The sequence below is a fragment of the Eublepharis macularius genome, chromosome 15, assembly GCF_028583425.1.
Source record: "Eublepharis macularius isolate TG4126 chromosome 15, MPM_Emac_v1.0, whole genome shotgun sequence".
Taxonomy (NCBI): Eukaryota; Metazoa; Chordata; class Lepidosauria; order Squamata; family Eublepharidae; genus Eublepharis; species Eublepharis macularius.
In genome coordinates, this window is record NC_072804.1 from 13,525,632 (window position 1) to 13,813,989 (window position 288,358).

General features: G+C 46.6%; 2 protein-coding genes across 2 annotated transcripts; one reads left to right on the forward strand and one right to left on the reverse strand.

Moving 5' to 3' along the window:
• Positions 1 to 41,963: 41,963 nt before the first annotated feature.
• CCDC149 (coiled-coil domain containing 149) lies at positions 41,964 to 168,232 on the forward strand. Its single transcript, XM_054999569.1, has 12 exons — positions 41,964 to 42,059; positions 62,861 to 63,022; positions 64,975 to 65,013; positions 80,062 to 80,169; positions 119,096 to 119,212; positions 121,357 to 121,529; positions 124,384 to 124,456; positions 126,136 to 126,220; positions 128,033 to 128,174; positions 130,621 to 130,697; positions 154,601 to 154,705; positions 165,838 to 168,232. The coding sequence occupies exons 1-12, from the start codon at positions 42,012 to 42,014 to the stop codon at positions 166,407 to 166,409; spliced, it is 1,701 nt and encodes a 566-aa protein (XP_054855544.1). The 5' UTR covers positions 41,964 to 42,011; the 3' UTR covers positions 166,410 to 168,232.
• A 6,307-nt stretch (positions 168,233 to 174,539) lies between these two features.
• Positions 174,540 to 176,364, reverse strand: SOD3 (superoxide dismutase 3). Its single transcript, XM_054999512.1, has 2 exons — positions 176,185 to 176,364; positions 174,540 to 175,570 (listed from the first exon to the last, which is right to left on the reverse strand). The coding sequence occupies exon 2, from the start codon at positions 175,536 to 175,538 to the stop codon at positions 174,849 to 174,851; it is 690 nt and encodes a 229-aa protein (XP_054855487.1). The 5' UTR covers positions 175,539 to 175,570; positions 176,185 to 176,364; the 3' UTR covers positions 174,540 to 174,848.
• Between the last annotated feature and the right edge of the window lie 111,994 nt (positions 176,365 to 288,358).

Genomic DNA, 288,358 nt, shown 5'->3' on the forward strand with positions numbered 1-288,358 from the left:
CCATGTGCTGATGCTGCCAACTCAACCGCTGGCTATCAGCGCCCAGCAGAAAGGCCTGAATATAATCAGCACAACTGAGGCGGTGCACTGGTATGGCCAGTCAGAGGGAGGGGGGGGCAGAGACTCCTTTGCATTACTTTCTGACAGATCTCTGGCCTGCAACGCCTTTCACTTGCCTAGCCCCCATCATCCCATTCAGACATACTCTTCCACGTTCATTTGTTCGATTGCCAATGCCTAGTTACCTTGTCATTGAGAAGGTTCCCTGGAAAGGCAGCATAGAATTTCCCCAAATAAATAAATCATAAGCCAGCCTCACCCTCCACTTGATGCTGCGCCAGTGCTTGGTAGCTTATCCCACCAGCCATTAGGCCGTCCCCTCTCACACGTGCCCAGTGCTCCCGAAGCAGGGCCATAAGCATCCTGCATTCATCCTCCTCCGCCCTGAAGGGAAACCGCAATGAAGGATCCATTGCTCAGAGCTGCAGACCTGATTCAAATCTCACCCACCTCCGCAGCTGCTGGTAAATGACATTAAATACACTGAGAGGTCACAGGCTCTTTTCGCAAATTGCTCACATTAAAAATATGATTCTACCTAGGCAGCAACAGTGTTGCCTATTGCCATGTGAATGTGGGAGAATGTATAGCTTTTGCTATTCCCCTCTCTCCATCTGCAGACCTGCCTGCCTGTGTGCCAGTGTATGTAAGCAGTGTGTTTGTCCCTATGCCTAGCGGGAGAGAGTCCCCAAACTAGTGACCTTGTAGAGTAAATAATGCTTTGGAAAGACAGGTCTATGTGCAGCTACTGAGTGGGAAACATCCTTGTCAGTTAGATATCTTCATATTTATTTTCCTTTCACTCCCTCACTCTGTCTGGCCTTCTGGAGCACTAAGCTAGCTGACAGGATAATTGTTACATCTGATTATTTCCAAATATTATCTACTGCCATTAAATGTTCAATTTAGATTACTTATAATAGCAATACGATACCGCAATGCAATTGAAAGAAGTGAGCCATCAACTACACCAGAACATCCTTGGCTTCAACAAATATTTGACTGTAGACAAATAAGATTAAACAGAAGTCCAGTATCTCCTTAGAGACATTAAAGATCTAGGATCTGTGGCTTCTCTTTGTGGTAATAGAGCCAAACCACAGAGTATTTAGGCTGGTTTTCAGTAATAAATATATCTATATAGTAATAGCGTAGTATAATATTCCACCCATGGTAATTCTTCAACGAAGGAAAGCTAGACCTGCTGCTGGGACTGTTAAATCTGCTGCCTCGTGTTCTCCTGATCACTCTGAACTGCAACTATCACTTGATCGTGCGAAGCAGCTATTAAAAATTGCCCCTTGCAACCAAGGCTGAATCCACACTTCTCATTCCCTCCGCTTTTTCCCCGCATAAAATCCGCGGGTCCTGTGGCCGTTCACACACTCTTACCACACATCCAGATTTCCTGCGGTTTTTTTCAAACAAATATTTCACGGGTTTCCAGCGCCGTAAGCACCGTGGATGTGAACAAAAGAATCCGTTTCTCCTGGTTTCTGCCCACTCCACACCACTCCCATTGTCCCTTTCCCCCCCTTATCTGTTGCTTTACCCGTGACCCTATAAATGAATCGCTCTTGTGTAAAGCAGCCTTTTTAAAAAAAAATTTAACTGAACTTATATTGCTGTTTCGCAGCCACGGTTCCACAGTCTTCAAAAAATACAACAGAAATATCAGCTTGGAAACCCACCTTCACAGGATGCCCTCTCCAACTTTTACTCTGCCACCCCACCCTTTTTTTTAAACTTTTTTTTTACAAATTTCCGTTATGTCGATAAAGCAAAGTGACTATAAACATATCGATCGAAAAATAAACTGCTCGTTGTTCCATTTGTGGTTAATGTTATGAATGCCTTTGATGTTTAATCTGTGCTTCGGTGAAGAGCAACAATCTCTAGTATCCTGCAATCCTGCCCCTAAGTAGAAAATCAAGCGGCATCAACTCTGCATTTTCACATAATGTCGATACATCGGAAATATTTTTTTAAAAATTTTTTAAAATGCGTGATGATGTCGTCACGGATGCGATGGTAGGACACGCCCCGAGAAGCGCGTTTCTAACGGGGATGTGGACAGACTTCGGCGCACAACATCCGCAATCAGAAAGGGGATGTGAACACCGATAGGGGAAATGCGCGATAGAGAACGGCGGAAGAAAAGCGGAAGAAATGCGAAGGGGAAGGTAGTGTGGATTCGGCCCAAGTCTCTTATCACCTGGGGCGACAGGCAAGCTGGAAGGTGATAAATGTATCATATAACAACAACAACAACAACATCAGATTTATATACCCTTCAGGTCAACTTAACGCCAACTCAGAGCGGTTTATAACGTGTGTTATTATTATCCTCATGACAATCACCCTGTGAGGTGGGTGAGGCTGAGAGAGCTCTGAGAGAGCTGTAATTGACCCAAAGTCACCTAGCTGGCTTCAAGTGGCGGAGTGGGGAATAAAACCTGGTTCTCCAGATTAGAGTTCTGCCACTCTAACCACTACATTAAACTGGCTCTATCACTTAAACATTGAACCCACAGAAGGGTTGGGAGCTTCAAGAGGGTTGCACAGCTCAATCAGCCGGGTTGCAAGCCCTTATAACGCTGCCATTTCCCTCAAAATGCTGCTAACGCCCATGCACAAAGCCAGGCCATCACTTGATTTGCTTTGCCTGCAAGCTGACAGCATTAACAGAACAGCCAAGCAAGGCCACTCAGTGGAGGAAAGGATTCCTCCATGGCTCATTCTTTACTCCACCTTTTTCTGTCATGTGACTGTGATGTCACGTGAAATGATTTAGTGGGACTCATGCTGCCACCTAGGTGGGCTCTTCCAGGGCTGCAAAGGTTGAATTCAACAAATAGTATGCATTTATCCTAGGAGGAAACCTGAAACAGGTTAGACATACTAGGTACTCTTTCTTCTCTTACAGACAGGGCTTTTTTCCAGCTGGAACGCAGTGGAACAGAGTTCCGGAACCTCTTGAAAATGGTCACATGGCTGGTGGCCACGCCCCCTGATCTCTAGACAGAGGGGAGTTTAGATTGCTCTCGGGCAATCTAAGCTCCCCTCTGTCTGGAGATCAGGGGGCGGGGCCACCAGCCATGTGACCATTTTCTCCGAGGGCAACCCACTGAGTTCCACCACCTCTTTTCCCAGAATAAAAGCCCTGCTTACAGAAGCTATCTTGCGGAAGGGTGTGCCCATGCTCTTAACTGATCATGGCCCAGTGCTGAATTCTAGGTTGACCTGATAAACATCTATGTTGAAAACATCCAGGGACTTAAGAGTATAGGCAGCAGGTCTTTATACTGGAGATCATGGTGCTTTTGTGAGCAAACATATGGATTCAGTCTTCAAAACACTCACAGGACAGAAGTCAACTATGCTCATTTGACAGCACACCACTCCCAGTTCAAATGTAATAACAGGACTGTGGCAGTTGAACTTTGATGGAGGAGGAGGAGGAGGGACCTGGTTTTCTTGGAAGATGATGCAGAGAAAAAAGGGTCTTTGGAGCCTACTCTCTGGATAGTTTGACCCTAATAAAAAACCGAGATCCCCAAGACAATGAGCAATGGACTGACCCAGGCAACTCCTCCCCTGTATAGGAAGATTTCTGCCCTCTCCTTAATTTTGTTATTCACCCAACCTTAGGTCTGTGTTTCTCCAAACCTCCTCCAGGAAGCATTTTAAACTTTTATGCCAACCACGAATAGTCCCCTTTTCAGTAGCCCCTTCACCACTTTAAACTTGGGTGATTCTACAGAATTAGGTTTTCTGATAGCCTTAATGCAGGGCAGGATCCAGCAGCCGTATCATAGTCCCATCACCTTTCCAGAGACAGCCATCTGTCACTTGCCATCTTTTGTTCACATGTCATTGCCTCACCTTGCAGCCAGCACATTTCAGGTTATGAACATCTGTACAGTAAATATCTGCAATACTTTGCAGCAGTTTTTCTAGACAGTGCCCCTGTGTGGCACAGGTTCCTTGGAGACATGAGCTGGTCTCTGTCTCTACGCTCCACTTTTCTGCTCTTCACATCAGGACCCTACAGGATTTCCACACTCTACAGGACAGGTCGTTTGCTCTCGTTTGCCCTCCCCCTTTTGTTTTCCCTTATAGACAGGTAAACTGTTAGGGAAAGGTTTTGGTTTGCTGCTTTGCTTTCCTTGGCCATTTCCACACACGCTGAATAATGCACTTTCAATGCACTTTAGCAATCCTTTGGAAGTGGATTTTTTGTTCCACACATGGAAAAGCAGTTCCAAATGTTCACTAAATAGTATTGAAAGTGGATTATCCAACGTGTATGGAAGCAGCCACTGTCTCTCATTTCCTGTAACGGTTGTTTAATTTGATGTATGTTATCTCAATAAAAACCCTTTCGTTTTAAGTGTGCTTATTCCCTCTAATTATTCTGAGTTCTGTGCTGAATCTGGACTTTGGTATACACTGGTTAAAGATCCCAAAATAGTAAACCAATGAACACGTTTGTTCCTTGCCAGTAACAGGACCCCTTTGCTTATTGGGGGTCTTCATGTGCTTAGCAATAGTATTATTTGAGTAAATAATATAGTCAGAAAACCCAAGATACCTCTTGTATCTTATTTTCCCCTTGGGACACTCTAGCACATGCATAGTGAATTTTTGGACCAGGTGTCATAAACAGTATTTATGGGTGGGTGGGGGGTGTCTTGGGCAGGTCCATAAGGTACCCTGACCTTGGCTATGGCATAAAATTATGCATGGACAACATGATATGCTTGTCCATGAGTCAGGACAGGGTTCTGCTATTATTTGGGAGGGGGTTGTATGGGCACTGGATACTGTACATGCAGTCTCACCATGGGCAAAAAGTGACACACACACCCCACCCCCAAGTTGTTTCAGGTAAGGAAAAGGGCATGGGTCCACTGCAGACTGAAGCCCCGTCTTCCTCAATGCCACAGTCCCAGTCCAAATTGGGCCTTTCACCTCTTATGGAAATGGGCTCCCTGTAGCTGCCATTAAGGTGTGAGGAGTGCAAGTTGTGAGGTACTGGACCTGATCTGTGGGCAAACGTCTCCTGTAGTTAGGGCCTAAGGCACACACTCAGCTGCTTCACCTGTGCCTTACTTGTGCCAGTTCTGTGCTGCATCAGATTACAGCCAGAGCTTCACCAGGCATGGGGCTGTTCATGCACTGTATTCACTAGAAGAACGGGATACTTTGGACTTGTCTTGTGGTCATCCTGCCAAAAAGGCTTCCCTAGTTTTCTATGCTCTGTATGACCTTCTGTATCTCAATATGTAAGGTGCTCAGTTGCAAAGACCATTATACATTCATGCCACTCCTTTTGCTGAGTGGGTCCCGCATTTCACTTTCACATATTTGTTGCATTGAGGTTTGGGGTTCTGTCAAGTACTGTATTTTGACACATAAACATATATAAAAATGGCACACATTCAACTCACTGTGAATAAACACAACAAGCTACGCCATGCTATACCTGGTCAGTTCCAAACTGTTTTAGATGGACAGGCAGACAGATCATATATTTTGTTCACAAATAACTTTCCAGTCCACAGCCACATAAAATGACCCTAGTTCTTCTTAAGGATGCAGATATATATAGCTGACCAACAGGCAACAGCTGGTTGCCAGGCCAGAAACTTGGCACAGAAAGGCCTGAACTCAACTGTTACGACCTTTACTTTCTTTAGGGTAGATTTTTCTTTTAATCTGTCCCTTAACCCTCTGGGTAGTCTACTGCCACCAGGAATATTTTATTCCAAGGTATTTTATTTAAATTTTCCCTTTGGTAACGTTCCTAAGCGTCAGGCTCCTTCGTGGTTCTATGTGGCCCTGAGGATAGGAATGGGATATAGCAATGACAGCTACTCTGGGATATAACAAAACAAAATAAACTTTTATTTAGTCAAGAAGCGTATTGGTTTCATAAACGTAGTTCTCAGTTCTTAAAGTTACTTCATTTACTCTCATTCACACAGCTGGCCTCTCTTTCCCTGGCTGAGTGTCCTTTCACAAACATGCTCAGTTCAGGTTCAACACAGGTTATATTTCTCTCATAAACACTTCAATATACTCAGGCAGCACACAGCTAGCCTGCTTTCTTCTGACTGCCACTTTTCTCTCTCTCCCCCAGTCTACTCTGCATTTACTCTGCCCACAATCTCAGTCAACCAATCATATCACTCACTCATTCCTCTCTTTCACCCCCACTCTTCACCTAGCTCAAACCAAGCATTTAAAGATACATGCACACATTTCTTGAAATCATTACAACAACCAAGACAAATCTAGAGTCAAATAGGGGCGCCCAGAACTGTTTAAGGTTGCCAGCCTCCAGGTGAGACCTGGAGATCTCCTGCAATTACAACTGATCTCCAGATGAAAGAGGTCAGTTCCCTGAAGAAAATGGTAGCTTCAGAGGATGGACTCGATGGCTTTATACCCCATTGTGTTCCTTCTCCTCCCCAAACCCTACCCCCCAGGCTCCACCCCCAACACTCCAGGAATTTCCCAGCCCAGACTTGGCAGCCCTAGAACTGTTCCAGCTTCCAAAGATGGCACAGAAGGAAGGCTGAAGGACCTTTGTCCACCTGCGTTGCAGTCCTAATCCATATAGGGTTCTCTCTGAACAGCAGCTGAGGAGAACCCACATTTCATGTCTGACTGCTGCACAGGGTAGGAACCTCAAACCCAAGCTGTGTACTCTATAATCCAAGCACAGTCCTGTATTCGAGAGTAGTCTATGCATTTATCTCTATATTTCAATTCTAAATGCTTTCAGAACCTTTTAAAATCAAGGGTGTGTAAATTTCTTAACCTTAGGGAATTTCTTATTTTGCAACTGCTTATGCTGCTATGTTAAAGAAATCATAAATCAAATCCAAAAAGGTGAGACGAAGCTTATTACCAGAAACACAAACGCAGCAAAAACGAGACGGACTCTTTGGCATTTCTAGCAAGATGGTGTCCTAGGTAAACTAAGCACAAAGTACAGTATCCTTTTCTACTTTATAAAAGGCACTTGGGGGTGATACATGACCATTAACTGAGTAGTGTTTTTATTGAATTGTATAAACAGAGATTGTATGAATTGCATGAAATGTATGAACAGAGATGCAAGTGAAGGGCAACGTGGGTAAATTGCCAGAAGAGCTGCCAGGCCACAGTCAGCAACCACTGGGAGCATTCGAAGAGTGGGGACAGGTGTGTCAGCTTCACGCTGGCACACAAATATCACTCCTGGTGAAAAACAGAAGTGACATCTTGACATCAGGGGCTCTATAGGATATGCAAAAACTCTATGGCTTTTTGAAAGCCAATCCTAGTGTGTCCCCCTGAGGTCATCATGTCACTTTTTGCAGGAAGTGATGTCAGCTTGCTGACATGATGCTGATGCAGTGCTCGCATGCACCCCCATTTTCCTGCTGCTGACGTTTCAGGCACCAACAGGCAATGACCAGTTTGCTGGGAGGTCTGCTGCCATAGTGGGAGACCACACAAACCTACCAGAGACCAAAAAGGCTGAGGAGCCCCATGTAGTGGTTCATATTGCCTAAGGTTAGTGGGAAACAAGATTGTGCCTTTTGACCTTTGTGAGTAAAACAGCATGATTGCCTATCTAAAGGATTGGTATTCACGGTTAAATGGTGGTGGGGAGTGCCCTCACATCGTAACTGACTTATGGGGCTTTCCTGGCAAGAGACTAACACAGGTAGTTTGCCATTGCCTGCCTCTGCAACCCTGGTCTTTATTGGAGCTAAGCAGAACCCTGCTTAGCTTCTGAGATCTGACGAGATCAGGCCCACCTAGACTATCCAGGTCGGGGTTACATACTACATACTAAACTATATCACACATCTATGATGTCAGTATGTAATTAAATACACTATGGTGGCTACAACTGTAAGAGCACTTTCCTGGGAGTAAGCTGTATAATATGAGACTTCGAAATATACCTGCTTAAGTTGGTCTCCATGTTACCTCATGACCGCATTTGGAAGAAGATGCAAAAGAGGGCCTCCAAAACAACCTTTGGTCCTCCTTGTGGCCCTGTGGAGGACGGCTGCCAGTCCAAGCACGTAATAGTATCGGGATAGACGAGAAATGGTGTGGCCCTGTATAAAGTGCTTCCGAACGTGAAGCTCTGGTATTTGTCTGCATTTTGTAGAGGCTCAAGGATTTTCTCTTGAGGAAATGGCCCCATGCCACTACAGGTGTTTGGGGATGGCCTGCCTGTGTCGCCTAGCCAACTCATCAGATTTCCTCTCACCTCTGCTGCTTAGGAAAGGATCACACCCAGTTGCAAGAGGACTAATATCTGCCAGGGGCTGCAGAAAGATAAGGAGGATTGATAGCCCAATAATCTTAACACTAAAAGTTAAATGCAGTTGAGCTCAGCAATGATTGACAGAAATCCATCCTGGGCCACTAGCTTTGTACATTTTCTATTATGTAGGATCCCTCTGCCATCCCCCCCTCCCGCCCCATATTTATAGCTCCTTGCTTTTCTAGCCTTCTTGGCTATTTCTCAGAGTGCCTAATTTACATCCATCAACTTTTCATTTCTTCTCTTGATTACACTATTGACATTGGAATGCCCCTTGATAATATTCAGGTTCTGTTTTGAAAGTGTTTATAACCAGGGCTTTTTTTCTGGGAAAAAGAGGGGGTGGAACTCAGTGGGTTGCCAGCACAGGGGGCAACTCCTGACGGGAGGTGGTGCCCCTGGTACCACAAGCGCGTGTGCAAAGTGCGTGCACACTCCAGGGACCATGCAATGATGTCACTTTGGGTCAGCTGGAACAATGGGGGAGTTTTTAAAAGTTTAAATCGCCCTGGGAGAAAATGGTCACATGGCTGGTGGCCCCGCCCCCTGATCTCCAGACAGAGGGGAGTTTAGATCGCCCTCCGCACAGCAGTGTGGAGGGCGATCTAAACTCCCCTCTGTCTGGAGATCAGGGGGCGGGGCCACTGGCCATGTGACCATTTTCAAGAGGTGCCAGAACTCCATTCCACCGCATTCCTGCTGAAAAAAAGCCTCGCTTATAACACACTCTCATTGATTTCTTTTCCAAGAAAGACCTTGAGATTTACACACCCAGCTAAAACAGTACTTTCGTACACCTTTAAACCTCCAATCAAATTGATTTGGTACCTCCGGTCTTTGTTATATTTTAAGCTGAGTTCATATAATCAGCTGACTGGAGTTAAGCTGCAGCTACATAAAACCCTAAGCAGCACAATAATTTGCCCATGTTGTGGATGGCTGTGCCACCGTCGAATACCAGCAGTAACGAAATCCACTCTCAGTGCATGACACTAGACTTTTAAACAATGATGATGCCTTGTGAGGCTACCCCCCCCTTTCGGGGGGGGTCCTTCCCTTTATACAAAGCACACTTGAGTGTTGTTGGAGAAATACTCCAGGAAGGTCTAGCAAAACATCCAGATTTGTGCTTCACCTTTAATAGCAGAAAAGATAATGGAAATATTTATAAGGGAGAAGACTGCAATTCAGTTAAGGTGATGATTTAGTGAGGAGCTGGTCAGTACGGATCGGTTAAATGAAGATCATGTATGATAAATGCTTTAGGGATATTCCAGCATATTACTGAATGGTTAAAGATGAAACCATCGATATAATTCATCCAGATTTTAGGAAAGCATTTGTTTAAAAAATGATTGCAGCAGGAGATAGATGTACAAGGTCAGGTAGCAGAGGAGAGGGGACACCACTGGAAATGGAATACAAATTGGTTTAGGCACAAGAAGCAGATGGTGTCAGTAAGATGTAACAATTCATGGCGCAGAAAGGTAGGCAGCGCATGAATAAAAACATCCAGCACGGAATGATTCATCTGTTGTGCTGGGGAGGGGGAAGCAGACCGAGTGTCGTGTTCATGGAACCAAGCACTTGGCAAACGTTTTACTGGGTGACTGATTGGAAGGTAGGGGGGCAATGCAAATCTTTCAACCAGAAGTCCCAGGTAGTCAACACACACTTTTCTTCCACGGGCAGGAGGAAATTACCTAAACTTCACAGGTTATTAACCACTTTGTCCTGCTCTTTAGCACCATCTGTGCACCCAATTAAATACCAAATGGAAATAAATGTGTTGTAAATGTGGGTCAGGATTCGACTGTAGAGCTATATCCCACGTGCAGGCAGCAAAACACTTGCCTATAAAGCATACTGATTTTCTATAAGAAATCTGGGCTTAATTCTAACAGTATTGATCTTAAAAAGAACACAACAGGACTTCAAAATGCTTTATGAACACAAACACAGCATTTCTTACAGTAGCCCTGTAAGGCAGGCCAGTATTAGCTCTACAGTGAAGATGAGGGGAGGTTTAGAATCCAGGGCCCCGCATAACACACAGACAAAAGTGCAGTGTGAACCTAAGCACTAAATGTGCAGAAACTGCCCCAAATAGCCAGCATATATTTAGCTCCTCATTTCTTCTACATTCTAACCCTTTTTAGTTGTTATGGTCAAACGGACTGGAAACCTGGTGGCTCCTTGTATGTGGAGAGCACGCCACACGCAATCCTCCCGATATGCAGGGTTGCCATTTTGTCCAAAAGGGGCCACATGCCTATTTTCAGCCTTGGTATGTATCGAGGCTGCAAATACATGGGCTGCCCCTTTCAGACAGTTTCAGGCAGGTAGCTGTGTCTGTCTGCACTAGAACAGCAGGGGAGCATTGACACTTGGAAGCATAGGCCCTGGAAATCTTGTTGCCTTCTAAATTGCCACTGGACTCAAATCCTCCCTTCAGACAGAATGGCCGTTCTGCACATCAAAGGGTCATATGCAGGGCTTTTTTTCAGCTGGAGCACAGTGGAACGGAGTTCTGGCAGCGCTTGAAAATGGTCACATGGCCGGTGGCCCCGCCCCCTGATCTTCAGACAGAGGGGAGTTTAGATTGCCCTCCGCGCCAGGTGCGGAGGGCAATCTAAACTCCTCTCTGTCTGGAGATCAGGGGGCAGGGCCATCAGCCATGTGACCATTTTTGCCGAGGGCGATTTAAACTTTAAAAAACTCCTCCCTTGTTCCAGCTGACCCAAAGTGACGTCATTGTGCAGTCGTTCCACCACTGAGTTCCACCACCTCTTGTCCCAGAAAAAAAGCCCTGGTCACATGTAACATGCTCTTCCTGTACACATGGTAAAATATAATAAAAGAAAAGGGGAAATGTAATACTTGTATCCCAACATCCCAACAACCCATGATTCCCACTCTGCTCCCACTAGCAACGGCCAAGAATGTGGAACCGAGTGAGGAAATGCAGAACCCCATAATATGAGGATGTGGGTAAGTTCCATGAGATATTATGGAGGGGGAGGGCTAAATATATAGCAGAGAAGGGAGGCACTAGTGGGCTAGGGACCGTCAGGCGGGCTCAGGTATTCGCCGCTTCTGCATTTGGATATTAAGGGGGCTTGAGCTGCCATAGAAGAGAGTTGGTCCAATCAAACTTTGTGGAAGTGATGGTTGCTATTGGTAGAACTGAAGCTGCTTCCACACGTTCTCCTCTACTCTGAGCTTCAAACTGGAGCTTCCTGATATATCTATTACAGACAAAGGAGTTTACATGGAGTTGCATATTAATCTGGCCCATAAGCATTTAAGATTTGTAGGTACCAAACTAGTTCCTCTGAAGTCGCCTGAGTGTGAGCGAGAGGGCCTGTATATAGATTCCGGGTGGCATTTGGGAGTTGCTGTTCGCCACACTGTTGCTTGTTTTAGGTCTGAAAATGTTGGCCGATGAATCAACTAAAGCTTTACTGGCTGATCCTAAGCAAGTTTTCTCTTGACAAAATCCCACAGGGTCAAGTAGGACGTCTTTACAAGTAATTGTGCACAGGATTGGAGCTTTTATTGGTTACTCAAGGAGGATATTCTTATGCACTTCTCACATGTACACATGCTCGGGTGTTCTCCAGGAGCCGTGCATTTTTGGACAAAAGAGAACTGGACTTTTATGCTGATTTCATAATAGATCTTTTATTTACTGTCACACAACCAAAGCACATTGAAGCAAATAGGCATCTCTTCAGCAGACTGCAGATCTGTGAAGCTGGTGTTCAGTTCCCACAAACAGCCCCTGTACCAGCCTCCTCACATCTTCAAACCTTCCCTGAATGTACGTCCACACCATTTTCCTGCTCTCGCTCGTGAGTTACTCCAGAGAGATTCCCAGTCAGTCACCACAAGAACATCTCCTGTCAATAGCTGCCATTGACAAAACATCAGCCAATCAGCCCAGGCTATTAACCAGCTAACTGCTTGACAAAGGATACTCTTCCAGTATTTGAAAGACCCCTTTCCTGAAAAAGGCCTGGCTACCATGCCAAGATAGTTTAAATGAGTTGTGAGTCTTGGTTTCCGGAGAGAAAGACAATTAAACAGACTATACAGTTTAACAATGTACGAGACAAGAAATGGTTAGCTGTTTATATATTTTCCTGGAATGAGCAATCAGATTCCCCATCACTGTCATGTCTGTGCCCTATCCATGCCATTATTAGATGCTAATCTGTTGTTCTGAGCCAATGTTTCATGCTATAACTTGATGTCATATTGCCAGTGCCATAACTGCTTTGCTGCAGGGGTCTTATCTAAGGGCTTTGGAAGCTCTCAGTGCTTCTGACCTTGTACACTGCTCGCTTCCATGAATTACTATGTTTCAACTTTGATCTCCTGCTTTCTCAGTGTCTAGACAGTAAAAATATGTAAGATGTTCTCAGGACGGGTTCACACCAAAAGTCCTGTTTTACTGATGGGAGGGGGGAGGAGTAAATTTGTTCGTTAAGAGGAATGATTTTCCCACATGTTGTCATTCCTGTCAACCTGTTCTTTCTGCTTAGTTGCTTACCTTGCTTCTGAGTAATTCTATGGACATATCTGTGGAAATGATCTGATTCCTGAATAAAACCTTCTAACCGAGAGCCTGGATTCTTGCTGTGATGGTACAGGGGTCTGTCTGCCATAGCCTGTTATCCATAGCCTAACAATCACCAATAAATGTTGTTTCCTCTGGACAAAAACTTTTAAACGATCATCTGGGCCACCTAGACCCTTAATTACATGTAAACATACTATGTTTATTGCTAGACGCAAAGCTGTTGCCCGTCGTATGCTTGTCTCCATGAAGACAATGGTTTTTCATCAGTGTCCTTTCCTGCCTGGACCACCTTACTTCATCCCTCCCCCCCCCACCCATTACCTATGGTGCTTCTCACAGGCTGACCAGATGCAAAGGAAGACAGACAGACTTGGCTTCTTTAACTAGTTAAATGAGAATATCCCCAATCTTTTGCACATCGTGCACGCACGCTTGTGCATGCAAATTCTCATTGCGCTGGGCATCTGGAAAGGTGAGACACAGCGGAAGAAAGACTCGTGCTTTCTGGACACCTCAAGCAAAAGATTAATGCTTCTACTTGCAGTTTAATGGGCCCTTGGTCATCTTTTGGGCTTCAGAAAGCAGCTCAGCTTGCTAGTGAGGATCACGAGGGCAGGCTTTCTGCTACTGCCGATAGCTAGGTTGATGTGGGAATTTCAGCAGGTGCTCTTGGAAAGCTGAGTTAAGAAACATGGGCCCCCAGACTTACCTGGAGGGACTTGGTTGCAGGCCTCGCAGGAAGAGATGCTGAGGGCACAGGGTGGCCACCATGTTGTGGGCTGGCTTGGGCAGTGAGGGGCGGGGAAAGGGCTGCAGACCTGGGAGGCATGCTTTTCTCCCAGGCCTGCTGCCGGCACCTGTTGGGAGAGATTGGCACCTGCTCCTCAGCCTGCTCATGGCTGGCATTGGAGCTGGACATGTGAGAGCCAAGTTGCTGACACCCATCGGGCTGCATCTTCCCTAAGCTGCTAGTGAGGATCACAAGGGCAGGCTTCCTGCTATTTTCGATAGTTAGGTTGGCGTGGGAATTTCAGCAGGTGCTCTTCAAAAGTAGAGTTATGAAAAGTTGTTCCTGCTGACATGGCCTCTTCTTCACAACTATTACCACAAGAACCCACTTGACTACAAAATCTGGGCCTACATCTGATGATCAGTGCTATCCTATGAAGAATTATACCTTTCTGAAGCTATTGAAGTCAATGGGCTTAGAAGGCTGCAATTCTGTTTAGGATGGCACTGTCAATGAGTTTGATTTGGAAATGTCTATGCCACCTTAAGACCACTAGGCATGCAGTCTCTGCTCTGGACCTTTCCCTTGCCTATGAAGGATGAATGCAAAGTCTCCCTTTCATTGTATATTGTATGCTGTCATGCCTCAGGTGCGGTGAGCCACCTCCCTTGGGAAGGCCCAGAGTACCCTCCCAACACTTCTGACCTCCGTAGCTTGGCCAATAAACAGGTGTGAGGACTCAGCAGAGTAACAACAACAAAAGAGTTTATTTGCAAGGAGGTCAGTTAATCAAACAACAAGCAAACAAGCAAGCAAGCTGCATTAGCAACAATAGATGGGTGAAACTAAAATAAACAAAAGCATGACTGAGCTCCCTGTCCCTCTGTCTGCCAGGCCTGCCTTCTCACCCTACCTGGATGAGGGCCTCTCTCCCTAGCAGAAAGCTCCTCTGGCCTGCTCCCTGGGAGAAAGAAGAACACTGGCTTTCCCCCTCCCAGGCTTATATAGCACCAGCCCCCTGTGTTCTGACTGGCCAAAAAGGGTGCCAAAACAGCCCGGGGGCTTCTGGGAATTGTATGCAGGCCTACTCCCACTGCTAACAGGCTTCTGAGGTCTTGCTAGGCCTTCCTGGCACAGCCAGATCATGACACCCCCCCACCAGACCAAATCATGAGGTCCAGCCATCCGGATCCCCATTGATGTGGTCTGCAACCAGGGATCTGGGCTGTGCTCTGCCAACCTTTAAAACAACATTAACATTTTACATCAACAGGCAATAACAATTGAACCACATCAGATTACTCATCCTTGCAGGCCCTCCTGGACAAGGCATCTGCAACCTTGTTCCCAGATCCTGCAATGTGCTCCACTCTGAAGTCAAAGTCCTGCATGGCCAGGCTCCACTGCAGGAGTTTTGGATTGGTTAATTTGGCCGTCTGAAGCCACTGTAGGGGAAAGTGATCTGTTTGAAGGAGGAAATGTCAGCCGCATAAGTATGACTTGAATTTCCCCAAGGCATAAACAATAGCATAACACTCTTTCTCAGGGATTCCCCAGCCAGCTTCCCACTCAGTGAGCTTTTTACTCAGGAAAGCAACTGGATGTTTCTCCTGATCCAGCCCTTCCAGTGACAAAATGGCCCCCACCCCACGGTCAGAAGCATCAGTGGTGAGGACAAAGGGTTTGTCAAAGTCTGGAGCCCTCAAAACTGTTCCTGTCACCAGCGAGTTCTTCAGATTGTCAAAGGTGTGTTGGCATGCCTCCGTCCATTGCAGTTTCTTCGGCTTCTTCTTGCCAAGGAGATCAGTCAGAGGCAAGGCCAGCTTGCTGTAGTCAGGGACAAACTTCCGGTAGTAGTCGGCAAACCCCAGGAAAGACCAGACCTGAGCCTTGATCTTGGGAACTGGCCAATCCCAGATAGCTTCAACCTTGGCTTGCCCAGGAGAGATAGTACCTGTCCCTACCTTGTGTCCCAAATAAGTTACTTGGTTCAAACCTATCTGGCACTTTTTTTGCCTTTAAGGTAAATCCGGCTTCCTTGATTCTCTCCAGCACCTGGTGAAGATGCTCCAAATGCTGCTCCCACGTTTGAGAGAACACAGCCATGTCATCCAAATAGGCCGCAGCAAACCCTTCCAGCCCTCTCAAAAGTTTATTAATAGCCATCTGGAAGGTTGCTGGGGCATTTCTGAGCCCAAATGGAAGTACATTAAATTCAGAGCGGGACCACAAGTGATGCCTGACACAGGTTGGACACTTGCCAGCTTCCCTCAAGTTTTGATGGGAAATGTAGGCAGCTTGACGGAATGTTGGACAAGTGACAGTTGAAAAGTCCATTGGACAGCAGTCAGAGAGTCAAGCTGCAAGACCAGGATGCCTACATTTCCCATCAAAACTTGAGGGAAGCTGACTAGTGTCCAACCTGTGTCAGGCGTCACTTGTGATCCCACTCTCATACAGCCCTTTGTGAGTTACAAAGGCAGACCGTTCCTTGGCCTGCTCATCAAGCTTCAGCTGCCAGTCAGGGCCGGATCTAGAGGGGGGGCAGAGGGGTAGTCTGCCCCCAGCGCCGCCAGGGAGGGGGCGCCGGAAGAAGCTCCCAGAGCATGCAGGCGGCAGCATGGGCAGCCGCACTGCCTTTTGCTTGCCTTGTGGGACAGGGGGCGGCTGGCTTGCCGCACACCCCCTGTCCTGCAGGGCAGGAAAAGGGCAGCGCAGCTGCCCACGCCATTCACTTGCCCTGCAGGAGAGGGGGCAGCCGGCCGCCCCCTGTCCCGCGGGGCAGGTGCATGGCGCGGGCAGCCTCACAGGCTCCCGCACTGCCTTTTGCTTGCAGGGCAGGCAAAGGGCAGCGCAGCTGCCCACACCACTCACTTTCCCCGCAGGAGAGGGGGCAGCCAGCCACCCCCTGTCCCACGGGGCAGGCGCATGGCGTGGGCAGCCTCGCAGCCCCCCGCACTGCCTTTTGCTTGCTCCGCAGGACAGAGGGCACGCGGCAAGCCAGTCGCCCCCTGTCCCACGGGGCAGGCGAAAGACAGCATGGGGAGCTGCAAAGCCGACCACGCCATTCGCTTCTGAAGCGAATGGCGCGGGCAGCTTCTCAGCCCCCCCGCACTGCCTCCGGCACACAGTGTGATGACGTCATCAAAATGACATCATCACGCCGTGTCAGGAGCGTGCGTGCGCTGTGCGAGCGCGCGAGGGCCGGCATGCATTGCCCCGGGCGCCGGGAGCACTAGATCCGGCCCTGCTGCCAGTAACCTTGGGTGAGGTCAGAGATGGAGATGTACCTTGCCGAAGCCAACTGGTCAAGCAAGTTGTCGATGCGAGGCATTGTATATTGATCAGGCCTTGTTATCTTTTTTAGTTTCCGGTAGTCAACACAAAACCAGATCTCTCCATTCGGTTTACTCACAAGCACCACTGGCGATGCCCAGGCGCTTTTGGAAGGCCTGATGATTCCTGCTGTCAGCATCTCTTCTAGCTCCCTCTTGATTTTTTGCCACTGGGTTTGGGGAACTCTGCGAGCTCTTTCAGCCACGAGTGGCTCATTTCCTATGAAGATGGAATGTTTTGCAATTGCAGAGTGACCTGGTTGAGAGGAGAATTGATCTGCAAACTCACCACACAGTCGCCTAGTCTCTTCCCGCTGGTCCTTAGAATGAGAAGCCCCATGCACATGTCCTCAGGACTCCCAAATTCCTCTGTCAGTTCTGGGATAAGATGACAAGCAATAACTTCCCGAGAATGATAGGGCTTCAAGGAGTTAGCATGATAAACCCGGGGAGGAAGGTCTATGTCTGGTGACTGGACTACATATTTCACTTCCCCCATGCGGTCCTTGATCTGGCAAGGCCCCTCCCAGGAAGCATCCATCTTATTGCTCTTTACAGGCTTCAGCACCATAACCAAGTCACCAGCTTGGTAAACTCGCTCCCTGGCCTTTTTATCATACCAGGATATCTGTCTACATTGGGTTTCTTGCAGCTGATTATGGGCTAGTGTTAAAGCTTCTGGGAATTGTAGGCAGGCCTACTCCCACTGCTAACAGGCTTCTGAGGCCTTGCTAGGCCTTCCTGGCACAGCCAGATCATGACAAATGCTCAACAAAGATGGCTGTTGGGAATGGAGGATCCATTAAGGAATTTTATGCTAATAGCTTTGCCATTTATCATTTGATGTTTTGGAGAAAAAATAAATCTTGGTGTAATGCTGAGTTCAGCAGTGCCCCTATGCAAATTTCTGGTAATTAATCATGAGGCTTTAAAATAATCAAAATCAATTACATGGAAAACTTTGCCACACAACTATGAGCAGAAAAGTTCTGTTTCAGTTATACTAATGGGTCTCTGCTGGAGATGAGTTCCCTGCTGAAATCAATGGTGCCGAAAATCTGCAGGACTTCAGAATGGTGGGAAAGCTGCAGGCAGCACTCCCATATCTGGGTTCAAGCTGCTATCTGCAAAAGTACACTTGGAGACTTGGGGAATTTGCATGTCACCTCTGTTTATTTCTGTGTCACTGCAACTGTACTAGCCACTGGTTATGAGTCAAGTTCATGACAAGTCCTAAATGGGTCATCTGAGAGTGTGAAGAAACAACAACTCTGGCCACAAGTAGAAACTGAAGGGAGAGCAGCTACACCTGTCAAGAAACTCTTATACCAGAAGGTCAGATTGTTTGTGACTCAGAACTGGGGGCCAAAGTGGCAATATAACCCATCGGTGTATTAAAAGCCTGTACTTGCCTGATCTGAGTCAAAGATGGGGCAGGCAGCACTCCCATTTCTGGGTTCCAGCTGCTATCTGCAGCGGTCCTCAATCTTATTAAGGACTTAAGAATCACCTGGCTGGACCAGTCCAAAGGCCCAGGGCCAGCCCAGCGCTCTGCTCCTAACAGCACCTAGTCAGATGCCCCTGGGAGACCACAAGAGGGACATTTCCACTTTTCAGTCTTTTTCAGCCACAAAAATAATTTAAACTATCCTACAAACTATTTGTTAAAATATAATGCCAATTACATCAATCACAGGTTCTCATAATAAAGCATCCCATTTCTTGGGAAACCTGGAGAAATATGAATGTTTTTACAGATCTCCAAATAATCATTATGGAGTGGGACTCGTGGGTGTCCCTGGGAAGAGAGTCCCACAGTATGCATTTCACTGCAGCAGAAGCCTTTATGTCTAGTACAGAGGTTCCCAATCTGTCAGTGTCAGGTCCAGTATATATCTTAACTATACTGACTCCATTTTCTAATGCTTTTAGTGTTTAAGTGTTTTCTCCTCAGGTGCACCAGTTCCCAGGCAGCATTCCCACCAGAGGACTGTTTTGTCTAACACCGTTCCACCAGGCATTGGCCTTGAAGGAGAGTAGCTTCCCAGGACTGAAAGATGTTGTTTTGAGAACTGTGGGGGGAGGCTGTTCCAGATGGGTATTGTTACTCTGTATCCTATGCTTGCTCTTCATTGGTAACAATGATCATGTACCATCCTGAGTCTCCTATTCAGGACAGTGGACTATAATGGACCTTTTCTGCAATAAAACTTCCTTTGCTAGACATTGGACTTATTCTTGCTTCTAAAGGGAATCTTGCAGAGAGTACCTTATCTAGCCACAGTCTGACATTTTGTTACCAATCATGTCTGCGTCGGGCCCAGCGGAATCCAAGGTTGTCCCGGACAGGGATCCTTTGTTTGATCCGTATGCGTCTCCCGACAATCAACCGGTGCAAACCCAAGACTCCCAGGAGCTGGGAGCAACCGGGAACGGAACCGGAGCCTCCACTTCTACCCTGCCTCTCATCGACTTCAGTACTCGAAACGAGACCGAAAGCAATCTCGGGGCAAGGCCGAAAGCAACCGCTCTCCCCTTGATCTCGGTGCCCACCCCGTCGGAGTGGGGAGCCAGACCCCGAGAAACCAGAGAGCGCCGGGCAGGTGGACTCCATCCACGAGTCTCGATGGACGGGCGCCGAAGCCTAGAAACCGTCCCGGAACTAGATAGCAGCCAACCATGGCGATATTGGAACAGGACGTTTGAGCAGATGGAGGGGGACACGTCTCGCCGAGGCGCCCTGAGTTGGGATTATTCCGAACTTGCCCCGTGGAAGGAGCCAACGGAAGTCCCTGAACCAAGTTGGGAGCAGATACGAGGTCGCACCTATGCGGTAGATACCAGCATCTCGGCCGTGACGGGTATGGCCAAGGGAATTCTAGCCGCGAGGTCGCGAATAGTTCAAGGGGACCCTCCTCCGTGGGGCCCTTTCTCCCCGGTGAGTACAGCGAATGAAGGTTCCCTGAGCGAACAACCAGGGCCAAGTCGTATACAACAATTAGAAGCTAAGCTGATGGATATGGAAGAAAGCTTGGCTCACGCCATTCATTTAATTTCCTCAATGGGGGCAGGGGAAAGACTGTCTCCTGAAGAGATGGCGATACAGATAGCTACCCTTCAAAGTGTCATCTCCTATCCGATGGAGGAAGTTCAGCAGCGGTCATCGCCTACCGGCGGGGGGGGCACCTATCCTGGCGAATCGGGAGAACAACCCAAGGAACTTCCCCCTCAGCGGGAAACTCCACCGAGAAGGGACCACCCGGTTGTGCCATCCGGTGAGACTCCCATCGAACCTCCTATCACGGGAGGGGATGTGCCGCCAGACGAGACCCCCGTTGAGAGGCCTACGGAAGGGGAGGAAAAGCCAAGTGATACACCGGTGATACCCCCCCATACTTCCCCGAAAACGGTCCGGCCGGACCAAGCGGGAGCACCCGTGGCTCCATCGGGGGGGGGAGCCCCTGGTCAACCGCGCGAAACTGTTCCCGTCGGGCAACCTCCGGGAGATGGTCTACCAGCGCCAAAAGGCCAGCCGACGCTTCCCAGAACAACAACGCCCGGAGGGGCAAGCCCGCGCGGCCTTCCACCCATTCGGCCTTCGCCGCTGCGGCCCCTTCCGCTTCGACCACAACTAACCCCGCCGCTGCAGCCGATACGTTTGCCACTGGAACAACCCGTAAGACCGCCTCCGACCCAACCGATGGGACCTACACCACTGCGACCCCACCAACCCACCCCTCAGCGGCCGATTATTACTTCGCCACACCAACCTCAACCGCCAGCACCTCAACCGCTACGGCCAGCACCTCCGGCATTGCCACCAGCCCTGCCGAGAGCACCGCCACCAGCCCTGCCGAGAGCACCACCGCCAGCCCAGCCGAGGCCGGCACCCCCGGCTCAACCGGTGAGGCCACCGCCAGCACAACCGGGTCCCCTCATACCTCAAGTGCCATTGAGGCTTCCGGCGGACTTCTACCCAGCCCCGGCTCCGAGGCAAGACCTCCCAATGGGTTGGGTGAAACTAGACGCCACTTTTGACGGGGATCCCTCCAAACTGGGCTTTTTTCTAGTGCAAGTCGTGCAATTCTTCAACCGGTGGGGACACCTTTTCGGCAGCGAGGCCAGCCAAATTGAACACCTCGGCTCCCGTTTACAAGGGAAAGCAGCGGACTGGTACGTAGGACTATATAATATCGGGGCCCCAGAACTCGATACTCTCCAGGGGTTGGTGGATGCTATTAGAGCACAATATGAAGATCCCTTAGAGGAAACCAGGGCCCGAACAGAATTGCAGGCCATTAAGCAGGGCAGCATGGCAGCGAGAGACTATATCACGAAATTCCGACAATTGGCTGCCAAGTGCCCCAGGTGTGAGGAGTCCACAAAAATTATTCTGTTCAAACAAGGACTTAATCCGAGACTTTTGGACAGAGCCCTCATGCAAGACAATCCCCCTACGCTGTTAGGTTGGATTCAACTTGTTTGCGAAGTGGAAAATCGCATTTTAGAAGTCCGTTTGGTTGAGCAACAACAACAAACGGGACAACGAAGACCATTGACCTTACAGAAGGGAGCTCGGGGAGCTGGCTACGCCACCCGTGGAGCGAGAGATGCTAGATGGCAACAAGGGCTGTGTTTGCAATGCGGACAGGCTGGTCACTTTGCAGCACAATGCCCCTACCGGCCTGTGCAAAGACCTCCGCTCCAATTACGGCGTCCAACCCTTGCTCCGTTCCCTACGCTCCAACGCCCGACTCCAGCTCCACGAGCAAACAGAGGCCGCGGCGCTTCCCAAAGGCCAGCCTCAGAAAGAGGGCTGGAAGCGGAAGAAGTTATGGAATACGATCCCGCTTCCCCATCTGCAGAAGTCAATCCAGAAAGTCCCCAGTCGGGAAACGAGATGGATCTGTCGTAAAAGGGCCCAAACGACAGATCCGCCCCAAGCCCGTCCCTGCACGGAACCGGCCACCTGGGTCCATTTTATTCATGCCAGTGACTTTAATCAACCCAGAGAGAAAAATGCACATTCGGGTGCAAGCTCTTATTGACTCGGGTTGCTCAAGAGACATCATAGCCCCAGCTCTAGTCAATGGACTGGTCTTACCAACTCGGGATTTACAAAATCCAGTAATTTTTGAACAAATGGATGGTACCAACATGAATCCGGTCACGACTGAAACCATCCCGGTGATCACAGGCATGGGACAACATTGGGAAAAGAGGTCCTTTGTCATCAGCTCTACTGCCAAGTACCCGTTAATTCTAGGCAGCAAATGGCTATGTGATCACAATCCCTACATAGACTGGGCTCAAGGATGTATTACCTTCAATCATGCCAACTGTAAAAATCACCGTTGGAATCAAAACTGGGGCGAAGACCCAACTTATAAAGAAAAGGCCCTCCTCACCCAAGAAGAAGTCAACCAAATACCCGAACCGTACTGGCCTTTTCTAAATGCTTTCTCGGAGGAGGAAGCTGATACTCTACCCCCGCACCGACGAACGGACTGTGCGGTGGAAATTTTACCCGGAGCCTCATTGCCTAAAGGACGACTCTATCCCATGAGTCTCCATGAACGTGAAGAGCTCCGGAAATTCATCGACACCAACCTCCAACGAGGGTTCATCCGCCCAGCCTCTAGCTCCCACGCCGCTCCAGTTCTCTTCGTGAAAAAGAAGGATGGGGGGCTCAGACTGTGCACGGATTTCCGAGGACTAAATGCAGTGTCCACCAACAACGCCTATCCTATACCGCTCATCCGAGACCTTCTCAACGTCGTGGCCCAAGGTAAGATCTTTACGAAATTAGATCTAAAAGATGCTTACTTCCACGTTCGTATCAAGGCAGGGGATGAGTGGAGAACCGCGTTTAATACGCCCCTCGGACAATATGAATACTTAGTTATGCCTTTTGGATTGGCGGGAGCCCCGTCTGTATTCATGTCCATGATAAACGAAGTTCTACATGAATTTCTGTACAAAGGGGTGGTGGTGTACCTTGATGATGTTTTAATTTATTCTGACACCGAGGAAGAACATGTTCAAATGGTACAAAAGGTCCTGGCCACCTTGATGAAGAATAAACTGCCCATCAAATTGTCCAAATGTGAATTCCATAAAACCGAACTCACTTACCTTGGGTATTGTATCTCACAAGAGGGGTTGAAAATGGATCCAGCCAAAATACAGGCGATCCAGGATTGGCAAACACCCACCACCCGCAAAGAACTGCAATCCTTCCTGGGTTTTGCCAACTTCTATAGAGACTTCATAGCAAATTTCGCCCAAATCACACTCCCCTTAACAGAATTGCTAAAAACCAAAGAGAAAGGGGACCAAGCCAAAAAACCCTCTGCTAAACTACAATGGACCCCCGATTGCCAAACGGCCTTCGAATGCCTTAAAAAGCAATTTGTAACGGAACCCATCCTCTCCCACCCCAACGAACAGTCCCCCTTCATAGTACAGGTCGACGCCAGCGATACGGCGATAGGGGGGGTTTTGCTGCAGAAGGGGGAGGATGGGAAATTGCGGCCTTGTGCATTCTTGTCTAGAAAGTTCTCAGAGGCAGAAAGGAATTGGAATGTGTGGGAGAAGGAGGCCTTTGCAGTGAAAGCAGCTCTCACTAACTGGAGGCATTGGCTGGAGGGGGCGAGATACCCTTTCGAGGTCTGGACAGATCATAAAAATTTGGAGGCCCTCCGAAGCCCCCGCAGACTGAATGCCAAGCAATTGCGGTGGGCGGAATTCTTTTCCAAATTCAACTTCACCCTCAATTATCTCCCGGGCAAAACTAACTTTTTGGCGGACGCCCTGTCGCGCATGCCCCAACATAAGAGCAAGCGGGCGGAGACTGTCGACACGGTCTTCTCGCCTAAGCAACTTGGGGGCGTGGTGACTACTCGCAGCCGCGCCAAGCAGCCCCTCCCGGCCGACCAAGAATGGAAATCGAAACTTAAAACTGAAGTGGAGAAGGAGGGGAATAAAGCTCCGCGAAACAAACTAACCCAATCCCCACAGGGGGATTGGCTAGCTGGGAGCAAGTTTTATGTCCCGGACAGCCTTAAGTTGGAAATCTTGCAGCGCTGTCATGATGCTCCCACTGCTGGACATTATGGGTATCTGAAAACTTTACACCTAGTTCAAAGACAATTCTGGTGGCCGGGCATGCGCAAAGACATTTCCCAATACGTTAGTTCCTGCCCTGTTTGCCTCAGCGCTAAAACCAGAAAAGGGAAACCTCCGGGTCTCCTGCAACCATTGGAAACACCGAACAGGCCCTGGGAAGTAATCTCCATGGACTTTATCACTGATCTGCCTCTTTCAAAAGGACATAATTGTATTTTAGTTGTGGTAGATCTGTTCTCCAAACAAGCCCATTTTATCCCCTGTACTACTATACCCTCCGCTCGAAAACTAGCGGATCTGTTTCTAAAACACATCGTAAAATTACATTCTTTTCCGTCCAAGGTGATTTCGGATCGCGGCGGACAGTTCGTTGCCAACTTCTGGCGGGAGCTTTTGAAAATGTTGAATATTGAACAAGGTATCAGTTCAAGCCACCACCCACAAACCGACGGGCAATCCGAAAAAACAAACCAAATATTAGAACAGTTCCTTCGTTGCTACATCAATTTTCAACAAGATAACTGGGTGGACCTTCTCCCTCTAGCTGAATTCTCCTATAACAACAGTGTACACGCTTCAACGGGAGAAGCCCCCTTCAAAATTGTATATGGGACTCACTTCAATCCCTTCCCTTTGGACGCACCCCCTCTCCATTCCTCTAAGTTGCCAGATGTATCCTCATGGTGGGGGGAGGCGGTGCAGCAATGGACTATCATTAAGAGACACCTTGAAAAAGCCAAACTGGATTACAAAAAGTACGCAGATCGCCATCGTGTGGCCGAATGGGAATTACAACCAGGAGACCATGTGTATATTTCCACAAAGAACCTAAAGCTAGCTCAGACAAGCCGCAAACTCGCTCTGAAATTCTTAGGACCTTTTCCTGTGCGCAAGGTAATAAATAAAGTGACTGTTGCTGTAACATTGCCCAAGAACCTTCGCCATGTGCATGATACGTTCCATGTCAGCCTTTTGAAGAAAGCTCCCACCGACAACAAATGGCATATCAAAGCTCCACCCATTCCAACTTTAATTGACGACCAAATACACTATGAAGTACAACAAATTTTGGACTCTAAAATCAAGAGAAATCAGCTTTTTTACCTCATTAGGTGGAAGGACTTTGATTCTGGTTACGATGAATGGGTGAACTCTGCACATGTTCATGCTCCTAGATTGACCAAAGCTTTTCATACTCGCTACCCATATAAACCAGGGGGGGATCTATTTTAAGGGGGGCAGAAATGTCAGGTCCAGTATATATCTTAACTATACTGACTCCATTTTCTAATGCTTTTAGTGTTTAAGTGTTTTCTCCTCAGGTGCACCAGTTCCCAGGCAGCATTCCCACCAGAGGACTGTTTTGTCTAACACCGTTCCACCAGGCATTGGCCTTGAAGGAGAGTAGCTTCCCAGGACTGAAAGATGTTGTTTTGAGAACTGTGGGGGGAGGCTGTTCCAGATGGGTATTGTTACTCTGTATCCTATGCTTGCTCTTCATTGGTAACAATGATCATGTACCATCCTGAGTCTCCTATTCAGGACAGTGGACTATAATGGACCTTTTCTGCAATAAAACTTCCTTTGCTAGACATTGGACTTATTCTTGCTTCTAAAGGGAATCTTGCAGAGAGTACCTTATCTAGCCACAGTCTGACAGTCAGCACCTCTGGAATTCTCACACAGGTTGGTAGGCAGAACCACAAAATGGCTGCCACAGGAAGTGATGCTGACCACAAAATGGATGTTGCAGGGGTAGAGCCATGCACACAGATGAAGCCCAAATACTGAGGAGAAGAAGGGAATTTTAAAAAACAAATTGGGAAAGAGGAACAAGAGAAAATAAACCAATACTGTGGTGGCAGCTACTGCTGAAACAACCCTATCTGCACAATCAATCAGAACTCCAGTGACCAATCAGAAGCCTTTCTGGGCAAAAGTCCCACCTGACTCCTCCCACTTTCTAAAAACACTTGGTGAGCAACTAGAAAGGTATCAGCAGGTGCCATGATACCCATGGACACTGTGGCCGTCGTCACACAGGCTTTTATTTAGCGCTAAAATGGCGCTATTTCCCAGCAAACACCCACCTTATTCCAACACTGTAGCGATTTTCTCTCTTCTGCTTTGTGCTTGATAGTTGCGCTATTTTGTGCCTCAGTGTGAATGCCTCACATCGATGTATTTCGCCTCGCAACGTCCTATGCCCTCCCTTCAATCCCAGAATCCATTTCTTCCTGCGACTCCCCTTTTTTTATTTTATTATGTCCTTATAACGCCATAACGACATAACACAATGCAAACTTTCTGCTGAAGTAAAAATGACTCAGTCGCCATGGCAGAGTCTTCAGGGATGGGGATCACGTCAGACAGGGAGTTTTCCGCGGGCAAAGGGCTATTTATATAATTTCAAAGTTGGAAAAACAAAAGGGTCATAATGTTTTGCTCTAACGGAATGTTTATATGCTGTTATTCCGTTATAGCAGAATTAAACGCCAGAATAATAAAAAAAGGGGGGGGGAGCTGCTTCGGCGCGGTTAGAGAGAACAGAACAGAGTGCTTCGGTGTGGACAGCTGGTGGCGTGAAGAGCTGTTAGGTGACCCAAAGAAACGTTACTGTGCCGATAACAGGTAGGACGCTATATGCTGTGAATTTAACGGAAGAGATGCCCGTGTGATGACGGCCTGTGTTGGGGACCCGCTAGTCCAGTATATATGGCAGAACACACTCCTGGAATATTCTAGACCCACTCTGTTGAGGGCTTCAACAATAAAGAACAGCAATTTGAATTTATTTATTTATTTATTTAGTAATGTATTTATGTCATTTATAGTCCACCTTTCTCACTGAGACTCAAGGCAGATTACACAGTGTGAGATTAGTACAGTCGTTATCAGGAACATTTCCATAAACAATGCCATAGGGTAAATAGATACAAGTTTTAAAAGACATAGCATTAGCAGAAATCCAGTACAACATAGTGGTGAAGTCTATCGTTCCTAACTCATTAGCGGATCATCTGAGATCCCCTCCCTACAATATTAGTCCAAAGACCAGCGAAGTTGATGGAAAACAGAGACATTATGCTTTCTTTGTACCAGACAAAAGACATGCTGCTCTATTCTGGACCAGTTGAAGTTTCCCAACAGCCTTCAAGTCCACATATATATAATTGTTGTTACAGTAGTTAAGCTGAGCAGCTAGCAAAGCATGGTGCAGTTGGTGTACAAGCCCAAGGTCACTGAAATGCATTCCTGGCCACAGCTGACACCTGGATATCCAAAAGTAAAGCCAGGTCTGAGCGTACTCCCAAGCCTGAAATCTGATTCTTAAAGGAGCGTGTGACCTCATCCAGAACATGCATATCCACCAGATTAGAGCTGACAGAGTCTTCTACCATCCGCATCTCAGGACTGAGCGTCATTCCCATTCAGTCCATTACTAACCTCAAATTGACATTCACAAGGGGAAATGGCCCTCCTGTCTTCAGCATACAGCATTCGGCTTCTGAACATAACCATTCCATTTAGCTGTCATGACTAATGGCCACTGATAGATCACCCTCTTTTGATCTGGCAAGGGCCTACCTCAGGAAGTGAATTCACCATTCTGTTTTCACAAGATCACTTCACAAAGTCTGCACCACATGCTGGGTTATTTCTTTTCACTTTGCCATTCTGTATCATTCTTACTACAAACAACCTTCTATACTTTCACCTTTAGACAAATGGTTCACAGCTCTTCTTGACAAACATGATCTCACTCTAATCCCAATAAAGATAGTTATCTGTTTACTCATTGAAATATTATTTTATGTCCTATTCACTTATCTCCACTTCAGCTTGTGCTGCTTCCATGTGGAGGATTGTCTCCACCTTGGCTTGCAAAACTTATTTTTGGAGCTTCCACATGATGCCATGCAGACTACACACAAACAAACAAACAAACAAACAAACAAACAAACAAACAAACAAACAAACAAACAAACAAACAAACAAACAAACAAACAAACAAACAAACAAACAAACAAACAAACAAACAAACATTCTCTTTCCAGGTTTTCCTGGCCTTCAATAAGCTTGTTCCAAAACTTGCTTTACTTTAACTGTCTTGAAAGGCTGCTGTCCAAACGTGTTATTGTGCTGTCTGTAACAAATGCTGCACAGTTTCCTGCCCTGCAAAGGTTCGTCCACATCCGTACCATTTTCCGACTGTCAGCTCTGCAGGACTGCCATTTCTCTGCCTCAGAAATATAGGGGTTTTTTTTTAAGAGTCATTGCTATTGCAGAATAGTGCAATAATGTAGTAATCTATTGCCACTTACCTATTTTCACTTCAAATTTTAGTTCCCCTGAATCCCTCATTTTCATTTTTAAAAATGAAGTCTCTAGACATTTTTGTTGTGAAGATATAAGGGGAAAGATGCAGGCAGTTTTTGTCCAGATTGCTGGAGCCTGGACATGAAACTTCCAAGGAATGCAATGTAAAGCTCTCCCCTGCTCTGATGCTGCCGCTGGTTCAGCGGCAGCAGCATCGACTGGACAGGTCCCAACTGGATGACCCAGAGCTCAGGAAAAGAGTGTAGGGTGGGCTAACATCACCCAGGTGTCCCTCACTGCTCTCACAGATAGGCTCTGGTCTCTCTCTGTGTTCTCCTCAAAACTCCTTCCTCTTCACCCTGGCTTGTGTTTGGACTTCCCTTTTACCCCTTCACCATTCCTCGTCTCCACCTCCTAGCCACCGTCCTGGCTGCCTTAGGTAGCTCCATCTGTGGCTGCTCTGCTGCCAGCCTCCCCTGGCTATTCCCAACCTTCTCTAGCCTGCCTGCTGGTTTGCTGCACTGCGGCTCTTCCTCTGCCTGCCTCTGTGTTGGTGTGTGGCCTGGCTCCACCTTCACCAATATGTTGCCTGCATGGATGGAGTGTTTCCCCGATATTTCATTGTGGACAAAAACTCACAGGGCTCATGCCCCATTTTAGACCTCCATTCCCTAAATGAGTTCATGGTTTTCAAGAAGTTCCAAATGATGTTAATAAAAGATGTTTTATCCCTGTTGAAAGTTCACGTTTGGTTTGCTATTTTACATTTAAAAGATATGTCTTTTCACGTTCCAATAAATGTTTACTTCAGAAAGATCCTTCGCTTACGATGTGGCTCCAAAAAATCCCAATACAGGGTTCTCCCTTTCAGTCTTTCATACAGGCACCAAAGTACAAAACAAATACACAACCTGTTGGTTTTTATGGCCTCCCTGACTCCGATAGTTCCATTTTCCTGACTGAGGCTTTGTCCCCTCCAGAACTGGCTTGTCAGAGTGTTCCATCTACGCAGCCAGAATCCGTACAAGTGGTTCTCCACCCCATGTCTCACCCACAGGTCCCTGAAGTGGTGGAACGACAAACAGAAACTCCTAGTGGGTCCCCCGTTTGGTTCCTCCCCAGTCCAAATCTCCATTAATACAGATGCTTCTCTGTCAAGTTGGGGAGCTTGGTCTGGACCAGTCAGGTAAAGGGTTCATGGTTCCCTCAGGAATCATCTCTTCATATTGGCTTTCTCAAGCTCAGGGCGATGATAAGCCCTGAAGTCTTGTGTTTGTCTAGTACAAGGCAAGAATGTACAGATGTGCATGGACAATACCACTCCCTTACGTTACTTAAACAGGCGGGGGGGGGCACAGCCTTCCTAGCTCTCTGCCAGGAATCCTCAGTCATATGGGAGTGGGCTGTCTGACATCAAGTCTCTCTCTCTGCCATTCGCCTAGCAGACAAGGACAGTGTCCTGGAAGATGCCCTGAGCTGGTCCAAAACTCAGAATTATGAATGGCCGATACACAGGCAGTTCTTCTGCCCCATCTTTTCAAGGTGGGGAAATCCAACCATAGACCTCTTTGCCGCACACCTCAACAAGACGTGTGCCCTGTATTGCTTGAGGGCAGGGAAAGGGAAGGTCTCTCTAGGAGATGCTTTTCAGGTTCCCTGGTCAGGCACCCTCCTGCACTCCTTCCCCCCCCCTCCCCCTTATGACTAACCCTCCACAAAATGGTGGGGAAGAGTTCCTCAGAAATCATAATAGTACCATACTGGCCCAGGCAGACCTGATTCACCACTCTTTTTCAGTTGGCCCAAGGCAGAACCCATCAGTTCCCTCTAGCCCCAGACCTCCTTCAGGACGTCATTCTCCACCACAACCCGGGCACTCTAAAACTAACCGTGTGGTTCATCTCTCCCCTGGATTAGTTTTTTCCTCTCCAGTCCCAAAAATCCTTTTAGAAGCCAGAAAACCTACCACGAAGCCCTATCTGGCGAAATGGAAGAGATGTTGCTGTTGCTGTTATTTATATACTGCCTTTCAGGACAACTTAATGCTCACTCACAGCAGTTTACAATGTGTTATTATTATCCCCATAACAATAATCACCCTGTGAGGTTGGTGGGGCCGAGAGAGCTCTGAAAGAAGTGTGACTGAACCAAGGTCACTCAGCTAGCTTCAAGTGAAGGGGTGGGGAATCAAACCCGGCTTTCCAGATTAGAGTCCCATGCTCTTAACCACTACACCAAACTGGCTCTCAGTTTGGCCCTCTGGACCAAAGGTAACAAGCAGAATCCTACCTCTTGTTCCTTGCTTTCAATATTCACTGTTTGGTTCAGTTAAAGGGCCAAAGTCTAGCTAACTCTTCCATTAAGGTCCACCTGGTGGCTATTTCTGCCTATCATGTCACCATAAATGGAAAATCTGCAGCAGATCCTTCCACTGTCACTGCAGCTGAAGCTTCACCGACGCAGCCACTTTCTCCAGAGCAGGTCCCTGGGAGCAGGCAGCCTGCAGGACGCCCTGGGAGAAAGTAGCCGCTGCCCGCCCCCAAACGAAGTCCTCTTGTGGCTCTTCAGGCAGCGATTCTAACAGAGGGGAAGGACTACGGACTTCATTTCCCAGGAAACCTTGCAAGAAAAATCTAGTGTTCTCCACATGGAGAAAGTCACTTGTAGCTTTGCTGTTTGTTTGTGGGGTAGCAGGCACAATCTTGCCCCTGGGTAGGATCCATGATATAAATTAGGCAGCCTCTTAGCCCAAAACTGTGTGCATCCTTTGGATCCAGAATCCGCCCTCAAACTCTGTTCGAGCCCTGTGAGCACTTTGGGGGCAGAGCTTGCCCTGGATAATCCCACCTCCAAGACATGCTGAAGTGCTGGCCGCTCAACGCTCCTCCTCTCTCCTGGATGTCCGGATGGAAAATATCACCTGACCTTTACTCTATGCATAAACCTTTTGAGCCTCTAGCTACCTGCTCAATCAAAATGCTGTCACCTAAAACAGCCTTTCTGGTGGGTGAAATGCAAGTCCTTAGATCCAACCCTCCTTTTATTAAGATGTTCTCAGACAAGGTTGTTTTCTGTCCAAGCCTCCCCTTTCTACCAAAGGTAGTCCCCGCATTTCACATGAATCAGGATATTGTTCTACCAGTCTTCTTTCTGACACCTCAGGACGACAAAGAGAAATTTTTGCACACGTGCCTTGTGTTTCTATCAAGCCAGGACAGGTCCTTCTTGGAAGGCCCCTAATCCCGTTGTGTCATTCAAAGGCAGCAAAAAGGGCCTGAAACTCTCTGCACGGACTCTCTGCACAGGCCCCCGCAGCAACCAAGCTGGCCCTCCCCAAAGAGCTGCCCAGCAAGGAGACCAGGGCAACCAAGGAACATGGATCCTGCTCCTGCGGGACGCGCCCAGGCTGGGAGAGAGGCAGCAAGGGGGCATTGTCCTCATCCACAGCGCTGGTCCAAACACCAAGGAGAAGCAGCTGGTAGGCCATGCAACCCTCCCTCTCAGCTGGCACGGGCAGGGCTGGGGTGAGCAGGTGTGGCCACCCTTAGCTCAGTTGTTAGACCTTACCTTAGGGAATGAGGGGGTGGGAAACAGGGTAAGGTTGGCATTAAGGGGAGGAAATAAAAGGAAGGCTCCAGTTGAGACTGGGGAGGAGAACAGAGGTTTGTCCCTGATGCCACGGGTGAAGCAAGGCTTTCAGGGGCTCATCACCCTGCCCCTGCCCCCGCTCATCGGAGGTCTGTCCCTGATACTAAGGGCAACCTTCCAGGCTGAGCACGGCTTTTCGGGGCTCACTAACCCCATCCAGGGTCAGCCATTTTCAAGGTCTCCCTATAAAGGAGGCCTCGAACCGTGTCACAAAGGTGCAGGTTCCAAGCCCACGGGCCAGCACCATGGCAGACAGGCAGAGCCCTGATGGGCTGACAAAGACCCCTGACATTATTAATTGTGATTGACAACCCACAAAGTGGATGGGTGAGGCTATCAGTTCTTGGAATCGCTTAAGAATAGGGAAGTGGTTAAGGGGAGATCAATAGGGTGTGTTGTATTGATTAATTCAGGAACTCTGGGAAGGCCCTTTTGTATCAGGATCCTTAGCGCGTCTCCAGGGCATGGGAGGGGGTGAGCTGGCCTTGCCTGTCATCCCCGTGTCTGCACATTCCGTCTCCCAGGCAGGGTCTGGCTTCCAAGCATCTACCTGCTTGGGCAGCAGCTTCCGTGTTTTCTGCTTGCTTGGACAGTAGTTTTAGAGCTTGAAGCACATTTAGAGAAGGAGCTTATAGCATAACCATAATCATAAGCCCTCTAATGTTAGGGGGCCATTCTGACCGCTAACAAAGGCCATCTACATTCATCAAATGCTATGCCATTGATGCAGGCTCCAGGTGGGATGCAGCTGCTGGCAAGACAGTCTTAAAGAGTCTTTCTACTAAAGAGCTTCATGCCTTCCTCCTGAATGAGCTTGCTAGTCTCCTATGTGGCGCTGCACAGAAGACACGGTGATGAAAACAGGGTGGCACTTTCCTGTAACTGTTGTTCATTGAGTGGCCTTTTGTGCAGGCACACCCCCCTCCCTGCTTCCCCGCCATGAGCATTTTTCTTATCTTCCGTCTGCACTGGCAGCTTAGAGAACTGAGAGAGGGGGCTGCTTGCCCTGCCTTTTATAGCCACACCTGGGGGGAAAGTGCATGAAAAGGCGCAGCAAGTGTCTCACACTTCTAGGAACTTTAGAATGTCTGTAGCTGGCCTGCACATGCGCAGATCTCATATGTGCCTGCACAGAAGACCACTCGACGAATAACAGTTGCAGGTAAGTGCAACCCCGTTTACTCTGAACTAGAGCATGCTCCCTTTAAGCCCTGATAACTCCTCACAAGTCTTGAACAATAACCACGGCCTGCCCTCAGATTCAGGGTTTTCATTCCACCCTTTTTGGGGGTAAAAGATGTGGAGCTGTGGAGCTGTCCAAGGTATGGTGTATCCAGTTTCTGATGGGAATGGGATACTCTCTTTCCGTCTTCTCCTGTCAGTGTATTCTTCTGCACAATAACGCAGCCAACACATGGCATGGCCTTGGTGAGTTAATAGAGTTGTCTGTTGTGCAATCTGCAGGTGAGAAAAATAGCCTAGCCAAGGGAATAGTTGCATGATTTATTTATTTACTTCATTTATAGTCTGTCTTCTTTGCTGAGACTCAAGGTGGATTATAGCTAAAATAATGACTATATCACACATACAACCCACAAGATTAGAGAACACTGCACTAAAACACAGCAGATAGATAGTGAAGCAGGAATCAGAGGAATCTAGTAGGGCAGTAAAAAGGAAATAAAACAAATTTCGCAGTGCAGAGCCAGTGTGGTATGTTGATTGGACTGGGATCGGGGAGACCCAGGCTGAAACCCCCACTCCGCGATGGAAGCTGGCTGGTTGACCTTGGGCTAGTCACACACTCTCATTCTAATCTACCCCACAGGGTTGTTGTGAGGATAAAATGGAGGAGAGGAGAATGACATAAGTGGCTTTGGGTCTCCACTGGGGAGAAAGGTGGGTTATAAATGAAGTAAATAATAATATTTATTTATTTATTTACTTACTTCACTTATACTCCGCCTTAACAACAAAGCAGGGAACCTGGTTTTCCGGAATATTGGTGGGTTTGAAGGGTTTACCTCCCCCCACAACTTGTATGAGGCAAGTTGAGGTGACACCCACCTGCAATGTCCATTTCACAAACTGAATGCTATGAGATGCCTGATCTTTGGTCTCATTTGTTTGTGCCCTTCTTGTGGGGAGGGTGGAACCTACATAAGACTGCAATGCCCTCCACTCCTTCACCTGGCTGGAATCAGGCGCAGAGAAGGTGGTGTTGCCTGCCACCCACCTTCATCCAGCCGGGATCAGGAGCAGAGCAGGTGGCAATGCCCTCCACCCCTTCACCTGGCTGGGATCAGGCGCGTAGAAGGTGGTGTTGCCTGCCACCCACCTTCACCCAGCTGGGATCAGGAGCAGAGCAGGTGGCAATGCCCTCCACCCCTTCACCTGGCTGGGATCAGGCGCGGAGAAGGTGGTGTTGCCTGCCACCCACCTTCATCCAGCCAGGATCAGGAGCAGAGCAGGTGGCAATGCCCTCCACCCCTTCACCTGGCTGGGATCAGGCGCGGAGAAGGTGGTGTTGCCTGCCACCCACCTTCATCCAGCCAGGATCAGGAGCAGAGCAGGTGGCAATGCCCTCCACCCCTTCACCTGGCTGGGATCAGGTGTGGAGAAGGTGGTGTTGCCTGCCACCCACCTTCACCCAGCCGGGATCAGGAGCAGAGAAGGTGGCAATGCCCTCCACCCCTTCACCTGGCTGGGATCAGGCGCGGAGAAGGTGGCGTTGCCTGCCACCCACCTTCACCCAGCCGGGATCAGGAGCAGAGCAGGTGGCAATGCCCTCCACCCCTTCACCTGGCTGGGATCAGGTGTGGAGCAGGTGGCGTTGCCTGCCACCCACCTTCACACACCTGGAATCAGGAGTGAAGCAGGTGGCAATACCTGCCACACTTCACCCAGATGGGGTCAGGAACAGAGCAAGTGGTAATGCCTACCTCCTGCCTTCACCCAGCTGGGATCAAGAGCGGAACAGGTGGCAATGCCCTCCCCCCTTCACCCAGCTGTGATCAGGAGTGGAGCAGGTGGCAATGCCTGCCCCTCCATCTTAACCTGGACAGGATCAGGCACGGAGCAGGAGGCAATGCCCACTCCCTCCTTCACGCAGCCGACTCTACCCCAGATGTCTTGGAGTGTGCCTTCAAAGCTATGACTGGGTGGTTGAAGCCGAGTTGGATGAAATTAAATCCCACAAAGACGGAGGTCCTGCATGTGGGTCTGGGGGCCATGGGCACAGGACTCCGGCTCCCCACTCTTGATGGAATGCCCAGTATGAAGGATGGTTGCTGATGGTGACTAAATAAACGGTTATTTAACTTTGGAAGAGTCACTTACCTTGATATAATAACTGCCAGGATGAAGAGATGAAACGGGTGGATTTGCTGGCTTCCCGTTGCAGTTATCATTGAAATATCATCATTTTTGTCTATTATTGTGAAGTTGGATTGATATGCAGAAGACCATATATATCTGCACTGTCAAAAAAGATTTCTAAAATTCCTTTGGACTTCCTTTGAACTTACCTTTGGTTACGTTGTAGACAAGTTGTTGTCAATTACAGGCACAAGCACTTTATATTTATATAGAAATTTGTAATATTATTGCTGTTTTGAAATATGCTTTGCCTTATGTATATGTAACCAACTTATATGTATTAATTTTCCTTCTACTTAGTACTATTGAATGGTGTTTAGTAAACTTTAAATTGTATTATAAATCATTCACTAGTTAGTTTTTCACGGCTTTTGTTGCAGTTGACTTGGTTTATTACCGCGATACTCTCTCACTTCTTTAGGATCATGAGCTGAGCATAAGGCAATTCCCACCCCCCTTCACCCAGCTAGAAACAAGTCCAGAGCAGGAGTTAATGCACTCCTGCCTTTCACCCTACCGGGGTCAGGTGCATAGCAGGTGGCAATGTCCGCCCAATGCCTTCACCTGGCTGGGATCAGGAGTGGAGCAGGAGACAATGCCTGCCCCCCCCTTCACCTGGCCGGGATCGGTCATGGAGGAGACGTCAATGCCCCCCTGCAGCCCTCCCCTTTCTAGGGCCCATTGTATTTTTTCCCACAACAGGCTTTGTTACTAGTAAATAATAAAATAAAAACAAAAGTGTAGAAAAGCAAAAAAAACACCCCTGTAGACATGTAAAAACAAACCATTTCCTACACTCATGGTCATCATTTAATATTCCACATGAAATTTCTCAAGGGTTCATGTTCTCTCTCTCTCTCTCTCTCTCTCTCTCTCTCTCTCTCTCTCTCTCTCACACACACACACACACACACACACACACACACACACACACACACACAGTAATTTGCAGCAAGAAAAGAAACATGTAAACAAAAACAAGATATTTTTGTCCATATACAGTTCTGTAAGATTTGAATCCTGTGACATCTTAAAGACCAACAAAAAACCAACAAGATTTTCAGTGTATAAGAGCCAAAGCTCCCCTTTTCAGAGACCAGGGTATCTGAATAAGGGACCTTTGACTCTCGAGAGCTTTTGCCCTGACAAGCTTGTCAGTCTTTAAGGTGTCACAGGACTTGAACTTGCTATTCTACTGCGGAGTTGGTGCTGTTGTGGCCCCTTCCAAACCAGTATAATTTTTCACTATATTACACTATGTTTTACCTGTGCCAATCTCTTGTAACTGAAGATCTAGATTACAATAAACTTTACTTTTATTTAACAATCCAATGTCCTAGCAGTCTTGGACAGACCCTGCATTATACAAGTAAACAAGACAGACCACCTGTCAGGGCTTGTCGCTGCTGCCGCTGGGCAGGGCACCGGCTGGGCCGGCCCTGACATCAGAGGGGCGCCAGGGATGCTGCAGGACCCTGCTCTGTGGAAGGAGGGGCGGTATACCTCACCCAGACTCAGTCCACTCGCTGGCCTGCTCAACCTGGCCTGCTCACCCCCTGCATCCTCCGTCCTCGCCTCCTCCCAGAACTCTCCTCCAAGCCTCCACTCTCGCTCCACTCTGCTCTGACTCCACACCATCACTCCTTACTCACACCCACCACCTCAGAGTACTTCCTAGCCACCTTATATAGGGTTTCCTTTCTCCGCCCCGCCCTCCTTCCAGGCTTGTTCCCTCTCCTGACTTGGCCCAGCTGTGCCTCCCCTCAGGTGTTTCCCTCCTATCACTAATCCCTTCTAGGCTTCCTTGCCTTGCTGGCAGGGTGGGGTTGAATGTGAGCCATCCCCAGCTGAGGTCTCCTTGGCCTTGCTCACGAGGAGCTGCCCCAGCAGGCCTTTGAGCTGCTGAGCTTGCCTGGCCTTGCTCGTGAGGAGCTGCCCCAGCAGGCCTTTGAGCTGCTGAGCTTGCCTGGCCTTTCTCACGAGGAATTGCCCTGGCCAGCTTCTCGGCTGCCTGCTCATTGATGCTGGGCGGGGCTACCCATCTCCTCCCCCAGAATGCTTGTGGCAACTCCTGAGCCAGGATACTGTCCTCTAGCCGGGGTGTGGCTGCTTCTCCTCCTTGGCTGGTAAGGGCTCTTTTTGGGCTGCTGCTGGGTCCCTATTCCCCCTGCCTTGGCCCTTTTCCTCTGGCCTGCTTAGCCCCCTCTCCTCCCCCTGGAGGGTGGGACTAGCTGGTCTCTCCCTGCTCCCTCCGGCCCTCTGAGGCTTTGGCCTTTCGCCCCTTCCCCCTGGAGTAGGCAGGTTCTGGACCTGGTTGCTGGCTGGGGTGGCAGGGCCACTGCCTCCCGGTTGCCTCCCACTGTTCCCTCCTGGGAAGTCTGGGGGCTGGGACTCAGATCCCGGACACCACCTTTTGCTCAACTCTGCACCGATCTACAACCAGCAATTGGTTTAGATGCTGCCAAACTTGTAGTATACAAACTTCCTTCCAATACTATTAGAACTCAGGGGTCCCCAATGAAGTCGATGGGCAACAGATTCAGGAAGGAAAGAATACTCCATGAGGAATTAAATTGCAGAATTCATTGTCAGTGAATATAGTGATGGCCACAGCCATAGATGGCTTTAAGAGGAGGTTAGATCGTTTCTTGGTGGATAGATCCGTCAATGATTGATCACGGAGACTAAAGGGAACCTCTATAGTCTGCGAAAGTAAAACTTTGAATACCAGTGCTAGGAGGTGCATCAGAGAGGGTGGTGCGCTTGCTTTAGCATCTTTTAGAGATGCTAAATACCTTTCAGAAGCTGTGGACTTGGAAAACTTCTAGAACCAGGAGACACACATGCTGACTCTCTGTTTCCTACAATCTGGTCCTGTATTAAAAGAAAGAATTTATTTATTTATTTGATTTATACCCCGCCCTCCCCACAAATGGGCTCAGGGTGGCTAACAACATTCATAAAACACAGTGAATTAATCACAAAACCATAAAATCAATAATAATCTTTAAAAAGTCATTAAAATAGTCCAGGCACAGGCTATTTAAATATATATTTGGGAGTCCATATATGGGCATAGTAGATGGGTACAGTAGATGGCTGAGGGCAGCCCCAGAAAAAGTGGTGGTCTTGGAAGGAGGGGGACACCCGCTGGCACTCATCCAAAGTCCCGGTGGAACATCTCTGTTTTACAGGCCCTGCGGAACTGTAACAGGTCCCGCAGGGCCCAAATCTCCAGCGGGAGATTCAGCTGGAATGAATGTGGAATCGTGGAAATCCATATTTAAATAAACATACACATTTAAACATACATATTTTTCTTTTTTTCTGTGGATCAAGAATATGTGAACACACCAGTGAGAAAAGGTAGGAGCCTGAAATACTTACTGGGTTGACCTAATCCACTTCCATTTTATCACACTTCTATTTTATGGCCTTTCACACTCAAGTTTTTCATTTTTCCTCCTTCTGTGTTTATATAAGCTGCATATTGAGGTTTTACTTCATACATCTGATGAAGTAGGCCCTTGCATATAAACAATGTTAAAATAAATCTGTCTTTGATGGGGTTTCTTTTTGCTCTAACACTGTAACATAGGTATTCTACTGGAGTTTATCACAATAAAAAAAACCGAACTACAACTTTTTGCATGGAAATCTCTCAAGAGCAGCAAAATTCTTGATAGCTTCTAGACATTTTTAGATGGTCCTGTTATGAAATAATAGCTATGTGAGATTTGGAAAGTTGCAGGAATGGTAAAATTCACATGAATAATATACTTAAGACTTTTGTTCTGCATGCATTTACTCCTATCGATATCTGTGGAATTTACTTCCTACTAGTAAACACTCCGTATTGGCCTGCTTGAGAAGGAAGGGGTGGGTGGTAATTTCAAGCAATGTAGGTTACTTTGACTGGTGTTTTTTTTACCACAAATATAAAATATTTGTCACACATTAACCTTCCATACACTAGTTGCTCATTTATTTTCGTACGTACAACCATTTTTTTTTCTACTGAAGGACCTCTTTGTAGACCTCATTGGTGGTTTCCCCCCACTTTGGAGCCAGAGCCCCCACTTTGAGGAGAAGCTTGTGGGCTTGGAAGCCAGGAAGGTTGAACATGTTGAGGATCTCCATGGGGTAGTGGACCGCATCATCCATTTGCACCACCGAGTCCACAGATCTGTACTCCATTTCTGCCCCTTCAAGGGCGTTGTGTTTCATTAATGATGGTAGCCCTGTCTTTCTTGGGGGTCAGAGTGGCACGCTTGCACATGGACTTCTTCGTGATAGTGACGATATCAGGGTATATCATGTCTGTTAGGTGTGCTAGGGTCATCACTAAGGTGCCCAGGCCTGCAGGGATGGCCACCTGCCATACTGACTTTTGTATAAAATACCTTTTCAGGAGTCTTGTACTGTTTTTCTTCAACTGTCTCCGAAGCAGCCATTTTCTCCAGGGGAACTGACCTCTATCACCAGGAGATCAGTTGTAATTTTGGGAGATCTCCAGCCACCACCTGGAGGTTGGCAACCCTAGTGAACTTTTAGGGGAAGACTGAGATGTGCATTTTACCTCAGGACACGGTCACTGACTCCCTCAGCAACTGTTTAGAACGCTGGCCCCATATGCAAATGACCTCGAAAGCTAGCCCAATCAGGGCAGAGTGGCTGAGCTGGCAGTTGGCAGGGGAGGAGCAGCCTGCCAGCCACACAGGGAAGCTGTATCCCTCTGGGAAAACACATTTGACCCCTTTTGACCCCCTTAGGGGGCGAATTTCTTAAAATCCCTTCTTAGTGAGCCCCTACATCGCAAAAGGAACGTCCTGCCCAAATTTCACATTTCTAGGTCCAGGGGGTTGGGCTGGGCGTTGATGCGTCAGTAAGGACACTTGTCTTTATATATATCGATTGTTCTTTAGGCTCATATTTTATAATGTAAAATATTATACAGAAAGCCTGGTTTGGTGGTTAGCAAGCGTGTGTCAGTGGAGAGGGTCTGGGGCTAGGCTTGGGTTCAACCCCCTGCTCTTCGGGGTCTCTCTCCGAATGACTGACCTGACGAGCCACTTGCACTCGTAGCTTCACTTAACTCACAGCGTTGTTATGCTGGAAAATCTCTGAGAGTTACAAATGATCTCCAGATGCCAGAGATCGATTCCTCTGGAGAAAATGGCTGCCCTGCTGAGGTCCCTCTAGGCTCCACCTCCCAACTCCATGAATTCCCCCGCCAAGAACTGGCAAGTGGCAACGTTGGCTCCTTGGAGGGAGGGACGGAGTTAAAATTGTACTGAAATAAAATACTGGGGTTTTGCCGATAGACATATAATTCCCTTGTTTTAACGATGGAGTGAAAATACCTAAAAGATAAAATTGTTGCCAAGCAATCACCTTTCACAGATGGTTCGCTCTTTTATCTGCAATTGTTATTTAGGCTTTATGCAAAACCAAATTATTCAGAAAGGCTTTTTACTCAGGAGGGCTGTATTGTAGGGAGGGGGTCTCAGATACTTCGCTAATGAGTTAGGGACCATAGACTTCACCACTATGTTGCCTTATATACTATCTGTTGTTTTAAATATGTGTTCTTATATGCTACCTGAGCTTCATGTTGTCTAATGTCCGCTCTAGAATTGCTGATGTTCTGTTTCAGTATTTCTTCAATTCTGTATTGGATCCCTGTTTATGGAAATGTCCTTGACACTGTATGGAAATGTCCTTGATACTAATCGTACTAATCTCATACTGTGTGTGTAATCTGCCTTGAGTCTTGGTGAGAGAGGCGTACTATAAATGACATAAATATTTTATAATATAAAATATTCTGCTGCTTTGCTGACTGACATACAGTTAATACTATTTATTTATTTATTTATAGTCCGCCTTTCTCACCAAGACTCAAGGCAGATTACGCAGTATGAGATTATACAGTCAGTATCAAGGACATTTCCATAAACAACGCCATAGGGTAAACAGATACAAGTTTACATTAGCAAGGATCCAATACAGAGTTGAAGAACTGCTGAAACCGAACATAAGCAATTCTAGGGCTGACATTAGACAACTTGAAGCACCGGTTCTAATCACGGAGCTGCGAAGATCTACAAAGCAGGAAGAATACTTTGAAAAGGACGGAAAGCGTTAAAGGGGCGAACCCTCCCGCAATAAGGCGCGTTGCACATGCTCAGAGGCACTCTCCCCGAAGCGAGCGTTTCCTTGGAACGAATGAATGAATGACCGACCGCATTTCTCTAGCCGCAAAGCTGCGCCGGGGTCCAGCCAGGCCTCGCGGCGCTCCGTCCCAGCCGCCTCAGGGCAGGCAGCAGAGGCGACAGGTGGCGGGCGAGGCTGCAGCTGGGGCTCCGCCTCCCCGTCGGCGGCTCTCCTCCGAAGCCCACGTCGCGCAAAGGCCGCCGGAGGAGGAGCCGCCGCCGCCGGAGGAGAGCCCAGCCAAGCGGGAAGCGAGGCCGGCCGGGGCTGCGCGCCATGAACGCCAAGCGCACCGAGAGCGACTGGCAGGGGCTGGTCAGCGAGGTGAGCCCGAGAGGCCGGCGCGGCTGCAGCTTCTCCGCCCCAGGACGCAGCCCGGGTGGAAGGGAGGCCAGTCGGGCTGCGAAGCCGCCGGGCGCCCGGTGCAGCCCCGCAGCAGACGCCTCCCCGCTGGCTTGGCATGGGCAAGGCGGGGCCGGCCTGTCGCGCTCCGGCGGAGAGCCAGGGACCCCCCGCCCCGGCCCGGCCTTCCGTGCATCCCGCGCACAGGGAGGCGGAGGCGCCCCTTTGCCCGCCGGGGTCCGACTCGCGAGCAGGCCCTGCGCTCCCTCCCAGGGGACCTCAGCGCAGCTCTGGGCCGAGCGGCTGCATTGAGTTCCGGCGGCGCTGCCGCAGGGGATCGCATCGTCTCTCGCCTGGCCTGATGCCTTGAGTCGGTTGAGCCTTGACTTCCAAATGAGCGTGTTGAGGATTGCAGGCTGCGGCTCAGCGTCCCTGGCTGCGTGTGTTTTTATTTTATTTATGTCATTTCTAGTCCGCCCGTTCACTGCGACTCAAGGCGGATTAGGCAGTATGAGATTAGTACAGTCAGTAGCAGGAACATTTCCATAAACAATGCCCTAGGGTAAATAGATACACGTTCACAAAGACACAGCATTAGTAGGACTCCAATACAACATAGAGGTGAAGTCTGTGGCTCCATCCTAAACTCATTAGCGAAGCATCTGAGACCCCCTCCCGACAATCCATCCCTCCTATTTGAGTAAAAAGCCTTCTTTTAAAAAATAAAATGTTATTGGTGAGTGGAAAAACAAAAGAAAATTTTCCAAATTTAACACATATAATCCCATTTTTCCCCTTACTCTGTCCCCCACCCTTTTCCTCCCCCCTCCCTATTGACTTCCAACAGCTTTCCAACCCTTAACCCTTCTTATTACTTAAATCTATTTCATTTATATTTTCCTACCAACTTTGAATCATAATATCTCTTACTCTAAGCACATTCTTATTCTTTTACATAAACTCTTATCAATATAGTATATCTCATATCAATATAACATAACAATATAGTATAATATATAGCAGGGATGGCACTATCTCTTACTTTAAACTTATTCTATTTCTTTTCTTTTAGGCATATAATCCATCAAATACACTATCAATATAGTATATATTATAGTAATATATATATATATATATTGTATGCTATGCCACCAATGTAGCACAGCACACAACACCATATAGCATAACCACATAATATGTTATAATGTAAAGTCTGATCCAGTAACCCTTTATTTTATGTTATATATTATATATAGTATATCTCATTGAGATATCTATTTACCCCTTCTCATTATCTCATATATTCAATGTAAAATTCCCTTAAATATTATAATAGCTTAGATTATAATTACATTCCTCCTAAATGGTAAGATCCCTTCTCTCTTCTCATTGCAACATTGTTTTTTTAAAAATTTTCAAACTGCCACAGTTCTCCTTTTACATCCCACTTTTTTTCCAAAAATTGTTTCAATTTCCCCCAATCAACAATATATTGCCCTAGGTCAAGATCTTTAAGTTTCCTTGTCATTTTATCCATTTCTTCCATGTACAGCAATTTATAAATCCAGTCTTCTACAGTTGGTATTTCTTGTGTCTTCCATTTCTGCGCATACAAAAGTCTAGCCGCTGCAGTCATGTAAAATAACAATGTTCTATACTGTGTTGGAACTGCCTCCATTCCGAAGTTCAGTAGCAACAATTCTGGGTTCTTGTTTATTTGTATTTGTAAAATCTCATTTATTGCTTCAATTATTTCTCCCCAGTACTGTTTAGCTACTTCACATGTCCACCACATATGATAAAATGATCCTTCATGCTTTTTACATTTCCAGCATTTGTCTGACATATTAGTATTTCCTAGCGCAATTTTCTTTGGTGTTAAATACCATCTGTAAATCATTTTGTACACATTCTCTTTAATGTTCGTACAAGTTGAAATCTTCACTGTATTTTTCCATAGGTACTCCCATGCCTCCATTGTTATTTCTTTATGAAAGTTTATTGCCCACTTCACCATCTGGACTTTTACTGTTTCGTCCACCGTAAACCATTTTAAAAGTAATTTGTAAATCTTGGATATTTCTTTCTTGCCTTCTTGTAGTATCACTTCCTCTAAGTCCGAATTTTCCAATCTTATTCCTCCTCTCTGGCAGTCCGCATTATAAAGGTCTCTGATCTGTCTGTACTGGAACCATCGAGTAAAAAGCCTTTTTGAATAATTGGGTTTTGCATCGTTTGTGGCAAGCCGGGCCTCCTTCCAAGGCCTGGGGACTCCTGTCCTGATTTCCTTTCCAGTCCTCTTTTCCTGAAAGGGGCAGCCCCTCCTTCGCCCTCCGTATTCTTCCAGGGTTGCACGTGGGAGCTTGGCTTGGTGTTCAGATGTGTAAGCTCCTCAGGACCAAGACCCACCTCCCTGTCCTTTTATTTTATTTGTATTTTCTTTATGCTATTTATAGTCTGCCTTTCTCACAGCAACTCAAGGTGGATTACATAGTGTGAGTCAGTACAATCAATACCAAAGACATTTCAATAAAAATGTCATAGGAAATATAAATGCAAATTTGCAAAGATTTATAACTAGCAAGAATCCAGTACAGAACTGAGGAAATGTTAAAACAGAGCATGACATATTAAGATAACAGAAACTATCCAATAGGATCATACTTAGAACAACAAACAGTAAGTACATAGTAGCAAAGTCTATAGCCCCATCCCTTTACTTACGCATCTCTTTGAGACCACTTCCCTACAGTAAAGATCTTAAAATCTTGTTTGAATGGGTTGTCAGGGCTTGGCCTGAAGTTTCAGGGTTTCATACTCTTTTTAGGATCTCAGGGGAAAGACAAATCTCTTTGAGTACCAAAGGAACAGGCTTGCGTGTGTGTTTCGGGTTTCCCCACACACTTGGGTTCTAACCTGCTGGTGCCCCCTTGCCATGTGGTTCCGACCTCCAGGCCTTTAACCTCTAAGTCTTGGGGGCTTCAGGAGGCCTGCCGAGCAAGTCCCTTGCTGAGCTTCCGTCTGTAGGCTGAAGCCTTCCAAAGACACGATGCTCACCTTGCTGGCTAACCTGAGGGGCTGAAACCAGTGTGTTCTACCTGGTTGTGTATCTCATACAAAATATCCTCTGCATTTCTTGGCCATATTTGGCCACCCTACTTCATCTTTAATAGCACAATCATATACATAGTTATTCCACTCTAAGCTTGTTTTTCTGATTGGGTTTAGGCTGGAGTAACTTTGCATAGGATTATATTGTAACAATAGCATATACTATGAAGCTTTTCTTAGCATGCCAAGCAAGAAAGGGATGGGGGAACCTGCTCAGTTCCTTCATACTAATCTGCTGTCATAGGGACAGGATCAGTTTTTTTAAAAAGGTTGACCACCCTAGCATTTTCCTTCAGAACAAATTGGTATGGTCCTCTACTTCCACAACTAAAAAAATATATTAGAACTTAGTTCTGGAGATCTGTAAAATAGGAGTAAAGAAATATACTTGAAGCATTTGTGGAGTGCATTTCCCTCAGCAAATAAGGTTGGCAAGTCCCCCCTCCCCCCCGCCATGGTTCCCACTCAGAGCGGTTTACAAAGCGTGTTGTTATTATCCTCACAACAATCACCCTGTGAGGTGGGTGGGTCTGAGAGAGCTCTGAGAGAGCTGTAATTGACCCAGCTGGCTTCAAGCAGAGGAGTGGGGAATCAAACCCGGCTCTCCAGATTAGAGTCCTGCCTCTCTTAACCACTATACCAAACCGTCTCTCTTCTAGCATTTTTAGGTGGCACTTCGCCTGTTTCCTTGTTACACATACAAAAATAAAAATGCCCCAGTTTTTAAAAACCTCCTGCAGTATTTGCTGCTTTTGATGAAGATGCCAAAGGAGACTGGCATTTGGAACAAGTAGGGTTGATGTAATACTGTGCACCTTGCTAAAAGTGATTTCAAAATGGCTGCAGGCCTAGATTTTGGTTCTCTGCTGGTGTTCCCTGGAAATGCTTCCCTCCAGGCAAAGGCTCACTAAATGTTTTAGTTCCTACTGCCATTAAATCTGCTGCTGGGTAACAGTAGCTTGCCCCCACACATGTGGGATTAGATGAGTGAGTATCTCGATGAGAGAATAGAGTTTCTGAACAGGCTTGTGGCCTGCCATTGTTGTAGAAAGTGGACGTTAGCCTCCATCCCTTGTATTTATTTCGAACATGTATATTCTGCCTTTCCAAATACCTGCTTTTCATTTTTGAAATCATGTGGTGTCAGATTTCGAATCCTGACACATGCCAGACTCCTTACAACCCTGCCAGCACCCCTTATGCCATCTTCTGTCTGCATGGGTGAAACCATGGTGCTTCTAGGCATAGAAAATAATAACCTTGTGCTTATATACCACTCTTCAGAACAGATTAGTGCCACATTCAAAGCGGTTAACAAGTCAGTATCATTATTATCCCCACAGCAGACAGGTAGGTGGGGCTGAGAGAGCTCTGAGAGAGTGTGACTGACCCGAGGTCCCCCAGATGACTTCAAGTGGAGGAGTGGGGAATCAAACCCGGCTCTCCAGATTAGAGTCCTGCCACTCTTAACCACTACACCAAACTGGCTCCCCAGTTTGCAATTCTCCACTGTGTTGGCAGTGGTGAAAGGGAGTGGGCATGGAGTGACAGCATATGATTGCTGATGGAGTTCAGAGTGTGTTTTGAAAGTTTCAGATGCTTTTTATTTGTTTTGGGCTGTGTTCACAACATGCTTTCACAGGAAGTGAAAGCCAAGGATGGCACCAAGGCTCAAACTTGTATGAGAGGCCCATTATTTGCCAAGTGTGGGGGGTTAGGCTGTATTTGCTTAATGGTGAGGGTAAAAGAACACTCTGTGAATGGTCTTGTTCTCTTGTGTTAGGAAAGGCACTACTTTATTTCTGTATCCGTCATTAATGGTGAAATATTTTAAGGGATGATGCTGATGTACGTGCACGGAGGAGGAGAAAGGGGCCGTGGCTCAGTGGACCCAGGTCCAGTCTGCAGCATCCGCAGCGAAAAGGATCAGATAATAAGTGATGTAAGAGTAGGACTGCCAGCCTCCAAGTGGGATCTGGAAATCTTCTGGGATTACAACTAATCTCCAGACTATTGGGATCACTTCCGTGGGAGAAAATGGCTGCCTGGGAGGGTAGACTCTATGGCATTATGCCCCTGTTGAAGCCCATCCCGAAACTCCCACCTTCCCAGGCTCCACCCCCAAATCTCCAACAATTTCCCAATGTGGAGTTGGCAGCTTCATGTGAAAGACCCTGGAGCTGAGTAGACGATACTGACTGTGATAGAGCAAGGCTCACGTGAAATATAAGGCAGCATTCAGAGTTTGGGTCCATTCGCCCCCCGTGAACCAATGATAACTGGTATCTTGGGTTAACAAAAATGTAGGTAGGTGACTAAAAGAGTTGGAAGAAAGAAACTTTTACATATAAGTGCCAGGACCAAGGTCAACTCCAGCCCCAAATAAGTACCAAAATCTTTCATATAAGTCCAAGAACTAAAACTATATGATGAAAACAATCTCTCTCTTACTCACTCACTCACTCACTCACTCACTCACTCACTCACTCACTCACTCACTCACTCACTCACTCACTCACTCACTCACTCACCTCTTCTAGTGTAAAAATTCTTAAACAATCGCACCCATACACATGGGGTTTTCACACATTTACAGGCATCTTATAAGAGCCCTGTGGTGCAGAGTGGTAAGCTGCAGTACTGCAGCCCAAGCTCTGCTCACAACCTGAGTTTGATCCTGGTGGAAGCCGGGTTCAGGTAAATGGCTCAAGGTTGACTCAGCCTTCCATCCTTCCGAGGTGGGTAAAATGAGTACCCAGGTCCCTGGGGGTAAAGTGTAGATGACTCGGGAAGGCAATGGCCCCGTAAAAAGTCTGCCAAGAAAACGTTGTGATGTGACGTCCCCCCCATGGGTCCGTAATGACTCGGTGCTTGCACCTTCACCTTCTTTACATGCATCTTAAAAATGACCTGGGACTCTTACAATCATCGTTATACACATGTAACCAAATGTGTTTTGTCATGAAACTTCTGGATTCCTTGTGGATATGCACACCAGTTTTGATATGATTTATCCTGACTTGGTTTATAGAGATCTTAGACATGCAGACTACTGAAGAACCATCACCTGCACTTGTGTGTTTGCGTTGAATGGGGAAGTGGGGCCTCCTCACTCCATGGATATCTACTTCTTCTTTGTGTTTATTTTGTGCTTGGTCAGGCATCCTACAATATATGATGTGTATAAAACAAATAAAAACTACTGAGGAAGGTCTCATTGCCCTTTACATGGCAAAACATTACAGGTATATTTGCAGCTTAGAAAACTAGCAGTACCATCCTAAGCAGAGAGACACTCTTATACATGCATTGACTTAAATGAATTTCATTGGATTTATAAGGGTTTAACTCTGTTTAGGATTACACTGCAAAGCATTTGTACTTCTGAATTCCATAAGTATGCCAAGCAGTACTGAGGTAAAAATTAATTTTTTTGCATTTTATGTTGTTAAAAGCAGTAAAAGAAGCTTAGGTTTCAAAAGAAAGTAAGTATTCTATATGCAATATTCCCAACCTTTCCATTTCACCCTCAAATGAAAAGAAATGTGGTTGCTTTCCTTCAGTGATATGGATGTTCTGGGAAGTTTTGGATTACTGTCTTCTCTGGAATTTTTTTTGGAAAAATAATCCAATTCCAATTTAAATAATCTTAGTAAAATGTTAGCAAATGAAGGCAAATAAACCAGGTACAAGCCAGGAGCAGGTACAGGCCCTGGGGTTTGTTCATGGTACATAGCCCACATTTGATTTGGCCCATCTAATACAATCAATTTGGAGCATAATGGCCCTAAAAGCCCTTATGAATAGACTCTGTATTCACATATGGGAGGAGGGAATTTCCACACACAAATGCAGAGGAGTTAGCCGTGTTAGTCTGTGGTAGCAAAATCAAAAAGAGTCCAGTAGCACCTTTAAGACTAACCATGCATCTGACGAAGAGAACTTGATTCTCGAAAGCTTAATCCACACACAAAATATAACATCGGAGATTTTTCTAGAAAAGTTTCTATTTTGGAAAAATTTCCGCCTCACATCACTTTCCAGAAATTATACATGTCTAGTTCTATAGTTTGATTTTGTGCAACAAAACACACCTGTCTGCTCATTTGTTTCTTCTCTGGCTGTTTTTCTTTAGTATGTTGTGTCTGCCAGACAGTGGCTGCGGGGTGAGCGAACAGAGTTTGATTCTGAAGTCTGCGAAGAGCCTTAAGTTTCCGTGTACTTTTACTGGGCTTTTTGTGCCAATCTCAGTCTTTCTTTTTTTAAATTGGTGATGGGAAAGGGTGTGTGTGTGTGTGTGTGTGTGTGTTTGGCAAGCAGAGAGAAAACTACTTCTGTTGGCCTTGCATGCCAACTGGTAGGAGAAGCTTGCGTTTTTTTAATTGTTTTTTTAAATGTTTTTTTAAATCAACATTTAGAGCTACTTCTCCTTATGCTACAATTACAGCCACCGGAACCGTTTGTACTGCATACTCCGCCAAATGATTCCATAACTCTTTGGACCTAGAAGCGGTGCAGATTTTTATCCTGGTACCTGTTTAAGTGGTCCATTTTGTTGTAAGCAATGGGGAAGGAGAGGCAGTGCAGGAATAGAAGGCTTTCACTCTTCCTCCCCACATACAATTTTTATGGGTTCTCGCTTGGAGCTCTGTATATGTGCATTCTCAACATGTGTATAAAGAATGCATAACACCAGCATTAGTAAAAAGCAAGAATGAAAAGACACTTTTGTATGCCACACGATGAGCCAACAGAATTGTGAAGGAAAAACAGCCTGGTTGCAAGTCATAAGTTACTTGAGAAAAGTGTAGATGAGGACCTGGGATGGAAAGCAAGAAGCGTTGGCCTCAGATTCAGTGGGGGCCTAGTTTGCAGGTTGTGGGGTGCGGAGCACAGGGAAGAGGCACCCACCGTGCCATGTTGGGCCCAGCGGCTCTATGTGACCATGCAGGAGACTATCATTACAAACTGCCTGGCTAGGCAATTGGGTGCAGGTTTGCCAGGCCTCAGAGTGAGGCCTGACCGGCAGACCTGGGCTGGGCAGTTCTCTCTCGGGTCCGCCAGGCAGGCTCCTAAGCAGGAGCTGCCTGGGCCTCACAGGCACCACTTGAGCGTAGTTGGCATCGGGTGCACTTTGGTGGCTCCTCCCAGCGGCTGAGATCCCTCTGGTCTGTCATGTTGTGAGACGCTTTCCTATAGATGGCCTCTATGACAGTGCTATTACCTGTCCAACCACTTGGCAAACATGCTCCAGGCCCGGCCCTTTGTGGAGAATAGTGCTGCCATATAATAGAGGGCTTGGATTGGCGTGCAAGGAATGCGTTGGGACTCCTTCACCCCCACTGTGCTTCAACATGCGTTACAGCATGGACCCCCGGCTGCCTTTGTCGTCCAGCTGTATGAACTGCACTGTGTACATGCTCTGTGAAATTGTATTATTTGGTAGATTTCCCCTGATGAAGCTGCACACGAAACACGTAGGGGTTGTACAAATATTAAAGATTCCTTTCCGTTGCACCAGTTGTTTCTTCATCTGTGTTTTGTCTTGGGGCGGCCCCCTTTCCTCTTCAGGAAGTGATGGGGGGGGTAATGCCATTTATTATCCGGACATCTCTTTGCACTTGGCAGCATTGTGCCATCCCGATGGGGTGCACCTGTCCGGCTGGGGACAGGATATTTGGTTGTAGGATGTCTGGGGCAGCCTACAGACTTAGTTGCAGATTTAGGAGCTTTGGCGGAAGCCATGTTGTGGCGATTTGGCATTGGGCACAGATCCTTTTACACGGGCTGAGTGCTACGCTTACTTATAGCCGAGGATCCCCTTAAGGGATCTTGGGGGCAATGCAGGGCAGGGGCAAGACCAGCTCGGGGGCTGTCATGATGTGCTTGCTCCCAGGTGACGGGGAGCCATGCAGAGGCATACATTCGCTGTCATCCCATGGTACCCTCCCTCACATGGCGGACTGAGGGGATGAGAGGTCTCATCGGCTGACAAACAGGTCAGCCAATGCTGGGATCCACACCCCATGCAGTGCCAAGGCTCCTGCAAGCCGCAGCCAATAAAGTTGTGGCCTTTTTAACTCCACCTGTGGCCTCTGTGTCTTTGTGGCCTTCCCCTTGGCCTCATCCCTCAAGCTGTCTTGCAGTCACATGCTTTGTTTTTCTTTGCCCCAGTAGTCGTTTGCAACTAGGATGGTGACCGTAAGCATTCAGACCCTGTCCATATTTTCTTGTTAGTAAGTTTTGTTGCATTCACTGGGGCTTACTCCCAAGTAAGAGTGCCTTAGAGTAAGTAAGCCTTATGGTATGTATTGGGATTTACTTCTGAGTGTACGTGCACAAGTTCTGCTGAAAGATTCTTCCCGTGTTTGCTTTCCTCTGACAGTTCTGCTAGTATAAAGAGCTGGCACTTGATGTCACTGTGATAAAGCAGACTTCAGGAGACCAGATTTCAAACTTGTTTTGTTCTAGATGATTTAACCTGATGGGCTGTTTGAGGAAATGGTTCTTGTTTAAAGGCTTGGATCTGCAGCTGCCTTTTAAGAAAGTGGCATGCAAGGTTCTCTCTGCAGTAAACTTACGACAGGGCTGAAGCCAAAAGTTCAAATTATTAAATATAATAAAAATTACCCCCCCTTCTGTGAACTGCAGAGAAGTGAGTGCTGTTTTGCATAGTATGTAGCATACCCCCCAAGTTTATTATTATTACATTTATGTGTGTGTTACGTGCCATCAAGTTGCCTCCGAACTATGGCGACCCTATAAAAAAAAGACCTCCAGAACATCCTATCATCATTAACAGACTTGCTCAGATCCTGCAAACTGGAGGACATGGCTTCTTTTATTGAGTCAAGCCATCTCATTTTAGGTCTTCCTCTTTTCCTACTGCCTTCCACTTTTCCTAGCATTATTGACTTTTCCAGAGAATCTTGTCTTCTCACAATGCGACCAAAGTATGACAGCCTCAGTTTTGTCATTTTAGCTTCTAGGGAGAATTCAGGCTTAATTTGATCTAGTACCCACTTATTTGTCTTTTTGGCCGTTCATGGTATCTGCAAAACTCTCCTCCAGCACCGCATTTCAAATGAATCAATTTTCTTTCTGTCAGCTTTCTTTGCTGTCCAACTTTCACATCCATACATAGTAATGGGGAATACCATAGTTTGAATGATCTTGATCTTGGTCACCAGAGAGACATCTTTATCTTTGAGGATCTTCTCTAGCTCCCTCACAGCTGCTCTTCCAAGTCTCAAGTCTCAGTCTTCTTCTGATTTACATTTATATACCTAAATAATCTTAGCTGTAGAGAAAACGTGTGAAGAACAGGTTCTTATAGAGCAGTAGTATTTACTTGGTGGCTCAGGATGGAACCACAGGCCACACATGGCTCTTCTGAGAGCAGTTCCCCCAATGTGGCACTTGCCCAGCGTTTCAGGAAAGCGGACAAGGCCCTCGGCCGGCGGGGCTTGTAGTTGGCAGGTGCTGTCGAGCCACTGCTGGAAGAATGGGTAAGATGTGAGCCTCCCTGAGGGCCAGGCCTCCTACAGGGGCGGAAGTAAATGTGTCTCTTTTGGTTGATGGTAATTGGGGAATGTGGCTGTCCATGAGTTGTGGGCTGAGTGCCTCCGTTACGGAGGAGGATCGGAGGAAAGGGGTGGCTTTGCAAAGGGCTACCATTTTATACACATATCAAGCCAGAAATGTGCCTTCAGAATTAATGAATTAAAACCTGAACAGAATATTTCATGTATTTTGAGTATCTTCAATGTAAGTAATACAATGGCTTGAAAATAAGAAATTGATCATCTTCTGGAAAAGTTGGGAATAAACCTTATTATGGGATCTTGCTGTCTACTTTTCAAAGTTGTACAAAGTGAAAGAAATAAGAGGAGAAAATGACTCAACAGATAATCTAGTATCAGCTTCTCCTCAGTTTTATTGGCTTCTGACTGCCAGCAGCGTAGAGCATCACCCCCCACCCCTGTTTATCCTGCTCCAAGAATAAAATTCCAGTCCCTCTATTTCTGCCCTGGGGTCTTAAAAATGTGACATGTTGCAAAGAGGAATCCAGTTTAACATTAAGGATTGGGCTGATGGCACAAAGATCTCGCCGAATGTATGTATGCAGTCTATCAGATCCATATATCATAAATTTGCCTGTTAAAGTGCCTGTGTCTTATCTGGAGTGCTGTCCTCGTGTCCATATTTTTTACTTGGAAGACACTTGATAGGATTGTGTCACTGGGGGAGCAGTAGTGGATTAAAGGTTGAGGGCCACTGGATTGTGTTGGTGGTAGATCATGCCTGCTCAAGTGAGAATGAAGCAATGAAGTATGTTGTTATTATCCCCACAACAATCACCCTGTGAGGTGGGTGGGGCTGAGAGAGCTCTGAGAGAGCTGTGATTGACCCAAGGTCACCCAGCTGGCTTCAAGTGGAGGAGTGGGGAATCAAACCCAGTTCTCCAGATTAGAGTCCTGCCACTCTTAACCACTACACCAAACTGGCTCTCAATCCTGGCAGTCCTGTGTGTCAAGTGGCAGTTGTTGGGTTCAGGTCCAGTTGCAACCCAAGCAAGAGGGACGTTTGTAGGCTCACAGACAATAAAAGAAGGAAGTCTGGGATTAAAGTTGATAATGATGTCCTGGTCCTAGTTCTAAAAGTTTGTGGTGCACATGCATATTAGAGGGGAAAATTTCTAAAACCTTGACAAATGTCCTGGCTTCATGAGATTATGAGGTCATTTCTGCACAGGAGTTAATGAGTTCTAAGCAGATTTGTCCCTAAAAATAGCTATGGGCAAATAGTGACCAGTTGGATGCGGAGAAGAGGGATTTTATCCTTCTGTAAAGTCACTTTCTCATTGTCTCTCGTTTAAAGTGGCTAGCAGGCTGTAAGGCAGTTAAAGCAGCAACAGAATAAATCTGTCTTTACTGGTTATGGCCTTGTAGCAATTACAGACTGCTTATTGTGGAAAATTGGTGGCAGACATGCCTTGAGACAGCTGCGAGAAACCATCGTTTTCACATGGACTGAAAGAAAGCAGGTGGCCCTCCTTTGATACCAGTTTTAAAAAAATAAAAAACTTGAGCTTGAAAGTTGTTTAATGAACATTCAGAGAGTTCACTTTTGCTGTTAGCATGTTTCACAAACAGAATAGGCTGTAGTTACGTGTTTTTTCTGTCCCGTACAAGTAGTTCTCCACATTTAGTTCTTTGTTGAACATTAGAAAGTTTTTTTTAAAAAACGTTCTAAAAAAACAACAAAAACAACCTATCATGGAGTCTCTCTACATGAGACATTTCGCACGGGGATGCTCAAGTATAGGGAGACGCATTGTTAGGCGGGAAGCATAGTTTTAAAAGACAGAGCCAGCGGAGATCGCTCCTCAGAGGGTTTGTTAATTTCATCTTCGCCTCCCCTGCTCTGTCTTTTTAAACAAATTGACAGAGCCTTCTGGGAGATGAAGATAAAATTAACAAATGCTTTGAGGAGCGATCTCTGAGGTTCTGTCTTTTTAAACTATGTTTCTTGGCGAACATTGCATCTCCCTACACTTAAGTGTCCTGTGTAAGATGTCTTGTGTTGAGAGACTCATAATGCCTTGTCGTCTAAGATAGTATCTCATGTGTTTCAGTACTGCATTCTGAAATATTTAGAGGGTCCCTCTTTCCTCTGTTACCTGTTTATAAGCAGTGTTAAGTGTCTGTTTATGGAAACTGAAGATGCAGACTTGGGCATGAGAGGATGATCTCAGTGGTAGAGTCCTTTTACGAGAAACACCTGTGCCTACCCTCCAGTCTGTGTTATGTGAGGACTATTCATACATCTTCAGTTGGCGCCGGGGAATGTCCCTGACAGCAGAAAGCACCAGGCAGCTTTATCACCCGGGGTTTAGGGTTGTGAGGGGAAACTGCATTCTCTTTCCAATCCAAGTGCAACTTCTCCATTTAAGGGGTTTGGTTGGGCTTTGGAGGAAATACATCCTTACTTGCCTTTCTTGAGCAGTTGTTTTAGGGACCCCACTTCCTTTTGCTCCTGTAACAGTAATTGTGGGGAAATTTCTGACTTCCTGGTCTGCATCCTCTGAGCCTGATGGTTCCCACAACAGGTGTTCCAGGGACAAAGGGGAGCTGAGGCAGGGGACATGGTAGAAAGGGGAAAGGCCCTCCTCCGCCTTCCTTTATTGTCACCCTTCCAGACTCCTGTCATTCTTTGCAGGCTTTTGCTTGATTTAAGCCTCGTCCTGAATCTAGCTGCGAATGTCATAGGACCAGTTTGGAGACCTATAAGCAACAGTGGTGGTGAAGAAATTATTCTCTTCAGTCGCCATTGCTTTGGCAAAAATGCATCTAGCTAGCTGTGGCAGGTGTTGAGGGAACCTTTGTGCTGAATGGAGGATACAGCAAAGAGAGCCACCTGCAGCCCGCAGTGATGATTTTTCTCCTCCTCCTCCTCCTCCTTCTTTCTCCTCCTCCTCCTCCTCTTCTTCCTCCTCCTCCTCCTCATCTTATCTTTGCTAGTCAAGTTGTGCTTATGACAAGTATAGCAGAGGCCAGGCTAAGGGTGTGAGAAGCACCTGTTTGTCAGAATTGGTCATTCCATCTTTTTCCCTTCAAGGATTTTGACAGATGTCTTGAGGTTGTTAAGGTGTGTGTGTGGTTTTTAGATCTGTGCTGAGCCCGGCTAGTCAGATAAAGTGGAGTTGAGAAGCGAATACTTGTGGTTATCTGCTTGAAGAAAATATTCTCAGGCACAGGTAATTTAACTAGGTTTCAGCCTGATGGAGATCTTCACTTTGCAGGGCACAAAACTGATAAAGTAGCAAGTGTATCTGGATGAGACCTATCTGTCTGTTCCATACAGTGTGCACTTACTTTTTGTGTCCTGTGGCATTTGCCAAACAGGTTAAGAGCTTGGGGTGCTCACGGACGCAGATTTGCTGTTTGGAAAGCAGATCGGCACAGTGGCCAAGAGTACTTTCTTTCAGCTTCATTTGGTTTGCTGATTCCGCTGAGCTCATCACTCAAACCTTTGCTTTTGTCACATTGTAGTTGGACTACTGTGATGCAGCTTGTGTGGGACTGCCCTTGAAGACTAGCTGGAAACAGCAACTGGTTCAGAATGTAGCAGCACAATTATTGTCAGGGTGCCAGGGGCTGAGCCACCCCAAGCAGAGTAGTCCAAGTCCGTTCCAAGATCAGAGCACAAGTCCCAAGCCAGGAGTGAGTACAAAGTCCAGAATCCAAAAGCCAGGTCAGGAGGTCCGAAGGTCAGTTGCCAGTCAGAGCAAGAGCTAGACAGAGACAAGGTTGAGGCACGGTCTGAGGGTCATATGGTACGGTAAGGCAAGGTTCAGTGCAGTGGTTGCAGCCAGAGCAGGAATCCGACATGTTGCTTCCACGCCTCCTGGTCTTCTGTGGCTGGGTTTTATAGACGAGCTGGGCTTGCAGCCAGCTGCTTGGGAGCTATCCTGTGCTCACTCTCCATCGCTTTCCCTAAGCAGCTGGCGCCTGGCCAGGAGGCATGCACTCTGCTGCCTCTCCTACAGCTCCATATGTTGCTTTCGTCTGCGGCGCTCTCTGGGTGAAGCTGGAGGTCTGGGTGTCCTTGGCTGTGCTTCACCCATGGTGTTAGAGCTGGAGGACATTGGTGCCTCTGGCTCAGCTACTGACTGGGGACTTTGGGCAATTGGTGGCTGGGCTTCACCGGTGGTATTGAAGCTGGAGGGTGTTGGGGCTTCTGGCTCAGCTGCTGGCCATTGACTCTGATCTGCCAGCAGCTGTTCCTCCTGATTACCAGCTTGAGCTGCATCAGGGCTGGCTTGGCTGGTTACACAAGGCTCCTCTTCTCCTGAGGAGTCCTGACCTTCACTGAGCCCCATGACTCAGGGGCTAGCCAACAGGAACACATCTCGCCTATTTTAGAATAGTGACATTGGCTGCCTGTTTGTTTTTAAGAGTTCAATTCAAGGTGCTGATTATCACCTTTAAAGCCCCTCATAGTCTAAAACTCGCATCTCTAAAGGGCAGTCTCCCCCCATGTGTCCATGTGTGCCGGTTGCTGTTTTCTAGCTGCTATCTTCTTGCTGCCTCCCCCCTGGTGCCTGTCTGCCTGGCATCTACCAGAGCCTATTCCTTTTCGGTAGGGCACAGGGCTCTCAAGGAGGTGAAGGGACTACCATCTTTAGAAATTTCAAGAAGGCATTGCAGGGCTTTTTTATTTGGTAGAACTTTGAAAGGGGTTTGAGCCACACGCATTTTCCTGAGGGAGTGGATACACGGGGTTTTATCTCATTACTGATGGTTTTAATTTAGAATGATAAAGTGGCTTGAACCTGAAGGAAATGGAAACATTTCAATAAACAAATGAGGCCATTGAGGGAGGGAGGATTGCTGAACCCGTACGCATTAAAGCCCTTTGCAGGCGGGGGAAGGGGTGAGGAAAAGGGGGAGACCCGGGAGACATTCGCAGCATTTCGACTTTTGAGGTGTGGAACTTGCTCTCTTGCTCAACAGTACTCTTTCTTTGTATCCTTGCAGAAGGGAGTATAACTAGTTTTTTATGTTCTCAGGTTTCAGGGTTCTGAGCATAACTCACTGTTTGCCCAATGAAACACCATTTGAACAGTTGTCCAAGTTCTGGCCAAGTGACTTTAAATATTAGTTTTGCTTGCACAACTCTATATTTATTTAGAGCATTTTTTCCACCCTTCCTTCAAGAAGCCCGGAAATGTTATACAGATTTCCCTAAGGTCACCTAGTAAGTTTCATAGGAAGCAGGTTTCCCCTGGCATAGTTTAACAGCCTAATGCACTCTGCACCAAAAAAGATAATTTTAAAAAATCAACAGGTGTGATACCTACGCTAATTTCAGACATGTTGTTCAAAAAAATGGAATTAACTTTTTAAAAAATAGGCAGCAAACCAGTTCTTCCAGTTTGGAGATGGTTGCAGTTAGGGCGGCTGGCCAGCAGTTTTGTGTTCCTCTGTCTGCTCCAATCACTGCAGGACTTGGAGACTCCACCCTTACTCCTCCTGTCCTTGGTAACAAGGTGCACCATTATGGAAATGAAATGATAAAGCTGCCACCAGCAGAGAGGCGTGCTTGTTCTGGCTCCTGTGCCACTTCCATCATTGCTCTGGCATGACATTATCCAGATACCATTGTGACTCCATGAAAGTGTATCTTCAGGATATGCTGTCTTTGTAGGAATTCTGTAGCTTGGGATGGCACTGCTGCGATGGTGCAGTTTGGTATGTTTATGAAATGTAAAAGTATTCTTTTCATTCATACAATAGTTTCATAATTGTTTCCACCTTCTCCAAGATCAGAAAATTTGAACAAACATCGTCTCGTCCGGGGAGAGGAGTGTGACTTTTGAGGCGATTTTTTTAATGCTTTCCCAGGCCTTCACATCAGAGCCAGCATGGTGTTCTGGTTAGGATGTCAGACTAGGATGTGGGAGACTCCGATCTGAATCCCCGCTCTGTCATGGAGGCTTGGTGGTTGACCTTGGGCCAGCCACACACTCAGCCTAACGTCCCTCACAGGGTGGTTGTGAGGATAAAACGGAGGAGAGGAGAATGATGGGAGCCTCTTTGGATCCCCGTTAGGGAGAAAGGTGGGGTATAAATAAAACAAATAAATGAAGAAATAATCGCTTTACGCAGAGGGGACTCAGAGGCTCGCATTAATGCGAAGTGATATTACCCACCTCCTGTTCAGATGTAAGAGGCAGAAAAACATGGTCTTGTGGCAATTTCTCTGGCTGCCAGTGAGCTTGCCGGCAGTTACCTTTCAAAAACGTTCACACGATCCATGTGCTTCAGAAATGGCCTCTTTTCCCACAGGAGTACAGGCTGTGCCCACAAAGGAGATGTAGGGCAAGAAGCAAGGGGTTTGCTCAGCTTGAGCTGGGTTTATGTAACAGTCTACTCTACAAAGCCCCAAACTTTGATGTTCTGGAGGCCTTCTGGAGCGGACGCAATCTTTCCCTGCAGCTTTCGAAAGGCCTCCAGCTGTTGAGTGAGTGTTTTGTAGTCCTCTATTACCGCGGCTTGGAAGTGCGCTATTTTTAATTAGGGCTGTTTATGAGCCTGATTTATTTTAAAGTACTCTTCATTGTTTTGGGAATCTCATTGTTGGCTTTCTTGGAAGCCGCCTGAAGCCTTGGAGGGAGCAGTGGGGAGAGGTTACACAAATACTTTGAAGAACATTAAATGCACTCACATGTAGACAGTTCTGCCGTTTTGTATAGTCCAGGGAAAAAACTTTGCTGCTTCATTTGGTTGATTGTATGGGTTGTCTAGAATAAGTGTTTAAAGGGATATATTCCATTTATTTGGCATAAATACCTGGAAATGTTAGGCCTTATCTCAGAGGACCTTAAATCAGCATGTTGTTCCAGTTGTAGCTCACAACTTTACATGTTGTTATGGTGGTTATTTCTTGACAATATGCTTGCAAATGGTGTGTTGTCATTATATTTTGCTTTATAAATCTGACTAGAGTGAGAATTAATACAGGACAAATACATGCTTTTATTTCATGTTGTAACTGCACTCTTGAGAGGAGCCTGGCTTGTGTGGTGAAATTTATCATTTAGTTTATTTTTATTGGTTTGAAATGGTTGTGCTTGTAACAACGGAACAGTGATGGCTACAAGGGTTTGGGATATCCCTTTCAAAAGTGTAACAGTGGCTTCTGTAAAGAACGCTGGCCTCATACATGCCACGTACCAGCAGTGTTCCCCATCTAGTCTTACTGACCTGCTCATGTCCTCACGTTGTGTATTATGCAATGTGTGATACACGGTGTTGGTCTTCTGCTGTTTCGAGACCCGGAGCCCAGTGAGCTACAAGCACCTAATAGAACATCAGATGACATCAAAATTACATGCCAAGAAGAGGGAGGAGACAGAGTTGTGACGTCACTGGTTTTGAGGCTAGACGAGATGGACCGCGAGTCTGCTGACCCAGCATGGCTGCTCTTATGTTCCCTGATGGAGGCTGTGAGAAGACAGCTGCTTGAACCTGTGGTCCATTTATTATCCTGTGAACCATAAAGGACAGTCTGAGCTGTTATGTGTTATTCCCCCTTCCCACATTACAGATAAGAGGCCTTAGAGAGCAATGGCTTTACTGTGGCCATTGAGTATGAGGATATGGTGAAATCTGAATTGGGGACATAGTAGTTGCAACTCTTAACTATTTTTGGTGTCTTATCAAGAATCTACTGTATATTCCAAGTTACAATGTCATTTCAATGGAACATAATGTTTCTACTTCTGGGTGCCTTTTTAATCAGAGAGTTGGCCATTTTTAAAGTGTCAATAAGGATTCAAAGACAATAATGTTACTTTCCTGAGTTTAGTGCCAAGGTATTGTAACCCAGAGCATTTATGGCAGGAATTCAACTTTGCTACTGCTGCCAGTAATAAAATTAACTCAAAGTGAAAGTGTCCTCTTGGAAGTTCATTTCCTTAGACTGATCTTTTCCATGCCTTTTATATAGGGTTCTTGCAGCTAGATGTTGGTGACTTTTGGGTCGCGCTTGCATTAATATTTCTTTGTGACCAGTCAGAATAAAGAATGTTCTCTGCAATTTTTTCTAGCATCAAAAATCCACAAATTGGGAGCAAAGCAAAGAGGATCTTCTAATTATACTTAGAAGTGTAGACAGAAATAAATTCTGCAGTGTCAGATTTACTGCAGCACTGAGATATAATATAGGGCTTCTTCACACATTTTGTGTTTTTAGTTATACTATGTTTTTATTAAATCATATATAAAAAACTGAATGCAGGGCTTTATTGTCAGCTGGAACGTGGTGGAACGGAGTTCTGGCACCTTTTGAAAATGGTCACATGGCTGGTGGCCCCGCCCCCTGATCTCCAGGCAGAGGGGATTGCCCTCCACAGCGCGGAGGGCAATCTAAATCCCTCTCTGTCTAGAGATCAGGGGGTGGGGCCACCAGCCATGTGACCATTTTTGCCCAGGGCGATTTAAACTTAAAAAAAACCCTTGTTCCAGATGACCCAAAAGTGACGTCATTGTGTGGTCCTGTGCTGGCAACCCACTGAGTTCCACCACCTCTTTTCCCAGAAAAAAAGCCCTGACTTAATGTGTGAGTGAGATAGTTGCTTTTGAAGCACAGGTTATCATAAACACTGAGTTGGAGCTAGCTGCAGATTTTGATCGTATTATACTTTTGGTTGCAAATCTGGATTTGCTGTCACAAAATGTGTGGCATGCATCTGACAAAGAGAGCTGTGGCTCTCGAAAACTTATGGCACAATAAAGTTGGTTAGTCTTAAAGGTGCTACTGGACTGTACGTGATGGGGATGGAGGTTGGGATTTGATGTGGGGGTTCTGTTCGCATCGGCAGCCCTGTGTCACATACAGTGTGTAGTTCCGCACTTATAAGATGATCGCTACTTTGAACTGCAGCTGGGGGGGGGGTCAGATTTTTGCTCTTGCAGTGGGACATTCCCCCTTTTTCCATTCCATTGCAGCCCCTTGAACCAATGAAAAATCACTTGTGGGTATCAGGGGACTCTTTGGAACAACATGGGATGTGGCGTGAGGAGCTGCAGTAGGAGTGGACGGTCATCAGAAATTGGAGTCCATCTATGTTCGTGTCAAGAGTTTGTTGGATCTCTCCCAGTTCTTTGAGGCGAGAGTATATCCTGTGTGGACGGAATTGATCCTCCTCTCTGCATAGCGTAGCTGTTATTACCAGCATGTTGTATAGCTTCTTCTGAGGTTGTCATCAAGGATGAGGGGGTTGAAAATCAGGAATTTAAACTAAAAATAAATATATCTTCCCTGGCGGCAGAGGACTCCAGGTTTTTTTAATAGACAATGCTCTGTTAAGTGAATGTGCTCAAAGCCCTTGTTCACAACTTACAATGAATGCATGTACAGATTGTGTACAGTGGACACTTGGTTTTTTGTTACATATACGTTGAGTAATTCTCATGTTGCATTGATCACATGCATGGCCGAACATGTGATGTTGCTTGTATATGCATTTGCTGTAATGTGGGCACCGCGGCTGAGGGCTCACAGTGTCATCTCCTTTTCTCTCCTCAATTCTTGAAGTTCTGTCCATTTCTGTGGTTTACAAATACAGTGTTTCATGGGTGGGGGGATTAAGGACTTTACGTTGACTTTTTTTAAGGGCGCTGCCCAAAATGTTCCATCTAAAAGAGACAGGAAGGAGGAGGAGGAGGAGGTAGGAAAAGTCTAAGAAAAGAGTCTTTGGTGGTCCTTGGCTGCTGGTTAAATAAAGGAGTGGACGGAGCCGTCTGAATAGCAAGGGATAGGGAATGCCCCAGGAACAGAACAGAGAGGGTGAAGCGAGAGAATGGAAGAAATCAGACTTAGTGATTAGAAGGATGGAGAGAACGTGGTAGATGGTCCCCCCCCCAACATGTTTATTTTTGAACTGTGAAAGAAAATTTCTTTATCCCTACTAGCTGTATTGAATGTTCTCAGGTCTGAAAAATACTGTTTCTGTTATCCCAGAAGCTGTTTCATTTCATAGTTTTTAAAAAATTTAAATGTGTCCCCTTCCACTACTCAGCTTCTAAAATGACCTTTTTGGTTTGTTTTTGTGTGGTTTAAGTGACATGTACTGTACATCAGTTATGCCTTCTTTTTTACAGTACCTGATCTGTAAAAGGAAACTGGAAAGTAAGAAGGAAGCATTGCTAATCCTTTCCAAGGAACTGGACACATGTCAGCAGGAAAGGGACCAATACAAACTGATGGCGAATCAACTGCGGGAAAAGCACCAATCACTGAAAAAGAAGTACCGGGAACTGATTGTATGTAGCTGATTTGAAAACACTGCATTAATATTTGCCAGTATAAAACACAGGGAGTGTTGTGAAACCTCATAGTCCTGTTGGTTCTGTGTTGACAATACCATTATTGTCCATTGCTATTAAGGATTGTTCTGACCCAGGAGAGCCTGATCTTACCCGATTTCAGAAGCTAAGCTGGGTCAGCCTTGGTTAGTAATTGGATGGGAGACCTCCAAGGAAGACCAGGGGTGCAGAGGCAGGCAATGGCAAACCACCTCTGTTAGTCTCTTGGCATGAAAACCCCACCGGGGTGGGTGGGTGTCACCATAAGTCAGTTATGACTTGAGGGCAGGATTTCATTTCATTAAGGATTACTTATTCTGGCTGAACAAGCTCAGTACCTAGATTGCAATACTGTAAATAGTTGGTAAAACAGATCGTACAACTTGGAAATATTGGTATAAAGGTAACATGTTTATTGAAAAGTAAAGTATCATCACAAGGTAAAGAGATGCAGAAGGGAGATAAGAACTTACTTTTGTTCAAGATAAGGAATAGAAATAGGTTAATATCTCTTATACTGAACGTTATGGCAATCAGTCACATTAAGAAATAAGTAGTGAAAAGGGAAAGATAGTATGGAATAATAATGAAATAATGAGGTTTTTTATTATTAATATTATTAATATTAAATAATAAGCAGGAATAGGTTCAAATTGTGCTTGTGCAGTATAGTTGGAAAATATATACCAGTTAAGCGCAATAATTAATTAATAATTATATTAATTTCTATTTTAATATTGGTAAAGTTTTTGGTTTTTGAACTCTGCATTTTTGTAATCTCTGTAGCACATAGTTAAATATTTGTCTCAATTTTCCCTCCCTTTTCACCCTCTTTCTTCTGTACCCCTTTTGTTAAATTGAAAAATAAATTAAAAAAAATACCTAGACTGCAATACTGTATTACTTTGCTAAATGTAATTCTTAATCCAAAATAGGTTTATAAGGTAGGCTTTAGCTACAGTAATCTATGTGCTAATAACTTTTAGGTTAGATTACCACAGTGCTTTTTATGTGGCAATTTCTTTGAAAACATTTGGGAAGTTTCCACTGGTGCAGAGAACAGCTGCCTGTGAAGGGGCTGGGATCACTTGTCATGAACATAGCACCAAAATTCAAATGGTTGTTATTGACTTGGGCCTGGAAACAAACTGGTATCTGACGAAGGGGGCTCTGCCTCTCAAAAGCTCATGCCTTCGAAGTTTAGTTGGTCTTTAAGGGGCTCTTGGTTCTTGCTCTGGTAACCAGAATGCCGGTTTTGATTGGGACCAGGCCACTTAAAGAACTGCTTCCTCCCATGTTACCCTGCCAGAACACTGACATCTCTGTCATAGATTCTCTGTCATTTCCCACCTCTGAGAGAAATTAGGGGGGTTACAACAAAAGAGTGAGAGAGCCTTTTCTGGTGTTCCTGGAACGCCCTTTCATCGGAAGTCTGCATATCTCCCTCTGGTCTAACCAGTATTGGACTATGACAGGGACTAGTTACAATCCCCCTCTGGTCATGATGACCCTGACTATGTGACCCTGAGCCCGTCTCTCACACACGCGCGCACTCTCTCTGCCCAATTGACATGGCATGGAGATAAAATGGAAGAAGGGGCAGACGCAAGGGAGTGTCCCCTCCCTTCTTCAGTTGCATTCTGATACTCTCTCTGTGTATATATTGATTGCCTCCTTGCCACACCAGTTTGGATAAGTATTCAACTGAGAGTCTTGAGTTTCATTTTGGATTTTTGTGTTCTGTGGTAATGTTTGCTGCTGGCTGGTCTCTTGGTTTATTGATGGTGTTTTACTGCTTAACTGGATTGTAAGACTGGATTGTGGAGGGGCAAGATATCAATATTTTATATGAATAAATACATGAAGTCCTGTTATTCTTCCAGTGACGTGTAACTTATTCCTTCCTGTAGGATGGGGACCCATCTCTTCCTCCTGAAAAAAGGAAACAGGTAGGCTCCCCCCCCCTCTACCCACATCCTTGTAGAAATCATCTGATTTACAGGTATCCCCCCACTTCTCTCAGTGAAGTCTGATGCTTTCCTCCACTCTGAAGAGCCTTCCCTGTCTTCAGTGAAGGCTTCCTCTTGACCAAAGAGCCACTTGATTTGAAGGGAAGGCTCCATAGGCCAGCAGAAGGATTCAGACTTTGCTGAGTGGAGCGGTAGGATACAGGCTCTTGGTTCTTTATCCAAGACAATGTTATATCAGAAGGCAGGTCTGAACCCTTTGAAATAAGTCTTTTCTGTTTGTCTCAAAGTTGTGAGAGCTCTCCTGGGAAGCAGGGGACTCCTGTGGCACAGAGAAGAGCTGCTGGCCCCAGGATCATAGTTCAAGCCCCTGCGGCACCCAGTGCATACCAGTTCAACCTTCCGGTTCTGCCGGGCCAACGGCTGAGGTGGTTCGTCCCTCCTGACTTCCCGTGTTCTGCCATCCCTGCCCTGGATATGAATTTATCTTGCCAGCAGCACTTTACAGCTTTACTCAGCCTTTTAACTGGAATTGACAGTAGACGCCTCTTTGTATGTGTAATTTATTGATATTAATGTGGTTCTATTATTTAATGAACATTATCTTTGTATGTTTTAATAATGTTGTGACCTGCCCTGAGCCTGTTTGTGGGGAGGGCAGGCAATAAATCTAATAAATGGAATGGTAAAGTCTGTACATAGTCAAGGTATTCACAAACATTGATTCCAGAAACTGGATTGCTGCTCATTCCATTTTTGTAGATGGTTCTCATTTTGGAAGCCCCATGGACTGAGTGTGTACATATTTTCTCCTAAGACGAAAAGACTCCTAGATGATAAATTTTAGTGGGGAGCAGCTGTGGCTCAGTGGAAGAGCCTCTGCTTCGCATGCAGAAGACCACAGGTTCAATCCCTGGCATCTCCCGTTAAAAGGACCAGGCTGCAGGTGATGTGAAAGATCTGTACCCGAGACCCTAGAGAGCCGCTGCCTGTCTGAGTAGGTGGCCAGTTCAGTATATGGCAGCTTCATGGGCATCCATGTGTGGAGGTGTATTTGGCCGTTTCCCCGTGTCTTAAAAATAGCGCCCCACTCACCGAACGCTGGCGGCTCCTTTCACGTGGCTTCTGACGTCAGCGTTTCCAAAACAGAGGCAGGCAGTTATGATTCCGGAAGGACCCGCCAGCGTTCTGTGAGTGGGGCGCTATTTTTAAGACACGGGGAAACGGCCTTTGTCCCCGTTTGCATTGAAATTGCATGTTCATATTGTGCAGTCTGTATAGCTATTGGTCTAGTGTCACTTACCTGCCCAATGGGATTTGTGTGGGGTGAGGGAGAGGAAAGGAAACCTTTGGGGAGGGAAGGGGAGCACAACATGACTTGACAGATTAGTAGCGAAAACAAACCCATGATGGAAGACCCGCCAATAGCGAATGGGCCAAGGAAGCAGTGCCATCTGGGACTTTGATGCTGACTGGATGGATTGTTGGGGGCCCATTCTTGGTGGCGATAATGATCCAGAGCAACGGGGGGACGTTGCGTCAAGGGGAGCTAAGGAGAGAGGTGCTCCTGATTGCTGCCGGGGCGTGCTGCTTCCTTTGGAAAGAAAAACCCATTTGGAATCTGCCCTTTTGCTTTCAATCTACTGTTTGTAGATAAAATAACTCCCCCCCCGCCCCCGCCCCCGAGTCTCAAGCACTGTCTTATCCAAAAAAACAAAACCTAAATCACCAGACAGGGAAACCAAGAGCTCATAATGCAGCCCCCCCCCAGCCTTTTTGAGCCTGGAGGCATGTCTGGAATTTTGAAAGAGGTTGGTGAGCACCACCCCCAAAATGGCTGCCTCAGGAGGTGGAGTCAAGCCCCAAATGGCTGCCTCAGGCAGCAGAGCCATGTGCAATACCACCCATGTTTTGTTTTGAAAATGATTCACAGAAGAGGAATAAAAAGAAACGAAGGCAAGCGCAAGGAGGGAGGGAGGAAGAAAGAGATGAGGGCTAAAAAGAAGGAAAGCCTGAAGGGAGAATGGAACCACACACTGGCTAAGGAGATCCCGGGTGTTTACCAGTCCTACTGTTTCTCCAGTAGCTGCTGCCACTGTTGCAGCCATGGAAACTCCTTTCAGTTGTGTGAAAGCGGCCAAAAACAAGCCCTGTCTTGCAGTGGCCTCACCTGCTTACTGAAAAGCTCAGTAGGTGCTAGAGGAAGTACTTCCGGGAGCCACGGTGTATGTCGGGGAACCGTGACATTCTGCTTTGTGTAATCTGCTTTCTTTGATTTGGTTTTGAGTTATAATCTCTAAATGTTCTTGGAGGTGTTCAGAATGGTAAATTTGAACAGACTTTTAACTTTGCAAGACTCATCTTTTCACGAAGCTGGTGTTGGTTCCCCGTTCCCAGTTCCTTATTCACAGAGCAAAACACAAATATTGGGGGAAATTGAAAAGCTCTGCAGCCCAAAGTAAAGATTGTAGGAGCATATATCATACACCTACACATTCAGTGGACTCTGCCCTCTAAGTGGACATATACTGGGTCCTCCTACAAAGCCCAGTTCTTGAGTTAAGAGCTTCAAAAAAGCGTGCCCCCAGAACAAATCAATAAGCAGAAAAGGGGGTAGCTGCATCCGGAAAAAAAAATCTTTGGATCATTGCATATCACATAGTCTGGCTGGCCAGAAAATGTCCCCTACAAGAGGACACATGCTGGTGCTGATCCAGACACTGGAGCTAAGACCTCCTATTTGGCCTGCCTCTCAGGTGCTTGTATTGGGAATCTGTCCCTTGTATCTGCCCCAATTCTGTATTCACAGCAATTGAAAAGCTGCAGAGCTTTTCACTTTCCCCAAGTATTTGTGTTTGGCTTTGCAAATACGCAACTAGGAACTGCGAATAAGGAACTGGGAACCAACTTCAGCTTCGTCATCTTTTCTTCCTTCCAAGCATCACCAGATCCCATTCCCCTGGTGGGGGTGGAAGAACCCCCCACTCCCGGCTTCTGCCCTGCTCTCTCCTCTCACCTGGTCAGCAGGGGGGAAAGGCACTAGGAATGGGCACAAGAGCCCTGCAGTGTGTTTCCACACTCACCAGAGCACTTCCTTATCACGGGGGAATGATGTTATTCCCGGCATGACAAGGAAGTGCTCCAGCGCATGTGCACATTGCCCACGCGCGCAAAGTAAGACTTCCCAATGTGCCCTGGTTTGGTCTCCGGGGGACCTGGCAGTCCTATTATTAAGAATCTCTTGTTAGGGAGCCTTGTCAAACGAATGCTTAATATCTCTTTGGAAGCCAAGTTTCATTTCATCTGAAAATCCGACAATTGCTGTTGTGATTATTTTCCTTTCAGCATATATATATATCAGCTTGATTATGACTTTTGTTGGGAATATCCTTCTGGCCAGAACTTGGAGAAGCGTATTATTTGTGTGACAAGACTGTGGCAGGCTGCTTTCATCACTTGAAAATTAATGCATGAAAGTTTGTTTTGACAACAAAAATGTGGCGCTGGCGGAGATCATCAATTTGTGTGGTTGCCGTTGAGCTGAAGGGACTCTCACCAAGCAAAGCTGATTTTACTATATTAAGTTGGGTGCCACTATCATACAAAACCATTGAAGTAGAAATTGCAATAAAATTGCCATCCATCACACTTCTGAAATATACTTGATGTTTCATCAGATTTTTCTACTTGTTCTCTTTTATTCCAGTTGTCTAACTTGAGAGGTCCGCTGGAAAATAATTTAAGCTTCCATCTGATTTAAACATGATTCAGACACTTCTGTATAAATATGTTTCATGCTGTAATTTTCTCATTCTCCCCGCCCCCCACTTTTGACCTCCCTTTCCCCTCTACCTGAACCCACTTTACAGGATTCCTGTGGGGTAGGGTGTAAGATGACAACTTCTTGTGTGTGCCAGCTAAGATGTATGTGCAGAGGACTAAGGGAAGGGTGTATTAAGTTTGGATTACTATCCATCATGCTCAAAGTAGTCTGAAACAAAATGACTTTTGTGGCTGGAGTTCAGAAAGTGTGTTAAAGGAATCACATCTTCAGGTAGAAATGGTTTAGAGAGAAATGCTACTATGAAGACTGGTCTTCTTTTCTTAGTGGTTAAGGTTCTACTCAGGTTGGTGATGAGAGAATGAATCAGATTACCATGTGGCAGGTGGATTTTGGTTTATATCTGTTTATCTTGAGCTCCCACTGCATCCTCCTCCTACCTTTCTGGCTTCTGAGGGTTGTCTTTACTAAAAGAATTTGTACTTGTTGCATCTTGAGGCCTTTCAAGCCAATAAACAAAATATTTCCCAGGCTAGGCCTGCTCCTGTTTAGTACATAGGGGTTTTTTCAAGGAATAGAAACAGACTGCAGGCTTTGCCTATGGCTCTGTAAACCCTGTCCCATATGTGTTTTTTCCTTGATTAGCTTTTTGTTCTGGTCAGAAAAGAACATGGGGTTTTGTGAGCGTGACAAAGCGAATGGCTGTGCAGTTTTTAGATAGTGCTGGGGAAGATGTACCTGCAAAGACCACAGCCAAGAAAATAAATTAAACTAACACTAGACAAGCTCCAAGGAAGCGCACTTAATGAAATTCTTCACGTTGTAGACCCCCACAACCCATCACAAATTGTCCTAGTTATTTTTCTGAGATTCACTAATGGTTTGTTGAGCAAAATTTGGGAGGGAACAGGGACTAGTGTTTAAAACTTCAGGTTTTGATCTGGCAAGTGGGAGCAGCGCCAGTAGACGGCTCCCAGTTTCCAGTCTTGCTAGGTGATTCAAAAGGATATCGTTGGTTGTGATATTGAAAGGTGCTGAGCAGTCCAAGCGAGTCGGTGGGGTTCTGCTGGTCTTCTGGCATTAGTCGTCTACAAAGGATTCAGTTGCAAAACAGCCAGATGACTAACTTGTAATGTATTTCTTGATTCCCTGTTTACATCTGTTGCTGTAAAAATTATGGAACCCTGACCTGAATGGTAATATTCTATAGGTTGCTTAAGTCTGTTGCGACTTGACAGCATTTAACACACACTTAAATTATGTAAGTGGTTATCAGTTGCTTCTAAGTACAGGATAATGAAGGAATTTCTTACCCTGTTCTGTCAACTTTGATCTTGGTCCCTCACTTGCTTTTTACCTGTCATAATTTATTGTAACTCCTAAAGAGTCTATTAGAGCTTGTCAAATGTGTTTTGATTTTGTAGTCTTCCTTAGTAGTTTATATTGGCTAAAAGGCCCAGTCTTTTTTTTAAATGTCTACTTGTATTATTTATTCAGCTATTTATCCCCTACTTTTTCCCCCATTGGGGAGCTAAAGCGAATTACAACATTCTCCCATCCTCCATTTTATCCTTATGAAAACCAGTGAAATCACTGGTCTGAGGTCACCCAACAAGTTCTATTCCAGAGTGAGGATTTGAACTGGAATTGCCATTCCTAGTAAACACTAGAGATGGGCCCGAACCCTGAAGCTTAATGAAATTGACCCAGTTCACAAATCGTTTCATGGTTCGTGGTTCGTCGGAGCCTAGAACGCCCCGCTTTGGCCACCTCCCTTCTCGGGGGCTGGAGGTTAGGCCACCAGCTGGCATTACCCCCCATGCCCGCCCACATGCCCCGACAGACAGCCACTGTCACATCTGGGAGATGGGTGATGTCAGAGACCGCCCCCTCCTCACGGGCTCAGTGAGGCAGTCGGCCGCCTCCCTTCTTGGGGGCAGGGGGTGTGGCTGCTGGCCGGCAGCATCCCCTGTGCCCGCCCACATGCCCCAGTGGACGGCCACCGTCACGTCTGGGACATAGGTGATGTCGGTGGCCGCCCCTCCTCACGGGCTCGAGGAGGTGGTCAGCCACCTCTTTTCTTGGAGGCTTTTCTTGGCTACCAGTTGGCTGCAGCCCCCCTGTGTCCGCCTGCACGCCCCAACAGGCAGCCACCATCAGGCACAGGTGATGGATGATGTCGGTGGTCGCCCCCTCCTCCCCGTGGTTGGGGAGGGTAAGACTAAGTCCCCCAGATGGATCCCAAGTCCCATGGATAGTGTGCAGCTGGGTACAGGAGGGAACGGGAAAAAGACTGATTGATACCCATCCCTTGTGCTGAGGAGTGGTGAGTGACTGGCTGCCAGCAAAATTCACCTCCTGGACGTGGCAGCACTGACGGACACCTCCCCCTCCTTGGGGGGGAGGCTATTCTAAGTCCCCTTGCATGGATGGAATGGATGCCTCCCCCTCTTTGGGGGGAGGGCATTCTAAGTCCTGCTAGCGGGGTTCAGGGGGGGGCCTATTACCTCCCACAGCTTATGATCTCAACAGCGTGAGGCCCCTCTGCCCTAGAAGACATGGCCGCTGTCCAAACAAAACCCACCCAAACCTCTGCGGCACACAGTTATTGTCCAGGGTCAGCAGCCCAGCCCCCGGACTTGCTGGCAGGCAGCGGCGGGGGGCAGCCGGGAGACAGCAGTTCAACCGTTCTGACTGGCAAACAGAGTGGGAACCTGCCTACTCCAGGGGGAAGGGGCGAAAGGCCAAAGCCTCAGAAGGCTGGAGGGAGCAGGGAGAAGCCAACTAGTCCCACCCTCCAGGGGGAAGAGAGGGGGCTAAATAGGCTAGAGGAAAAGGGCCAAGGCAGGGGGAATAGGGACCCAGCAACAGCCCAAACAGAGCCCTTACCAGCCAAGGAGGAGAAGCAGCCACTACAGCCCAGAGCCACGCCCCGGCAAGAGGACAGTAGCCTGGCTCAGGAGGTGCTAGGAGCCAAGCCCCTCCAGGTGGAGCTGCCACAGGCATTCTGGGGGAGGAGATGGGCAGCCCCGCCCGGCATCAATGAGCAGGCAGCCCAGAAGCTGGCCAGGGCAATTCCTCGCGAGCAAGGCCAAGGAGGCTCAGCAGCACAGCAGCCGGCTGGGGCAGTTCCTCGTGAGCAAGGCCAGGCAAGCTCAGCAGTTCAAACGCCTACTGGGGCAGCTCCTCATGAGCAAGGCCAAGGAGACCTCAGCTGGGGATGGCTCGCATTCAACCCCACCCTGCCAGCAAGGCAAAGAAGCCTAGAAGGGATTAGTGATAGGAGGGAAACACCTGAGGGAAGGCACAGCTGGGCCAAGTCAGGAGAGAGAACAAGCCTAGAAGGAGGGCGGGGCGGGGAAAGGAAACCCTATATAAGGTGGCTAGGAAGAGCTCTGAGGTGGTGGGTGTGAGTAAGGAGAGATGGTGTGGAGTGAGAGCAGTGTGAGAGTGGAGGCTTGGAGGAGAGTTCTGGGAGGAGGAGATGATGGAGGATGCAGAGGGTAAGCAGACCAGGTTGAGCAGGCCAGCGGGTGGATTGAGAGGGAGTTGCCCCTCTGACGTCAGGGCCGGCCCAGCTGGGGCCCCGCCCAGCGGCGGCAGCGACAAGCCCTGACAGTTATTATCACAGTATTGCATATCATTGTTGCATATTTGCACATTATCAAAGTATTTCATATCACATTGTTGCATATTTGCACATTATCACAGTATTTCATATCATATAGTTGCATATACTCATCATAGAATTTCATATCACATTGTTGCAAATTCTCATATTTTGACATATTATTACATTATCTAAGTACATGGATTTGATTCTAGTGGCAAAAGACACCTCTGAGACAAGATGGCCATTCTAAGTCCAAGGGATACGATGTGGCAGCCACAGACATCACCCACCTGCCTGCCATGGTGGCACTGACAGAACCCCTCCCCTCCACAGTGCAGAGGAGACAGCAGGTCCCTAAGGATGTGGCCACAGACCTCACTCACCTGCCGGCCGTGGCAGCAAGAATGGAACCCTGTCCCCCGGCACAGAGGAGACAGCACATCCCATTAGGGAATGTAGAAGGATGTGGCCACAGACGTCACCCACGTGCCGGCTGTGGCGGCAAGGATTGAACCCTCTCCCCCCCCCTGTGCTGAGGAGACAGCAGGTCCCTAAGGATGCGGCCACAGATATCGCTCACCTGCCGGCCATGGTGGCAAGGATGGAACCCCTTCCCCCCAGCACAGAGGAGACAGCAGGTCCCATTAGGGACTGTAGAAGGATGCGGCCACAGACGTCACCCACCTGCTGGCCGTGGCAGAAGGATGGAACCCCTTCCCTCTGCCGCAGAGGAGACTGCAGGTCCCATGGATCGGGGGCCCTCCCACCGTCTTGTACAATTTTATGTGCAAAGCCGTCCCTCATGCTGAGGAGCGGTGGCCACAAACATCACCTACCTGCTGGCCGTGGCAGCAACAATGGAACCCATTTCCCCTAGGTTGGGGGGTGAGAGATACACCAAGTACCGTGATAGGGGACCCTCCCATGGTCCTGCACAGCTACATGTGTAACACTGTCCCTCATGCTGAGGAGCGGTGATGACAGACATCACCCAACTGCCAGCTGTCGCAGATGAGAAGGATGCCTCCCTCTCCTTGGGGGGAGGCTGTTCTAAGTCCCACCGCCCTTCATGGTGTGCATCCCATCATGAGCAGGTGCAGCTTATAGGTAGCAGGCAAACAGGGCCCTCAAGGGATGCCTCTTTCAGGACTGCTGGTTGGGGGAGGGGACGACAACACAGAATGTGCACAAAATTGTTTCTGCCCCCCCTCCCCAGAAGACATCACCTGCCTGCCGGCTATGGTGGCACCAACAGAACTCCTTCCCCCCGCCAGGAGATGAGAGATCAAGTCCCATGGATAGGGGCAAGTTCCACCCAAAAGGGAAATTCCCTGTTGCATGGGAGTCCTACCCCGCCACATGCAGACACCTGACCTGAGCAGGCAGGACAGATGCACAAAATAAAGAGAGAGTTATAAAATCAAAAAGAAGGAACAATGTGAGCCCTCGGCCGAGGTACCCACTTAGCTTGGCCCCAGAGCCAGATGGTGGCCCTGAGACTTTGAGCCTGCAGCAGAGGAGTTTGCCCTAGAACTTAAGACCCTGATAGACTGGGGTGGCTCAGAGCCTAGATAAGTCCAGGTCCAGGGAGGGATAGCCAAGCAGGTGGAGGTTGACCTTAATAAAGAACAACATGTCCACCAGGTCCGGGTGCTTTGGTCTTTGGTCTCCTTGTCAGGAGGGGACCATCAAAATTTAAATTCGGATATTGGCTGTGAGGCTTTTGGGAGCTTTTTTTGCTGATAAAATCTTGTCTCTCCACCGTGATCTCCCAGCCACAGTTGATACAGTGTGCGAACTGGAGGCCCCTTGGCCACCTTCTGGGATAATATTAGATCATTTCAGCCCACTCTCTGGGGATGAGATTGACAGGATCCTGTGAGCAGTTAGGCCTACCACACGCTCCTTGGACCCGTGCCCTTCGTGGCTGGTGGCCAGCGTGGATGGACTACAGGATGCCCTGGCGGCCATTGTCAACATGTTTCTGAGCTCCGGGATTTTTCCTGAAGGAAGCTGTGGTTAGGCCTCTCTTGAAAAAACCATCTTTGGACCCTGCTGACCTGGTCAGTTACTGCCCAGTTTCGAACCCCCTGTTCCTGGGTAAGGTGATTGAGCAGGCGGTGGTAGAGCAGCTGCATGTCTTCCTGAATGATTCCTCATCCCTAGATCCCTTCCAGTCTGGCTTCCGTCCAGGACATGGGATGGAGACTCTACTGGTCGTCCTGATGGATGATCTCCGTAGACAGCTGGATCAAGGCGGGTCAGCACTGCTGATACTGTTAGATCTATCAGCAGCATTCGATATGGTCAATCATGACCTGTTGACCCACCGCCTTGCTGATGTGGGGATATGAAGGACGGCCTTGCAGTGGTTTGTCTCTTTTCTCCACGGTTGGGGACAGAGGGTGGTACTGGGGGAGAAGTTGTCATCCCGCCATCTGCTGGTGTGTGGTGTCCCTCAAGGGGCAATACTCTCTCCCTTGCTATTTAACATATATATGCGCCCCCTCGCCCAGCTGGTACGGAGTTTCGGACTTGGGTGCCATTAATATGCAGATGACACCCAATTGTATCTGATGATGGACGGCCGGCCTGACTCTGCCCCAGATGTCCTGGAACATGCCTTCGAAGCAGTGACTGGATGGTTGAAACAGAGCCAGCTGAGATTGAATCCCATGAAGACAGAGGTCCTGCATGTGGGTCTGGGGTCCATGGGTGCAGCACTCCGGCTCCCTGCTCTTGATGGAGCGCCGCTTACCCCGGTGTCAAGAGTTAGGAGCCTGGGAGTGGTCCTGGATACTTCCTTGTCTGTGGAGGCACAAGTCGCAGCGGTTGTTCGATCCTCATTTTTCTACCTGAGACAGGCTCGACAACTTGTCCCTTACTTGTCAACCCATGACCTTATGACAGTGATCCAGGCAATGGTCACCTCCAGATTAGACTACTGTAACTTGCTTTATGCAGGGCTTCCCTTGGGCTTGATCCGGAAACTGCAGCTGGTTCAGAATGCAGCTGCACGAGTGGTTGCCAGAGCTCCAATTATGGCACATATAACACCCATCCTCCGTCAACTGCACTGGTTACCAGATGAGTAACGGGTCTGGTTCAAGGTTTTGGTGTTGACCTATAAAGCCCTATGTGGACTGGGTACAGCATACCTTCGGGACCACCTCTCCCCATATGTTCCTGGAGGTCACTTCGCTCACCTAATAAGCAGTTGCTGGTGGTCCCTGGCCCCAGGAAGGTCCGTCTGGCCTCTACCAGAGCCAGGGCCTTTTCAGTCCTGGCTCCGACCTGGTGGAACTCTCTGTCTGAGGAGACTAGGGCCTGGCGGGATTTGTTATCTTTCCACCAGGCCTGCAAGACGGAGATGTTCTGCCAGGCATTTGGTGGGGGCTAGGCTGTCCTCTCACCAGCCATACCACTGAAGACCATCCACCACCCATGCAGGAGCTCATAAAGTGTGATGCATACTTATATCCGCCATCTGAGAAATTTTATTGCACATGGATAATGTTTTTAAATGTTTATTTATAATGTTTTTATTGTTGTAAACTGTATGTTATAAATTGTATGTTGTTACACCTCCCGGAGCCCGTCCGATGGGGAGGGCGGTCTAGAAATGTAATAAATAAATAAATAACCCCCCTCCCCCTGCCTCTGGAGCAGCTCACGTGAAGAGCTCACACTGCGGGAGAAGTGGGCAGCCAGACACTGACAGCTGTCCAACAATTGGCACGTGGCCAATGTTCCCTCGTCCCAGGTGTCCCTGGGCTTGCTACCTAGCCCGAGAGCATCCCTCATGACCAGGTGCAGCTTATGCGGCAAGCAGACGAGGCCCGGAAGGGAGGCTTCTTTCAGGGCTGCCAGCATGTTGCTTCCCACATCGGTGATCATGAAGCCACAGACAATCCCCCTGGGTGCCCACTCCCTCAGACATGCCCTGATCGTGTTGGCGATGTTCTTCCCCGTGTGAACCTCATCCACCCCCCGTACCTGGAGCAGAACCACCCTGTAGCCCAGCCCCAAGGGTGACACCTTGTTCGGGGGACCTGGTCTTTGCCTGGGGCAGGGGAGGTCCTCCAGTTGCCACCAGTGGGCAGTGAAGCCGAGGTAGCCATGATGACAGCTGCTCCCCATATCTGCCGTGAAGTGCACAGTCTGGCCTTCGGCACCCAACAGCTCCTTAAGGACCATGTCTCGCACACACTGGTAGAGGGTGGGCACGACTCACCGGCCAATGGTGCACTGCAACGGCATTGTGAACCAGGGGGCGAAATGACACAGCAGTCTGCGAAAGTGGGACAAAGAGAGTGGGACAAAGGGAGTCCTTGCAGGCCATTCGTCTCCACCACTACGCAAACGCCCGCCTCCTGAGCCTTCGACCTTACTGTTTTCAAGGGCACTGTCCCCGACCCCGAGGGAACACCCTCCACAAGGGTGGCCTGCCTGGGTGTTCCGCTCCCACCTGCAGCACCCTCGGGGCAAGGCTTATTGCTCAGGATGGACTCCTGTTCCGCTCCAAGTTCTCCCTGATCAGAACTCGAAGCCCTCTTTGTCTCCCCACCGGATGTTTCGTGGGGCGAGGCCAGAGGCAACAGGCTTGGGTGGTGCCTCTGCAGGTGCTTGCACAGGGCCGTGGATGATAGGTGCTTAGGGTCACAGCCCCTACACACCATGCCATTGCAGGAACGGCGCCATGCCACACAGGTGTAATTGGGAAGGGTCTGAAAGTGCTGCCAGAGTGAGAGATTGAAACGGCGACCGGGAGCTAGGTCATGAGAACTAAGGATTACCGGCTGCGGTGTGGAGCTGGGCTGGGAAGATGGAGTGAGGGGTGAACTGCGAACAGGAGCAGCCCCACGAGTTTGGGATGTGGGGTCTGGAGGCTTCTCCAAACCCCCACCATTCCTCCTGAGATCCCTCCTCCTCCTCAAAAAGTTTTAGGATATCCTCTTCCCCCAACAGTAAGACGTCTTTTGCCTCCTCCACAGCCCCTGCAGGCGGATCTTCTTGAGTAGGAGTCTCCTTATTGTTGGGTGTTGGGCAACCAGGACAACCTTTGCAGTTCCCCACATGACCACCCTTGCCCCCCACTCTAAGCCTCATAGTGCTGCAAAACAAGAATAATTGGGAAACAAAAGAAGAGTGAGTGTGAGCCCTCCTCAAGATGTGCCCAATTAGCTTGGCCCCAGAGCCTAGCAGTGGCCCTGAGATGGAGGGGGGTAGAGCCCTACCCCACCACACAGACACCTGACCTGAGCAGGCAGGACAGGTTCACACAATAGATAATAATTAAACCTAGAAGGAATAAGGAGAAACAAAGAAAATCCAGGTAAAAAATGGTAGGCCGCAGTCAAGCTAGGCCCCAGCCCAGAACCAGGCAGTGGCCCTGGGACTGTGGTGGGGTGGGATGGGGTGGGGGAAAGAAGGCACCCTTCCCAGTAGTGCCAAGACTAAAGCTGAAGAGGCTTTTCAGTCTTTTTTAAACCAGCAGCACCCAAACTTAATTCCACTCTCCCTTTCTCTCATTCAAATCCCAGCAACAGCTTCTCACTCTCCCACTGTCTGCTGAAACTGAAAGCACGAGGCAGAGAGCTGTGCCTTATATAACAAACGCTCTCATAGAGCAGAACAAGAGGTCAGTGGTTGGCAGTGAGACCTGCCTAACAGGGTTTGGAGGGATGAGATTGGTGTTCCCATGGCTACAGAAGGCCCATCTCCCCCCTGCTCTTGACTCCCATATAATAGAATGGGAGCTTCACAGTTGGAAGGGAGACCTGCCTATCAAGGTTAAGTGGGCTAAGATTGGGGTTTCCATGGCAACAAAAGGTCTGTAGACATTCTGGGCCTACATTGCCTAGGGAATCAGTTGATCGGCACCACCCTGTCTGGCTTCAAAAACCGCTCATGACTTACATGAATCGGGCCAAAAAGTCATGGAGTTCATGGAAAACGCGGCCCCATGAACCGCGTTTTCACGAACCATGAATCGGCCCGGTTCATGCCAAATTTTGAGTCTTACTACGATTCATGCCCACCTCTAGTAAACACTTTAACAGATCTAACCACTCCACTCAGTTTACATCTTTTACAACTCTTTGAGATCATAAAGTTGTTACCCAAATCCTTTCTGGTGGTTCTCAGCACATTCAGCACCAGTTACCAATTATGCCTAAGTCATATCAGGCAAACATGTAAAATCTTCCCTACAACAATATATCCCACAAAAAAACACATTTGCATATGATGGGTTAATGTAATGAAATCTATTGCAAAAGATTCCTACCTGGAAGTAAGGGTAGCAGTTCTTCATATAACTCCTGCCAAACCCAAGTAGTTCCTATATCAAACCAGTTCAGGAATTCACACAACTAAGGAAAAACAGCAGCAAATGATAGTAATAGGCTGTTGTTTACACGGAAGAATTAATAATGTAAAAGAGAACTCTAAATATCAGGGAACTGTTGGAAAACTAAACAACTGTTCCACCAGAAGTTCTTTTCAAATAAAGACATATGGCTCCCAAGAACCGTGAGCAGGAGAAAATGGCTGATAACTGTGTGCTCTTGTGTAGGAATGCATGCAGTGTTCTGATTGGTATGTTCTATAGTAGGTGTCACACCTTCCCTTATGGCAGAGGCATTGCTCAAGTAGAGGAATAGCTGTGGTTGTAGTTCCAGCTTTCTTGTGTAGCAGAACGTAAGCGCAGAATGCCTTCCACATCTTTGGCTCCAACTCTCTGAATGGGGATTGTGCAAAAATACATTTCACAATGTTATTCATGCCTGGGTCTCCTAGATTCTGCTGCGAAACCACTACTCTTCACTGGCTTGGGGGAGAGGGGCTGCTGTTGAAAAGTAGCAAGTCATATGGTATCAAGTCACCCAGTGGTTGCTTCTGGGCCTGGCTCCAATTAATACTCCCTCGAAGGCCAAAACAGCCCAGGAAAGAGCCGTGTACCCTCCCTTTGCTTTTTACAGACAGAAACCAACCCTGGAATACTGGCTAAACTGTTATGGTTGCCTAGCAACAGCCACTGAGAGTATCTGGTCAAAGCTCCTTTTATCATTTTGTTTTTTTAAAAAACCCTCAATTTTTTTTCTTTTAGATTTCAGAATTTTCTGCAAACCTGGGACATTTTTCAGGTGTGCTTCCTGCACATCTTTCTTTTCTGTTCATGGCTCCAGTCTCCTGATTCAAGTACCCACAGACCAGGGCCAGTTGGCTGTTAGTATGTAAGATAGCTGAGTGATAAAGTCCACAACAATAATCATTTTCATAAACTTTACATCTTTGTCAGGGCCTTAAGATTTAACTATTGGTATAGTCATTAAAATGTAGCAAGGTTTCCCCACCCCCACCCATGGTACTGAACAATGTTTGTGTTGCCATCTGTCTTTGTTTGTGCACAGCCTTCAAGGTTTATATCACACATGGTTGATTTATTTTTATTTTTGTAAATATTTAGTTATAGGAATGATGCTTTTTGGCCTCATGAAGCATGAGGATACCCTCACCACCAGCAAATGCTAATGCGGTACTGAATTAAGGTTAATGATGTTTCACAAATACTATCTCCTAATCCAGTTTTAGAGTCACTCTTTCTTTGATTAAATTCTGCAATTTTTTCTAGGCCAATCTTGCTCAACTTCTAAGTGAATCTCGGGATCAAAATAAGCGTCTGGCAGAAGAAATCAAAGAACTTCAGCAGAGGCTGGGAGAAGTACAAGGGGACAATAAGGTATTGTATTAATTATGTCCAAAAGAAACCTAGGCATACCTTTTGAATAGACTAGTTTTCTGTTCAGTTTGCCAGACTGTAACAAAGGAAAGATTTGCCCTCAATTTTCTAGATTGTTCTTTATTTAGACTAGAGATAGCTGAAGAAAACTAATAACATGGGTTTCATCTATGCAGTTCTTCCTTACGCATTGTTATGGATGTCTTTATTCTTGGATTTGATTTATGAGGTTTGAAAATACTGTATTAAAGATAGTGCTTGTACAACAATAATAATTTTAAACTCATATTCTTTGGTTTTGAACTTTTAAGGTAGACTGCGCCCCCATTGAAGGGAAGTATTCTCAGTAAGAAAGTCTGAAAACTTCTAAAAAAGTGACGAACTTCCTAGAGTTTTGTTAGTAGACTAATTAAGAACCAATTTTCATTGCTGCCGATCGTGATCAGACAGTCTGTTTTGGCATTCTAATACAGTGTGAAATTCTCACCTCAGTTTCCAGGTATTGCCTGTTATAGATTGCCATTTTGTGACAGGAAAACTCAAACATCACACTTACCTTTCTTTTTAAAAAAACTAATACATTTTAGAGGGTTAAAGAGGAAAACAGATTAAAACATAATTTCCTTCAAATGGAATACCATAGAAATTTCCAATGAGTTCCACTTACTTTTCATTGATTTATTATCTGTGAACCTAAGCAAAATGAAATCGTGTTTTAATGTACATCTTATAATATATTATTCTAAGGAGAGTGACAGTCAGAAAAGCCAAATGTTCTTTCTCTGTTCAGATGTTTGTGAGAGGACTTGGAGATGGGGAGGAAAACTCTCATCAATTTCGGAGCTGGAGGGGCTGAGGACTAATTTGCATATTTATCACTGCAACGGGCACTGGTTTTATTTGAAATATGTGTTTGTTGACAATTAGTTGTCTTCTCGGTTTTTGTCACCTACTATGATGACGTTAGGGAGCTGGTATAACAGCTAAGAGTGTAAGATGTGAGTTTGGAAATTGCTGGCTCAGATGTCCTTTTGGGCAGTTTACTTGCTATTTATGTCATTATGCTTTGTCAACTGTCAACCTCCATTTCCTGTTTTGGTGAGCTGTGGTAAGGATTACTGACCTGGTGTGCCTGAAGCACTCTGTATTTTGAAAGGAACTATAAAATGCTATCATCATGCTAACCACATCAGTTCTATAAATGTTATCATCAGTCAAACACAATGGCTCAGTTTGGATGTGCCATTTCACAATTTGTATACATATATATGTTTTTAATATACCGCCCTTCGGGACAACTTAACACCCACCCAGAGCGGTTTACAAAGTGTGTTATTACTATCCTCACAACCCATACATTACCAGGTCACTGGCACCTTACCTTTTAGTAATCCAGTCTAAAATTAGAAAAATTTTGTGATTGGAGTGAGATTCTTTTATCACTATTATTGGTAACACTAGTACTCGTATTTTGGGTTTTGTTTGTTAATGTGGGATCAGGCTTAAGGCTATGGCCAAAAGAGCTGTACCAGGAAAGGAAAGGATTATCCTCACAACAATCACCCTGTGAGGTGGGTGGGGCTGAGAGAGCTCCAGAGAGCTGTGACTAGCCCAAGGTCACCCAGCTGGCTTCAAGTGGAGGAGTGGGGGAATCAAACCTGGCTCTCCAGATTAGAGTCCTGCTGCTCTTAACCACTACACCAAACTGACAGTGTAAAGTTCAAACCATGATTTGAACTTCCAAATCTGACAAGGTCAAACCACAGCTTAGTACTGTTTGCTGTCATTTTTCTCCCCTCTCAGGACACAGTTTCATTCCAATCTCTGTGGAGAATCAGTTTCTGGAAATGGAGGGATCTCTGCTTTTATGGTTTGTAGATATCACATCGAAGCACAGTGAGCACATACCACAGTTTAAAAGAGCAATTTAGACTGCAGTATCTATTTTTGGTTTGCTGGCTAATCACAAAACCAGGGTTTGTCCAGAGCTAGGCTTCCTGAACCATGGTTTGATATGGTGTCTGGATTAACTCAGAGCCTCTCTATACGAGGTGAATTAACACGAGGACCCTCAAGTGATGGGAGATACAATGTTAGCCAGGAAGCTGAGTTTTAAAAGACAGATTGGAAGCCTCTGTCAGTTTCATCTCTCTAGAGCCCCTTTCCTCAGAGGGTTTGTTTATTTCCTCTTCCTCTCCCTAAGGGGAGGTGAAATTGACAGAGCCTTCAGGCAGGCAAAGCTGAAATAAACAAACCCTCTGAGGAGTGATCTTTGCCAGCTCTAGAGAGATGAAACTGACAGAGCCTTCCGGTCTCTCTTTTTAACTACCCTTCCTGGCTAACATTGTGTCTCCCTTCACTTGAGCGTCCTTGTGTAATTCGTCTTGATTAGAGAGACTCTCACTGTGTCTCATTTGAGAGTTAACCTTTGGCTGTGAACTAACCTGGATGGCAACCCATAATGGGGATTGTTGGGGGTAAAAAGAGTCCAGGGCCTGTGGGGTGACCAGATCTCTGCCCAAATCTACTCTGACCCAGCAGGACTTTTCTCCATTGGTGAGGTAGGAGACAGAGAGAAAGCCAGGCATTAAGGTCTTGAATACAGAAGTGATGTTTATTAAGCTTATTCCAAGGAAAGTCAAGCACACTTCATTTTATTCCTCTCATACATACTTATACCCTGCTGACCTCCATATGTATCTAAGCTGGTTTTCACTGCAGCTGATACAATTCAAATAGGAGAATCTTAACAGGAGGCAAAGGCGACTCTGCAACCCCTCCTTTTACTGGGCTTTATACCCCTTTGTGTCTCAGGACCCTGTGATTTGGGCCCTTTTCCTTCCCAGGAACAGGATGGGAATCAGCCAGAGCCAGGAGGGTGATGCCACAGCTTGCTTGGGGAAAATGACTTCTGTTTGGGGCAGTCATTTCTCCTTTCCCTCTTATCAGAAGCTTGCGGTAGGCTGATTCTGGAGATTTGGTGGGGCCTGATCCAGGAGTGTCTTCCATGTCTTGGCCAGAGATTACCTACGACAACAGCCAAGATGACATTGCCACTGTAGAAAGGGCTGAGATGAGGGAGGCAGTCATGCACACAACGGCCCTTTGAGGTCCCTGCAAACTGGAAAAGGTATCCTCTGCTTTTGTCGTTTGTGTTCACTGCAGACAATGGAACATAGAGATTCTCTACACGTTACTAAGTACCACGGGATGCTCAACTGCAGGACTGGACGTCTAGTCCTCAATTTATGTGCAGGCTGTTCTTAGCGCACATGAATGCTGCTTTCACAGGAGCCCCCTTTGCGTGACTGCATCTGCAACTGATTCTGAAGGGCAAAGCATTTCTCTAAGGTGTGAGAAAGTGTCTTTTTTTATTGTAAATTTTTTATTTAAACAATAAACAGAACGCTTTTTTCTTTTTTCCTTTTTTCCTATTTTTCTAAGTTGTAATTCCTTTTTATTATAATTAGTTGTGCGTCTGGTTTGTTTTTTCATGTTTATATGTATTGTTAGTGTTTTTAGATTGTTTTTTCTTATCTTTTATGCTTACTGTTTATTGTTTAAATTAAAAAAATTACAATCAAATGAAAGTGTCAAGATTGGCATTTCAATGAATGGATGTGGGGGAAACTGGGAAACTTCTAGTAGTTGAGGAAGAACAGATACGAAACGCTTGAATGTGGTCAGTCACAGGGAGCAATTGAAGAGTGACTGCAATCGAGTGCATGGGAAGTTGGAGGGGGGGGCACGTGAAATGAGGGTCACTTGAGTGTCCCTGGGTACTGAGTAACCTGTAGAGAGACTCAGAGCCAAGCTACAAGTGACGCCTGACACAGCTTAGACACTTGTCAGCTTCCCTCAAGTTTTGATGAGAAATGTAGGCCTCCTGGTCTTGCAGCTTGGCTCTTCATTTAATTGAAGTTTACTGAGTGGCAGTCTATGGGAGGGAGAACATGCGGTCAGGAGGGAAGTGCAGGCATTAGACTCTCACCGGGCGCCCCCCTTTCCCCTCCGCTGAGTGTGTGTGTGTGGGGGGGGGGGTTCTGTAAACTTCAATTAAATGGAGAGCCAAGCTGTATTTCCCATCAAAACTTGAGGGAAGCTGACAAGTGTCCAACCTGGGTCAGGTGTCACTTGTAGCTTGGCTCTCAGAGTCTGCTGCTTGTTGTAGTTAGTCTTCACAGAGCCTTCAAGTGGACACAATCACACCCAGCTACCCTCACGCACACATTTAGGCTTTCAGCCTAGCATTCCATAAAACAAAAATCACCTAAGAAACACTAGAAATGCATGTTGATTAAAAGAAAGCTTAATTGACTCAAGCATGAATACTTCAAAAATGCATACATTCATTAAGTCCTCAGTTCAGAAAACTTTCTAGTTCTCACAGGGAGTATTTCAAAGAACTGTTCCTGCCGTGGTGCAATAGCAGAACTGGGGGGGGGGGGAGTTGCCTACCAGAATCCAGTGACATGGTATTTTTCTTGCACCAACTTTCAAAGATTTACCAAAAATAGGTAAACGGAAGAGGAGTTGGACACAAGGGGAGAAAGCAGTAGGTGCAAAGTCCATCTCTTGCTGCTCCTTGACTGTTTTTTGAAGGGAGTCTCTTCTTCCCCATTTGCTTCTTTGGGGTCTGTTTAGAAGTGAGTCCCAATTTATTCCCATGAAATTTTTCTTATGATGCAGTTATAAGAATATAAGAAGAGCCCTGCTGGACCATCCAGTCCAGCATCTAGTTTCACACAGTCACTAACCAGTTGCCCCAGAGGGTCAAAGAAGCAGTACAGAGCCTGAGGCCCTCCCCAGCTGATGGACCAATCCTGGGTCCTTTCCCAAAGCCCAGATTTTGCGTTTAACTGCTTCACAGTAGCATGCCCCCAGGACAAATGCACAGGCAGAAAGGGGGGGGGGAAGCTGCACCCCAGAACAGTCTTTGGGTTACCCCAAATCACACTGCCCTGCACTCCAGAGACTGTTCCCCACAAGAAGACACGCAGTGGTGCTGATTCAAACACTGGTTCTGGCACAAAGAACTTCTGTGTGAGCTGCCTGTAAAAAGCTACATGCCCTCTGCACCTCAGAATAAGGCTTACTTCACCATATATACAGCCCACAGTCAGGGGACTCTGCCCTCCAGGTGGACCTACGCTGGTTCCTACTACAAAGCCCAGTTCTTGTGTTCACTGCTTCGTAGTAGGGTGTCTCCAGGAAAACGTTCCTCTAATTCTGGTTAAATTACTAGAACTATTGATACCAGCTTTTACTTGTAAGCCATCAAGAACTCGGACATTCCGCAGTCCATGGTTTGACAATGAATGTAAGGCGATAAAAAAACTCATTCAAACCGAACACCAAAGGTTCAGAGAATCCCGTAATCCTCTGTTGCTTCGAGAATCTCTTCAGCTAAAAGGGAAGTCCAAAGCCATGATTCACAGAAAGAAACATGAGGCTATTTATAGTGGATGGAATGCTCTAATTAATGCTTCAAGGAACAGTAGGTGCCTCCAGGACCAGTGCACAGGCAGGAAGCGGGGGGGGGGGGAGAGCTGTGCCCCTAAAACAACCTGGATTAGCTGACTCACACAGTCCTGCACTCCAGAGATAGTCCCCTACAAGAAGCCATGGACTAGACCCGATTCCAACACTGGTTCTGGCACAAAGAGATTCTATTTGGGCCGCCTCCAAAAAGGTGGTATTGAGATGAGCTGTGAATAAGGAACTAGAACAGCTACATGCTGCACCCCAAAATACAGCTTACTCCATCACATTATACAGCCCACAGAAAGGGGACTTTGCCATCCCAGTGGGCCTATGCTGGTTGCTCCTCCAAAGACCAGTTCCTCTGCTAACTGCTCCAAAGCAATTAATACAAGAACTGGAGGAGGAGCCAGCACAGGTCCACTTGGAAGGCAGAGTCCCCTGAACATGGAGGTGTATGGTATGCCCTCCTCCTAACTTTGTTTTGGGGTGCAGAGCTTTTCCGGTTTCCTCAATACTTGTGTTTGCATTTGCGAATAGGGAACTAGGAACTGCATATAGAGAACTGCGAACCAACTTCAGCTTCAAGTGTCTCTTGTTAAATTGGTTACTGATAAATTGTTATAAATACATACAAAATTATCTGGGAGGACTGGAGCCAGTGTTAGGGGTTTAAATCTTTGGAATTGATTATAATTCTGTTACACAGCACTTCCTGTAAAGTAAAAATAAATGTATAATATTCAGCAATAAATTTCTGTTAATGAGAAAGGTATATATTGGCAAGATAGGCAAGATCCATGTTTATTTGTGGCTATATTTAAAATTGCTTCAGAAAGCAGCTTCCAGCGTGAGCTAAAACCTGGTTCGTGTTTGTATGCTAGATTTAATCTTCTGGTCAAAACGCAGTGAAACCCCTCTAAGCACTCACATATCCAGTCCTAAGAATTGTAGGCAGTATCTTGCTTTCATTCCGTGAGAACTTCTAGACCCCTGTATTTCAGAAGAGAAAGCAGTGAGCTCTTGCAGTGGGTGAAATTTATTTTTAATTATTTTTTTACTTTGGTTATATCCTACCTTTCTCCCCAGCGGGACCCAAAACGGCTTACATTATTCTCCTGTCCTCCATTTTTTCCTCACAACAAACCCTGCGAAGTAGATTAGGCAGAAAGATTGTGACTGGCCCAAGGTCACCTAGCGAGCTTCTGTAGCAGACGGGGGATTGAACCGGGGTTCTTGCCTCTACTCCACACCGGCTCACTGTATGTTTACCTGATTTTGGATGGGAGAGCAAATAGGTGAGAAGCACTTGTCAGTATGGGCAGTGGCTAGCCTGAGGGCATATCCTTGATGCTCTTAAATCAGCAGTCTCTAAACACACCTTGAATGGTTACCAGCTTGTGTTGAACTTTGTGCTTTGATTTCATGGCTTTTGTTTTCTCTTCTGCTTTAATTCACTGATCTTGCAGACTTTGTAGAATAAATCCTATGCTTAGTGCTCAGATATGGTATCACTAGAGAAAAATCCTAGCAAGAGACTGATTTTGGATGTTACAGTGGCCCTGGTGGGAGCACAGCCAAATGACTTCTTTGGTACTGGCAGCCTTCCAGGACCCCCAGGGGCTTGCCAGTAAGTAGAAGGGCCAGTCTGCCCCTTCATCCTAGGAAGGGATAGGGTTTTTTTTTTAGCAGACCGAGTACCTTTTGCCTTAACTTTGTTTTTAAGAGCTAAGAATAGAGAGAGCAAGAGCTCACAAATCTCCAAAAATAAAAGCAATGAAAAGTGGTTATAAGAAAAACAGTTAACAAAATGGTGGTGCATAGCTGTCAGGGGAGGCAGCCCCTCTTGTTGCTATACGATAGTACGCTTACAATGAACATTAGTACGTCAAATGAAGGATACAAGGTTTATTTTATTAAATCAAATTATCATTTTTTGCCAGAGTTGTTCTGCTTTTAAATTATTTGCAAACTTTATTTTTTTTCTAGGTTGCAGAATGTTCTATTTCTAGAATGCAACTTTTTCTTAATCCTTCATATATGAACAGATTTGTAATCTACAAAGCTTGTTTAGGCACATTGGGGGGATGAGTGTGGGGGGGTGGGGGTGGGGGCTGGTGTTTGTGGGATTTGGGCGTTTAAAGTGGCAGGTCCCTTTTAACTATAAGCTGGCAGGCGGCGAGGGGGGATCCCCCCCTGCCGCCTGCCAGCTGATAGTTTAAAGGGACCTGCCGCTTGGAAGCGGCAGGAAAAGTTTAAATGGCCATTTCCCCAGAGAAATGACCATTTAAACTGCCCTTTAATATGAACCAAACGAACCAGTAGACCAGTTCGTGGAAGTTCGTGGAAACGAGCTTCTACGAACCAATGGTTCGTGAACCACAAACCGAGCTGGTTCGTGGGTTTTTTGGTTCATGCCCATCTCTAGTCCTGGATTGACAAGTGAACACCACACACCAAAAAAAGGACACAGAATTTTATTGTTTGTGTGTATTTCAGAGCACTGTTGCTTTAAAATTTATTTGAGTAGACATTCTAAGTTTGGGACTTTTTCCTGTAGCTGCTATTTTCTAAAATGGCAGATATGGTTATTTTAATATTTACAGTTCTCATATGTTGCTCATCTCAGTGTAGAAATACATATTTTTGAGGTCAAGTAAGCCAAATTATTATATTTGTTGTACAGACGGCCATTTTTTCTGTGACCGTCATTTTTACAAGATGGTAGATCTTTTTTCACATTCCTATAGATGCTCATGTTGGTGTCAAACTATGTGTTTTTGGGGTCCTGTGTGATGCTAAAGAAAGAGGTGGACTGCAGTTGCCGAATATTAGATTATATCATGAAGCAATATGTTTAGTTTGGTTAAAAGAATGGATGTCTCTGAAAGACCGCAAAGTCTTAACATTGGAGGGTTATAAGAAGTTGTTTGGATGGCATGCCTACTTACGGCAGGATAAAATAAAAGCTGATTCTGTTTTTGCACCATTATATCAGAAGGAGCCTCTTCACGATCTGGAAAAAATATAAAAAATATCTGGGTGAAGGTATCCATCCCCTCTTGGGTGGTACCATTTGAAGTGATTGACCCGAGAGCTATTTATAATGAAGAACAATGTCTACCATATAAAGAGATACTGATTATGGAACAAAAAATGATAAGAATCAAAACGGAGGAAGAGTTATCTCCCTGTTATGGATGGTTCCAATACAGACAGATTAGAGATCTTTACAACTAGGATTGTTCAAAAGGAGGAATCAAATGGAAAAACTCAGAGTTGGAAGAGACTATACTACAAGAAAGTAAAAAGAAGATATCCAAAATTTATAAAATACTTTTGAAGTGGTATACAGAGGATGAGACGGTCAAAGTACAGATGGTGAAGTGGGCAATTAACTGTCATAAAGAAATAACAATGGAGTCATGGGAATATTTATGGAAAACTACACTGAAGATTTCAACTTGTACCAGTATTAATGAGAATGTCTATAAGACGATTTATAGATGGTATTTAACGCCTAAGAAAATTGTGCTTGGAAATGCAAATATGTCAGATAAATGCTGGAAATGTAAAAAGCATGAAGGATCATTGTATCATATGTGGTGGACGTGTGAAGTAGCTAGACAGTACTGGGGAGATATTTTAGAAGTAATAAATGAGATTTTGCAGACCCAAATAAAGAAGAACCCAGAACTATTGCTACTGAATTTAAGTATGGAAGATGTCCCTATGCAATACAGAACATTACTATTTTATATGACGACAGCAGCAGAAATGGAAGGTGCAAGAAATGGAAGGTGCAAGAAATACCAACTATTGAAGACTGGATGTATAAACTGCTGCACATGGCGGAAATGGACACAATGACAAGAAAATTGAGGGATCAGAACTTAACAGAGTTTTTTGCTGATTGGGGAAGATTGAAAATATATCTAGAAAAGAAGTGGGACGTGAAAGGAGAATTATGGCAATTTGAAAATTATTAGAATGGTTTTTTTTATTGGAAGAGACAGAATCTTTACCATATGAAGTGAAGTATTAGCTAATTGTGCCTAAATTTAAGTGGACTTGGAGTTAATAGATATTGGTAAAATTAATAAAGTAGATATTTTAGTTAATTGTTAGCTTAAATTTAAATATATTTGAAGTTAACAGATAGTAATAGATAATAGATTTTAAGTTAATTATAACAGATTTGAAGTCAACAGATAGGGCTTAGTTTAATAAAGCAGAATGTAAATATGATATAATGAGTTATAGAAAAAGGGGATAGATTAGGAATAGATTAAGATATAGGGTTGGAAAGCTGTTGGAAGTCCCGAAAAGGTGGGGGAGGGAAAAGGTGGTGGAAAATGATATTGAGATGATATTTGAAAGTTGTATGTACCAATATTCTCACCTAATAAAAATTCTTTAAAAAAAAACAAACAATGTGTTTTTGGGATTGGTATTGTCAGACTATGCTACTCCAGAGTTGATAGTCTGTTTCACTCCCTTCTGCAAGAAGACAAGGTCTTTTTGGTTTCAAAAGGTTTATTGTGAAAGACAGCATTCATCTTCAAGTATGCATAATCCAGGATAGAGATCCTGGCCGACCAAAGGATTGACAAGAATAACTCATGATAAGAAAGTGGTTACATTTCACACTCCTAAGCCCAGCCTCCCCCCCTGAAATCACACAGCAAAGCTTCTCAGAGGCACGATGTGCTGGCCAAGGTCGAGCAGACAGATAAGAGAGTTTCCTTTCCCATGGACTCGGCTCCTTGCAAGTGTTGAGGCCTGGAGGGAAAGAGAGATTAAATACTACAGAATTAAATATGGCTTTACTCAGGTTAAACTGGCTCTGACATTCTGCCACCCTTAAGATCTCCCTCCCCCCGGTTTGTGAGGGTATGCTTGATGAAACCGCTTAAGGAGTCTGGGGGCTTTTACATGGCTAGATTCTACCCATTCCCGATACCCCTCCTCAAAGTCCTTCCAACGAATTAAATAAAAAAGCTTATTACATCTAATTTTAGAGTCCAATATGTCTTCCACTTCGTAGTGAACTTGATCGTTGATCATGGTTGGAAGAGGAGTATTGGGTGTAGGATGCCATTGGTCTGGTGCAGGGGCCTTTTTTAGTAGACTTACATGGAATGATGGGTGGACGTGGCACAGGTTTTTTGGTAGAGTGATTTCTACAGTTACTTTGTTGATTATTCGTTTAACAGGAAACGGTTCCAAATATTTCAAAGCCAATTTTTTGCTGGCTTGGTCCATTCGAAGGTTTTTCGTTGAAATGTAAACTTTGTCCCCGGGTTGCAATTCCCATTCTTTCGCACAGTGGCGATCTGCATATTTCTTATAATCTGCTTTAGCTTTGTTTAAGGCTGTTAGTATAGCCATCCATTGCTGGCTAAGGGAGGTCCACCATTGATGTAAGTCCCCTGAGGGCTGTTTTCCTTGTGGTAGCTCAAAGGGAAAAGCTTTCCCGTCGTATCCGTGCACAATTTTAAAGGGAGTTTCTCCTGTTGAACTATGAACTGCGTTGTTATAAGAATATTCTGCAAAATGAAGAAGTTCTACCCGATTATCTTGTTGGAAATTGATATAACACCGGAGGAATTGTTCTAATATTTGATTAGTTTTTTCTGACTGTCCATCACTTTGAGGGTGGAATGCTGAACTGATACCTTGTTCCATCCCAGTTAATTGAAGTAGCTCTTTCCAGAAATTGGCAATAAATTGTCCGCCGCGGTTGGATATCGCCTTAGAGGGAAAGGAATGTAGTTTAACAATGTGTTTCATAAATATTTCTGCTAGTTTCTTGGCAGTGGGTATGGTTGTGCAAGGTACAAAATGTGCTTGCTTGGAAAACAGATCCACAACCACTAAAATACAGGAGCAGCCCCTGGAGATAGGGAGATCTGTAATAAAGTCCATAGAAATTATCTCCCAGGGTCTACTTGGTGTTTCGAGTGGCTGCAGGAGTCCCGGGGGCTTCCCTTTTCTGGTTTTGGCACTTATGCAAATAGGGCAAGGGGATACATATTGGGAAACATCCTTCCTGATACCCGGCCACCAAAACTGCCTTTGTACTACGTGGAGAGTTTTTAAGTAGCCGAAGTGACCTGCGGTGCGAGCATCATGACAATGCTGTAAAACTTCCTTTCGGAGGCTGGCTGGTATGTATAATCTATCCTCTTTTACTCAGTCTCCCTCCGCCGTTTGAGACATTTTTGCTTCGGGCGCTCCCTCCCCTTCTTTTTCCACCTCGCTTTTTACTTTTGCTTTCCACCCAATTTCAGCTTCTTGCTTCTGCGCAGTTTGGCTGTGAGTGGTAACCACTCCTCCCAGATGGTGGGGGGTGAAAACGGTGTCAATGATTTCCTCTTTTTTACTTTGATGTTGGGGCATGCGCGAAAAAGCGTCCGCTAGGAAATTAGTTTTGCCCGGCAAAAATTTTAGTTGAACTTGGAAAAGAATTCTGCCCAACGAAGTTCTTTAGCGTTAAGGCGTCTAGGATTTCTCAGGGCTTCTAAGTTTTTGTGATCTGTCCACACTTCAAAAGGGTGTCGAGCCCCTTCAAGCCAGTGACGCCACACTGTGAGAGCTACTTTTACGGCAAAGGCTTCCTTTTCTCATACATTCCAATGCCGTTCTGCTTCTGAAAATTTTCTAGATAGATACGCGCATGGTCTGGTTTTCCCGTCCTCCCCTTTCTGCAGAAGCACACCCCAATGGCTGCATCACTGGCATCGACCTGCACTATAAAGGGTCGATTTTCGTCTGGGTGTTGCAGGATGGGCTCCAAGGTAAATTTGAGTTTGAGTTCATCAAAGGCTGCTTGGCAAGTTTGATCCCACTCTAATTTGGTAGTGGGTTTCTTCGCTTGATCCCCCTTTCCTTTAGTTTTTAAGAGTTCAGTTAACGGTATGGCTATTTGAGCAAACCCTTCTATAAAGTCTCTGTAGAAATTGGCAAACCCCAAGAAAGACTGCAACTGTTTACGAGTACGGGGTGTTTGCCATTCTTGTACGGCCTTAATTTTGGCAGGGTCCATCTTTAGTCCTTGCCCGGAAATGCGATAGCCCAAATAATCTAGTTCGGTTTTATGGAATTCACATTTGGAAAGTTTAATAGGGAGTTTGTGGCACATTAACGTAGTCAGTACTTCCCGTACTAATTTGACATGCTGTTCCTTTGTTTTTGAATAAATTAACATGTCATCTAGGTACACGACCACTCCCTTATACAAATATTTATGTAGTACTTCATTGATCATGGACATGTATACTGATGGGGCGCCAGACAAGCCAAAAGGCATGACCAGGTATTCATATTGGCCTAAGGGCGTGTTGAATGCGGTTTTCCATTCATCCCCTTCCTTAATTCTGACATGGAAGTAAGCATCTTTCAAGTCCAATTTAGAGAAGATTTTACCTTGCGCCACGACGTTGAGTAGATCTCTGATGAGTGGGATGGGATAAGCATTGGTTGCTGACACTGCATTGATCCCTCTGAAATCTGTGCAGAGTCTTAATCCCCCATCTTTCTTTTTTACAAATAGCACAGGAGCTGCATGCGGGCTGTTAGCCGGGCGGATGAATCCTCTTTCCAAATTCTTGTCGATGAACTTTCTTAATTCCTCTCTCTCCAAAGGGCTCATGGAATACAGTTTGCCTTTGGGTAGCTCCTCTCCTAGCAGGATTTCAATGGCGCAGTCTGTGGCGCGATGAGGGGGAAGACTGTCAGCCTCCTCTTCACTAAATGCTTGCTGCAGACTTCTATACTCTTTAGGGATACGGTTTAACTCCTCTTTAGTTAGAAGTGCGACATCAATTGCCGGAGGTTTTGTTTTCCCCCATTCTCTTTGCCAATTATGATGTTTGCTATTATCATGGCTAAAGTCTATTATTCCTTTAGCCCAGTCTATATGGGGGTTATGATCCTATAACCACTGACTGCCAAGGATTAAGGGATATTTGGCTGCTTGACTTATCACAAAGCATCTTTTCTCCCAGTGGTTTTTGATACCAGTGGGTACTGGTTCAGTCTCTAAGGTTACTGGAGACATGTTGGAGCCATCCATTTGTTCAAAAATAATGGGATTTTCCAGTTCTTTAGCCCTTAGACCTAATCCATTCACTAAGGCTGGGGCTATAATGTCTCTGGAGCAGCCAGAATCAATTAATGCTTGTATGCATATATGTGTCCCTCTTTTGGGGTTTAGTAAAGTAACTGGTGTGAATAGGATAGACCCTTTTTCTCTCATCTCTCGGGGGGAGTTTTCTTTCCTGATCTGCCGGTCGGGTCTCTTTACGACAGATCCATCTCGTTTCCCGACTGGGGGCTGGGCACTTCTTCCTCCTCTTCAGTGGGCTGCACGTCAAGCTCCATTAAAACTTCTTCTGCTTCTAAGCCCTTTTCTGGTTGGTTGCGCTTCGGCATTCCTCTTCCTTGGCTTGCTCTCGGGGCTGGGACAGGTCGCACCTGAGTGGAAGGCGATTGCACTGGCAAGCGGGTAGGACATTGCGCTGCAAAATGCCCACTTCAACTGCATTGGAGGCACAATCCTTGTCGCCAACATGTATCTCTAGCCCCGTGGGTCGGGGGTCCCCCCCTTCCTCCCTTTTGGATTATCGGGGTTCTTCTTGTCCCCATAGCCTGTTGTTGTTCTACTAGCCGCACTTGTTGTATGTGGTTTTCGACCTCACAGGCTAATTGGATCCAACCGAGGAGGGTTGGTGGGTCGTCCTGCATAAGCACCCGGTCCAGCAATCTGGGATTCATGCCTCCTTTAAACATTACTATTTTTGTCCCTTCTTCACAGTGGGAGCATTTGGCTGCTAATTGTCTGAATTTAGCAGCATATTCTCAGACTGGTTGCATGCCTTGCCACAGTACTTGTAATTCCGTACGAGATCGGTCCTCTTCCAGAGGATCCTCATATTGTGCGCGCAGCGCCGCCATAAAAGTTTGTAAAGTGTCCAGCTCCGGCGCACCAGAGTCATATAAAGTTACATACCATTCGGCCGCTTTGCCTTCCAATCTCGATGCGAAATGATCGATTCAGCTCTCCTCATCTGGAAACAAATGCCCCCATCTATTAAAGAATTGAAGTGCTTGAACTATAAAAAATCTCAATTTTCGTGTATCTCCATCGAAAGTGGCTTCTAATTTAATCCAGCCCCAAGGTAATTCCGGTTCGCTTCGTCTATCTGGCAACACTGGTGGTGGAGGAGGTGGATGCATTGGCCCTTGTAGTACTCCCCATGGTTGCCCTCGCGGAACTCCCATCGACCTAGGTCTTGGTGGGTTCCCAGGCGGCGGGGCTCTCGGAAGTGCTCCTGGGGGTGCTTGTAAGGGCGAGGGCTGTTGAGGTGCCACCTGCCTAGGCGGAGGTGGGGGTAATTGTCTCGGAGGTGGAAGAAGCTGCTGTCGGGGAGGGACAGTTTGGCCCGAAGGTGGCGGCTGTTGAATGCTTTGAGTAGTGAGTGGTGGTTGAGTTGGGGCCGGAGGTGTCGGCAAGGGTGTTTGCGACACTTGTGCAGCCCCTTGCTGGTGTTGCGGGGCGGACATTGCTCTCGGCGTTGGAATGATCGGTTGTTGCTGCGGTACTGGAGATGGGCCTATGCTGGATCCCGGAGTGGATTGTGTAGCTACCGATCTTGGGACATTAGTTGGTGCTTGCCCCTGTGCTACCGATGGTGTTTGTCGAATTTGATCCACCGCCGCTCGCCCTTCTCTCTGCCCTCTCACCAGCTCACCAATAAGGAATACAGCCTGAGCTAATTCGTCTTCCATCGCCTCCATTCGACTTTCCATGCATCAATAATATTCAGCGGCTTCCTGCGCTGCTCTGTCCCCTCCCTGATAACTGGCCTCAGAGGGTTTGGATGGTTCTCGCGACCGGGGAGGAACAAAATCCGAAGGCCATGGCTCTATGGGCCCCTCCGCACCTCCAATCGTCCCCCCTTCCTGGGGACTTATTCCTTGGCTACCATCAGGGGGTATCGGGCTTAATGCGGCATCACCTTGCATCCGTAGTTCTTCTTCGTCGGTCATACCGGCTAATATTCCCTTCGCTAGTCCGGTAATTGCCGAAATCCCAGTATCCACTGCTTGGGTTCGATATTCTAATTGTCGTGTACGACGGCGTTCCCATGCTCTGGCTGAGTTCACATCGGAGTAATCCCAGCTCATAAGTTCATGTCTAGTGGTTTCCCAATCCTAGAGGCTGTCCGCACCTCGGGGATCCCACTCTTCAAGGCGGCCCGCAGCTACATTCCACTTGTACCATGGTTGGGTGCTGGCCCGCGTATCTTCCGGCGTGTGGGTAGCTCTCCATAGATCCCATATGATGCTGGGGCCTTCCTGCTCCGTCGACCCGACGGTGCATTGAATGTCAATCATTGAACGGGAAAACATGGTCCCCGCTCTCCTCTCCCGCGCTTCTCTAGGCCGGGAGCCCCACTGCCTCGGAGTCAGCAGTGAAATTAGCTGACTCTGTCCGTTAGCCTCTCGCACCTTAGGCCGTGCGCTGGCTACCCTCGGATCAGGTTGCTCAGCTCTTCCGTCAGGCACCGTTCCCGCTCCTTCCTCAGGAACTCTCTCTTCAGGGACTTCGTAAGGTGCCTCGATAGGTGCTTCAGTAGGTCCTGGGGTCTCCCCCGACCCATTCGCTGGTACCAGTGGTAAAGAGTCGTCGTCCTCCTGGCCAGGGACGGGTAGATCAAGCAAGGAATCATCGGTATCCATCTGCCCTGGGTGATGGGGTTGTCGACTTTTAAGGAGTGATTCTTGTCAAAATGTCAGACTATGCTACTCCAGAGTTGATAGTCTGTTTCACTCCCTTCTGCAAGAAGACAAGGTCTTTTTGGTTTCAAAAGGTTTATTGTGAAAGACAGCATTCATCTTCAAGTATGCATAATCCAGGATAGAGATCCTGGCCGACCAAAGGATTGACAAGAATAACTCATGATAAGAAAGTGGTTACATTTCACACTCCTAAGCCCAGCCTCCCCCCCTGAAATCACACAGCAAAGCTTCTCAGAGGCACGATGTGCTGGCCAAGGTCGAGCAGACAAATAAGAGAGTTTCCTTTCCCATGGACTCGGCTCCTTGCAGGTGTTGAGGCCTGGAGGGAAAGAGAGACTTACTCAGGTTAAACTGGCTGTGACAGATATAAGTAAATGTACTATTCCTTTTGTAAAAACAAAATAAAGTATTTCTTAAGGTTTAATATTTGGGGGGAATGATAAATCCAGAGAATTTGAAAAAAGATCATACATATTTGACTGAGTTTTGGAAGCAAGCATTCTAGAATTTGTTCCTTGCTCCATTGGGATTAAGCAAGCCAACTTCTGCTGTGACGGCAGCTTGTTAATTTTGTTGAAGTTGAAGCGTTGTAGTAATTTTTTAAAAAAGAATAATTTCTGTGTCCTTTAGTAACGGAGCTCCCGTATTTTCCAAAGTGGAATGACCAGATGCACAGATGGTCTCTGCCAGTGTTACCTCTGGCAAGAGATGAACAAGCAGCTGCTTCGTGCCGCCTGAAAGGACACTGTGGGTGAACTTTTGTCTGGATACGTGTGATTCATGTGGTTGTTTTCCCCCTCAGCAAATGGAGCTAGGGCAAGGCGGACCGAGGGCTGTGATGTACTCTCCAATTAGGACACCTCTGGCAATAAGAACGCCATCCTTGGTTTTAGAGGCTTTCTTTAAAGGAAGAGGCATTATTGCCTTATTCCTGCTCACAACTGTTGGGTACTCAGAAGGGGGAACTGAACCTTGTGTTCTTTGCTAAAAACAACAACAACGTTCGTTCAAGAGTCTATATGCAAAAATGGCTTAATTATATAATGGTCTCTTATGAAAAAATCTAGCTAAATTGGGTCAGTTTATTTAGCTGCTTCTAAAAATGTCACAAAACAAGGAAACTGTTCCTGGTGGTCGGTTTTGAACGATTCACGACTGCACCTAAGAGAGTTCTGGCGAGGGATCCGTCTCATTTTGCACGCAAGGAGAGTTCTAAGACTGTTTATTTTTATGACGGATCACAATCTCTTATCAAATGTGACACATGCCTCCAGAGGTCCCCCTGGATTGCTGTTTGCTTGGAGTTTTAAAGGCGTTTGTTTGTTTCATGCTGCCACTGTGAGAAAGTGCTTGTTGGACGATAAATGAAAATAGCAAAGAAACTGAAGCGCTTGCAGTATTGCCTTTAAAAGGGGGGAATCTGAAATCATCCAGAAGAGCTTCAGGATAACTCTGAGTCACTACCACCCGTGATCCATGTTGTCTAATGTTAGTTCTAGAATTGATTATGTTCTGCTTCAGTATTTTTTCTACTCTGTATTGGATTCTTGCTAATACTATGGCTGATTCCACACACATTGGATAATGCACTTCCAATGCACTTCAGCAATCGTTTTGACGTGGATTTTTTGTTTCACACATGAAAAATTCAGTTCCAAATGATCTCTAAAGAGGATTGGAAGTGCATTATCCAACGTGTGCGGAATCAACATACGTCTTTTAAACATATCTATTTATCCTATAGTATTGTTTATGAAATGTCCTTGGTACTGTATTGAAATGTACTTGATACTGATTGTACTAATCTCATACTGTGTAATCCACCTTGAGTCTCAGTGAGAAAAGCGGACTATGACATAAATAAATAAGATCTGGGGATCGGCTTGATACATTAGTTTAATTGGAAGAGATAAGCAACAACAAGTAACTCAACTAGTTAGGCAGTCCAGGGTTAAAGATTTGAAAGCACATTTTTCATGTTGTTTCCTGATTAAATGGGAGCCCCATTTAGTCCTACCCATGGCAAATGCCTCTCTTAGGTCCTCTTCATTGGGCTCTTTAACCCACTTTGGCTTCTGAAAGTAAAAGATTTTTTTCCTGCATTTCCCCCCGCATTTATCCATTTTATTTATCCATTTATCTTGCCAGAGATAAATGGATCTCAGTATATATTCAGAAGTGAGGACGTGTCTCTAAACAAGAAGTAGTTTCAAAGCTTTTAGCTGATACTGACCCAAGTGTAACTCTTGCGGTGGCAAAATTTTTATCTATGGCTTTTAATGATTTTCCCCTAATGACATTTTATACTTTCTGGTTATTTGCAAAATATTTCTGGTTATTTGCAAAATAGTAAAGAGTCCAGTAGTACCTTTAAGACTAACCAACTTTATTGTAGCATAAGCTTTCGAGAGCCATAGCTCTCTTCCTCAGATGCAACTTTATTGTAGCATAAGCTTTCGAGAGCCACAGCTCTCTTCTTCAGACACAACTTTTTTGATCAGGTTTTCGACAGACTGGTAGTGCTCTTGGTCTTATCCAACAACTCCCCTCTGTTCATTGTGGAATATGCCATAATTTTCACAGTTTCTAGTAATGTATATTTTTTAAAAAGGAGACCCCCCCCCCCAAAGTAGCTCATGCTGCAGCTTCAGTCAGTAGTCCTGTTTCCCTCCACAAACACGATGGCTGGCCATTCACTTCTAGTGAGAGCTCTTCTGAGGCTTGGTGTGCAGCAGCTGAACCTCTAGACCCCTGTTCATCGATGGCTCCCAACAGGAATAGCACTGCAGTCATATGTTGGGAGACCTGGGAAAGAATGAGTGGCAGATACTGGAAAGTTAGGTATGGGAGGGTTTGGAATAGAAGTCAGCAGTGTGTCCATGTTGCCCCAGAGCTGCCCCATATGAGGTGAGGTGGAGGTCAGGTTAGCAGGTTTCAGCAGGGTTTTTCCCTAAAAAAAGAAGTACCAGTACTCGTGATGTTTGCCCCCTTAGGGGGCCAAAGCCTGCTGGCCAAAAAAGGTGCCCGCACTGTGGAAAGTGGGGCTGGTACTGTGTGCCACTAGTGCATAGGGAAAAAAGCCCTGTGTTACAGACCTGCACCAGCTTAACTGCACCCTGCTCTCCAGGCACCCTGCGGAGCACGTTTGGGGCCTTAATGTTCAGCTTTATAAAGAAAAATCTGTAATACAGTGTTTTTGTTGCTGTGGCCTTACATCACTACTTCTTCTACTGAAGATAATTAGTAACCTTCACACTCCATGCAGTTGTGGGTGCCCACATAATGACTTCCAAGAGCAAAGCCAACAAATTGATTGAGTTAACTTTAAAATGTTGGTGCATTTGAATGGTTCCTTTCAGGTTGGGACTTGAGATAATTATCTTTTTGAACACAGAATGGAACCACACGAGACGCATGGGTGCATATCGGATCCCACAAGGATCCTTGGGAAATGTAGTCTTAAAAAAAAAAAGTGCTCAATGTGATTCTTAGCTGTGTGGAGAATCGCAACTGGAGGGACTTTCTCTTTTTCAAAAATCCTCTGGGAGCTTGGGATGGGGGTGGGAGTGGGGAATAACAACAAGAGGCAGGAAAAAAATCCAAGATGTTTTGCAAGCGAAAGAGAAACCCAGTCCCTTCCATTCCTCTTCTCTCGACAGGAAATTACAGCATGGATTTTGCCCCCCCACTTTCACCCCGTCTCTGAGCTCTTGAAGGAAAATCAAAGCTAGTGTATTTTTGAAAGAGAGAATCTCTCCAGTTGAGCGGTTGTTCTTTGTAAGAAAATCTACTTGACTCAGTTTTCCTCCAGGAGTTTGGAGAGGGGGGAGGGTAAGACTACTGCTCCCAGGGAAGCTTGCATGACCCAACTTGTGCTCTTCATGGGTAATTCATCTCGTGTGTTTCAGCTCAGTTATTTGAAATCTCGTTTAGTCTAGAATCAACTAACAATGCACAAAAGGATGTAGTTGCTTTGTTTTATTGAAGTAATGTAGTTGTGTTGAATGCCCTGGATCAGAATGGGAGTGTGTATTATCAAGTACCAAATGAATGAAATCTCAACAAAAGCGGAAATATTAGTATTTCAGTATTAAAAAAATCACAAGTTTATTAGCAGTATTTTAAATAAGGGATCAAATTGGTGCTCCAGCTAGATAGAAAGCATGATGTGGGGGTGGGTGCGGGGTGGGGAGAGCTAGGCTTAACTCTCAAATGTTCCCTCTGTATTTGTGCATAAACCGGATTAGGGAAAATGATCTAAATCTAAGTTGTTTCCATCGGCCTGTACTTTAGGTTGTAGGCGCTGATGAGTCTGTAGTACAGAATTTATCTAAGAGATACCATAAGATTCTGTGTCACTCCCCAGCTGGAGGTAAATGTGGCCAGGCCAGAATGAGCAAGAGGATGCTGACAGGAGGGCAGGAACCGTCAGGCTGGCTTGGGAAGGGGGATGAAAACAGCCACGGAGAGGGCAAAGGGTGAAGGCCATGGCAGCACAGAATGAGGGGTCTGGGGGAGGACCTCCGTGGCCTTGCTCGAGGACATGGGCAGCCTACTTGGAGGTGCAGCAGAGGGAGAAAATGCCAGGTACAGTGGCAGGGACAGCAGTAAGGAGAAAGCAGCCCACCAGAGGAGGAAGCAAGGGCTGGGGCAACTCTGAGAAGGAATGAGGAGGAGGGGGGAAGAGCTGGCCTGGATCCCTGAGGGATTAGCAGCTGCTGCTTAGAGGAGACTGGAGACTCCCCCCCCCCCGTTGAGTGACTGAGCCTCTGGAGTGGCTGCGGCGATGGCGTCAGACAGAACCAGGGCTTTTTCTCAGGGGGAACGTAGGGGAACGGAGTTCCGGAACCTCTTGAAAATGGTCACATGGCTGGTGGCCCCGCCCCCTGATCTCCAGACAGAGGGGAGTTGAGATTGCCCTCCACGCTGCTCAGCGGCGCGGAGGGCAATCTCAACTCCCCTCTGTCTGGAGATCAGGGGGCGGGGCCACCAGCCATGTGACCATTTTCTCCGAGGGCAACCCACTGAGTTCCACCACCTCTTTTCTCAGAAAAAAAGCCCTGGACAGAACCATACAGTAAAAAGAAAGGTAGCAGTGGGGAAGCTGGGGGGCCCACGGTGAGAGGCTGGTGAGGAATCTGCAGGTGGCCTTTTGTGTCTGGTGGGAGCACTCTGTTCTGAGACCACAGTACTCTGTCACACTGTGTAAAACTACTGAATGAGATTTTCCATAAATCTGGAGATGGGTGTTATAGTACACTTCTTTAGGCTAGTGCCTTGATGCTGTGTCTGAGAGAGACCAATATGTTATGGAATCTGAGCCAGATGGAAGTGATGCTGACATTTTGAGGGGCTTCTTACTCTTGATAAGGGTCAGTGCTTCTCTGGCAAATGTCCTAAAGACTCTGGTAGTTTTACCAGATCCTGTTCGTCTGTTGAAAAAGCAGGCTAAGGGAAATGGCTAAAACACATTTTGCCCCAGTTATAGCCCATAGGCTGACTGTCCTTCTGTACACAGCCAGTCTGGTACTGCTGTGCTGATTCATGCTATAGTAACCTTGAGGCTCAAATATTATCAAGCAAATCTCTGTGGGGCTGACTTTGAAAACAAGTGGTACAAAATGTGGCAGCTCGTTCATGGTGGTAATACTGTTGGGTTCATATCACTGCAATGTTCCTATCACCCTTTCTCATAATAGTGTAATTTCCCAAGCTTACTAACATTTATCTTGTCGTTGTCAGGTCCAGTGTATATCTAAACTGTACTGACTCCATTTTCTAATGCTTCTAGTGTTTGAGTGTTTTCTTCCCAGGTGCACCAGTTCCCAGGCAGCATTCCCACCGGAGGAGACTGTTTTGTCTAACACCGTTCCACCAAGCATTGGCCTTGAAGGAGAGCAGCTTCCCAGGACTGAGAGATATTGTTTTGAGAACTGTGGGGGGAGGCTGATCCAGATGGGTATTGTTACTCTGTATCTTATGCTTGCTCTTCATTGGTAACAATGATCATGTACCATCCTGATTCTCCTATTCAGGACAGTGGACTATAATGGACCTTTTCTGCAGTAAAGTTTCCTTTTCCAAACAATGGACTTGTGTTTGCTTCTAAAGGGAACCCTGTAGTGAGTGCCTTATTTAGCCACAGTCTGACATTTTGTTACCAATCTTGTCTGAGTCGGGCCCAGCGGAATCCAAGGTTGTCCCAGACAGGGATCCTTTGTTTGATCCGTATGCGTCTCCCGACAATCAACCTGTGCAACCCGTGCAAGCCCAAGACTCCCAGGAGCTGGGAGCAGCCGGGAACGGAACCGGAGCCTCCACTTCCACCCCGCCTCTCATCGAACTCAGTACTCGGGACGAGACCGAAGCCGACCTCGGGGCAAGGCCGAAAGCGACCGCTCTCCCCTTGATTTCGGTACCCACCCCGTCGGAGTGGGGAGCCAGACCCCGAGAAACCAGAGAGCGTCGGGCAGGTGGACTCCATCCACGAGTTTCGATGGAAGGGCGCCGAAGCCTAGGAACCGTCCCGGAGCTAGACAGCAGCCAACCATGGCGATATTGGAACAGGACGTTCGAGCAGACGGAGGGGGACACGTCTCGCCGCGGCGCCCTGAGTTGGGATTACTCCGAACTTGCTCCGTGGAAAGAGCCAACGGAGGTCCCTGAACAAAGTTGGGAGCAGATACAAGGTCGCACCTATGCGGTGGATACCAGCATCTCGGCCGTGACGGGTATGGCCAAGGGAATTCTAGCCGCGAGATCGAGAGTCGTCCAAGGGGACCCTCCTCCTTGGGGCCCCTTTTCCCCGGTGAGTGCAACGAATGAAGGTTCCATAAACGAGCAACCGGGGCCAAGTCGAATGCAACAGTTAGAAGCTAAACTGATGGATATGGAAGAAAGTTTGGCTCATGCCATCCATTTAATTTCGGCAATGGGAGCAGGGGAAAGACTGTCTCCTGAAGAGATGGCGATACAGATAGCTACCCTCCAAAGTGTCATCTCCTATCCGTTGGAGGATGTCCAGCAGCGGCCGTCACCTACCGGCGAAGGGGGCACCTATCCTGGCGAATCGGGAGAGCAACCCAAGGAACTTCCCGCACAGCAGGAAATTCCACCGAGAAGGGATGACCTGGTTGAGCCACCCGGAGAGACCCCCACCGAACCCCCTAACCAGGGAGGGGATGCGCCGCCAGACGAGACTCCCGTTGAGAGGCCTACGGAAGGGGGAGAAAAGCCAAGTGATACACCGGTGATACCCCCTCTTACTTCGCCTATAACGGTCCGGCCGGACCAAGCGGGAGCACACGCGGCTCCATCCGAGGAGGGAGCCCCTCGTCAACCGCGAGACACTGTCCCCGTCGGGCAACCTACGGGAGACGGTCTAACAGCGCCAAGAGGCCAGCCGCTGCTTCCCAGATTAACAACGCCCGGAGGGGCAAGCCCGCGCGGCCTTCCACCTGTTCAACCCTCGCCGCTGCGGCCCCTCTCACCTCGACCGCAGCTCATACCGTTGCAGCAGCCCCAGGACCAGCCCGTCTTACCACCCCCGAACCAACCGGGACGGCCTGCACCACTACGACACCTCCAACCCCCTCCTCAGCGGCCGATCTCCATTCAACCACACCAACCTCCTCCACCTCGACAGCTACCGCCAACGCCTCCCGTGTTACCAGCCAGACCGAGACTGCCGCCTCCTGCTCGCCCGCCACTGCAGCCTCCGGCCCAACCAAGACCAACCCCGACAGCGCAACCACGGCAACCTCCGCCAGCACCGCCGGTCCAACCTCCGCCCGCACAGCCAGCCCAACCCCAGCCGGCACCGCCGGTTCAACCGCCGCCAGTACAGCCGGCACCGTTGCCCCAACCGAGACTCCAGTTACCTCCTCCTGTGCCTCAGGCGCAACTAAGACTGCCGATGGACTTTTACCCAGCGCCTGCTCCGAGACAAGAACTCCCGATGGGCTGGGTGAAGCTGGAAGCCACCTTCGATGGGGATCCCTCCAAATTGGGATTTTTCTTAGTACAAGTGGTACAGTTTTTCAACCGATGGGGGCACCTTTTCGGCAGTGAGGCCAGTCAAATCGAACATCTTGGATCTCGTTTACAGGGCAAAGCAGCAGATTGGTATGTAGGACTATACAATGTCGGGGCCCCAGAACTCGATACTCTCCAGGGGTTAGTGGATGCTATCCGAGCGCAATATGAAGACCCCTTAGAAGAAACCCGGGCCCGAACAGAATTGCAAGCCATCAAACAAGGCAGCATGTCAGCAAGAGACTATGTCACAAAATTCCGGCAATTAGCAGCCAAGTGCCCTAGGTGTGAGGAGTCCACCAAGATTATTCTGTTCAAACAAGGCCTTAACCCGAGACTTTTGGACAGAGCCCTCATGCAAGACAATCCCCCCACGTTGCTAGGGTGGATCCAACTTGTTTGCGAAGTAGAGAATCGCATTTTGGAAGTCCGTTTGGTTGAACAACAACAACAAACGGGACAAAGAAGACCATTGACCTTACAGAGGGGAACACGGGGAGCTAGCTACGCCACCCGTGGAGCGAGAGATGCTAGATGGCAACAAGGGCTGTGTTTGCAATGTGGACAGGCTGGTCACTTTGCAGCACAATGCCCTTACCGGCCTGTGCAAAGAACTCCGCTCCAATTACGGCGTCCAACCCTTGCTCCGTTTCCTACGCTCCAACGCCCGACTCCAGCACCACGAGCAAATAGAGGCCGCGGCGCTTCCCAAAGGCCAGCCTCGGAGAGAGGGCTGGAAGCGGAAGAAGTCATGGAATACGATCCCGCTTCCCCAACCGCAGAAGCCAATCCAGAAAGTCCCCAGTCGGGAAACGAAATGGATCTGTCGTGAAAGGACCCAAACGACAGATCCGCCCTAAGCCCGTCCCTGCACGGAACCGGCCGCCTGGGTCCATCTTATTCATGCCAGTGACTCTAATCAACCCAGAGAGGAAGATGCACATTCGGGTGCAAGCTCTTATTGACTCGGGCTGCTCAAGAGACATCATCGCCCCTGCTCTAGTCAATGGACTAGTCCTACCAACTCGGGATCTACAAAATCCAGTAATCTTTGAGCAAATGGATGGTACCAACATGAATCCTGTAACAACTGAAACCATCCCAGTGATCACAGGCATGGGACAACATTGGGAAAAGAGGTCCTTTGTCATCAGCTCTACTGCCAAGTACCCGTTAATTCTAGGCAGCAAATGGCTATGTGATCACAATCCCTACATAGACTGGGCACAAGGATGTATTACCTTCAGTCATACCAACTGCAAAAATCACCGTTGGAATCAAAACTGGGGCGAAGATCCAACTCATAAAGAAAAGGCCCTTCTCACCCAAGAAGAAGTCAACCAAATACCCGAACCGTACTGGCCTTTTCTAAATGCTTTCTCTGAGGAGGAAGCAGATACTCTACCCCCGCACCGACGAACGGACTGTGCGGTAGAAATTTTACCCGGAGCCTCACTGCCCAAAGGACGACTTTATCCCATGAGTCTCCATGAACGCGAAGAGCTCCGGAAATTCATTGACACCAACCTCCAACGAGGGTTCATCCGCCCAGCCGCTAGCCCCCACGCCGCTCCAGTCCTCTTCGTGAAAAAGAAGGATGGGGGACTTCGACTGTGCACAGATTTCCGAGGCTTGAATGCAGTGTCCACCAACAACGCCTATCCTATACCGCTCATCCGAGACCTTCTCAACGTCGTGGCCCAAGGTAAGATCTTTACGAAATTAGATCTAAAAGATGCTTACTTCCACGTTCGTATCAAGGCAGGGGATGAGTGGAAAACCGCTTTCAATACGCCCCTCGGACAATATGAATACTTAGTTATGCCTTTTGGTTTGACGGGAGCCCCGTCTGTATTCATGTCCATGATAAACGAAGTTCTACACGAATTTCTGTACAAAGGGGTGGTGGTGTACCTTGATGATGTGTTAATTTACTCGGACACCGAGGAAGAACATATTCAAACGGTACGAAAAGTCTTAGCCACCCTAATGAAGAATAAGCTACCCATCAAACTGTCCAAATGTGAATTCCATAAAACCGAACTCACTTACCTCGGGTATTGTATCTCCCAAGAAGGTCTGAAAATGGATCCAGCCAAAATACAGGCGATCCAGGACTGGCAGACACCCACCACCCGTAAAGAACTACAATCCTTCCTGGGTTTTGCCAACTTCTATAGAGACTTCATAGCAAATTTCGCCCAAATCACGCTCCCTTTAACAGACTTGCTGAAAACCAAAGATAAAGGGGACCAAGCTAAAAAACCCTCTGCCAAACTGCAATGGACCCCCGATTGCCAAACGGCCTTCGATTGTCTAAAAAAGCAATTTGTAACAGAACCCATCCTCTCCCACCCCAACGAACAATCCCCTTTCATAGTACAGGTCGACGCCAGCGATACGGCGATAGGGGGAGTTTTACTGCAGAAGGGGGAGGATGGTAGGCTGCGGCCTTGTGCTTTCTTGTCTAGGAAATTTTCGGAGGCGGAAAGGAATTGGAATGTGTGGGAGAAGGAGGCCTTTGCAGTAAAAGCGGCCCTTACTAACTGGAGACATTGGCTGGAGGGGGCGCGATACCCTTTCGAGGTCTGGACGGATCATAAAAATCTGGAGGCCCTCCGAAGCCCACGCAGACTGAATGCCAAGCAATTGCGATGGGCGGAATTCTTTTCCAAATTCAACTTCACTCTAAATTATCTCCCGGGCAAAACTAACTTTTTGGCAGACGCCCTATCGCGCATGCCCCAACATAAAAGCAAACGGGAGGAGACTGTCGACACTGTCTTCTCGCCTACGCAACTTGGGGGCGTGGTGACTACTCGCAGCCGTGCCAAGCAGCCCCTCCCGGCCAACCAAGAGTGGAAATCGAAACTTAAAACTGAAGTGGAGAAGGAGGGGGATAGGGCTCCGCGAAGCAAACTGACCCAATCCCCACAAGGGGATTGGTTAGCCGGGAGCAAGTTTTATGTCCCAGACAGCCTCAGACTGGAAGTTTTGCAGCGCTGTCATGATGCTCCCACTGCTGGACACTATGGGTATCTGAAAACTTTGCACCTAATCCAAAGACAATTCTGGTGGCCGGGCATGCGCAAAGACATTTCCCAATACGTTAGTTCCTGTCCTGTTTGCCTCAGCGCCAAAACCAGGAAAGGGAAGCCTCCGGGTCTCCTGCAACCATTGGAAACGCCAAACAGACCCTGGGAAGTAATATCCATGGACTTTATCACTGATCTACCTATCTCAAAAGGACATAATTGTATTTTAGTTGTGGTAGATCTGTTCTCCAAACAAGCTCATTTTATCCCCTGTACTACTATACCCTCCGCTCGAAAACTAGCAGATTTGTTTCTAAAACACATCGTAAAATTACATTCTTTTCCGTCCAAGGTGATTTCGGATCGCGGCGGACAGTTCGTTGCCAACTTCTGGCGGGAGCTTTTGAAAATGTTGAATATTGAACAAGGCATCAGTTCAAGCCACCACCCACAAACCGACGGGCAATCCGAAAAAACAAACCAAATATTAGAACAGTTTCTTCGTTGCTACATCAATTTTCAACAAGATAATTGGGTGGACCTTCTCCCTCTGGCCGAGTTCTCATATAACAACAGTGTACACGCTTCAACGGGGGAGGCCCCCTTCAAAATTGTCTACGGAACTCACTTCAATCCCTTCCCGTTGGATGCACCCCCTCTCCATTCCTCTAAATTGCCAGATGTATCTTCGTGGTGGGGGGAGGCGGCGCAGCAATGGACTCTTATTAAGAAACACCTTGAAAAAGCCAAACTGGATTACAAAAAATACGCAGACCGCCATCGTGTGGCCGAATGGAAATTACAACCCGGAGATCATGTGTATATTTCCACAAAAAATCTAAAACTCGCTCAGACAAGCCGCAAACTCGCTCTGAAATTCCTAGGACCTTTTCCTGTGCGCAAGATAATAAATAAAGTGACTGTTGCTGTAACTTTGCCCAAGAACCTGCGCCATGTGCATGATACGTTCCATGTCAGTCTTCTAAAGAGAGCTCCCATCGACAACAAATGGCACGTCAAAGCTCCACCCATTCCAACTTTGATTGACGACCAAATACACTATGAGGTACAACAAATCTTGGACTCTAAACTCAAACGAAATCAGCTTTTTTACCTCATTAGATGGAAGGACTTTGATTCTGGTTACGATGAATGGGTGAACTCTGCACATGTTCATGCTCCTAGATTAACCAAAGCTTTTCATACTCGCTACCCATATAAGCCAGGGGGGGATCTGTTTTAAGGGGGGCAGAATGTCAGGTCCAGTGTATATCTAAACTGTACTGACTCCATTTTCTAATGCTTCTAGTGTTTGAGTGTTTTCTTCCCAGGTGCACCAGTTCCCAGGCAGCATTCCCACCGGAGGAGACTGTTTTGTCTAACACCGTTCCACCAAGCATTGGCCTTGAAGGAGAGCAGCTTCCCAGGACTGAGAGATATTGTTTTGAGAACTGTGGGGGGAGGCTGATCCAGATGGGTATTGTTACTCTGTATCTTATGCTTGCTCTTCATTGGTAACAATGATCATGTACCATCCTGATTCTCCTATTCAGGACAGTGGACTATAATGGACCTTTTCTGCAGTAAAGTTTCCTTTTCCAAACAATGGACTTGTGTTTGCTTCTAAAGGGAACCCTGTAGTGAGTGCCTTATTTAGCCACAGTCTGACAGTCGTAATGCATTGTGCTGGGTTCCGGGAGTGACGTCACTTCCGGGAGTGATGTCATCATGCATTTGTGGGTGCACGTGTGCACGCTTTGCACGTGCACATGTGATAACAGAGAGTTCCACCTCCTCTTTTCCAAGAAAAAAAGCCCTGTCTGTACCTGTTTTGAAACCACAAAACTAAAAACCACACATTTTGAAATACAAAATACAAATGTGTACATAAATAATCTTTCTGGTTAAGCAAAACGTCTGTTTCATCTAGCATAAGGGATCCCTTTTTTTACCTCAGTGCTGATCATTGTCATACTACAATCCATAGCTAAGATTTCTTTTACAATAACTCAACCTTGAAAGAGAACTAAGGCAAAAGTCTTTGGTGGCATTGAAAATCTAAGGGAGCACTAAGGAAATCCGAGAGGCAGCAATATACAGGTCACATAATGGGAGTAAAATACCACAGGGAGCATTTGTATGAACTTGCTCAAGTTTCATCTTGCTATATATGAGATTTGTTTGTTTTAAATACATTGTTTTTAATGTTTGCAATTGCCAAAATGCAGACTGTTTTTTAAATAAATAAAATATAATATGTGGCCCCTATTTATTGCCTCCCTCCCTTAACGTGTGTGCTGATACAGCACTGAACTAGGGTTAAGAACGGGGGGGGGGGGTGCATACAATTACGCTGGCTTCCCTCCATCTCTTGAGTGTGATGAAAAGAACATCAGTATCATTTCTGCGACACCTACTTGTAAAATTTTTCCTATTTGTTTAAAATTAAGGGCTGCACTACTTTCTCCCCCTCACCAGGTGCTTCTTTGTCATTCTGATCATTTTCCTCCCATTATTATTAGCAACCTTATTTTACCAAAAAAAAAAAAGAAAGAAAGAAAATTCTATATTCTAAAACAATTATAACATGAATCCCATCCCTCTTCCTCCCCTGTTGCCATCCGGGTATGCAAAAAGAACCCAATTTGCCAAAACGAAAGCAACATGAGGGAGGGGGGGTGTCCAATGCCTCTCTCAGGGCCACAAGTCAGCCCCCCTGTGGAGTTTGTCAGATGAAGAATAGCCTCCACACCAGCATGGGTTTAATGGGGCTGAGGCAGAGGATTGTGGGTCATTTGCAGCAGCAGTATTTTAATTGGCCCGTAGGTACTACAGTGATTGGCATACTGAAATTGCTTTAGGTAGCCTTAAAACGTGAGGCTCAGTTTCGGAAGCGTGATATCCTAATTCGTGGAGTATAATGATGTGCATTAATTCTGCAGCACAGCTGTAAAATGTTAAGTCTTTTTTCTCCCTTCACTGCAGATTTCTCCTGCCTCTGCGTCAGTCCTACAAATTGGACCACTGAGATGATTTTCTCCCAGCTATTGGGGGGGGGGGAATTAAATACTTGCGTTCACCATAGCTGTTCAATCTATAAGGTACACGCCTCCTGTAAACACCCTAAACAGACAAAACAATCTATTATCTATAGCCAAGCTCCGTGCTCCAACTTCATCTACTCCAAGCCCCCTGACAGAAATTCTCACCTGTGTGAGATTTCTAGAATTACAACACCCACTGGATGTAGTAAAAAAACAGATCCACAAAGCGAGAATGATACTTAGAAATGTCCTGCTACAAGATAAGCCAAAACTAAACAACAACAAAACGTCACTGGTAGTCACATTTAGCTCCCAGCTCAAATGAGTTCAGTGCTTCATTAATGACCTGCAATGTATGCTGGACGATGATACTCCTCTCACAGGCATTGGGAGGCAAACCTTTTTCTTCCCCACAGACAGCCCCCCAACCATAAATAACTCCTCACAATAATACATTTCCCAACATGGACACAGACTCCAGAACCAGGGCTTGCAATAACCCAAGATACCCATTCTCTCATATTCACTCTAACAACACCATTAGTGGACCTAACAACACCAGTTATACCATCTCAGATTCGTTCATTTTTTCTTCTTCTAATGTCATACATGTGATCAAGTGTCAGCAATGCCCTTCCACTCTCTGTATCTTACTATATAATTGAGTATATAATTGAGTAAGCGTGTTTCAGACAACTCACTTTACACCCTGGTGCACCACCAGATGGCGCAGCTGCAGAGGAAAGCCCAGGTAACTCACTATATCGCTCCAGAAAACATTCCGTGGTGGGAAGCCCAGGCAGGGAACAGGAGTGGAGCAGGTGGTAATGCCATCCCCGCACCTTAACCTGGCTGGTATTAGGTGCGGAGCAGGTGGCAATGCCCACCCCCACCTTCAGCGAGCTGGTATTAGGAGTGGAACAGGTGACAATGCCCACCACCACCTTAACCCAGTTGGTATTAGTACCGGAGCAGGTGGCAATGTCAGCCCCCCTGCCTTAAACCAGTGGGTATTAGGAGCAGAGCAGGTAGAAATGCCTGCCCTCTGCATTAACCCAGACAATATTAGGAGCAGAGCAGGTGGCAATACCTACCCCCCTTGAGCCAACTGGGATCAGGAGCGGAGCAGGTGGCTATGCCCACTCTCTTCCTTAACCCAGCAGAGCAGGTGGCAATGCTAGTCCCCCCACCTTAACCCAGCTGATATTAGGAGTGGAGCAGATGACAGTGCCCTCCCCCACTTCACCCAGCTGGGATCAGGAGCAGAGCAGGTAGATATGTCCACTCTCTGCCTTAACCCAGCCGGTATTAGGAGTGGAGCAGGTGGCTATGCCTTCCCCTCCCTTCAGCCAGCTGGTATTAGGAGTGGATAGGTGGCAATGCCCATCCCCCACCTTAACACAGTGGATATTAGGAGTGTAACAGGAGGCAATGCCCACCCTTGCCTTAACCCAGCTGGTATTAGAAGTGGAGGAGGTGGCAATGCCCAGCCCCACATTAACCCAGCTGGTTTTAGGAGCAGAGCAGGTGGCAATGCCCGTCCCCCCTTCAGCCATCTGGGATCAGGAGTGGAGCAGGTGGTAATGCCCACCCCTGCCTTAACCCAGCTGGTATTAGGAGCAGAGCAGGTGGCAATGCCCACCCCACCTTAACCCAGCTGGTATTAGGAGTGAGAGACCTTGTAATTTTGTAACTATGTAAGACTGTTTGGCACATTGGCTATTTCAAATGATGTATTCTCTTGTTTATTTTAGATTTACATGTGGCTTATGACAAAGCACATTGTGTGAAACGGGGCCTAATTTCCAAGCCGGCAAACCCGTCGCCTTACAATTGTGTTCTGAAAGCAAGAAAATTGATTTTGGCTTTTCGTTGTGCCTTATATTTGAGTTTTGATAGCAAGAAAATTAAACTCTTTTGTACGTGGTCCTGTTCTTCGGCTTCGTTTCAGTTTGTTTGGGACCACCCCCTCTTGGATTTACTCTTCAGTATTAGGAGTGAAGCAGGTGGCCATGCCAATCTCCACTTTATCACAACTGGCATTAGGAGCAGAGCAGGTGGCAATGCTCACCCCCCACCTTAACCCAGCTGGAATCAGGAGCGGAGCAGGTGGCAATGCACTCCCCCCTCTTAACTCAGCTGGTATTAGGAGCGAAGCAGGTGGCAATGCCCACCCACCCCCTTCCTGCAGCTGGGATCAGGAGAGGAGCAAATGCCAATGCCCACCCAGCGTCTTCACTTGGGTGGGATCAGGCATAAATCAGGAGGCAATTCCATTCTTCCCTTCACCCAGCTGGGACAAGAAGTGGAGCAGGTGGCAATGTCTGCCTCCTTCAACCTACTGGAATAAGGCACTGAGCAATGGTGGCAATAAGGTGGCAATGCTCACCCCATCTTCATCCTGTTGGAATCAGGCACCAAGCAGGCAGCAATCTCCACCTCCCTTCAACTTGCCAGAATCAGGAGCAGAGAAGGTGGCAATGCCTGATCCCCTTCACTCAGTTGGGATCAGTAGCGGAGCACGTAGCAAAGCCCACTGCCTGTCTTCGCCTGTCGGGATCAGGCGAGGAGCGGGAGGTAGTGCTCACTCCTCCCTTCACCCTGCAGGGAACAGGTGGCAATGCCTACCCCCCTTCACCCAACTGGGATCAGGCTTGGAGCAGGCAGCAGTGCCTGCTTCCCTTCACCCAGCCATAATCAGGTGCAGAGCAGAAGGCAATGCCCGTTTTCCCTTCACCCGGCTGGACTAGATGGAGTGACAAGACGGAGCTGGACTATCTAGACTACCGCATTTCGGGGCAAGGACTAAAAATGGACCCTGCCAAAGTTCTGGCAGTGAAGGACTGGCAAACACCAACCACCCGAAAGCAGTTGCAATCCTTTTTGGGTTTTGCCAACTTCTATAGACAGTTTATTGAGGGTTTTGCCCAAATTGCCCTCCCGTTAACAGACTTGCTGAAAACAAAAGGAAAGGGGGAGCAAGCCAGTAAACCCACTAACAAACTGAATTGGGGGCCCGATTGCCAGGAAGCGTTCGAAAAGTTGAAGGACCAATTTACTTCCGAGCCGGTCCTACAGCACCCAGACGAGAATCGCCCCTTTATAGTACAAGTGGACGCGAGTGATGCGGCCGTTGGTGGAGTGCTCCTTCAGAGAGGGGAGGATGGTAAAGTTAGACCATGTGCGTACTTATCCAGGAAATTTACCGAGGCTGAGCGTAACTGGAAAGTGTGGGAAAAGGAAGTGTTTGCAGTTAAAGTGGCCCTCACTACATGGCGACATTGGTTGGAAGGAGCCCACCACCCGTTTGAAGTGTGGACTGATCATAAGAACTTGGAAGCCCTTTGAACTCCCCGTCGACTTAATGCCAAACAACTCCGATGGGCTGAGTTCTTTTCGAAGTTTGCTTTCACTTTAAACTTCCTACCTGGCAAATCAAACTTCCTAGCAGACGATCTCTCGCGCATGCCCCAACTCCAAAGCAAGAGGGAGGAGACTATCGACACTGTCTTTTCCCCCGTCCAGTTGGGAGGTGTGGTTACGACGCGTAGCCAAACAACCAAGCTGCAGAGAGAGCAAAAGGGGTGGAGAGCTAAAGTGAAAAGCAAGGTGGAAAAAGAGGGGGAGCGAGTGCCCAGAGGAAAAATGTCTCAAACGGCAGCAGGGGACTGGATTAAAGAGGACAAACTATACATTCCAGCTAGCCTCAGAAAAGAAGTGTTACAACAATGTCATGACGCCCGTACCACTGGCCATTTCAGTTACCTGAAGACTTTACATTTAGTTCAAAGACAGTTCTGGTGGCCAGGAATGCGGAAGGATGTATCTCAATATGTGGCTTCTTGCCCTACTTGCATTATTGCCAAACCTAGGAGGGGAAAACCTCCAGGACTTTTGCAACCTCTGGAAACTCCAAATCGCCTCTGGGAAGTAATTTCTATGGACTTTATTACAGAGTTACCCCCTTCAAAAGGCTGCACTTGCATCTTGGTAGTAGTGGACTTATTTTCCAAACAAGCCCATTTTATTCCGTGTACCACCATACCTTCAGCTAAAAAGCTTGCCACTCTATTCATGAAGCACATAGTTAAGCTACACTCTTTTCCCTCCAAGGTGATATCGGATCGGGGCGGATAATTTGTTGTCAACTTCCGGCGGGAGCTATTGCAACTGGCCGGCATCGAACAAGGAATTAGCTCCGCCCACCATCCCGAGAGCAACGGGCAATCTGAAAGAACTAATCAAGTGCTAGAGCAATTTCTCAGATGCTACATTAATTTCCAACAGGATAACTGGACCCGACTGCTCAATTCACAGAATACGCCTATAACAACTCGGTCCACAGTTCCACTGGGGAGACGCCATTTAAGGTTGTGCATGGCTATGAAGGAGTAGCGTTCCCTTTTGATCTGCAACCCGGAAGCAAAGATCCTGGAGACCAAGGAGAGTGGTGGACCTCCCTCTCCAAACAGTGGACTACAATCCAGAAAACTTTGGATAAAACAAAAGCTGACTGCAAAAAGTATGCTGATTGCCATCGTGTGGAGCAATGGGAATTGCACCCCGGAGACAAGGTCTCCACCAAAAACTTCAGAATTGAACAGTCTAGTAAGAAACTGGGACTAAAATACCTGGGTCCTTTCTCAGTCAAGAGGGTAATAAATAAAGTCACTGTGGAACTAGCACTCCCAAAGAATCTACGCCAAGTGCACCCCACGTTTCACGTCAGCTTACTCGAAAAAGCACCTCCACCTGATGTTTGGCACCCAAACACCCCAATACCCCCTCCAACGCTAATTGATGACCAGGTGCACTACGAAGTCGAGGAAATCCTGGACTCTAAACGCAGATACAACAAGCTGTATTACTTGATTAGGTGGAAGGACTTTGAAGAGGGGTTTAGGGAGTGGGTGGAGGCTTCCCATATCAGGGCCCCAAGACTCCTTTCCAAATTTCATGCTAAGTATCCCAACAAAGCAGGCCCAGAGGGGTGAGAGGAGGGGGGGTCTTAAGGGGGGCAGAATGTCAGGATTTCTTTTAAGGCTCGTGTTCTTAACCAGAGTTACACCATATTTAAGTTGCAGTTGTTAAGCTTTTTCTCCCTCCAGGTCCAGATGTTGTTTTGATCGCATTTTCCATGGGAGAGAATACTTCTTATCTGTCTCTTCAGCCAAAGACCTTGGCAGCCCGGACTTTCCCATGTTCACGTTCCCAGCATACAGAAATATGGGGGGAGGCTGGAAACGAGGGGTTTGATGTATTGCTAGTTTCGTTTTGTATCTCATTCTCAACAATGCCTTGGTTCAGTCAAGTCTTCTTTAGGCCTTGAAATATGGACACTTGTATCAGAGCCTAGTCTTTCAATAAACCTTTTGAAATCAAGAAACTTGTGCTTCTTGCAGAAGGGGGAGACGAACTCTAGATAACAGGGATTCCATAGTCTGACACAAAGGACCAACCCCTTTTAAGTGCTAAGTTTCAAGAAGTTCAGTGAATAAGATTGGAGTGGAATAGATCTGGATAATGTTAAGAACCAAATATGTGGAGGGAGGGGCAAGCAGTACAAATGAAAGTGAAAGTTTTTGAGCTGAATACTCCAGAAATCTTGAGTGGAGGTGGGCATGGACCGGGAAAAACCCACAGCTCGTGCTGGCAAGCAGCATTCCCAGTGCCACTTGCCAGCAGCATCGGGAGCACTCTACCCCACCCCCCTGTGGCCCCCAGTCAGCTGGAGCAAAGGGGATTTAAACGTTTTGGCTAGGGGTGTGGTGTGCAGGGATGGAAATATTCTGTTTTCCTGCTTTGGAGTTTCCATCTGGTGTTTAAAAAGTCCTTTCTCTGCTGCTTGTGCAGCTGGGAAAAGGCCCTTCCTGGGCTTCAGCTGGCCTATGGAGGGGAGATCTCCCCCTCAGTGGGACAGCTGGAGGTTAAAGGGCCCTTTGCCTGCCTTTCCCTGGGCCTTTTCCCAGTCAGCTGGCACAAGGGGTTGAAGTGCTCCCGGCATTGCAGGCCCACTGGAGTTTAAAGGGCAAGTGGCAGGGAAAGGGCCCTTTAAACCCAGCTGGCCCACAGTGCTGGGAGCTCTCTAACCCCCCACTTGCTCCAGCTGACTGATGGCCCACCAGTCAGCTGGAGCAAGGGGGGATTTAAATGTTAAAGCGCTCCCGACGCCACTTGCCAGAAACGCTGGAGCACTGTAATCCCCCTTGCTCCAGCTGACTGGCAGCTGCCAGTCAGCTGGAGCAAGGGATATTTAAATGTTAAAGCACTCCCGGCACCACTTACCAGTGGGTCAGGGAGGCTTTAATGGATCATGGAGCATCAGACCAATGAAAAGCCCATGGGATCCATGGAAAATGGGCATCCCATGACCCACCGGTTCACTAACACCGAACTGGCTCGGTTCGTGTTAAATTTTGGTCCTTTTTCCGGTCCATGCCCACCTCTAGTCTTGAGATCTTTCTGATTGTGGCCTGAGATTTATCATATCATTCTCTCCCTTGAAGAGAAAAACTATAATGGCAGCAGGCTGTAAAAGAGACCCAGTTTGGGAATATTTTTGTGTAACCATGTTAATTAACCAATATGAATGTGTAGGCAAATACAAAAATACATATGCTATATAATATTATTGTTTTAGTTAAATAAAACAATTTAAATTGTTATTGATATTATTATTCATTGTGTTTCTCCTTCCAGTAAAGTACAGCAGAAAAGTTGTCCAAAGATGAATTATTAACCTATTAAACTGGAGATAGTTCACCTTGCAATGATTTCATAGTTATCCGTTTCAAATGGTAAATAACCAAACAATCATTAGTTTTCAGATATAACTGTTAAACTAACCTGATAAGTTAGTCTAAAAATGAAACCTTCATCTGGGTTGTAAATATTAAGGTTATAACAACCAACAAGAATGAGTCTTTATATAGAAAATCATGATTTAAATTGAGTTTTACTGACTAGGAGTTGCTCTCACATTACTTCCTTCACAAGTTTGCCGGCTGAACTCACGCAGATACACAGCAGCTCTGGGGAATACCTTGTATTAAAAAAAGGAGAGTCCAAATGGTCTTGGAAAGCTGCCACTGAAGGAGGAAAAGCTCTTGCCTTTCTCCCAACTGTTTTTCCCTGTACAAAAACAATGTGTGTGGGGAGGGAGTTTTCCCATTTCTGCTGCTGCACAAGGAGGTAGCAGAGACCGGGTCAGTTGAGTGACCCTAAATCTCAGCAGATCGCTTTTTCTGAGTCAATGAGTTGGGCATAATGGACATACTTGAAGATGGGCATACTTGAAGATGGAGCTGTTGCAATTGCATTGAACTCAGGCTTCTAGGGAAGGGCAAGTTCCAGTTTCAGTAACTGTTAGGTAGGCGCACATGTGGAGTGTAGATCTTCACCATGAATTTCCTGCAGTCAGAGTTGTGCATGTAGGTAGCGGCATTGTGTGGGCCAGGGGCAGGCTCCGGCCCTGGGTGATGACATCACTTCTGGAAAGTGATGTCATCGCGCAGGAGTGTCCCCATGCTCACCCAGGAGCGTTCCCGCAGTTCAGGACGCTCACTGCCCCTTACCACTTTGCTACAGCTGCCTGCGCCACCACTGCTCATGCCGCTGCTGGCGCCGAGATGATGGCAACGACGCGGGCAGCTGCAGCAAAGAGGTAAGGCTCGCCGCCTGTTATGCCGCCTGCTGTGCCCGGCTCACTGGGCACCAAGGCATGTGGCAGTGAGAGGGCGGGCAGGGAAGCAGGCTGCCTACCGCACTGCCTGCTGCACCATCAGGGTGCCCAGCTTGCTGGGCATCGTAGCTGGCAGCAGCAGCGAAGGGGTGCTTCCGGGGGGGCATGGATGTGGCGCCCCCTCAAAATTTTGCGCCCCGGGGCGGCAGCCCCCCTGGCCCCCCCCCACTATGTCACTGCAGGTAGGTGCTCCAGATGTTGTAAATGATGAAGGTAACAGGAAAGTAGTGTGGGTAGAGTTGCCTTTGTAAAGTAAATATGTAAATGTTGGTGTTTGCTGAAGTTTATTTCTGATTTTTTCTAACAAAGATCCACTTCCAAGATTAATTTTTTATGTATACACTTTAAAAATGTAAAGCAGGAATACAGCAAGAATATGTATGTGTGTGCTGTCAGGTTGCAACCAACTTATGGTAAACCTATCAAAGGGTTTTCAAGGCAAGTGAGGAGCAGAGGTGGTTTGCTTTTGCCTTCCTCTACGGAGTCTTCCTTGGTGGTCTCCAGTCCGAATATTGACACTGTTTAGCTTCCAAGATCTGACAGATTGGGCTATATCATACCAAACCACTATCTGAATGCAGTAATTGTCTACAGACATGTGAATTGTATCGATATACTTGTAAGGAGCCTGTAATTGGCTGCCACTCCTTGCTAGATGTAAACTCAGTGGCAAACTTGAGTTTTTGTCGGTGTAACATGTGAAAGGGTGCGTAAGTGTTCTCCTGTGAGCCTTGCTCAACTGCTATCATTCCAGTGCTAATGAAAAGGTGTGTTGCTTGTTTCAGCTCCTGAGAATGACAATAGCCAAACAACGGCTTGGAGATGAGGAAGTTGGGGCCCGTCATTTTGCACCGCATGAGCGTGAAGATCTCGTCCAGCAGCTAGAGAAAGCGCGGGAACAGGTAATTGAACCGTGGGCCTTCTGAGGGACCAACAGCCCTGTTGCCTCCAGGGAGACTTAATAGCCCTCGAGGGCTTTGTCAGGAAGAAAAAAACGTTTCACGTGTATTTGGAAACTTCCTATGCTGCTACTTCAGGGAACCTCCCTGAGGCAGCTTACAATATGAAACAAAAAAATATAAATCATAACTGTTATTGAAATCTCATCATTCAAAAACACAGCCAGAATATAACACAAAACAGAGAGCAGATTAAAAGGCTTGGGCTAAAAACGCTATAAAACAATGTTTTAAAATAAATAAATAAACCCATTAACAGAAAGTTAACGGTAAAGTATTTATTTATTTATTTTATCGCATTTCTAGACCGCCGTCCCTGTCAGACGGGATGAAAGAGTGTAGAGTGGATTCTACTTTCCAGGGTCAAATAGTCAAATTTGGCAGAAACCAGATCAGCCCTAATAACTGAGCAGAGAGACCATCTTAACATACAGAGCGTACAGGGACCTTTTCTACCATCCCAGTGTGCAGTTGTGTGTCTTTTGAACTGCCACCTCACGGGCAGAATGACAGTTCTAAGTTGCTGGTGCCCCAGGAAACATTCTGCTGCATTGAGGCTCAAAAAAGAGGATGGGGGGTGGGCGGGGTGGCAGTTCCACCAGTGAGAGCTGGCTTTGAGGTTCAGAGCAGGGTTTGACGAGAGAATGTGGGGACAGCTGGAGGGACAGAAATGGGAGGGTGATAGGCACACACCAGCTTGGGGTTAGGAAATCCAATGATTTCCTCCTGATCTACCCATTGGGTGGGACTGGCTGTGGGTGATAGTGCACACTGTATTGTTGATGAAACACCTATGGTCATTTTCAAATGTATTTCCGAATTTCAGCATGCAAAAAGCCCAAAATACACACATTTTTTCATAGCAGAGTGTTTTTGGATTTTAACTTCAAAAAATTACAGCATGCTTTAGGCTGCTTATTCGATCTGGTCAACGTTTATTTCTTAGTATTTATGTTTAAATATACAGGACAAAGAGCTACTTCATACCTTACATGTACAAATTCTTCCATGTGCCTGTAAAATTGTAACATGTGCTTACTGTACATATGTTTACTATCACAGGCATCTGCGTTAGGGAGCCGGACTTTGCCACACATATAAATATGGTGGTAAATGCATGTTTTTGACCTGCATTGTGGAATGGCTCTCAGATCTCACCTCCATGTTACTGATTTATTTACTTAATTACTTATTAACAAGATTTTTACCCTGCCTTTGTGCCCTCATAGGGCGGCTAACACATTAAAACCAGGGAGGCTAACCAATTAAAACATACAAATTAAAATCTCTTCTGAAGAACCATTAAAACCAACACGTTACAAGCATATAATTGTAATGTTTTCTCGTCAGGGGACTGGTAGTGCTGTCTTTTGCGAAGTTACTCCTGTATAAGTCTGTGGAAATCAGTGGAGTAGAGTCATTCTGCATAAGATTGCACTATATATCCCACGGAGAAGCCCCGGTGTTCAAGCTCTGGAATCATACCCAAGTTTTGGCTGGCAGTCATGATGGCTGCAGATTTTGTGTCCTCAGATTGTTGTAGGTTTGTGTCTTTATATTGCTGCAACTGCACAGAAACTAGAGGGTGGAAGAAATCTGTTTCTAACAGGGAGAAAAAGTTGGGGAGTGGCAGCTTACTTCTATACAGCTTCTTCCCCAGGGCTCTTTGTCTCTGTCCTGCCCCCGGTATCAGAAGTGAGCCTGGATGGGAGAAAAGCAGCTGTAGTGGAGGCAGGTGATGAGATCTATGCTTCCTACCCCTCTGCCCAGTTTCCCTCCCTCAGTTTTGACATGATTTCCAGAAGATCCAGGTTCTAACACAATTGACCTGCTACTGCTATGCCGCGTTTTGCCCTAAAGCACATTGAAATTAATGTGGGACGCCTTGGTCTAACTGTAAGCAGGGGCTCAAAGGCCAAGGCCGATAATTTGGTGAGAAGAAATTAACTACTTCATTGCCAGTAGAAACTGGAGAACAAGAAAGTGTGTGTGTGTGTGTGTGTGCGAGTGAGCGAGCGAGTGTGCGTGCGCATAGTGTAATATTGTTCTGAAGTACAGTGATGGTCGAGAGTCTGTCTTTCTCTCAGATTGAGAGTCTGCAACATGACCTTCAAGCAGCCCTGGACGAGCTTCAGGATGTAAAAGAAGAGCGTTCTTTTTATCAAGAGAAATCTGACAGATTAAACCAGGAGCTGAACCATGTTCTAGGGGGACACATCAACCGCATTATTGATGTTGATGCTCTCTGTATGGAGAACAGGTGAGTTTGCTGAGAAATGATCGGTGTATCTCATGAGGCCAAGCTGCAAACTGTTCATAATAGTCACTTCAAGATATTCAACTTGCTGCTAATACTTTGTGTTAATAAATTACATTAAAAAGTAGTGGAGAGGGCCAGGGACTTAAAGGATACAACGTGAAACCAGTTTTAAGCTTTTCCTTGAGTAATCAGACAACTGTAGGTGTCTGAGGGTCAGTTCTTCATTCAGATATTTCTAGCCCCTTCAGAAAACTACAACTCCCAGGGTTCCTAGTTTGGTAACTGCTATGATTAAATAGGTTTGAAAGTGGATACAGTCTGTTGTGGACATGTCGCAACCTGATTTGCTTCTCTCTTCTTCTGGTTCAGGGATAGACGGTCCCTGACACATGCCAAATAGTAGCATGCCAGATCAGTTTGCTTGGCACTCAGGGTTAGTTCTCCATCCAGGGGACTGAGGTGATTCCGTGAGGCACTGGCAGAGCTGCTGGGACTCAGTGTGCTTCCAGTGTGTCTGACCAAGGACAGCCTTTGGCCCCCCCCCCCAGCCCCTCTTGTTTGCCAACTCTCCTTCATCTTCACAAACAGATGATTTGGAATGTCATCTGAAAAGGATGCCTGCCTCTGCTCTGGCTGTTGTTTTGTTACACCTAGCTACTTTGGATGGCAGCAGACCAGCTGTGTGTGCTTCCTCTTCTTCTGCAGTTTTACATCCAAACTACATATTACAGTGGCCACAGGTCCAACTCCTGTTCTCTGACACATTTTAGAGAATTTAGTTGTTTAAAAAGGGCCACAGCAGCACCATATGATCTTTTTTTCACCCCTGTGCCTTTTCAGGTGCCAAACAATTGTGTGGGCCTGTTTCAGTCCTTGAAAGGTGGTGGGCCGACAAGATTGCACGGTGCTGCTGTGTCACGCGCCCGCCACCGGCAGGCATCTCAGGAGCGCGGAAGTGACGTCGTCGTGCCCGCCGCAGGAGCATCCCCATGCTTCATTTGGGGCCAAATTGGCTCCATGCTGAGCGCGAGAGCGCTCCTGTGGCCAGCCCGACAACATCACTTACGGAAGTGGCGTCACCGCGCAGCCGGTGTGATGATGTCACTTACGGAAGTGACGTCATCATGTTGGTGCTGGAGCGTGTGCGCGTGTGCCCGTACACGAGGAATTAAAAAAAAGAAAAGTTAAGTGCCAGGCCCAGCCCTCCCGCTGGGAGGAGCGAGGGAGCTGGCAGCCCCACCCCAGCAGAGGGGGCTCCAGCAGAGTCACACCTTTCTAAGTCCGTTAAAATCAGTGGGCCTAGCAGAGTACGGCTCTGCTTATGATTGCTCCGTTAACTGTTTCAGGATATCTTTTGACTTGTCTTTGCGTAGTAATGGGTGAGCTCGCCTAGATTCGTTTAATAAATAATTTGTTTTTTTCCTGAGACTGGTTTTCTGAGACTTGGAAGTTTGAGTTCTCCAACAAATCTCAGAATGTTGGTGCCGCTTGGGGAGTACATCTCACTTCTTTGCTGCCCCGTTCTCCTAGTAAGTGTTATGGATCCATTAGAAATAGGGTTTCCAGCTCCAGGTTGGACAATTCCTAGAGATTTGGGGGGTGGAGCCTGGAGAGGGTGGAGTTTGGGGAGGGGAGGGACCTCATTAGGCTATAATGCAATAGAATCTGCCCTCCAAATCAGGCACTTTCTCCAGGGGAACTAATCTATATGGCCTGGAGATCAGTTGTAATTTCAGATCTCCAGTCACCACCTGGAGGCTGGCAACCCTATTCTGAAGGGTCACTGGCAATGATGGAGGCTTTACAGACCTCAGACCTTATAGACCTCAGACCTTTACAGACCTTTACAGACCTCAGACCATATGCATGTTCAGGAGTTTTAATTGCTGAAGAGGCTGTGGTGATTGTAGTTTTTAGTGCCTTATGTCACAGTTCTTCAAATCCGGTGGCACTGGAAACTACCAGTCCCTTGCATATTAGATACCAGCAGGACAGCTGTGGGTGGGAATATGGGAGGGCATGATGCCAGCTGCGACATCATGTCACTTCTGTTTTAAAAAAGACCACGAAAGTGACAAAGGGTAGCTCAAGGAATAAGCAGGAACTCTCTTGTTTTACCATAGAGTTTCTGGAGATTCCAAAAACTACTTATGTCACTTCCAGTTTTTTTCTACCATAAGTGACACACTGCTGCCTTTAAAAAAAATTCTCCAACCACCACTCAAGGCAGGAGAACAGGGCAACAGGAGCAGAGAATCCTCCTCCAAGGGAATGGAACCCCTGGTAGAAGCTGCAAAGTAGGGTTGCCAGCCTCCAGGTGGTGGCTGGAGATCCCCCGGATTTACAGGTGACAAAGATCAGTTCTCCTGGAGAAAATGGGTGCTTTGGAGGGTGGATTCTATGGCATTATACCTCATTGAGGCCCCTCTCCTCCCCAAACCTGACCCTTTCCAGACTCGACCCCCCAAAATCTCCAGGCATTTCCCAACCTGGACCTGGCAACCCAACTACAAAGACCTCTGTGTGTTCTGATGTTAACAGTGAGACCTGCAAGGCTGCTTTCATAGTTTTGCCCATTTTTATCTTCCTTCATACAGGGAGGGCTGGCTGGTTATAGAAGGGGCTGCTGGCCCTGAGTTTTAGGAAAGTTGTGGGTCTGGCTTGTAATAGGCTGAAGTGGGAGGACCTCTTAAGTTCACCATTATAAGCCCCCTCCAATCTAAAACTTGGATGCATTACTGCTATCTTTGAATTATTTTCTGTTGCGAAGCTTATACAACATTTTTAGAATGCTTTCCGGAATAATAAAGTCCTATCATAGTAATCTGTTAGGGTTTGTTATCTGACTTGCCAGATACCTTCATGAACGATTAAAGCAAATTCAAGAAGAGGTCAACCTTCTAAAATCAAACATTGTGAAGTATAAGGTAAGTTTGTTTTTGCTCTGCAATATGCTTTCTGCAGACAGTTTTAAAGCAATATATGTTCTGCAAGGATTGAAAACGTTGATTAGAAAGTTATTGTAAACAATCCCTGTACATCTCTTAATCTGCCCAAAGCTTTGAACTGCTTTATCGCTGGAAGGAAAAAAAATCTTATCTGCCATATTTAATTGAGAACAGCCTATAATTGTGATTATTTATTCTTAAAATGGTACCTATATTGTTATATTGTGTATTCTTTATTTTAAGTTTAAATATAAAGTTTCAAAACAATAGGGCACAAGGCACTTTGGTGTTGTGTACAGCCCTCGTTTAAATGACTGGAAGCTGCAGTTTTCTAGTGATCAGATATGGGGTCAACATGTGGTAAAAGGTCAGCTGTATCCACCCTTTGTGATGAGCTGGCAAGCGATAAGGAGAATTTTACTACCTCCTTGCTTTTGTGGATTTTTGATCTATAATAAAATTATCCTCCCCACATGGAAAGACTTTACAGTAGGCCAGCTAAGCCAGAGGTTACATGCTACCATACCTTACTGTACCTGTTTTAATTGGAAGTCCTAACTATTGATTATATTGTATTTTTGCTCTGTGAATGTCCTAGCTATTGATTATTTTGTATTCACTTGCAGTATGGATCTTAATGAGAAAGGTGGACTATAAATAAATGACAACAACAACAACAATAATAATGTACCCCTTAGTAAATGGTAATCTGTATTCTCTCAAATACTAAGGTATTTGAGAGAATATGTAATCAATCAGAATTTCTTTTTTAAGAAGCATTTGATCAGGAAAAAACTGGCCTGATTAATGGGCACCAGACTTTAAAAATTATTATAAATAGCAGTCATTAGAAGAGGTACTGCCACCTATCTCTGTCATAAAGAAAGAAATGCTTCTTCTAAATTATGGCTACAGCACAGCACGAGTGCATCATCTAAAAATGAAACATATGCTTTATGCTTCAATAATATTGTTTTTATATGTATATGTATAATAAAACTAGTATGTTAAATTGATAAGAGCATTTTGCATGTTCAGCCTTATCTGTGTTACCCGCTCATTTTCATGTAGTAAGGGTATTTGTGTCCATGCTTTTTCACACGAGATTATGTAAAAGAAACATAAAATATCCTTAGAGTTCTGTTTTTTCTTCAGGGAGGAATTGAACTCCTATGGGATTTTTTAAAGTATTTTTTCCTACTGGAGTTTCTGTTAAAGTGTATAAGGAATTCTTCCCTCCACCTTACTTTTAAGATGGTGCAGACCTCCTTAAGTTGAAGAGGGAAAGAAAAAAGAGAATGTAAACGGAAGAAACTGTTAAAACCTAAAGAGAATTAAAGGGGGAAGCAGGAACATTCTGTGATTGACAGGTAAAGAAGAGGGAGAAGACCAGTGCGCACTGTGGAGAGAGAGAGAATAGTACACACTGGGGAGCAAAGATGCCTAAATAACCATAAGAGGAACTGATATGTGTGGGGCATGAACCATGATGCAGGGTGAACACGTAACGTGGTTCTTAGATTCTTTAATTGGGTATCAGCTGCAGTTTGTACGGATGATAAGCACTTGTAGGAAGAACAGAGAATGATTTTTCAGCTAATCAAAACTTTAGTCAATTTCCCAAAAGGTGATTTTTAAAAAAAATGTCTTTGTTTTAGAATGCTTTAGAGAGACGGAAAAATTCCAAGACTAATAGTAAGTCAAATAGCAGTGCGCTAACAGGAATCCTTTCTGCAAAGCAAGGTACTGCACAAACTTACCTCTTTCAGTTTTCCCTTTTGAACCGACAAATGCTATGCTTATTCTGAGGGTTGAGTTTTTTTTAAAAAGGAAATATTTTATTCCTAGCGGTAACTCTCTAGTAGTGTAATTTCCTTATTCTTCCCACAAATCAACACAGAATTAGATAATAAAAGAAATGAAGAGCATTAGCTTCTCCTCATCTGTTCTTGGCAACGTCTACCATAAACGGTGTGTGTCCTTACTGTCCTCACACCATGCTTTTCCCTGCTCCCTTTCCGTGTTGACGGCTGACAGTCACTCTCCATGTTGCTTCTTTTCCGCATTCTCCACCCAGTCAACCCGTGCTCCTCGCCTTGGGGGTTAGCTTCCATTTAAAAAAGAGCCTGCAAATGGGCTCAGAAAGCTGGAGGGAGGGAGGGAGGGAGAGCTCCTGCCTTTCCCCCAAGCTTTCCCCCCCCCCATGCAAAAACCTTGCAGAGGGGAGACGTCTCCTTATTTTTGCTGCTCCACATGGAGGTATTGTGTGCATGTGTGGCAACAGAAAGGGGAAAATTCTCCTTCCCCTCACAGTTTTTGCACAGGGAAAAAAGCTTGGGAGAAAGGCAGTTCTCCTCTCCCCCCCAGCAGCAGCTTTCTGAGCCCATTTGCACTCTTGTTTTTTTTAATAGATGCCAGTCTCCAAGCTGACATGTGTCTGCGTGGAGCGCAGGTTGGGTCTGTGGAGAACTCGTAAAAGAAGTAATGTGTAGAATGACTGTAACGGGGACAGGAAAAACTCAGAACGTGGTGATGTCATGTCATATGTTGTATTTATACTAGACGCCTCGTAGCCAGGAAGAGATGAAAGAGAGACGTTGCATTTGGATCCTGTCTAAATTCCGTGCATGGAAGCACAACTCCTCCCTCCCCCCTCCCAAAGCAGCCTCAAATGCCCCCTCAAATGCCGCTTCTGGTGAAGAGGGAACATTCAGAAGCAATATGAGGGCTGCTACAGGAGGAAAGACTTGTACCTCCCTATGCATATGGATCTTCTCAATGGGATCGAGCCCATGGACTTGCTGTTATGGCAGCTCATTCCCTCTTGCAAGGTCTAGTGGTGCCCTTGGATTCCTTAGAGCTATTTGTGGATGGGGGCTGTGTTTGTTGATCACTGGTTCCCTAATTGTCAGTTATGATAGCATTGAAGCTGAATGCTTATCTTACACCCAACAATCTGCATTGAGCTTGGTGTGGCTTAGGAATAATACTTAATAACACACTTACACAGGTGACACCGTGCCAGCACGAAAAAGGAACACCATATGTATGTATGTGTCTATCTGGTTGCCAATCCACTGCCTAGGCTACAAAGATAGCACTGAATGGTGCAGTCTGACATAATCATATGGGCAGAAGTTACATTGCCAGAGCAGCATGGGAACACTCCTGTTGTTGCTGATAGCCAGCCTAAAGAGTACTTACTTATATGCGGGGAATGGGGGGCGGGGAGAGCTGGGGCCAGTGGTAGAGTATTTGCTTTGCATATAGAAGGTCCAAGGTTCAATCCCCTGCATTTCCAGTTAAAAGGATCAGGTAGTAAATGATGTGAAGGACCTATACCTGAAATTCTGAAGAGTCACTGCCATTCAGAGTAAACAATACTGACCTTGTTACATCAAACTGAGTACAACTGTACTCAGTTTCTGACTATGGTGGATCTTCGGGAATCGGCAGAAGTAATGAACAGGTTTGATTATTTTCAAATCTCATTTCCAGCTTCCTCTGAAGTTAAATTTTTATGTCTATGTTTTCTTCTATGCTGAATGCTTCTAGTGCAAGAGCTGTTATCAGATCATGGATGTAGCCTGCCAGCCACACCACAGTCCATTTCTGATCTTAAGTCTTTGGCTACTGCATTGCTGGAGACAATCCACGAGAAGAACATGGTCATTCAGCATCAAAGGCAAACCAACAAGTAAGTACTGTCATCAGCACAGAACGGAAGACCTTGAGAGTTGCTTCTGATTATATTTCATTCTGTTTTTATGGAGGGAAATCCAGTTAACATAAGCACCGGTGCGTGCCTTTATTTAACTCTGATTGGTAAAATATTTTAAGGAAATCCACCCAAAAAACTTAGCTGTATAAATCCTGATACATACATTGTATTCTGTTAGTCTGATGGAGCACTCCACCATAAGAAAGATGGAATTTTTGTTAGCAATACATACAGCTATGTATGTAATTGTATCACTGTTTTAATATTTGTTACTGTGGTTATAAAGGTAGGCTCTGAGGAAAGAAGGAGGGGGGCTGGATGGGTAAGTGGAGTCTGTGCTCTGATTGACAGTAGCTGTGCCCTACGAGGCCGAGTGAACTGCAGTTTTTAGTCAGTGCTGAGGGAAAGTGTTTCCCTTACCTTTTGTGTATCTTAGAGAGAGATTATTCCGGTTCAGTCAGGCAATCTATGTGGAGCTTGAACTGTCTGGTGTGTTTCTGAAAGAATATATTTAGTCTAGTCTAGCCTGAAAAGGATTTTATGCTGGCTAAATTAGACTTGAAACGACTACTGATGAAGGTTAAAGGAGAAAGCACCAAAGCAGGACTACAACTGAACATCAAGAAGATAAAAGTAATGACTACTGAGAAATTACATAATTTTAAAGTTGACAATGAGGAAATTGAAACTGTTCAAGATTGTCTATTCCTTGGCTCAGTCATCATCCGAAAGGGAGACTGCAATGAAGAAATCAGAAGAAGATTGAGACTTGGAAGAGCAGCTGTGAGGGAGCTACAGAAGATCCTTAAAGATAAAGAGGTCTCTCTGGGAACCAAGATCAAGATAATCCAAACTATGGTATTCCCCATTACTATGTATGGATGTGAAAGTTGGACAGTGAAGAAAGCTGACAGGAAGAAAATTGATTCGTTTGAAATGTGGTGCTGGAGAAGAGTTCTGCGGATACCATGGACAGCCAGAAAGACAAATAAGTGGGTGCTAGATCAAATCAAGCCAGAATTCTCCCTAAAAGCTAAAATGACAGAACTGTTCTGAAACCAAGACGTTTATCAGATCTCTGCAACTGTCACACTTACAAATAAATTCTACTTTTGTTTAAGGGGAAAAAGATCCCTTTTTACCTCACAACCACCCTCACATGCTGACCATTCTGTCGAACTACCATCTATAATAAAGCCTTCCTGTAGTACCTGTTAAGCAGAAGAGATCTAAGGTGAAATCCTTTGTTGGCAGTGAAAAACTTTTGGGGAGGCAGCAATATGCAGGTCACACAAACCGAAAAGGGAAGGTATTCTCGAGGTATACGCTTGGGTAAAGGAGAGAACACCTGAAGCTCTGTGTGTGTGTGGAAATAAAAAGAGTATTGGTTGTAACCTGAGCCCTCCTGAGGTATAAGTGTAAGATGATGTAAGGAGGAGCTGAAAAAGCAAAAAGGTTTACAAAGGTTAAAATAAAAAGCAAATTATTACACTGGGGGTTGAAGTTGGGAGTTTCTCCATGAAATCCATGGGCTCCCCTGCTGACTTAAAGTCCCTCCCATTTCTCTCAGTGGATTCATGCACACATCGATGGGATGCAAGGCAGCAAGGGGTCAGTGGATTTAGAATGAACATGAGGGGCAGGGGAAGAATTCCATTTTATTGCAATGCGATACGAGGCCCACAGCTACACTGTGGGTGGATACAAAGAACAGCACTTACATCAGTGGAGAAGGCAAGAATGATTTTTGCCAATTATCCCCACTTTGTCCGCATGTTTTGCCTGAGGGTTTTTTGACCCCACTTCCATTCCAGGAGCAGAATGGGGGAGAATCAGTGGGCTGCAGCAGAAGGGGGGAGATAGGGACATCCTGGCCCGCCCACTTCTCTCTCTTTATGATGCTTTGCATTCAGCCTCCTGTCCGTATATATGAAAGGGAATGCGTTTGAGTCCTACTGTGCAATCCTGTGCAGAGTTAGTCCAGTCTAAGCCATGAACTTAAACTGGAGTAACTTTGCATAGAATTATACTGTGTGACTCATGCACCTTCCTCAAGCATGGGTAAATTGCATGGGCACATATTGGGTTGAATCCTGTTATTCCGTTCTGCTAAGTAAGGATTAGAGGATAAGATTTCTTCTTCTAGAAGAAGACCTGTCACTTAGCGGAACTAAATCATAGGATCTGGCTCATTATCTTTAACAACCTTGTCTAGGAAATTATGAACATATTTTTCACCTGACATAGGAAAAAAAGGATTAAATCCAAATGAAGTTATGCCGTTTGTTAATACGTAAATATGAATACCGTGTTTCCATAGAGGGGCATTAGTAGCCTTTGCAGATAGAACCATAAGTAGGCTGTGATCAAGCCTTTGGGTGTTAATTTCTCTCTCTCATGAAATGCCGTGCCTTCGTTTCAGAATTCTAGGTAATCGTGTAGCAGAATTGGAAAAAAAGCTGAGAACCTTAGAAGTCTCTGGTTTGTGGAGTCTTCCAGGTTAGTAAATATTTATGGTGGTTATTTAATTTTTAGGCGTCAGAGCACAATGAGAATGTTGTACATATCAAAGGAAACTTGAAATTTTGTGTTAAAAATGCGTTGCCTATGTTACAAGACTCTATGAGAACAATGAGACAAATCATAATCTGCTGTATTTGACTAGGTAATTTCTCGTAAGACATTTCTGAAGCTGATCCATTGTAAAGGTGATTTTGGCTATATGATTCAAATCGCAAGTCACTTTTGAAAGCTTCAGCTCTGTGCCAAGCCACGCATTAGAGCCAGTATAGCAGACCTTCTCAAACGACCCCACTTGAAGAAGCTGGAGGGCTGTTGCACAACTGAATACTGCTCATTTTTTTATAAAAACAATCACTCCAGATGAAAGCCTCCCTACACGTAAAAAAGTATCGCAGAGGAGAGGCTCGGCTAGAACCTGCTTATCTAAACTAGCTTTCGAGGGTAGGGAGGTGTTTTATACAGATGCATTCAAACACACCACCCTTCACACCATCTACAGTAATATGGAGGCTGAAGGGTTGTGCCATGTGGTTCTTCTGAAAAGGCAGTCTGGCCTTAAGTTGCAATGCAGAAAAAAACGGGCAATGCAGGTTGGAATGATTCTAAATCTATTATAAAAAAGGCATTCAAGGCTTGAAAGTCTCAGTTGTTTGTTTCAGTGGTTTCTTTCCTGTTCTGTCTACCAGGGGATCCATTCTCTAAAATATGTTTCCTTTTCTGATCAACATATTTGCTCCCCTGATCAAAACTCTTATTTTTAACCCATTGTACCTAATTGTAAATATGCATATTACAACTTAAAAGACCATGGTTTAGTCTTCTGAGTTACACATGTGAGTATGAAGGTCAGTGAAAATGTAATGAGAGAACCAGAATACATACGACTACTTCTCTCACAGGCAGTCATTTATATGGCAAATCTTGCTTTTTTGCTTGAATTCATGAACTTCTCAGATATAGGTAACAGTGTTTGGGTTCTCATTTTAAGTTTTCACACACATTCAGATGTGGGTGAGTCTTTCTACAGTTGATCTTCTGTGAAAACTAAGGGCCAAGCTACAAGTGACAAATGACGCTTGAACGGCAAGTGAACAGACTCGTGTGTATTCCTCCCTGTTCCCTTGCGCTCCACTTGAGCTCCACTCGATCACGTAGGTGTCACGTAGGTGTACAAGTGTCATTCCTCACTTGTAGCTTGGCCCCAAACCTCTGCCAGTTAGGCGTGTCACTTTTTTCTTCTTGGTTCACAGTGATTCCTGTTTCTCCTGAAATACTTCCCAAACACCAGACTGCTCGGCACTTTATATTACGTGCTTTTATTTATTTATTTAAAACATTTCTTTCCTACCACTCTCCCAGAGGACCTGAACAGGTTTACATCCCCCGCAAAGCAAAAAAACAAAAAACCCTTATAGTCAATGTCTAAAACAGGCAAAGCAGAATTTGTACATGCATACAGAGCAGACTCCACAAATGGGATCATTTTGAGGGCAAACTGAATTGGATTATGTTAAAAGTCCTCTGTTAAATAGTTCAGTCTTGCAGTGGCCCCAGAAAGCCATTAAAGTGAGAGCCCCCCCCCCCCCATGCTCAGGAAGGACATTCCAGAGTGCTGTTGCCACTACAGAAAAATGCCCTGGCCTGTGCAATTGAGCCCAAACGCGCCTGAAGGAGGGTATCAAGAGTAGACCTTGACTAGTAGAATATAATTACTGCTGGAGAATGAACAGAGTTGGCTCGCATTTAGCTCTCTTCTTCCAACCCCGTGAATCTTGATTCTCACACTTGCTTTCTTCTCTCCACTGAGGCTCAGTTTACATAGAGGCCTGGTCTAGATGTGCAATGATGACAGAGTGCTAAGGTGGCAGAAGGCACTGTTCCTCAGCATTTAGGATCATGATGCTTCATAGCCTATCAGAGTTGTCTTCCTGGTGATGGCTCTGAGGAAAACCAAAAATAATTCACAGTGAGGACAACACTTCCTTGATAGGTCACATGGGACCAGGTAATAGGATCACCCCCACCCTCTTTGGATCATGGGAGGAGAATACTTTTGCCCCCTGAAAAAAACAGGGTTTCTCACCTGTAACTGTTGATCGTCGAGTCTCTTCTGTGCAGACACACATTGGGACTGCGCAGGCGCAGGCCAGCCGCGGAGAAGATTCTTTTAGCTTCTAGAAATGTGACGGGGACGTTCGGGCCCACCGCGCATGCGCGCCGGTGTTCCCGCCAATTTTGAAGTACAAGTACCCGAACGTCCCCGGCATTCCCTCAGTTCACCTGAGCCGCCTGAGAAACAATGGAGAAACCAAGCACTCACAGCGGGGCAGGTGGGAGGGAATGTGTGTCTGCACAGAAGAGACTCGACGATCAACAGTTACAGGTGAGAAACCCTGTTTATCGTCGTCGTCCTTCTGTGCAGCCCCACATTGGGAGAATAGCTAGCATCTCACCAATGGGGGCGGGTGTGAGTGTCTATGAGAACAGAGAGTGCAGAACAGCCGTGCCAACAGCGGATTCACGGCGTGCATTCACGTCTATGGAATAATGTTTAATGAAAGTGTCAGCGGTAGACCACGTTGCAGCTTGGCAGACGTCTTGGAGTGGCACTCCTCGCAGGAAGGCAGCAGAGGCAGCTTGTGCTCGAGTAGAATGAGCAGTAATCGACAACGGGCACCGAACTCCAGCTTGCTGATAACAAAGTTTAATTGCAGACACAATCCAGCGAGAAATGGACTGGGCAGAAGCTGGCGAGCCCTTGCGAGGGCCAGAGTAACATAAAAACAAGGCAGGAGACTTCCTGAAACACTTGGTGCGATGTAAATAAAACAATAAAGCACGTTTCACATCCAATGTGTGTAGAGTACGTTCCTCTGGGGAAGAGGGTGTAGGAAAAAAGGAAGGAAGGACCACCTTTTGACGCAGGTGAAATTTTGAAACCACCTTGGGCAGGAACTGCATACTAGTGTGGAGCATGACCGTACCGGGGAAAAATTGCAGGAAGGGGGGGTCACACCTCAGAGCAGACAACTCCCCAACCCGCCTGGAGGAAGTGACTGCAACCAAAAAGGCCACCTTCTGTGTGAGCAGAGGCAAGGGACAGGTAGACAGGGGCTCAAAAGGGGAGAGCATCAGACGGGAGAGCACCAGGGTCAGGCTCCACTGAGGAATAGGATGGGCCCTAGGAGGAAAGGACCTTAGTAGGCCCTTCAGGAACTGTTTGGACAGCCAATGTGCAAACACAGTCCTCCCATCAATCTGCTCATGGAAGGCAGAGATAGCAGCCATGTGCACCTTAACACTGGAGAACGCCAGGCCCTGGGAGCACAGGGCCAGGAGGTACTCCAGAATGACAGGCAGCGGGCAAGTGAAAGGGGAAACCCCTTTGGGGGCTAACCACCTAGAGAAACGTGACCACTTCCTCTGGTAGGACAACCTGGTAGACGGTTTTCGGGCATTCAGAATCACATTAAGCACCCTAGTAGAGAGGCCTAGTCTGGGGCGCAGAGGAGCCAGGCAGTCAAATTTAGCACTGCCACATCGTGATGCCACACTCCGTCCCTGAGTAGCAGGTCTGGGGCGTGTGGCAGCGGGAGACACCGCCCCTGTGACAGGGAAAGTAAAAGGGGGAACCAATCCTGGCGAGGCCACCGAGGGGCAATCAGGATACAGTGGGTTCGGAAGGCCCTGATCCTGGAGAGGACCTTGTGAAGGAGCGGGAAGGGCGGGAAGGCGTAAAAGAGCCCTGGAGACCAGGGTATCTGGAAGGCATCCCCCAGTGAACGATGGCCAATCCCGGCCCGGGAGCAAAACAGCGGGGCTTGTCTGTTGTGGGCTGTGGCAAAGAGGTCGACCAAAGGCGTGCCCCATGTGCGAAAAACCTTGTGGAGATAAACCGTGTTGAGGGACCACTCGTGCTGGGGCAAAAACACCCTGCTCAGCGTGTCTGCTGCTGTGTTGTTCTCCCCCGCAATATGAATGGCCCTGGGCAGGACGTTGTTGGCAATGGCCCAAGTCCAGAGTGCAGTCGCCTCCTTGCAGAGCTTGAGCGAGACCGTTCCTCCCTGCTTGTTGAGGTAATAGCAGGCTGTGGTATTGTCCGACAGGACCTGAACCCTCCTGTTCCGAATGACATCTGCAAAAGAAGCAAGGGAGTAACGGATCGCTCTAAGCTCTAACAGGTTAATGTGCATGCCCATTTCAAGGGAGGACCAAACACCTTGAGCAGACAGGTGTCCACAACGCCCTCCCCAGCCTAGATTGGAAGCGTCCGTGAAGACGGTGACCTCCGGCAGGAAGGGACCAAAAGGACAACCCTTGGACAAATTCTCAGGGTCAGTCCACCACACCAATGTCCGCTGTATCACCCTCGGGACGGAAAACCCACGGTGTTGACTCATAGTGAGGGGGTTGAAAACCCGAACAAACCAATTTTGTAGAGGCCTCATGCGCAGGCGTGCAAAACACACCACCCCTGTGGAGGAGGCCATAAGACCTAACAACGTTTGAATCAGGAGGGCAGTTTGGAACCGGTTATGCACGAAGTGGCGGGCCAGGCAGGACAGCCTGCTCAAGCGGTCCGGGGGTAGATAAGCCCGGCCCAGCAGAGAGTCAAAGTGGACCCCAATGAATCTAATGCTCGTACCAGGGGACAGGACCGACTTCCCCAAATTGACCACTAGCCCCAGACCGTCTAGGACGGACAAGGTGAGGGCGATAGAAGCCCGGAGGGAGTCAGAGGAGGGACCCACCAGGAGCCAATCATCCAAATAGGGATAAACAAAACAGCCACTAGACCGTAGATGTGCCACCACGGTGGCCATACATTTAGTGAACACCCTGGGCGCCGAGGCCAGGCCAAAGGGCAAGGCCGTGTACTCATAGACAGCGCCTCCACAGGTAAAACGGAGATATTTCCTGTGGCCCTCAAAGATGGAAATGTGGAAGTAGGCGTCTTTGAGATCCAAAATGGCCATCCAGACGCCTGACTCTAAGAGTTCCAACACCCGGGACAGGGTAAGCATCCTAAACTTCTCCACCTTCAAGTAGGTATTAAGGGCCCGAAGGTCCAAAATGGGACGAGACCCCCCATCTTTCTTATCCACAAGAAAGTATCTTGAGTAAAACCCCCAAGGGGAAGTAGAGACATTGACCACCCGGACAGCACCTTTGGCAACCAACTCCAAAACATTATTTTGTAACACAACATTACAACAAGAAGCACAACGGGGTGGGTGCGAAAGAGGGGGTGCAGTGGTAAACGACAACTTATAACCACGGGCCACAACAGAGAGGACCCAGGTATCCGTAGTAATGAGTTGCCAACGGGGCAAGAAAGGCCGTAGCCTGTCCAAGAACAGGACATTAACAGCGTCCTTGGAGACCAACTGGGAAGCGTCCTGGTCTAGTCAGAAGACCGTGGGCTTCTGCGCTGAAGTCGAGGGCTTGGGCGAAGGAGGCTGCTGTCGTCCCTTGGACCGGCCGGAGCGTCTCGAAGAGTGGCGCTGCTGGCCAGAGTAGGAACGGTGGCCATAGGATTGACCGGAGGGGAACCGTCCTTGGCGCTGGTGGAACTGCTGGTAGGGGGACTGATAGGACCGGAACCTGCCGTACCGATATCTCGGACCCGTCTGCGGAACCGAAGGCGCAACCCCGAGCGACTTGGCCGTCTGCTGGTTCTTCTTCATAAGAGAAAGGGACTCATCCGTTTTCTCTGAGAAGAGCTGAGGACCTTCAAACGGAAAATCCTCGACCTTGGCCTTCTTCTCGGGGGGCAGGGCAGTAGATCGAAGCCAGGCGTGCCGACGCAGGAGCACTGAGGATGCCATCGCACGCGCCGCGGAGTCGGCAGCGTCCTTGCCAGCCGTCATCTGTTGCTTCGACAAACGGAAAGCCTCAGCCTGGAGAGCCTTGACCAAGTGACGGCGATCGTCGGGGAGGTCAGAGAGGTAGGACGACAGACGCTTCCACAAGAAAAGATTGTAAGAGCCCATTATTACTTGGAAATGGGCGATCCGGAACCCCAGGGAAGCCGAAGAATACACCTTCCGACCAATTCCATCCAGCTTTCTCCCCTCCCGATCCGATGGAGCCGAAGAGGAGCCCCGTCGGAACCGAGCCTGACCCTCCTCGGCCACGATGGAAGAGGGCTTCGGATGGGCAAAGAGGTAAGGGCAATCTTCCTGTTTGAGGCGATAATATTTCTCAACCTTCTTGGCCGTAGGCGGTACAGAAGCAGGGGTCTGCCAGAGTGCCAGGGCATTGTCGACGAGATCCTCGACAGGAGGAAACGCCACCGAGGCAGGAGAGCCCGAATACAACGGCTCCAACAGCTTACTCTTGGGCTTGGAGGTCGTGGAGGCGACGTCGAGCTCCAGTGCTGCGGCCATTCGGACCATCTGCTCTGCAAACACCCTGTAATCGTCATTAGGGGACGATGAGCGGAGCTCCCCAACAGCATCATCAGGGGAAGGGTCAGAGGCCGCGTCCGACGAGTACTCAGACGGAGACGCCAAGCCCTCATCATCCTCGGAGTCGGAGAAAGCTGCTGGGGTCTGCGTCGGAACCGACGGGCGGTCAGCCGGAACCGAGGTAGAAGGCTGGGGTGCCGAAAGATGGCGACGCGGCTGAGTGGCAGGCGGAGCTGGAGGCAGAGTGGAGGGCGCCGGAACCGTGGCCAGGGGCACCGAAGGACCAGGCAGAAAGGGAGCGGACTGCTGAATCCAAGCCACAAAATCCTGCCAGGAGGCCACGTTCCCTAGGCCCGGGACAGGCTGCCAAGGAGGCAGAGCAGCAGGCAACGGAACGGACCGGTGAAACGGCGCTGGAACCGAGAAAACTGGCTGCGATGGAACGGAGACCTCCGCCGGAACCGGAGCACACGGCAGAGAGCGCTCAAACTCCTGGAACGCGTCCGAAAATCCACGGATCGACTCACAGTCGTCGGGAATCACCGGAGGAGGTGTGTGAGGAGGCGACGGGGTATGGAGGAGACTCCGGACGTCCTCAGGAGGAGGGGCCGGTCCAGGAGAGGAACCAGCCAACGAGGCCGGGGCCGGCGACAGAGCACGGCGCTTGGCCTTTGACTTGGCCTTTGCCTTTTTCGGCGGGGGCTCCGAAGAAGCCTCGGTGGCCACAGGTTTCGAAGAAGGCTTCGAAGAAGCACGTTTCTTCGCCTTTCGACTGGACGGAGCACTCACGGAACCGGAGGCGATCGAACCGTCCGGAGCGGACGCCTCCGTCGGAGCCGAGACGAGCGGTTCCGACGAGTGATGAGGAGCCGGCGAGGGGGCGACAGAGCTGGGCTTGCTCCCGGACGACCCAGAGGCTTTGGGCGGTAGAAGGTTGGCGTCCCAAAGAAAGGCCCGGAGCCTGGCCTTGCGGTCGTTCCGCGCTTTCGGAGTGAAGGCCATGCAAAACTTACAGCGCTCCACGACGTGCCCCTCGCCCAAACAGATGAGGCAGAGGTCATGACCATCAGAGTGGGTCATTTTAGTGCCACACTGTTGGCATTTTTTAAATAAAGCGGAATGGGACATAGTGGAGGCGTTTCCCAGTCAGAAGGAAACGGCAACTCACAGCTAGAAGAAAGTCGGAAGACACAAGCGACAGCTGAAGAACCTTTTCGAACGGCGGCGAAAAAGGAACTGAGGGAATGCCGGGGACGTTCGGGTACTTGTACTTCAAAATTGGCGGGAACACCGGCGCGCATGCGCGGTGGGCCCGAACGTCCCCGTCACATTTCTAGAAGCTAAAAGAATCTTCTCCGCGGCTGGCCTGCGCCTGCGCAGTCCCAATGTGGGGCTGCACAGAAGGACGACGACGATACTAGGTTTTTTTGTCATGGTCAAAATTTTTCCACAGAAACTGCCCCCTTTCGACTCAGATCTTATTGTACATTTTTGTTAAGAAAGTATTTTTCTATTCCTCACTTGAACTACTCTTTCTGTATCGAGTATTGTCTTGTAAGCTTCTTAAATGTAGATTGTGTAATTTTTAAAGAGCACTATTATGCCACTGCTTATACATTTGTGGCAGTAAGACATTTGAAAAACAGTGAATTGAAGGCCATGTACCCTGTGAGTTGAAGGTCATGTACCCTGAACCCACTGCCAGAGGTTTTTTGTAGGTTTTAAACCACTTGGAGGTACATGCTTCTTGCCAGAGCACAAGCGCAGCTGCTTTCCCACCCAAACAGTCCTCTTCTGTGAGAAGCAACGCTCCTGACCCTCAATTTCCCTTTTGCTGCTGATCAAAGAGGTTTGGTAGCGATTGCTCTTTTGAGGAACACTACGCTGGAATAGGCCTTCCTTCCTGTGATTCTTCTATTACTTCACCTAACCGAAGGAAAGAAAAGAAGTGAGTTTAATATGGCTGAGAAAGCTCTGTTTAAACATTGCACACAGTGTAACATGAAAATGACCAAAACTGATGGCCACACCACTTTGTTTGGTTTGCCTGGGTGAAGGGCATAATGTTAAAGCACTGCCAAAACTTTACACCAAAAGGTCAAGCAGAGAGAGCCACCCAGCTCAAGACTGCACCATGAGAGTGGGCCCTACTGACGTCATCCAGCCCCTCTACCAGGGCTGCGAAGTCCGATTGTTCAGATCCGGTCATGCCACCGTCCCCCACACCCAGAGAATTGAGCCCTTCGGAGTTGATGACATTTCAGACCTGACACCCCTAGCTGACTCTCAAGATTTCAGGTCTCTTGGATCCAGCTCAGAGTTGATGGCACTATTTGGTGTGGCGTTCACCAACGTGCTTGGATCTGACTAGGTCATCTTGGATCCTAGGAATGAAGTTGAGAGAGACATCAGTAGTGCCAGCCAATAACATGCCTTCGGCCTTAACCGCCTGCTTAGATCTGAGCTCTCATGGACCTGAGGAGGAGTTAATTATGGAATCATCTAGAAAGAGGGCACGATCCTAATCTAAACACTCATCCTAATCTAAACACTCAGAGTAAAGAAACTAGGAAGCTATTTGTTTCAGATGTAGAGATAGTGGAACCTCCTCGCACACCTTCAATGTACGCGAGGTCACCTTCTGTTTACTCCTCAGAAGAAGAGGGAGAGCTATTCAGAGAATCTAAACTGACGCATCGGAGCCAGATACAGGTCCCACAGCAAAGACAATGTTGCATGCACAGATGCTCCTCTTGGTTCCACCAGGAGATGCCCATGGAATATGGGGTAGACCTGGAAAAGCCACACTAGATGGAGTTGATTGTATCTACCAGAGAATCCTCTGACAAGCTTCAGTGTCAAAAACACTGTATTCCTAGGTCAGCTATGGCCTTTAATTTGCAGGATATGAACCTGATCCCTATCGTACAGAAGGGAACCCCAATGTTCCATCCGACCCCTCTCAAGGTGAGGCAATGGGTGATGGGGGTTCGATTTCTCCTACCAATGACTTTCAACTCTACACAGAAGGGTTCTACCCTTCAGATTAGCCACAGCCCCGAGGATTTTTACCAAGTGCATAGATGTAGTAAGTGCATATCTGAGAACCCAGGAATGCTCTGTCTATCCCTACCTGGACGGTTGGCTTATTTCAGCTCAGTCTGAGATGCTTTACAAAGCCACATAAATTTAATAATACAGACCTGTTTGAATTTGGGTCTTATATTAAACTTTAAGAAGTATAAACTGATACTTACCAAGAGAGTGCAATTCATAGGGGCCATCCTCGATGCAGACGAGGACAAGGCCTTTTTTATCCTGAGAAAGAGCACAGAAATTAAAGATATTAATAAGATCTTTCACGAGGTGTAGATTCCAATCAGCACTAAAGATTCAAACTTTATTGGGCTTAATGGCAGCCACTACAACTGTGGTTCCTCTGGCAAGGTTACATAGGAAGAAATGACAACTGTGGTTTCTTTTGAGCCATTACCCTGAAATACATTCTCAGAAGAGAAAATATAATGTACCCAGAGCTGTAATTAGATCGTTAATGTGGTGGCCCGTCAACTCCCATCTACTAAAAGGAGTAGATTTTGGCTCAACTTAACATTGAGGCTACTGTTACTACAGATGCATCTACGCTACGTTGGAGAACTCATTGTGGGAGGTACTCCACTCGTGGGGTATGGAGAACAGAGGAGCAGGGATTACATATTAATATGCTGGAACTCAAAGCAATATGTCATACACTTATTTTTTTTCAGATATAGCGAAAGGCAAGAGTGTACAGATTCTTACAGACAACTGCACAAAGATATTTTATTTAAACAAGGAGGCACAGCCTCCAAGTCTCTATGCCTTGGGAATGGGCCAACAGCCAAGGAGGAACCCCTATAGGCAGTGCAAATTTTAGGCATCAAAAATGTTATAGCAGACAGACTAAGCAGAATGGGACCAGACACTCACAAAGGGCTGATAGAAGTCTCATGCATCCTACCTGCTTTTCGGGTGTGGGGATTCCCAGACTGATTCGCCACAAGGGCTAATCAGAAAGCACCTTTATTTTGCTTGGGGAGGGGGGGAGAGTAAACCCAAAGTACTTGGGGGATGCCTTCCAGATGACTTGGTCAGGGCACCAGTTCCATGCTTTCCCTCCCATACCATTAATAGCCCAGGTGGTCAGCAAGATGGCAGCGGAGGACCCAAGAACCCTTGTAGGGACCCCCTTTTGGCCTCGCCAACCGTGCTTTCGTCGACTGTACCAGGTGGCCAGATACAGAACTCACCAGTCACCCAGGGAACCAGACTTGCTCACCTTCCAAGGGGTTCAACATCATGATACAGCCAGACTCAAGTTGACCGCTTGGCTACTGGCACACTAGATAATTTATCGGCAGAGGTAACAAGTCATTTTAAATGCAAAAAGACGTACCAGAAAATCATATGCCCTCAAGTGGGACAAATTTGTGAAATGGGCAAGGAATAAGGATCTCAACCCTTCTGACTGCCCTTTAGCCCAAATCCTGAAGTGTTTCAAATGTTATTGTTATTATTATTGTTAAAACTTAGAAGAGACAGCTTCTCTTACTCATCCAACAGGCTGCTATTTCAGCTTTCCATACTCCAATTGATAAGAGGACAGTATTCCCTTATTACACAGCCAGATTATTCCTCAAGGGTTTGCAGAATATGTTCCTGCCTTCTTCAAAAATTGTCCCACAATGGTCCCTGCTATTGGTATTGGCTAAACTCAACTAAAACCATTTGAACCCTTGGCTACTTGTCATTTAAAAATTTTATCCATGAAGGTAGCATCGTGGTAACTTCTGCCAGGAAAGCCAGTGTGTTAGTAGCATTAAGTATGGATCCACCATTCCTTAAGATTCGTGCTGAAAAGGTGGTCCTGAGACCGAGTTTAGAATTTCTGCCTATGGTGGTGTCAAAATTTCACACTTCCCAGGACATAGCTCTCCCAGTGTTTTTTCCTAATCTGACAAGCGGGGCAGAAAAGATGCTTCACATGTTGGAAGTAGGGAGAGCACTCCTTTTCTACCTATATCGGACAAAGACCTTTAGGTCAGACATTCATCTCTTTGTAGGCTATGCAGGCCCGAACAAAGGAGAAAAGGCTACCTCACAAATTATTGTTAGGTGGGTAGTCCAGGCTGTCAAGCTATGCTACAAGCAATCTAACTTACCTTGTCCACTGGAGATACGTGTTCATTCCACCAGGTCACAAGTATCTTCAGCAGTGCTCTTGAAAGGGGTCCCCCTGCAAGATATATGTAAAGCAGCGATATGGTCATCAGCGGACACATTTGTCAGACACTCCGCATTGGACATACTCAACAGGAGAGATGTGGCCGTGGGCCAAGCAGTGCTACAGCCACTATTCCAATGGAGAGCCAGACCCTCCTCCTTGGGTAAGGGCTTGCTAAACTCCCATGGGGGACTGCACAGAAGACCGACAATGAAAAGAGGGTTGCACTTACCTGTGACTGTTGTTCATTGAGGTCTTCTGTGTAGGCACACATATACCCTCCCTCCTTCCCTGCTGAGTGCTTGTCAATACTTACCTGGAGAGTCTGGTGGTGAAAGAGGAACTGAGGGTAGGGGGCATTGCTCCCCACAGAAGAGGGCTGTTTGGGTGGGAAAGCAGCCGCGCTTGCGCTCTGGCAGGAAGCAGATGCCTCCTAGCAGTTTAAACGCTTCCCAAAATGTCTGCTCAGCAGGCATGCATGTGCGCAGTCCCATGTGTGCCTGCACCGAAGACCTCATTGAACAACAGTTACAAGTAAGTGCAACCCTGTTTTCAACATAAGATTTGAATAACTTTGTTCTTAAACAAAGAAGGATCTTTTCTCCTTTACATGGAGGAGAAGAGTCTGTTTTAAGTCTTTCCACTTACTCTGTTTTTATGTTAACACCCATTACCCAAGCTACTTCCTATCCCCTTGTGAGGAAGTACAGGATTTTTTCTTAAGGTTTTTTTTCCAGAGCAGTAAAAGCTAAGTTTTTGCTGGGGAAACAAAATGTGAAGAAAAGGTTAAATAAAGGTTAAAGGTTCTCCCTCTCTACCGCTTGGACTTCTCCTTTAAATCACAACCATGATGGCTGCAGTCTCGTTTTTTTTTTAAAAAGGAAATAAATAATCCAACATGTGGTTACAACTCTAAGAAATGCTTTTGATAAACTATGAACTCTTTGTTACTCCTCAGTATTTTACCCTAGTTTAACTGCATTATTGCAGTTCTTCGCATACTTACCAGTGAGTAAGTCGCATTAAGCACAGTGGGACATCCTTTTGAAGAAGAATGCTTAGAATTGTACAGCATGCCCCATTCACAAATAAGAATGCTCTGGTGTTTATCTTGTACTTTATTGCATGCCTGGATAAATGTTCTGTTGTTAAGAGTGCCTGTGTTTTGCCTCTGGGCTATTCAGAATCTCTGATACCCATTAATGCCTTCTGCACTTGCTTTCCTATATCCAAAAATGATACACCCCAGTGAACTTATTCCTTTTACTCAACTGAGTAGCGATTTATAAATTTTAAGGATGCTTTTGAACTGTTATCATCTTCAAAGATGTACAGAAGTCGTATGGCCCCTTAGAGACTACCAAATTTTATTCCTGTGTAAGCATCCATGGATTCTAGCACACTTCTTCAGATGCAATAAGTGGATCTTCACTATGCAATCATTTTATATGGCAAAAAAAAGCAGATTCAAGGAGCTATGAAATGCAGGTTGTACATGGTGAAACATAATTCTGTAGAAGTCTACTCTTTGGGGACTGATTTTCAGGGCAAAAATAAAATGATCATTGAGAAGATTTATATGCTGCTTTTTCTTCTGGGACAGGGGGCTCAAAATAGCTTACCAACTTTAAAGTCACAGACAGCCTAAGATAAGAGTATAATCTTATATTTTTATGCACCTTCAGTCCTTTAGACAAAAGAAGGAAGACTGTATCAGACCACGGCAGTCGTCCTAAGCACGTTAAGTACCACTAAACTCAGCTGGACTCAGCTTGCCAATAAGCACCCATTGGCTCAGGCGGTAAATTCATTATCATGAGTTGGCTTCCTTCTGTCAAATTGGTGCTGTGATTCCCTTCTGCCAAGTCTTCTTCCATTGGAGGACCTCCATCAGAAGAAGTATTTCTTTATCACTGGGAGATGCAGTCGAGGGGAACCCTGGGATCCGATCGTGGAAGCAAAATGTAGCATCTAACCTGTTATATAAATAATTTCAGCGTGGAGGTTCTGGGTTATTTATTCCCCATCTCTGCAGTGTTAAACTTTTTTTTAATGAAACCATGGCCTTGAGAATCTGTTCTCTCCCTTTCCTATTTGTTGACACCACTTACAGCCAGGTAATAATAATAACAGTAACAGTATGCTTATATACCACTCTTCTAGACATGTAGTGCTCCACTCAGTATTGTTGTTATCCCCAAATTCCAGCTGGGGCTGAGCAGAGTGGCCTATCCAAGGCCACATGCAGAGTTTATGGCAATAGAGGAAGTCAAACTAGCAGAGTGCTGACTCACAACCCAGCCACTCAACCACGACGCTACAGCAGCAGGTAGCCATATTGATCTGCAGTAGAATAAGAGGATTTGAGTCCATTGGTACCTTAGAGACCAACAAGATTATCAGGGCATAAGCTTTTGGGAGTTAAGCTCTGAAGAAGGGAGCTTTGACTCTTGAAAGCTTATACCTTGAAAATCTTATTGGTGTCTAAGGTGCCACTGGACTCAAATCCTGCTGTTGACTTGGAGCCAGAATGTGATTGGAGAAATCACATGGTGAAGGCTTTCCGGTTCTGTTTTTGGCAATAAATAGGGTACTTTCTGCTTGAGTGATCCCTGCATTTTAAAAAAAAAGTCTTTTCTGTATTTAGTTGTTGTGTATGTGAGAAGAAAGAGTTCTGGTCTAACGTTCTCTCTAAAATTGTAGTATTTTCTTTGCAGGTTTTTAGGGTAAGGCCTGGGAGCCTACAAACACATAGTTTTCTCCAGAAGTCTGAAATTTGGAACTATGTGCAATGTCATATTTTTAAAACATTTTTGTTTTTTCATAGAATGCAACCATTGGGGGGTGCTATTTGAAGGGGAAGACAAGTGTGGCCAGAGAGGATTTTTCCCTGTTGTTTTTTTCCCTAGGGAATCAGAGGCACACCCAACTGTTTTTGTCCCCTCTAGGGGATGAAAAAAATGAAAGTACTGCTGTACATTGTCCAAAAACATTGTATTCTAGGGTTCGATGAAGAGTATTCATCAAATGCTGAAATGCAAAGCTTGGGGTGATGTACAGACGTGTATTATCCTTGTTGATATAAATATTTTTTTAAAAATAGCAGATTGATGTTATTTTTTCTCCACTCGGGCCAAAAGCTACTTAGAGATCCCTGGGTGCAAAATATGTCTCAGTCCTTTTAACCCTCGCATCCAAAAAAGATAAGGAATAAGGGGGGAAAGGGAGGGGGTTAGAGATGAAAAAATTGGGGAAAATTGAATGTAAATGTGGAAATAATGGATTCTAACCCAATAAAAATTTTTCAAAAAAAAAAAAAAAAAAGATAAGGAATAAGTATTTTCCGCTGCTCAAGATTTATGAATCAATCAGCTTCTAAGGGGATAAAAGGAAAGGAAAGAGACGCCTGGGGAAGATGGAGCACACGGTTGGTATGCTAAAGGCCCCATGATCAATCCTTGGGCATTTAGGATAGGAGGTATGTGTGCAGTTGTACTGTGGAGTACTGTGTGCAGTTCTGGAGGCCTCACTTCAAAAAGGATGTGGACAGAATTGAGAGGGTGCAGAAGAGAGCGATGAGGATGATCAGGGGTCTGGAGACTGAGCCCTACGAGGAAAGGCTGAGGGCCTTGGGAATGTTTAGTTTGGAGAAGAGGAGGTTGAGGGGGGACACAATTGCTTTCTATAAACATTTGAAAGGCTGTCATTTGGAGGAGGGCAACGAGCTGCTCCAGTTGGCAGCAGAGGGTAGGACCCGAAGCAATGGGCTTAAATTACATGCAGAAAGGTACCGGCTGAATATTAGGAAAAACTTTTTCTTGGTCAGAGTAGTTCAAAGGTGGAATCAGCTGCCTAGGGAGGTGGTGAGCTCCCCTTCACTGGCAGTTTTCAAGAAGAGGCTGGATGAATATTTGTCAGGGATGTTTTAGGCTCATCCTGCATTGGGCAGGGGGTTGGACTAGAAGGTCTGTATGGCCCCTTCCAACTCTGTGATTCTGTATTAGAATGGAAAGAGCTTTCTTTGACACTTGCTAACTAAGATCTTTAGAAATTGCAATAAATCATGTCGAGCTAAATGGACCGGTGATCTGAGTCCATATAAACTAGACAAGACCAGTGTCCTGAGTTTGTCATGGGAACACGCCACCATTTTGTTGAGCAAGTTCCCACGGAGAACCCCATTTAATGGTTTATTGGGGGCCTGATTCTATCTTTCTCTTTGAAAAAATAAACATACAGACAATACTGGGTGGGGGGAACCCTCTTGATAAGTCTATTTGGTGGTGCCCATAAAGACCACTTCCTCCTGCCCCACGTGTACCCCTTGCTTTCCATGTTCCTCGGTAACCACAGCCTTTCCCCCTCCGTTCCTGCTTTCCTGGTGTACTTTTTAACTCGAACAAAGCAGTTGCAGGTACCCCAGTGGATGAAGAAGTGGTTCCTTTAAAAAGTCTGTCATGTGAACAGAAGGCTTTGAACTTGTTTGTCCCCCCGGCAGCACAGGATCAGGCCCCTGAGGCACAATTGGAAAGAGTTCTCCATTGCAAACTCAGTCTCCAAAATGGCAGTGTGCCCCTGGCACAAACTCAGGGGTGCCTGTCTCATCCAGCTTGGCTCTAAGACACAACTGCGAAAAAACTGGTTGAGAGAAAAGGGTCAAATAGGTCCTCCTGTCCCATGCTGGTCTTCCCCTTTAAATAGGAAAGCTATTTTAAAAGAAAGAATAAATATTGGATAACATAAATATACATAATGTTTAGTTTTGCACAGCAAATGAGTACGTTACTGTTCTTTTCATATATTTTTTGCTCTAGTTCTGTTCCTTCATTTGCCATCTCAATTACTTCACTTTCTCTTCTCCGCTGCAGTCATCCACTGCCTTGTTCAAGCAGCACACTGTATTTGGGCCAGTCTGAGATTTCTTTAACCAGATTGCATGGTGAATAATCTCCCATGGGTAAACCTCTGAATGTCATGTGTGATTAGTTCCATCTGTTTACAAAACACTGTGTCTCCATAGTTATAACTTTTAACATGTGGCCCTTTAACACAAGCCTAATAATGAACTCACAGCCCAGTACTGACAAAGTGCTTAACCAGGGTTAGCATTAGCTGTGCTTTGCAGTTCTAACCCTGGTTCAGGTTCGAAACACGTAGTGAAATCCTGATTTAGCTTTCTGAATTAATCTTTGTCCCCTAGGGGTGAATACTTAGGAAAATGCAAGGGAACAGAAGTCGGAGAGGTAAGGAAACCGACTTAACCATGTGTGATGCAGACATCATGTACCGTCAGGGCACATCTTTCCTTTAGGCCATGGGGATAACTCCAAGGAGTTGCCATGTTAGTCTGTTACAGCAAATAATGAAATCCAGCAGCACTTCAAAAAATGGTTGCATTTATTCTAGCATAAGCTTTTGCCTGTCAGGGCTCACTTCATCAGGTGCTTCCACAATGGGTGAACAACACACCAGTGCATCTAATGAAGTGAGTTCTGATTTATAAATTTATGCTGGAATAAACTTTGTTAGTCCCACTGGACCCCTTTATTATTTTCCTTGAAACCATCTTGGTTTGTTGCCAGTTTTTAATCAAGTTAGGTATTCTAACATAGCAGTTACCCATGTCTACACTGTACCTCTAGGAACTTGTTAAAAGAGCTTAAAATGGTCTTATTTGTTCCGTCTCAGAGAATTTCACCACCTGCTAAACTGAGTTTTGACCATTTAAAACAGAACAGCTGTAAATGAAAGGCAATGACAATTCAAAATATCTTGCTCTATTATTTCTCTGTCTAGACATCAAATTAATATTTATATAATAACTGTTTTCTTTCCTTCCCTTTTTCCCCCCCTTGCTGCCTGAAGGCCTGAGCTACAATGTCTCAGTGGGATTTGGGAGTAGGTTTTTCTTGACGTGTGTATTTTTAATAACTAATCTTAGTGGTGCATTAAATATTTTCACTGCATGTAAATAAATGGAAATGTTATCTGAGTGTTTTTGTATCTGTCAGATTAAAATGTTCAACTGACTAAGTTAGATAGCCACAAGAGAAATAGAGTGCTGTGTAAAATCCTTCTTAATTGGGAAAAATGGTAATAAGGAAGAATGTGAAATAGTCCTTGATTTCATAATTGTAAGTGGTGCACAATATGACTTCATGTTTTAAAAAATCAGATCAGCTGTAAGTCAGAAAATATTGTTCCCTCTAACTTGTCAGTTATAGCGGGGTCAGCTTCCAGGGTTAGTTATACTTTATTTCTAGATTACTCTTAGCTGGTTTATGGCTGCCATATAATCTAGTATGGTCACAGACATTGTCTGGAGACCCCCCAAGTATGGTTGTCATGAGGAGGCAAAGGAGAGGGCTCAGAATTCTGAGAGGATTTTGTGTTGGAAGCCATGACAGTTAAACTGATGTAAAACCAACTTCAGTTTATAATTTAGATCTGCCCTTAACAGCACCAATGATGTCTGCAGGGCACTTCCTTTTCACTCTGTATCCCAGTGGTCCCCAGTCTTGTTGAGCGTTTGGATTTTTGAGAATGAGTAGTGGGTACTAGCACAAAATGGCTGCCATGAGGGGAGGGGGCAAGACCAACCACCAAACGGCTGCGATGTGACCTGGAACCAAATAGGACATGGTAAGAGATTCCAGGCCAACAATCTTCTTGTAATGGAGGCAGCTGTTTCTAAATGGGGAAATACCTCATAAGTTGTTTTGAAGCACCTTCTGTTCCTTTGAGGTGGAGAAAAGCCAAGACTGGCACGCCACCAATACGAACCACCCCGAGTCCTGGGAATGTCCTGGATCCAGGGGTTTAATATTTGAAGTCACTCTATCAAAAATTGGCGGGGGCTGCCAAGTGGGCCTTCTTGTCAGTGCCTTTAGATTGTAAAACTCTCTTCCCAAGGAGGTTTGCCTATCTGTTTCTTCTTTCAGGTCTTCTGTAAATTGTGAAATCTTGTTTATTCTGTAAAATATTCTGTGTTTGTAAAACATTTCCATCCCTTTGTCCTTTGTCCACCCTTGTATAGAAAAGATGACAGAATGAATGTCTTGTTAGTCTTTTGAGCCCTCCACACACACCAAGTATGTTCTGTTCTGGAAAAGAATTTTCATCCTGGTTTGGTTTGAGGTTAGCAAACCATGTGCACTAAAAAACACAAAACCATGACAAAAAAAGGAGCAGTACAACATTTGGCTCTAGTCAAAATCTCCCCCTTCTTCTAGTATTGGGTTTTTCATTTGAGGTGATATTCTCCTCAGAGTCAAGGCAAGCGGTGTCTGTGAAGGCATAGTGTTGGTGTGGGAGCTGCTTTCATGCAGCTGCTTTCTACAGGGCCAGGCACTTGAATGGCAAGGGAACAGACTCACGTGTATTCCTCCCTGTTCACTTGTGCTCCACTTGATCACGTAGGTGTCATTCGTCACTTGTAGCTTGGCTCTACAGTGTCAGGGTAACATGAAGGGCTCCCTTGTGACTCCTCAGTCTGTCATTACTGCTACAGGGAAGAGCTGCGGTATGGGCGCCTTGTATTACCACACTGTGACAAAGAAAGGGGGCAGAAGGAATGCATAATGCTTCATAATACTTAAGAACAACTAGAACAGTGGGACAGCTTTCCTAAGGGTCTAGCTATGTGTTACAAACAAATGCTTGCATCAGAGGGTCAGTCTCCCCGTTCTCCTTCCTCCCTGGCCAGGAAGCCTCAAGCCCCTTTTATCCCTGCCCTCTAGGGGTAGCTCTGCCTCACTCCCCAATTGCCAGCTCCCCAGGTGAGGCCAATTACCTGGGCCAATGCTGGCCCTATCACCTGGCCCCACCAATGCCCTGGGTGAATCCCAGGGGCGTTCTGACACCTGGCCTCCCTTGTCAAGCCCTCCCTTTCACCCCCTGGTTGGCCCTGCCCCGCGGGTGGCTTAGCCAGCAGGCTCACAGGCCTATCTGGCGTGGCATCCCTGTCAGCCCCCACCCCCTTTGTGGCTGGGTAGGTAGCGGCCCAGCGGGCCCAGCCCAGTGGCAGGCCGAGGCCTGGTGGCTGCGGCGCCATTGCTGCTCCTCCCCTGAGGGCCCGCTCTGGGATTGCGGCGTCCTCTGCTGCTGCCCCGGTGGGCGCCTTCAGCTTCAGCTCTCCAGCTCTTCCCCATTGCGGCGTAGCGGTGCCGGTGCGGGTGCCTTGGCCACGGCAGCCATCATGGCGCTGGGCGAGGCGTCTCAGGCGGCATTCCTCCTCTGCCCATCTTCGTTTCGCTGCAGGCACCCCCCGGCCTCTGGGTATGTAGTGGCCCCCACGGGGCCATGCAGGGTGCCCGCTGTGAGGGAGGGGAGGCTCATCTCCGGACAGTTACATACAAATGTTGGTGGCAGCACTGTTTCTTTTCCTCCCGCTGCTCAGAGCAGTGGTGGGCAACACAGCATGCCAGCAGGAGGCCTCCCACCACCGTGGAACAGTATCCACCTCATTAGAACAGGAGGTGCTTCAGATTGACTCAATCATAGGAGGATGTTTGGCTTGAAACTTACCAACTTTTTGCTAATAACTCCATGGCAGCCATTTTGTGATAGGTCTTCGCACCCTTGGCAGCCATTTTGTGGTGGTGCCCACCAGTGCGATTTTTACATGTCTCACCATAGCACTAAACTCAGGGAACAAGGGCGTCTTCATGGCGTGATTTTTTACATCATCGTGCCATGAAAATGGAATCATTTTCAGTGCTATGCTGAGACGTGTGAAAACAGCTCAGGTTTTCTCAAAATTCCAAAACAACCCGTGGGCTCAAGAAGTTAAGGACTTCTGTAACAGATCCTCCGTATCACTTTTTTCCAAAGAAAAAGAAAAAGCAGCTGTGGGGGAGGGGCATTTGGAGAAGGACAGAGAAAAAGAGGTGCAGAGCCCTTTTCTTCCTGGTATATTTGCTCTGTCCCAAATGCCTTCTTTCCTGCTTTTCCTTTTACAAAGTCCCAGTCCTGTGTTTTGAGTTACAAACACCATTGGGGCTCTTTTATGTGTGTCTTTGTTTTGTGTAGTTCATTCCTCACAAATTGAAGCTGCTGCTTATCGATCCATGAAAAGTTATCCTCTTTTGATTAGAAAATTTGCCATCTCCCCACACTGGGGTCGCCAGGTCCCTATACCCGCACAGCACAATGGGGTGTGTGGTTTCGCATGCACATGCTCCAGCACTTGCGTGATGATGTCAGTCCCCAAATCGGCCCCCAAATGAGGCGCGGGAGCACTCCCACAGCCGGCACAATGATGTCACTTTCAGAAGTGATGTCACCATGCTGGCCACGGGACTGTTCCTGCACTATGTGTGGGGCCGATTTGGCACATTTGGGGCAAAAATTGGCCCCAAACGAAGCATGTGCAGGGTGGGTTCAGTCCTTTTGAGGTGCCTGCCAGTAGAGGGTGACCTCCGGGAGCTTGCCACCTCTGGCCGATTGCTGATAGATTGGTGGGCAAGGGGGCAAACCTCCCAGGAGTTTGCCCACCAGTGGCGGGCACCTGGGAACCCTCCCCCCCCCATGCTTCTAACAAAAGTTTTCTGTGCCAAGGGGAATTTTGGTCATTGTTAGTAACAGACCTACAATTTCTATATGTTATGAAATCCACCTGGAATCTTCTCTCTTCCAGTGTGTCGTTTGATTTTGATAGCTGCAACCAGAGGGAGCTGTTAGATCTGGCATAGGGAAATGGTTCAGGGTTTTTTTTATACTGCCACTGGCAAAAAAGCCATTAGCAATGGTATTCTTCTCCTAAGCTAGTGGCTACAGGGCCATTTTGATAAACACTGTATAGACACTTAATTGTTTCTTGACCGGAGGGCTTATTGCTATGTTTTCAAAAGTGACTCGTGATGGTTTTTGAGCTTTCAACATGAGACACATTGAAAGGAGTTGATTTTTTCCCCAGAGGCCAAATGACAATATAGACTGAAAAAAAGGGCGGCTTGAGGGTGTCTCAGGCACAACATTTCTAATCTTATGTCAGAAATCAGACTATTATGTTAACAAAAGATACACAAAAAGTACCATACAAAATGATGGTGATCTATATATATTACTGTAGGTATGCTTATTATTTAGATACTGGATCCAAAGAAAGGGACTGCAGCTTTTCCAGTAGCTCCATTATTGAGAGATCCTTACAACAACCCTAAAAAGTAGACTAGTACTATTATTTTGGTATTGCAGAGGGGGAAAATATGTAGAAAGAAAGTAGCTTGCCTAAAACCAACCATAGGTGTTCATAGGTGTGTGAAGACTTGACCTCATAATTCTTGATTTTTGCTCATATCCTCTATGCTGCACTGATAGCCTCGCTCTGGATTGATGCTATTGACAATTCAGTTGAACATGTTCACTCTCATTTTCTGCGTAAGATCATGGGGTGTGTTCCATATGCTGCCTTATGCTTAGAGTGCGGTCAGAATCTGTTGGCCACCAAGGCATGGCTTCACACTATCAAATATTGGTTGAGACTCCATTTTAATTCTGACCCCCCTAGTTATATGTATCATTTATTATCTGTATTTGCCAACTCTAGTTGGTCAGCCTGTTTTGAAGCTAAAATAAGTTCCTTGAACTTATCTATAGAATCCTTATCCCTGCTATCTGAGTCTGGGGCCTTCTCAAAAATAAAATCCAGTCTTTTGGGATTAGAGTTACAAACTCTCTATAGTTCTGCTAATAGAACTTGTTCTCCCCTAAACTTGGGGATTTTTCCTAATGTAAGTTTCCCAGCAGTATACCTTTACCAACTCCTGGCTCCCAATCTACGTAGAGCCTTTTCTCTGGCCAGATTTAATGTTCTTCCTTCAGCCATTTTATCTGGTAGATTTCATGGGATTCCTTATTATAGCAGGTGTTGTCCTTGTTTGATGGACTGTGTTGAAACTGTTTCCCATGTTCTTCTCCAGTGCCCTTTTTATCTGGCGCCACGCCAGGATCTTCTACATCCTATATTAGCCCAACTTTCAGAGTTTTCTGATGATTTTAAGGTTCAGTTCCTGCTTGACAACCCAGATGGGGAAATAACTGAAATAGTAGCAAAGTTTCTCTACAGTGCCGTGGCTATACGCCCTGACAAGTAATATTCTATACTGATTTTGCTGTACTGCTGACCTGCTGTTATCTGTAATTTTAATCTCATTCTGTATGGACTCATTTCTGTATTTAAAATCTTATATTTTTATATATGCCAATAAAAGCTTGCTTGCACTGATAGCATCAGTTTGCTAATGATATTTGTTTATTGGTCAATCAGGTGATTTTTTAAATTCTTGATGACATCTAGAATCTTATCCTAGTTAGTTATGGGCCGATTCCAGACGGCCCCCGCCTCGCGAAATATCGCGTTTTCTCGTGCGAGTTTTGTGCGATGTCGCGCAAAACTCGCATGAGAAAACGCGATATTTCGCGTTTTCTGCGCGACGACGCGCGACGTTTCGCGAGGCGGGGGGCCGTCTGGAATCGGCCCTGGTCTACTTAGAGCCTCTTTGGATATAGTCAGTTGTACTCACTGGTTTGCTTTTTTTGAGAATGTTCCTATGAGCATCCACATGCATACACAGAAATATTACATTGGAGTTTCTAAATTTTCTGACAAACAAAAGTTTTCTGGAGTTAAAATTAACCTCAAAAGAAATCTGAAATATTTTTCTGTCTCTGAAATCATGTTGTGTGGATAGCATGTTGGGTCCCTTTAAAATGAAGCTCTAATTTAGGTTAGAAGATGATCTGAATTTGAATCCAGACTTGATTCCCCTCACTATTTTGTGGCCTTACGAGGAGGTCTTGGCTATACAGGTAAAATACAAACAGTGAAGCGTCCATTTTCTGTATTTCTCTGGATTTATGGCATTAAAATATTATCTACATTAATGTTACACATTAATATGAAAATGTTTGCCCTTTTTTGGTCCAATTACAACAAGAGTACATCTGGCTCAATAATTTTATTGTGCCAAATGAAGAAGCAAGATATGCTGGTACAAAATGTACTCTTTGGGTTTGATACTGTTCAACTGTTGTACATTTTGGCTTGTCATTTAATTGGGTTGTTGTTGATGTTGTCTCTGATTGCTGTAGATAATAGTCAATGATTTTCAGACCTTGTATTCTTGCTGTTTGAAATATCACCTTAGAGGATATTCCGGGCGTGTGCCCATGAGTTAATTCCTTTTGTATACCCTAAATTGCAGGTGGCAAGGATACTATCACATTCAGTGACCCTGGTCTTCCTGTTATCCAAAGGTCTCTGTCACCGTTATTAACTTTCACCGATAAGCCACAAGAGGAGACAGAAGGTAAACGTTTGGGGTCATGGGGAGTGTGCATCGTGTAGGTCAGTTCGCCCTCTAGTCCATATAGTGAACCAGAGGTCCCCAGCATGGTGCCTGGGGATGCCGTGGGGCCTGCTGGCCCCGTTGCTCTCAGCCACCATGAGTTTTGAGAAAGTGAGCTGGGCCAGGTGGGGCTTTTGCTCAGTGCAGTTTCTGATTGCCCATTTTTAGAAGTTGCTTTAGCAGCAGCTGCCTTCAAAGCATAATGATCTTCACTGAATGGTTGGAGGTTAGCTGTATGTAGGTAAGAAAAATATATGTTCATTTTCAATCTGTTCATTTTCAAAAGCATCCAGTTACACAAAACTTCTGCCTGAAAAGTTGAAGAGTTACTGTTAGTTATGCACAAGTGCAGATCCTCAGGGTCTTGCAGAGGGTGTCTCATTTCTCCTTCCTCCATCATGTCCTCTTTCCCTTCCTTGCCCCCCATAGCCTCTCCCCCTTCTCTTCCTCCCTTCTCTCCTTCCCACCCAACTTTTTATGCCCCCCCCATCTTTACCTTTCCTCCTCCTTCCCCAGCAGCCTCGCCCCTGTGGCCCAGTTGTGTGGGGCTGGCTGAGCCGATCCCAGTTGCATCGTGGGCAACCTGCAAGAACGTGCAGGGGGCATACTTCACTTTTCCCTGTAGCCCCTTCCCCACACAATTTCCTCTTTCCCATCTCCTGGCAGCCTCCATATGCTCACCTTTCCCCTATGTCCTTCTCTCCTTCAAACCCAATAAGCAACTTACTTTTTCTCTGCCCCCCCCCCCTTCAGCTATATTTCTTAATTTACTTCATTTATATGCTGCCTTTCTCCACAAACAGGACTCAGATCATCTTACACCATTCTCCTTGTCTCCATATTATCCTCACAACAACCCTGAAAGATAGGTTAGGCTGAGAGTGTGTGACTGGATCAAAGTCACTGAGCTTCCACAGCACTATACTACAGTCGCTTGGGGCGGAGGGGCTGCTGTTGAACCGCAGCAAGCAGCCAGGCCTGGATGACTCTCGTAAGTTACATGGCATCAAGTTGTCGAGTGGTTGCCTCTGGGCCTGGCTCCAGTAAGTCCTCCCTCAAAGGCCAAAACAGCCCTTAGAAAGGCTCTGTCCTCTGCCCCTGCAACCTAACCTGGAATACTGGCTAAACTATTATAGTTGCCTAGCAGCAGTCACTGAGGGCATCTGATTAAAGTTCTAGGCCCTCTTCTAATCATTTGTGAGGTTTTTTCAAAAAAACAACCTATTTGTTTTTAGCTTTCAGATTTTTCTGCAAACCTGCAGCATTTTTCAGTTGTGTAGGAAGATATGTCTTGTCTGTTTATGGCTCCAGTCCGTTCATGGCTCCAATCTCCAGATTTAAATATCCTCAGGCCTTTGCCACTTGGCCATTAGTATATAAGATGACCTCACACCTTGACATTTTGTGGTTGGCACCAACTCCTGCAGCAGCCATTTTCTGTTTGCATCCACCACCTTGTGTTGGCATTCCAAAAGTGCCCACAGGTTCAAAAAGATTGGTGACCCCTGTTGTAGACTGTTATCATAGAGGCAGTGATTCACTGTTTCAGAAGCTGTCTGCATTAGTTTGTTTCCATGTTATTAAGTTAACACAAGAAGTACTGCTAGTTCTACTGTGCCAGCATGACTCTGCACAGATCCTGGGGCATTGCTTACATGGTTAGGACTATACCACAGGCTCCTTCCAGATGGTTATGTTAACCTAGCAGCATAGGAAAGAGCTAGACTACAGGCTGTCCAATAGATAACATCTTCATGTAGAAAGTGCAGTGAGGAGCATAACACATGCAGTCAGATGGTAAACAAAGGTGGTAGGTTTATAGTTGTACCACTTCAGAGAGGATATGGAGAGTTGATGAACAACACTTCCACAGGCTAGAAAATTCTATCCCTATAGAGACTTGGTAAAGTGTCTTGAAATTCTGCGATGAATAAACTAACTAAGACCTTGGGAAAAGATTCAGGGCCAAACTGTGTTATATCTCCCACACGATCACCATGGGAACTTGCTGCAGGACAGCAGCTATGAGTTCTCATGGGAACTCAATTCAGAAGTGCTGCAGGAGCCCAGTTCAGATCAAGACTGCAGCATGGGGAAAGGAGGGGCTCCTGCCTCCCCCTACTTGCTTTTGTTTCCTAACCCAAAAGAGCCTAGGGGGTGTTATTTGCTTTTACATGCTGCAGCCCACCATGCGACACTTAACACTTTCGTGGGGCTGTTTTGGATCAGAAAATGAGGCAGGGGGGAAAGTAGAAGCCCCTCCTTCCCCCTGCATCGTGGTCCTGATCTGAAACGGGCCCCTGCAGTGCTTCCTAACTGAGTTCCTGCAGGAAACTTGCAGCTCTGGAAGTTCCCATGGTGATCACATGGTAGATGTAATGTGGGGGACTTTGGGCCAGTTGCACACACTCAGCCTAACCTACCTGTCAGGTCCTGGGGCGCCCCCTGGCGGGATTGGTGGCGGCGCGGGGGGGGGCTCCTTCGGCGGGTCCGTCCTGCAAGCGTCGGGGCGCCAAGGCTAGGCCCGGGGCCGGAGGGTCCTTCCCAGGCGGTCTCAGAAATGGGCGGCCCTTGTCTGCTCTGGGGATCCAGGCAGCACGTGGCTCCACCCAGCCGACTGCGCCTTAGCGTCAGGGCAGCCGGCTTCCTTCTCCTCCTCGACCACCCTGAGGAGCCTTCCTAAATACCCTTTCCCCCTCTAGCTCCACCCCCTATCCCAAGCGCCCCCACCCAGGGCCATTCCTACCACCTGGGCCAGGTGTGGCCACGCCCGCCGGCCCCACCCGGCCCCAGCCCATTGGTGGGCTCCGTGAGGGTTTCCCGCCCCCTTCCCTCGGCTGCCCTCTCCCTCCCTGATGGACAGCTGGCGGGGCCTTTCCCGGCCCGGCGTGGCCGAGCCCGCCTCTGTCCCGGCGTTCCGCTGGGCGCTGTCGGCTCCCTCCCTCTCCCCGCTCCATTGGGGTGGGAGCGTGCTCTGGCCGGCCGAGAGCGCCTGCGTCAGCGCTCGCCTGCTCGGCCCGGCCGGGCGCAACCTGCCTCCGGCCTTTTCCCCGTGCCGGCTTGCAGGCCGCCGCCGGAGTCGCCGCGGCGCCGCGGGGGCCGTTGGCGGCCGGCCCGAGGGGCCCGCGAGCAGCGCGCCGGCGGGCGGTGCCTCGGGAGGGTGAGGGCCGCTCCGTTCGACGCCCCGCCGGGCCCCCGAGGCCGGTGGCGCCCGACCCGGAGCTCCGGTCTGCGGCGCGGCGGCGGCGGCGGCAGTCGGCGCCTCGGGTGAGTGCGAACCCCGCCACCCGCCGCCCCCTGGAGTCTCCCCGACTGCCCCCTCCCCGCGCCCTCCCCGACCCCCAGGTAGGTGGCCGGGCGTGGAAGAGGCTGCCACAGGGGGGTGGGGGTCTGTGGAGTCCGAGGCCCCCGAGCCGGGTCTCGGACACACACCCCCCTTTTCGGGACGTCGGGCTGGCCCTCGTCGGTGAACATTCGGGACAGGAAGTCGGCGTTGGCGTGCAGCTTCCCTGGGCGGTGCCGGATCGAAAAGCTGAAAGGGAGGAGGGATAGGTACCATCGTAAGACCCTGGCGTTGTGGTCCTTCAGCCGGGACATCCAGACAAGGGGCGCGTGGTCCGTCACTAGGGTGAAGGGGTTGTTAACAAGGTAATACTGCAAGGCTCCAATGGCCCACTTAACGGCGAGGGCTTCCTTCTCGATGACAGCGTAGTTGCGCTCGGCTGGCTGGAGTTTGCGGCTGATGAACAGGACCGGATGCTCCTGTCCATCCCACTCTTGTGACAGGACCGCCCCCAGTCCGGCGTCCGAGGCATCCGTTTGGAGGACGAAGGGTCTGTCGAAGTCAGGATTGCGGAGCACCGGGGACCCAGATAAGGCTGTCTTGAGATCTGTGAAAGCTTCTTGCCTCTTCGGGGTCCACTGGATCTGGTTGGGCTGGTACTTCCGGAGGCAGTCTGTCAGGGGGCTGGCTCGGCTGGCGTACCCGGCGATGAACTTGCTGTAGTAGCCCACCAGCCCCAGGAACCCCCGCAACTGCTTCTTGGTCCTCGGCGGCGGGCAGGCTTCCAGCGTGGCCACCTTGTCTGGGAGGGGCCGCAGTTGCCCTCGGCCAACCATGAAGCCGAGGTACTTCAGTTCCTGGAAACCCAGGCGGCTCTTGGCGGGGTTGGCCCTTAACCCCGCGTCTCGGAGGGCCTGCAGCACTTGCCGGAGGTGGCGAAGGTGTGACGTCCAGTCGGGGCTGTAGACTAGGATGTCGTCTATGTACGCCGTAGCGAACCCCTGGCACTGCGCGAGGGCCCGGTCGACCAGCCGTTGGAACGTTGCGGCTGCTCCGTGCAGACCAAAGGGCATGACGCGGAACTCAAACAGCCCTTGCGGCGTGGCGAAGGCCGTCTTCTCCTGGTCCCCGGGGGCCATCGGGACTTGCCAGTACCCCTTGGTCAAGTCCAGAGCCGAGAGATAGCGGGCGGCTCCCAGCTGGTCAATGAGCACGTCGGCCCGGGGCATGGGGTACGCGTCAAACTTCGCGACTTTGTTCACCTCCCGATAGTCGACGCAAAAGCGTACGGAGCCGTCCGGCTTTGGGACCAGCACGATGGGGCTTCGCCACTCGCTGTGGGACGGCTGGATCACCCCTAGCCTCAGCATCTCCTTCACCTCTTGGTCCACGACTTCCCACTGTTTCCGGGGCAGGGGCCTCCAAGTTGTCCGCGCTACCTGGCCCGGGGCGGTGGGGATGGCGTGTTCGATCAGCCCCGTGCGTCCCGGCCGGGTGGAGAAGCAGCCGGGCTGACTAGCCAGCAGGTCGCGCAGCTGCTGACGCTGTTGGGGTTCCAGAGCTTCATCGAGCCGAGGCGTGGTCTCTTCAGGCCTACGATCGGTCCAGGGGAGGTCGCCGGCGGGTGGGTCGAAGGGGTCATCGGCCAGCTGGCATTCTCTCTGCGGGCGGTCCCGCCATTCCTTCAGGTCATTGACGTGCAGGCGTTTGACCTGGCGGGGGGTCGGGCCACACTGGACCTCATAGGACTGGGGTCCAAGCGTCCTCTTGATGACGAAGGGGCCTTGCCACGGGTCACCTGGGTGGTGGGGCCCGAACACACGGCGACTGACTAGGACCCGGTCCCCTTCTTGGAAGGTCCTTAACCGGGTGCCCCTGTCGTATCGGGTTTTCTGCGCCACTCGGGCCCTCTCCAGGTTTTGGCCGGCCAGGGTTCGGGCTGTCTCCAGTCGCTCCCGCAAGTCCCGGACGTATTCAGAGGCGGGTTGCCCCGGCCGGGGTGACGGGGTGTCCCTCAGTCCTTCCATCACCCCCAGGATTCCCCGAGGGTTGCGCCCATACAGCAACTCGAAGGGCGTGTAACCCGTAGACGCCTGGGGGGATTCCCGGACGGCGAATAGGAGCGGGTCGACAAAGAGGTCCCATTGGGTCGGGCGGTCGTGAGCTAGTCGTCGCAGCATCTGCTTGAGGGTCTGGTTGAACCGTTCAACCAAGCCGTCGGTCTGGGGGTGGTATATTGACGTTAAGATCTGCCGCACCCCCATCGTGCGGCACAGTTGGCGGGTGACGGAGGCCGTAAACGGGGTGCCGCAGTCGGTGATTAGCTCTCGAGGTATGCCCACCTGGGCAAAGAACCGCACCAGGGTCCGGGCCACCCCGGGCGCTTGCATGGTCCTGAGGGGAACTGCTTCGGGGTACCGGGTGGCGTAGTCGACCAGAACAAGCAGGAACCGGCACCCCCTGGCAGTCCGGGGCAGGGGACCCACGAAGTCCATGGCCACTCTTTCGAAGGGAACGTGGATTACCGGCAAGGGGGACAGCGGGGCCCGTGGTGGAGGACGGCTGGAGGTCCGTTGGCAGACGTCACAGGTCCGGCAATGGTCTTTCACGTCCTGGGCCACCGACGGCCAGAAGAAACGAGTTAGCACCCGGGCCAGGGTGTTGCTGGCTCCCTGATGGCCGGCCCAGCTATGGTCGTGGGCGTGGGCCAGGACCGTCGGCCGATACCTCTGTGGGACCAGGAGCTGCCGGACCTCGCTACCCCTTGTTGTCGTGACGCGGAACCACACGCCCCCGTCCTGGATGATCCGGGGGACTCGCCCCGCCCGTCTCGCATCCCTCACCACCCCTTCACTCACCGCGACCGTATCACGGAGGCCTCCGAGGGAGGGGTCATCCGCCTGGTGGGCGACGAACTCCGGGTCGGTTGCCCAATCCTGCCGCGGAGGGGCTTGTCCCGGTTGAGTGGTGTCGTCCCCGGCCGTAGCTTCCAACGGCAAGGCCTGTTCGGGGCCTCGGGCGGCTTGGAGGTGCAGGTGGAAGCTCGGGGTGTCGCGTCCCAGCAGGATGGGGTAAGGTAGGGCCGGCACCCGGGCCAGCTCTACCTCCCAGGTCTGGCCGCGGCACGTCAGGGGGACCCTCACCACCGGGTACGTCTCTGAGTGGCCGTGGAGGCAGGCGACCGCCGTCGAGCGCAGCACCGGCAGGTTTGGGGGCAGCAGGCGAGTGCGTATCATAGAAACGGAACTGCCGCTATCCAGAAAGGCGGAGAGGCGACGGCCGGCCACCTCGACCATCAGCAGCAGCGGAGGCGGTCGTGGGGGGCGGGACATCGCCGGGTACGATCCTTCCCAGCCGGCGTCGCACTCCATCAGGGGGCAGTCCCGGATAAAATGCCCCCTCTGGCCGCACTTGAAGCAAGGCCCCTTCTCTTCGGGTTCCCGTCCCATGCGGGGCCCTACCTCCGGTCCCGGGGTCAGCGCTGGCCTGTTCCAGCCCCCCTCCCGGCCCACCCCGGGGGGAGGGGGTCGGGGCGGCCCACCCCTCGAGCCCGGCCCCTCTCGGTTCCCCGATCTGGCGCGTCCCGAGCGGGAGGTTTCTTGGGGCCGTGGTGAGGGTCCGCTGGCCCATACGTTCGATCCGGGGTCTCGGGCTGCCTCTCGCGGGTCTGCGGCTGCCGCGAAGTTCTCGAGGAGGGCTGTGGCTTCCTTCAGGCTCCCCGGGCGGCTGCACGCTACCCAATGCCGTGCCTTTGGGGGGAGGATGTTGAGAAGCTGCTCCAGGATAACCTGGTCCACGATCCTCTTCTCCCCTTCCGTGCCCGGTCGCAGCCAGCGGTAGGCGGTGTCACGGAGGGCGTTGACCAGGGCTCGGGGCCGTTCGACTTTCTTATAGGTGATGGCCCGGAATCGCTGCCGGTAGGAGTCCGGAGTCACCTCGTACCGGTCGAGAATGGCGGCTTTCAGGCACGCGTAGTCTGCACTCTCTTCCTTTGGCAGGGCCTTCAAAGCTGCCTGGGCTTCCCCCGTCAGGTAGGGTCCGAGGATAAACGCCCATTGACCTCGGGGCCACTGGGCGGCCTCCGCCGTTCGCTCGAACGCTTCCAGATAGGCGTCGATCTCGTCGTTTTCACCCAGCTTGGTCAGCTGAAAGGGGGCCCCCCGCCCAAGTCCTGGGGCGGGTCCCACCGGTCCAGCCCCAAGGGCCTGGGCGAGGCCGCGGAGGAGGGTGGCCTGCGCCTCTTGTTGCTGTGCGGTCAAGTCACGGAGGAGTCGCACTTGCTGCTCGGCCATCCACTGGCCCAGCTGGCCAAGGTCCGGCGCGGATGGGCCTGTGGGCTGGCCGGCCCCGCCCGTTGCTCCGGCGGCGGCCTGGTCCATCGTCGGGCCGGGCTCTGGTGCTGGGGTGTAGTCGGGCGGCGGGGTGGAGGGACGAAAGGTCGCGGGGCGCAGGTATGCTCGGGTCCCCGGCCAGCCGGGCGGGGTTGGGAGGTGCGGCCGCGGGCGCCTCACGGCAGGATCCGCGATGCCTGCATTCTCCACCACAATGTCAGGTCCTGGGGCGCCCCCTGGCGGGATTGGTGGCGGCGCGGGGGGGGGCTCCTTCGGCGGGTCCGTCCTGCAAGCGTCGGGGCGCCAAGGCTAGGCCCGGGGCCGGAGGGTCCTTCCCAGGCGGTCTCAGAAATGGGCGGCCCTTGTCTGCTCTGGGGATCCAGGCAGCACGTGGCTCCACCCAGCCGACTGCGCCTTAGCGTCAGGGCAGCCGGCTTCCTTCTCCTCCTCGACCACCCTGAGGAGCCTTCCTAAATACCCTTTCCCCCTCTAGCTCCACCCCCTATCCCAAGCGCCCCCACCCAGGGCCATTCCTACCACCTGGGCCAGGTGTGGCCACGCCCGCCGGCCCCACCCGGCCCCAGCCCATTGGTGGGCTCCGTGAGGGTTTCCCGCCCCCTTCCCTCGGCTGCCCTCTCCCTCCCTGATGGACAGCTGGCGGGGCCTTTCCCGGCCCGGCGTGGCCGAGCCCGCCTCTGTCCCGGCGTTCCGCTGGGCGCTGTCGGCTCCCTCCCTCTCCCCGCTCCATTGGGGTGGGAGCGTGCTCTGGCCGGCCGAGAGCGCCTGCGTCAGCGCTCGCCTGCTCGGCCCGGCCGGGCGCAACCTGCCTCCGGCCTTTTCCCCGTGCCGGCTTGCAGGCCGCCGCCGGAGTCGCTGCGGCGCCGCGGGGGCCGTTGGCGGCCGGCCCGAGGGGCCCGCGAGCAGCGCGCCGGCGGGCGGTGCCTCGGGAGGGTGAGGGCCGCTCCGTTCGACGCCCCGCCGGGCCCCCGAGGCCGGTGGCGCCCGACCCGGAGCTCCGGTCTGCGGCGCGGCGGCGGCGGCGGCAGTCGGCGCCTCGGGTGAGTGCGAACCCCGCCACCCGCCGCCCCCTGGAGTCTCCCCGACTGCCCCCTCCCCGCGCCCTCCCCGACCCCCAGGTAGGTGGCCGGGCGTGGAAGAGGCTGCCACAGGGGGGTGGGGGTCTGTGGAGTCCGAGGCCCCCGAGCCGGGTCTCGGACACTACCTAACAGGATTGTTGTGAGGGTAAAATGAAGGCGAGGAGAACAGTGTAAGCTACTTTGGGTCTCCATTGGGGAGAAAGGTGGGGTATAAATAAAGTAGATAAATAAACATTATAACCATGTTTGTCCATTGGGTAATTGTGGGCTAAGGTTGGGGGTAGAATTGCCAATTGATTGGAGGTTTGATTGAGATTTCTGGTGGGGCCGGTACTCCTCCTTCTTCTTTGTGTGTGTGCGTGTGTGCATGCTTGTACACATGTGTGCTAGATGGGCAGTACATTGGCTATAAAATAATTAAATGCATTTAAAAATACTATGAGGTATGGCCGCTAATGCAAACTGTGTACATATTTCATACAGTTTTGGTTCTTATTCAGGCAGTTGTGATGCATCGCAAACTCTTTGTACTAGTTCTTCACAGTGATTAGAGCATGGGTTTTTTTCTGTCTTTTTTTTAAAGCTTTCACAATGTCAGATAAAATCTGACTGCAAGATTGATTTGATTCCATGAACTTGGTCAACTGGTTTTCTTTTCTCCCGTAGTCAAAAACGAAGTTTGAAGAAGTTCATTAAGTGTATACACATATACAGTGCCAAATTTTGTATCAATTCTTTATCTAAAAATATGAAAACTGTTGTTTTTCTGCATATTCAAGCTACTCGTTTTGTATAGTCCGTTCAGAACCCAATAATTGTCAGTATTGTCAGAATAGTGTGGTGGGAGAGATCGTGGATAGAGGAAGGGAAATAGAACACACAGGGTTAGATCCAGCCAGATTTTTCACTTGGTGTCCCCCAGTCCCCCACCTTACTTCACTCACCATCCCACGTGGCTTTTGTCCCTGCAGGTCCCATGAGCCCCAGTGTAACCTTTTGGGAGGTTATAGGGGGTCCCCTCCTCCCTTTCCCGCCAGCAGGAAAGCTGGTTGGATCCAGCCCATGATAAAAGGAAAATGATGGGCCACAGCTCAGTAACTTTACATGCCAGATTCAGCTGCTGGCATCTCCTGTGGGAAGGATCCCTGATAAAAAGACCGGAAAGACCCCTGCCTGAGACCCCGAGAAGAGCCAGTGAGACCAAATAGACTTGATGTATGATATTGTCGCTTAATAAAAGGCACAATCCAGCCAACATTAAGCATCTTTATTTCAGTGGGAAAGTTGAATGTAGATCTTTAAACATTTTTAAGTTCAGCTGGTTCATCCAGAAATAAATGTGTCATGAAAAGTTTGCAGATAGCAATGAATCGTGCAGCAAGACCAACTTTTCTGCACAGTTCTCCCATTAACATAAAAAATGCTCAGTATTGGCTGGATTGTGCTCATTATGAACCTGCCTTCTACTGAGTCAGACCTTTGGTCTGTGGAAGGCAGAGGTGCTTTCTGCCTTTCCATAATCCCCCTAGTAGCTAATTGTGCAGGAAGAGCACACTAATAAGCTCTGGTATGTTGATGCTGCAGCTAAGCAGCAAAGTGTGTGGGGGGGGTCGAGGGGGGAGGAATCACCAAATCCGTTCGCTGGTACAGAATTCAGCTTCCTGGGAATCTCAGCAGCTTCAGGCATTTATACATGTTAGGAGGACAGGAAAGGACCAATTCAGAATGGGAGGGGGCGCTGGGCTCATGAGGACTGTGCCTCTTAACAGTGTAGGTGCAGGGTTAGAATTACTGGCCAGCTCCTCCAACTCAAAATGCCCCCGCAGTGTGGAAAGCTAGAACTTTTCCTCTGTGGTTGGCTGTCTTTTTACATGCAGAGATCAGTAGAGCTGGAGGGTAGCAATCAAAACGCGATGTCCACATCTGAATTCTGAGTTGGTATGGTTTGTGATGACTTTATGATGTGGTGCAGAAGCACAGGTTCCCTTGTGGGAAGATACATGCACTGTTCCTGCGTCTCCCTGATGAGCCTTGAAGGCATAAAAGATGAAGTGTAAGTTACTCGTCCTTTCTCTCCACGTCCTCTGCACATCTGAAATGAAAGGGCTGACTACACATTATGTTTTGTCCAGGTCTACACATATTGTGCATTTTGTGCTGGGAACTTAATCCCAGAAATATGCGGGGCTGATTTGGATCACAGTACACATTTGCAAGGACCTGGGAGGGCAGGGCAAAATGTAATGTATGGTTAGACCCTGAGCCTTCCTGAAAATTAATTCATTATGTGTATGTTTCTTGTCGCTGAGCCAGCTAAGCCAGATCCTTAAACTCTGTATTATATCCACAGATGTGCAATCCTGTCCCATTTCTCTTTTTTAGGCGGACAAGCATGGGAACTGAAGGAAACATATGCTGTTAAGACAGATTTGATGTTGCCAAAGAAAACAGCCACTGTTTCTGATGAACTGCGCACCCACCAAGACAACTGCAACAAATCCAGTCATTTTCATCGGTCATTACCCCAGTTTCCTTCTGACGAAGACAACACAAATAGGATTGGGAATGAAGTCATTAAGCTGACAGAAGTACAGGCAGCTGTGGAGCTGGAAGAGACCAGAACAGAATGCCGGCTGGAGAGCCAGGCAGCAGGTCCGCCAGAGCTCAGTGGCTTCTCTGAAGGAGAGTCCCCCTCATCCAGCCCCCACCTCTCTGACTCCACAGAGCCTGGCAATGCAGATGAAAATCAGTCCCGGGGAGAAGAGGACTGTGATACCTCAGGCAGCGACGCTGAGGACATAAGCCCCGCAAAGGACCAAAATGGGTACAGTTCGGACACTGGGAAGGACAGAGAGTCCGAAGAACTCACTCTTCCGAATCCAAGTCTAAGTTACATCCCAGGTGATTCCCCTGGGGCTGTGGGAGAGACCCCACTTGGCCAGGACTCCTTATGAATTGTGCTGCGGAAGGCATGTATTCCCCTAGTCCTCAAGGGGACCCCTAGTCCACCTAAATCAATATCAAAACGGAGCAGGAACGCAATGATGGCTTTCAAAAATTCCAGCCTCTACTATGTGCCATGATTAACATTACTAGTTGGAGCGATATAATGGAGCATAATGAGATTTGGCACCGCATTCTGTTTTATCATGGCAGTTATATCTCCATCTCTTTAGTATATATATATATATATATATAGCCATGAGGAAGAGGGGGGGAAAGTATTTAGCATTTGGCTAAGATAAGGAATCAGAAAGGATGCCGTTTAAAAGCTCTGATCAGGAAAAGTCTTGTTTCTGTATATTTCCTCAAATTTACATAGAGTAACACAAAACTAAAAGGTGTCTTGATATAAAGGATGATATAAAGGATGCTTCATGCGCATGTTGTCTCGCCACATGTCAAAGTCTAGACTTCCAAAGGCTTGGTTTTGCTCTCGAACAAGTTTTTTTTTTCCAGAATAACTACAGAGGTACAAAAGTCATGTGACAGGGATCTGTGTGTGTGTGCTGATTTTCTCCAGTTGTGGGTAAGGTCTCCCTTATCCGTGTGTCTGTGTGTGCGTGCGTGCGTGTGTCCCTTTTCCTGCCCTGTCCCCAACCAAAACTGTCTTTTCCCTCTGTCGGCTGCATAACTGCTGTCCTGGCAGCTTCATATCTTGGCTTTCCTATGGCTGTTGGTTCCTCAAGCCTTGGCTCACGTTTTGCATGGTATCAAATAGCGGCCATGCATTCTATGAGTGGACTGGCTCCTCCATTGTGAAATAGCCTCTTTAGAACATGAAGAAGGAAGAGTTTGAGGCTTTCGTATACTCTGTTTTCCTTTGGGCAATATTAAGCGTACACTGGTGAAGAGGGAAAATAAACGTCCCTTTTCCTTTTCGGAGCCTTGTTGATAGTAGCTGAAGTGAACCTCTTTGATACGCATTTTCCCCTTTTAAAACCCTTCCCACAGTGGCAATCAATTGCTGTCCATGTGGGAAAGCATCTGGAGGCCTCCTGGGCCGGCCAAGTGAATGATTGTGCAGCCTTTGTGATGCTTTGTGATGCTCAGTCTTCATGATGCTGAAGCGGTGCTTGCTTGTTCCTGGTAGGACAATGGCTGCAGAATATTTGCGGCTGTTATTTTGCAGCTGTTGAACTAAAAGGGAGAGCTGCTTTCTGGGATTTCCCCCCCCCCCAAAACGGGAAACAATCTCAGCAGCTGTGGAGCTGGCCTGGGCCTCCAGCCATAGAGGCAATTTTCCTGCTGGCTTGGGAACCTAATTGCCTGTAAATGTTCATTTCTCACTCCTAGAACTTAAAACCAATTGAAGAGAGGATTAATCCAAATTTAACAATGCCGCTTACAAGAAGTGGGAAATCCTTCTTGTATTGAGCCCTTATTTGACAAAATAAATACCTACCAGCTGCACATTATTATGATCAGCTTGTCAGAAACTCCAAAAGGGCTGGGTTCTCATTGGAAATAGTGGCAGACCCAACTCTGTCAGCCAGCCTGGCTAGATAGCAGGTGTTGCTAAGATCAAAATACTAACTGAACAAGCAAATTGGCTGAGTCTTCTGGTAAGACACTTGTTCTTTAAGGAGGTGTAAAATAGGCTCATCGATGGTCTTCAGTGTAGCCCCTCAGTAGCCCAAAAGCTAAGAAAAACCTGTCCTGAGCAGCCGGCTCGTGCAAGTGCAGTCCCTAGGTGAATAACAGTGGAAAAGAGCAAGAGTCCAGGAGCACCTATAAGACTAACAAAAATAGTGGTAGGGTGTGGGCTTTTGTGAGTCACAGCTCACTTCTTCAGATACCAGTAGAAAAGAGCAAGAGTCCAGGTGCACCTATAAGACTAACAAAATTAGTGGCAAAGTGTGAGCTTTTGGGAGTCACAGCTCTCTTTTTCAGATACCTGGTATCTGAAGAAGTTAGCTGTGGCTCACGAAAGCTCATACCTTACCTCAAATTTTGTTAGTCTTATAGGTGCTCCTGGACTCTTGCTCTTTTCCACTGCTACAGACAGACTAGCACAGCTACCCATCTTGATCTGTCTAGATGAACAACAGTTACAGTTAAGCGCAACCCTGTTTTCCATGTGGTTGGAAGCCTCAGGATGACCACAGCCGTTACTGGTACTGATAGGTGAGAAGATGTTAGAGCATCCCTGTTCTCCAGCATGGGGATTTTTTCTTGCCATACTATAGAAAATCAAGGAAATCCAAGTGGTGATAAGGCTGGAATAAGAAACTCTGGCTGACTGAGAGACCTGTCATAACCAGAAGTTGCTACAGCAAGCCAGGAATTTCTAGCTCAGAAAGTTTCTTTTAGGCCTCTTCTGGGAATCAAGCCAAAGGTTATGGAATGTTATGACCTGAGCATATTATATTCTCAGAACCAGAAAGCTTGCATCTAACTCTTACTTTTTCCATATGCTCCAAACATGAAAAGAATTCTCTCTGAAATGTTCCTTGAATATTCCCATGCTCTTGGGCATTGCACTATTCTCCTGTTTGCATCCTACCCTTTTTGAACAACACTGGTTTGTTTCAAATTAAAGGCTTTTGTCTCCTGCATTAATAAAAAAAAGTTGAATCATTTATTAGCTTCATAATTTCATTTCTCATAGTGCATGGGGGGGAGGGGAGAGATTACGTTATCTTTTGTTTTTTGTGGCACTGTTGCTTTTATTGATAGAGTGGCTGACAATGTTATCGACTCGGCACAGCGTTCATGCGTTTATTGGTAAAATAACAGATAGCCTTATTGTCTCGATTTGTTGTTATAGGAATGACAAAACTGATATAGTAGGAAGAGTAATGAATATGCACTAAACTCATGAATATGAAGTTCAGGAATTTTGCTTATCATAAATAAGGCATTCCACATCCCACTGTTCATTTCAAGATGTATATTTCTTTCTGGTTTTGTCACTGCCTGATAAGGACTGCAGCTAATGCTGATGAAGTTGTGGTGTGGAAAAGTAGTTAAGAAAAGAGCACAGCTTTGTGTAAACGAAGATCACAATATGAATGGCCGTTGTTCTGCAAAGCAATGGAGTTAGAGCGGCCATGTGCATTTTGTTTGTGGACTGGTCCAAAGCCCAGTTGTGTCACTGGAAACATTGACATTTGCGCTCAGGGGTTTCAGTGAGTTGGAAAGATCATGGGTTTGGATCCTACTGCTTCGCTTAACTGTATGGAGTTTCCAGCAGCCCTGTTTCTGTGAAAAACTAAATCTGAGTTTCTATATGTGTAAAAACAAATAGAAGCTAACCCCAAAATGGTACATCTAGCTATTAGCATAATCGTGATGAGCCTGCGCTCCTGTGTTAGAGTCCTTGTAGTTTACACTTCAGTTACCCAGCAAGAGATCGTTTGGTGACCTGCAGCTCTGATACAGCCCCTGCTTTCATTTGTGATTATATCAATGTAAGTGCTCATTTAATTTCCTTGCTGTCATTGAAATCCACCCCAGAAACTGTTCCCTTCTTCCCTTCCCCTACAATAAAGCTATGTATCAGTCAGTATAGCTATGTGGGAATACTGTTCTGGGAGATCTGAACCTGATTTATCCGGATGCTCTGGATTTTCTGCCTAAGATATTCAGAACCACAGCCTGATACTGTAACTGGGTTAGTAGAAACTCTCTTCTGGCTTTACTTTGTCTCTGTTCCTTTGTCTTTCTAATTATTCTTGTGCGTTTATTCTTGGCAGCTACACATTGGCCTGCCTTTCAGTCCGGAGGCTTCCTTAAACATCTAAAGGCCAAAATAGACATTGCCCATTTTCACACTGCTTACCGGCCACAAAACATCGTGCCAAGCTCCTGGAATGACAGCGTCTTCGTGGCGTGATTTCACGCGAGAACGGCTGTTCTGGGAGCTTGGCGCAATGTTCCGTGGCCGGTAAGCAGTGTGAAAATGGCCATTATAAGGGACATTAAGTTCCTGCCAACCTGTCTCTTTTTTTACCTTTCTTCCTTTTAATTTGTCATGTGGAATGACCTGATGGCATTTCCTGCTAATAAACGATGTGAGACAGGTAGATATGGAGTGGCAGCAGCCCCGTGTCTCTTAGACCATTTGGTTTGGCTGTAACTTAAGTATAAATATTGTTGGTGTGTCTATTTAAGAACAATGTTATTGACATTATTTATTGCAGAGGCTCCAATAAGTCTCCAATACCTTGATGCTTCCCTCTTTCTCTTCCTGGAAACTTAGCTTTAATCAGAATCCCAGAGAGTGGTCATATTAATGTTTTTGATTGCCACCTGAACAATTATGAATGATATTACAGCTATATTCATTCAACTCCTGACAGGAACCAATGAAAAGCCCCATAAATAGAATCATTGCTATAATTTTTTTTTTCTTCCAGTGGCCAGAGATAATAAATGGCAGTATCGCTTAAGACCTGAGCTGTGTATATTGCAATCTTTAGTCCCTTTGTCTCTGGTGGCATGAAAGCACTTTGGATTGTGGAACTGCTTTCCCTCGCATCACGGAGGTGATCTGTCAATTTAGATAAGAAAAGTCAGTTTGCAACATTCCAGCACAATTTAGTGTGACCAAAAATAGAAACGGAGATGGTGCTATTCAGAATGAGCTCTGAGCCGGGACAAAACAAACATTTATGACGAGAACCTGCCCTGACCCTAACCCTAACTGTGGTGTTGCCTCAGAGGGACAGTGTCTAACCCCCACATAAATGGCCCCCAAACCCCTTTCTTGATTATGAGGGAAAGGCTGCTGTTAATTCCTCCAGGAAAATAAAAACATGGATTAGTTGAAGACAAAGCCTGCCTCTGTCCTGCTGATGCATGGCCTGGTGTTCATATAGGGAGGGACCTCGTGGAGGGCAGTCTGTCTGTCTCTACACAATTAGCACACAGGGACACATCATACCCTGGGACCTTTGCGGGAGAAGATCATCCCTCCATTTTCCTTTGTGACTGTTAACGACGACTTTGGCACTTGGTCCAGTGAATCCTACTGGCAAAAGTTAATATTGGTGTGTGTGGGTAGGTACACAACCAGTTGTTTAGAAAAGGTATTGCCTTATGTGGGCTAAATATGGAAATAAGTCAGTGTATGGTATGTGCTGTCCTCGGTTGATGTTTCTTGTCCTCTGGCTAAGCATGCTGTAGCAGGCACTCCTAGTTTTGATTTTATCTATTGCACAGGCTGAAAATTTTTCAGAAATTTAGATTCCTTTTGTATTTTCTTTTGCTATCATTCTCTTACTTTGCATCCTTCTGCAAAAGTCAATTAACAGTAGAAAAAACAAATGTTCCCTTTTCAGGATTTTGAGTTGGGTTGCTTTCAAGAAGGGCTTAATAAACCCTTCAGTTCTACATAAGCTTGTCCAAAAGAAGTATCTTTTTTGTAGAAAAGGCTATTTCTTTTGTAATCAAGACAAATTTTTTGCATATGGTAATTTGTATAATGAAAAGTTCTTTAACTCTTGTATTTTCAGGAATGTAAATAGGTAAGGGTAATGTTCAAACATATTCAGTCTTTAAAAGATTTTATTTTTGAAATGCAGCTACCGATTACTACATTACTTTAAATATAGTTTATATTGATCGCTTTTAATGTATTCCTTTTGTCAAGTAATGTCATGTATATTCAGCTGCAATAAAGAAATTTCCTAATATTTATCTATATTTTGTGTTGCCTTCATTGATTAGTAGTTCATAAGACTCTCTGAAAGATGTTATCAGTTTGTGGGTTGGAGACTATCAATTTTCCCTGGTTCCTTTCCAAGAGATTTCTAATACCACAATGACACGAGGAGAAGTGCTGGATATTCAGAGGCAACTAATTTTTCTGTCCACCATGGAGCAGAGTACACAGTTCGATCTGATGTTTGTGTACACAGCTTTATCGGGTTGTAGCCAGAAAGGTTGAAGCCAGAGGTGGGCTTTTAATTTAGAAGCCATCCTCCCGTATATAAGAACAAGGTTCCTTCTGGATCAAACCAGCAGTCTATCCAGTCCATTTGATACAGAGGCCAACCAGTTTCCCTGGAGAGCTAACAGAGGCCAAGTCCTTCATATGATTTTGCCTTCTAGCACTGGTACTCAGCAGATGCGGAGGTTCCCTTTAGTCACCATGGCAAGCAGCCATTGACGGACTCATCCTCCATGAAGCTACTTCCCTACATCCATTTGCAGTGAATTCCACAGTTTAATTGCTCACTGTCTGTCTTGAATCCATTGCCCATCAATGTATCCTCAAGTTCTAGTATTAAGGGAGAGGAAGAAATATGTTCACTTTCTCCACACCCAATGTATAATTTTAGAAATCTCTATAAAGTTGACTTTTTTCTAAACCAAAAATTTCTACACTTTAGCCTTTCCACACAGGAAAGGTTCTCCACCCTCTTAATCTTTTGTTGCCCTCTTCCATTTCCCCATCTCTACAATTTCCTTTTTGATATATGACAAACAGAACTGTGCACAGTATTTATTCCCAAAGAAGCCATATGGGTGGGTATCCAGTATGTGGTCCATGGGCCAAATGATCCTGTGCCTGTGATTTTTAGCAACTTTTTTTTTTTAGCCATTCAGTTTTAATTCCAACACAATTACATCACAGAAACTGTGGCATTATGAAAAAGGACTGGCAAAAGTACAGACAATTGTCACTGAAATTGTAATTATCCTTATATTATGTAATGCAATCTGAACTGATTTTTTTACTTCAGCAACTTGACATATTTCCTGCTTCTTTTCAGGGCTTGTCAATGTACTTGAAGGGTCAGACTTTCAAATAATGTTGATTAGGTTTGAATCTTGCAGGAAAAAAATTGAAAATTAACCTCAAGTATTTGATAGTAGATCTGTTTGAAGATGGATAAATGGCTAAAATGACTGCAATCACCAGTACTGTAAACCATGAGGTTAGAGAAACCTGCTAAGTCTTGAGAATAGTCTTTTAGATACCAGCACTCTCATTGACTTGATAAAGTTCATTAACCTATTTTTGGACTGCTTTTGTTTTACTACCAAAAGTCTGGTTTTTAAAAAAACCCTATTGTAATGAATAAAGAATACATACAGCTAGTGCAGATAAGGATTTCTGCTCATGTGGCCCATTGTTGAAAAAAATCGGATGCGTGTACCACAGAATTATACAGGGGTATTACAATATTGGTTGTTTTTTCTGTTCCACCCCGCCTTACTAATAACCCCCAGCAACGAGTTCGTCTTTTTCACCACCCGTGCCACTCACTGAGCTGGCATTTTAATCAAGCTGTCCTCCACAACACTGTAGGCCTACTTGAACCACAACAAAAGATGGGATAAAAATGTTAACACTGGTTCCAATTCTAGTCCTTGTGGCTGTTCTTAAGCTATTCTGGATGTATTGTTCCTTGCCAACCACAATTTCTTACATTGCAAATTTTACAATACTGATGTACCAAGTTTAAAAAATGGGAGCCTGTTGCTTTCCATTGAATTCAATGGCAAAACTCCCACTGATTTTTAATAATAATTTTTTAACATCTGGATAATGCCAGTGACATGAATAAGTTGATTGTACCCACTATTAATTTTTCATAAACTTTCCCCCCAGAATTGTAAAAGCAAAACAACTTTGAAGTGGAAATCATCTTCCCTCCTCCCCCAGTTTATCAACATCTGAGTTGCCTGGCATAGTTTGTCTAATTTTTCACTCTGGAAAAAAGTTTCCCCCAAGCTCAAACTTATCTATTTTGTGCAAATGGCATTATGCAACCCTGATGTGCATCGAAAGCAAGCACCCACCTCCAAATATTTCTCTACTATGAAGAAAAGGCCAGGAATATTCTTGTAAAGACTTGTTTCAAATGTAAACAGTGTGAAACAGCTACAGGACTGACGATAGCTCAGACCAGTTAAGAAGCTTAAAACTGTAAGGAAGCAAAACCTGCAAATACAGGCATAACAAAATAACAGATCTGAAGTTTTAAAATATAAATAAAGCACAAACTCTTACTTGAGCTCTAAGGGGAAGTCCGTTATCACTGCCTGCCAGCCCGTCCTCAAAACAGTGGACAGGCGGGGGGGATACATCTTTTTTTCATTTCAGGTATATAGAAAAACAGCACACCATCTTAGTTGAAGATTTTTATTTTTACCTTTTTTTGTTCCTCCTGCTTTCTTGATCTTGAGATGGTTTTCAAAAGATAATGACACAAACAGGACCATTCAAGATCTCAGTAGCAAAATATGCATTTCTTCCCGTGAGATGCTAAACTTTGAAGCTGAAAAGAAACCTAGATAAGAACTTTCAAACAAAGGGCTGCTGCTTTCTACTAATCTGCTTACAGAATGGAAATATTTCCTATTATTTAGTAGCCATTGTGGCAAACGTGAAGCTGTTGTTTGATTTTCCCCTAGGCCTGGCTGTTGAATGCTTATTTTTAAATCTGAAGAAGCTCCGCATAGGCCTTTTCCCACAATTCTTTTTTGCAATATCCAATGACACAGCAAGCCAAACGTTTCCCAGAATTCCCACTCTCTAAACTGGCTGCATTGTTCCCTTTCCCCATATCATCTTCATTCTCATGAATCACAACTGATCTTCCTAGAACAGCCTGGGCACCAAAGAGTGTAGCCTGGAGGTTGGTCATTAATGTTCTAATTTGGCCATCTTTAGGGTAAAAGTTTCCGAAGTCCCCAGGGTGGTGAGGGTGATAGACTTGGAAAGGGTTGTAGTGCCCCCCGGTAGAATCACAGCCACGGCTGAGGTCTCCAAACTGATGGATGTGGATAGCTCTGCCATTTAGGTCGGTGCCTGTGGGAAACCCATCCAGGTAGAATATAGCCTCCAGTTTTCCATGTGGGTAAATCTGTTTGAACAGAACACGGCCCGTCACCTGTGGTTTGCCAGCTTCTAGGTGAGCACTGGGCGTCACTTCGCAAGTGGCATACGTCCAGTTACCTTCGTACAGATGCTCATAAATGTGTGGGTACAGGATAGCCATCCACACTAAATTCAATTGTCCCTGAGTCTCCTTAATAGCAAGATCGGAACTTTCTTCTTGTTTTGTTACATCAGACATGCAAAGGGTCAAGCCTGTGAGCAGCAGCAGGAACATGCCAGAATTCATCAGAAGACTTCCAAGAGATGGTGAGGGAAGTGCTATTGAATTTGGAATGAGAAAAGAATTGTAAAAAGTACAGTGCTAATATTCATAAATATTAATCTATAGTACTTATGGAGTGCCTGGAAGTAAATGTACTAGAAACTTGCAAGATAGTTCAATTATTATCTTCTTTGTTGTGAGGCAGAGTGGCTAAATTTGAAATAACAGTGGATTTGAGGAATTTTTCTAGTTTTCACTTCATACTATGCTAATCAGCTAGTTCCAAAACACGTGTTGATTTGCTTTCAAAATCTCTTACAACGGTGATGAAATCTTTGGATTAAATGAAGTACTCGATGTTTTGTGATAAGCATAACAAAAACATGGCTGAGACAATGCCACAACATTGGGTCTGTCCTTTTTCCTCATCCTTTCCCTCAAAATCCATGTCATGTGAATCTTCTCCCCAGAGGTTAGGGGAAAAGAATATTCTGAATTCCACTGTGAAAGTCAGGGTGAAAGATAAACAAATTTTCTGAATGAAGTGAAAGAAATTGGAGCTATATTCAAAGGCATTTATGTTCAGAGCAGACTGTTGAAACTGCCTCCGCTACACTTGGAATGTCTGCCTTTACCGTGTTGGTTCTAATAGTAATTGTTATTTTCTTACCTTTAACAAAGGATTTGTCTTCCAGAAGCACTTTGCAGCTGGTCGCAGTTCTTCATGCAAATGATGGCCTGTAACCCAATCCAGATCCCAGGCTTTCGGTGGAGATACAAATGCTGCTTGTTGATAGAGAACTTAGGCAACAGCAGCTCATGGGAGTGGTTACGCAGAAGGGAAAAAATTCAGGAGAGGAGGGGGAAGTGTTACCTAGTTGTTTAACAACAAACTGAACCCAAATCCTTGCAAACTTTCCAGCCAAAACTACAAAAAAGCCTTTTTTCTCTTTCATTATTTTCTGTACTACAGCAAATGACCTTGAGCATGAAATGACAAGCCAAAAAAAACCCAACAACACCCCCAACCCCTGGTTACCCTGCTTGCTCTCTTCTGTCAGTTTTTCCACACAAATTTGCTCATGGCTCCAAACAAAGTTAGTCGGCCTGGTGGGGTGTGTGTGTGTGTTTGTTTTTATTTTAAACTCCCTGGAAACTGATTTTAAGGCCTGTCTGAGAAAAAGAACCTACTTTACAGATCCAAATTCCTGTTGCTGTTTTTTTTTTTTAAATCTGGCTGTAGTAACTAGGTCTCCAAAGCTTCGTGAGAGAAATACAATAGTTAGGTTTTATGTCAATTTTGTAGTTTAAAAAGTTTGTCAGAATCTTTTCAGATAATATTGCCTTGGGTGCTCCAAACATACCTAGATAGGAGCCACAGATCTGATACCCCAATGTCACAAAACACAATGAAGTTTAATGCTGAATTCTTTCTCTGAAGCAATGTTTCTAAAACGGGGGTACTCCCAACGTGACCAGGTAGGGAAATCCTCAGAGATTTGGCGGTGGAGCATGGGAAGGCTGGGGTTTGGGGAGAGGAGGGAGCTCAGCAGGAATAATGCTGTCAAGGCAAGCAGTTTTGGGGAGAAAGGTGGAGTATAAATGAAGTTTAAAAAATTTAAAAAATTAACCCTCCAGTAATGATTTAAGTATGTGTGTTTCTTTAAATATTTGGTGTGTTACAGATGAAGAATGGGAGTGAAAGAGAGGAATGAGTGAGTGAGGTGATTGGTTGATGACTGAGGAGTTGAGAAGTGTGAGTGGAGTGAAATCTGATTGGACAGTGGCAGTACTCTGAGGGCAGCACTTTGGGGTTCTGAGAGAGAACATTCAGTCTGAGAGAAAGTATTCAGTCTGGGCAAAGCAGGCAATCTCTGTGGAAGCCTGAGCGGATTCTCGTTCTAGTGCAGTCAGGCAACCTGTGTGGAAGACTGAGGGGATTCTCATTCTAGTTATAGATCCAGAGGAGTTAGCCGTGTTAGTCTCTAGTAGCAAAATTGAAAAGAGTCCAGTAGCACCTTTAAGACTAACCAACTTTACTGTAGCATAAGCTTTCGAGAATCACAGTTCTGATGAAGAGAACTGTGATTCTCAAAAGCTTCTCGAAAGAATCACAGAACTGTCATTCTCAAAAGCTTCTCGAAAGAATCACAGAACTGTGATTCACGAAAGCTTATGCTACAGTAAAGTTGGTTAGTCTTAAAGGTGCTACCGGACTCTTTTCAATCATTCTAGTTAGACAACATATTTGGAAGCCTCAGGGGATCCTCATTCTAGTTCAGTCAGGCAACCCCTCTGGAAGCCTGAGTGGATTCTCATTCCAGTTCAGTCAGGCAACCTGTGTGGAAGCCTGAGGGGGTTCTCATTCAGTTAGGCAACCTGTGTGGAAGCCTGAACTGTGTGTGTTTGAAAGAAAAGTGTTCATACTGGGCAAAACAGGCAACCTGTGAGGAAGCCTGAAAGGATTCTCATTCTAGTTGAGTTAAGCAACCTGTGTGGAAGCCTGAACTGGGTGTGTCTGTGAAAGAACATTCATTCTGTCTAAAGCAGACAAACTATATGTGCCTGAGAGAGAAATTCTATGTATATTTGAGCGAGAGATTAATCTATCTGAAGCAGGCAAACTGTATATGTGCCTGAGAGAGAAATTCTATGTATATTTGAGTGAGAGATTGATCTGTCTAAATCAAGCAAGCTGTATGGAAAGGCCTGAACAAATCTGTCTATGTGGAGTTTATTCTCATAAAGAAAACGTGTGGAAAATTACTTTGGGTGACTGAGCCTATGTAAAGAAAATTTAAGAACAGATAACTATCTTTAAAACCACCAAGCTTAAGAAATAATATGAAACCAATACACTTCATCTAATAATAAAAGTTTATTTATTTTTGTTCACTCTTTGGCATGTGAGTTGTTTTTTATCCACCCCAGAGTGTATGTGATTCCTATATATCCTATTCCTATCCTCATGGCCACATAGTCCCACGAAGGAGCCTGACCCTTGGCACATTATTCAGGGGGAAATTTAAATTAACTAGTTTGGAATATAATTCCTAGTGGCAGCATTATCTACCCAGAGGGTGTAAGAAGAAGAGGGTTTAAGGCAAAATCTAACTACATGACAGAAAGGCAGTCATGACACCTCCAAACAGCCATTTTCTCCAGGTGAACTGATCTCCGTACTCTGGAGATTGGCTGTAATTCCAAGAGATCCCCAGGCCCAACCTATAGATTGGCAACCCAACTGTGACAGAAAGGACTGGCTCCAGCTCCATCTCTCCTAAGGGACAGCCAATGGGAGTGGGTAGAATGCTGGTCCAATAGACAGACAGACAGACAGACAGACAGACAGACAGACAGACAGACAGACAGACAGACAGACAGACAGACAGACAGACAGACAGACAGACAGACAGACAGACAGACAGACAGACAGACAGACAGACAGACAGACAGACAGACAGACAGATAGATAGATAGATAGATAGATAGATAGATAGATAGATAGATAGATAGATAGATAGATAGATAGATAGATAGATAGATAGAAGGTTTATTGTATACAGCCATAGGCCATTACAAGTTACAAACAACAAACAGAACAGAAACACAAGTTTGAATAAAATTGATGTGACATGGTCAAAAGCATTAAAATTTAAAACTAGATACATGGTCAAATCGTTAAAATTTAAAACTAGATACAGCCATTAAACCGTTTCCAGTTGTCAAGTTCATATAGGGCAATAAAAGTATACACAGTTAAAATAGTAAAGACAATAAAAATCCCCAATGTACAATATTAATGTTATCCCTTAAGTACAGCATTGGCCCGTATTTTTTTGCAGCCAGGGCATATAAAGCCATTTTGTGGGATACGTTAGCATCAGAGTCAGCTAATAAAATTGCAATCTTCTCAGGGTCTGAGTGGGTACAAAGGCTGGACAACATCTCAAAAAGAAATTTAGTCCTAGGTTGGATATACAATGGACAGTTGAGAATATAATGAGGTAAGTCCTCAACTGCAGATGTTCCACAGGGACAGAAGCGCTGGTCCTTAGGAATTTTACTGTAGTGGCCTGCTAAAACTGCAGTTGGCATTGTTTCGAAGCGTAGGGATGTGAAGGTTGCTCTAAGATTATAGTTTGCAATACTAACTAGGTAAGATGCTCTAGAATGATTGCACTTGAAGAGTTTAAACCAAGAGGCTGACTGACAGTTCAAGACTGCCTGTCTATCTATCAGGGCATCACCCTTATAGACCCAGTCTCGGAGATCTGAGTTATTTGCTGAGGGGTTGAGAAGATCATCAGGGATGGAGTATCTGTTTAATATATTACGAAAAAAACAATGGTGCACCGGATCCTTAGATAGCATTTGATTAAATGACAGATATCTGGATGTATCAGGTCCAGCTGCTTTGCTTTTTTCCCAGAATTTTAATACCACGAGGTGCACCCACGCCCTCAAAGAGGGCAGACCTGTTTCTGCTCTCATTAGGGCAACTGGCGCTCCCTTAGGAAGAGCCAAAATTCTACGTAGAAACTGATTTTGGATTGTTTCAAGACTGGTAATAATATCCTCTTTCCATCCCCACACCTCAGCACCATACAAAAGGTGGGGAATAACCTTACTCTTAAATAATTTTAGAACAGGGTCTATAAGTACTCCACCCTTGGTAAAAAAAAAAACCCTCAAAATAGATCCAACAATCCTTGTTGCAGAAGCTTTAACTGTGGCAACATGGACATTCCAATTCAGATTTTCTCTGTATGTAATTCCTAAGTATTTAAAGGAACTACATTGATTAATTGGGTTGCCCAGTATATTCCAGGAAGAGATTAGTGCCCTTTTTCTGAAGACCATGACTTTAGTTTTTCCAAAATTAATGTTAAGGACCTCTTCCTTGCAGTACAATCCTAATTGCTGAAGCTGTCTTCTCATCCCAATTTTGGTAAGAGATACCAATGCCGTATCATCAGCATATAACAGAATTGAGATTTTTTGTGTCTGCCAAGAGAGGGTGGAAAAAATTGCGGGCCAGATAACCTCTCAACTATGTTGTTTATATATAAGTTAAACAGTATTGGGGCCAACACACAGCCCTGCTTCACACCCTTAAGAATTGGGATTTTATTAGTCATAGAACCTGACAAACCCACTCTAATTTGAGCCCAGATGTCTGAGTGCAACTCACGTAGCAAAAACAGCAGCCGCTTATCGATGTTCAGTTCTGCTAGTTTTTGCCAGAGTCTATTCGTCAATAGAATCAAATGCGGCAGCCAAAGCCACGAATGTCACATAAAGAGATTTTCTGGGTCCACTTAAACCTGCATAAGCCAATTGGTATAGAGTTTGGCAGTGATCGACCGTACATAGATCTTTCCTAAAGCCTGCTTGGTGAGGATGAATAATACGGTTCTCAGTAACCCAATCCTTAAGCTTGAGCAATAGGTATCTGCTGTATACCTTTGCTGCTATGTCAAGTAGGCTTATTGGTCTATAATTCTGAGGGTCTGCTTCGTCTCCTTTCTTATAAATGGGAAAGATAATACTTAGCTTCCAACCAGGTGGTATTATGCCAGTTTTATTAATTTGTGTAAAGACCGGAGCTAACACAGAAGACCACCACTCAGGGAATGTTTTATAAAATTTTGGGGGAATCAAGTCTTCCCCAGGTGATTTTCCAGAGACCAATGAAGAGATTAAGCCTTTAATTTCTTTCTCCGAGACAATATCCCAGAAGCGGGCTTCATTTTTCTTTAATACAGCTAGTTATAACTCAGTCCATTGGGATATGGCGTGGTCCCTTTTCTTTAGTTTGATTAAGTTTTTGTAATAGGACCTAAGTTTCAGTAGGTAAGGCATCAAGGAATCGTAATTATTGCGTCTTACTTGACGCATTAGGGACGTTAGCTCTTTTTTAGTCGCTTTACATTCTTGATCGTACCAGCGATTGTTAACAAAAGGTAAAGGATTGGTAGGCCTGCCATTAACAAAGAAAGGTTTAAAATGGTCGATGATTGCTTGAAAAATTTTAATCGCCTCCTTACCCGACAGAGAAAGAGCAAGCTTCAAATCCTCCAATTCAGGGTCAGCTAAACTTTGAGATAATTTAATACTTAGCTGCTCTGACCACTTGAGTCTCCTAAAACCCGGAGTTACTTCTCCTGCTAGTTGTGGTTCTGGGTTCAGAAGAACATTGTTCTTCTTAATGCCCCTTGACATTAATATTTAATCTAACCAACAATGTTCTTCTGAACCCAGAACCACAACTAGCAGGAGAAGTAAAACAGGGTTAACATACCTGTAACTTATGTTCATCTTCGTTCTTCTGTGCCTCCACACATGGGGACTGCGCAGGCGCAGGCCAGCCGCCGGAGAATTTTCTAGAGCTTCCATGGCTCCGAAGGGGCCGTTTGTCGCGCGCCTCAGCGACCGTCTTCCCGCCCAAACGGTCACGTGCTCTTCCAGCGACCAACGGCCCCTTCCCTCAGTTCTCTTCTTGCCGCCGCTTGGAGAGAACGTGAGCTTCGTTGCTCTGTGCTTTTGTGCTTCGTGCCTTTCTCTAACTGATTGCTTGGCTTTTGACTTCGGACTTCGTGACCTCGACTATTCTTCAGATCTCGCTTTGGACTTTGACGTGGACTCGGTAATTTGACTCGGACTGTTTTTTGACCCTTCTTTCGCGTGCCCCTGAAGATGGCCTCAACGGCTCTCTTCAAGCATTGTCTCCAATGCCACACCAAGATGGCCAAAACCGATGGCCATGAGCTGTGCCTCTTTTGTTTGGTGGAGACCCACAACGTGTCGGCCTGCAAGATCTGCCAGGGCTTCACCAACAAGGCCCGGCAGGATCGGAGGGCCCGACTGAATTCGTCACTGTGGCAGTCGGTCATGTCCGAGGGGACCCCGTTACCTAACGCCGGCCCTAGCCCCTCTGCCGAAAGGCGCTCAAGAGCTGGCTCTGTGGCCTCCGCGAGGTCGGGGTCGAAACCGCGTCCCCCGAGTGCCTCGGCGTCGAGAGCGGCCTCCCCAGCGCAGGGTCCGGCGCGTCCGCCCCGCAGCGCGTCATCCACCAGGTCGGATCCGAGACCGACGTCGGAACCGAGGATCCTGGTGCCGAGTCCCCGGTCGGAACCGACGACCGGTTCGATCCCTATAAAATCTAAGAGGTCGAAACCGAGGTCCGCTTCGAAGGCGAGGAGCGCGTCGGTTCCGAGGTCTTATTCGGAACCGGCAAAAAAGAAGAAGACCAAACATCATCGGTCGCCGCATCCCGCTCCCCAGGAGGAGGTCATCGTGCTTCCTCATACGCCTTCCCCTCATCTGGGTTCCCCCGAACCAGAGGAAATCTCCGTGCCGGTGCCGGATCCGATGGCCTTCGAAACGGTGCCCGCAGAGTTTTCGTCGGGGCCGGAGCCGAGCCCGCGCCGTCGGTGCCGACCATCTCCTGCCCTTCGGTCGCCGAGGTTGGAACCGAGCCCGTCTCCTCATCGGGGCCGTCCATCTCCTGCCCGTCCATCTCCGCCTGCTGTCGGTCGTGAGCGACGCCGGTCCGGGGACAGCATTCGATCTGCCCGATCCACTGCATCCCGGCATCGTCAAGCCTCCTACCTTCCCTCGCCATACCGTTGCCAGTGGGAAGGGGCACCTGCTGGTTTCACCGAGTCGGAACCGGGGCCGTCGACGTCGAGGCGAATGTGGTTTCCCCCTCCAGTCCAGGGTGAGGACTCCCAGCACGGTTCCGAGGAAGGAGAAGTGGAGAGCCTGGCCGAGTACCAGTCGGAATCCTGGTCTGAACCATCGCCGGCTGATGATCTGGTGCCATCTACGGGCTCCCCGTACGTGGACCTCCGCATCTACGCCGACCAGATGGCGAGGATGGCCCAGGCCCTCGAGATGGACATCTCCTCGGCGACCCCACAGACCAAAGACAAGCTGCTCAAGCGGATATACGGTGACAACCCAGCGTCCATTGGCTTCCCCATGCTCGAGGGTATTGAGGAGATCGTGGAGAAGGTGTGGAAGGTGCCCTGTGACCAGCCTCCAACATCTAAGAGGATCGAGCAGCTTTATAAGATCAAGCAGGGCACCTGGCCGGCGTTGGTGAAGCACCCTCCACCTTCCTCCTTGGTCACGGAGGAATTCAACCCCCGACGGTCGGGTCACTCCTCGGTGCCTGCCGATAAAGAGGGCAGAAAGCTTGATGCCATGGGCAGGCGCCAGTACATCGTCGCTTCGCTGGGTCTGAGGGTTGCCAACTACCAGACCATCATGGCAGGGTACCAGCTGTACCTCTGGGAGAAGTTGGCGTCCTATACCAGAGACCTCCCACCTGAGCAGAAGGCTGTGGTGTCCCTGCTGCAAACGGAGGCTGTCCGGCTGTCTAAACAGCAAATGAATGCTGGGAGCCACGCTGCTGACACTGCTGCTAGAGGGATGGCTTCGGCGGTGGTCCTCAGGCGCCACTCCTGGTTGCGGTCGACCGCCCTGTCTCAGGAGGTGCGTTCCAGGGTGGAGAGCATGCCCTTTGAGGGGGACTCGCTGTTCTCCAAGTCCACCGACGAGACCCTGAAAAAGAAAAAGGAGGACAGACAGACGGCTAGGTCCTTGGGTCTGGCTCCTTCGGACAAACCCGCCTCCAGGCCACGGTACGCTCCCCAGTCCGGCCCTTACCACTTCCAGGGCAGGTACCAGCAGCAGCGGCCGGGTTTCCACCAGTATCCTGCCTACCAGCAACGGTCCTACCCTCCCACACAACAGCAGAGGAGGCGTAGGCCCTTCAAGCCTCGTCCGTCACAGCAACCGGCCCAGCAGAGAGATCAGCAGGGCGCCGGGAGGCAGTACTGACGGGTCGCGCCAGCCATATCCCCGAAATTTTCGGACAGACTGAGTCCACTCCTCTCTGAGTGGGAGTCAATAACATCTGACTCATGGGTCTTAACGATTGTTGAACTGGGATACAGGCTGGAGTTCATTGAGCTGCCTAGGTGCAGTTCACCCCTGACTGCTGTCAATAACACTATGGCCGAGCTGGATGCGGAGATCGTGTCGCTCTTGGCCAAGGGTGCTGTGGAAGAATTGCCCTATGAGGACTCTGTAAGGGGGTTCTTCTCTAGGTTCTTCCTGGTCCCCAAGAAGGATGGGGGCCTACGTCCCATTTTAGATCTGAGGGGCCTTAATGCCTTCCTCAAGGTGACCAAGTTCAGGATGGTTACGTTGGCGGCTGTCATCGCCTTACTGAAGCAAGGGGATTGGTTTGCGGTCCTGGACTTAAAGGACGCATATTTTCACGTGGGGATACGGGAGGAGCACAGGAAATACCTGAGCTTCGTTTACCGGCAAAGGGTTTTCCGGTATAAGGTGCTCCCTTTTGGCCTGTCCACTGCCCCACGAGTGTTCACGAAATGTGTGGCCCCTGTGGTTTCCTTCCTGTGGGAAGAAGGCTGTACCATCTTTCCGTACCTCGATGACTGGCTCATCGTGGCTGAATCGGAGTCTAGGCTGGTGCAAGACATTGGCTTGGTACTTAGCACTTGCCAACGCCTGGGGCTCCTGGTGAACTTTGAGAAATCCAAACTGGTGCCCAACTGCAAGGTGTCCTACATTGGTGCACTGTTAGACTCTGTGGAGGGTAGGGCTCTGCTCCCCTTGGAGAGAGCTAGGTCCCTAAGGGGTCTTGTGTCCATGTTTAAAAGGAACCGATTCCAGTCCGTGCGCACTATCCAGTGCTTACTAGGGCATATGGCAGCGGCCACCTCTGTAGTGCCCTTTGCTAGGCTGCGTATGCGCCCTCTCCAGAACTGGTTTGTGCGGAGCACTGCTGAGAAATCGTCAGGTGTTGGTGCAGACGGACAACACGACTGCCATTTACTACGTGAATCAGCAGGGGGGCACAGTGTCCATGGCCCTGTGCCGGGAAGCCACGCTCACTTGGCAGTGGGCTATCAGGAACGGCGTGTCGCTCCGTGCTATACACGTGGCTGGGTCAGACAATGCCCGAGCAGATGCCCTCAGCAGGGTCCCCTTGCTGGACCACGAGTGGGAACTGAACGTAGAGTGCGTTGGGCCGATCTTCCAGATGTGGGGTCATCCAGTGATAGACGTGTTCGCCACTGCGGCGACCACCAAAGCCCACACGTTCTGTTCCAGGGCAGGGAGCGACCCCCCTCTCTATTGGGGATGCCTTCCAGTTTACGTGGACGCAGGGCTTGCACTACATGTTTCCTCCATTCCCCTTGATTCCCAGGGTCCTGTGCAAGATAGAGGAGGACAGGACGGACTGCATCCTGGTGGCCCCCTTTTGGCCACGGCAGGTTTGGTTCCCGAAGCTCCTGCGGATGTCCCAACGGACATATGTCAGTCTGCCCCCTCGGCAGGACCTTCTCCTGAACGGGAGCCTGGTCCACCACGATCCCAGGAAGCTGCACCTGACGGCTTGGCGGATCGTTCCTCCCCTGTAGGCTTTACTGACGAGGTACAGAGAGTCCTCCTGAATGCTCGTCGGCCATCCACTAGGCGCGCTTATGCGGCCAAGTGGCGCAGGTTTGAACTTTGGGCACTTGCTAAAGGAGTGGTGCCTGACAGCAGTCCCTTGGGGGTTGTATTCGAGTATTTGTGCCACTTGCATGGCCTGGGCTTGAAGGTTTCCTCCCTCAAGGTCCACCTGGCAGCGATATCAGCTGCTCACACCCGAGTTGAGGGTGCTACGATGTTTTCTCACCCACAATCCCGCCAGTTCCTTAAGGGCATGTACAATCTTTACCCACCTGTGTCGGCGCCGGTGCCTCAGTGGTCGCTGTCCCTGGTACTCTCACGTCTCATGTTGCCTCCATTTGAACCTATGGCTACCTGCCCCTTGGATATGCTATCTTACAAGGTGGCATTCTTGGTGGCTGTGACATCGGCCAGAAGGGTCAGTGAGCTGTCTGCACTGCGGTCTGACCCTCCCTTTCTTGTGTTTCATCCCAACAAGGTGGTCCTGCGTCCCTGCCTCGGTTTTCTGCCCAAGGTGGTGTCCGCTTTCCACCTCTCACAGGATATTTCATTGCCTGCATTTTTTCCTCACCCTTCCTCTAAAGGGGAGAAGGCCCTCCATTCCTTAGACTTGAAGAGGGCCATAGCCTATTACCTGGATAGGACGAAGGGATTCCGCTCCAGTCCTCACCTGTTTGTATGTTTTGGGGCCAAGGACAAGGGTAACAGGGCTTCCTCACAGACCCTGTCTAGGTGGATTGTGACGGCCATTAGCAGGGCCTATTCCCTGGCAGGGGTAGCTTGCCCACTTCATGTTAGAGCCCACTCCACGCGGTCCCAAGCATCCTCTTCGGCACTCCTCAGGGGGGTGCCCCTGGTTAACATTTGTAAAGCAGCCACATGGTCCTCTGCAGACACCTTTGTCAGGCATTACGCCATTGATGTCAATGCGGAGCAGGATGTATCTGTGGCCAAGGCTGTCCTACACTCCCTTTTTTCCTGAGGGAGTCTTGGAAAGACTTTCTTGGCGTACCTGCTAGGTACCCTTGAGTGAAGAGTGTATATATGTATATTTGGGTGTATATATGTGTAAATATTGGGTACTGATGTATCACTGCACAGTTTACATAGATGTATATATGCATATCTATTTGTTGTTGTTCTTGTTTGTTCAATAAAATTGTGTTGGACTTCACCCCACCTTCCTTATTGTGTGAAGCTTGGTACACTCCCATATGTGGAGGCACAGAAGAACGAAGATGAAAACAGGGTTAACATACCTGTAACTTATGTTCATCGAGTTCTTCTGTGCTGACACACAACCCTCCCTCCTACCCCGCTGTGAATTCCACTGCACAATGATGTGGTGGCTGTAACTGAATCTGATGTGTTTTAAGGTGTTACGGCTAAGTGTGTTGGTCAAGCGGCGGCAAAGGAGAACTGAGGGAAGGGGCCGTTGGTCGCTGGAAGAGCACGTGACCGTTTGGGCGGGAAGACGGGTCGCTGAGGCGCGCGACAAACGGCCCCTTCGGAGCCATGGAAGCTCTAGAAAATTCTCCGGCGGCTGGCCTGCGCCTGCGCAGTCCCCATGTGTGTCAGCACAGAAGAACTCGATGAACATAAGTTACAGGTATGTTAACCCTGTTTTACTTCTCCTGCTAGTTGTGGTTCTGGGTTCAGAAGAACATTGTTGGTTAGATTAAATATTAATGTCAAGGGGCAGTGGTCACTTAAGGAGGTGTCCACAATCTCAAGTGCTGGTCCAATAAGAGAGTCTGTTGGTGGGAAAAGGAGGCTCTTGGGGAGACCAAATGGAAGAAGGGTTTGACAAACTGCTAAGAGAGACAGCAGAAAGATAGCTGGCTGAATCTGTTCTTTTACATTGAAACCTTCCCTATTTAACTCCGGTATGGTTTTTAATTTAAAATCCGTTCACTCTTATGTTCCATCATGTAAATAAAGTTTGTTTTTGTTTTGTTTAACCACGGCTGACCTGAAGTTGTTAGCTGAGGAAAATATCTGATACATACACAGCACACACACATGATCTGGTCACAACCTATGGGCCTAGTGCATTAAATAGTGGCAGTGTATTAGGGTTGCCAGGTTCCCTTATTGTCCTGGCAGGTGGCTGGGGACCTGGCACTTACCAACGCATGCGAAGTGCATGCAGGGCTGGATCTAGAGGGGGGGCAGGGGGGTAGTGCCGCCAGGGAGGGGGCGCCGGAAGAAGCTCCCAGAGCATGCAGGCGGCAGCATGGGCAGCCGCGCTGCCTTTTGCTTGCCCCGCGGGACAGGGGGCGGCTGGCTTGCCGCACACACCCTGTCCTGCAGGGCAGGAAAAGGGCAGCGCGGCCGCCCACGCCATTCACTTGCCCTGCAGGAGAGGGGGCAGCCGGCCACCCCCTGTCCCGCGGGGCAGGTGCATGGCGCGGGCAGCCTCACAGCCCCCCGCACTGCCTTTTGCTTGCTCCGCAGGACAGAGGGCGCGCGGCAAGCTGGTCGCCCCCTGTCCCACGGGGCAGGCGAAAGACAGCATGGGGGGCTGCAAAGCCGACCACGCCATTCGCTTCTGAAGCGAATGTCTCGGGCAGCTTCTCAGCCCCCCCGCGCTGCCTCCAGCACACAGCGTGATAACGTCATCAAAATGACGTCATCACGGCGCGTCAGGAGTGTGCGTGCACTGTGCGAGCGCGCGAGGGCCGGCAAGCGTTGCCCCGGGCGCCGGGAGCGCTAGATCCGGCCCTGAGTGCATGTGGCCCCATGCCTGCGTGATGACATCACTTCCACGTGACCTCATCCCGCGGGAGCAGGAGCACATACACACTTCACAACTGACCAATTTGGGCCTCAAACAGGCCCAATTAAGCCCATTTGAGGCCCAAATTGGCCCGCTGCAAAGTACGCAGGTGCTCTTGGGGCAGTGCAATGACATCTCTCACCTTTCTCCCCCATTGACCAGGTGAATGGTGGCAGGAGATGGAGGGTGAAAGCAAGGGATTCCCCGCCCACACTGGGGGAATGGGATTCCTACAGCGTATATTGAGGGAAAGTAACTTCTGAGTTGCCTTTTCCCCAGTAGCCCTGGGATGTAGCTCGGTGAGGAAAGGTTCATACAGGGAACTGGCTAGAAGAAGAAGAGAGGGGACACTGCGAGGACCTGGGTGGGGGCTCTCTGCCTCCTGTAGCGGAGGCTAGATAGATGCTGTGTGGCAGTGCACTTCTGGCCTTTGCTTGCCTCAGAGGCTCCAAACCTGTGAAGGGAGGTCTGGGGCAAGGAATGTGAAAGGCTTGTGTGGTTGTAAAATGGAATCTACTCACCAACCCATACACATCCCTGCCATAGCAACCTTCTGAACAAGCAGCTTATAGTTTGTTTCCTGAAGCAGATAAGTTTGAATTTGGGTTTCACACCCATTCCTTGCAAGGAACTCTGGTTAAGGTAAGGCATATAAATTTCTACTACTACTACTACTACTACTACTACTACTACTACTACTACTACTACTACCACCACTTGTTAGTGTTGTGTGGCCAGAGGGAGGTGGGATGTTACAAAGAGCTTCAAAACTTACCACTATACCACTGCCCCCATCCTTATATAGAAAAGCTAAAGGATTCTTCCTATTTGGATCTTTAAAAAAAAAAAACTTGTAACATAGTTCCACATCTGGCTACAGTTGTGCAAATCTGGGTGGCTCCTCCTCCCTCCCCAAGCTTGTATAAAAATCCAATTTGGTTAAAAATAAAAATGGGGAAGCATAAAAGCCCCAAAGGTTCTAAAGATATCTGTGCCGATACAGGCTTTTAAAAAATAATTTGGGTAGTGTTTAGCAACTCAAATTGGTTGCAGAGGAGAAGGAAATTTGAGGGGGGTAGAGAGGGGGAAAGCAGAGCAGGAGACAGAGAGGGGAAAGCAGGGAGGTGGGGGGGGGGATGAAATGTGCCCTCTCCTATAAATCCTTCTTGGTCCTTCTTTTGTTACAAATTATTTGGGAACATATCTGGTAGATTCCTCTGCAAAAGGAAAAGGTTATTACTTATAAAATGGGGGTACTTTTGCTTATTTTTGTGAAATTTGGCTAATCTTTTAGGGGGGGGGTAGGGTTTTTTCATTTTGGGATTGAGGGCAGGGGTCACAATCCTATCAGTGATTCTGTTAAAACCAAAGTAAATGAAAACTAAACATAATAAAGAAAATCAATATATATTTAAGAATAATGATAAAGAATAATAAGCATTTTAAAGACTAAAATAAGATGGTAATTTAAAATGATTGTATGCACAAACATCCTGCTGAGTGGATGTTGTACAAACCCGTACATGGATGCGAATAAGGAACGGACACGTGCAACTTACTACAAACAAACAAAAATAATCTTTTTTGAACTACTTAGCATTTATATGGCACGCTCACAGTACTTATATTACCTCAGTAGTCTTTACAAGTCTGTAAGGTAGGTAAGGGAAATTTCCTGTATTATAGAGAGGAGACAGAATTCTGCGGTGTAATTGCGCACCGTAGGACACCTCCTGTATGAATTCAGGGCTTGGGCAAGATGTGAGGATACAGTTCCCGTTGTTGGCCATGGAACTATGGAAGCTTTAGTGGCTCCTTTTCAAACCAGACTTCTAATTACTGTCTGACTAGGCTTGCCATATGTCCAGTTCAAGACATTTCTCTGTGTACGGGATAAGCTTTTTCATGGACTAAACAGCATGGGGGGGGGCAGTGCTGTCATGCAAAAGCAGAGGCCAGCTCAAGCCTACCTTAGTAAACTGACTTTTACAGCAGGCACACAATGGTCACAGCTTCAACATTATTGCAGAAAAGCACAGTAATGCTGGAATGCCCAAAAACATCAGTCTGTGTGAAATCCCTTCTTACTACATTTTCCCAGCTTCTTGAAAGGTAATTTCTCATCTTTCCTCTTCAAATGCTGAAGAATGGGACAGGAACCTGAAACGTTCTTATCCAGATGTATGTTAGTAGCCTGGTTCTGGACCTTTAATCAGGCATCAGCTGCAAGCACCTCACTGGGAACCAAGCCCAGATCCACATTAACCATTATACATGCAGCTGCCGATGAAGCTAATAGGGCAAGAGCACAGACCCCAGGCAATGGGAAGCAACAGCAGGGATGGGGGACCCCCTGCCCCGACCAGAGGAATGGGCAACGTAAGTGTGACCTCTCTCTGTATAGGTTCTATGGGGCTAAATTGCAAGACAATTGTAAATTAAGAATGGTTTTTTAAGTCAAAACCTTTCAACAGTCAGAATAACACAACTAGATGTTTATAACTGAACACACAGGTATTAACAGAGAACAGAAACGAACTGCAAATAGTGTCTTTGAATTCATTTTAAGTCTTTTGATACAATTCTCTTGATTAAAGGAACGAACTGGAAACCAGGCATCAGTCTTCAACTTAGAAATTACCTATATATAATAGATTAAGTTAAACACTAACACGCTGTCTCCCAGTTCAATGGTAGACCTCACAATTTTAGCATCCCATCTTCTTTTGTTGGCTTGCTAATGCTTTTCTATCTCATGGGTAGCCAAATCATACACATAACATAGTCTACATTTTAAGTCTTTGACATATTCCTGATGCGTTACTTCAGTTTGTCCCTTTCATTTTATTCCAAAACATAAATCAACAGGTAGTAATGGTTGCCTTCCAAACATTAGTGTAGAGAAAAATGCTTTTCTACCTAACTTTTGCAGGGGCCCTGGTCTCCTGAAACTTTGGTCAAGAAGCCTTGCTGTCAGTTTATGGAACTCAAGTTACTCTGAATTCATCTCCCACCCCTTGCTGCAAGAAATCCAAGGTCTCTCGGTTCAAAGGTTTTTTATTGAAAGATTATATTCAAAGTACAGATGTCCAAAATTAATCCAAAGGCATGAAAGCTTCTGGCTGACAGCGAAGCTTTGTTAAGAATGACGTGTTAGTTACAAAAAGCAATGTATCAAAACCTCCCTCTATTTCCCCCCCACTGCCCGGCTACAGTCGAAGCCTGGGAAGGCGAGGGATGCTCCACCAAGGTCGATGTCTAGTCCCAGTAGATAAGACCTTCCTGTCTCCCTGGGAACACAGCTGTGAACCTGTGGACAGAAAACACTGGAAAACTACAGCATGAGAAAGCATCTGAAAAACAATATGGAGTTACTGTGGATAGCAGGCCTGACACTTGCTTTTTTTCTAGGAAATTCCTTAAGCCCAACTCCCCCCCCCCTTTCTCTTGTTAGCAGCTTCCTGAGACCAGAGCTGTCTCCAGGGTTTCGGCTCACACTGAGCTTGGAGATAAGATAACGTGTTCCTCTGTGAGCAACTGAGCTTCCATGGACAGTCAGGTGAACCAATTAACATTCTTGATTTTGAGAACCAATTTGCACCTGCAAGGTAGAGGGCTGGCGCCAGGGGCTGCAGCTTTTGCTCCCATCCTCTTTTGCACGTACTCTCCTGTTGCCAGTGACATCAGCGTTTTGCTGCCTGATTGGATGCAGGGCCCGCACCACGGAGGCACCAAAATGGCATATGAACCAACTACCCAACATGGAGATTCAGACCGTAGGTGGGTTACAGAGAGCCTCCATTGTAACCCGCCCATCATCTCAAATCTGGCTCCGACTGGATGGAAGCTCAGGCAACCACCCGTTTTGCTTTGCTGTGAAGCCCAGCCATTCTTTGCTTCTCAACCAGGGACTGCGCCTCCCGCACCTTTGACAACTCTGTGATTTATCTTCTGCTGAAATATTGGTATGTATAGTTAGAGCTTACAAAGCTATAGGCTTTTTTGTTTTATTATAATAACAACAACAACAACAACAACATTCAATTTATATACCGCCCTTCAGGACAACTTAATGCCCACTCAGAGCGGTTTACAAAGTATGTCATTATTATCCCCACAATAATCACCCTGTGAGGTGGGTGGGACTGAAAGAACTCTGAGAGAGCTGTGACTGACCCAAGGTCACCCAGCTGGCTTCAAGTGGAGGAGTGGGGAATCAAACCTGGCTCTTCAGATTAGAGTCCCACGCTCTTAACCACTACACCAAACTGGTTCTCAACATTCTGTCTCGTGAGTTGGAAGGGGCCATACAAACCATCTAGTCCAACCCCCTGCCCAGTGCAGGATCAGCCTAAAGCATCTCTGACGAATATTCATCCAGCCTCTTCTTGAAAACTGCCAGTGAGGGGGAGCTCACCACCTCCCTAGCCAGCTGATTCCACTTTTAAACTACTCTGACTGTGAAAAAGTTCTTCCTAATATCCAGCCAGTACCTTTGTGCATGTTATTTAAGCCCATTGCTTCTGGTCCTACCTTCTGCTGCCAACTGGAACAGCTCCTTGCCCTCCTCCAAATGACAGCCTTTCAAATGTTTAAAGAGAGCAAGCATGTCCCCCCTCAATCTCCTCTTCTCCAAACTAAACATTCCCAAGGCCCTCAGCCTTTCCTCGTAGGGCTCAGTCTCCAGACCCCTGATCATCAGAACTGCACACAATACTCCAAGTGCGGCCTGACCAAGGCAGTATAGAGAGGGGCTATGACCTCCTGTGATTTCAACGCTATGGCCCCTTTGATACAACCAAGGATTGAATTTGCCTTTTTTGCAACTGCATCACACTGACTGCTCATATTTAGTTTACAGTCCACTCTTACCCCAAGATCCCTTTCACATACACTACTGCCCAGAAGTGTATCCCCCATCCAGTATTTGCGCTTCCCATTTCTGTGGCCCAGATGTAATACTGTGCACTTGTTTTTGTTGAATTGCGTCCTATTCACAGCTGCCCGCTTCCCCAGAGTATTCAGGTCTTGTTGAATTTTAATTCTATCTTCTTGGGTGTTTGCTACTCCTCCCAATTTGATATCATCAGCAAATGTAATGAGCAGCCCTTCCACTCCTTCATCCAGATCATTGATTTATTATGACCTTGCACTTTAAATAAAATAATTATATTTCTGGGTGGGTTTGTTGACTTTAGAGTCTCAAAGCTTTAAATCATTCTACTGAACTCACTTTTGCAAATGCTCATGAACCACCTACCATAAAATTATTTTGCTGTGGGCTCTACTTGCAAAACCACTCTTGCAAAGTAGACTTTGTTTTGCTTAGTTCCCTTACTGGCTTGGAGTGGTGTCCCTACGCTCCTAGGCTTTGGGAAAACACTGAGGGACAGGTGGCAGATTTGTAGGGCATTTGAGGGACTTTCCCTCATTTGCCAGTTTTGTAACTTGTGTGAACCGGTCTATAGGGCACTGCCAGCTCTTCCCCTCAGCTGCGTTGAGGCGCCAGGGTCCCGTAGCCATGACAATTGGGAAGTAGGGGGATTCTTCTGTGGTATCATTCTTAATACAATTATGTATGAACCAAAGATTTTATATACTTTATCCAGTTGTTGTTCTTATTTGATTCCAAGCTTCCCAACATACCCTAAAGGGTACAATTGAACTTCTCAACCAGATTTCCTCTAAGGTGATGTGGTGTAGTATGTAACCTTGTTTCAACAAATTACTTAGCTCCACAATTAGTTCTGACTCAAAACTGGCATCTTGATCACTGTGGAATTTCCTTGGAAATCCACAGTGGTTTATAAAATTTTTCTGAAGAGTTGTTGCTGTGGGATCTTTAGAGAGGTATGCTTTTTTATATTTGGTAAAGTGATCAGTAACTACTAGAATATTTTTAATGCCTGTTCCATCCGGTTCAAGAATCAAAAAGTTAATTCTAAGGTAGAATATGCCTTTATATTGACAAATTCAGCAGCCCTTTCCACTCTAGCCTTTCCCTTTATGCAATGTTTACAGTCACAGCTGTTCTACTGCGTATGTCATCCCAGGCCAGAAGAATTTGGCCTAGGATGACCAAGAATGTCCCTGGCCAAATTCAATGTCCTTTCTATCTCAACATGACCCATTGTGGGTCATTGTGAATGCCTTCTAGGGCCCTCGTTCAATGGGTATATGGTATCACTAGTTGTTCCATATCCATTCTCTTTCATTGTACCTTCCTATAAAGAACTTCATCTTACAAGAATTTCATCGAACAAGAAAAATCTCAACCAGTCTCTCAGATACAGTCCAGTTTGATACTCTTCCTTTTTCTTCGTCTAAGGTAAGTCTGAGATTTCTTTCCAAATACTAGCTATATACTTCTGGCTATATGCTTATTTTTTTCTCTGCTATTTTTTCCAATCAGGACCAGCATCTTGAAAAAGTTGATTTTGACATCCTTAATTTTCTAATTCTCTATTCTCTAAGTAAGGTGGGCAATACAAGAAAGCAGCTGTCCTAAGAAAACTCAAAAATTGCTGTATGCATTTGAATGACTACTTTGCAAGTATCAACATCCTGTGAATCCCAAGATTTAAGATCCTGTTGACTTTTGGAAAGCATTTTAGCAGCTCTTTCAGTTTGCCTGGCCCCCCCTTCCTCTTCCACAGCACCATCACTCTGCTCCCCAGAGAAGAAATCAGCATCCATGTTGTAGCCCTTGCAGAGCTATAAACAATTTCAAAATTGTGCAAGGATGAATCTAACATCCACCTCTGCCCTGCGGCATCTTGTTTAACTGAAGTTAATACATGGGTTAGTGGGCTGATATCTGTCACCACTTTAAATACTATTCCACACAAGAAATCATGGAATTTATCACACATTGCCCATTTCAATGCCAGGAACTCCAATTTGTGCACTGGATAATCACGCTCACTATGACTCAAGCTTCCACTAGCATAAGCAACGACACAGAGGCTGTCGTTTTGAATTTGGTACAAGGCTACTTGTACTTGTACTTGTCAGGACTACTGGCATCAGTGTGCAATACATGTGGTGGTTTCCAGTCAGCAGATCTCAGTACTGGTGCCATAGTCAACTTGAGCAACTTGACTGACACTGTTCATTATTTCTAGCCTAAGTGGCAATAGGGTTGCTGGGTGTCTCTTTTCACTCCAGATAGACTAGTTTTTTTCCAAACTGTCTAAGGGAAACAAAGTTAAAAAACGGAACAACTGTGTGTGCACCTGGGACACACAGTAGGCTGGCCTGCCACATACCCCGCAAGCAACAAGCTCGCTCACCTGCCTGACCTGCTGCACACCTGAGGAGTGGCTGGCCTGTGCACCCAACATCCCAGCCCGCTGCATGGTGTGAATCCGGCCTGCTCATCCAACTGCCCGGCCTGCCACACACCCAGGGAGCAAGCATCCGGCCCACGCACCTGACCACCAGCCTGCTGTACACCCAGGGAGCTGCTGGCCCACACACCCAACTGCCCTCCCCACTGTTTGGTGTGCCCGGCTACTCACCTGAACTCCCAGACTACTGTACTTCTGAGTAGGGTTGCCAGCTCCAACTTGGGAAATTCCTAGAGATGGGGGGGGGGGGTGAAACCTGGAGAAACCTGGAGAAAGTGGGGTTTGGGGAGGGAAAGGACCTTGGCATGGCATAATTCCATAGAGTCCACTCCCCAAAGTAGCCATTTTCTCCAGGTGAGCTGATCTCTGTGGCCTAGAGACCAGTTGTAATTCCGGGGGATCTCCAGCCACTACCTGGAGGCTGGCAACCCTACTCCTGGGGAATGGCCCGCCAACCCACCTGCCTGCCTGGACTTTTACGCTGATGATGTTACTTCTGTGATGTCATCACTTTGGGGGCTGGGAGCGCCTGGGTAAAGTATAGAACACCTGAAGTTTAGGGGGGCGGGGAGGAGTGTTGGTTGTGATGAGGGCCCTCCTGAGGTAAAACCAGGGCCGGTGCCAGAGGTTCTGGCGCCTGAGGCGGCGCGTGCACGCACTCTGTGCTCACGCACACAGCCAGCCAGCCAAACCCATGCTGCTGCCGCCACAAGCCCCAGCCGAGCGCAGAAGCTGCAAGCCACTGCTGGGGCAGCGCACGGAGGCTGCTCCGTGCGCCACCCCAGCAACAGCTCACGGATTCTGCGACTGGCTGGGGTGGAGGAGCACGCAGCGGAGCTGGCGTGGCTGGCTGCAGCTGCTACTGCAGCCAGCCAGCCAGCTCTGTGCCACCACCGCCACGCACCCCAGCTGGATGCACAAGCCGCGAGCCGCTGCTGGGGCGGTGCCCAGAGGCTGCGCCCGGCTGGGGTGTGTTGTGGCAGCGGCGGCGGCAGCAGCACGGAGCTGGCTGGCTGGCTGCAGCAGTAGCTGCATCCCAGTCATGCCAGCTTCGCTGCACGTGCCTCCGCCCCCGACACCCCCTCCGGCGCCCCTCCAAAGCCTGCGCGCCCGAGGCCACCGCCTACCTGGCCTCCATGGGCGCGCCGGCCCTGGGTAAAACTTTATGGTAACGTAAGGAGGAACTCTAATAAAGATCCAAGGCAGGTTAAAAGGAACATGACGGGGTGTAACTCTGCTTAGGACTCAGTTGTTACTTTCCTACACAATCACACACACACACATATGCATGTATCATTTAAAGCTGAAGATTTGCTTTGTCATGAGGCCTCTGTGTCATTGCTCATCTTATCCACAGTATTTGAAATTATTCAGTAATAACATCCTTTTGGACATGGATTCTGGATATTATTGGAGACCTAACAGGATAAAATATTGCTTTTTTGGACTGTTCCATTTGTAAAGATTATAATGCTTTCTTCTTTTTAAAAAAAAGGTGGAGGAAATTTTGATCAATTTCTAGAAGAATGTATTTTTGTCCTGGAGTGATACATATTTTTTTGATCTGATATACACTATATGCCATGTTTTGTTTTTTAAAAATGACTTGTAAAAGTAATAGGATTTTTAGAAGATGGAATATATTTTTTAAAAAATGGAACATTGCATAGAAGTGCACCTATCCCCTTATATCTCTGCAAGAAAAAAGACTAGAGACTTACCTTTTTTTAAAAAAATGAAATTGGAGAATTTAGAGGGATTGGTTGATCGTGGCAATAGATTGTTATATAACATAATTGTGCTATAGCGCAATAGCAATGACTGATTTTTTTAAAAGCCCTCCAGCAGCAAGGTGGGAGGAAAATACAGGGGAAATGGCCACTGATGGGGGAAAGTGCACAAAAAACTTCCACATGGATGCTTATTCACCAGGGCAAACGCGTCTGCATTTGCAGCAGCAATGAAGGAAACAGTGTCCTTGCTGTGGGGATGCAACCCTAGCTGGCTCGAGGTTCCCTTAATTTAAAAAGTTTCTGTTATTCTTGGTTGTAAAGAACACTTAGTTGCTTTTAATGAGTGATCAGAGAGAAAACCACATAGCTAACTGTGTGCATTCATGTCTGAAGAAACTTTCAGATATCAAAATGATATTCACTAGGCATATCTTGCAGGCAATTGTGCTTTGAGAAAGAGGCATTGTTTCCTGTGTGGAAGAAAACAAATTTTCATAGCAAAGTGGCTTCCCACCTTTTAAAACAGTATTCACTCTAATGTGTTGATGTTGCAAGCATAATTTAAACCCTGGGAGACTAATGAAGTTTAGCAGTATGTGTTAATTATTTTTTGTTGTCTAGGTTAACACAAGGTCCTAAATCCTATTTACAGCCTGCAACTTCAGAGGTTCCAGAACTCTCACACCACCTTAATATCTTGTAATTTCATGCAGCTTTTGCAAGTGTTCAACGTTTATTTAAATTCCCCCGTGGGAAGTGTTTTCAGATCTGATGTTCAAGGATTCTGAACAGAAGAAATTGCTCTTTACTTGTTTTAACTTTTAAGTAACAAGTCTGCCTTTAGAAAGTCACTGACTGATAAATGAGACTTTATAGGCAATCTGATCATCACAGTTGCGTTGCATTGGCACAGCTGGCACAAAGGAGGGGGGCATGCCCTGTCTCCCCTCCCCTTACTGAATTAAAATCTTTTGGGGTGCTTTTCAGTCATAGGACCCGGTCTTTGAAATTTCCGACCCAGGGATGTGCATCCAGCTACCTCATGGGTCCATCTCATGATAGAGGAGGAGGCTCAGAAGGATGTCATCTGTTGGTATACACTATTGTTCTATTTATTGTTCTCAACTGTCTTTAATGTGAGCGATAGGGAGCCCTGTCACCTGGATGCTCTTCCAGTTGCCACCCCTTACACCCTTTCACACTGGTGGTGCCCTGATGTTCCATTTGGAGAGTCGGCTGTTGGGTGAAATAAAATAGTCCTTCAAACAATACTTAACCATCCCTGACAGCATCTGCATTGGGACTTGGACTGCAATGATTTCTAGGGCCTCTGAGAATTGTTGGCAGACAAACATACTGTTTTTGACAGCCACAATCACTTGTGAATCAACACAGCCTCAGATTTCCTGGCCTCAACACTGTCTGAATCAAACAGCTGTGATGCTATGCTGTAGCTTGTGGTGGCTGGAATTTCATTTTCTTCTGCCTTACAAACCACTTGGGCATCTGTGCCATAGCTGAAACTGATTTTCCTCTAGGGCCATGATGAGGGAGCGGTCCTTGGCTATCGTAATTGCCCCGTACTGGCCAAGACAAGCCTGGTTCTTCACCCTGTACAGAATGTCACAGGGCAGAATGTACTGGTTCACCGTGTCACCAGAACTTCTGCAGGACAACATGGTTCTTCACCACGACCTAGACACCCTGAACATGTTCCCCCTGGACTGACATTTTCTGCCCCAGTTCAAGAAATCCTTCTACAGGCCAGAAAAATTTCCACTAGGAAGTCATACTTGGGCAAGTGGAAACGTTTTTCCTTTTGGACTATAGACAATGGCTTGGATCCTTCTTCAGCTCCCTTGCCATCCGTACTTCACTATCTGGTTCAACTGAAAAAACAGGGGTTATCCAATTCCTCTGAAATGGCCATCTCACAGCCATTTCAGCCTATCACGAAGATATATAGTGGAGGTCCCTTTTTTCCCAACCTCAGTGTAAATCCTTCCTTAAGGATTTAGCTAACCTTTATCCTCCAGACCCATTTCTCAGTAGAGTCTGTCTCTGGTTCTAATGGCACTCATGCCATTCGAGCCTCTAGCTACCTGCCCGCTTAAGATCCTAGCTGCTAAAACAGCCTTCTTGGTGGCCATAACCTTGGTTAGGAGGATGGGTGAATTGCAGGCCTTGATACATGATCCATCTTTTCTCAAGATGTTTGCAGACAAGATGATCCTCCATCCAAGCCTTCCTTTTCTGCTCAAAATCATCTCTGCTTTCCACTTAAACCAGGACATTGTCTTGCCAGTATTCTTTCCCACATCCTCTACAGAGGCCAAAAGACTTCTTCACACACTGGATGTTAAAAGTGCCTTCTGTTTTTACTTGGACAGGACTACCATCTTCCAAAAGGACTCTAACTTATTCATCTCCCTCAAAGGACCTAAGAAGGGTCAGAAGGTCACAGCTCAGTTTATATCAAATTAGATAGTGTGGCACGTTAGGGAGTGCTACAAGCAGTCCAATCAACCATGCTCATTGCACATCAGAGCACATTCTACAAGGGCTCAATCCACCTCATTGGCATTTATCTTGGGTATTCCTTTAGTGGACTTATGCAAGGCGGCCACCTGGTCGACACCATCCACAATAATTAAACATTATGCCATTGACAGACTCTAGAAGGGACTCATGAATCAGCAAAGCAGTCTTGAAGAGTCTTTTTCCATAAAGAGCTTCCCGCCCACCTCCTAGGTAAATTAGCTCACTAATCTCCCATGTGGGACTACACAAAAGACATGACAAAGAAAACAGGGTTGCACCTATGTGTAACTGTCGTTTATCGAGTGTTCTTCTATGCAGGCACTAGAGATGGGCACAAACTGAAACATGAACCAAAGTTTGTCACGAACTGGGCCAGTTCATGTTTCGCAAACCAGAGGTTTGTGGGAGCTCATTTCTCACAAACTGTGACGAATTTTAGCCTGGTTCGTTTGATTTGTATTTCAGTTCGTCACTGCATACAGCCTGGCGCTAATCAATCAGTTTCCTAGGCAACAGGGGGATGGGTTCTCTGCAGATCTTCTGCTGGCCCGGAAGTGATGTTTTCACGAACTGAACAAACCGGTTTGTGAACCAGGGCAAGATTGTGAAAGTTCGTGGTTCATAGTTCATGAAACGCAATGAACCATGAACTTCATGGTTCAGAATTTTCATGGTTTGTGCCCATCTCTAGCAGGCACACATCCCTCCCTCCTTCCGTGCCATGTGTTCTTTACTATGCTGCTTTCTTCACTGGCGGCTTAGTGAACTGAGGTGCTTGCCCCAACTTCTATAGCCATGCCCACTAGAAAAGTGTGTGAAAAGGCTGGGCAAGCATCTCACACTGTTTGGAACTTTGGAACATCCGTGGCTGGCCTATGCATGTGCAGTTCCCATGTGTGCCTGCACAGAAGAACATTCGATGAACAACAGTTTCAGGTAGGTGCAACTCTGTTTTCCCTATGCAGAGAAGGTTTGGGGCATGTTGCAATTCATGCTGATGAGACACATGAGGAAATGGCACATTGCTCCCTCAGGGTACTCAGTGCAAATCTGTACCATGACAGTTTCCAGCACTGTCTTGGCAAATGTAGGGAGATTGGGGGGAGTCCTTGGGGACGGTTGAATTCGGGGAGGATGTGATGTCATTTCTAGGTGACATTGTAGGCTACCACCCTTAGTCTCTATGTTCTTTATCATTGAGACTAGAGAGAAGTCCTAGAACACCACTATGAGGAGGCATTTTTCCTCTCCTGATTCTCAGTTCCTCAGTGGCAGGAAACTGGGACTAGAGACAGTAAGTCCCCAACCGAGGTGGGGAATTTGGAGGTCTATTCGCAGCCCCAATGACATGTTCAAGATCTAGTATGGCCATCATAACAAGACCCTGTCAGCATTGCATCAAACACTATAGGGTCCTTGTATTTGCAAATCTTATTGCAGTATCTCATTAGATACAATGACGGTTGGAGGAGCATAAGACTCCACTGGAGTTGAACAGGTATGCTCTTGAAAATTGAGCTCATACTGTGATCTTTGTAAAGTCAAGACTTTTTTGCAGTTCTGGTTTAAGTATGTTCAAATCAGCTGTGCTAGAGGGTGCATGGGGGAAAGAGAGACAGGCCATCTGCCGCCCGGGGATCCTTACTAGAATTTCTGTGGCAGGGAAGTCGGTGAGTTGGTTGGTTGGGTGTTCACAAAAGATCACAGGAAGAGATGTGCAAATGATTCCACAGAAGTGAAGTCAGCAGCCTTAGAATACATCCTGAAAATAAGAAGCATAAAAACACTCTCTTTTGCAGTCAGCCTCTTGTCAGTAGGCAACAAAGCAATCAATTTCTGACATGCAAAGTTCCCACCTATGAGCTGTCATCTATTTCTCTGATACCCGAAAGCCCACTGGTATTATTAAAACCGTGGATTATGAGGTTATAAAATGTTTTGTAGAAGCTAGATACAGACTGGATGTTTTTATTAGAGGATTATCCCCCCCCCCCTTTTATCAACAGGAATATGACTGAATAATTCCTTCTGCAAGTTTTACCGTAGCAAGTTATGATGCTAAGGAAGCTTTAAGCCTGCCCTTCAGAAGAATCGATTCTTCAGGTGTGTTATTGAATTGAATACTTACAATTTCTGCTGAACCTTAGAGCTTCCCCTGGTTTAACTGAAGAAAAGGTTTTGGACAGATCAAAACAGAGCAGGCAGGAAGCATTGGGTAGTCTAGTCTCCTTATGTATTTCAGAATTTGTCTGTTGCTAGGAGGAAAAAGATAAATGGAAGGAGAGGACTGACAGCACTAGCAAATGGGGGTGGGGGTGTCACTAGCAAGAGGAGGATTATGGGGGAAACATGGTTAACAGCTAAGGTTGCCAACTCCAGTCTGGGAAATTCCTGGTGATGTGGGGTCAGTGCCTGTGGAAGGGGGATTTGGGAATGGAGCTCACCTAGGGCCAAGCTACAAGTGACGAATGACACTTGAACGGCAAGTGTATTTCTCCCTGTTCACTTGCCTTCCACTCAATCCACTTGCTGTTCAAGTGTCATTCGTCACTTGTAGCTTGGCCCCTAGATTATGTGGTATGCCAGAGGGTCTGCCCGCCAAAGCAGGCATTTCCCCCAGGGGGACTGGTTTGTTTGTTTGTTTGTTTTGTATTTTGCTTTTGTATGTAGGCTTTGGGGTCCTCCTCAGACGTAAAGTAGCATATAAGCATTTAAATAAATAATTGAACTCTCACAACTGTTTGTAGTAAGGAAAGAAGCTCTGAGAAAAGGAATCATCAACATTCCTTTTCACAGATGCAAACATGTCTTACGTAACATCACTTCTTCTCATTGTGAACGAGAGAGAGTTAATAGGTGGCTTTGATTTTAAGTCTGCCCCCTCCTCCAGTGTTCTAAGATTAGCCATCTCAATTGGTTTGGGTCCTTGTGGGACACAGATTAGTGCTTTTCTATAGGGCACAGATAAACAACAGTGGGAGTTGGACCCAACCAACTTTTCTGCTACTGAAAAGGGGAAAAGGCACTAAAGAGGCTATGCTAGAGACTTGAATGGGCAAAAACCATGGAGGGTGGGGGCTGCAGTAAGGAGAGAAATGAGGTCAGGTTGACTGAAGAAGCTGGCTGGAACACTTTTCAGTGGCAAAATGGCAAGAAGCATTCAAAACAATTTCCTACACTCAACATGGTATTAGAGTCAGTAGGACTCTAATATTTGTCTATGTAACCAAAGTCTTTACAGTCCAGACATTTCAAAATAGAATTCCATGTTCCCTCAGAACAAAGAAGCCAGCAAGAAACAGAAATTCAACCCATACTTGGACTAAAAACAACACAACACACTACATGGCACAAACACACACCTTGAGACAAAGGAGCTGCTCCCACGAGGAAAGAGTTATGCTATTTATCAGAAGAAAACTTCATACGTGGATTGTTATTGACCTCAAGAGGCAGGGAGATTTTCATTCAACCACAATTCCATTAACAGGTCGATTCAGGGCTTTTTTTTCTGGGAAAAGACGTGGCGGAACTCAGTGGATTGCCGAGCGGCGCGGAGGGCAATCTCAACTCCCCTCTGTCTGGAGATCAGGGGGCGGGGCCACCAGCCATGTGACCATTTTCAAGAGGTTCCGGACCTCCGTTCCCCCGCGTTCCCCCTGAAAAAAAGCCCTGGGTCAATTTGATCCTCATAAAAAATACCACCGGTCTCAAACTGGTGATTCTGGCAGCAAAAACCGAGGCACTTCACTCTCTTTGTTTTCTCAGCAGCAGTTCATCAGATGCAAGAACTGCTAGCTAGCACTCTCTGCTGCATTTTGAAGGCCACAACTACAGATGCCCAATAACGAAATAGCAGCTCAGCAGGGATCAAGTGACACAAGAAGCCAACTGGGCCAAAGGGGCTTTGCCTAGCTCTATAAAGCAGCTGACTTTGGCCTGGTTCTCTCCTCTGGGATATTTATTATTTTGATCAGTGCTAAAATAGGGAGGGAGGGAGGGAGGGAGGGAGGGAGGAGGACTTGATCTTTTGCAGTTTACTCATATCACTAATTGCTGATGCTTCAAGTTCTGACCATGGCAGAGCTTACTTAAACAGATTCTTAGACAGAGGCTAGACAGAATCACAGAATCACAGAGTTGGAAGGGGCCATACAGACCATCTAGTCCAACCCCCTGCCCAATGCAGGATGAGCCTAAAGCATCCCTGACAAGTATTCATCCAGCCTCTTCTTGAAAACTGCCAGTGAGGGGGAGCTCACCACCTCCCTAGGCAGCTGACTCCACCTTTGAACTACTCTGACCGTGAAAAAGTTCTTCCTAATATCCAGCCGGAGCCTTTCTGCATGTAATTTAAGCCCATTGCTTCGCATCCTACCCTCTGCTGCCAACTGGAACAGCTCTTTGCCCTCCTCCAAATGACAGCCTTTCAAATATTTAAAGAGAGCAATCATGTCCCCCCTCAACCTCCTCTTCTCCAAACGAAACATTCCCAAGGCCCTCAGCCTTTCCTCGTAGGGCTCAGTCTCCAGATCCCTGATCATTCTCATCGCTCTCCTCTGCACCCTCTCGATTTTGTCCACATCCTTTTTGAAGTGAGGCCTCCAGAACTGCACACAGTACTCCAGGTGAGGCCTGACCAATGCAATATAGAGAGGGACTATATGACCGCCTGCGTTTTCAATGCAATGGCCCTTTTGATACAAAAGGTATCAAAAGGTAGTGCCCCTATCGTATTTTAAGTTGAGATTGTATTGATTTTAACTTTTTAAGTCTTTCTTTCAGACAGCACTTACATTGGATTGAAAAATAATAATGTACACATGGTACATGTTTGTGCACAGGGTGCTAATAAAGAAAGGGAGGAGATGGCGCCAGAGGGAATGCAGTGTGAGGCAAGATGTATGACAATGTGTCGTTGGCGTCTGCATCAGTCTACAGGCAAACTCTTGATAGCTGTAGCCTCACCTCTTTCTTCTCCTTTGAGTTGCCAGGGACGGGAATATGACTCTGGAATTCGTGTAAAATTTGCACAGAGTACAAGATAAATCATCATCTAACTCGGTACTCCTGAAAACAGGCCGACTGCCGACTGGAACAAAAAAAGCATTTGCATTAAACATGATCTATTCTTCAGGTGCATTCATTATAAATTCTCTTATTATCAACATATAATATCTTCCAGACAAGCTAAACAATGTGTGTAATGTGTTCTGAATGTTTATCGTTTGGTATGTCGTTCCCATATTTTTGAAAGCTACTATTAGTGGTTTTGATAAAAGATTTTTATAGATTATTTTAAAGCAAGAAGGGGCTGTTATGAAAACCTAGCATGACCTGCTGCATAACAAAGCTCACTGTCTCATAGCCCACAATTATTGTAGCCAATCCAGAAATTCTGTTTGGAGTTATACCATATTCTTTATACTATGGATTAGATCTGCAATACTAAATGGATGGAGAGCCTGAGACATTTTGCTCTTCTGATTGTGTTTCTGTAAAAATTGAGACTATTTTCTCATTTGAATTGTCTAAGAATATAAGAACTGCCTTGCTGGATCATATCACAATCCATTTAGTCCAACATTCTGTTTCCATGAGCAAGAGATGCCTCTGGAAGCTTACCCTCACGCATCATCTGGTACTCAGTGGTATACTCCTAGAAACATTTGTTGTGTTCTCTACCCAATTTCTGGGGGCAAATTGGCCTTGGAAAAGAAGGGAATGACACCCAATTGGACCCCCTTTTATTTCCTCTCTTAGATCTCATTGAATCATCACCAGCCTTAAAGGGTCTTTTAATTTAATGTCCCAGTTGGGAGGAATCGCTTTTATTCTTAATATCCACTCTGTCTCTCTCCATTGGTCATAGAATCATAGAGTTGGAAGGGGCCATACAGACCATCTAGTCCAACCCCCTGCCCAGTGCAGGATCAGCCTAAAGCATCTCTGACAAGTATTCATCCAGCCTCTTCTTGAAAACTGCCAGTGAAGGGGAGCTCACCACCACCCTAGGCAGCTGATTCCACTTTTGAACTACTCTGACTGTGAAAAAGTATTTCCTAATATCCAGCCGGTACCTTTGTGCATGTAATTTAAGCCCATTGCTTCGGGTCCTACCCTCTGTTGCCAACTGGAACAGCTCCTTGCCCTCCTCCAAATGACAGCCTTTCAAATATTTAAAGAGAGCAATCACATCCCCCCTCAACCTCCTCTTCTCCAAACGAAACATTCCCAAGGCCCTCAGCCTTTCCTCGTAGGGCTCAGTCTCCAGACCCCTGATCATCCTCGTCGCTCTCCTCTGCACCCTCTCAATTTTGTCCACATCCTTTTTGAAGTGAGGCCTCCAGAACTGCACACAATACTCCAGGTGTGGCCTGACCAAGGCAGTATAGAGAGGGGCTATGACCTCCTGCGATTTCGATGCTATGGACCCTTTGATACAACCCAAGACTGAATTAGCCTTTTTTGCCACCGCATCACACTGACTGCTCATATTCAGTTTACAGTCCACTCTTACCCCAAGATTCCTTTCACATATACTACTGCCCAGAAGTGTATTCCCCATCCAGTATTTGTGCTTCTCATTTTTGTGGCCCAGATGTAATACTGTGCACTTGTCTTGGTTGAATTGCATCCTATTCACAGCTGCCCACTTCTCCAGAGTATTCAGGTCTTGTTGAATTTTAATTCTATCTTCTTGGGTGTTTGCTACCGCTCCCAATTTGGTATCATCAGCAAATTTAATGAGCAGCCCTGAAAAGTACCGGGCCCAAAACCGAGCCCTGCGGCACCCCACTGGACATCTCCCTCCAATCTGATGAAACGCCGTTGACCACCACTCTTTGAGTGCGGTTCTCCAACCAGTTCCCTATCCACCGAACTGTCCTACAGTCTACTCCAGTCTTCCAGTTTGCCCATCAGAATGTCATGGGGGACCTTATCAAAAGCTTTACTGAAATCCAGATAAATCACGTCAACAGAATTCCCCTGATCCAGTAAGCTGGTCACTCGATCAAAGAAGGAAACCAGGTTGGTCTGGTCAGGAAGATTGTCACCCTTAGCATTCTGCCCTCTGTTCCAGGTGGGAGCTTTCAGTGAACTTTCAAGCCTGCTTCTATGAGCTGCTGAGCCCAATAATTTTGAAGAGCCCCAGATGTTTTGGCTTTGGACCAAGGACTGCCATAGAATTGGCTGTTGGTCACTTCTGCGTCCTCCAAGACCCCAGCCAGACTTGGATATTTTCACTTGGGTACTTTTTATGCTCTGGAGAAGTTGGTGGGGGCAGCAGCTACATCACCAGCGGTCTGTTGTTACTTCTGGCCCAGCCATGTTTACAATAGGTAATACCCACTGATAGACCCATCCTCTACACATGTGTCCATAAGCCTTTGAAAAGGCTTTCTAAGCACCATAGTTTCCCAGGGATGTCAGGTCACCATGCTTGGTGACCCCAGGAGATTGAGGGGGTAGGACAACGGATGGTGATGATGATGATGTGTCACATCGCATCATTCACACACACACACACACACACACACACACACACACACACACACACACACACACACTTCTCCTGCTGGCCTGGAAGCAAAGGTGGGCAGGAGAATACCCACCAGAACCAGGCAAAATGGCATACCTGGTTACCATCAATCTAACAAATGGGTTTCTTAAGAAACGTCAAGTTCTTGCAATGTAACAAAAACATCTATACCTATAAAGGCTCTGTTGTTTTTTAAATCCCCATTTAGGTCCTAGTGACAGATATTCTCTGCGTGATCTCACCCAATTCCCTTCCTTACTGTTGCCCCCCCTCACATCTTGCTTTTGCCCACGTGGGTGCCACAGGCCTGACGTAGCCTGTTTGATAGCTTCTCTTTGTCTTCAGGCTGGAGACTCCCTGATAATCACATCATTGGTGTGTCTCCCCTGCCCCCCCACATACGTGGATAGGCTAGGAGAGGTCTGGCTTCACCTGGAAAATCTCATATGACATGGTTTCTATGCACACGTCCTTAGACCATGTGCTATGTAGAAGGGGAATTTGATTCAACCCAGTCTATCCTTCATGCTCTACTCAGGATTTGAATGGCTTTTAATATTTCAGATATAAAAATAAACTATTGCTTATGTGGTATATAAGAATTGAATCAAACGTGCACACTCTAAAAATGCCTATGGCATAGACTTGACACTCAGTTTTAAAAAATTGACAACGTGGGTTGAGCCTGGCAACCAGGAGAACTGGGAGCAGGAACAAGGGGGCGTCTGCGTGATGTCAGTAAAGTTGCCGCATTACTTCTAGGCTCTCGTATATCTTAGGAACGATCTTGAGTCTGATTAAGGAGCGAATGAAGAGAATTTATTCAGGAACTACAACTTGGACAGAAAAGAGAGAAACAGAACAGATACTGGCTGCCTCAGTAAAAAAGGAGGAGGGACTTCCGAGGAGAAGCAGGAAGTAGCCTAAGCATACCAATCCGGAGACATGCCGGAAGGACAGGAGGAAAGAAGGATCCGGCTCTGCTAACTATCTCACTGTCAGACCCGCTGCCCCTTGCAGGTATTCTGTGTCTTCTGCCTTCTCTGTATACAAGACATTGTATTTCCAACAGATACAACCTGGAAGTGACAAAGAGGAGCTCTAGAAATTGCTGGAAATTCTATAGTAAAACCATAGAGTGTCTACTGCTTCTAAGTGCTACCCCTTGTCACTTTGGGGTCGTATTGGGGAGGCCTGGCAAACCTACTTGACAATGCAGAACATTAGAATCTAAACTTAAACAAGCGACAATGCAAGTGATAATGGACAAACCAGGCTCCTGGCTTCCTCAACAGACAAGAACAGAGAATCAGTTATTAGTAAATCCCAGGACTTAGTTTAGACTGAAAAAAGTTGCAATCCAAGAAATAAATGAACCATCCTGTTTGAATTTATGTAGCATAGAAAACATAAAACCTGTTTGACCAAGACAAAGGCCTTTACTGCTATGAATAATGAAGCCTACACATTGTAACACTCCCTCTGAAGAGACATTAAACCCAAGGTCCTTTTTGTTTGCCTCTGGTGGCTATCCAGGTGGAAGTTAAGACTCCGTGGCATTTTACTCAGCAAATCTAGAAACTCTTCAGTGTCACGATGAGGTTGAAAAAACAAGCCCCAAAGCAAAATGGAAGTGAAACCCTTGATGAATACTAAATACCTGCTGGTTGGCCTATATGAAAGGACTGGAGGCCTAGCACCGTTACTGTTAAAGTCAGGAGAAAATAATATTCTGCCAACTAACAGCAAGCCCAGATGGATGTAATTGCAGGGATTGCAGGTATAATGGTTTAGTACTTTAAGTCAAGGCAAGCCCGCTTTTCATACTGGCTTCTGGACAGGTTGGAGGGTAAGGTCGGAGGATAAGGTAGGTCAAAATTTAGTAGTCCATGAGAAGAAATTGGAGGGGATGTACCCAAGATATAAACTAATGAAGCAGTGGATAACTTGGCAGAATCTGGTGGTTCCAGCTTGAAGCCTTCAGAAAATACTGGGTTTAATACAATGCTTTCTTGTTGAAATATTACAAAACTCCGCAGAATATATTCAACAATGGACAATAGCTGTGTCCCCCTGCCTCACCACCACCATGCATATTTTCTGCTACACATTAGTTCTACCACCTTCTAGTCTCTGAAAACATATCGTCAGTATGCAGCCTCAATAAAACATACTTAATTTTAAATGTATTTATTTTAATAATATGTATACCTTCCTTTCTCCCAGATAGTGAGGCTCAAGGCAAGTAACAACACAAGATGAAATGGCAAAAAGAAATCCACTTAAAAATCGCAGGAGAAGAACTAAAACCACAATTTGCACCAAGAGTCCAGTGTTCCTGCATGGCCCTCTCACAAGGCCCCAGATGTTCCCTTAAATAATCTGGTTTTACAGACCCTCTGGAAGGCTAACTGGGTTGGAATTTCCCTCTCATGCTGTTGGCTATTATGAAGCACTGGGGCTGCTGCAGAAAATGCCCACAAGAGGGTTGAGGCTACCTTCGAGCTGGTGGGGATAGTGAAAGGAAGCTTCCGGGGTGCAAAGGTTGCTGTGCAGGTTTAAAGGCTTTAAACATACATGATAATCTATACTAAAATTAATTACTAGGGATCTCAGGGGGTGGGAAAGGACAGGGTTCTTTTACAAGCAGCCCCAACTGCAGCGTGCAGAAATTGATAGATGATTTTGGAGGAACAGAATGACAAAGGAAAGAAGAATGATTCCGCTGAAACAAGGACAGCTGGCTACCAAGACAAGGACACTCAACGGTCACGTTGGTCTGCCAACCAAAAAGACTAATGTAACAGCATCCAGGGTGGAGTGTTTATTTTCCCACTCACCTTAATTGCAAGCTAATATGAAGGCTAATTATGCATGCTTTGTTAATGTTAACTGCTTCGTGGCTGAAGAGAGACATGTTGCCAGCCCTGGCTGGAGAGCTGAACCTGGCAGTGGCTGGCCTTGTCAGTCCTTGGCAGGCAGAATCCCCCAGTTCTCCACAGCAAACACGCAGGTGTATTGGTTGAAGTAAATTTATTAGATATCCAGCAAGTTCAAGGTGCTCAAACAAGTGCAATTGGCAGAAGTGACGTAACTGGGATTGGAGATGTTAGTTATAGGGAACGTTCCCGCCATTAGGATAAGGGACGTTAAAGTTTTGGGTGTGAAATAGCCTGTGTGTGTGTGTGTGTGAGAGAGAGAGGGAGAGGGAGAGGGAGAGGGAGATAACCTACTGCTTTAACATCAATAAGAAACTTCTCATGCCCTCAGAGGACCAGTACAGAACACATAATACATTCATGACAGATAAGAACACAGGATACATTCATGGCAGATATGCAGACAGGCATATATGACAGGCCTATTGGGTGGGTGAATTGATTCAGATCTTATGTAGAACTGAACCATCTGTGTTATATTAATAACTTTCATAAGTGATGAAACTTGATTATGGGCAACCAGCCTTAGTAGAGAATTCAAATATAGAAAAAACATTGTTTTGCAAATGAGGGAGGAAAGCAGTAGGACCACAGAAAGATGTCACTACTGCCCCGCCCCCCCATCACTAACCTGCTGCTGGTATAACCCTTCACAAAGTGCGGTGGGATGGGGCCAGCAGCTCACTTTATGCCCAGTCGTTGGACCTGACTGGGAAGTGTTTATGATCAGTCCATACTTCAAACGGTCTAGCCAGTGCCTCCAAGCTGTAAGTGCTAATTTAACCGCAAAAGCTTCTTTCTCCCACACAGTCCAATTGCGTTCAGTTTCAGAGAATTTTTTGGACACACATGCACGGGGACGTAATTTTCTCTCCTCATCAATTTGGAGAAGTGCCCCGCCGGCTGCAACATCAGACGCGTCCACTTGTACCACAAATGTATGGCTTTTGTCTGGGTGTTGTAGCACCGGCTCTGAGGTAAACAGTTTTTTCAACTGATCAAAGGCTTCAAACTGATCCTGGCATTCAGTAGTCCAATTCAACTTAGCACTGGGTTTCGTTCCTTGAGGTCCCTTCCCTTTTGTTTTTAATAGGTCAGTCAAGGGTAGGGAGATTTGGGCAAAGTTCTTTATGAAAGGTCGATAGAAATTGGCGAAACCCAGGAACGATTGTAGTTGTCTGTCTAGTTTGGGGGGGATCCCATCCCACCATGGCTTGAATTTTGGCTGGGTCCATTTTTAAGCCATGCTGGGACACCCGGTATCCCAAGAAATCTAATTCCTCTTTATGGAATTCACATTTAGACAATATCAGTAGTAACTTATGATTTTGTAGTGTGGTCAACACTTTCCTCACCAGTTCTACATGTCATTCATAGTCTCTCAAATAAATCAAAACATCATCTAGATAAACGACTACACTTTTGTACAGGTACTCATGTAACACCTCATTAATTAAATTCATAAAAACGCCCGGAGCCCTGTGCAATTCGAAAGGCATGACGAGATATTCAAATTGCCCCAGCGAGGTGTTGAATGCGGTTTTCCATTAATCCTCCTCCCTTATTCTTACTCAGAAGTAAGCATCTTTTAAGTCTAGTTTAGAGAAAATTTTCCCTTGCACCACCACGCTCAATAAGTCTCTGATCAGGGGGAGGGGGTATGCATTAGACATTGACACAGCATTTATTCCACGATAATCCGTACTTAGTCTCAGCCCCCCATCCTTTTTCTTGCGGAACAATACTGGTGTGGCATGGGGGGAGCTGGCCGGACGGATGAATCCTCACGCCAGATTTTTGACAATGAATCTCGCAGCTCCTTCCTTTCCGACAGGCTGATGGAGTACAGTTTCCCTTTTGGCAACTTTCCCCCCAGGATTAATTCAATAGCACAGTCCGTAGATCTATGCGGGGGGAGCTCGTCAGCCTCCTTCTCCTCAAACACTTGTTTTAAGTCTTGATATTCAGGGGGGATTTGGTTCAGCTCCTCCCTAGTGAGTAATACAGTCTCTAAGGGTGAGGGAGCATTTCGACCCCATTCTTGGGCCCATACATGACTGGTACAATTCCCCCCCCCCATTAAAATATAGTTAGCCTGTCTTCCATTTAATGTGGGAGTCATGATCCCACAGCTATCGGCTCCCTAACACCAGCAGGTAGTTAACTGCAGTGCTAACTATAAGGATTCTGGATTCCCAGTGGTTCCCCATGCCCATGGGGACTGGTTCAGTTTGATAGACGGCAGGGTCTTTCATGTTAGATCCATCCATTTGCTCAAACACTATGGGCTTATTTAGTTCTATTACATCAAGCCCCAATCCTGTGACCAGTGCTGGGGCTATCAAGTCCTGAGTGCAACCAGAGTCAATCAACGCCTGCACTCGTATGTGGGTTCCCTTTTTAGGGTTAACTAAAGTCACTGGTAGAAACAGTAGAGCCCCTTTTTCTCTCACCTTTCTTGGTGGTGCTTTTGGAGGGACCTGACAGCGGGCTCTTTTCATGGCAGGTCTTCCTCATTTCCCGATGGCTGCTCGAGCGGGTTTTCCATCTCCTCCTCACGTGGTTCGGTAGCTTCCAAGCTGGCTTTGGGTTGTCTACGTTTTGGCGGTGCTTTCCTGCTTGGGGTTTTAAGTGGCCCCACCATTCTCCTAGGGGGCTGGCCTCTCCCAGCAGGTTCTTTTCTCCCTGGGCATTGGGATGCAAAATGTCCAGTGCCTCCGCACTGCATGCACAAGCCTTGTCTCCAATGTAAGGCTCTCTCCATTTCGGTGCAGGGTGTCTGGGCCCTATCATCCCTCTCCCTCTGGGTACGGAGGGTGGTTTACGGGCTCCAGTTTGCTGCTGCATTTGCACAAGTTTTACTACTTGCTCCCAATTTTCGACCTCACACACCAGCTGGATCCACCCCAATAGTGTCCCTGGGTTGTCTTTCACCAACGCTTTCTCTAGTAGATCAGCATTCAATCCATTATGGAAAAATTCAGTTTTAATCCCTTCATGATAGTCCCGTACTTTGGCTGCATATCACCTAAACTCAGCTGCATATTCACGGACAGGTCTTTACCCTTGCCTTATTGTCTTTAGCTTTTCCTGGCCCTCTCCTCATCCAGAGGATCTTCGAACTGGGCTCTGAAAGCATACACAAAAGCATTCAAATAATGTAACTCGGGCACTCCCAACTCATAGAGGGTTACGTACCATTCAGCTGCAGGGCTCCCTAATCGGGACCCTAAGTGGCTCACCCTGCTATGGTCGTTTGGAAACAAGTGCCCCCAGTCCTGGAAAAATTCCATGGCTTGTACAATGAAGAACCCCAAGTTCTCGGGGTTTCCATCAAATCTGGCTTCTAGGTTGCACCACCCTTGTGGCAGCCCTGTTGCAAGAGCCCCAGTTTCAGGAGCTGTCAACTTGCCTTAGGATTGGGGCCGCGGGGAGGGGCTGTGGCATTTGATCCCCTAGAAATCCTGGGGATATCTGGTTTGCTGCATAGTCCCTATAAGGTAAAGAGGCTGCTGGTGGCAGAAAGAGAGGGGTTGGCTGGTATGGCGCCTGACCCCTCTGCATTTCGTAGGGGTGTTGTACAGTAGAATCTCCCATGTATAGGTGACTTGATTGTACTCCTGTCCCCGTTGGGACCCAATTTAACCCCATCCCTGTCCCCTGGGGTGAGGTAGGTTGTAATCCCGCGGTTGTCGGTAGAAGTTGCTCTTTTACAGGAGGTCTCATCACTCTCCCTTCTCCCGCTCCCAGACTGCTGGTTATGAGTGCCGTAGCTCCTGATACAGCTCCAGCCACCGCCTGGTATGGAGAAGGTTGTGGCCCCAGCAGCTCCTGGGGTGGAGCCGGGCCATAAGCAATTTGTAATCCCATCACAGTCGCTTGGTGTGGAGAAGGTTGTGGCCCCAGCAGCTCCTGGGATGGAGCTGGGCCATAATCCATTTGTAATCCCATTGCCACTTCAGCAAGTGGCCGCTCTTTGAGGTTGTTTTGATGAAGGGGCCCTGCACCCTCATGGGGTAATCCCCTTTGTGCATCTGTAGTGACTCTTGTCCAACCTCTTGTGAGACCCGTTAAGGCTAACAGGTCATATCTCATTACCTGTAGCTGTTCTTGGAGGCTGGCCAAAGGGTTGTCTCCCATTCCTTGGGGGTCTGTCCCGTCCTCCAGCCCCGGTGAGTCTCGAGCAAGAAACAAGCTCCCTTGGCAAAGGTTCCTCCAGTGCTCACGTTCTCATTGCCCAATCTCGGGGTCTCCCCTCCCCATGAAAGGTATGTCAAGAGGGGGCTCAAGTCCTCAGGGCAGGAAACTCTCTCTCCTTAGTGGGGAACTGACAGGGTGTTCAAATTCATTTTCCCACCACAGTTCTGACCCACTGTTGGTTAGGTCAGTCATCTCAAACCCGTGCAAGATGGTCCAGTCCTGGTTGTTGTCCTCCAGGCTTTTGCCTTCCCCCGGCCACCCCACTAAAGGTTCCTGTGGGGTTACGAACGATAATCCATTCATTGGTCCTACCCCTGACTCATCTTCAGGAATTGAGGGCAGTAGAGGTTCCAGTGAGACACTTGAAGCTCTCATCTCGTTGGGGCAGCGTCCAAACAGGGCTCCTCTCCGCCTCGCCTTTTCCTCCCATGGATGGGGTGCCCATTGTCTACGGGTAGTTAATGTCCATGTTAACTAGCTCCCTAGGTGTGGGATGTGGATGAATAGACAGATCCTCTGACTCCGTGGTCCTCGGGTTCAACTCCATTGACATGGTGCTGGTAGCCAAACTCCAGGGGTGTTGGGTACAGAGGGAAAAAGAGGATTCCTGCCATCCTGTTCTAGGGATGGCAGTCCATGGCAGATAGACCCCCAAACCCCTCACAGCCAGCACACCAGTGCATTGGATGAAAAAGTTTTTATTTAGAGATCAGTTAAGTTCATGGGTACATCCATAGATGGGTAAGTTGGCAGGAATGGGGATACAAGCATAGGCACTTTGATATATATATATATATATATATATATATATATATATATATATATATATATATATATATATATATATATATAGATAGATAGATAGATAGATAGATATAGATATAGATATAGATATAGATATAGATATAGATATAGATATAGATATAGATATAGGAGCATGATTCCCCCCTCCCCTTGAGCAGTTAGCAATTAGGCGCGAAAATCCCGGAGTCTCATGAGAACACAATAGCTTTGTCTGGGCAGAGAAAGGTAGAAGATTACAAGGAACCAAACTCCCTCTGTCTCCAGTGAAAAGTTACAGTAGAGCTGCATGGTCAAATATCCTTTAGAGATAACAGGCTGGCTATTTTCTCTCAGGATTAGTACTTTCATTTTTAGGCAGGCCAAGGATGGCCTGATTATAATGGTTACATTATATGAGCATGACATGAAAACACACAGGTACACAGTGTGATCAGATCCATACAGAGAGCAGAGAATATATGAATGGCATGGATGAATGGTATGCAGACATGACACCAGCTTGCGCTTGATCTGGGCAGCTCCCTGCTGCAAGCGCTTCAGCTCTCCAGGCCCGTGCAGCCTCTGACCTGAAGGGCAGCTCCAGCTCAGCCGGATCTTCTTGACAGCCTGCCTGCTTGAAATCCTGCGCTTTTAGCCTTGGCTGGCCAGGGACATAATGTGGCTGTGTGTGTGTGTGTGTGTCAGTTCATTTCTGCAAAAAGAAAAGCTGCTACCTTCATGGAAGTTATTTAAAAAGTGAGGTAAGTTGCTGCATTGTAGATTCATCCAACAAGATATTTTCCTTTGTGCAAGGCACAGACTAGGGAGGAAAGCAGAGTATAAATCTTTAAATAAATGGCTGTTGGTCTAAACACAAGAGAGAAACGAGTTCAACTCAGAAAAATACCGGTAGGTAGAAGGGGGAAGACAAAGAAGGGACCACTCTCACTGTCAAGTTCAACACACTGCAGTGAATTTGTTAAACAGCATGTCTGTATTTCTTTATCATGAAATATTAATTTATAGAGTAATTATGCAATTAAAGTGTGTCTTTTCAAAGCAGGGCATGATATGCACTTACGATTGCACAAGGATTGTGCCATATCTAGCACTATGGCTTGTACAGCTCTCCTAGTGTTAACAGCACACTACTTAGTGTGTTGGAGAGGAACTCCAATGATGTTGCAATATAGACGCTCCTTAAAAATAGTGACATGAGATCCAAAATACAGGAGAAATGAAGGGTGGAGTGGCCCCTGCTTTCCTAACGAAAGACCTTGGTATTTTGCTATTAATAATGGCATTTATTTAATCAAAAGAGCCCTCTTGGCTCAATAAAAATCAACAAAGTTTGCTTAAGAAGAAAAGGAATTAAAATGACCTCAGTATTTGGACTACGTCGTGTGTTTGCAGTTGGATTCATTTTGCTAAAGTCCTCTCTCACTTTGATTTTCTTCCTCTGCAGGACCATCACATCAAGAGAATAAATGGGTCTCTCAGTCAGACCCTACCTGGACGGAGGTTCGTTATGACTGAGAAGTCATAATAAAAAACAAAGGAGAGGGAGAAAGAAAAGGCAAGATCCTGCATGATAAGCCGTGTGTGACGTACACTGAATAAAGGTAGCTAATCTGAATACCTCAGAAATAGCTCTCCGTATCTTCTTATAAGAGTTCAGAATGGTTGTGCAGACTTGGAAATGACATTTGCACTCAGAATGCTTAAATCGGAGCTTGCGTTTCCTGCATCTGTCATTTAAATTTCATAGCAACATGATCTATGTATAACCCTGACTCCACTAGGGGATTGAAGATTTGAGTTACTCCATATAGGGGGGAAAGGCACAAGCTTCCTAGAGAGATTGGAGTGCCTAGAGTAACAGGGATATTGCCTCAGGAGGACTCCAATTTGCTTATAAACTTATACATTAACTAGCAACATTGCCTATTGTGTGAAAAAAATACAAATCTAGAAAACTGATTTGGCGTGCCCCCTCCCGGCAACAAGCGGGCGCTTCGCAGCAGCCTCAAGGCCAGAGTTGTCGGCAATACGCCTGCACAAGGATAAAAAGTGAGTTGTTGCCAATATGGCTTGCCTTTTATATAGTAGGATATCTCAGGAACGTTTGGAAATAAAGAAGACAGACAACACACCAAGGCATAGCAGAGCTGCAGCTTCCGATTTATATATCACCCTTCAGGACAACTTAACACTCAGAGCAGTTTACAAAGTATGTTATTATCCCCACAACAATCACCCTGTGAGGTGGGTGGGGCTGAGAGAGCTCCGAGAGAGCTGTAACTGACCCAAAGTCATCCACCTGGCTTCAAGCAGAGGAGTGGGGATTCAAACCCAGTGCTCCAGATTAGAGTCCTGCTGCTCTTATCCACACCAAACTGGCCTCTCCACCACTCCCACCACAATCTGCTTAGGCTCAACAGGCCTGAACTGCTTCATGTTAATTATTGTTTTACATACCTTTCCTCCTCCCCCTTCCCATCAGGTAAAAAAGGCAGTGGGAACCTTTGAAAGCAGCACTTTTCTTGTTGGTTGTTGTGGGTTTTCCGGTCTGTATTGCCGTGGTCTTGGCATTGTAGTTCCTGACGTTTCACCAGCAGCAACGTCAGGAACTACAATGCCAAGACCACGGCAATACAGCCCGGAAAACCCACAACAACCATCGTTCTCCGGCCGTGAAAGCCTTCGACAATACACTTTTCTTGTTGTTTGCTTTGAGCTTTCCCGCTGCCTTCTTTCACCTGATGGGAGAGGGGAGGAGAGGGTTCCCTCCCCCCCCCCTCCAATTGGGTAAAAAAGGCGGCAGGAACCTTTGAAAGCAGCACTTCACTGATGAAAATCTCTTCTATTGGTGTAATCCAAACTATAGTCATTCACTAAAAGAATTTCAGTTATTCTTAAAGATGTAACTGGACTCCTAATGCATTTTCTAGAATTGAAAGGATCTCTCAGACGATATGAACTCACAAAATGGTTCTTGAATCCCCTGATCCCAAGATGTAGAAATACAGGTGAAAGGCCTACAAGGTAATGGGCAGTTTGCTTTTCTTCCTCATCTATAACCTCCTGTGTTGTTGGGAGCTTTCTAGGCTCTTGGTTATGATGGCTGAACCATTTCCCAACCAACCCTTAAGCCCCGTGTCTCCAATATGTTGCGTGTGGGTACCAACCCCTTTCCCGCTGCCTACCAAGTATTTTTAGAAAGTAGGTGGAGCCAAGTGGACCTTTTGCCACTGGAGATTAAAAGGCATCCTGTGCAGATTAAAAGGCATCCTGTTAAAAAGAGCTTCTGCTTGAAATACTGAAGAGTCACTCTTACACCCCCTGACTGGATAGTCCAGTCTTGCCTGATTTTGTCAGATTTTGGAAGTGAAGCAAGGTTGGCTTGATTAGTAATTTGATAGGAGATCATCAAGGAAGATGAGAGTTGTTATGCAGAGGCAGGCAATGGCAAACCATCTCTGTTAGTCTCTTGCCTTGAAAGCCCCAGTAGGGCTCACCAATCGGGTAAGACTTGACAGCACTTTCCTCCACCACTATTATAGTCATGCATAACCTCACTCTCTGACATTTTGTAGAAGGCTCTGCTTCCTGTGGCAGCCATCTTGTATTTGGCTCAACCTGCTGTGGCAGCTATTTTGTAGTGGCACCCACAAGCCCGTGCCAGAATTCCAAAGGGGCCTGCAGGATCAAAAAGTTTGGGAACCCCTGCTTTGAGCACTACTCTCCTACATTCCTTTGTTCAAAATTGCCAGCTCCTGAGGCTGATGTTTATTTATTTATTTTTTTAAAATCAGGGCTTTGTTTATGCTAAGTTGTATGACTGTAGGGCTGTCTCCAGCTACATGTAAATATACAACAGTGGGTCTTTCTCTCACTGTCCACAGGATGAGTTGTTGCTCCTGTGGTGTTAATATGCAGGCTGGCAAGAGGAGCCCCTCCAAAAATGTTCCAGATGGAAATGACCATTTTTTGATCTCTCGCCACATCCCTTGGCATCTCTTGGAAGTCATGCTCAAAGTCATTTATCTTCCTGACACAAACATTGCCAATGGCCTTCTGCTCACAGAAAGGATGGTGCTTTTCCATGGACCGATTCTTTTTCCTCCCCATTCAGCAAAGTAATCCCTCTGCCTTCCCAATGAAGACAGATATTGGTACGAGCCAAGGAACTGATAAATATTTCCACACTTCAATTCAGAGAATCTGAGTTAAGTAATTGGATTTGAAGAGGAAAGCAGTTTTGGCAATAGGCAGTTATCAAACGAGGGACCAGAATTTGGACCCCACAGCAAGGTCAGCCTCTGTTACAATTTCAATGAGATTTGTTGCTAGTTTCAACATCGCTTGCAGCCTTTGGTTGCATTATGGCAAGCCCTTCTCTGTGGTGGCAATGTCTAACATGCCTTTTAGTGCATGCATCAAGGCAAGCACACAGCATTTACAAACCACTGCCACATAGCCCTGCAGGCAGCTGCTGGTAATGCTCAAATAGTCCATGGACTTGGGCTGAGTTGGCAAAGAGGAACAATGAAGTGGAAGGCTGGAACCAAGGAAATCATCCCTTTAAAAGTTCCCCACTCCCTTGAGGAGGGATAGCTATAAGCTGATAAGAGACAGAAGCCCAGCTTGACCTAGGAGTAACGTACCTGCTGGGTGGGCAGACGGGGATGGTATAGCCCCATCTCATCAGATCTTGGGAGTGAAGCAGGGTTGCGACTGAGATAGGAGACCATCAAGGAAGACTCTACAGAGGGAGGCGATGGCAAAGCATCTCTGCTTCTCACTTGTCTTGAAAGCCCCATGATGGAGTCCTCTTAAGTTGGTTGCAACCTGTTGACACACTCACACATAAGGTGGCTGCTCCCTGAGAATTGTCCAGTATGCGACAGTTCCTGACTCTGAACCTGTCGTATTTGCTGCTTTATGGCTGCAGATACTCTTTGGTTCCTGGCTTACAGCTGGGTGCAACTCGTATCTGCTGAAGGGACTGCAGTACCCCAGATCACTTGCTGGATCCGTCCATCTTTTCCTGCTCGTGAGTTGGCTATGCTATGGCTTTCCTTTCTTGGAGCAGCGGAGAGGGGCAGTTTCCCCCACCTGCTTTTTCACTGCTCACAATCACCTGTCCTCGCACCTTTTCCCTCCTAGCCCACAAGCTCCAGTGGCAAATATGCCTCTAGAACTGGGTAGGCAGGGCACACCAGTAAGGAAGGCAGGGGTTGGGTGATTTTGAGCAGAAAAACAGCTACCAGGGAGTTAAAGCTACTTGGGAAAATATTTTGGGTTCAATACAGCACATTTCTACTTGTGCTAGACTTCTTGAACAAGTAGAAATGCAAGAAAAAGATCATGGTGGCCAGTTGCACTAAGACAAACTTATTGTATCCCCACTTGTATTTCTGCTTGCCCAAGAACTTGTGAAACCCATTTCTGGGCACTACAACATATAGGGAGGAAAATGGCAGGTATCACACAAGATCTTGTGTAAGTAGAATTGCCATAAGACCATTTAGGTATCTGCTTGTGCATTGCCGGATCTGAGCCCTTGGCTGTAGAAATGGCTGGGAGGCTTAGCTTTAAATTTAAATTCAGCTCTTACTTTCCTGTAATTGTTATACAACTGAGCACAATGCATTAACGGGTGTGGTTTTGCTGTTGGTGCTATACAAAATAGCTTCAGAAGCAGTTTGAGGAGAGGAGTGGAAAGATTCCTTAACCCTTTCTGTGACAGCCACTTGTCTGCTCAATATTACTCATCTCAGTGGCTTTTCCATCCCATGGTGCCCCAGGGTGGTCTTTAACAGGGTGAATGTGCATCTGGGACCCTGTAAAGGAAGGAGAAAGCTGGGCAATATTGAGCCAGCAAAGGAATGGCCATGCTTCTGCTCATAGAGTCATAGGGTTGGAAGGGGCCACACAGACCATCTAGTCCAACCCCTTGCCCGGTGCAGGATCAGCCTAAAGCATCTCTGACAAGTATTCAAAACTAGTGCTCAAAACTATAACCTCCCAAAGCAGCTTTTGATTAAAAAAAACTCTATTGGAGTTTTATGATGTGCATTTGTGCACAAATGCCTGATTTGTCAAAGCATTATCTTTAATATTGATCTGGAATGAATTTGTCAGTTAGTACATTAACACTTCTGGTAACTAGTGGCATGCATTTTAATGTGCGTTGTGTTGCCGTTGCTTCATTTACACTTTGCTCAATGGACCGTTTCCCCCCCCCCCCTCCTGCGTTCCCCGTCCTGCAGGTCTTTTAAAGGATGCTCTGAGGACCAGGGTGGCAACTGCCCTCCTCAGGAGTAGCCGGGCATGCTGCTTTGCCTCAGGTTCATCTGCCTACTGTTTTAGGAAAAAAGCAAGTTAATAGCTCAGTTAAAATTACTTATAGAGTCCTCTGGGTAGTAGCCATAATATGGATGAAAATCCCGTTGAGTTCAGTGAGTTAAAAAAAAATTACCAGAGGACAAAAATGGAAAGAACAGCGTCCTGTTATCTGGAACAAGCCAAGTTCTTGCCGACTTGCTTCAGCTGTTCACTTCGTCCCTGGGCAGAACTGGTGCTTAAGAAGCAGGGAAATGACGGGGCTTAAACAAATTAGAGTGATTTCCAACGTTTAGATGAAAAGTGCTACACAAGGGCAAAATATGATTACCCTTGTAAGAAAAAAATTACATCATTTGATAGGTATTGGCTGCAATCCTTTTACTTCACAGCAGTCCCATTGATTTTAATAGAACTCCTCTGAAATATATGTGTTGTAGGGATTGCACCCACTATTAATGTTGCCTACCTGGGTTTTTTTTGAAGCTCTTGTTTTGATCCTGTCTTTCACTGTTCAGTGAATAATTAAACCAGTGGTGCTGAATGTTTGCCAGGTCAAATGTCTTTCTGCTGGGAGACATTGTTCTCTTCCGTTTTCAAGCTTAACACTGTTCAGAAATCAATTTATTAAAAACTCCCCATCCGCTCCTTTATGGGGAAAGATGCCCAGTCATCCATTTAGCACAGGGGTACAAAAATAGTTTTCACATTTTAGAGAGCCAAGGATCCGGAAGATCCAGAGTGGTCATATAGACTAACCTCCGTCAGAATCTTGATTTAGGGAGGGCAGGAGGTAACCCCCTTTCACAGCTCCCGTGTGGCTGTTCTTCTGCAGTACATCTATCCTGGGCCAGCTCACTGGTTCTACCATCTTGGGGCTTTTAAAACAAACAGTTAAATGGCCCAAGGACTAGGTGTGCATGTCAAAAGGCACAAACCTCTTTGCCTTATAATAAAAACGTGGGTGAGCTATCTGTATTTACTTACAGTTTGTGCAAAACATTTTTCATCTTGGATTCAGTACATTTTCATCAGTATGAAAAACACCTCCTTTTTCTGTGGGATTTTTTCAGTACTCCTTTTAAAAGCTTTCTCTTCTTTGCCTACATTGTCTTCATTGCCTGCAGTCATTTCATACAGCCAGCCCTGACTGGCTACACACCAGAGTTTTGTCGACATATTTATTGCATGATCCCTGATTGGCTGGTCCAATCAAGGAACAAAGAGCCACAGCCAAATGCAAAATAATAATAATAGTGCAGGTGCCTTAGTAACCAGAGGCAACAAAAGCCCTAAGTGGGATAGAAAAAAAGATGAATCGAGTTGTTTCATTGGAACAATTTCTACCACACTGCATGTATAGGTTTCTACTCAAAATTCAGAACTTAAGACTATTCAGAGCATTCTTATTATGAGTAACAAAAAGGTTAATGATAGTTTTAATATATTTTTAATTGACAGCAACAATCTTCTGTTTGTCTTTGTAAATCATCTTGAGCATCTAGGAAGACTTTCTAACCATTTTCAAAATAAAATAAAGTAAAATATACTACTCTTTTCATGTAATTTAATCTTGACTATATCCGAGAGTAATCGTTCTGTGACTCTTTCCCAACTTCTCCATACTGGAACCTGAAATAATGCTGTGAGGCCCGTCTTACACACCATTTCATCCGCTATTGAGCTGCACAACTCAAATTGGCACATACCACAAGCAAAATAGAATAGAGACCCCAGAACAAATAATTGGAGGTGGCTTAAGAAAGGAAGTCAAGTTACATATCCTGGAAAAGACAAAGACAATCAGGATTAATAAAGACTTGTGAGTAAGCACGCTTGACAAAAGTTAAAGGAAAAAGGAAATTATTTTGGTTCATTCCGCAGCTCAGAAAAAATTGGGGGAAAGGAATATGATACATAGGGCAAGAGCAGTGATAAATCATCTCCAAGTTTTGTACTTTCCTCTTTTGCATGCTGTACGGCCCTCAGGAGCATAACTTAATGTTCCCGTAAGATGAAAAAGAGAGAGATTGGGAGCTGGTGCCACCTACTTCCATGCAGAATATCAATGTCATTTATTTCACCTGACATGCTTACACAAATATGTTAAACTTCAAGAAAATTAGCTTTTCATCTTGCTCTAGGAAGGTGGATTTCAGCCTTGGAAAGAAATCACAGAGCAATTCTTTATTTGTTCTAAAGTAGCTAACAAAATAAAGTGATGCCATGAATAAGCTCATTGATCAAAGTTATTTTGATTGCGCAGGCAGGAGTGGGTTGTGTTTCTCCCCCCCCCCCTCTCCCCCCTCCTTCCAGGGCTGCCCTCACCTTTTTGTCAATGTTCTTGAAAAATAAAACATTGACAATGTGCTGCTTTTCATACATACACATGGTGGCCACACTGTCGCATACCGTTATGAACATATATATCAGTTGGAAATCAATGGAGCTTAAGTCTGTCTGGCTCGTGTGACTTCATGAAGCTGCTACCAAAGATGTCTTTCCACAACTGAGCCTGTTGAGCTGATGGAGAGATGCACAACATGATAATGGCCATTTTCACACTGCTTACCGGCCACGGAACATCGCGCCAAGCTCCCGTTCTCGTGCAAAATTGTGCCAGAAAGACGCTGTCGTTCCAGGATCTTGGCGTGATGTTCCGTGGCCAGTAAGCAGTGTGAAAACGGCCATTGTTGAGGTGCAGGAAGGTTTTATTCGAATTCACGGCTCAGCAGTTTGGAACATAAGGATGCTCTTTGCTCCTTGTTATGAAGAATGTGTAGCTGTGCCTACATACAGGGGACAAGCCATTGGTCCCTCTAGCCCTGCATTGCTTTTTTTTTTAAATAAAATTTTATTGGTGAGTGAAAAAACAAGAGAAAAGAATTTTCCAAATTTAACGCATATAATCCCATTTTTCCCCTTACTCTATCCCCCACCCTTTTCTCCCCGCTCCCTATTGACTTCCAACAGCTTTCCAACCCTTAACCCTTCTTATTACTTAAATCTATTTCATTTATATTTTCCTACCACCTATAATATCTCTTACTCTAAGCACATTCTTATTCTTTTACATAAACTCTATCAAGCATACTATCAATATAGTATATATCATATCAATATAGCATAACAATATGGTATAGTATATAGCAGGGATCTCAGTGTCTCTTACTTTAAACATATTCTATTTCTTTTCTTTTAGACATATATTCCATCAAATATACTATCAATATAGTATATATTATAAAACATATATTGTATGCTATGCCACCAATGTAGCACAGCACACAACACAATATAACACAACCACATAATATATTATAATATAAAGTCTGATCCACTAACCCATTATTTTATATTATATATTATATACCTCATTGATATATCTGTTTAACCATTCTCGTTATCCCATATATTCAATGTAAAATTCACTTAAATGTTATATTAGCTTAGATTATAATTACATTCCCCCTAAATGGTAAGATCCCTTCTCTCTTCCCATTACAACATTATTCTTTAAAAATTTTCAAACTGCCACAGTTCTCCTTTTACATCCCATTTTTTTTCCAAAAATTGTTTCAATTTCCCCCAATCAACAATGTATTGTCCTAGGTCAAGATCTTTAAGTTTCCTTGTCATTTTGTCCATTTCCGCCATGTACAGCAATTTGTAAATCCAGTCTTCTACAGTTGGTATTTCTTGTGTCTTCCATTTCTGCACATACAAAAGTCTTGCCGCTGCAGTCATGTAAAATAACAATGTTCTATACTGCATTGGAACTGCCTCCATTCCCAAGTTCAGTAGCAACAATTCTGGGATCTTGTTTATTTGTATTTGTAAAATCTCATTTATTGCTTCAATTATTTCTCCCCAGTACTGCTTAGCTACTTCACATGTCCACCACATATGATATAATGATCCTTCATGCTTTTTACATTTCCAGCATTTGTCTGACATATTAGTTTTTCCTAGCGCAATTTTCTTTGGTGTTAAATACCATCTGTAAATCATTTTGTACACATTTTCTTTAATGTTTGTACAAGTTGAAATCTTCACTGTATTTTTCCATAGGTACTCCCATGTCTCCATTGTTATTTCTTTATGAACATTTATTGCCCACTTCACCATCTGGACTTTTACTGTTTCGTCCACCGTAAACCATTTTAAAAGTAATTTGTAAATCTTAGATATTTCTTTCTTGCCTTCTTGTAGTATCACTTCCTCTAACTCCGAATTTTCCAATCTTATACTTCCTCTCAGGCAGTCCGCATTGTAAAGATCTCTGATCTGTCTGTACTGAAACCATCCATAACAAGGAGACAATTCTTCTTCTGTCTTTATTCTCAGCTTTGAATGTTGTATTTGTGTAATCTCCTTGTAAGTTAGGCATTGCTGTTCGTTATCAACAGTTCTCGGATCTATTACTTCATACGGAACCACCCATGAAGGAATTCCGTCTTCCATATACACCTTATATTTCTTCCAGACCGTGAAGAGACTTCTCCGAATATAGTGATTCAAAAACATAGAGTCGGCTTTTACTTTGTCATACCACATATATGCGTGCCATCCAAATATTTTTTTATGTCCCTCCAGGGCCAGCAACTTGCGATTTTTTAATGTTATCCAGTCTTTCAACGATACAAGACATACTGCCTCATGATACAGTCTTATGTTGGGCAGTTGCAAACCACCTCTTTCCTTCGCATCTTGTAAAACCTTCATTTTCACTCGTGGTTTCTTGCCTGCCCACACAAAGTCTGAGATTTTCCTTTGCCATTTATCAAATTGTTTGGAGTCTCGGATAATTGGTATGGTTTGCAACAAGAACATCACACGTGGTAAGACATTCATTTTTACTGCTGCAATTCTTCCCAGCCATGATAAATTCAATTTGTTCCATTTTATTAAGTCTCTCTCTATTTGTATCCACAGTTTCTCATAATTATTTTTGAACAAATCTATATTTTTCGCAGTCAGTTCAATGCCAAGATATTTTACTTTATTAGTCACCTCACAGTCTGTTATCTCCATTAGCTCTTGCTGCTTCTGTTTAATCATGTTCTTACATAAAATCTTTGACTTCTTTTTGTTCACATAAAATCCAGCCAAATCTCCAAACACTTTTATTTTCTCTATTACCTTTGGCATATTTTCGATTGGATCCTCTACTATTAACATTATATCATCCGCAAAAGCTCTGACCTTGTAGGAAAACTCTTTTATTTTCATACCTCGGATTGTGTCATCCTCATGTATTTGGATCATCAATATTTCCAAAATCAGAATAAACAACAATGGTGACAAAGGGGACCCCTGTCTAGTTCCTTTGTTAATTTTCAATTTTTTTGTCAAGTCCTCATTCACTATGATTGCTGCACTCTGGTCTCTATAAATTTCCTTGACCGCTTGGATGAACTTTTCTCCCATTTGCAGCTTTTCCATGGTAGCAAACATAAGGTCCCAGTTCAGATTGTCAAATGCTTTTTCCGCGTCTACAAAGAAAAAACCAACCTCTCTGTCACAGTGCTTATCATAGTATTCAATAGCGTTTATTACTGTCCTCAAATTGTCTTTAATTTGTCTGTTAGGTAAAAATCCCGCCTGTTCTTCAGCAATGAATTCCGACATCCATCCTTTCAACCTCTCTGCCAACACCTTTGCAAATATTTTATAATCATTATTCAACAACGAGATTGGTCTATAATTTTTGACATTGGTCAAATCTTGACCTTCCTTCGGAATCAGCGATATATTGGCTTCATTCCATGAATCAGGAATCCTTTGATCTTGCATCACTCCATTCATTGCCTCTTTCAGGAAAGGCGCCAGTTCGTAAGCCATCACTTTATAAAACTTTGCCATTAGTCCATCTGGTCCTGGCACCTTTCCTATTTTCGTTGATTGTATAGCTTCCTTTATTTCTTCTTCCGTCACTTCCTTATTTAATTTCTCTTTCCATTTTTCAGGAATTGTCGGAATTTTCATCTTCTCTAAATATTCCGCTATTGAATCTTTGCTCACTTCTTTTTTTGGGTACAGTTTTGCATAGAACTTAAAAAAGGCTCTACTAATAGCCGCTTGGTCCATATACACCTTATCGTCTTCTAGGATTTTGCTTATAGTTTTCTTCTCCTTCCTTTTTTTTAATTGCCACGCCAAATATTTCCCGGGTTTATTTGCACCTTCAAACGACCTCTGATTCATCCTCTTTAAATTCCACTCTAATTCTTTGTTGTCCATTGCCGTCAATTGTTCCTGCAGAATTTTAATATCCTGATATATTTTCTTTTCCCCCGGTCTTTTCTTAAGTTGTATCTCTTAGGCTTTTATTTTATCCAAAATTTCAGATCTCTTTTCCTCCTTTTTCCTCCTACTTCTTGCATTTAAGTCTATTAGTATGCCTCTTATCACTGCTTTATATGTATCCCATACTTTATTAGTCAGCACTTCTTTATTCAGGTTATATTGTATAAAAAATTTGGTCTCCCTTCGTAGCAACGCAATATTTTCTTCTATTTGTAACAAGTCCTCATTTATTCTCCATACTCTTCTTTTGTTATTTTTCCCAAATCTCCACATAATTGGATTATGATCTGAGCCTACCTTTGGCATTATCTCCGCCTCTCTAGTCCATAGTGCCAGTTCTTTAGAGGCCCAGATCATATCTATTCTTGATAGTGTGAAATGTCTTGCAGAGTAAAATGTATATTGTCTGTTTTTAGGGTATTGTCTCCTCCACACGTCTTCTAAACTTTCTTGTTCCTTAAGCATAAAAAACGCCTTTGGTAATAGTCCTCTTTTTTTGTGAGCAGCTTTGGACTGCTTGTTCTCTTCCAGGTTTGTAACTCCATTGAAGTCACCTGCCAAAATTATGTGATCATAGGTCAGTTCATCTAATTGTTTCTCTAGGTCCTTAAGAAAATTTTCTTTTGCACCATTAGGTGCATAAATCCCAATCATCAGTATCTTCTTAGAATTCCAAATAATTTCCACTGCTAAATATCTGGCTTCTGCATCTTTTAAAACTAGTCTGGGCTGCAATTCATCTTTTATATACAATGCAACTCCCCTCTTTTTCTTTTTAGAAGCGGCAACGAATTCTTTTCCCAATTTAACAAATTTCAAATATTTTTCATCTTGCTTTCTAATATGTGTCTCTTGCAGACAGACTATATTACATTTTTGTTTTGATAGCCAGTGGAAAATAGCCTTACGTTTACAGGGTGAATTTAGTCCATTAACATTCCAAGATAAAACTTTACACTCCATGATCACTTTCTTATACTTTTTGGTAAGTCCTTTTCATTTTCCCTAATAAAAGTCTACATCTCGTGGACAGATCTGATGCTCTTTCTTACTCCACCAAACTCAAATGCCAGTCCTTCTGGTATTTCCCATCTATATCTAATTTTCAACTCCTTTAGCATCTGAACCAGTTCTCTATATTTCTTCCGCTCGAATAGCACCGATCTGGGCAACTCTTTCATGATTCTCACCACTTTTCCATTGACTTCTAATGGATCCTGAAACTGTTTGCTCACAATCAGTTCTCTTGTATTTCTAGTCATGAATTGGACAATCATATCCCTTGGTAGTTTCCTCTGAGCTGCAAATCTGGAATTAATTCTATACACCATGTCCAAGAAAGCTGCAATTTCTTCCTCTTCTTTCCCCAGGTATTCTGCCAAAATTTCTGTAATCTGGTCTTGGGCTGATTTTCCCTCTACTTCTGGGATCGCACGAAATCTTAATTGCTTTTCCATTTGTTTACATTCTGCAACAGCCATTCTGTCTCTCATTCCTCTCATTTCAGTCTTTTGCACGTCTGCTAAAGTTTCTACTGTTCCCTCTACTGCGTTGACTCTCTGCTGTGTACCTTGTAGGTCATTTTGTATTTTATCCATACCTTTTGTCAGTTCTGCCATTTCCTATTTAAGTGTCTCTTTAAAGTCTTTTAATTCTTTCGCCATCTCTAACATCATGTCCTTAAGCTCTTTATTTCCCTCTGAAACTTTTTTATCCAGGTTCTCCATCGTGGTTTGCCACTCTTTCTTCGACATTGTGGGGCTAGCTCTGCTTCGCTCCCACGAGTCTGCCCTTTTCCTTAAATCCGTGATGCTGATTTAATACTTTCTTTTATTTTTAAAAGTCCAATTCCAGTTTGTTTTTGTCAAACGCTATTTTAAACTGTCCAAAATGTAGGGCGTTTCTTCTCTATGGTTTTATACTGAAGCACTCACCCTTACCTTCTTTAAAGATGGCCTACTTCCGTTCTCATTGAAGTTGCCGCTTGCCCTATTTCAAAATGGCATTGCCCTACTTCCGGCGTTTAGAAAAAGAGTCCTTCTCCCTCGTCTCTTTATGGTTCTGACGTATTTCCTGTTCCTTTACGTTTCACAGCAGTTCTCACGATTTTTAAGCGTTCTCACAGTCCATTATCTCTTCCCCGCCACAGGTATGTAAACAGTAATCCAATTTCTGTGCTAACTTCTCCTTGCAAAAATACTTTTCAAATTTTTTCTTGCCGGAATCTTCCCCCTTATATAACTAGTCGGTTGCAGTTCTTAAATCCACTTTAGCCACTTATTTCTTTATATAATCTGTCCCATACTGAGAGATAGCGATCTTTGCCTCCTTTAGCGTTATTCTTGGGTTGTACTCGCTGCTTCTGTTATCTAATCGAATCCCGTCCCTTTGCTGTTTGAGTGAAGCTTGGGCATGTAGGTCTTATGCCAGAATTTGACTCCAGAGCCACTGCAGAAATCTTGGCAACCTTTCTTCGGGTGGGACCTCAAGGGCGGGTGGGAGTTCGTTGTGTAGAACCCCCCCTCACCCGAGATCAACGCGCCCTCAGGTTCTCGAGCGTTCTCGCCTGTTCTCCGCCTGAGAACAGGTGGCTGCGGGCAATTTGTGCCCCTCCAGCCTTCCAAACAGTGGCACGGACAGCTCAGCTCTTAGAGCTGCGTCAGACCTCCATGCATCCCAAACCGGAAGTCCCCTCTAGCCCTGCATTGCTTATTCTGGCTAGCAGCAGCTCTTCCAGAAGTCTACCCTAGCCCTGCTATCTGAAATCTTTTAACTGCCATTGCTGAAAACTGAACCTTGAACCTTATAATGGGCCAGGCAGTTCTCTGTTTAGGGTTGCTGGCACTGCCTTCGCAAATGCCAGGAGATTGTGAGGGAAGAATGTGATGTGGACCATAGAGACCTAAGGAAATTCCAAAAGTTTAACTATAGAGGTTGTTTTCCAGCCATTTTTTCTCTCTCACTCCTGTTTCTTCAGGGTGGAGGACTGAAGCTATGGGAGGCAAATGACCAGCCCAACTCTACTGCTGTACTTTTCCACTGAGCCACAGACATTTCCCATGTAGAGTATGACTCAGGGCTTTTTTTCTGGGAAAAGAGGTGGTGGAACTCAGTGGGTTGCCCTCGGTGAAAATGGTCACATGGCTGGTGGCCCCGCCCCCTGATCTCCAGACAGAGGGGAGTGTAGATTGCCCTCCGCGCCACAGTGGCGTGGAGGGCAATCTAAACTCCCCTCTGTCTGGAGATCATGGGGCGGGGCCACCAGCCATGTGACCATTTTCAAGAGGTTCCGGAACTCCATTCCACCGCATTCCAGCTGGAAAAAAGCCCTGGTATGACTGGTATAATTCTGCAATCACTTTCAAATCTTGAACGTATAAACACACTGAACACGGTAGAACTGTCATTCCGATCATGGCACCAAAGGCATCGTGGTACCGACCAATGGGTTTCCTGCCTCTGTGACTTCTCTTTGTGTGGGTCCTATGAGGCTTAGGAGGCAAACTTTCACACAACTGTAAGTAAGATTTTTTTAAAAAAAACTGTTTAACAATAAATAAAATACAAATATTTTTCCTTTAACTAAACTCATGGCAGCATGTCCAAGGAACAAATTGTGAACTCCTTTTTTAATATTACACGAGTCTTCTCCCAAAGTCTGACAGAAAAACCAAATAAAGATGTGTGATGTGTGGGATGTCTCTTATTGCTATCTCTCACTACTTTTGCAAATAAATGGCTTTCCTTCATGCCTAGGGGTGTGTGCTTCGGGTTTCCAATTCGAGTAGATTTGGTATTCCTGAATCAACCCCAGCATTGCTGAACTGATTAGAAAATACCAAAGTAAAACTTTCCGAAATGCTTCGTAACACTTTGGAAAGCTTTGTGTAGAGAGGCAGCAACCGTAGCACTTTTCTTGCCACTTGCAAACGGCAAGAAAATTGGGATTTTCTGATCTCACCCATCCTGCTGTACCCCAAAATGACTCCCAAATGACAGGAGATTCCCTTGGGAATAGCATTAAGGGTATTTAGAGTCTGCAGCAAGAAGGGCACCCCCCTTTCTGTTAGCAGAAATCCACCACTGGCTCTTATTTCAGAAGGACCTTGGCCCTGTGTGGAGCACCTACAGCTGTACATGCATAGTTTTAGTGACTTTCATTGATTGGCAGGATTTCCGCTTTTTTAAATGGACAGTGCTCATGGGATCCGGCTGAGGACTTAGGTATATAGCCTGTTTGAATGCTATTGCCTGTCCTGCTACAGATAGCTGGGGTATTCCACCAACAGTGATGCTTTCCTCTCGTGCAAGGAGCCTTCTCCTTGATGCGAGAGGCTCCTTGTTGCTAGATGAAAGTACCACTGTTGGTGTAACAGATCTGCAAGATCCTGTGTGTGCTAGCTTGATCAGGGTGAAGATATGGGTGAGCATGGATGGTGGCCGGGGTAAAAAAAAAAAAGTAAATGTTTTCCTCAAATTCCATTGGTTTGTGTGTTACCCTGCTCATGTCCTTAATTACCTCCCAATTCCTCGGTCAGGCAAACAATGGCCCCAGGGTAGGCAGATATTTTGTTTGTTTATGTCATTTATAGTCCACCTTTCTCAATGAGACTCAAGGCAGATTACACAGCGTGAGCTTAGTACAGTCAGTATCAGGAACATTTCCATAAACAATGCCAAAGGGTAAATAGATACAAGTTCACAAAGACATAGCATTAGTAGGAATCCAATACAACATAGTGGTGAGGTCTCTGGTTCCTAACTCCTTAGTGGATCATCTGAGGTCCCCTCCCTTACCTGATGAGATGACCCTGAACAGAAGCTAGCTTCCAGAGAGGAAGTTTGAGGAGGCAGGGCAGGACGGGAGGCCAAGATTTTCTGAAAGTGGACTTGCCAACGAGTCTTGTTGCTATGACTACCACACATTGGGTGGATTGACAACTAGCGTAGGCTGTGCAGACCAGATTTGTCTCCAGGGTCCTGAGCTGTTGATCCCTACTGTTCAGTCACCACCACTCTGCTGCCACCTTCCCTGCCTGAGATGCTTCCTCAGCTCCTTTTTTCTACAACAGCTTAGAACCTGGAGGCGGCGCTACCTCAAGAAAAGTCCCAATGGGACTTCCGGAATGAGGCAGTGAAAGCACGAGAGGAGAGTTTTATGAGCTCCCTGTCGTGACCTTCCTGGTTCCTTGGGAGCCGAGAGATCGGACCCCCAAGCCCTCACCCCAGAGAGGGGAGGCAGGCTGGAGCAAGGTGGAAGAGCTTAGGGGGACTGGCGAACCTCCTGAAGCCCAGATACCAGTTCTGAAGCGAGGACCAAAGAAGGAGCCATCATGGCTACTTAACTGTGAACCCGGGAGTCCAACAGGCCAAGAAAAACTACAGCAAATCTAGCAGATTCTTAACAAGGAAGGTAAAAAGAAACAATTCTAACAGAGCTTAACGAACCCCACAGCATTCCATCAAGTAAGTGGACAGATTTATGGTTTTACGGGACAATTTAGCCCAACTACGTGCGGTTGCTCGAGCGAGCTGGGAGGGTCAGAAACGGGGGGGGGGAATGTCTCTCTCAGCAACTGCTGGAATACTATAGATCTTTGAATAATCAACCAAAATAAAGCTTTTTACCACTTTCTGAAATGGCTTCTTGGCAAGAAGAGATACTTGCTTGTTTGCAAGAAATGTCTAAAATAATGACCGAGTTACTAATTAAAGCTGATGTGATATTTGGAGTGGAAAAGAATAAAGGGATTACAAGATATCACAATCCAGAAAAAATTTCTGGAGGGGCTGACTTAACTGAAAGGAAAATCGAGCCAAATGAGGGGAAAATCAGTCTGCGACACACTTTGGAAAATGGACGATCTTACCAGGACGTCCCCTGCAAGACACAAAACTTTAGTAAAGAAAAGGTGGGGCCACGAATCAGACCTGCACGGAGAGAAACAGACATCCCGACACAGAAAGGGGAGAAAAGAACGCAGCGTATCTTAAAACAGAAAAACAAGCAGAGGAGAAACTCCATCCATACTGATCTCCTTCAGAAATGGCTGGAAGACAAGGGAATCTACCTTTGGTGGCCCAGATCAATTAGGGATTGGATGTACTACGTCTCACGAAGAAAGAAGAAGAAAAAAACAGATCTGCATGGAAAGAATTAAGCACGCCAATACTGAAAAGGGAAAGAGGGATTAAGGACTGGATGTACCACTTTTCATGAAGAGAGAAGAAAAAACAACAATCAGAATTTTGGGGGATATCAGGATTTATTAACTGCAGACTCAACCTCTTACCTAAATAGCTCTTCCCTTCTTTCCTTATTTTCTCTTTTTTATATAACACCATATAGTTTATGATAATGGGTCTTTGGAGTTTATTAAATGTACTTAGACTGTACTCCTTCTCAAAATATAAACTGGCTAAGCTAAATGACCACCTGCTCTTCTTAACCTTAAGAGTATGAAAATCCAAGTAAATAAGTCCAGAAGGTCAAAATAAAATAGATGAAGGAGTTACTATCTCTAAAAGGTAAAATTGTGTTTAAACTATATAGTTATGTGATCACTCTAGTCTTATCAGTATGAAAACCAAATATTGATTTGGCCTCTATACCCTTACTATTATGAAAATACAAGCAGACACGTTTGGAAGGCATGGCCAGAACAGATATAAGAAAGAGAGGAAATTAATATAAAAATTGCTCTTATCTTTATGTTGATGTATATTACTGTCCTGCTGATATTGTATGTTTTGCTATATCCACCCCCCACTCCTAGAACGATTATGAATCTAAGATCCCAGAGTAAAAGGTAAAAGAGGTGAAATGTGATCTATCTGTAATATGCACAAAAGAAAAAATTACTAGAAATATAAGCTACAGAGTAAGTGGGTTAAAAAAATATAGAAATTAATAAAAGGGAATCTTGAAGGTATATGGGGCACTAATTACATATATAATGGCTTTTTATATCTAGATGGATGATTATGTGTCTTGTATGTGAATCTCATAAATGCTTATGGCCTGCTGTAACCTCTCCCTATATATTATAAAAACCCAATAAAAAAAGAAAAGTCCCAAAGGAAACCAAAGCTTGCAGAGTGAATGAGAGTCACAGTTCATACCAATTCCTTCCCCTGCCCTTCCTCTGCCGTCTCCATGGCTTCAGATGTTAATTGTCAAGTTTTAATATTTTGGGGGCACAGGGGTATGGAAGACTGAACCTGAAATCTCTACAGCCAAGTGGTGACCGGGGGTGGAGTGTTGTAAGAAGCTTGGACTTGTCAAGAATGAAGATGATCCAAGTGTAAGTCTCTGGCCTCTAGGAAGTGCTGAGAAAGCCCTAATTATAGCTGTGCAAATAGCATTGATAGAATATCTAAAATAAATGGATACAGCAAAAAGGGGAAAACACTGAGATCTGTATTTCCTTACAGCCATGTGATTACAAGCTGGCTGCTTGAGGAGAGTGGGGAGGAGGGGGAACAGCTGGATCGTGCCGTGTGTGTGGTGGGGAAGCCTTTGCTGACATTGGCAGAGTCAATTGTGTTGTGCCAGCATTGTTAGGGAAAGTGTCTGTGAGGGAGAACATTGCCAAGTAATGAACTTTGGAGTGCGGTGGCAGAGAAGGGATCACATGTGTGTATGCATAAAGAGGGAAAGTTGGGAGGGAGGCTTAGAGCAGTATGCTTTGAAATTAACGTATGCCCCGTAAAAGGAACTGTGGCTGTTTCTAATGCCACGGGCGCACTTGCAGCTTGGCTGCGAAGAGGCTGTAGGATTGCACTTGCTGGTGCCGGTGCGAGGGCTGTCAGGGAGATGGTCTAATCTAGAGAGGCCTCAGGATTGTCCTGTAAATATTCACTAACTGGTTGATGAGCCTATTAATATTAGTTATACCTTAATATGGTTGAAGAGAGATGAATCGAGCATTAGTTCAAAGATACCTGATAAGGAAATAGATTTCTGGAAGAATAAAGGTTTCACCAATTTATTTAAAAATCATGAAAACTGGGCAAAACCTAAGATAAAAACAATTTTAAGTCTTTCAGACCTGGCTATCGGTGGCAAAATCATAACATCATTAGACTGAGATGAGCCCATGGTACTAATTGATTCTGGTATTAAAGTGTTACAGAATATTTATAAACATTTTACTCAGAAGTTTGAAAACCTAGTAGCACATTAGCACTAAGGACAGATGGTGGTATGTTAAGTGGGAATGAGTTTAGCAGATAAGCTGCTAATACAGCAGTGTTTAACAGTGTGTGAACTTGTGTGTGCATGTGTGAGTGAGTGAGAATAAGTCTCAGGTGGTTTTGACCAGTATGTGCAAGTATGAGAGTCATACGTTTATATGAGCTTTGTGTATGAGTAGTATGAATTAATGTTTGTGTGCACACGCACACACATGCATGGGGGAAAGACTGAAGGAGAAATGGCCTTAGCAGAGGTATCACACCCACAATGCTCTCCATCAGTTCATCTGTTTTTGTGGATATTATATGTTGGAATCCTTATCTGGCTGTTCCAGACCTTTACAAAGAGCAACTTTACGCTGATGCAGCAGTTGATAAATGCAAAAGAGAAGAGACTAACCGAGTGTGTGTTTTATGAATAATAAAATACTCCCTTTATGATGCTAATAGATCTTTTAAAAATGAATAGCTTTGAGGAGCAGGAGCGTTAATACACATATACAAAATTATGTCCTCAAAAACGTATAAATCACTACCACGCTGGAGCACAATTAATTTTCATTGCTGTGTTTGTGACCTACTTAGTCAGACCACAAACACTAATCTTGCTGGGTAATTAAAAGAGAGTAAATATCATTTGTCCAGTCCCCCAATGATTTGTTTTAGATGCTGAACAAATTGTCTGCTGTAAGTTTGTCGATAAGAAATTCTTGGCTACATACCGGCTTTAATTTGCAGTTACCACTAATGAACCTTAATATCTGGTTCCGCACACATCTGGAAGATAACTAACAGTTCTTAATGCGCAATGGGAATATTTTACTCAGCAATGGTTCTTGGGGTTTATTTTATGAATGCATTATTCTGGTTTCAACAAGACTTGGATGTATTGTCCCAAAATGGCAAGCTTGTTACCCATTTTATTGATAATTAGACCTGAGCAAAATGTATTTTTAACGTAGATGGTAATCATTCATCCCCACATTCCAGAACATACTAGCTGACTTCAATGGGGGCCTCCGTAAAGGGAAACATGGGTACGGGAGGGAATACCCAGACTACAAAAGACATGGCCCCTGTCCACCTACCCTCTTTAATAGGAGTCTGTCGAGGAAATCCTCTCTCACATTCAGCTGGTCTCCTCTTAGCAGAGTGGAGACGTCTTCTTTCTGAAGGGGAGGGGTCACACTTCAGTGGACTGACCGCCTGCCTTGGCTTTCAGGCACAATCTCTGGCACCTCCAGTTAGGGCCTTGGACAGGCATTTCAAGCCCTAGCAGGCAATGTCTAGTTAGACCAGAAATCATATCCGTGGCTCTCACCGGGACAGTTAAATGGAGCCAGCAGCTTCAGTGGCTGTGTCTGTTGGTTTAGATACTGGTACCCTGCTTTCAGGGGTGGATTGGGGAGTCAACTTACAGGGCGTTTTCCCATGACCACCGCCCTAGAGGGCCGTGAGTGGCCAGCAGCAAAGACAGCCAAGCCCCAGTCTGCACCTCAGAGGCTGCACGGTTAGAACCCTCATCTGTAATGGTACCAGATATCAGTTAACCAGTTGTGTTTTCCTGCATTGCTGCCAGTTCTCAGGAGGCAGCGACAAGTGAGCTAACATTCATTGCTTGCACTGCTGAACTGAGAGATCCCTGCAGCTGCTGGCCTAGAATCATAGGGTTGGAAGGGATCTCTAGGGTCATCTAGTCCAACCCCCTGCACAATGCAGGAAATTCAAAAATACCTCAACCCACCCCCCACTCCCACACCCAGTGACCCCTGCTCCATGCCCAAAAGACGGCAAAACATCGTCAGGATCCCTAGCCAAACTGTCCTGGGGAAAATTTCTTCCTGACCTCAAGGTGGCTATTGGTTGGGCCTGTAAGAAGGGGCCATGAGAACTAAGCACTGAAGCAACCCTTCCTGCCCTCCCCTTCATGATCTGCCCAGGTTCACAGAGTCAGCATTGCTGTCAGATGACCATCTTGCCTCTTCTTAAAAACTTCCAAAGAAGGAGAGCCCACAGCCTCCCGAGGAAGCCTGTTCCTCTGAGAGCCTCGCTACAAGTGACATCTTCCACGCGAAGGGCACTTGATCATTTTCGCAAGTCTTTCTGGGTACTGAAGTCCCTCTCCCACACCCCTTTTCCTTCTGTTCCTTCCCGTCTCCGTTAGCACGGCTGCCTGAAGAGACGGAGAAAGCCTAGGAGAGCAGCTTTTGCAAATCATCTTGCTGGGGGGTGGGGAATGCTCTAGAGAAAGCTGACATGTGAAGTCCTCCCCTCTCTGTTAGAACTGTTAGGATCGCTGCCTTAAAAGTCAGAGAAAGCTGCAACTTTCTAAGCTTTCTCTAGAGTATTCCCCCCCTCCCCGAGCTGCCCGCTGCAACTTTGCTAATCGTCTTGCTCGGGGAGGGGGGCAAATACTCTAGAGAAAGCTTAGAAAGTTGCAGCTGCCCGCCCCCAAAGATCATTGAGAGCAGGCTTGCGACTAGAGAAACGATTTGCAAACGCAGGCTTTCTCTGACTTTTAAGGCAGCGATCCTAACAGTTCTAACAGAGAGGGGAGGACTTCACATGTCAGCTTTCTCTAGAGCATTCCCCACCCCCCAGCAAGACGATTTGCAAAAGCTGCTCTCGTAGGCTTTCTCCGTCTCTTCAGGCAGCCGTGCTAACGGAGACGGGAAGGAACAGAAGGAAAAGGGGTGTGGGAGAGGGACTTCAGTACCCAGAAAGACTTGCGAAAATGATCAAGTGCCCTTCGCGTGGAAGATGTCACTTGTAGCGAGGCTCTGAGGGACCACTCTAACTGTCAGGAAGTTCTTCCTAATGTTTAGCCAAAAACTCTTTTGATTTAATTTCAACCCGTTGGTTCTGGCCCATCCTTCTGGGGCAGCAGAAAACAACTCTGTGCTGCCCTCTATAGGACAGTCCTTCAGGTACTTGAAGATGGTTATGAAGTAATGGTGTCTGGCATCTGTTCACCAGTTGTGTTTTCCTGCATTGCTGCCTGTTTTCAGGAGGGAGCAATTGATGAGCTAACACTCATTGTTTGCTCCACTGGACGGAGTGATCCCCGGAGCTGCTGGCTTGTAGCACAACTGGGGCTCACCACTCCGCTTGGCTGGGTCGAGGGCTCTTTTAACTTCCCAGTCTACTCCGGCCTGCTTTACAACATCATTCTCCCTTCCTTCCAGTTTTTATCCTCTCGATGTTCATTTTTAATCTCACTCTCTCTCACACCTTAGCCTACCTCACATTCTTGTGTGAGGCAAGAGTGATTGGCACTCTCCTTCCAACTCCGATCCACTCAGCCATCCTAAGCAGAGTTACACCTTGTGAAGCCAACCGACTTAAATGGACTTAGAAGGGTGTTACTGTGCACTGCCAATTACTTGTCTAAAGAAGTGCTTCCTTCAGTCATAAAAGTGCATCAGCAATGTAGACCAGTATATACAAATTTATATTCGCTGCCGGGGGCGGGTAAGGGGGAGGAATCTTGTGGCTCTTGCCTGGGTCTGCTTGATCTAAGCGGGAATGGCCGGGTCTGTCTGTGTTCATGAATCGAAGCATGCAGAGAGTGTTCTGCAAAACACATTAAGAGTGTCCTCAGGATCTGCCTCTTAATGCTGTATCTTTAAATAGTGTTGTGAGCAAGGAAACTACATGCCCAGAAAGGCAGCATTCACATTTATGTTTTGACAATACAAACCAAATTACATGTGTATATTGCTAGGTTGATTAGAATTTGTGAACCACAAAAAACCTATCTTGAAAACTTACAGTATACTAGAATTAGGAAAAAAATGTTGCTTTAATGTTCATAGCTGATCTTTTTTTTGGAAATAGTCTGCCTGTTGAAATATGCAGATCCAAAATTATGCATTTGCACACAAACTTTATTGCATCCATAAATATATTTACACATTAAAGGTGCATGGAGGTAGCATTGAGATTGCGGAGAAGGGGGAAGAGACACACAATAAAAACTGGGAAATGCAAATTTCTGGGTAAACAGCACTATGGGCCTTTAATATGTAGTCAGCATGGGAGTGTTAAGGCAGCAGTTAATGTGGGGTCCTTCCATGCTGAGATTGAAAGGCATGTAGCCCTTTTTAGCCCTTACTGGTGCATTTCATTCATTATAATTAGTGAAGCCACAAAAGTAGGGGGAGGGGGGGCCAGTTGAGGCTGGTGACAAACCAAACAGTGTTATTTCAGGAAGGCTAGGGAAGAAAGCTTTACTGAGTCAATGGCCCACGGCACCCCTTACTAAAGTTGCTAGGGTCAAAGTTGCTTTCTCTCATTTTCTTTAGAAAGGAATTGATTGCCCACGTTCATCAAGTTGCTGCCCAGAGAGCCACCTTCTGCCCTTACTGCTGTGCCAAATATTCGTGAAGCCTGAGTCCACTTCAAGGTTCTTTTCCACCCCGGGTTTCCAAACTCTCTTTCGGAACATCTGACTGCTGGCACTGTGTTCTGATCATGCACTGATCATCCCTGCCCTTCCAAATGTTGCTCGCGTTGCTTTGGAAAAAACAGTCTTAAGCATGTTATCATACCATATGGATGGAAAGGTGTGCCCTTTCTTGCCCCATAAAAGTCACACCAACATCAGAACCATTTTTCTTCTGGTATCCCCTTGGGTTCACCATTTTCCCTGCCGTGCCACCAGAGGGTTTTTGAGAATTTAAAAAATAGTTGCAGTACTATAGCCATTACCAGTTTTTTAAAAGAGTTTTCCAGTGATATGACAGGGAATAAAATGCATGGGAAATGATAGCAGGGATAGGCGGATAGCGGAAAGCACACCGGATCCTGTGCGGGATTTCTGTTGCCAGTGTGCATACCTCTTGTCACAGCTGGCTGGAGCCAGGGAAGCTCTCTATAGGCTGCCACCTATACTGAGTCCATCAGTCCACCTGGTACAGGTTTCCTCGGAAGGGCCCAGAGCACCCAACCGACTCCTTTTGTTTACTCTTTCCCAGTAGGTTATGTGTGACTGAATGAGGCATGAGTAAGGTTGCCATCCCCCTGCTCGGGGCGGGGGATCCCCCAATCCCACCCTCCCTCCCATGCCTACTTATCTGGCCGGCGGGGGGGCACACTCTCTGGGGCACCCCCTCCCCAGGTGGCACAGCACGCCCCTGGGTGTGGGGCCTGCTCCCACACCACGAGAGCGGGCAGCGGCAGAGAGAAAGCAGGTGGCGGCTGCAAGAGCACACCACTCTCACCACCACCACTGCTGCTGCCACAGCCTGCTTTCTCGCCGTGGCCGCTGCCATCCCTATGCAGCTGGTGCCGGCAGGGACAAGGGGCGCAGTGGTGGCGGCGGTGAGACAGCGAGCTGCAGTGGCCACGGCTTGCTCTCTCTCTCGCCGCTGCTGCACCCCTTGTCCATGCTGGCGCCGGCTGCACAGGGGCAGCCGTGGCAAGAGAGTGGGCCATGGCCACTGCAGCTCGCTCTCTCGCCGTGGCCGCTGCTGCCCCTGTGCTGCCCGCACCAGCAGGGACAAGGGGCACGGTGGCGGTGGTGGTGATAGGGTTGCCAGCCTCCAGGTAGTGGCTGGAGATCTCCTGGAATTACAACTGGTCTCCAGGCCACAGAGATCAATTCACCTGGAGAAAATGGCTACTTTGGGGGGTGGAGTCTATGGAATTATGCCATGCCAAGGTCCTTTCCCTCCCTAAACCCCACTTGCTCCAGGTTTCTCCAGGTTTTACCCCCCAGATCTCCAGGAATTGCTCAACTTGGAGCTAGCAACCCTAGGTCGCGAGAGAGAGCTGTCTGCTCTCTCTGCCCTCCCCTCCCCAGCGTGCGTGATGTTGTCACACAGGCGCCTTTGACCCCGAGTGATGATGTCACTCCTGGAAGTGATGCCATCATGCACACCAGGAGCACGCGCAGTCGCAACAGCAAGACCACCAAAGGGGTAGGAGCCAGTGTCCCAGTCTCCCGCTGGGAGACTTGAGGGACCTGGCAACCCTAGGCATGAGGATTCAGGCAGAATAATAAAGAACTTTATTAATAACTGGTGTTCAGCTGATGCAATTTTCCCCTCCAAATCCCCTCTTACCCAATCACAGGGCCAAAGGGAACCTGGGAAATGTAGGCCCTGCAGTCACTTTAGTGCAGGCTGTCAGACTATGGAATCCCAGTTATCTAGAGTTCGTCTCCCCACTTCTGCAAGAAGCACAAGGTCTCTTGGTTTCAAAAGGTTTATTGGAGGATTATGCTCAGGATACAGGGGTCCATGATCCAAGGACTTGAGGCCCTTGGCTGAACCAAAGCTTTGTTGAGAATGACACATAAAATGAAAGTAACAACACTTCAAACACTCCTTCCCAGCCTCCCCCCTTAGTCCTGTCTAGAAGGCCTGGGAAGGCGAGGACGTCAAGGTCGTCCGGGCTGATAAGAATTCTTTGTTCCCATGGATATAGGCGGCCTGGGCAGCACCTGGGCCCGGAGGGAGAGAACTAAATAACTACAGATTATAACAGGAGAACATGGCGTAGCTTTGGCTTGAGAACTGACACTCTGACATTCTGCCTCCCTTAAGACCCCTCCCCTCACCCTTCCGCCCCTACTTTTCCTGGGTACTTTTTATGGAACTTAGCAACCAGTCTAGGAGCATTTACATGAGAAGCTTCCACCCACTCACAAACCCCCTCCTCAACCCCTCCTCAACCCCACTCTGACACAGGCTTCCTCAGAACCACTAGGCCTCACTAGGCTCAGGCTCATAACACCTCTCCATTCACAGTGGCAATGAGGGCAACACTGTGAATCTTCCCTGTATGGAAGCAAGCTGGTGTTCCAATTAGCATATTCAAGGTAGGCAAATTAATTATCCAAGGGAATTACTCAACAGATATTTAAGCTGTATAGTGGAACTTTTTGCTTCCATAGTTACCGTGCTTCTCAGTGCCATGTTTATTCCTATTTCTTTATTATGTCTGCCTTTCTTACTGAGATTCAAGGCAGCTTGCACACTACGAGTTAATACAGTCAGAGTCGAACTACACGATACGAATTACACGAGAATGACACGTGACAGAACTTACACGAGTCATCGACACTGCTCTCCCATACACGTGCTCGCGCCGCAAAATCTAGTACACGTGTTGGTAGGCGTTTCCTTTTTAGTCCTCCACGGCCTGTGGCAGGCATCCCATCATGCATTTCCATATGGCGCATGCTTACTGAGTTCTCCGCACCAGCACTCTGTTTCCTGAAAATCATTTGGCGATAAGGATTCATTTCAAAATTTGGACACCAGGTGGCGTTTCTTTTAAAAATCCCGAAAAGCATTTTACCAGCACTCCTCGAACGAACGGCCATTGAAAATTCCCACCCACCTTTTAATGTTCTGATAACTTCATCATTGTTCCCCGAATGATATTTCCCGCAATTCCACTTTTCTTTCCGCTGCCGATGAAGCTTGACCTTTAATCAGCATGTTGGCGGTGAATGCTTAATAAAATATGTTGCAATCAACCACCGCACAGGTGCAAAACCATCATAGATGCAAGGTTTCATGCACTATGAATGGGAGTGATGGCGCTTTCATGCTTTAACGGCAAACCTGATGTGGGAATGGCAGACCATGATTCTGCGCTCTTAATGTGGCAACGGCAATGCCAACCCTGCTGTCTTTCCGTAAACAACAATATGGCACTCTAATTTCCTGTGATGCCTCAACGGAAAAATGTCACAGGACCTCAGATTGGCAGTCGCTGTATTAATATCCTTCACAATTTTGCATGCATAGCAACGATAACAGTTAATTATTGCTTTCCCTCCAAGCGCTAATTTTTCCCATGGAAATATCTTTCAAAAGCGCAAATAATGTCTACAGAACTCATTTATGCATGGTTACTAATAACATATTATTCTTCTCTTTTCGATGTCTGAACAGAAGTTGTTTCATTCATTGGGGGAAAATATTTCGAGTGCAATGTTAGCCATGAGTTGTGCTTTTTGTCGAACTTAACTCTATGTGCTCATTGGAAAATGCTTGTAGAGGAGTAGTTACAGATTATTTGACAATTTTTAAAAAGAAAACTTGTATTATTTTTGACTGGAATGTTGTACGCTCCCAAAAACTAAATTTGTTTTAAATATGAATGGTTTGGACGGTCGTCTGGCATTTATGATTCCATAAGTTTGTGAACAAAAAGGAAGCAGACGCACACCAGTGATGACGTCTCGTTTGAATTTCTTTTCGGCTGTATCTGTGTCTACTTGGATTTCAATTACGTCGTTTTGGGTTTCCGTGGCGTGGTTGGGGTATGTCATCGGTCGCCATGGATGACTAACTCGGAATTAACATACAAGTGCAGCCTTACACAAGTTAGAGCGGGACCAAAAGTGACACCTGACATAGGTTGGACACTAGTCAGCTTCCCTCAAGTTTTGATGGGAAATGTAGGCATCCTAGTCTTGCAGCTTGACTCTCTGACTGCTGTCCAATGGACTATTCAACTGTCACTTGTCCAACATTCCGCCATTTTTTTAAGAAATGAAAACCAGTGCATGTCACCAAACAATTGTAAACTTTATTGTCAAAGAGGAACAAAGAACATATTTAATAGTAGTCAGCCATTCAATGGCAATGAAATAAATCGCAATAAACCAGATTTCCTATAAACAATTCTAACATCATGTAACCATCAAAATCTAATCAATCTCTCATCTGTTGCACAACAGAAAAGGGAACACAACATAGTTAGCTTTTTTTTCATTGACTGAAGTGCGTCTTCTCCTCCACTTGAAAGCAAAAAAAACCACTTTGCAGTGGATGTGGTGGAGATAATGGGTTGGAAATTTGTGAGCTTAACTACATTCTGAAACGAGAGGGAAGCATTCTTTGACGCTTCCTAAACATAAAATCACGAGGGAGTGGCTCAGGATCATTGAGAATGCGAAGTTGACGTCGGGGCCGAATTGCTCGTTTTTCTGCCGCCACCTCAGGCCGATTTTCCTTCCCAGATGGATGAGGAACCTCTGCTGACTCGTTGCATGGATGATGCACGGAGGGAGTGATTTCGGCGGCTCCCATGACAGGAACTAATGAGGCGGTTCTTGAACTGGTATCCATATGCCTGTCTGAAGGTTGGGGGATTACAGCACCTGTGTTCATGCAGGTGACCATTCTCTCCAAAAGACAGTTTTGTCTTTCAAACTGTGCAACTAACATCTCTTGATTTCGTTTTAGCACTTGAACCATGTCTCGTATTCCAGCTTCAGTGTTAAGGGCATGTCGCTCGGCGGCATCTGCCGTTCGAGCTAGGATGCTCTCTTGACGCTGACGTGCCTCCTCTTCCTTAGAGTTCTGCTCCGTCAAACTCCCAAGGAAATCACGAATGTCCTGTCTTGTCGCCTCAAGAGAAACAAGTGCCTCATTTCTGGGACGCTCTCTGCGCCGAAATCGCATGTTCGCCATTCGCTCTGCTGGTGTGTAGCAGCGTGTTCTTGGCTCGGAGTCATTTGTCACTGTTTGAAAAAAACCACAAGAATGTGCTGAAACACACAGTACTCAGCTTTGTGATCATTTGCTTAATAACAGCTAAAATCAGGAGGATGAATATGATCTTGTTTCCCTTTTTTAAATAAGCAACGGCTTCTTTTTTGAGGGGAAATGCATCACGGGTGTTCAGTATGAGGACGGCATGGAGAATAAATGAGAGTGGGCTTACAACGGTGCTCTAAAATACTCATAACACAAGTTGTGATGCTAGGACCAATAAATGGTTCCTCCCAAAATTAAAAAATTCTAGAAATGTTTGAAAAGAAGGCTGAGTTCAGTTTACACGGTTGATACTCCTATGACCTCGGAAAGCAGCTACAGGATTAATGGAGGGAAAGAGTATATCATGAAACTGCATGGGAAATTCACATACAGTGATTGAACGTTATTGAACGGTGATTGCAAGTCGAAAAAAAAATAACCTATAATATCATGACTAAAATCTCAATCATCTCATTATCGTTGAATGCACACTCACCTGGTGGGTCTTGTGAGAGGACACTTGTCTCTGCGACACTATTTTCTCTTTCGGGGAGAATATCCCCTGCTGGCTCCTCAAATGTGTCTTGAGAACTCTCATCAAACATGAGTAAAGCCTGGGTCGGTGCTCCTTGCTCCTCACCGCTGGAGTTAACTCGAGCAGTCCTTCGTCTTCGATCTACCATGGTTGGAGGAACACCACTTCCAATTACCCGTGGAACCACAAGATCTTGTTCCATTCGCAAAAATTGGTTTAATGCGTCAAAGAATGGCCAAACTCTTCGACCGTGTCCAGAACGATTATTCCCATCAACGCATTCCTTGTATCCCCTTCTGAGAGACTTTGATCTCTCTCGACACTGTTCCCAGTCTCGAGTGAATCCTCGCTGAGCCATTTCGCTGGCAATCCATTGAAATTTTCCAACATTCCTATGATTTTGGGAAAGGTAGCTTTGGACCGCGTCATCTCCCCAAATCTGTATGAATGCCCGTGTCTCCTCGTCTGTCCACGGAAGGCCCTTCGCAGGTCTCCTCCCCACATTTGAACCCTGCAGTGATATCTCAGAGGAGGTGGCGGTGAGATTGATAATCAGAGGAAGAGAACAGGAGTTCGGAGGAGTGTTGCTGTTGCAGCCAGATCCTTCGGTCGCTGGCGAGTGGTTGCCTAGTTGGTCCATTGTCGCTGTGCAGGATGAGTTTCCTTCAAGCGAGAATGGCAAGAATGGTCAACAAGTCCTCTCTTCCAGCCTGAAGTGGAAGTGATGGGACAATTTGGGCGGGAATTTTTGAAACTTGAATTGATTTCCGATCTTTCATGGGCCCGTTAACAGGAGGCACATTTGGCGGACCAATAGGATTGAACTTGTTAGATTCAAACCTGTAATTGATATCAGCAACCTCACATATTCCTGCGGACTGCTCCAGACTAGAACTTCACTGGCCGATAGCTTCACAATACATGGAGATGGATCGCAGTTTGGGTATTACGAGAAGAGAGACTGTTCGCAATATGGCAGTCAGAGTCGCACAGCGTTGCCTTTTGAATAGTGGAAGGATGGTCAACGAGCAGTTTCAGAATCTGAGTCTCTCTGTCATACGGATGTGTTCCTGGATACAAGAATCTAAAAATGCTATGATAAACCTGGAAATGGAGCTCCAGGGACTGCTCCCTGAAATCATGGGTGCCCGGAGGAGGGGACGCTTACGGAAGGCGCTTTCTTTCCTCCTATACCAAGTAGAGATGGCCCATGGAGCTTATCTTTTAATGAATTCAGGCAGATCTGCTTGGGTTCTATCTCGACCAGACCCATACTGGTGGCCATGGTGGATTAAGCATCAATATGATGATGAGCAATGGATGGAGCAGTTCCGAATGACACGTTCGACATTTGAATTTTTGATGGAGGAGCTTCGTGAACACCTTGTGAGAGAGCCTACTCAGATGAGGGAGCACATTGAGCCGGAGGAGTTAGTTGCGATCACTGTGTGGAAGCTCACCATGGGAACTATTGACGCCGCACTCATTCCAGTTTTTGGAAGAGGAAAGTCCACTGTTTGTGCAGTGTTTGAAGAAGTTTGTGAGATAATCGCTGCAAAACTAACCGAAAAGTGGATAAGGGTGGATGACATTGACTCGATTTTAAGAGGATTCCATGATCGAGGGTTCCCACATGCATGGGGGGCCATTGATGGGACACATATTGCAGTTAGAGCCCCGCCATTCTCCGGTGAGCACTACGTGAACAGAAAGGGATACTGCTCAATGATTCTTCAAGCAGTGGTCGATTCCCGAGCACGCTTTCTAGACATCTTTGTGGGGTTTCCAGGCAAAGCACATGATGCCAGAGTGCTGAGGAATTCACCAATTTTTAGAAGAATGGAAGAGGGAACCCGGATACCACCGATAGAGGCAACTGTTGCAGGGGTAACCTTTACACCGGTGATTATTGGCGATCCCGCATATCCATTGAGGCCATGGTTGATGAAACCCTATCCTGCGCCCTCAAATGCTGCGCAACACCGGTTTAACTTCCGCCTGAGCAGTTCGAGAATGGTTGTGGAGAGGTCTTTCGGAATTCTGAAGAACAGGTGGATTTACCTCCAGAGACCCCTTTTGGTAGGTGAAAGGCTCATGACAGCAGTGATCACCACATGCTGTGTTCTGCATAATATCTGTCTGAGTCGAGGAGATGAGATATACGGTCCGTTTCCACGTGAGCCTTTGGTTGAATCTACTGATGAGAGACCTCAAATCCCTTGGTCCGAGGCCGAGGTCACCAAAAGGGCTCTCAGTATTCGCGCCGCATACTGCTCCCATTTCAGCCAAACCAGAGACCGCAGTTCAGCACACAGGTGATGGGGTGGTGAACATGACAGTTTGCTGCACATTGTCAAATAATTTGATGCCATCATAGACGGCACCGGAACTAAACATGGCATCTAATGTTAATTGTTGAGACAGGACAAGTTTTATTCTAATTTCATTACACACTTTGGTTTGGCGTTCATTAAATCGCTCATCTGTTACCTCCTGAAATTGTTCCATTAAAAAAAAAATTTAATGTCATTTCTAGAATAATTTTTTATTTCATCAAAATAAAAATCACCTTTTCTTCGTTCAATGTATTATGACGCTTTGTTTTCCTAATGATGAAGCACAGACATAAGAGCAGAAGTAGAAGTGACCAATGACACAGGTTGAACACTTGTCAGCTTCCCTCACGGTGTGATAAGACATTTAGGCATTCTTGTCTCGCAGCTTGTTTCCAAGAATGCTGTCCAATGTTCTTTTGAACTGTCACTTATCCAACATCCCTCGAATCACCCCTCAATTTTCGTCATGACCGGAGGGAAAATGAGCGGTGTCCAACCCGCTCAGTTTGTCAATTTTAGTTCTGCTCCTGTTCGCAACCATCCCCACACAATCTTCGGTGTTGTCTCTCGTGGTGAGATTGGGCTGCCCTAACCATGAACCTCTTATAAAAATTGTTGTTGCATGTTGAATCTTTTGGCAACAGAACATATGGTAAAATGGTCTTCTGTGATTTTTAACTGTATTGGAACTCTTGGTTGAGCCAACGCAGAGCGCTGGAGGGATCCAATCTCCTTGATACTGTGGTGGGGTGGTTCATGTAACGATTGTCTTCAATGCCCGGTTGGATACTGAATTCCGTCAGTGTTACTGTTAGATTAAACAATTGATAAATGACACGTTGTATCAATCACCCACCTCTCTCAGGAATGATGACTTGCGTGGGGGGGTGGGTAAGTTTCACAGAGTGTGCAGTGGCGCATTAAGGTGATATCTAAGATCATAACTTGAACTGAATGAAATTATTGTGTTAATTGCCAGTATACTCGTTGAAATGAGCACACACGTGACTGCGGAACACAGTCTCTCTCTCCAGTTTTCAAGTCACATTTAAGTTTAGAGATGTGCCTTGTAACAAAAAATTTTTTGGAGGGGAATAAATATTGGACTCTTATTTTTTCCCCTCTTGACAAAATTTCTGACCACAAATAGCAAATGGACTATCACTGGAGAGGTGTTTGAGTGTAGACATTATCTGTTCATGTCGGTTTTGCCATTACCTCGCCCATCACCTCATGAATTGGTTCTCTAACATAGCATCACAAATTTGGATTACACGTCCATCACCAGTTTATTCTCCCATATTTCTATTACAATTTACCAATTTTATTTGTATGCCGTTTGCTCCACGAAATCGCAAAAAAAGTATTTATGTATGGGTTGATAAGTTCTTGCCCCGTGTAGTGGAAAAACCAAAAAAAAAACAGACACATCAAGCTGTTGACGACAGCGGAGAAATATTTTTTTCTTATCCACCGTCAATGGTTGGTCAAAGCATGTAATCATTCTCAACTTGTTTTCTATGTGTCACAATACTAAGTAGAGAAAGAAATCACAATGCATTTTGGAGCAGGTCCACCAGCTTGATCTGGTAAATAGATCACCCATTAAATCCATTTTTTAAATGTTTTTCCTCGGCAGCGGAAATAGTGGCGAGGCCACACTCCCACGTTGCTGCAGCTTGAGTCTTGAAACAGGTGCTTTTGGTAAAACGCATTCTTCACTGACCTCCGTGCCTACATTTATGGTGCATTGATGAGTTTAAAAAAATTGTTTGCGGTCATTACTGTTGTGGAAATTCCATGCTGCGAGCAACGCACAGGCGTCTTGCGCCTTTTTTTTTTGGCGTCGGATTCCTATTTTATTTTTTGTTAAAAAAATGGGGGCAGATCTACAGATGGCGTGATGCAGCAATTGAGAATGAATCTTCTGAATTCCAATCGTGCAGAATTGACAAAAGCATATGCTTTCACATATAGGGGCATGAAGTTTTCAAATCTTATGCATGATATTCATTGCTAGACCCATGTATGAAAAAAGACGCCAGAGAATTTCCTGAACTGGAGATCTGCAAAGACCATTTTTGCTCTCGACAAGCAAATTAGCTATTGCTTCCAATCAGAATTATATTTACTGCAACCTACATTGGAACTTTGCAGGGATTGGTTGTCCTGCGTTTGATCCCCGGGGAAACCGGGGATTGAGGAGCGCCTGCTTCTGCAGCTCCGTCCAACACCAGGGGAAACAACTTTGCAGGGCCAGAAAAAAGATGGACCCTTCCTGGCGACAATTGTTGGCTGCAGAGGTGGCGGAACTTCTCTCCACTAAAGAGCTAACGGTGCTCGAGATGGACACACTTGCAGAGGCAATGGGCCCGTCCCGTTTCGTATCTGCACAGGGGAATCCAGAATTGTCTGCAATGGTGCGAAAGTCCATAAGTAACATCGTGGAGGAGGTGGAACTAGAGTTCTTCGAAAAAGAGATCCGTGGAGAAAGACCACGCAGTAAGTTAACTTCAAACCCACTTCTCATGCACAACATATTGATTTCCACTTTTCTGAGTAAGATTACTCTTGATATGTTAATTGGGTACCCACTAATTGTATTGTTCATCTAGGCATGTTCTGCATCAGGCTTTACTATTATGTGCTGCAGCAAAATGTGCTCTGTCCACGCACGTGACAAAAAATTTTTTTCCTAAGCCACAGATCGAAAAAGAAGAATGGACGCAGTAGTCGAGGCCCACCAAAGGATTCATGCTGCACGTGAGACAATGGGGGGTGAGTATGAGTACTTCTAGGGTGGATTGTTTGCCTCAGGACAATGTCGTGCAGATTCCTGCTTTATAAGTAAAGACAATGCCCAAATGGAATGCCCACTGAATTGCATGGATTAACCAAATCGGATTAACCAAATCGGACAGACAGCATCTCCTTTTGCAGTTTGTCACATATGGTGGGAGAATTGCCTTTCGCAATGCTTTAGAGACAGGAATTGACAATATAACCGTCCTTGAGGATGGCGATAGATTAGACCTAAGTTTACTCCTCTGGAGAACACGACGATAGGCGTTTCTCTGGACTGGCTCCTTCTGTGTTCTGTTGCGGTGGTTTTGTCAGGCGCCTCTCTGTTTACGTACGGAAGGGGGAGGGATAACAGGCCAGTGGAGCAGCACTTGCGACTGGAGCACCCTGGGCAAGCCATTCCACTGTGTCTGGGAGTGGAGTCTGCTGTGTTTCCAATCACAAGTTTTGAAGGACAAACGGAGCAGCATTGGATAGGCCAACCACGGGAACAGGGAGCACCACCATGGGCCCTACATGCTTAGTTTTGCTGCATAGCCAATGGCGCCGCCATCCTATATATTCGAGGAGTAAGCGGCACATGTGTGATGTGCCATGCGATGGACATCTTTTCATCTGTAGACGTGGGCCTGGGTCCCATCACTTTCCGCTCTACAAGAGCACCAGGCCTCTCCGCCAAAAAAGGGAAGCTGTTGAGTTTATTTTCAAAGTTCTGCCTATGAATGAGTATTGTGATCTGTTTGAAAGCACCTTGCGTTCCCGCTCAATAAATATTTGACCTGCCATCGCACTACACCAAGATTTCTCCCTCCCCCCTTGATAGGAGCAAATAAAAAAAAAAGATCCGGATTTAGTTTAGGAAATAAAGGGAGAGTATCCAATGCCCTTTGGAAATTATTGTCACCCCAAATTCCAACTGAGATCCAAACTAAAAGTTACGTCTTACACAGGTTGGACACTAGTCGGCTTCCCTCAAGTTTTGATGGGAAATGTAGGCATCCTGGTCTTGCAGCAGTAATGGAGAGCCAAGCTGCAAAACCAGGGCACCCACATTGCCCATCTAAACTTGAGGGAAGCCAACAAGTGTCCAAACTGTGTAAGACTTCACTTTTAGTTTGGCTCTAACACAGGTTGGACAGTAGTCTGCTTCCCTCAAGTTTTGATGGGAAATGTGGCCGCCTTGGTTTTGGGGCTTGTCTCTCCATTACAGGTGCAAGAGCGGGATGCCTACATTGCCCATCAAAACTTGAGGGAAGCCGAATAGTGTCCAACCTGTGTAAGACTTCACTTGTGCTTTGGCTCTTATTGGCAAGGTCACCGTTGAAAAATTATCATGTCACAGAAGGGTAAAGTGTGGAGACAGACCATGGACATGTAAGACCAGTCTTTCTTGCCCAATAGACTTTTTGAGCATTGGATAGTTGGGCAGCGGGGTGCAGCAATGTTCTCTCTGTTGCCATCACACTCTCACAGAGACCAAAGTGGGATTTCTTGCATTTAATATAATGCTATGTGTATCAGCTGACCGCAGGACTGTCAGGATGACACCACAATTTCCAAAGAAATTGGAATGGCCTGGATCCAAAACCTGGTCTGGCACACCCAGGGGCCTTCATACCAGGAAGTTGCCTTATATTCATTTTCCACAATCCCCTTTTTTCCACACCCAGAGGCCACTATTGAATTGAGTTGCCTGACATTCCATTCCCTTGACAGTCTTTTTTGTTCAAGTTTATTTGCCGCTGTGTCAATCCTTTTTTTCTCTCCAAAAAACTGCACCTCCTGTATGTTTAGATGAATTCCATGCAAGTCATTGTCCTATTGCTTTAAACTTTATTCATTTTGGACATTGATGCCTGTCCTGTCATTAAAACATGTCAAGGGTGACAATCATCTTCAGAAACACACCCTTGCTCTAGAGCAATCCTCAAGGATTTAAGGCCTAGCGGACCCTATATTCAAGTTCTGAGCGAACACACCAATCAGCTCCTAAGTATGACAAAGACACCGTCCAAGGGCCTGCATGAAAGCAGAGGCTTTTTTACTATTGAATTTAAAATCCTGAATAGATGAGAGGATGGCCATCCAATGGTCACTATTGGGGGTTTTGAATTGTCGATGAATATTCCTCTCAAGACCATTTGGGTAGTTTGCTGCCACTAGGAATATTTTACGTATATTAAGTTTTACTTTAGTTTTTCCTTTGGCAACGTTTCTAAGAGCCAAACTACAAGTGACGTCTTGCACAGGTTGGACACTAGTCAGCTTCCCTCAAGTTTTGATGGGGAATGTAGGCATCCCGGTCTTGCAGCTGTAATGGAGAGCCAAGCTGTAAAACCAGGGCGCCTACATTTCCCAACAAAACTTGAGGGAAGCCGACTAGTGTCCAACCTGTGTAAGACGTCACTTTTAGTTTGGATCTCAGTCATCCATATCCTTCACCCCCACTCTTCAACCATTCCATTCAACACTTATAGACACATTCAGCCGATCACTTGAAATCACAACAGGCACCCTTGAGACTACAAGTTACGTCTTGCACAGGTTGGACACTAGTCTGCTTCCCACAAGTTTTGAAGGGAAATGTGGCCGCCCTGCTTTTGGGGCTTGTCTCTCCATTACAGCTGCAAGACCAGAATGACCACATTTCCCATCCAAACTTGAGCGAGGCCGACCAGTGTCCAACCTGCGTAAGACGTCACTTGTAGTTTGGCTCTGACCCTTGTTATTCTCCATGGAACATAAAGCAGTCATGAAGCTCTCATCACTGATCTCATGTTCTGTGAATGAGCTCCCTGACGAGTCACGCCGCTCTTTCAAAGGGAACTGTACCTGCTTGGTTGTTAGCTCAGCAGAAGCAATTCCACTGTCCAGGAGAGCAAAACTCTCCTGATAAGAGATACTTGCTCTGTTCAAAGGATTCCAAAGAATTAGCATTTGATCAGCCAGATCAGTGGTTCTGCATTGAATTACCATCTGTAGCACCGCAAACAACTCTGACTTGAGGGAATTCTAACATGCATCTCTGACATTATGTGTATACGCAGAAAGGATGCAGATTGAGGAGGAAGAAGAGGAGCTGGATCCCATCGATGGAGGACTGTCACCGGCCGCCATGATGGCTTCAAAATATGCATGCGGAGAATTAAGAGTTCAGTCTCAGCCAGCCTCAATGAGTGGTCCTTCTCAGGCCAAAAGACCCAACTTGATGAGTAGGGTCCCCACCTTTAGGTCTGTTCTTGGCAGGGGGAGAGGAGGACCTTCCACTTCCCAGTAAATTTTCTTACTTCCCCGCCGTCAATCGTGCATCGGTTTGTAAGTGTGTTTGTGTGTTGTGAGTTTTATTCACGGAAAAGTATTGACCGTTTCCATGGTTTATGTGTCAATTGTAGTTTTGAAAGTTCAATAAAGTTGCTTTATCGTTCTTGGCATTCCATTCCGGCTCCTATGTTTTACGCACGATTTATCATTGTATGGGCACCACGTGCTGCTCTCCAATCAAAGGGTGGAAATAAAGGATAATTTCATACTCCCTTTAGGAGAGGGTGCTTTGGTGCCATTTCACAGAGATACCTGCTGTCATGGCCGAATTCCAATAAAATTTAAAAAGGGGAATGAGACCAAATGAAAACTAGGAGCCTATTGTTCGATGGACACAGAACTAAGGCATGCTCCGGATAACAGGAGCCCTCCAATATTTTTTTGACAAAATAAGTTTGCTTATCACTCCAGTAATAACTATCCACAAAAATAGCTTTGACGAAAATTTTAAAGCTCAAAAACATGAACACTGGTGGTCTCTTATCAAGTTTAATTAACACCATTCACTAATCGGAACAATACACAAAAAAAACACTTAATCTGGGCATCACATTATCAAACATTCCTCTCTTGCTGCTTATTAAAGAAAATTTAAAATTATCTATAAGAAAATAAACTTTTCTCTTATATGTTGTGAAAGTAGATTGGCACCAGGGCATGCTATCCCCCAGTTCTAATTTGAAAAGAAAAATCTAAAGCAAAGCTTTACTTTTATCCACATTGGAATCACATTTTAAATCCCCAACAATTGTTCTAAGCGTTCAAAATGTGATCGCCCACACAACCTATCTTGTCACAGTAACAAGAGCAGCAATATTTTAAACCATCACAAAGCACTTGTAACATGCATACACAGAGGTAACAAATCAAAAGTCAACATTTAACACCGCGCAACGTTTTCCTGAAGTTTGATATCTCCTTTAAAAACAAGATAAATTCAACGGTATCAATGGAATGCCCACACCAGCTTGGCAGAGTGTCTCCAACATCTTTTCATGGCCAAGTGCAGCGCTGTGAAGAGAGGAAAAGGGGGGGGGGAAATCAAATTGAAAATGTGAATTTCATTTTCCCAAGAGAAACACCAATATGCAATAGCTATTTTTGTTTAAAGGCAGACTCTGAGCCAAACTACAAGTGATGTCTTACACAGGTTGGACACTAGTCGGCTTCCCTCATGTTTTGATGGGAAATGTAGGTATCCTGGTCTTGCAGCTGTAATGGAGAGCCAAGCTGTAAAACCAGGACGCCTACATTTCCCATCAAAACTTGAGCGAAGCCGACTAGTGTCCAACCTGTGTAAGACGTCACTTGTAGTTTGGCTCTGAGGAAGAACACACCAGAAAGTAAAGGTGTCAAAGATAAGTTATTCAAAAACCGAATGATTGAAAACCAGCTTAAATCAACATAGTTAGTGACATGGCATAATGTTAATCTTTGGATCTTTAAGTTTTACTTTTTGGACAACAATTCTCAACTTCTATGTAGCGTGCAATCAGCAAATTAAATCCACACCTTATTTAACCCCTTCGCTCTCGTTTCCAGTAAGATGTCAGCCACGCCCTAGCATTGGCCAGTCTCTGCTCTGAAGTCTCTGCGTGAAATGATTGAAAAGAAAAAAAGGTCCTGTTATTTGAATGCTAAACAATTGTGTCAGGTGTCTCAAAAAGGAAAAGAACAACAAACACATTTCACATCGAATACAGTTGTGGAAGACGTCTTCACACGCACGTGATGAACTGCCAGGGGTCAAAATACAGCAAACAGTTTACATGCACGCCTCTGTCAATTGAGAGCCGAACTACAAGTGACGTCTTACACAGGTTGGACAGTAGTCGGCTTCCCTCAAGTTTTGATGGGTAATGTAGGCATCCTGGTCTTGCAGCTGTAGTGGAGAGCCAAGCAGCAAGACCAGGACGCCTACATTTCCCATCAAAACTTGAGGGAAGCTGACAGGTGTCCAACCTGTGTAAGGCATCACTTGTATTTTGGCTCTGAAAGGCCTAGAAAGAAAGATGCACAATTTAAGTTGAGAACAGTTACAGGTTTTTCTCAAAGTTTGTTTTTAACAGCTCAAAACGTTGAACACCACACCACAATCCTGTCAAAAATCATTCATGTCATGGGAAACATAATTCTTGTAAAAAACCTCCATTTTGAAACAGCCATTGTGTTACACTTCAGTCAACATCGCAAAGTCCAAACCACAGTACCTTTTTCCCTTGCACCCAGATCTTCCATCTCTTTCCTCCATTGAACCTCTATTCTTAGAATGATGTGAAAGAAACCATTCTCCTCCCACCGTTCAGGACTGAAAACTGGTGGCTGAGCAGCCTGCTCGTTTTCTGCATGGAGATGAAAAATGGATCTTATAAAGCGCATTGCTTGTAGAAACATGAAACAAAGAAATCAGAACCACCATTTTCCCCCACAGAAACTTACCACCGTCCACCTTTTCTTTTGCATGACGATCATTAGTGTCCATTGACATCGCTTGTCAAATCTATGATTTCCCAAAATGTGAAAGGAAGGAATTATTCAGATGTGACTTTGAAAAATTGGGAGATCACCACAACATAACCTTCTATACCATGCCCATATTGTCCCCCCTGCAGTCATTCCTAGAACATGTGATGAGTTCTATGTTCTTTCCGCCTACTTTCAGTGTGCCAGGCATGCTTAATTGCCAAAAAAACCATGCCATGTTAAATGATCAACACTCACTGCTCAATTGACCAAAGCACACCACAAATTTACAATGTTGTCCGTTCGGTGTGCGACTGGCAATGTTGATCCATCTAACCACCCCGTTCACCCTCCCCAAATAGCGATCTCGCATTTTAATTTTTTTTTTTAAATGGACTGCGTTCGATCTACTGAGGACTATGAGAGTAAAAGTCCGTGAACGTTCTTCGATCCCACGCTTTATCAACTTGAAAAAAGGCTGATGGTTCAGTGAATAAAATGTGGGCACATCCCACCATTCGAGAACACATGACAATCCAAAGAAACCACGGGGGTAAAGTTTTTTTGTCAGGAAAAAAACAATAGATGGAGCGCCGGTACCTTTTCCTTTAAGTTTTACAACAACAAAATTAAAACCTAAATAAAAAAAGTCCGAACAGCTCTTGGAGACAACTCTAGCTAGTGCCGACGTGCAGTCCTTAAAAAATTCTGAGTATTCAATAACATTACAGACAACCAAACTAACCTTTGCTTGCAATTATTGACTTCTGCGCAGCAAATATGGGTGCAGGAACAGGAACACGTACCTACAGCACGCCAAGTCTGTAAACCGCCAAAAAAAAGGGCGGGCGTCTAGAAAAAATTTCCGCGGAAAGGGACCAATGGGTGGGAACAGTGTATAAGAGTGGCAGACAGCCCAACGCTAAACGAACGATTACATTGCATATGTAACAGTGCCACCTACCAGCACATGCGATAATTGCATTACTTAAGAAGAAGGCGCGCAGCGGAAACCAGCTCAGATGACGCTCTATGGTGCCGTCTTTGTGATTGATCAAGCGTACTCGTGCCAGTGCGACTGGCTGACTGGTTAGCCCGTGTTCAGAGAGGGCGCGTGTCAAGCAAGGGGGACACTGAACACGGGTAGGTAAGTGTATACAAATCCGTTGACACTCGCTTGTTCTCGTGTAATTCGTATCGTGTAGTTCGACTCTCAGTTTCAAGGGCATCTCTATAAATAGGGTTCCCCAGGTGCCCACCAGAGACAAGCAAAGTCCCGGGGATTTGCCCCTTCGTCTGCTGATCACTGGGCAATCAGCTGGAGGAGGCAAGCTCCTGGAGCTTGGCTGCCACCGGCGGGCACCTCGGGAGCACACACCATGCGTGGGCTCCCACCTGACGCGACAACATCACTTTCATAAGTGATGTCATCACGCTGGCTGCGGGAGCGTTCCCACGCTTCGTTTGAGGCCGATTTGGGACTCAAACGGGCTGGATCGGCTCTGCGCAGAGCACAGGAGTGCTCTTGTATCCAGTGCAATGACGACACTCATGGAAGTGACGTTGCTGTGTACCTGATGTGGTGACATAACTTCTGGAAGTGACATTATCACGCTGGCTCTGGGGTGCACACATGTGCTTTGTGCATGCATGGGGAAAAACTAGGAGATAGCAGAAGGTAAGCACCAAGTCCACTCCCAACGCTCCCGGCAGGAGGATAGAGGGACCTGACAACCCTATCTTTAAAAAATGTAATGGGGTATATAAATGCAAATTTGCAAAGATTTAAAACCAGCATAAATCCAATACACAGAGTTGAAGAAATGCTGAAACAGAGCATTAGCAATTCTAAGACTGACATATTAAACAACTAGGATCATACTTAAAGCAACAGACAGTACACAGTAGCATATGGTAGTAAAGTCTATGGTCCCTATGCATCTTTTTGAGATCACTTCCTTAGAGTACAGCCCTCCTATCTGAGTAAAAAGCCCTCTTGACTAATTCAGTTTTGCACTGTTTACAGAAAGCCAGGAGAAGGGGAGCCTTCCTGACCTCTTCTGGTAGGCCATTCCATAAGGTGGAGGCCACCACAGAGCATGCACATGCACGGGCAGCTGTTGATTTTGTCCATATACAAGGTGGCACCTGCAGAAGGCCCTGTTCAGATGAACAAAGCTGCCATGGCGGAACATAGGGAGGGAGGTGGTCCTGCAGATATTCCAGACCAAGCCCATGGAGAGCTTTGTATGTGACAGCCAGTACCTTGAATTGAGCCCAGTAGCTGATAGGTAGCCGGTGGAGTGACTGCAGAATGCTCCTCCTGGCTCCCAGTAATAATTGAGCTGCAGCATTCTGCACCATCTGGAATCCCCGAGTTAATTTAGAGCCAAGCTACAAGTGATGCCTTACACAGGTTGGACACTTGTCAGCTTCCCTCAAGTTTTGATGGGAAATGTAGGCGTCCTGGTTTTACAGCTCGGCTCTCCATTACAGCTGCAAGACCAGGATGCCTACATTTCCCATCAAAACTTGAGGGAAGCTGACAAGTGTCCAACCTGTGTCAGGTGTCACTTGCAGCTTGGCTCTTAGAGGGAAAACCTGTGTGCAGTGCATTACTAGTCAAGTCTTGATATTACCATGGCATGGATCCAGGTGACCAGATCAGCTGTGTCAAGGTCAAGGGGCCATCTTCCAAGCTAGGCTAAGGTTGCAGAAAGCATTTTTTTGCAGCTGCCTTAACTTGCTTTTCTAGCAGTAGTACTGGATCCAGTATAACCCCTAGTTCTTAACTTAGTCTGCAAGGGTCAGACAGACTCCATCAAAACTGGAGAGTGCAATGTCCTTCAAGACCTCTGCCTTTTCAAGCAGAGATGGGCACGGACCGGCATTTGCCTATGGACCGCCAGTTCGGGGTTCGTGGGCTTCCACGGACCACGGTCCACGAACTTTTAACGGACCAGGCCCGGTTCGAGAACCGGTTCACGAACTGGTTCGGGTCAGAAAAGGCCTTGTTTTCCCCACACATTTTCACTTCAGTCGACTTTCCCCACCAAATGTTCTCATGTAACGCTCCTCAATTATCACTTTTCCAAAGAGACAAACAACTTCCCCTCCCCTATTCTCACTGACCCTTACCCACCCTTGGGGGAAGGAGAGAGACTTGTGCTCCTGTCTAGCAGAGGTGGCTGCCCACAAAACCCACCTACCCACAAAACCCACCTGTTGATGGGGCTGCATCAACAAGAGACGCCCTCCCCAGGGGCGGGGAGACCAACTCTCCATGATGGGCAATGAATGGATGGACTTGAGTGAAAGCCAACTCTGCAACAGGAGATCATGCAGCAATTCAAAGGCCGCTTGCTGGAATGGAAGGCACGGGAGGGAGGGAAAGGATGTCTCTCACACCTTGAGGGAAGGAAGCTCATGCTACCCTGTTCAGAGGGAGCCTCTTTGGACAGGGGACGAGTCCCACCTCAGTGACGTGGTGTGTCAGCTTGCTTGCTATCAAGCAAGCTGACCTGGGTCACTGTCCTCCTTGTCACTGGACTTTTGGGGATTGACCCTCAGAGGGGCCCTTGCGCTCGCAGGAGCAGGACGGTCGGTCACCAACGAAACCCACTTCACCAAACATGATGCAGTCAATCAAGGAAGCTCACCATATGCCTTAGACTGTTTTGTAAGTATACAAATTCTAATGGAAATAGTAGAGTTTATAAAGAATAAGAGGAGGTACTTAGAAGGTGCCAGGGACAGGGCTTGTCATCACGAGGAGGATACCAGGGACAGGGCGTGTCGTCAGGAGAAGGATATCAGGGACAGGGCTTGTTGTTAGGAGGAGGATACCAGGGATAGTACTTGTTGTCATAAGGAGGACACCAGGGACAGGACGTGTCGTCAGGAGGAGGATACCAGGGACAGAACTTGTCGTCAAGAGGAGAATACCAGGGACAGGGCTTGTCATCAGGAGGAGGATACCAGGGACAGGGCTTGTCATCAGGAGGAGGATACCAGGAACAGGGCTTGTCATCAGGAGGAGGATACCAGGGACAGGGCTTGTCGTCACCTGGGACAGGACGTGTCGTCAGGAGGAGGATACCAAGGACAGGATGTGTCATCAGGAGGAGGATCCCAGGGACAGGGCTTGCCATCATGAGGAGGATACCAGGGACAGGACGTGTTGTCAGGAGGAGGATAACAGGGACAGGACGTGGCTGGAAATGCCCCCCCCCCAGTCACCCGCTATTTAGGGTGTGAAAACAGCTTTGAAAGGAGTGAAGCAGACAGAGAGCCCCCTGAAACGTGCTGCCAGTGGTCCTAGGGTGGATGTTTCACAGAGGCAAGCAGCAGTCTTCCCTCTGCACCTCAAAAGCAAAGCTGGAATTGCCCCCCCAAGTCACCAACTATTTAGGGAGTGTGAAAGGCTTTGAAAGGAGTGAGGTGGAGAGAGCCCCCCCAAAACATGCTGCCAGTGGTCCTAGGGTGGGTGTTTCACAGAGGCCAGCAGCAGTCTTCCCCCTGCACCTCAAAAGCCACGATGGAAATATCCCCCCAAGTCAACCACTATTTAGGGAGTGAAAGGCTTTGAAAGAAGTGAAGCAGAGAGCCCCCCCAAAGCGAGCTGCCGGTCATCAGAGAGTAGGTGTTTCACAGAGGACAGTAGCAGTCCTCCCCCTGCACCTCAAAAGCCAGGCTGGAAATATCCCCCCAAGTCACCCACTATTGAGGGAGTGAAAAAGGCTTAGAAAGAAGTGAAGCAGACAAAGTCCCCCAAAACCTGCTGCCAGTGGTTCTAGGGTGGGTGTTTCACAGAGGCCAGTAGCAGTCCTCCCCCTGCACCTCAAAAGCCAGGCTGGAAATATCCCCCCAAGTCACCCACTATTGAGGGAGTGAAAAAGGCTTAGAAAGAAGTGAAGCAGACAGAGCCCCCCAAAACGTGCTGCCAGTGGTCCTAGGGTGGGTGTTTCACAGAGGCCAGCAGCAGTCTTCCCCCTGCACCTCAAAAGCCAGGCTGGAAATGTCCCCCCAAGTCACCCACTATTGAGGGAGTGAAAGGCTTTGAAAGGAGTGAAGCTGACAGAGCCCCCCAAAACATGCTGCCAGTGGTCCTAGGGTGGGTGTTTAACAGAGGCCAGTAGCAGTCTCCCCCTTGCACCTCAAAAGCCAGGCAGGAAATGTCCCCCCAAGTCACCCACTATTGAGGGAGTGAAAAAGGCTTAGAAAGAAGTGAAGCAGAGAGCCCCCCCCCAAAGCGAGCTGCCGGTCACCAGAGAGTAGGTGTTTCACAGAGGCCAGCAGCAGCCCCCCTGCACCTCAAAGCCAGGCTGGAAATGTTCCCCCAAGTCACCCACTAAAAAGGCTTTGAAAGGAGTGAAGCAGAGAGCCCCCCCCCAAAACGTGCTGCCGGTCATCACCAGAGAGTAGGTGTTTCACAGAGCCTAATAGCAGTCTTCCTCCCCTTGCATCTCATCAGCAGCCAAAAAAGGGGGGGGGGGAATGAAGGCAAGAACTCAAGCAGGCAACGCCCAAAGCTGCCTTGCACCCACTGTGGGTCTGTGAGTGGGGTGGCGTCACAGCACAATAGGACCCACCAGCAACCCAGATAAAAGGAAGAGATTTGGGGGGGGAGGGGGGATTAAGCCCAAGAAGAACCCAAGGACTCAAAACGCAGAAAGAAATCAGAGTAACCCAATAGTGCAGTAAAAGGATTTTTTTAAAAAGTGCTCTAGAATAGAAAGGAGGAGAAATGGAGAAAAGAGAAAGCTCTCTTGCAGCTGAAGCCCCAAAGCCCCAAGGCACAAGCCGCGCTCTCACACATGCACACACAAAAATTCCCCACAGCAAGCAGTTGCTAAGCTAGAACTAACTCGCGTCCCCGCACCAGGAGAATGGAGCCGACGCTTTGCGCGCGTTGTCTTTTATACAGAAAGGGTGATCTCTGTTTGGCTGACAGAGCTGCCAATCAAGGTTTCCTGGGCTACGATTGGTGTGTTCCAAACGGGGAAGGTGGTTCCACCATTGCCTAGGAAATTGTTTGAGCGGGAATCCTGGCATGACAGGCCAACGGACACACGGACAGAAAGCCCCAGTGTTCGGCGCTTTCGTGAGAAAAACACAAGCCCACGGCCCGCGTGTTCGTGAAGCACGAACTGGGTAAGTTCGTGACGAAATTAGGTCCGTAATGCGGACCGTGCCCACCTCTATTTTCAAGGAGCATCACTTCTGCCTTGTCTGGGTTCAATTCAATTTGTTCACTTTCAGCCATTTGACCACAGCCGTCAGGCAGTGACCCAAGTTTTCTACTGCATCCTGCAGTGATTTGAATAGTGAGCTATAGAATTAGGTGTCATCTGCATATTGGTGACATCCAACTCCATAGCTACAAATGAGTTCTTCTGAAGGCTTTACATAGAAGGTTGAATAATACGGCAGGTAAGATTGTGCCCTGTAGAAACCTGTAAGATAATTCTCACTCTGAAGATAGTTGGTCTCCAACAGCGGCCCTTGAGTCCATTCCATGAGAAACTATTTTTAAAAATCCAAGGTACAATCTTTGATACTCACTTCCAGGGCTCATTTTGAGGGGGAATGCACAGGAGCACAGTTCCGGCACAGTTAGGTGGGGGCTTTTGCTTCTGACTGACTATTGAAGATTTGATTGGCTGGGCAGATTTTAAAAACACTGCTTGGGCAGAAGCTGCTTCTACAACACAAGGATCTTCACTGTGTGACAGAAGGTAAGCTGTGGCAGTCATTTTGTGGCTGGCTCTGCCTCTTTCAGCAGCCATTTTGTGGCAGCCATTTTGTTGCTGTGCCAACCACACCGTATCCAAGTTCAAAATGTGCCTGCAGGCTCAAAAAGTTTGGGCACCCCAGTCAACTATATCAAGGACTGCAGATAGAGCTGGGAGGAGCAATAACAAAGCATGTTTTTTGTCTATAGTCAGATGATCATCCAATAAAGATACTAGAGCCATCTCCCCCCCCCCCACAGCCTGGCTGAATCCAGACTGAAAATGATCCAAAGCGCTAGATTTATCAAAAAGGACCTGGAGCACATTGGCTATTGTTCTCTCAATCACTTTGCCTAAAAAGGGCAGAGACTGGGCAATAATTGGCCACGTCATTTTTGTCTAGGATTTTTTTTTAAGTAGCAGGTAGATAACTGCTTGTTTGAGTTGCTGAGGGAAGGTGCCCTGAGTTAGCAATTGTTTTACAATAGATCTTAATGGCTCATTTATGTGGTCCTTACTTGATTTTAACAGCCAAGATGTGGCACAAACAGTGGCTTTCACAGCTGCCAGGATCCTGTTTAGATCCCTCGTAACTGATTCAAAGAGGTCCATACATGAAACAGACAGTGTATTAGGCATTTCTTTCATCTCGTCTATATTACAGCTGGCATCCAGACTGGAGCATATTTATGGCCGTTTCCACACATCTTACCTGCCTGCGGAACATCGCGCGAAAGACCCAGAAGACAAGTGTCTTCTCGCACGAAATCGCGCTAGGAAGACGCTGTTATCCGGGAGTTTTGCGCGATACATGCAAAACTCCCGGATAACAGCATCTTCCTGGTGTGATTTCGTGCGAGAAGACACTTGTCTTCCAGGTCTTTCGTGTGATTTTCCGCAGGCAGGTAAGACATGTGGAAACGGCCTATGTTATTTTATTGGCAAAAAAACTTTGCAAAGGCATCACAGATAATATTCTGTTCTTGAGAATGCAAAGGTTCAGATTTAGGAGTTAGAAGATGATGAGGTAACTTGAATAATTGGGATGGTCATGAACTAGCTGATGCAGTGGTTGCAGAGAAATAACGTTTCTTTGCTGCTCTCATTGCTGCTTCATAGATCTTCCAATGGGCCCTGCAGCACTCTCTATTCGTTTCAGTGCGTGTGTAACAAACCCTTTGCTGACGCAAGCTTTCCCTACTGAGGTAAAATTTTCCTTCCAAAGTGTATGAAGCTGTTTACTGGGCTGGAAAGCCTTTAACAGTGTGGTTGTGTTTGTAGCTTCAACGTGCTTTATTGTCCCATCCTTAAGGAAGGTATAGGTTGTGCGCTTACCCAGCCAAGTTCAGGGGTTTGCATTTCCCTTAGAAATCAAACTGGTACACATGGCTTATGGAGTTTTAAAAGGAAACAGGTTTATTTACACGTAGGTTGGATAGGTAGGAATGTAGGCAGGTACTTAAAAGCTGAAGTAAGAAAGAGCTTTTTGCACAGATTACTTCACTGGCGTGAGGCACAAAACACTTAGAGCCAAAACACACGTTAAGAAAAACCTAGGTTCAGCACGTGTTCTCTTACCTCAAGGTTTGCCGGGATCTGTAGGAGTCCTGGAAGCTTAAAGTAGGCGTCCTGGAAGCTTAAAGATCTGTAGGGGTCCTGGAAGCTTAAAGTCCTGGAAGCTTAAAGGATCTGCAAGCATCCTGGAAGCTTAAAGGCGTCCTGGAAGCTTAAAGCTTAAAATACAGGCGCCTGTATTTCCCTTTCCCTTTTTGCTGCTCTGTAAATGCTAAACTTTAAGCTTCCAGGACGCCTACAGATCCCAGCAAACCTTGAGGTAAGAGAACACGTGCTGAACCTAGGTTTTTCTTAACGTGTGTTTTGGCTCTTAGTATGGTTTAGTTTCTTAGGTTGCTGACTTAGATGAGAGAGGTTGATGTTATCAGACTTGAACTCTTTAAAGTTCTTTCTTTGTTTGACACCCCTTCACAGGTTAAGTGCTCCAATTTATGCATACACAGCATGTCTTCCCTTTTACTGCAGACCTCAGGGTACTCCACTGAGTTAAAACTTTCTTCAGATATTGGACAGGCGTTATAGTTATACCAAAGCTATAACACTTTTCCTTTGGTTGAAGGGGAGACTCCTTTCTACCCACTTCATTGGCCTACTACAAGTTTCCAGATCTCTTGTGTCTCAGTAAAATCTAGTGCTGTCTGTGTCAGACTATGGCATTCCAGACACGAGGGTCTGCCTCACTCCCTTCTGCAAGAAGACAAGGTCTCTTGATTTCAAAAGGTTTTATTTTGAAAGACAGCATTCAGGCCTAGACGTCCATATTCCAGGATTTGAGACCCTGGCTGAACAAGGCATTGTTAGGAATGAGATACAGAATAGATGTTGTTACATTTCACACTCTCAGAGCCCAGCCTCCCCCCAGAGTTCACATAGCAGGAGAGTTCTCTGTGGGAACACTAGTCAAGGTCGACTCGGCTTGTAGAAAAGATAAGACAGTGTCTTCTCCCATGGAAATGGCTCCTCGCAGGTGGGGCCTAGAGGGAAAAGAAGACTAAACAACTAAAGAATTAAACATGGTGTTAGTCCTGTCAGGCAACATACAAACAGACCCTGACAGTCTGCCCCACATCAGGGCAAGGACTAAAAGTGCTTCATAAACTTTTGGTTTTACTGTAAGGGTACACTTTTCACTTTCTTCCTCACACTGAGGACTCTCTGGCTGACTTTCTCTGATCAGATGCCAGGTTCCAACTCCCCTAACTCTTCAGTTAACTCCAGCTGTCAACCCTCCTCCTATTAGCACCAACTGTCAGCTCATCATTCTAACACCAACTGCCATTCTCTCTCTCTCTCTCTGTCTCTCTGGCTAGCCACAGAAGGGGAAAGGGACCTGTCAATCAACCTTCCTTCCTGCTGCTGTTTCAAGCCTTTACCTGTCTCTTGCTGGATGCAGCATTTGACAATCCTATCATTTTTATACTGAGTCCATCAGTCCAAGTTCTTCCACTGTCTTTCTGAGGTTCTTCCAGCCCCTGTTAGGTCACCCAGCTCCATGGTAAACCACAGGGCTAGCTTCCATCCCAAGGGTGGGAGAGGTCGGCATGGAGCAATATTGTCGATAACTTCAAGGAACTTCATATTCCAAGCTCCTACTTCACCCTCAATAGAGCATGTGTATGAAAACCTCCCCCCACCCCCACCCCCATTTTGGAATCTAAAAGGGTCCATGAGACTTTGTGGGCAAATCGTTTTAACAGATGCCCCCTTTTTGCAGAGTGTGGGGGCCTTGTTCACTTTTGCCTTCAGCAGATGGTAGTCAGACCATGGTTCAGGCTGACTCTCCAGCCTTGAAGCAAGCATTTCCCTCAAAGGCTCAATGCATGAAGTCCAAGGTGTGGCAAGGTGTGAAGTCCAAAGGATGGTACATGATCATTGTTACCAATGAAGAGCAAGCATAGGATACAGAGTAACAATACCCATCTGGATCAGCCTCCCCCCACAGTTCTCAAAACAACATCTCTCAGTCCTGGGAAGCTGCTCTCCTTCAAGGCCAATGCTTGGTGGAACGGTGTTAGACAAAACAGTCTCCTCCGGTGGGAATGCTGCCTGGGAACTGGTGCACCTGGGAAGAGAACACTCAAACACTAGAAGCGTTAGAAAATGGAGTCAGTACAGTTTAGATATACACTGGACCTGACATTCTGCCCCCCTTAAAACAGATCCCCCCCTGGCTTATATGGGTAGCGAGTATGAAAAGCTTTGGTTAATCTAGGAGCATGAACATGTGCAGAGTTCACCCATTCATCGTAACCAGAATCAAAGTCCTTCCACCTAATGAGGTAAAAAAGCTGATTCCGTTTGAGTTTAGAGTCCAAGATTTGTTGTACCTCATAGTGTATTTGGTCGTCAATCAAAGTTGGAATGGGTGGAGCTTTGACATGCCATTTGTTGTCGGTGGGAGCTCTCTTTAGAAGACTGACATGGAACGTATCATGCACATGGCGCAGGTTCTTGGGTAAAGTTACAGCAACAGTCACTTTATTTATTATCTTGCGTACAGGAAAAGGGCCTAAGAATTTCAGAGCGAGTTTGCGGCTGGTCTGAGCGAGTTTTAGATTCTTTGTGGAAATGTACACATGATCTCCGGGTTGTAATTTCCATTCGGCCACACGATGGCGGTCTGCGTATTTTTTGTAATCCAGTTTGGCTTTTTCAAGGTGTTTCTTAATAAGAGTCCATTGCTGCGCCGCCTCCCCCCACCACGAAGATACATCTGGCAATTTAGAGGAATGTAGAGGGGGGGCATCTAACGGGAAGGGATTGAAGTGGGTCCCGTAGACAATTTTGAAGGGGGCCTCCCCCGTTGAAGCGTGTACACTGTTGTTATATGAGAACTCGGCCAGAGGGAGAAGGTCCACCCAATTATCTTGTTGGAAATTAATGTAGCAACGAAGAAACTGTTCTAATATTTGGTTTGTTTTTTCGGATTGTCCGTCGGTTTGTGGGTGGTGGCTTGAACTGATGCCTTGTTCAATATTCAACATTTTCAAAAGCTCCCGCCAGAAGTTGGCAACGAACTGTCCGCCGCGATCCGAAATCACCTTGGACGGAAAAGAATGTAATTTTACGATGTGTTTTAGAAACAAATCTGCTAGTTTTCGAGCGGAGGGTATAGCAGTACAGGGGATAAAATGGGCTTGTTTGGAGAACAGATCTACCACAACTAAAATGCAATTATGTCCTTTTGAGATAGGTAGATCAGTGATAAAGTCCATGGATATTATTTCCCAGGGTCTGTTTGGCGTTTCCAATGGTTGCAGGAGACCCGGAGGCTTCCCTTTCCGGGTTTTGGCGCTGAGGCAAACGGGACAGGAACTAACATATTGGGAAATGTCTTTGCGCATGCCCGGCCACCAGAATTGTCTTTGGATTAAGTGCAAAGTTTTCAGATACCCATAATGTCCAGCAGTGGGAGCATCATGACAGCGCTGCAAAACTTCCAATTTGAGGCTGTCTGGGACATAAAACTTACTCCCGGCTAACCAATCCCCTTGTGGGGATTGGGTCAGTTTGCTTCGCGGAGCCCTATTCCCCTCCTTCTCCACTTCAGTTTTAAGTTTCGATTTCCACTCTTGGTTGGCCGGGAGGGGCTGCTTGGCCCGGCTGCGAGTAGTCACCACGCCCCCAAGTTGCGTAGGAGAGAAGACCGTGTCGACAGTCTCCTCCCGTTTGCTCCTATGTTGGGGCATGCGCGATAGGGCGTCTGCCAAAAAGTTAGTTTTGCCTGGGAGATAATTTAGAGTGAAGTTGAATTTGGAAAAGAATTCCGCCCATCGCAATTGCTTGGCATTCAGTCTGCGTGGGCTTCGGAGAGCCTCTAGATTTTTATGATCTGTCCAGACCTCGAAAGGGTGTCGCGCCCCCTCCAGCCAATGTCTCCAGTTAGTAAGGGCCGCTTTTACTGCAAAGGCCTCCTTCTCCCACACATTCCAATTCCTTTCCGCCTCCGAAAATTTCCTAGACAAGAACGCACACGGCCGCAGCCTACCATCCTCCCCCTTCTGCAGTAAAACCCCCCCTATCGCCGTATCGCTGGCGTCGACCTGTACTATGAAAGGGGTTTGTTCGTCGGGGTGAGAGAGGATGGGTTCTGTTACAAATTGCTTTTTTAGACAGTCGAAGGCCGTTTGGCAATCGGGGGTCCACTGCAGTTTGGCAGAGGGTTTTTTGGCTTGGTCCCCTTTATCTTTGGTTTTCAGTAAGTCTGTTAAAGGGAGCGTGATTTGGGCGAAATTTGCTATGAAGTCTCTATAGAAGTTGGCAAAACCCAGGAAGGATTGTAATTCTTTACGGGTGGTGGGTTTCTGCCAGTCCTGGATCGCCTGTATTTTGGCTGGATCCATCTTTAGACCTTCTTGAGAGATACAATACCCGAGGTAAGTGAGTTCGGTTTTATGGAATTCACATTTGGACAGTTTGATGGGCAGCTTATTCTCCATCAGGGTGGCTAAAACTTTTCGTACCGTTTGAATATGTTCTTCCTCGGTGTCCGAGTAAATTAACACATCATCAAGGTACACTACCACCCCTTTGTACAGAAATTCGTGTAGAACTTCATTTATCATGGACATGAATACAGACGGGGCTCCCGTCAAACCAAAAGGCATAACTAAGTATTCATATTGTCCGAGGGGCGTATTGAAAGCGGTTTTCCACTCATCCCCTGCCTTGATACGAACGTGGAAGTAGGCATCTTTTAGATCTAATTTCGTAAAGATCTTACCTTGGGCCACGACGTTGAGAAGGTCCCGGATGAGCGGTATAGGATAGGCGTTGTTGGTGGACACTGCATTCAAGCCTCGGAAATCTGTGCACAGTCGAAGTCCCCCATCCTTCTTTTTCACGAAGAGGACTGGAGCGGCGTGGGGGCTAGCGGCTGGGCGGATGAACCCTTGTTGGAGGTTGGTGTCGATGAATTTTCGGAGCTCTTCGCGTTCATGGAGACTCATGGGATAAAGTCGTCCTTTGGGTAGTGAGGCTCCGGGTAAAATTTCTACCGCACAGTCCGTTCGTCGGTGCGGGGGTAGAGTATCTGCTTCCTCTTCAGAGAAAGCATTTAGAAAAGGCCAGTACGGTTCGGGTATTTGGTTGACTTCTTCTTGGGTGAGAAGGGCCTTTTCTTTATGAGTTGGATCTTCGCCCCAGTTTTGATTCCAACGGTGATTTTTGCAGTTGGTATGACTGAAGGTAATACATCCTTGTGCCCAGTCTATGTAGGGATTGTGATCGCATAGCCATTTGCTGCCTAGAATTAACGGGTACTTGGCAGTAGAGCTGATGACAAAGGACCTCTTTTCCCAATGTTGTCCCATGCCGGTGATTACTGGGATGGTTTCAGTTGTTACCGGATTCATGTTGGTACCATCCATTTGTTCAAAGATTACTGGATTTTGTAGATCCCGAGTTGGTAGGACTAGTCCATTGACTAGAGCAGGGGCTATGATGTCTCTTGAGCAGCCCGAGTCAATAAGAGCTTGCACCCGAATGTGCATCTTCCTCTCTGGGTTGATTAGAGTCACTGGCATGAATAAAATGGACCCAGGCGGCCGGTTCCGTGCAGGGACGGGCTTAGGGCGGATCTGTCGTTTGGGTCCTTTCACGACAGATCCATTTCGTTTCCCGACTGGGGACTTTCTGGATTGGCTTCTGCGGCTGGGGAAGCGGGATCGTATTCCATGACTTCTTCCGCCTCTAGCCCTCTCTCCGAGGCTGGCCTTTGGGAAGCGCCGCGGCCTCTATTTGCTCGTGGAGCTGGAGTCGGGCGTTGGAGCGTAGGGAACGGAGCAAGGGTTGGACGCCGTAATTGGAGCGGAGGTCTTTGCACCGGCCGGTAAGGGCATTGTGCGGCAAAGTGACCAGCCTGTCCGCATTGCAAACACAGCCCTTGTTGCCATCTAGCTTCTCTCGCTCCACGGGTGGCGTAGCTAGCTCCCCGTGTTCCCCTCTGTAAGGTCAATGGTTTTCTTTGTCCCGTTTGTTGTTGTTCAACCAAACGGACTTCCAAAATGCGATTCTCTACTTCGCAAACAAGTTGGATCCACCCTAACAACGTGGGGGGATTGTCTTGCATGAGAGCTCTGTCCAAAAGTCTCGGGTTAAGGCCTTGTTTGAACAGAATAATCTTGGTGGACTCCTCACACCTAGGGCACTTGGCTGCTAATTGCCGGAATTTTGTGACATAGTCTCTGGCTGACATGCTGCCTTGTTTGATGGCTTGCAATTCTGTTCGGGCCCGGGTTTCTTCTAAGGGGTCTTCATATTGCGCTCGGATAGCATCCACTAATCCCTGAAGAGTATCTAGTTCTGGGGCCCCGACATTGTATAGTCCTACATACCAGTCTGCTGCTTTGCCCTGCAAACGAGATCCAAGATGTTCGATTTGACTGGCCTCACTGCCGAAGAGATGTCCCCAACGGTTGAAAAACTGTACCACTTGGACTAAGAAAAATCCCAATTTGGATGGATCCCCATCGAAGGTGGCTTCTAGCTTCACCCAACCCATCGGGAGTTCTTGTCTTGGAGCAGGTGCTGGGTAAAAGTCCATGGGCAGTCTTAGTTGCTCCTGAGGCACAGGAGGGGGTAACTGGAGTCTCGGTCGGGGCAACGGTGCCGGCTGTACTGGTGGCGGTTGAACAAGCTGCGCCGGCTGGGGTTGGGCTGGCTGTGCGGGCGGAGGTTGTCGTGGTTGCGGTGTCGGGGTTAGTCTCGGTTGGGCCGGAGGTTGCAGTGGCAGGCGAGCAGGGGGCGGCAGTCTCGGTCTGGCTGGTAACACGGGAGGCGTTGGTAGTAGCTGTCGAGGTGGAGGAGGTTGGTGTGGTTGAGTGGAGATCGGCCGCTGAGGAGGGGGTTGAAGGTGTCGTAGTGGCGCAGGCCGTCCCGGTTGGTTCGGGGGTGGCAAAACGGGCTGGTCCTGGGGCTGCTGCAACGGTATGAGCTGCGGTCGAGGTGAGAGGGGCCGCAGCGGCGAGGGTTGAGCAGGTAGAAGGCCGCGCGGGCTTGCCCCTCCGGGTGTTGTTAATCTGGGAAGCAGCGGCTGGCCTCTTGGCGCTGTTAACCCGTTCCCCGTAAGTTGCCCGACGGAGACAATATCTCGTGGTTGACGAGGGGCTCCCTCCTCGGATGGAGCCGCTTGTGCTCCCGCTTGGTCCGGCCGGACCGTTATAGGAGAAGTAAGAGGGGGTCTCACCGGTGTATCACTTGGCTTTTCTCCCTCTTGCGTAGGCCTCTCAACGGGATTCTCGTCTGGTGGCGCATCCCCTCCCTGGTTAGGAGGTTCAGTGGGGGTCCCTCCGGGTGGCTCAACCGGGTCATCCTTCCTTGGTGGAATTTCCTGCTGTGCGGGAAGTCCCTTGGGTTGCTCCCCCGATTCGTCAGGATAGGTGTCCCCTTCGCCGGTAGGTGACGGCCGCTGCTGGACATCCTCCATCGGATAGGAGATGACACTTTGAAGGGTTGCTATCTGTATCGCCATCTCTTCAGGGGACAATCTTTCTCCTGCTCCCATTGATGAAATTAAATGGATGGCATGAGCCAAACTTTCTTCCATATCCAACAGTTTAGCTTCTAACTGTTGCATTCGACTTGCCCCCGGTTGCTCGCTTACGGAAGCTTCATTCGTTGCACTCACCGGGGACAAGGGGCCCCAAGGAGGAGGGTCCCCTTGGACTATTCTCGATCTCGCGGCTAGAATTCCCTTGGCCATACCCGTCACGGCCGAGATGCTGGTATCTACCGCATAGGTGCGACCTTGTAACTGCTCCCAACTTTGTTCAGGGACCTCCGTTGGCTCTTTCCACGGAACAAGTTCGGAGTAATCCCAACTCAGGGCGCCGCGGCGAGACGTGTCCCCCTCCGCCTGCTCGGACGTCCTGTTCCAATATCGCCATGGTTGGCTGCTGTCTAGCTCCGGGACGGTTCCCAGGCTTCGGCGCCCTTCCATCGAAACTCGTGGATGGAGTCCACCTGCCCGACGCTCTCTGGTTTCTCGGGGTCTGGCTCCCCACTCCGACGGGGTGGGTACCGAAATCAAAGGGAGAGCGGTCGCTTTCGGCCTTGCCCCGAGGTCGGCTTCGGTCTCGTCCCGAGTACCGAGATCGATGAGAGGCGGGGTGGAAGTGGAGGCTCCGGTTCCGTTCCCGGCTGCTCCCAGCTCCTGGGAGTCTTGGGCTTGCACGGGTTGCACCGGTTGATTGTCGGGAGACGCATACGGATCAAACAAAGGATCCCTGTCCGGGACAGCCTTGGATTCCGCTGGGCCCGACTCAGACATGATTGGTAACAAAATGTCAGACTGTGGCTAGATAAGGCACTCTCTGCAAGGTTCCCTTTAGAAGCAAGAATAAGTCCAGTGTCTGGCAAAGGAAGCTTTATTGCAGAAAAGGTCCATTATAGTCCACTGTCCTGAATAGGAGACTCAGGATGGTACATGATCATTGTTACCAATGAAGAGCAAGCATAGGATACAGAGTAACAATACCCATCTGGATCAGCCTCCCCCCACAGTTCTCAAAACAACATCTCTCAGTCCTGGGAAGCTGCTCTCCTTCAAGGCCAATGCTTGGTGGAACGGTGTTAGACAAAACAGTCTCCTCCGGTGGGAATGCTGCCTGGGAACTGGTGCACCTGGGAAGAGAACACTCAAACACTAGAAGCGTTAGAAAATGGAGTCAGTACAGTTTAGATATACACTGGACCTGACATCTTTCATGTGTAGGGCCTGTCTCTGTTTGAGAGAGGCCCAGGGGAGCTATAAATTCTGGGGCTGGTCCAGACGTGGAGCATTCGGCACGGTCGTTAAAGTCCCCCAGAACCATCAGTCTAGGAGTCTCCAACACCACATTCGAAAGCACCTCCGCCAAAACAAACAGAATACCTTCTCTGTCTTTCATTCCCAATGAAAAGAGCATAACGTCAATACCAGCCATCGCTTGAGCCAGAAGTCTGCAAAAATTGGAGGACTCACAAAGTGTAATAGCAGCCTCTCCTCCCTGGCTACCATTGCGACGTTGGTGTAGGACCACATAGCCAGGTGGAGTTAGTTGGGAACAGACATACTGTATCATTTTCCTGCAACCAGTTCTCTGTTATACAAGCCATGTCTGTTTCCTCTTCCTGCAGCATCCCAGTAATGCGTACAGCTTTGTTCCTTACATATCTGGTATTACGCAACATTAGTATAGCAGCGGGGGAGGTAGTGGCCCTTACATTGTCGACTCTTAGGATGCTACTGAGGTTAGATCAGCAGCGAGCATCTTGGCCCAATACCAGCCATTTTAATAAATCCCACTCTTATATCTACCCGCTCCTATCTGCACTAGAATAGTACATTCACCAAACATCCTGCACTGGAAAAGGGAGCTCAAAAATGCACCCGAGAAACCACTGATTCAAATATCCAACATGCTCGTTGCCTCAACTTGAAGGTCAGTCCAGGGCTAAAACCATGGTGTATTGATATAGGAAGCTGTACGTAATTGGTGAAGCTCTTCCTCTCTTCCAACATCCTCCACTTGCTGCAGGTGATGTCTGCCCCCTAGGCTAAGAGCCATGGGCCAAGAGCCCTTGTACTCTTCCCTTCAGCTCGTGCCAAGAGGCTCACCCCTCCAGAGCACATCTCTACCTTAAACGTACTCAGCCCCAAAAACATACCTGGCAAATGGGATGAAGAGAAGAATGAGAGATTGCTACTCTCATTCCCGTTAGCCTTGTTTATCCTTTACTTTTGTTTAATTTGATTGATAGGCATGACCCATATGATTTTTGTCACTACCACAGAGCTGTATCAGACATCACAGATACCTGTAAACTGAATCCTACATGTTTCCACAGCCAATCTAGTCAGCAGCAGTGAGGGTGGATGAGGCCAGGGACAGCAAAAGCAGAAAAAGTAGCAAGATCAGGAGCCAGGGGATTATAAAAGGTACTGAAAAGCACTCACACAATGCAGATAACATTTGCAATGAGCGCCGAAGGCATCTCCCAGTTCAGGTGATTTTTCAATTATAAAAACAAAGAACTAAATGAACAACTCAGCTCTGCCGTTAACTATACCGATGCCATGAAAGAAGTCCCCATTGCTGTTTGTTTAGGAAACTGATATGCTGCAGTTCTATATTTAAAAGGTAGCTTGAAGACGCCCGAGATGGTTATCGCTGTGCCTTCTGTGTCATTTCCCCCTCTCTCCTGCTTGCCTCAGGGGAAAACGAAAAGCTCCTTTGCTTCCGTGTAGGGTGAATGATGGAATAAAAGGCTATGGCAGGAGGCACAGCGCTCACTGGATCAGGCTCTCTTGTTTGTTCTCTTGCTGAGCCTTGGTTCATTTTTTATTGTGAGCTTTGATTTTGTATTTCTATTACATTTTTTTTTTAAGTGAGCCACCTTCAGAGCCCTTTCCGGGGGGAAAAGTGGCATTAATATTAAAAACAAAAAACCTCAGCCAATGGCTCAATGAGAGCCAGTTTGGTGTAATGGTTAAGAGTGGCAGTACTCTAATCTGGTGAACCGGGTTTGATTCCCCACTCCTCCACCTGAAGCCAGCTGGGTGACCTTGGATGAGTTGCAGCTCTCTCAGAGCTCTCTCAGTCCCACTCACTTCACAGGGTGATTGTTGTGGGGATAATAATTGTCAGACCTGTGGCTAAATAATAATTGTAATCCAGACTACCTTCTGCAATCAGACAAGAGTCCGTTGTTTTCAAAAGATTTACTGAAAAATGCAACCATTATAGTCCACGGGCCCAGATGCAATATCTGGGCTGGTACACGTGTATTGTTATGAATGATAGTCAAAGAACAAAGTACAGAGTATCAAACCCCAGCAGGCCCAGCCTCCCCCCATAGTTCTCAAAACAAGCCGCTTGAAGCTGAGAAAGTGAAAGTTTCCCAAGGCTGGAAAAGCTGTAGTCAAAACATTCCTCTTCTGTGAGATAGCTGCTAGGGAACATCTTGGCACCTGTGAATAAAGCACTCAGAATACTAAAGAATTAAAATGGAGTCTTATAACATAACGGAAAGCATTCTGAACCTGACAATAATAACATACTTTGTAAATTGCTTTGAATGGGCAATAAGTTGTCCTGAAGGGTGGTATATAAATCAAATGCTGTTGTTGTTGTTATGGCAAAAGTAGGACCCTTGGATCGCAAATAGGCTTGCCATTCCCCCACCAGGTGAGGGGGATCCCCTGCTCCCACCTCCTCCCCCCCACTTACCTTGCCATCGAGGGGCGTGCCCCCGGGGCATCCCCCGGCGGCATGGGTGCACTCTTGGGCAGCATGGTGCACCCCCATGCCCCACCACAGCACGCTCCTGTGCCCAGCAGTGGGCCCATTTTGGGCCAAATCGAGCCCGCGGGGTGTGTGTGATTCAGCTCTTTGGAGAGTGTGCTCATGCTCCTGGGCTGCCCTTTGCCCTGCATGATGATGTCACTTCCCAGAAGTGACATCATCATGCACGCCCAGGAACACATGTGCACTGCATGTGCATGTGAGGGAGAAAGCCAAAGCCGTCACAGGGTAAGTGCCAGCATCCCAGTCTCCTGCCGGGGGACATAAGGGACTTGGCAACCCTAATCGCAAAGCAGCAATTACAGTTATAACAGCCGTAAAGCTACCCAACAAACATGTCCAGTGACGCCATCCTCCTGTCCACCCCCCCCCCACAGCAGCAGGCCCCATCTTCAGGCCCTGCAGCACCACCTCTGGCAATACCTCAGCTGCAGATGCCTCTACAGGGCCCCAGGCCTCCTCCACCATTAGGCCAGCAGCAGCCCACACCCAGGCACAGCCCCGAGGGTCAGCCTGCAGCCACCCAGCTGACTCACCCCTTTTCTGTGATTGCCCAGGCAGCTCCACCTCCGCCAGGTCCCCAGGGGACTTCCAGCAGCTCGAGCCAGGCAAGCACAGCCCCAAGCTGCCAAGGGAGCCACTGGAGAGGCTGCAGAAGCAGCAGGGGTGAGCCAGGCAGAGAGCAGACCAAATGCCCCACCCTGGGATGGAGTGGGTGGGACCAGGCATTGCAGAGTCTGCTCGGCCTTCCCATCAAATCAGGGTTGCCAGTTCCAGGTTGGGAAATTCCTGGAGATTTGGGGGGTGGAGCCTGGAGAGGGTGGGGTTTGGGGAGGGCAGGGGCCTCATAACGTTATAATACCGTAGAGTCCACCCTCCAAAGCTGCCATTTTCTCCAGGGGAACTGATCTCTGTCACCTGGAGATCAGTTGTAATTCTGGGAGATCTCCAGCCACCGCCTGGAGGCTGGCAACCCTACATGAGATAGGTTGGGAGCAGGGCAAGTCAGGGAGGGTGGGTGGAGATTGGGAGAGGAGCCAGGGAGGTGGGCAAGGGGAGGCCTTTAAAGGCAGGTTCTTGTGGAGGCTGGAGAAGTGGTGACGGGAGAGGCAGCGGAAGGGTGCTGTGACTCCCAGGGCAGGAGAAGGAACAAGGTGGTGCAACCCCCCCCCGCCCATCTGGAGGACACCTGCTGCCAGAACTGGCAAGATGGCAGGCCGTCAGAGGAGGGCACCAGTGAGGGAGGAGCCTCACAACATTGCAAACTGCATTACTAGATATGAGGGCCTCTCTTCTGTGAAAGAGCAAGATTCGAGTCCAGTAGTGCCTTACAGGACCCTTCTTGGTCTTTGAGGTGTGACTGGACTTGAATCTTACACTTTTCCTGCAGATCAACACAGCTACCTGTGTAAAACTCTTCTGAGGTTGTCCAAAATACTCTGAGCAGCCCAGTCACGTTACCAAACCTGTGCTTCCCTTTGCTTTTCCAAGTATCGTATTTGCTTACCATCATAGTCAACTCCCCCCACCCTGATTGTGTTTTTTTATGCTTCTTGCTTCTTCTCCCCCCTCCTCACATTACAAAAAGCCACTCCCAAAGAAATGCTTTTCAGCAGGTTACTGGTCCTTTCATCTACATCAAAGGGCCCTTGTTCAGATGAAGCCAGAGTGGTGTGTGGAGAGCTTATCTTTCAGCAGGCAGGGAGGACAGTTGCCAATTTCTCTGATTTCTAGTCATGTTGGGAGTAAGTACTAGGCCTTCTTTAATACGCTGGGATGATCTGCTGTATGCAGACTATGGGATTCTGTAGAGAACACAGTTTGGGTGCAGTCTTTAAAGGCTGATAAAAAGATTATACAGGTGGCATAAGGAACCCCAATAGATAATTGGTTAATGAGCCCTCTTTTAAAAATAAAAGGCACGATCCAGCCAAAGTTACACCCTTGAATGTCTCAGAGATTCCAGGGACAGAAACTCAGAGGATTGGAAAGTGCAAATACACGTTGGATCATGTCCAAAGTTTAATTTACACTCCAGAGAAACTTTAAGGTGCCTTAAGAATTCTTTGCCCTGCCTTGGATAGCCCAGGTGAGCCTGATCTTGTCAGATCTCAGAAGCTAAGCAGGCTTGGCCTTGGTTAGTAATTGAATGAGAGACCTCCAAAGAAGACCAGGGTTGCAAACACAGGCAATGACAAACCACCTCTGATAGTCTCTTGCCTTGAAAAACCCTACAGAGGTCACCATAAGTCAGCTATGACTTGATGGCACTCTCCACTACCAAGAATACTTCACAGGCAGCTAATTTCAAACTCTGAGATTATCGTAGCTGCAAATTTATTTTGCTGATGTTTGCAAAATGTGAAGCAAAAACCAACGTAACAAATCACCACCGCAAAGCAACTTCTGTCTCCTCGCTTTTCTCGAGTTCTGTCATTGATAGAAGAACATAAAAGTGCAGATGGACCAAAAAAATACAGGTTTGAGAAAGGAGGGGGCAAAGGGAGAACAAAAAATCCTTTTCTCCTTACCCTTTTCGCTCAGTGTGCCTCTTCCCCCACCTATCTGTTCCTCCATACAACCACCCCTTACGTTCTTTCTTTGGGGAACATGGGGTGGAAATGGGACAGGTTATCCCTCTAGCTGAGCTTAACTCTAATATTCTTGCTTGGCTTGGAAAAAGAGATTGGTTCAGGGCCCAAGCCAGTTCCCAGCTGTGAGCTGAACAGTGAGGCTGGCAGAAGCAGAAGGTGAAGAGTTTATGGGCTCTCTCCCCTGACCTGCTAGAAATCCATGCCTCAGCAGAAGATCCAGAGTAATGCTGGTTCTCATACTGTCAAAGTCTGCGTAGAAGTGGCGATGGGGGCTGTTTCAGAATGTTGGGAAGGAAGGTCCTGGATTTGTTAATAGGTCGAGCAATCTCTAATATATAAAAGGCAAGCCATGTTGCCAACGACTCACTTTTTATCCTGGCACAGGCACAGTAAGTCATTGGCAACACGGTGATGGAGAAGCTTGGGGAAGCAGCGGCCGCGGAGGCGGTGGGGAGGTGCGGCGCAGTGTCCCTCCCAAGGCCCCACAGTGGCTATGGAGGTGGCAGGGAGGCCCAGCGCAGCAGCATGGCCCTCCCAAGTCCTTGGCTGTAGGGCTTTGGGGGGGCCGCAATGCGGTGCCAAGCTTCCGCAGCAGGGAAGCCCAGCACACCAGCCTTCTCCCGTTGCTGTGGTGGCCTCAACAAAGAAGCCAGCTGCAGCGCTGCCCCCTCCCAAGCCCATTGTTCACACAACTGGCTTGGTTGCTAGTTTAATTATATTTCATGTATAATGACTTGGATTTCCGTTTAGATCAAAAGTTAGAATAGAAACTAAGATAATATATTTGTACTGATCTTCATATGTAGACATGTATGCTTTACTGTAAGGCACCCTTAGCTAAACAAATATATTAGGTTTTTGAGGATTTTGAACCTGGGGTACATCTGATCATGCCTGGTGCCATGACAGCTGGAGAACCCCTGCTAGCACTCCCCATCTCTTTGTCAGATGCATCTGGCGGGGAGGACTGTGGCTATCGAGGGCTTGTGCTGCAGTGGAATTGGATAGTCTAGGTGCTGCTGCTGAACTCTTTTTGATTTTGCTGCTACAGACTAACACGGCAAACTCCTTTGAACCTTTACACAAGCAAACTGATCCCCACACCAAAAGGAGCTGTCTGCATCTCCATATCAAAGGAGTTGTTTACATCCCTCTTCTCCTCCTCCCCCTTCCCCCCCTCTCCTCCTCTATATTTGGCCAGTTTCCTTCTGCCCTCCATGCATCTGACAAAGAGAACGTGGTTCTCGAAAGCTTATGCTACAATAAAATTGGTTAGTCTTAAAGGTGCTACTGGACTCTTTTTGATCATCCCCCTACTGGTTGCCAATAGAGTGCTGTTGGGGGGAATGGGGAGAGCAGCATTGCATGATGCCATGACATCACTTCCAGCTAAAATCCCAGAAGTGACATTACTGCATCATGTGATGCTCTAGGAATTTCCCTTCATCTCTGTGTTTTTTACCATAAAGTTTCAGGGAAACTCTAGAGCATTGCACAATGTGGTGATGCCACTTCCGGTTGCACAGACAGAAGTGGTGTCACATGACACCATTTTACCAGGCTTCTGCCTCCTAGGCTCCTTTTGGTAGCCCACTGGTCTGGCAACTGTAAATGTAGTCCATAGTGGTGGGAATCATTTTTCATTTTTTTGTATCCCACTGTTCCTCTCAATCCCAGATAACTGGACCTACAAACAACTATAGATGGAACTGCATCAACAGCCTGTCAGACTATGGAATCCCAGTTATCTCGAGTTTGTCTCCCACCCCTTCTGCAAGAAGCACAAGGTCTCTTGGTTCAAAAGGTTTATTGAAAGACTATGCTCAGGATACAGGTGTCCATAATCCAAGGGCTGGAGAGGCTCCTGGCTGAACGAAAGCTTTGTTGAGAATGGCATGTAAAACGAAAGTTACAACACTTCAAAAACCCATTTCCAGCCTCCCCCCTAGTCCTGTCTGCAAAGGCCTGAGAAGATGAGGACATCAAGGTCGTTGGTTGGGCTGGACAGATAAAATTCTTCGCTCCCATGAGTATGAATGGCCTGGACGACATCTGGGCCTAGAGGGAGGAAAACTGGAAAACTACTGATTATAACAAGAGTTAACATGGCGTTGCTCTGGCTAGAGAACTGACATCCTGACATAGCCTTCAGAAAATGTTTTCATAATCCCAAATTCTAAGATCTGGGGAATGCACTTTAAAGAAGGTTTTCTAAGTGTAGCACTCAGAGAGCTGGAAGGGAAGGTTTTAACAATTGCCTGGAATAAGAGCTTGATTGGCAGGCTTCTCCCTTCTCTCTGATTGACCAGTCAGAGTCAGCCTTCAGGATGAGAGTTGGTTGCTGAGAAGATTTTGAGGAAAGTGTGTATGAGAGTCTGACATGGAAGGTCAGACAGGTTCCCCTCTGGCATGAGAGAAAAGAAAGCTTTTGCCCTAACTGTAACAGCATTGTTTTGAGGAGAATTTTAGTTAAGAATTCCAAGTATAAAAGCCAACATAAGCTGAAACCTGTTTACACAGCTACAATAGAACCAGAGGGGTGGTGGTGGCAAAGAGTGATTGGGGTAGTAAGTGGGGATTCCCATTCAAGCCAAGTGAAGAAGGGTTATATCTTCTTAAGTGAAGAAGAATTCCTATCCAGTGTCTAAGGGGGGGTTGGTTCTGAGGAGGACCCTGCGTCTGTTGTAAAGGGGAAAAGGTTTTGAACTAACGACAGGAAAACTGAGTTGTAAAAGGGAACTCTGTGAAGAAACTTCATTGCTATAACCAAAATAATAAACAAAACACCTCTCAATATTAAGAATCAAGAACTTAGAAATTAAGCTTCAAGAAAACTATTTTGTTTGTTACTTAAAGAGTAATGTGTTCTACCAACACATTTTACCTCTGCTCTTTCATTCCCTGACTGTCCTTATTCCATCCCTGCCTGTTCAAAAAAGTTGTTGTTTCTTTTGAACATTATACAGTCTTCAGTGTCATTTTTAACACAGAGGAAGAGGGCTCCTGCTTTCCTCCCATCAAGTTTCTGAACGGGACTAAAAAGTCAAACTTATAACTGCTTATCAGGGTGGAACACAAAAGAACTTTAAAACCACAAATAGAGACATTCTACTTGGGGCTGCTCAGCCAAAGCATGCCAACTTGGATTTTGATGGGGAAATCTGCCTTAGAGTGGGGGAGTGAGGGGGGGGTCCATCGTAAAGGTGTTTTCTCCACAGGTCAGTTTTACAAATACACATTTTCATCTCAAGCTGTAACGTATTACTCCTGTTATGGGAAACTCAAGGCTGTTACGTCACCTAGCCACCATAACTGTAAGTGAGGTAGTCACGTCTGCTAGTCCTCAGAGCACATGTTCTGCCTGCAGTCAGATTATGCCAAGTGCACTTGTTCCTACATTGCCATATAAGGTACTATAAATGCCTATAAAAGCTTTGTAGCTGCATCAGTACAGAGCCTTTGAATTTCGGTTCTTAGGCCCGTGCATGTACATAAAACTGGTTTTGGTTTAATCAATTCTTTCTGACCTTTTGAGTCTCTGGTTTAGGGTGTTGGTTTTTTCCAGGTTCAGCTGACAGGGATAGCATGCTCTTGAATTCTCAGAACACTCTGCTTCATGTCTCAGCAGGGACGATCATATTGTGATTTTATTGATGTGTGGAAGTGTGTTGTGTGATAGTCCTGATTCAGATCCCAAAAACGCTGCTTCACATTATGGATTGGATGTAGAAAACTTTCCATGTCAGTCTCTGATGAAAACTGCATGACAGAAAAACTAGTTTAATAGCTGTTCTCTCTTTTTGGGACTGATGGGAGTTTTATGAGGGAGATTAGGGATCTCTAACTGAATTCACAAGCTATATGTTCCAACCAACTCTCTTTTCTAAAGTCAAGCCCAAGTTATTTTCACTTTTCAGGTATTTGTAGCTGATAAATATACTGCCCCTGTTTTGTTCCTCTTTTTGTAAAGATACAGTTGGGTTTTCCAAAAAAAAAAAATATTACAGCACATGCAGCAGAGGTGTTATTCATGTTAAAGCCACTTCCCTGAATCTTTAGAAGATAAGATCTCTGAGCAGGAAATGGAGTCATCTTTCTGTCAGGTTCTGCCATGGCAGCAGCAGAGCTCTCGGCACGGGTATCCACAGTAGAGGCCTTGGGCATGAGCAGGCTTGGAATTGGCCCCTGTATAGTGGAAGGAGGGGGGTATACATCACCCTCACACCCTTTCAGCCACCTAGGGACCTGTCCTTCGGTAGCCTCTGCTCTTCCTCCACTCCTGCACCATCCGTTGCTAAGCGAACTCCTCCTCCTCCTCCACTCCCCCTCCCCCTCTCCCTCTCTCTCTCTCTTCCTCTGGTGGGTTGATTGCTCCTGATCTGGGCCAGCTGGGGAGGCTTCCAGGTGCCTCTCTTCAGCTCCAGGCTCTCCCCTTTCCCCTTATTTCCTACTTGGAGGATGGGGCTGGCAGGGCCTTTCCAGGCAAGACGGCCTGGTAGCCATTTCTCCCTGGGCATCCTTGTGGCTAGGCAGATCCCCGGGGCATGTGGCATTTCTGTGGGCCTGATGCCAGGCTTGCCAGCCCCACCCAGTGTGTGCTCAGGGACAGGGGTATTTCCGGTCTGTGTGTTTTGCCCCTCGGTGCCTAGCACCCGGGGAGGGGTATGGGCCTTGTCTGTGCCTGTTCCCAGGTCTCCCGGAGTCCACCGGCTGCCTTCTTGCACCTCTGGGGCTCCCCTGGGCACTGGCATCCCGCCGCTCTCTACCTGCTGTGACAGTGGCACACCTTTTGCAGGAGCCAGGTGTGGTGGCTGTGGTAAGTCCGAGGGGTGTGGATAGCTCTCCTCCAGACACTTTCCTTAGTGATAATACACATATCTATGCACACATGCATACTAAGACACTCCTAGCATACAACCTGTCATTTAACATGCTGTTGTTAGCAGAGTGCCTATGCAGCAGTCAGGATACTGAACTGATCAACAGTAACAAAGTATTACAAATAGAACTAAGAAACTGGATAGGAAACTAACAAACTGGATAGAAAACAGGAGACATAAATTAGCTGCTTTACCAGTTGAGAGTATGTGCGCATGGAGAGCCAAAAGAAAAGCCTAAGAACTGCATTCTGCAGACAGACAAGGAAAATCCCCTTTAGAAAGAAGGTTCTCCCCCTACAGAGCTGTTTAATTAGAGTTTGCTGCACCCTGCAGGATGTTCTTCTCTTCTTCTTTAAACACCAGACATCGCTGTACTCCAACAGCTGTAGTAAGATTTCATTTTGAAATATTAAGTATGGCTATGTGCGATAGAACAATTATTTAAAAGACAGTCCCTTTTTTGTTTTTAAATCAAAGGGGAAGATCCAGTTAATTCTTTCTTGGCTACCAAAACTCAAAATGCCTGTGAAATGCTTGATTTTCCGCATCTCTTCAAACAGTAAACAAGGCTGAATGGGTTCAAGTTAGAGCATTTCTCCAGAAAGTGCAACTATGTCTCCTGTGAGATGGAGCAGCCTCTCAAGTGTTCTTGAGTTTTCTAAAAAAGGAAATTGTTATGAACAGTTTACGAACACACTCTTTCAGGAGCCTGTGAGGAACAAATAATTGTGGAGTACAAGAATCTAGCATGTAGATGGAGAAGGAGGAGAGCCTTAAGCATGGCATAGGGGGATGTGTGGAAAGGGGTGTGAAAACAGTGATGTTACCAAAACATGACCATCCTTCCATTCATCTCTGAAATGAGCATGACTAAAGAAGATATTCCCAAATTATACTGGGGAGGGGGATGTGGAGCCATGACAGCTACACTGGCATAAAACTGATATTTTTGCAGTGTGCATAGACCACACTTCTCTTTCCCACAACATTTCCCTGTCTTCAACACACTGGCTAGACAATTCCATAGAGCATTTTTAGCCCATCTTTCTCTTAAACCAGACTCTGGTCATTCACTATCATCTAATGCAACACAACCAATGTGATTTCCTATTCTTGAGTTCTTCTCTTCCCACTTTGCCTTTATATGTAGCTGAGTTCATCAGTTACAGTGAACACATATGCAATATGTGTACAGTGTACACTTAATTTTCTTTTTACATGCACTGAGTGAGTCTCATGTTACCTTCAATACGTTCAACACATGTACAGCTGAATATGTTATTTATACCACATGTTTATCCAGATACTGGTCCACATGTGCTGGCTTTGTCTTACAAACAGAGGTAAACATGTGCATTCACTGTAACGTGTGAACAGAGTTTATTATAAGGTAACATAAAAATTTAACCTCCAGCCACTCAAAGGGACAACACAATACAAACTGACCTCATGTAAGCATTGCCAGGCCTCCTGCTAAGGCGGGAGGCTTTCTATCAACAACTCTTGTTGCTCACCACCACTTCCAAGTGATGGGGGGAATTTTTTAAAAGCTGGTGTCACACATGGTGTGACATCACTTCTGGTCAAAACCCGGAAGTGATGTCACGTATCTCTAGGAATTGCTGGAAACTCTATGATTTTACTGGCATTTACTCAAGCAACATGACATCACTTATGGGGGTTCCTGGAAGAGACATCATAGCACACACAATGCGTGCACCCAAAGCACTCACTGATTGCCAAGCATGGCTTGGCAACCCTACCTCATGTAAAGCATTTTAGAAGACGTTATATATTTATTTACCTGCTTAAGTTATATTCTGCCTTGCTTGGGGATTCAGAGTGGCTTACATTCTTCTCTTCTCCATTTTATCCTCACAACAACCCTGTGAGATAGGTTAGATTGAGAATGTATGACTGGCCAAAGGGTTCAAAACTTAGTCTCTCAGATCCAGCATTCTAACTGCTAGCCCACTCTGACGTGCCTTTAAGGCATATCTGCACTACAGACTTAAACTAGTGTGGCAATTATCCCCCCACAAAAGCACAGCCATTTTTTCTTGCTAGCTTGAAATGTATAACAGTGTAAGAGAACATCATAGAGCAGAACCACAAGTGACAAAAGGCACAGATTGGACACTTGTCTGCTTCCCTCAAGTTTTGATGGGAAATGTAGGCATCCTGGTCTCGCAGCTTGGCTCTCCGACGGCTGTCCAATGGACTTTTCAACTGTCACTTGTCCAACATTCCGCCAAGCTGCCTACATTTCCCATCAAAACTTGAGGGAAGCTGACAAGTGTCCAACCTGTGCCTTTTGTCACTTGTGGTTCTGCTCTTAGACAGCAAGACCGAAGCTGTACGCAAGAACTAGTTTGAGCTGGAGAGATCAGGAGAAGGGAAAGCTCCACTAGAGCAGAGGAGCAGAAGGAGGCGGGTTTTCCTCAGAACAGAGCCTTTGTTTCAAGAGGGAGAAAGGTATAAATGACCCTCCCATCATATCTGGGTGGGCTCAGAGTGTGTTTTACTTGCTGAAAATCTGTCCCCTTATTTCTGTCGTGAGAATTATGGGTTTGGTTCTGAAAATCCCAGGCCATTAGCAACGTTCAATCCAGGTCTATGAGAAAAGGGCTTTTAAACACTTAAAACAGAGGCTTTTCGCCTCTGCCCTCCCTTCCTGTAACTTTCGTTTCCGTCCGACTCCCCCACAAGCAAGCTAGAGAAAGAATTCAGATCACCGAGGCCTCGAGGCACCCGAGGTCCTTTCGCTTTTGCCCCTGATAGTACATTAGGTTCCTTTCGCTTAAGGTCCTTTGCTTTCTGCTGAGCACACAAGAACAAGTGCCAAAGGCCTCTGCCCCGCGAAGGAGAAGCGACAAGCAAGAAGGTACGATTCATGGAGTCCTTGGAGAAGGGGAACACTTAGCCACTCCCCCTAACAAACAACCATAAATGTGGGTGCCGGCCACTGGCACCCCGCTGATGCCCTGGCCAAACGGTGGTCCAAGGGGACCCTTGCTATGTCATGACTTAGGTTAAGTATTATTGCATTAAGTGTGCCTTGTATTCATAGGTTTAAAGTGTTAAGTTGTATTCTGCCTTTAAGTATAGTGTTAAGTATTCTTTCTTGCATATAGTTGCTTTGTACTTATATACCCAGTAGTGAATAAAACTCTTTCCTTTATTAAGCATTATATTAAGTGTGTCGTCTCAATTTTCTTAAGAGAAGGGTAGTAAAGCTACACCCATCTTAGGGACGCCTTAGCTGGGGAACCATATAACGAACCCCGGAGGGGTGGGGAAATTAGCACCTTCAACCCTCACCCCTCCAACAACATTTCCACAATAATTTCATGAAATAAAGATTTTTCCTCTTGAAAGTTCTCCAAGTCTTGGGGTAAAGCATTGGGCAAAGCACCCGGTCACAACAAGCTTTGCTATTTTTGCAACACCACCCTACTCAGGGAGCTTTGGGAATCAGATACGGCAGCTAAAAAACTGTGGGTGTCTAACAGATAATTCTCAGAATTCTCACCAAACTACAATTCTTCTGATTCTTTGGGAGAAACCACCCAGCAAATATAAATTAAGAGAAATTGATAGTC

Excerpts from the sequence above, each read along its gene's own strand:
- CCDC149 (XM_054999569.1), top strand. The coding sequence starts at position 42,012 with ATGAACGCCAAGCGCACCGAGAGCGACTGGCAGGGGCTGGTCAGCGAG. Across the intron at positions 63,023-64,974 it reads AGAAGTACCGGGAACTGATT|GATGGGGACCCATCTCTTCC; the intron begins GTATGTAGCTGA and ends TCCTTCCTGTAG. Across the intron at positions 130,698-154,600 it reads TGGTTTGTGGAGTCTTCCAG|GTGGCAAGGATACTATCACA; the intron begins GTTAGTAAATAT and ends CCTAAATTGCAG.
- SOD3 (XM_054999512.1), bottom strand. The coding sequence starts at position 175,538 with ATGAATTCTGGCATGTTCCTGCTGCTGCTCACAGGCTTGACCCTTTGC.